This window comes from Zalophus californianus, chromosome 1, assembly GCF_009762305.2.
Source record: "Zalophus californianus isolate mZalCal1 chromosome 1, mZalCal1.pri.v2, whole genome shotgun sequence".
NCBI classification, from domain to species: Eukaryota; Metazoa; Chordata; class Mammalia; order Carnivora; family Otariidae; genus Zalophus; species Zalophus californianus.
In genome coordinates, this window is record NC_045595.1 from 149,351,375 (window position 1) to 149,554,144 (window position 202,770).

A 202,770-nucleotide genomic window follows, 5' to 3' on the forward strand; every position below is an offset into this window, starting at 1 on the left:
CCGGGCCCGTGGATGAGGAAGCCAAGAATGTCCTCCTTGGAGGCTGCCTTCTCTCCGACAGGTGCCTGAGGCCACATGGATGGCTGCATAGTGTCAGGAAGCTGAGATATGAAAGAAGAGGGGGCTTCTTAGGCCCAAGTGGCTCAGCAAAAGAGGAAGGGAAATGCAGGATTGGGTTCTCTGGGCCTTCTTGGGCCTTCTTGTCTTTGGATAACTCTCTCTGTGTGTTTTCTTATTATTAAAGTAATACATGTTTATTGTAGAAAATTTGGAGGATACAGGAAACCAAAAATATAAGCACAGTTATAGGTAAAAACCAAGGCAGAGACTTAGGGATTTTAAATGGTGGTGTGAAGACATTTCTTCTCTCAACATCACTCCAAAAGCAAAGAGGACAAAAAACAAAAGCTGTCACTATTTTCAATCAAAATAGGGTATAACTATAATCCCAAATCATAATACATGAACACAGAAAGCAGAGGAACAGCAATCATCTGGAAGAATGATTGTATGGTATGGGGGAAGTATGAAGTATGGGTATGGGTCAAACCTAAGCACCCAAGCAATTTCAGAAAGAATCAGAAATTGGAAGATCTGGTATCAGGGAAGGTGGGGTTAAGGTGGGAGCCTAAAAATGAGGTGTTGGTTGAAAATCCGTGTGTAAGCTTCAGCTAGACCCTCAAGATGACTTCATTCTCTAGTCTTAAAGCTAAGTCACTACTCCTTTGCCTCCACAGAGGACAATAAGTATGTTCCCTTGGGGCACTGAACCAGACTGGACATGGAGATACCAGGCACAAAGTGGATGTGTGGTGAGGGTCTGTTTGGATAAGTAGAGGGTTAAGAAACAGACTATGATTATCGGTGGGATTCAGCAGTCGCCTTTTTGGCTAACTCCAAGATTCTGGCAGCCAAGTTTCTCCCCCATCCCCTCCTCTAAGCAGGAGATTGGAAGATGATTCTTTGAAGAAGCACACTAAGTCTACAGAATCTGAAAAAATAAGCCAGCTGGTCACCTGTGCAACAATCCTACAGTGAAGTACACTCATTAACAAACAGTGTCCAAGTACATAGAACCAGCAGTCAGCTTTCAGCGCCTCACTCATAAATAGGAATGTGCAGATAAGCATCACAGACATCAGAGAAAAATGTGCCAACATGAAAGAAAGACCAAGAGGAACTCGATGAAAACAGAGATGGTATATATAAGAGACTATTTCAAAGACACCATAATTCTTCAGAATAAGATACTGCATTCATGAAATAACAAGATAAAAAGGACAGATTAAAACTCTTAGAAGTTAAAAAAATATGACAGCAGAAAAAATAAAAGGGTTTAACAATAAAGGGAGTTTCCCAAAAAGTTGAACAAAAAGACAAAGAAATGGAAAATAGGAGAGAAAATATAAGAAAACTAGAGGATTGGGGCACCTGGCTGGTTCAGTTGGTGGAGCATGTGACTCTTGATCTCGGGGTTGTAAGTTCGAGCCCCATGTTGGGTGTAAAGATTACTTAAAAAATAAAATCTTAAAAAAAAAAATTAGAGGATCGATCCAGAAGGTCTAACAGCCCATTGAAAAACTCACAGTTGGAAATTACCAAAGAAAGACTATGGGAAATTTTGCCAAAACCAAAAGACAAGGTCTTCAGATCAGTACCTAGCACCAAGAGGCACAAAAACATAACATTTCAAAACAACAGCCTTGAAGAGAAGATTCCAACAGACAAAAAGGATTAGGAATATGAATGGTACAAACCTCTTATTAACAGGATTTAAAGTGAGGGGCGCCTGGGTGGCTCAGTCAGTTGAGCAGCTGCCTTTGGCTCGGGTCATGATCCCAGGGTCCTGGGATCAAGCCCTGCATCGGGCTCCCTGCTCCGCGGGAAACCTGCTTCTCCCTCTGCCTGCCACTTCCCCTGCTTGTGCTCTCTCTCTCTCTGTCAAATAAATGAATAAAATATTTAAAAACAACAACAACAACAACAAAAAAACAAGATTTAAAGTGAGAATGAAGTGGAAATTATCCTCAAGATTATGAAGTAAAAATAATACTTGGTTGTGAATTTTATACCCAGCCAAACTATGAGTCATATGAGTGGAACATTTTTAGACATGCAGAATCTCAAAAAATATATATCACATGCACTTTTGTTTCAGTAAAACAAGAGAAAACAAAATGTGGATCCAAGGGAAAGGGGACCTAACACAAGAAGGGGGTGAGGACAGATATGTCATGCAACAGGCCCAGAGGGCAACAATCCAGGTTAGTGTAGGAAGAAGATAGCATGCACCCAGAGAGAGCCAGAAAAATGAACAGGCAGATTATCTGGCAGGTTTGTATGAAAAATCATATGAAGATTTATAAATATGTTATTTTAGGGGCGTCTGGGTGGCTCAGTTGGTTAAGTGTCCAACTCTTGATTTCAGCTCAGGTCATGATCTCAGAGTTGTGGGATCGAGCCCCTGTCGGGCTCCACACTTAGCAGAGTCTGCTTAGGATTCTCTCTCCCTCTCCCCCTGCCCTTCCCCCTCCACCCCACGTGTGTGCGCTGTCTCTCTCTAAAATAAATAAATAAATCTTTAAAAAACTGTTATTTTATAAAACTGTATGGAAAGACTTAAATTTGGGTTCAAAGAAAATTAAGAAAAAAAGGCATTTTTTTGGTTCTTACATGATTTATTTAAAAAGCTTTTTTTTATTAAAATAAAACACAGATACAGAGAAACCACACAGAACAAAAGTATAGCTTAGTGCATATAGGGTTAATACCTCTGTAATGACCATCCAGGTCAAGCGATAGAACTTTCACACACTCCAGATCCCCTTCTTCTGTCCCGTCCTTGTCACAGCCCCCTCCTTCCAAATATGAGATAATTGTTAACACCAGGTAAAACAAAAGAGCAGACAGAAAAGGAAATGTAATCATTGTTTATCACTCGGTGCCACCATGATATTTATATAATCATAGTAAATAAAACACTGTACATGGACTTAAGCATAACTTGTAATACAGATATATCATACTTTTTTTTTTTTATCATGGGGAGGCATCACCAAGTGGACAAGCTTTAACTATTGCTGCCAACTGAATGTTGGGTAGATATTGGAAAAGAAAGGAATGAAACATTTTAAATGATTTTTTTCCTGATTATAACTATGGTACATGTTCATTAAAGAAATTTGGGGAGGGGCACCTGGGTGCTTCAGTCAGTTGAGCATGGGACACTTGATTTTAGCCCAGGTCATGATCTTAGCATCATGAGATCGAGCCCCGCGTCAGGCTCCAAGCTCAGTGGGGAGTCTGCTGGAGATTTTCTCCCTCTCCCTCTGCCCCTCCCCTATAAAATAAATAAATAAATAATTTTTAAAAATTAAAAGAAAATTGGGGAAAAAAACACAAAAATCTTACAAAAAGAAAATACAAATTCCCCCAAATCCAGCCAAGAAATAGCCATCATTACTTCATTATGTTCTTTTTGAGGTCTTTTTTTATAGTTGTGTGTAAGTTTGAGAGTGCTTTATAAAATTAAGACATACTACATACATGGGTTTTACTCAGATTTTTAAAAACTTTTTGTTTTTATTTAAATTCAACTAACATATAATGTATTATTGGCTTCAGAGGTATTATTCTGATTTTGATATGTAACATTATATCCCCATTTCCCCACATTGTTAAAAATTCTGTGAGCCTCCAGACCCCTTTCAGAGGCTGCCCTAGGAATGGGTCAGGGAGTGGAGACAGGGCCTTGTTTACCGAACTCCACAGGTAGCAATGTATCCCCCTCCTTACCCCTTGAAAAAGAGAGTACAATTTTTATATATTTCATTTGTTTACCACCACTGAGGAAGGTTTACTTTGAAAAGTTTGCATAATATTTGAAAAATGCTGGCCTAAAACTTTCTGTTACATAAATTATATTTGTTACATAGATTTATCTATTCTATTACATACATTTATTCTACTCTATTATACAAATGTATCACTGTATTACAAAAATTTATCATAATTTATTGAAACCACTCATTCGTTTCAAAATTTTCTTTAGCAAAAAATACTTTTATGGAACTTCTTATCCATATCTCTGACTATATATCCTTAGGATAAATTCCCAGGAGTGAAGGCTCTTAACTTCTCTGGCCAGGTCTCTTGCTGATGAGAACATACTACTTCCAGCAGTGTATTCTCATTTTCTTACTACTAACCCTAATATCCAACACTGATAAGTGCTATCCCTTCCAAACACTGGTCAGGTACGGAGAAACCACACAACAAAAGTACAGCTTAGGGCATATAGGGTTAGTGATGCCTTCTTTGGATCTCTCAGCAATCCTAAAACAAAGGTACTATTAGCAGGCCAACTCTCAGATGAGGAAACCGAAGTTTAATAATTTTAAGTAACTTACTCAAAGTCACATTGCTAGTCAGTGATGGTCCCAGAATTTCAGCCCAGACAGACCATGTGCTTGCTATCAATTTTTTTTAAACGTGCAATTGCTTAAATTTTCACTTAAGCATATTTAGTGAGTGGCCAATTCCCCCATACACATATTGGTCATTGGCATGTCTACTTTTTAAGGGAGGTGTTCTGTACTTTTTCTCTTAGGTGGTGATCTTTTCCCTGCTGCTTTGTGTATAAAGTATACAAAGAAACTCTCATGTATAAATATATTAATCCTTGGTCAGAAAGATTGAAATATTTCTCTAATTGATCATACGCCTGCTTTGACACACAGATGTTTGGATTTTTTTACATAGTCAGAACTACAGATTTTTTTAAAAATGAAAATTGCACTGACTTTGCATGAATAACCCTGAAGTAATGAGTCTTGTCACTGTCACCACCATGAATCTCAAGGAAGTAGAGTTGGAGGGGACACATGTCTTTCCCGCACACCTTGCATGGTGCCAGTGACCCTAAACAAGTAAAGCCCCTAAACAAGTTGTTACCCTAAAGAAGTAAAGATAGTTCCAGGCTGGGAAACTCTCCGTTTGGGATTTAACTTAGGGGAACTCACATCCTACGCTCCATGGAGCAAAGGGAATGCCTAAGAGTGAGGAAAACAACAGAGTATGCGATGAGAAGTTCATTTCTCGGGGAGAAGGAAATACAGCCAGGCCCCTTCTCCCTGTCAGGGCAAGTGAAGTTTCAGTGAAAAACAAAACCCAGGGCTCCTCTCTTGGATGGCAGAGACGGGCCACAGTGGAGGATGGTTAAGCCCAGAGTACAGGGCCCCCTGGATCACAGTTGTGTGTCTGAGCAGATCAGTCCTAACCCTCAAGCATCCAAGGTTAGGAGCCCATTGATGATGGAAGGAGACAATCTCCCCACGTAGTCAGAGAGGTGCTCTTGGCAAGAGGAGGTACCCCTGGGCGGGGGTCAGATCTTCTCCGACGAGGTCCTGGCTTCCAAGTCCTGATTCCAAAGTTATACAACACAATTCAAGCCTCTATATTCAAAATGAAAGTTTAAGGGCACCTGGGTGGCTCAGTCGGTTAAGCGTCTGCCTTTGGCTCAGGTCATGATCCCAGGGTCCTGGGATTGAGCCCCATGTCAGGCTCCCTGCTCTGTGGGGAGCCTGCTTCTCCCTCTGCCTGCCACTCCCCCTGCTCGTGCGCTCTCTCTTTGACAAATAAACAAATAAAATCTTTAAAAAAAAGAAAAAGAAAATGTGGTCTTATTTGGTATGTGTCATCTGGAGACAGAAGCTATCGACCCAAACTTGCTCTGGCCCCTGGCAACGGACAGGCACCTGCTCTCATAGGAGCCCTTCTGAGCATTCGTTTGTGGGAGGATGATGTTGGACAGACTGTGGAGAGCTCAGAGTCTCTAGCTTTATCACTCGCCAGCCGTGGGACCTCAGCAAATCTCTTCGTCATTTTGGGTTACAGTTTTCTGGCCTACGAAATGGAAGGGTTGGGCCCAGAATCCCTGCCAAATTCCATGATTCCCAGAGCTTTTGAAAAAATCTTGTACATGGTATTTTTTCATCTATTCTTTTCTAGCCAAGTGCTCTGGTGTTGCTCTAGCGCTGGGCCTTTTTCTGCCCCCAGAACTTGTCTGAGACTCTGCTGTGCTTCTCAGGGCTGGGTCATCAGCTGGAGAAATCAGGCTCCTGAACTACTGTCATCATACAGGAACCAGGGAAAATGTCTTTCTCGGAGAGCCAACTGGATGAATGTCGTTCCCTGGAATGGCAACATTCTAAAGATTTTATTCATTCATTCATTCATCCATTCATTCATTCATTTGAGAGCACACACATGCCAATGGGGGGAGGGGCAAAGGGGGAGGGAGAGGGAGAGAATCTCAAGCAGACTACCCTCTGAGCATGGAGTCCACTGCGGGGCTCGATCCCACGACCCTGAGATCATGACTTGAGCCGAAACCAAGAGTCAGACCCACCCAGGCACCCCGGAATGGCAACATTCTAAAACGGGAGTTTCTGTTAGGTAAGAAACACCCAGCTATTAATACCAAGCAATGGGTACTGGTCTTGGTCTGCAGCCCTATGAGTTCCTAAGGCCTGATTCAGTCCCTGAAAAGAGTCTTTCAAAGGTGGTCTCTCTGGCCCTGGGCCACCTCCCCCAGGGCCCAGCTGCTCCAGCCCCGGCCTGGCCCTCTGCTCAGGCCATCCTGTGCCTCCAGTTATACTACTAGGTCACCCAGATGATTCACTGGAGAACCCTTGCAGGCCAGTCCGACATAGACTCAGGCAAAGCCTCTCTCCTCATCCCGAGCTGCCAACAGGATGATCAGCGCTTAAGGAGCGGCTGTGCTAATTCCGTGGCTGTGTTGACCATGCTGGTAACTGCAGGCGGGTTCAGGCATCAGGGTCTGGAGTCCTATCTCCGAAGTTATTGGAAAATTCATCCCTACTCACGAGGTCCTTCCAAACACTCTAAAAGAGACAGTTTGGGACTCCTTGGGGGGCTCAGTTGGTTAAGCGTCTGCCTTCAGCTCAGGTCATGATCCCAGGGTCCTGGGATTGAGCCCCACATCAGGCTCTCTGCTCAGCAGGGAGTTTGCTTCTCTCTCTCCCCCTGCCTTCGCTCGTGCTTTGTGCATGCGTGCTGTCTCTCTCTCTGAAATAAATAAAATCTTAAAAAAAACATTAATAAAAGAGACAGTTTTCCCTGGGACTATACCCAGTGTCCACGGGCAGATGGGACACAGCAGCCCCCCCCCCCCACATACTTGGGACATTTGAGCACTCACAAACACGAGGCTCTACTTCCCCCACCCCAGTAAATCTCCCTGATTTCCCAGAGGAGTGGACCCCAAATAGCTTGTGTCACGAAACTCTCCCAGATGTAACCAGGGATAACCAAGATAGCGCCAGTTCCTGCTTGACCCTCTGCAGCCTTGACCCACAGGGTTTCTTTGCTTGAAGGTAAGCGCACAACTTTCCTTCAGTATATATGTTTAATTAATTTCTTTAATGAATATAGCAGGTATTTAAAAGGAATACAGGCACGGAGTAAAAACAAAACAAAAAACAGTACAAAAAGATATCCAGCGAACACTGGGTCTCCGATTCTTGATTTCTGGACCCCAAGTTCCCCTTTGTGCAGGTGGGTAGAGGCTGGGCAACAAGACACATACAAATATGTGCATTTATGTGTGTGCCCATAAAATGCACCAAAATCTGGCTTTAACCTTGATATTCAGCCAAAACTTGGCCTTCAGCCTCAGCCTTTGGAAGTCTAAATAGCTGACTGTGTACTTCGCTATCATTTTTAGTGCCCCTGAGTTTGTGTCCGGCCTACCGTCACGGTTACACAGACTACCGCTGGATCAAATCAGCACGTCGACTCCCACGGTAGGCACAGGGCATGCCCCTCAGATTTACTGTTAATACGCGATCCTCACTATAAATGTCTAGATAAATCTTTTTTTTTTTTTTTAATTTGACAGAGAGAGACACAGCGAGAGAGGGAACACAAGCAGAGGGAGTGGGAGAGGGAGAAGCAGGCTTCCCGCCGAGCAGGGACCCTGATGCAGGGCTCGATCCCAGGACTTTGGGATCATGACCTGAGCTGAAGGTAGACACTTAACAACTGAGCCACCCAGGTACCCCCGTCTAGATAAATCTTGATGTGAAAAATCGATGTTTCATATGTTCAAATCCTGTCAGTGACGTGATATATTGTAAAAGTAAAGTGTCACAATAATTAATGATTGGGAAAGCTGCTAATTTTATGTTCAAACACACTTAAGCACTTTAAAATAACAAATAAACAGGAAAAAAACTGAGAGGTAAAAAGAATACCGCAAGAGGGGCACCTGGGTGGCTCAGTGGGTTCAGCATCTGCCTTCAGCTCAGGTCATGATCCCAGGGTTCTGGGATCGAGTCCCGCATCGGGCTCCCTGCTTAGTGGGGAGTCTGCTTCTCTCCCTCCTTCTGCCTCTCCCCGCACTGGAGTATGTGCTCTCTCTCTCTCTCTCTCTCTCTCAAATAAACAAATTAAATCTTTTAAAAAAAATACAAGAGAATGTGAGCAGGAGAACTTTAGGAAGAACATTATGGGCTTTGTGAACCAACAGATGTTAAGCAATTTAAAATACTACAGGGCAGAATAATAGAGATTTGATTAAATAATAATTCTAATATTTGCCAACTGGGTTGGCATCTCTCTATAGCATTCATTATGTTAAACAAAATACCCTTGAAGCAGTATGTTTAATTTTGGGTATTTAATTCCACTTAGGTTGTCTTTCAAGAATAAATTCTACTTGGGAATTTACATCCTAAGAAAATGGATTTAAAGAAAAAGAACATCAGCTTTTCTACTTCAACGTCTCATAAGCAGAAAAAAATTACCAAATCACGTACAATAGCTTTGATGAATCACCTTTGATCTAGACCAAAAAAAAGAACATAAGGGGAATAGAGAAGAGAAAAACAATCCAGGAAAACGTAATACCCCAAAAATATCTGGCTTCTCTACTGTGCCCAGTGATCTGAGACTCGACTTCATGTCACAAAAAGCGCGGCTGACCATGCCGAGCTACTGCCGCCCCTGCACCTTCATGTGGAACTTAAAATGTGACCAGTTAGCAGTTTTAATAGCAAAACCGGAAGAATCATCTCATTCTTTGGGATGAAATTTCAGCTTAATTCTTGCATCCCCAAAGTCTTCTTCTGAGATGGTAAGAACTGGCTTTGGCCTCAACTTGAACCCCACATTGACGGTAGCATTTACTCCTGTCTGCATGTTGGGCAGCATGCAAGCCTGCCTGCGCGCTGCTCAGCGTCAGCTTGTCCATCTGCCACTCTTCCTGCAAAGTGCTCCACAGCTATCTTTCTTCCTAACAACTATACCCCATTTATTTAACCAAACCCCAGTGATGGGACTTTCTGGCTGGGTTTCAGTCTTTTGTTATCAACAATGTGGAAAAGACGACCCTTGGATGTGAAGACCCATAAAGGCAGAGTGAACTCCTAAAAACAGCATTACTCAAAAGAGTATTCACATTTGATATGTTGTCCAACTTACTGGAACATCGCATCGCACTTTCTAGGTTTTTCTGTCTCTTTTAGAGTTAATTCTCCAGTTTTTTTTTTTTTTTTAAGATTTATTTATTTATTTGAGAGATCGAGAATGAGAGAGAGAGAGTACATGAGAGGGGGGAGGGTTAGAGGGAGAAGCAGGCTCCCCGCTGAGCAGGGAGCCCGATGTGGGACTCGATCCCAGGACCCCAGGATCATGACCTGGGCCGAAGGCAGTCGCCTAACCAACTGAGCCACCCAGGCGCCCTAATTCTCCAGTTTTAATGGTAAGGCTCTTTCTGGGGGGAAAGACAGCAGTCAAGGTGATTTCAGTGGCCCTTCATCTCCAAGGAGCTTCCTTCTTGCCAAATGGCCCTGGTCGTCCAGGGCACCTGGTTAAACCTCCCTTGAGGGCCCCATCACACCCATTCTTGAGCCATCAAAGCTTGTCTGCCAGATGTTCTAGGCTTCCTGGGTTCAGCACTTGGATAAGCCCGCTACAGCAAAGCTCCCTGGGATACTATGACAACCCCCCCCCCCCAGCTTCTTTCACCCTTTTCCTTAGTTCAGGAGTTGGGAAAAGGCCTGAGGTTCCTGGAATTCCTCCATGGTTCCTTCCTGACCTTCTGCTTCTAGTACTTTGATCTGAGCAAGAAGCAGTTTCCCTTCGGCTATTCCTTTGTGGACTTCAAGTTCCTGTGTTTTCTTGATCTTTATTTTAACATCTATATAGGACCATATTCCCTAAATAATGATATTAAGGCCATTACTTCAACTTAATTTGTGGGAAGGGCTTGGGACAAGCAAGGATGGAGAAGACTGGACTTCATCTCAACCCCAGAGAATGACACTCAAATGGGTGCGCCAGTCATGGTACTTACTGTCAAGTCTATTATTCCCAAATCTCTGAAACAACCCCCACCTCCACCCCAGTCTTCCGCCCGTCAGGCAAGCAACATTAGGCCGGTCTTTACATTAAGGATGACCGGTGACTGGCTCCATCTCCCACAGGGTGGCCTGGCATGAAGGACTCTGCCCAAAAGCCCAGAGGGAAATCACTTAAGCCAATCAAAAGATTGGCTCTCTGTGGGATTTGGGCTAAAGAATGAAGATGAGATCGGCCAGTAGCAATACAAGAATGAAGCAGACACACAGGGATTCCATGGAGAGACTGGGCTAACAGGGGGACTAGGGGATTGGCAGGTCCCTCTCTAGGCTCCAGCCCACATATTCAGTCATACCACCTTGCTAAGATGGCTAAAGTAAATGACTCCTGTAACCCCGGGGGCACACTAGCTCACGGACGTCCATGGTGTGCCTCAGAACTCATTCTTCTGGCCCATCTCCTCCCTCCACCCAAATGCCCCACCAAGGAGATTCTCCATTCACAGGGCCTAAGACTGGTTTGGCTTCTGATCTGTACCTTTAAATTCCCTTTCAGAGAAAAGGGGAATTTGACACATTCACATTTGCCTGCCTGGGTCATATGCAGAAACAGTCTTATGTATTGAGGTAAATCCAGTTCCCTGAACATCTTATCTCCGTCCTCCCTCCTCCAAGGAGCGTGCCCGGCACTCAGCCAGCACCATGCATACACCTGCTAGTTCCTTTATGTGAGGTGTTGTGGGGTAGAGCAATGGCTAATAATTATTCCTTTTTTTTTTTTAACCACACGGTCTCTGAAAGAATTTTGAAGAATTTAGTTACACATACAATTTTTACGTTGACATCTAGAATTTTTCATCCAAGTTTAAAGATCCACAAAGAATGTAATTGCTAGCATATTGTAAATACTGACATTTAAAAGTGAAACTGTTCTTTTAAATGCAGCTAATAGAATCCAAAAGGCACGCCATTTTTAAAAATACAGGAAGGGCTCCCCTTGAACAATTGGAAAATTTACATTGTTCCTTTTACCCTTTAAAGGTGTATATCATTCCACTTCCCCCACAGAATGTTATCCTAATGTAATGTATTTTTAAGCTTGAAAGTCTTTTATTGTTCACACTATCCTTCTTTTCTGCATCTAAAATATATATGTGAATTACAATGTTAATTTTTAAAATTTCCTGTGAAGATGAGATCTAAGTTAAAAGTGATTCGGGAGCGAGATACTATGATTATTATTAACATCAAACATTATAGAGTTCCTTGAATTTTGACAGTTATTAAACGTCAAGTAAAATTTTAGAGAGCAGTGGTACAGAATAGGTGTTACTTATCACTAGAATGAGAAAGATTAACAGCAGAGAGAGAAGAGTGAGAGTCTTAGGACTTGCAAAACATGTTTTTATGCTTGTTGTCAAGTGCATTATTTCCAGAAGAATCCACAAAGCACTCCTGCTACCAATGGGCACACTGAAATCTACAATAGGAATTAAAAATGATCAAGAGCAGGACGCCTGGGTGGCTCAGTCGGTGAAGCGTCTGCCTTCGGCTCAGGTCCTGATCCCAGGGTCCTGGGATCGAGTCCCGCATCGGGCTCCCTGCTCGGTGGGGAGCCTGCTTCTCCCTCTGCTTGCTCTCTCTCTCTCTCTGACAAATAAATAAATTTTTAAAAATCTGTAAAAAAATGGCAATGATGATGAGGAGGCTTGTACCCAAGTAAAAGATGAATATGGGCTTATAGTATTTGAGATTCTTTGGGTGAAATCTAATAAAATGATAAAACGTTTAGGAGAAAATCTTTAGGAGATAGGGGTAGGTAGGGATCTGATATGACATCCAAAGCACAGTCTATAAAAGAAAATATTAATAAATTGTCCTTCATGAAAATTAAGAACTTTGTTAAAACAATTAAAAGATAAACCACAGGTTAGGAGAAACTACCGACAAATCTAGAATATATAAAGAACCGAAGTTCAGTAACAAGAAAACAAACAACCCAGTAACAAATGGGCAAAAAGTGTGAAGAGACCCTTCACCAGAGATTTATGGATGGCAAAGAAATATGTGGAAAGATGACCAACATCATTAGTTGTTAGGAAAATGCAAAATAAAGCCATGATAAGGTATCACAACACACTATTAAAATGACGAAAATGAAAAAGGCTGATCACACCAAGTGTAGGGGGACACCTGGAACTCGCCTACACTGCTGCTGAGAATGGAACAACCACTTTGGAAAACAGTTTGGCAGTTTCTTAAACAGTTAAGCACACATTTACTATATGATCCGGTCATTCCATGCCTAGCTATTTACCCAAGGGAAAAGAATGTATGTGTCCACACAAAGACTCATACACAAATGTTCACAGCAGTTTTATTTGCAAGGGCCCCAAACTGGACACAACCCAGTTACCCATCATCAGGTGAATGGATAAACACCCTGTGGTATATCCATACAATGGATCTAAATAGCAATAAAAAGGAATGAACTACTGATACTCACAGCAACATCAATGACTATCAAAATAATTACTCTGAGTACAAGAAGCCAGACACATAAGGTATTGCTCCATTTATATACAATTCTAGAAGATGGAACCTATGGTGGCAGAAGGCAGAACAATGTTTGCCTAGGGATGGGGTATGTTGACCACTGGGGTGAAGGGAGGGAAGGATATTAAAGGAGGTAAGAGATGTGTTCCCTTACCTTGACGGTGGTGATGGTTTCATGGGTGTGTACACGTGTCCAAACATACAGTGTACACTTTACATATGTGAGGCTAACTGCATGGCAATTAGACCTCAGTAAAGCCATTTAAAAAGTGTGAATAAATGTCCAAGAAAATAAACAATATTAACTGGCTCTTACCATGTGTCTCTGACTTGAAGGTTTACTATTGATCTGTCTGAAGTACATGGCGAACCTCCTACCTCCTCTTCCCCTCTTCCTGAGTCCTGCCCAGGGACAGAGATGAGGCATGGGGGCTGCGGGACAGAGAGCACTCTCAAAGCTGTTCCTCCAGACTGAGAATGGGGGACAGGCAGAGAGGCTGGGCTTTAAAAGCAACATGCTTTATTCCAATCTTGAGTATCCTTTTTTACTTAAAGAGTTATTTATTTATTTGAGAGACAGTAGGAGGGAGGGAGAGAGACTGTGGCACCTGCGGGGCAGGGGGAGGGGCAGAGGGACAGAGAGTCTCAAGCAGACTCCCCGCTGCGTGCAGAGTGATGTGAGGCTGTGGGGCTCGATCTCACAACCCTGAGATCACAACCTGAAGGGAAACCGCATCGGAGGCTTGACTGACTGTGCCACCCAGGCGCCCCTCAATCTTGAATATTCCAGGAGAGATACAATTAGAAAAGGGGTGCAGCCTTGACACGCATGCATCACATGGGAGATAAGGTCTTGCTGTCTTCACTGTTTCTCTCTCATACTCTCCATGCTTTGCTTTCCTGGGACTCCCTCCGGAGCTTGGCAATCTTTGACAATATTTACGGAATGGAAAAGGTGATTAAATGACTAAGGTTATTTTTTTTTTAAGAGTTTACTTATTTTAGAAAGAGAGAGCTTGCACAAGCGGTGGTAGAGGCAGAGGGGGAGGGGTAGAGTCTCAAGCAGACTCCACACTTGAGTGTGGAGCCGGATGGCGTGGGGCTCCATCTCACCACCCGGAGATCATGATCTGAGCCGAAACCAAAAGTCAGATGCTTAACAGACTGCGCCACCCAGGAGCCCCATGACCAAGGTTATTAAATAACAATTGTCATCTTTCCTGCTCCCCCACTCTATAATACGTCCAAGGTCTGAGCATCTCAACATGAGTCAAAGCTCCTCTTACAATACCACCTTGTCTGTGACGGAAATATGTGTAAGAGAGGGATAGTGGTGAGGCCCCACCCCGAGTTCATGATAACTGATTAGAAGAGGTATTGTGGACACAGGTATTTTTAATTGTTCTCCTCCTCCCTTCCCACTTTTTTTGAGGGGGGCCGGAGGGGGCAGTGAGAGCTTTTCCACCCCTGGACCTCCGCATGTAAAGTGCAAGTGGGAGAGACCTGCCTTTCATTTGCTAGTGGGAGAAAGACAAACTTGAAAAGGGAGTGGGAAAGCAGAACCCAGCCCTGACCTCAAGTCAGCGGGAGGGTCTCAGATCTCAGATGGGCTTTAGGAAAGGCAGTATGTGGTTTTCCTTAAATCCATCATACTGGGAACCTCTTGCCCCCACGTGCCCTGATCTGAAGGTCCCTGACAAGGAGGGATGACCCTGGACTTTTGAATTCTAGACCCGCCACCACTGCCCAGCCGTGTGATGTGTCAGGTGGGCGTAGTGACACCTACCTTGCAGGACTTTGTGAAGAGTGAATTGGTTATAGAACGGGGCCTCGAACAAAGTCTGGCAATACCAACGCACTGCTCTTGGAAAAACTCCTTTGTACGCGCGCGAAACACAAAGAGAGAATGGGGGTGGGGGGAAGGGGCGTCACCCAGGACCAACTTCATCAGAGTTGAAGGCTGGAGCTCCGCCCCGCCCCCCCCCCCCCCCCCAGCCTGGGCTCAAACCCTTGGCTCACCAGCTATTTGACCTTGGGCAATTTGTTTTTCTAATGCAAAACGGAGCTAATAATAGAACCTACTCCGGATTTGCTGTGGGGGCTGAAGCATGGAAAGTGCTTAGAACAGTATCCCGCACGCACCCCAGATTATTACCATTGTTACTGAGCGGGGCATGGGAGGGTGAAGAGTCATTTCTGCAATCTGAGTCCCTGGTATGTCAGAGTATGTGGTCTTGAGTGCCACAAAAATTGCTTCATTGACAAAATTCCAAAATTTGACCTAGCGTCCTTTGGGGGAACAAATGATACTAGTCCAGTAAATTATGCACGGAACAGCTTTTGCAAGACATCGCTAGTGAAAAACTGGTCTCCCGTATAGGGCCTTCCCACCTTCATTTATCTACTTGGGAATTTTCCTCCTTCCCTCCATCCCTTCCTTCACTGCCTCCTTTCCGCCTCTTAGTTGCTGGAATTCAGAATTGAACAGAATCTTAAAGATCATCAGGTCCAGGATTTTACTGTAAGAAAGGACTGAAGGGTTGACTCAGGGCCCACCCGCGCCAGGGAGTGTGGTTTATGAGAAGTGAAGAAAAAAGCAGGAAGAAGGAGAGGTCAGTGTGACTTCTGTCACCCCTCCTTGTCACCTTTCCCAGCTGAGGAGAATCCCTGAAAATTCATTTGCTGGTGGACCCTAATGGGGACTGTGACACAGTAAGAAATAAACCTTAGGTCTCCGCCCCCACTTCCAGGCACACAACTCCTAAAGCCCTTAGAATCTCTAATGTGATATGTCTTTTGTCTGCTAATGAATGACTGGCGGCTGGGGGCTCCTGGCTAGCCTCTAGACCGGGGATGGTTACCAGGGGAACCAACCACGTGATTAGAGGGTTGGCACTTCAGCCCCTCCCCCAACCTCCTGGGAGGGCAGAGGGACGAAGTTGAGCTTATCACTAATGGCTAATGATTTAATCAATCACGCCCACCTAACGAAGTCTCCATTAAAAACCCTAACTGAAGGGCATCTGGCGCTGGGCTCCCGGGTTGCTGATCCCGTGGCAGTGCTGGGAGGTGCTGCCAAGCCTGGAGAGGGCCCGGAAGCTCCTTGCCCCTTCCCCCACACCCTGCCCTATTCATCTCTAGCATCTGGCTGTTCTGAGTTGTATTCTGTTGTAATAGATTGGTAATCTAGTACACAAACCGTTTTCCTGAGTTTTGTGAGCCTTTCTAGCAAATTATCAAACCTGAGGATGGGGTCATAGGAACGCCTGATTTATATAGCTTTTTATTGGTCGGAAGCAGAGACTGACAATTTGGACTTGCACTTGGTGTCTGAAGTAGGGGATAGTCCTATGAGACTGCGCCTTTAACCTGTGGGGTCTACCTTAACTCCAGGCAGTTAGTGTCACGATTGAGTTGAACTGTTAGTGTCTGGGGGTGGCCTGACTGGCTCAGTCAGTAGAACATATGATTCTCCTGTTGTTGTTTTTTAAGATTTTTTAAAAAATTTATTTATGCATGAGAGACACACAGAGAGAGAGGCAGAGGGAGAAGCAGTCTCCCAAGGAGCAGAGACCCCGATGGGGGGCTCGATCCCAGGACCCTGGGACCATGACCCGAGCCGAAGGCAGACGCCCAACCACCTGAGCCACCCAGGCGCCCTAGAACATATGACTCTTGATCTCAGGGTCATGAGTTCGACCCCCGTGTTGGGGGTAGGGTTTACTTTAAAAAGTAAAAAAACTAAAAATTAAAAATTAAAAAAAAAACACCCTTCGGTATCTGATGAGAATCGGAGAATTGCTTGGTGTGAAAAAAAACCCCTGCATATTTGGTGTCAGAAGTGGAGTGTAGAGAAGTAGCGCTTTTTTTTTTTTCCATTAAGCTGGCTAAAGAATTAAGTTAATATGGGGATATTTGTCAGAAGCTAAAAGTCCTCATTCCTGAACCAAGTTATTCTCCTTCTCGGTGTCTTTTCTAAGAAAAGAATCAGAAACTCGGTCGAGGATAAATATACAACAAATATTCCCCAGAATAAATCTCCCCAGAAACAGCCTTAATGTCCAACAATAAAGTTAGATACTTTAACTTGTAAATTTTTCCATGGCCGTGGGAAAATACTCATGATATAATGTTAAGGAGAGAAAAGAAAAACACAGTTATAATTTGTTCTATATTAAGAAGGAAAGAAAGCAATATGCTTTTCTGTATTTTTCAAAATGAAGACTTTGAAACCTTCGAGAGGAGAACAAGACTGTTTGGAAACTCATCCAGAAAGTTTTAAGAAAAACATCCCTCCAAAAGGTTAAAGGACATTCATCATTCCTAGTTTTCCAAGCCTGGGCTCTCCACCACTTAACCGTGGATGTGCTTGCTTTGGAACTGAAAAAGGAGAATCTTCCATGCCTTCGTGAACGGATCTGGACCTACCTCAACAGTTTTTGCTGCTTGTTCTATTGTTTCCAATTCCACAAAAGGCAAATCCCTCTGAATCTCCAGCAGACTGATAGTTTGACATACTTATGTCTGCAACATTGTCACATTTCCCAAATACTCTTTCAATCCAGCTGCGATCAACCTTTCTGGGAATTAACACCTATGATGAATTAGAGGTAGTATTAAATATGTATGGATTTAATAAGTATTGCCTTACTCAGAGGGTCCACAAATTTTACCTCAAATATTTTTTTAAATTAAATGAAAATTAAAATGAAGACTTTGGGAGGGATACAAGAGGGAAGGAAAGGAGGAAGGCAAACAGCATTCCCCAGGCAGCCCGCCAAGATGCGCCTGCTGCTTTACGAACTTTATGTGCACTGCTCTGTTCCATTGTCACAAAATCCATGTCAGGTAAGTATAATTATCCCACTCCTTCATGTTAATTATACTTTTTTTTTAAAGATTTTATTTATTTGTCAGAGAAAGAGAGAGAGAGAGAGCAAACAAGGAGGGAGAACGGCAGGCAGAGGGAGAAGCAGGCTGCCTGCTGAGCAAGGAGCCCAACGCGGGTCTCGATCCCAGGACCCCGGGATCATGACCTGAGCTGAAGACACACGTCTGACTGACTGAGCCTCCCGGGTGTCCCTAATTATACTTTTTTAATGGAGGAGAGCACAGGATCCCCAAAAGAGATGAAAGAATTCCCAGGGCTCAGGGCTTGTTAGAGGAGCAGGATTCTGCCCAGCCTATTCCGCTCCCAACCTCGTGTCTTCCCACGCTCAGGGAGCTTTGGCTGCACTTCTACTGCCATTTGGAGTTTGATTAAAAACAAAATGCGGACCACTTTATCACAAGTGCTTTCAATCCACATTTATTGCCAAACCACAGCACAGTAACTATAACATCAACATAACCGTGTCTCCCAGCAGAACAGGCGATCACCATTCTAATGTGCATTCTCCAAAGAAGCGGACGCTTATTATATGGAAGCTCCTGCACAGTGAGTAATGACTAGAACCCCCATTCTGAACTGGGAGTTCTAAACCATTAAACATTTAATTACCACTTTGGCAAAGCAATGCACATTACCATTTCCACAATGTAACAGCACAGAGATTTTAAATGCATCTTTATTTTTCAGAATCTTCAGTCTTCACAATGTGTAAAGTGAAGCAGAGTTTTTAAATAAAACGCTTTGCCAAAACATAGTTTCTTAAAAGACCCGATGAAAAGGAGGGAAAATTGCACATGAATACTATTTACCAGTGCTTACAGTTGACATTAACTTAGTTTTAAAACAATAAAAATACTCAAGACTTCAACATTTCCTTACAAAAGTACACTTGGCCATAAAATGAAAGTCTATAAAACCCCAAATATTAAAAAAGTAAAATGCAAAAAAAAATTTTTTTTATCAAAATGTAATACAATCTTTACATGGTAAGAATTGTTTAAAAACGCACAGAACACTTCCTAAATTGTGAGAGTCAGAGGGGCATTTATCACACACACTCATGTTTGACAGTTGCATAGACCCACTGGGTCACACAGCTGGGCCAGCAGGTATGCACACAACCCCCCCAGCACCAAGGCTCTGTGGGGGCAGATTCTAAGCTCCCCCCGCACCTGTTCATATTTACACCATGTCTTGTGCCGGGAAGAGGAAGTTTGCCGGAGCACATGGGGTGTCATAAGAGGTGGGCCCCTGCTGTCAAAGAGTCTAGATCTTTCTGTTGCCTAGATCTTAGTGTTGCCATTTGAAAAATCAGGTCCCGGAGCTGGGTGGAATCTCAAGAGATCATCTGGTCTATGCTCAGTCCTCTGGCCCAGCCCTGACCCATTCTCCTCCTTAGAGCCCCAGAAGCAGGAGTCGGCTGCGGCCTGCTGGACCGCTATTTTGTTCTTGTAATCAGAACTTCTTGTGTTTAACTGTAGCAGTTTCAGCCAAAAACCTTTCCCAGGGTGGACCCGGATCCTGGCAGGAAAAGACTTTGTTTTTCCATAGACTGAATGAAAGGAGTCAGACTTCACTGCAGCCTGGGACTAACCGGAGAGAATGGGGTGGGGGTGGGGGGGACACGAACAGGAATGCGACTCAAGGCCAAGAGGGAGCCTCAAGGCTGAAGGGTGACCTATAGGAACCCCAGGGAATGAGAATGGGGGAGACTGTTTGGCTTGCTAGTGACCCCCCCACCCCCGCCACCCCACTCCCCGGATGGGTGGTAGTGGCCATAGGACTGTTGAAGGTTCCTGTTCCAGGAGCAGCCCCTGCTCTGTTTCTGCAGCCACCCGACCTACCACCTGCTGCCCTGGCTGCAGCCTGCCTTCCGGCTCTGTGAGGTAGCACACGGCCACGCAAGCCAGAGAACTATAAGGTTAGACTAAATGCGTGGTGACTTAGGAGCAGAAGGTGAACAACGAAGTGTTTGGGCTTTGGGACAGCGATTTTGGCTGGACAGGCTTTCTGGCTTGCTTCTAGGACAGTGACTGAGAGGGTGGAGGTGGACGGAGAAGTCTGAATGGAGTAAGAGGCGGGAATTTTACTTGGATTGAAGTCCACCTGGACTACTCAAGATTTCTTTGCATCCAAGAATTGGCATGAAAAGCAACTATGCTGGCAGAGTGCATGAAACACAATAGGTTTCGAAGGCACGCCCTTCAATTACAGAACATTCCTTGGAGGATGGAAGGGAGGGGGGTTGTTAAAGTTACAGCCTTTGGAGTAAAACACAGTTCCTCTTGGGAGGCGATGGATGTCTCTCTTCCCACTGCTTTCTCAGAGCAGAACAGGAGATCCACCATGCCAGACAGGGCATCTGTGAGGTGGGGGGGGTTCCCAGATGGCGGGCGCCGCCTTCCAGCACTCCCGCGGGCTTGCATGACCGCCAACGCGAAGTGGGAACCGTGGGGACTCTCACCTCGCCACTACAATCCCTCATCACCTGGGGCCCTCTGCCTTGATCTGTTCTGCCGGCTCCCCTCTGCCACTGTTTCTTGAGCAGCCCCCTCTGGCCTCCATTCCTTGAAAGCAAGAAGTTCTCAGTGCAAATGGGGAGCGGCTCTGGCACGGGGATGGGGAAGTTGTAGAATCTCCAGCCCTCTTGAGCAGAGAAAGCAGTTGGCCAGACGTGCCACAGGCAGGATGTACTTGGAGGCAGGAGGCTGGGCCAGATGACTCAGTGAGAATAAGCCAGTTTCGGGGCTGTTTTCCAGAATCTGGCTTCTACTACAATTCTGCCTCCAAACCTCCTTCTCCACTTTTGCTCAGCAGATATATTAACACATGCCTATAGGCCTGGCTTACGTCTCACTGACTCTTCTACAGTGGTGTCCTGGGCCTCCTTACATAGCCTTGTCTCCTCCTTGCTAGAAGCCTCTTCCCTCTGCCCAGTCCTGTGTCTGAAAGAGCACTAACAGGTGGGAAATCTTTGGAAGCTTGTTAGCTTTCCCTAAACCCTTTCTTCCCTTCTCAAGTCATCAAAACAGATTTCTCTGCCTTTCCCTTCAAAAGCTGTCCAGGAGTATGTTATACTCCATGAAGTTAGGGACATGCAGGGATTTGTCATGGCCCAAGAAAATAGGATTTAGAACCTATTCTTCCAAATAGAGTAAGATCCCATAGACAATTGTAGAAATAAGCGACAAAGCTTCTAGCAGCCTTTTGGGGGTGTTGCTAGCTTTGAACTACATGGTTTTTTATGAATGGACTCATCGGAAAATGAATGTGAGGCCCAGGACACTGCCTTGTTTCTACATCCTCAGTGCCTAGCTCGGTGCTCAGCATGCCGCAGGAGCTGCAAACATACCGGCTGAAATACGAGATCCAGCCTCCTGCATCCTAGATATTTTTTCTTTTTTAAATATGATCTGCCTCTCCTGGCATTTAATATTGGTTATGATGAAATCCCTGCCTGACTTTATTTTAGAATGTTCCATTACGTTCAAATTGTATTATAAAGTACACAGAAGGAAAAAGATCATAGTCTGCTCTAAGATAAAAGAAGCAATTTTGTAAAAAAAAAAAAAAATTAAAGTTTAAAAACACATGAAGTAAGTTCCAGGACCTAGCTAACAAAGAATTTACTGGTAGAGCAATATTGATAAAAGACTGGATGGGAAGGAAATCAGTAGCTGGTTCATTTGAATAACCTTTCTCCCAGTTAGGCGGAAGGATGATTTCCTAAGGAAGGCATCAGAAGGGTAGCATGGAGTCACCCTGCCTGGAGGTTGACACTAAGCTTGAGTGAAAAAGACAACAAATATGGAAGGGCTTCTCTATTCTGGGATAAAAGAGGGTGAGGTGTCAGGGCTAATATATCAATTGATGTTTTTTTCCCTGAAAAGAACAAGTGTAACTACTTTCCTTGGGACATGGAGCAAGGATTCTAGGGCACAAGCTGCAACAACAGTGGGATTATGGAGGAGAGGGATGGCTGCATCTGAGACATCCCTGTCACTTACTAAAACAATTTCTCAGCAATAACTTACGGATCAGGAAGAACAATACAAAGTAAATTAGTACGTTCAGGAAATAACTAAGAAGAAAGAGGCCACCCCAACACACCCCCTCAATCTTAGCTAAATTCCACTGGGCAGGCCCCGTCCTGCCTATGACAGGTGAGGTGGGAGCAATCAGATCTCCTGACTTCTGCCAGGCACGTTCTCTGAGTCACAGACCGAAACAGAAGTAGCACATTATGTGCATAGGTCAAGGAAACGATGTTGTTTGGGACTTGAAGATGCAATCTAGCAAGAGGGAGGCAGAATTTTCCTAAAACTTAATTTTCAAAAGCCTCCAAAAGGACACATTTCTGGTGGAGAGGGAGATAAATTTGAAATTGGGGACATTTGTAGTAAATAAAATCATCTGCAGAACTAAAACCTACCCGCCCCCTCTTTTTTAGCATTCTTTGGGTTTCTGCAAAGTCTTCAGAGGCTGGGACTTCACTAGTGATGCATCAAGTGTGCTTGGTTGGGTTCACTCGCAGGTGGGGAGACCTGAAGGGCTCCCATAAAGACTCCAATCCCCAGACTAGCCCTTCTCTATCTGACAGGCTGAAATCCCAAATTCTATCATTAGAAATCCTTCCTTTTGGTGTTTAGTCTTTGTTCTTTGTTAAAATTCAAATTCCCCTTAGAAAGGAGACTCACAAGGCCTTATGAATATGTGTATCTTAGTGTGCATGCATTTGTTAAATTTGTCTTCAGAGGAAAACGGAGGTGTCAACAATCTTCCCAACTTCCTGAAGGACTAGTAAGCCAGCCGTGATGGTGAGGTTGGGATTCCTAATGCCAAAATTGACTCTATGCTCCCAGATAGATGCAGCTTCTGTCTATGATGAAAATTTCAATGGAATAAAATATCCTTTCCTTGAAATCAGTTGTGGTTGATGATGGTATGAGAAAGGTACTTAGGTGCCTGCTCTGTGTAATTAAGGATTTGGGAAACTGTCATTCTTTCTTTTAATTGTTAGTTCAGGAGAGTGTTATGGTTTTTAAAATATGTCTAAAAGGTCCTGAAGGATAGAAACATCTTTGGTTTTTCTGATTCTCGTTCACAGGCACACACTGCACACATATCATTACTCTTCTGTATCGAGAATGAATAGAAGGATGAGGGAAGGAATAAATGGGTATGTTGACAGCCTGAGTTTCTCGCACTGCCCGGCTCCTGTTAGCACATCACTACAGCTAGCAGGGCCTTGTAGAAGTTCTGCATTTATCTGAGATGATAACGCAGAACTGGAAGTACTGGGGATAGGTAGTGCACTCTACCATCATCTTCTACTTTCGGTGACCTGTGACCACTAGGTGTAGAAAACTTTTCAGCCAAGAGGAACATCTACTCTCATCCTCTTAATTTAGTCATGCGGAAGCTGAAGTCCAAGAGGACGGGTGGTTTGCTAAAGGCCCCGAGGGTGCTCAGCAGCTGCCCTGGCGACAGAGACGGAGAGCCAGGCCTCCTGACTCCCAGCCTGGTCCCTTCTTTTGGTTCCTTTCTCCGTCAGCTGTTGTGCTCACATCAGAGCCTCAGTGAAGCCTTGTTTACTAATACCTGCACGCAGATCCGGCCTGGACAAGCTGAGTCTCTGCTCTGTGAGGTATCCGCACAGCTCTCCTGACAGAATGTGGCCATGTAGAGGATGACATAGTTGCAAAGCAACTTACAATCGATCCTTTGGTGCCATGACTCTAGATACATAAGTCCGAGGATGGGCTTTATCATCTGATCTGACAGTTTGATTTCTACAGGTGCAAACCTGTCCCTGACTCACAATGAATCAAACCAAGCCAAAGGATGGGTTCCTGGTTTGGCCTGATTTCAGTGTGCAAACTCAGTGCTCTGACCTGGCTTCTGGAACGCTCTCTCAACATCAGATGGTAGATCTCTCTCTTACTGTGTTTGATACATTTTGATGTGTTTGATGCATTTCATATACAAAGTCCTTTGGGGGAAATAAACAGCACCTATAGCTTATCTCCTACCACAGACAACGAAAAAGCCAATTCTTCTCATCTAGGTGTGCAGTGGAATAGTCCATGTATTCACAGGAGGAGGGCCACTGCACAAATGGAAACATGATGGTGCTGGGAAGCTCTGCAATTTTAGAGACTGCTTCTGTCATTCGTCATTTTTTCCTACTTAAATAAGAACAGACCTGAATTTTTGAACTGGAAGAGACCTTAGGGAATGTCTTTGTTGGCTTATTTCAGAGATGTGATAAACGGGAAATGAAGTGACTTGCTCAAGGTCAAACAGCTGAAGACACTGGGCTTGGGACACCTGCCAGGCCCGGGGGCTCCTGGGTGTCTCTAGTCTAGTTCATGAGGAAACCGGCCAGCTTTCCTCTCTAATGCTGGTAACTCGGAAAATCTGACGCAACCGGAAAGGGGAAAGCTGGATGGGAAGGCGGGTGGGGAAGGAAGAGGTGACCAGAGCAAGCTACACTCTCATTCTACTACAATGCATCCGTTTTATGGGTAGTGTGAGAGTCAGGACAGCTAAGGAAAGGGACCAGGAAAATAGGAAGGATCACCAGAATCTTCATTAGCTATTGTTTAAAAAAAAAGTGGAATCACAGTTTACTCTCTTGATTCTTTGCTTTCTACACGGTTGCCTGTCTCTGCTGGGACAAAGAGCCAAGGAAGCCCTGTCGAGAAAATCGATTTGGGTTTCGGGTGTGGGTCATTCACTTTCTTCTCTCGCAGTACGTGGGCCCTAGTTGACCACATAAAGACAGAAACTCAATTTCCAATAAGAAAAAACAGAATAGTGCATATTAGATTTCACTTTTAAACTTTAGGATATGATAGAGTTGGATGGTACACAACCAGGTTTGTGAACTGTCTCTACTAACTACTCCTACATTTGATACAGACTCATCTGGGAGAGAAATAAGGATCTCAGAAACTCCTGCTTCTGCCCCCAAAAAGCTAATGCCAACACGGTCTAAGAAATAGTTCCCTAGATGACTTAATTTTAAATCCCGTCTAAGTTTCTATACATACGTATGTGAAAGCACAGAAGAATTTCTGAAAGGATTAATAAGGAAATACTTTGGAAAAGGGGAATGGATAGTCAGCACGTGTTTGTATGGAGGTAGACTTCACTCTATTTCTGTACTGGGTATTTTATAATGGATATACATTCATGCATTTTCTTGTTTAATTTTCAAAAATTTAAAAGAAATGAAGAAATTACTTAAAAAATTTATTTCTGGTTACCACATTGATCACTTATGGAAAGAATGCTGGTCTAGGACTCAGGTTACCTGCTACAATTGGCTGGGGCATTGAACCTCAAAGGTTCTCTGTTAATTTGTAAAATGAGGTAGTTGGATTAGATCATCTCTTTGATTCAGTGGGAAGAAAATCAATCTGAATTAGAAAAAGCCTAAATTAAGTTGTATGAAGTAGAAGTATCACTTTTAACATTTAGGTAAATGAAGTGTCTCCAAGTCATTCTTGCCATTCTGGTCAAGACTGTGGAAGCCTCCCTTACAGACGAGAAGAGCCCAGAGCGAGCCCTGAGAGCGCTGTGATGTGTGCTTTAGAGCTAAAATGGTCTGATGCATTTCTAACATTTTATCAAGTTGCTGAAATGAATTGCATGCTTTCATTTTTTGGTTGTTTAAAAAAAAAGTGTAATTCTCCCTTGTTGAATGAGCAGAACAGCCAGTGGGGAGTAACCTTTGCTCTCACTTTTTAAGTGTGGGTTGAGATGGAAAGCTATCATTTGAGGCCTTCCAGATTTCCAAGGCACAACAGAAAGACTACATAAGGCTACCGAAATCAGTCCATATTCTAAAATGCAACAGGTAATAACTAGAGAAGCTTGTCAGAGACCTCTGTCATTCCCATTTCAGGGAATATTCTAACTTATCAGACTTGCTGTGGGAAGAACTGTTAAATCTCTCTGGATTTACTCATGCCAGCGTCCTGCTCAGGAGAGGGAAGCCCAGGCGTGTGGCCTTAGTCGTAGTCAAGAATGAGACTGGGCTTTCGCCCCGGAGCTCAGGGACGGGTTGAGGGCGAAGCCTGTGCCAGGAAGTCAGTTCAAGGAAAGAGAGACCTAGGAGAGTCTCAGACACCTGAGAGGACATGTGTGCTTAGGGTAGCCAAGGTGTCCAACTTACTGAGCACACAACTACCTCCATTGAGTACAAAGTACCCAATGGATGCTGTTAAAAGAGCACCCCAAAATCTGTCAACTTTTGTTCTTCTAGGATGGCCCAACACTACATGCCCCCGGAACATTGCTTATATTTTCCTAACAGAGTAGCGAATTGTTTGATAGTATGGAAATAAGCTTTAATTTGTCCCTTTCTGTACAATTCTAAATTAAAGGGGAATTCTATTTTTCCTAGATCCACAAAATAGGTGTCATCAAATTTCCTCATAGTTTTCTTTTGCACTTGCTATATAAAATGGTATAATCACAGTAATTCAGTGTGGAATTAATGTGATTTTTCACATTAATTTAAAGCACATTTACTATGCATTTGTATTTGATCTTGAGTTTAAAATGTAGCTTCTGCTTACGCAACCAGCAAGATGAATGCTTAGATTTTAGTAAAAATAATAGTAAAAAAATCCTAATTTGAAGTAGATGGGAATTTAATCTCAATTTAAAATCTCTTAGCTGAATCCCTCATTAGAAGGGCTTCATAAAAACAAGCTGTAAACAGTCTCAATAATTAAGCATAAATATATGATCTATGATAAAGCTTGGCCCGAAGCCATATATGCTTAAATATACAAAATCCTACTTGAACTTGATTCCCTCTTGTTATTTTATCAGCTCCATCCTCCAGTGAAATGCATTTGTGTGTGTAATTATCTTGTGCCTATACCTCGACCAGGGGCCATATTAAAAAATGTTTCTTCCCATAAACTGTGAAGTATTCATTGAAAAGCCACAGGGAACTTACACTACAACATGTCGTTACCAATTAATGCTGTTGACTTGGTTTATGAGGATTGAATTATTCATCAGAATCGTTTTATATCACGTCCCTGCAAGCGAAGACTCAAGAGATATTAGAGCACCAAGAGGATGAAGAAAACAGAATGATCTTACTTAAAAACCAGTCACCTCAATTGGATCCCTGTACCTTCCATACTCAGTAATGATGATTTGCTCTGAAGCCCCACTGTGTGTGAACATGGAGGAACACTCACGAACCCCATGAAATGTTCGAATTAAGCCCTGGTTTTGTGAGGTAGGGAAAAACCCTGCTTTGAGAGTCACAAGGTGTGGGTTTCAGTTGGTTCTACTTTTGTCACTAACTGGTAGGACTGTGACCTTCAGCAAGTCCCTTAACCTCTGTGGGGTTGTTTCTATAAATTCTAAAATGAGGGGCTTGGCTTGGTAGAGGGTTCAGACTTCTTTCGTTATAAAATTTCAATGGGACTCCGTAGTGTTTTAGAAAGTACAAAGACAACAGCTGGTCTATTTTGATGCATGCTAGAAATAACAACAAGTAAAAAATGCATATGACTTGAAATGTTCAGGGAAATGAATAATGTGTAGTCCTCTCTCCCCTTTGGTTCTATCAGGTTTGGTATATGAAATTTTGATCACTTAAAACAGTTGCAGTTTGTGATTAGAACAAGCATCTGCCAGAGGGGTAAGCAGAGAGAATAAACGAGACAGAAGGACTCATCCCATTTCATGTGTGCTAAAAACAATGGTTGGTGTCTGGTACAATGTAGGAATTTTTCATCACTACCCACATGGGATGTCATTAAACTAGTCATTTAGGTAATATTTTTAAAGTGTTTTTCTTTACTTTGTCTTAAAAGTAGAATTAACTATAATTAAAATGTTCTATATCATGTCTTATAGCAAAATTTCATATACAGTGTCCTCAAACACAATAGTTGATTAAAACCAAATACTTCTAATTCTTCCCTCTCCTTTCTGTCTTCTATCCAAAAAGGAAGGGGTGGGGGTTATTTTAGCACCAGCTCATGGACTGCTAATATCCATAGTGGCTGGCTTTCAAACATCTTCAAGAATCCTGCTTTCCTTTTATTGAAGAGTGACAGAGTTAACTGGAACTACTTAGCTTTCTTCTCTTTAGCAAGTTCCTTAGTTCTTTCAGTCCTTGATGCTAAGTTAGCAGGATGGTTATAAAGGGGCTGATTTAAAGGTGATGGAAGGCAGAGGCTGAATTTCTTACTTTTTAAGGAGCACAATTTAGGATCCCAGAAGAAGGCTCAGATCCCCGCTGAGACCAGGGTGAGTTCCCGCACAGCTTTGGCCTTATGAAGGGGGAGAAGGGGGAACATCTGGGACTGTGTGTGAGGGTGTGTGCACACGTGGTAAGATAAGCGGAGGGCTAACTAGCTCTCTTTAACCATATTCTACCACCAAGGCTAAGAGAGGAGCTGGCTTGCACTCTGTCCAGAGAAAGACAAATAAAATATGTATTTAGCTGACAATGAAGATATAATTTCAAGGGAGGAAAAAAAAAGAGAGGGGGCTGAAGGAAGCTGAGAATAATGAAGGCAAAGAAAGTATCGTTCTTGTCTTCCTGGGAAAATGTTTGGTTTTCCTGGGTAAGGGTAATGATGTAAATGTGAACAGCGGTAATATCATAATCCCATTGGAGCATATTTTATGTCACAGTGAAATATATGTCTGAGAGCTGTCCGATGAGTAACTGTCATTTTTAAAAAAGCTATCATCCATACAAAGAATACAGGTACTGGCAAAAGATCACCTTCTCAAATGTACAGACTCCATACAGAATTGAGTATTTTACAACCTGATTTGAAATACAAGAATGTAATCCAGAAATCACTCAACAGATTTGGAAGTTTCAACGTTAGAAATTGTTATTTTCAAACAAGGGTCATTTAATAAACTGCAACCCTAGCAAATAATAGCTGGTGCTGGACTTTACATCCCATGCCACCATATAGGCTGAAGACACAGAATGTTCTATGTGATTTGTCATTTCACTTTTAACAAAGTGCTAAATCAGAACGGAATTACATTTTTCATACAATATTTAATGCGACTATACCGAACATTTAGTCACCTTTAATATAATTATTTAAGAGCCTAGTAGATGAAATTGTATTTCACAGAAACAAGGATAAGTTGAGATCGAGACACAAAGAATGTGCTCTGAAGTCAGTGGGAAGCACTTGTTCACCATAATAAAGATGGCCAAAGCTTTCTGACCTAATTAAAAATAAGGAGTCATATAAGAAATGGCTTTATTAGAAAAAACGTAGTGTACACGTGGCTAATTTTGATCATCGACAGACCTCTTGGCTATTTTATAATTAAAATCTGATAGAGGGTTTAAACTTCTTTAGAAGTTAGTGGCCTTTCTTCCTACTCTGATATGTGACTTAGGTAAGGTATGTGACAGATACCCTTTATTTCTTTCCATAATTACAATTGATCAATCAGTAGTTTAGCACTGGCACAAAACATAGAGGGCATTATTTAGGTAGTGCTTTACGTGTAAGATATCCACACTTCCGACCCCGGAACCAGGCACAGGTGTGCCATTGTATAGTCTTTCGATCCCCTAGTATCCCTAAGTCCCACATTATTATTACCTAGTAGTCATGAAATGAATGTGATCATCTGTAACCTAACAAAACCTCTGATTGAAGTTTCTTCTTCTTTTGTTTTTCCCGTTAGGTGTGCAACTCCAAGCAAATGTGCAGTATGCAGTATGATCTCCAGTCCCTTTTTAAACTCCTTCACGTTTGTGCCATTATACCGAGACAACCACATCAAGATACAGTCTGTCATACGATTCCCTGAAGCACAGAATGAGGAGGAGACTGAGCAAACATGACCCGGGAAGGCACCAGTTGAACCAAGACAACTCTGGAAGACAAAAACGTGCAGTTGTAAGCATTCATATGTCACCAGCAGAATACCGTAACCTGTATGCCATGAGCTATGTGCTCTACAGTCAAAAGCATGTGTAACAATAAATGCATTGTGGGAGGCCTGAAAACCAGTTTTCAAGAAACAGTGGCGATCTGGAGTCTAGGTGTTAACATGCAATGTATTATACTGCTTTCATGTGCAATATTTTTAATCAGTATTATTAATAACTTTTCATCAACTTAACCCACTTTGACTTTGGTGGCAAAAAAAAAAAATCTATTCCTCCAAAGGGGGAAAAAAATCAATCACCTTTAAACATTTGTTCGCTATTTTTAAATGCCCTCTATCACTAACACTCTTGTCTCTGTTTAGAAATATCTGACAGTTTAGGGGTGCCTGGGTGGCTCAGGTGGTTAAGCGTCTGCCTTCGGCTCAGGTCATGATCCCAGGATCCTGGGATCGAGTCCCGCATCGGGCTCCTTGCTCAGCGGGGAGCCTGCTTCTCCCTCTGCCTGCCACTCCCCCTGCTTGTGCGCTCTCTCTCTCTGGCAAATAAATAAATAAAATCTTAAAAAAAAAAAAGAAATATCTGACAGTTTAGAAAGACAAGTAAGAAAATCACCTGAATCTGGAGATAACACTTTTAGATTTTCTTGGAGAGAAATATCTAGTTCTCAGCAAGTAGTAATCATTGTAAAACAGGTTAGAAAATACATGAAAAAAAAAAAACAAAGTGAAATATAACAAATTAATCCTAATTCTACCGTCAGAGAAAGTACTGTGAATATTTTGGTTTCTTTCTTTCTAGTTGTCTTTTTTTTTCTACTAGCATAAACGGTATGTACGATGTCAATTACCCAAAAACCTAGAGGAATCATCTAAACAGGCAATTCTCTTGTTACTTGGTTTAATGGTATCAAGAACATGCTTATTCAAAAATGATGGCTCATGAACTCGCGGCTTGCCCACAGGCCAATCCCAGCCTCATGCTACCAAGACATCCCAGCTTACTGTGGCTGCCTGACACAGCCTCCTCCAGCTCCAGTGGTCCTTGAGCTGTGCCTCTGTTCTGCCTCCTTCTACCCAGCCCTCCTTGCCAGGTCATCCTGAGGCTCTGAGTGCACAAGTGAGCAGCCTCTTGGCATGAAGAGGTTGTGTTCCCTAGTTTAATATCCATTTAGCAATTTCAATTAAACAAACAAAACAACAGGGGCGCCTGGCTGGCTCAGGCGGTTAAGCGTCTGCCTTCGGCTCAGGTCATGATCTCAGGGTCCTGGGATCCAGCCCCGTGGCGGGCTTCCTGCTCAGTGGGGAGTCTGCTTCTCCCTCTGCCCACCACCCCCACTCCGGCCCCATTTGTGCTCTCTCTCAAATGAACAAATAAAATCTTAAACACAAAAACAAATGAGGGGGAAAAGCTCCCTGGTACATTTTCTTTCTTTTGGACACTGCTATAGGTTTATATTTTCCTTTTGTACTTCTAGAGAATACTAATACTGTCTTAATCTTCAAAAATCATCCTAAACATTCCTACACTGCTGCTTTAGTTCAATCCATAATTCATATGGCTAAAAGAGCAGTTTATGCTTAGAAATGGAAATCAGAAAACCAAGTGGTAAGAAAAGGTGCTGAAATACCTTTTTTCTGTAATATGCTTATAAAAGCAGCCTCCTTACATCTCAATTTTTACATTTTAAAAGTCAGACATGCTATTCTATAGCATATAACAAAGACATATATTTCAGTGGTATTTCTATGCAAAGCTGTTTTCTGTGCTTGGATTGACTATAATCTAAACACCCAGGAAGGCTGTGACCCCTGGAATCTTGTCTTCATTCCAATAATCCCTGAAAAGACACACCAGAATTGTCAGCTTTTATATTAACCATACAGCTTCTGGATTTCAGATGATAATTTTAACAGGCAAAAAGAAGCAGTAAAAAAAATGAGAGAAAAAGTAGTAAAATAGAATAGCATACTGTTTGTATTAAAAGTGAGTATTTTGACTTTAAGGTCAAATTTTAAGCAATAGCTAAAAAAAAAAAAGTATGTTTTGACAAAGTGCTCCACAACAAGGACACTTTCTAAATCTTATGGAGATTGTATTTTATGGGGGGCTAGAGTAACACACATGTAGCAACACCCAACTTGTCCTTGCTCCCCTGAAACCTAGAAATTTATCAAACATTGCCAAAGCAGACCTTTTATTTCATCAGAGTTGTAAAATTATTCCTTCTCCCTGGGTTCAGATGAAATCTATAAAAATGCCTCATAATTGTTCTTTAGTGTTATGGTTTATAGCCTGATTTTTACTATTGTGCTCACCTTTGAGAAGTCAAATCCACCTTTTAGTTAAGTTCACTTGGCTCAACCAACTACAAGTGTTCTTTGAAATTATTGGCCTTTTCAGAAGGCAAAGATATGCATCTCTACATTTTCCCACTGCAAACCATTCACATCATCCACAGCTTAGGTGCTCTAATAAGCAGGAAACGGCTTGCTTAAATGTTTAATATGACTTTGCAGTAGCAAAGTCACCTACTGTCCTTTCTGAGCCTGGTGTCATATGACATAATTGAACCAACAGGGTCCTGATTCATTGATACTTTCTTATTCTTAACCATTATACCTTTTTTTAAAAAAAATATTTTATTTATTTGAGAGAGAGAGAGAGAGCACGAACAGTGGGGAGGAGCAGAGGGAGAGGGAGAAGCAGGCTCCCTGCTGAGCAGTGGGTCCAACTCAGGGCTTGATCCCTGGACCCCAAGATCATGACCTGAGCGGAAAGCATAGGCTTAACCGACTGAGCCACCCAGGTGCCCCAACCATTATACCTTTTTAAAGTGAGCACAGTTTTCTAATATTCCTTTTTTTTTTTTTTTTTTGCCTTTCACTAGAGAAAATACAAATCCATACCTTAAATCTGCCTCTTTCTATATTTCTGCTGGTTCTCTGTCATTTATTATATATACTACATCTGGAGTAGTCTTTGCTAATTTTACAGTTTGGACAGGTACCTACGTTTTACTTGGTGAAGTGGACTCTGCACCAAATGGTGATGTTCTTTTGGGACTGAACTAATCAGGATTTCGCTCATCCTCTTACCTTTTTCTTCCAGAAGCACTATTACACTTTTCACATCTTTCCCTTTAATGATGCCATGCTTTCAGTTCTTACCACCTTGAAGTACTTGTCTGGTCCCAGATGCTACCCTCCAGAACGAACCTCCTACCTTCTTTGGGGATTTAAGCAGAATTATGATGATTTAACAAAACTGTCGCCATTTTCATTCAAGAGGAGCCACGTAACCTCATGATTTCATGGTGTAATGCCCTGCTCCCTTCACTCCCATTAACTACCCAATAGATCTGACTGTAACATGTGTAATTACTCCCTACATATAAAATTACTCCTTACTAGTCTACATCTGGTGAACCTGTTCGGGTAACCAACAGTCAATGCCTCACTCTTCAGCTAGGCCCCTGAATCTTCTGAGCCACAGTGCAACCTCAAATTCATGGTCAGCTACTTCAAAATGAAAGGCCTGAGGTAAAAACCTTTAGTGCATTTAGCCAAAACCTGCTGCAAAGCTTCTAGAACAAAAAAATAGCAAACAATACAAACTTCAGAACAAGTTACAAACAAAAAACAGAACATTAGAATATATTTCAGAGCATATAAAGAACATTAACAGCACCTTCACATTGATTTTGTATGTGAAGTTATCAGGATAAAGTATCATTGTACTGTCTGCAATAACTCAGAGATTCTCCAGGCAAACATTATTGGAAGCAACTCAGTTTTACAAATATGCCTGTATTAGGGAGCAAGTAACAGTGTGTGTGTGTGTGTGTGTGTGTGTGTGTGTGTGTGTGTGTGTGTGTGTGTGTGTGTGTGTGTGTGTGTTTTACGTGCCGGTATTAGGGAGCAAGTAACAGAGTGTGTGTGTGTGTGTGTGTGTGTGTGTGTGTGTGTGTGTGTTTTACGTGCCGGTATTAGGGAGCAAGTAACAGTGTGTGTGTGTGTGTGTGTGTGTGTTTTACGTGACCTTGAAAAACCCTAAGAAAAACTCTAAGAAACTTCTGACACTTTCCAAGTACCCCAAAGAGAGAGAGAACAGGATGTGGGAGACCCTGTGACCCTGGGCTCCAAAGAAGCCACTGACACCTGGCATCGAAGTTTGTGTGATGCCCACCATCCGTGATGGTAACAGCCATAATCTGCAAGCAAACCACCAGCAGAGGCTTTCTTTCTAGGCAAGCCATTCTAATGGGGTCATTTTGGGGTTAGTCTGTACAGCCCTGAAAAATTATCTCTGACACAGTCACATTGTGGGGAAATAAACTCTAGTCAGGAAATTTAGTACTTCTTCGAGGAGTGACCCTACGAAACCACAGATCTTTGTGATGATTAAAAACCAGGCCTTCCAATCATGTAGCTGACAGAACTAATCCTGATACCTAACTTCTGGGTGAGTTTTTCAAGTTTTAACATGGCAGAATTATGGCGTTTGAAAGCTGGCTGTAATGGAAGGGAATTCCTTCATCCCAAGAAATGTTTAGGGTACTAGGCTGTGGAACTCAAAGTTATTTTTAGGAAATAACTTCGCAAAATTTTCAGATTTGTCGCGTATGTATCCTCGAACCTCAGTTACAAGGTGTGTGGGCTTCTGTGGGAGGATTTTTGGGGCAAGATCGGCTAATCCTACGTGAAAGAGACTCAACAAGGTTGTCATCCATCGTTCTAGTGACCTTGGCCTTAGAGAGATGTGGGCATATCTGTGTCCATTTATTACACACACTCACACATAAACAGGTAAAAGCATTCCTTTAAAATGGAAGCCTAGATATTTAAATTTCTACTAGCAAGCAGCGAATTATCTGGAAGGAAATAAGACAAACATCTGGTGGGTGCCAGTGACTGACCTGGCCTAGGCTCTTTCACACATACCTTCTAATTAACTCTCTCCAATGTCAAAATGTACTGAGATTTTTTTTTCCTGAAAGTCATCTTGCTGGATTAATATTAACTATTAAAATCTCATTTTCCACTATAATCATGGAGATGAGGCATAAGCCTTTAACATCGACACAGATATGTATACAAACATGTGATCAGAAACCAACCAAGGGATGCCTGGATGGCTCAGAAGGTTAAGCATCTGCCTTCAGCTCAGGTCATGGTCCCAGGGTTCTGGGATCAAGCCCCGCATCAGGCTCTCTGCTCAGTGGGAAGCCTGCTTCTCCCTCTCCCACTCCCCCTGCTTGTGTTCCCTCCCTCGCTGTGTCTCTCTGTCAAATAAATAAATAAAATCTTAAAAAAAAAAAAAGAAACCAACCAAAAAGAAGGAAGCTTTTTTCCCCCAGCTAGATAGATCCTTGATTATATCAGTGAGATAGGAATTAGCAGAAATACTGCTAAGTGTTTGTTCTGCTACCTATGCCAGAGAAACAAAAATATCTGCTTGTATCTGGTCACTAGGAATCTGCAAAATGGGGGTGGTGGTGGTGAGCACCTACTGACGCTCACTCGCATCAGACTCATCTCTGCTGAACAGATTGAAAGCTGAGTGTGGACTTGCGGGGGGACACAGACACTCTACTGGCCAAGCAAAATGGTCAGGAGTACACTGGGCTCTTCCATACGCACACAGTGGAGGGGTATTCTCTGCCTTAAACAGATTAATAAATATATGCTATACTTTAGAGACCACATGCAAGAGGTTTATCAGGGAATAACATTATCTGGCATCTACTGTTTTTATATACTGGGAGGACAAAACTCTATTTCCAGCAGACAGAAAAAACCACACTCTAGCCAGGCTGCAGAGACCACTTAGCAAAGCTGTGCCCATGAGCTGGAAAACTGTTTCTATCACCTGAAGGGGCAACACAGCCATCCCTCAAACTTTACCACACAAGAGAGAGGCATCGAGCCTCTTAATTTCAACTGGGATATACTGAAGTGGATGAAAGCTGATGTGTAGTAATTAGTAATTGTTTATTTTATTTAGAATTGTTTGTTCTGTTTTAGAAAACACATTGGAAGCAAAGACCTTATTCCAACACCTCCTGATGGCATGTTCCCTGATGGAAACACGTTTCCAGGGGGACTGTAAACAGTGGGCTGACTTCATTAATCACTCTCCTCCATATGAGAAACTCAACTTAGATCAAGTTAAGGAAAGGTAAAACCTACCTTACCTGCATTCCTGATTGATGGAAATAATCTGTTGTTAATTATATAGATATATATTAAGTTAATATATCATTCAGATGCTTTTTGCTGTTAGGTGAAAATGCTATACCAAAAGTTGTCCAAAACCCAGGCCAGACTGTTTCATCAGCTTTGAAAAGTCAAAAATTTATTTTCCAGTCAAGCTGGTTATCATGGCTATTATTTCAATTATAAGCCTGTTGGAAAGTTTCCTATAAACAATTAAGACTCCTGGATTGCCACATTTTAGAGCATTTCTGACATTTGAATCTTACAAATTAGATTCTTCCATGTACAAATTATCCAAATTTACTGGTATTTGATGAGTAGTTAAGAGAATAGCAATGAGGGAAAAGGGTTAGTAATAGATTAAGATGAAGAAATAAAATAGGATCTAAGCCTAGTAGAAATTAATAAAAGTCTTACATTCAAGAATCACAAGTATAAGTCCTTATATTTTAACATGCAAAAAAGAATACCAGAAAATTATATTCAAATTTTCTGAAACAGTAACACAGATTTTGGACAGGAGAAGAAAGAATATCAGAGATAACCAAACAACTATGCAAAATGGAATCACTACAAACCCATGGACCCCAACATCAGACAGGCCTGCCTTCAACATGCCCAGCAACCTTTCCTGCTGTTCCCATAGTGTCTCCTCCCACCCCGCAAAGGTTATTTTAACGCTTCATTTTCTCTGTAAGCCCTTCCTCCACTATCTTCCCACCAGTTCTTAACAGACTGGCTTGTAAGCAGAAGATGGTGCCATCGAAGAGCTCCTTCAACGATCTCCCCAGGAAACGTGTCTGCTTCTGTGCCCATGCATGCTGCCTCCTCTCCTAACTCCTTCTGTCCAAGCCTAACTCCTCCAGCTGAATTCAGGACCCCATCCCTCTCTCTTGTAAGGGTCTCCCTTTTCTTCAAGGGTGTACTCCTGGGTTCTCACTTCAACCTTCTTTTCACTCTTTCCCTGTGCTAACCAATTCACTAGCCACATGCAGGTATTTAAACTTAAATTAATTAAAATGAAATGAAAAAAATCCAATTCTTTTTCTGCACTAGTTTCATGTGGCTGGTGGAACTGTACTGGACAGTACAAAGAGTACCACCATCATCATAAAAAGTTCCATTGGACAGAGCTGTTCTATACATTCTACACACTCCTTGGGTAACCTCATTCATCTCTAAGGCTTTACACTACAAATATACCCCAGGCATTAATTTATATTTTATGTTAAGACAGTAGATTCTAAGTACCTTTTAAAAAACAATATACCAGTGGTTCTCAAAGAAACTGCATATTAGAATCACCTGAGGGCCCTTTAAAAATACAAATGCAGGGCCCCAGTCCAGGTTCATGAAATCAGAAACTCTGGGGAGTGAGGGTGCCCTAGATCAGGCTTAGGATGCATTTCAAGAAAAACAACTGAGGATTTTTTTTTTTTACTGGCACATGAAAGCTCAAATAAAGTAATTTGCTTTGGTGAGAATTCTCCATATAAATTCCCTCATACACCAGTGCCACAAACCTCCCTCATAACACATTTAGATAGGAAATAAAAAGTCAAATTTCTTACCTGTGTGATAAAATGTGAGAAAAAATAAAAGTACTCCCATGAACATATTACTTAAAAAAGTGACAACTCCACATGTAATTCCTTCTGGAACTGGGTAGACAGTTTCCACAAAAAGCTCAAAAAATATAGGTATACTGCTATTCAAGAACACTCCCAGGAGAATGCAGGAGGCATACAATGTCACTAAAATAAAAACACAAACATTTTAGTTTATGGTAGCAGCAGTGAGTCCTTCAGAGAGATCTTCTGGGTATTCTCTTTCAGTAAGTATCAACTCTGGAATTTATATCTTTTCAATGGTAGCTGATAAAGTTTGATAAAGTATCACTATCTGTCAGCTCTTCGCTCAGGTTTTGCAGAATAGATAGGAGAAGGTTTTGTTGCTGGATGATTACCAGTTTATTTGCTTTGTCTTTTTGGTATGGATTATTCCAAAGCACAGAAACAATTTTACCACTATAATAATTATTAAAAGGATTCTTCTCCCTTAGACACACTCCTGGCTGACAGATGTTTAGATAAAATATAGCAACTTAATTTGAAATCTAAACTCATTCTACAATTTTAAAGAGAACTTAAAATCTAAGAATAAATGTAAGAAACATTAAGTGTTACTGAAAATTACATACTTAAAGGGACCAGTTAGTAATTGCCCTCAAGTACAAAATAAAAATATCCAGTACGTAATTCCTGGAGAAACACTTAAAATAGAATTAATCTTCAATTTGGGAATGAGTTTTATGTCAACAGTTCTTTAAAAAATATGTAACTTTCTTGGAACGCAAAAAAATTTCACCCAGAGATGTATAATAAATAGTGGTTAGGATCCCAGCTTAGCAATAAGAAGCCCATTAACCCAATTCCATAGCAGAATCTTTGAATAAGGATGTTATTCTTATTCTTAGAAGAATGTCTAGGGAAATGCACCCCACTCCAAATAGCTATTTCACAGCTACTGTCTGCATACAAACCTTCATCACTTTAAATTTGAAGGTGAAAAAAGAACCAATGAGGGAAAAAAATGATATCCTACAGAAACTTAAAACACATCCCTTATAGACTAGTAAGTATATCATACCCACAGATAATAATGAGTAGAATTTATTCTAAGCCTAAGGTTATTGGGAAAATATTTATTTTTTGTTTTTAAAAATTCTGAAGATCTAATTGGCTTTATTAAATGATTCATGAACTGGGCAGCATCTCATCTAGCAAGTAGAGGGGAACTCCCAGGAAAATATTTTATTTATTTTTTATTTTTTCCGGGAAAATATTTTAAATAAAAGTATTTGTTAAGGAAAAAAGTTTCTGTACAGTAACCTCAACTCCCATTTCTTCCTCCAATTACACTAGTCTTTCAGGATTATAAAATATTTAGTAATTCTATAACACAAATGGCTGGTGATCATACTGACTTTCTTTGACTAGAAGATACATATGAAGAGAGAGAACAAAAGGATGACAGCGAATAAAGAACAGACTGTGGGCTGAAGCAGTGACCAAACTATTCACAGAATTAAATGGGAAGCATGTGATAGTTAAAATAAATACCACTTAAAATATGAAGTAATTTTCAAAATTCTTAAAAACAAAACCCCTCATGCTCACTATGTATTTGCCAGACACAGATCACATAAATCAATCAACACGTTCCCCTTTACACGTGACTCAGTAGCACATTAGGAAATGTAGGGATGGAATGTCACTTTTATAGCATATTCTACCTACAAAACACTTTATAATAATTTATCGGTCAGTCAGTGGTAATCAGAGCAGAGATGGCTATTGATCCAAACACGAATGAGTCTAGGAGTTTGAAATATGAAAATATTGAAGTAAATGACAGCAAAAATCACTTTTAAGAATCAGGAAACGCTACTTCTAAGGATTCACAAACCACTAATAGAATGAGCTGTTTTTAGGAAACACGTTTGGAAAGAATCCTTTTGACATTTTTATTTCTGAAAGAGATAAACCCTCACATGTAATTTGTAATCAGGCAAGTTAAAATAACTGAGAAATTACCACAATCTGTATATAACAGAATAATTGCATGTTGTAAAAGAATGAATGATAATATAATGATGAGGACATACAGAAAGGGGACTATCAGTACGAAGTTTGAAAGGAGAGTTTTGGTTTTATTGATTTTTAATCACTCATGGTACCGGGAGAGAGAGAGAGAGAGAGAGGGAGAGAGAGAGAGGGAGAGAGAGGGGCACAGGATGTCTCAGAAAAGCAGAGCCTGGTGAGGCAGGCGGCCCTGTCTGAACCCCTTAAGACCATTCCACTCCCTTGGCTTTATGCTCATTAAAAGTCTTCTGGTTTTGGCTTCCTAGGTATCTGAATTCTAGGAAGTGAAGAGGAAATCTTTATCACTAGAAAGACAAAATTTCTGTTGTAAATTAAACATTGTTGATGGAACTGGAAATCGCTGATCTTCTGATAGGTCATTTGAAAATGCCCATCAAAATAAATAATGCACTTACTCTTTGACCCAGCAATTCCACTTCTAGGTATTTATCCTATAGCTATTAAGGTCCAAGAATATAGAGAACACTCACTGCAATATTGTTTGTAGTATGAAAAGATTAAAAATAAGCTAAATGTCCACCAATAGGGGGGTTGGGTGTTTAAAAATTTATCAAACATCCAAAGGTGTATTACACAACCATTAAAAATGGAAGTAACTCTGTATATAGTGATACTAATGACATTTAAGGTATGTAAGTGAAAAAGGTGTGGAAAAGTGTGTTATCTTTTTAAAAAGGATGGACACACGGGGACACACACACACACGTTTGTAAATTTATAGAATTCTCTGGGAAAATACCCAAGAAACAGACATTCAGAGTTACCCCTAAAGAGAAAAACTGGAGGCCATAGGAGGGTAGACATTTTTCATCATATACCTTTTTACTACTAATTGAATTTGAATTATTTACTTAGTACACATCCTAACTCTTTAACAACAAAGAGAATTTTATTGTAAGCTAATGAAATAGCAGCTGATCCAACTCCCCTTCCTGCAAGGTTCTTAGCTCACGGATTCAGAAATGGTTATCACTGGGTGGCCTGACCTACAGACTTCCCAGCCAGTAGCCATGTAACCCACCCCTGTGCAGGATCCTTGACACAAATATTCCCACTTCATTTTGTAAGAATTCCTATTACACGTAGGATAAATGGGCTGAGATGGACGAAATAATTTCTGAGGCTAGTAAACAAAAAGCAAGTATTTTTATTCAATTCATTCAATTCTCTCACTCTCGGGGGTTGCTTCTTGTATTATATAGAAATGATGACCAAGAGGGTGTTTTACACTGGATGGATGTACTGAAATCACTTGTTATTGCATAAAGAATCAAAATTGTTTACACAGGAAAGGGTTAAATTAGGATCATCATAATCAGAATGGGGAAAAGTAGCTGTGTTAGGACTGATTTCATATACTCCCCAGTGCTCTGGGACATGCATATATCAAGTAGAGACCAATTTGAATTTCACTTCCATTTGAGTTTTCAGTTTAGAAGCTGATACAGTATCTTTATACATTGGTTTGGCAGATCCAGTGGGTGAATGTCATCTATTAAAAGTCAGGCAGACAAGATAATTTCCCTCCTCGTCAGAGAGGGTTCAAACTACATGACTGTTAAATATTTCTATGACTTTCTACAGTGCTGATACTAAAATTATAATAAACTGCCTTTCAATTAAAAAGTCAAGGTAATTTAGCAGAACAAACACAATGCTGATGCAGAGTTTTTTCAAAGAAGTTAATAAAATTTCACAGGCCCACAATTCAAATTGCAAAAACAAAGTCCTGTGTAGCACAAAATACAGTTACGATGGATATTATTTCAAGAACATGAATTGGATCATAACCCTGAAAGTTCTACTTCCCCCACTCCTGCTCCCAATGACAAACCAAATTAGTAAACTTTAGGGAAATAAAACTATGTATAAAATACATTTTTATTAACCCAAACACTCAAACCTTAGGTGTCATAAAACAAATCACAAAATTATAAATAAGAACTATTTCATTCAGGGGCACCTGGGTGGCTCAGTGGGTTAAGCGTCTGCCTTTGGCTCACTCAGGTCATGATCTTTGGGTCCTGGGATCGAGCCCTGCGCTGGTCTCTTTGCTCAGTGTGGAGTCTGCTTCTCCCTCTGCCCCTTCCCCTGCTTGTGCTCACACTCTCTCTCTCTCTCAAATAAATAAGATCTTAAAAAAAAAAGAACTATTTCATTCAACATTTAATGAGATTCTCAATAGATCATTAATAACAAAAACAACTTCAAACCTTGGATTTATATAATTTTTCAAACATTTTAAAAACTGCTTTCAAATACATTATCATATTTGATCATCCTACTGACTCTCTGAAGCAGGTAAGGCATTTTACAGATAAAGTGACCAAAGTTCTGAAAGTCAAAATGACTTATTTATAGAAACAACGTAAATTAGCGTTGCTAAAAATAATATAATTAAGGCTTACAGAATCTAGCATGTTTTCTACCAAACCACTGTGTCAGACTGAAAAAAAAATAACAAGACTTGGCATTTCTTTTATTCATTGGGATTGACACAAAAGGCATGCTTCCCAAATCTGTCTTGAGCACAAAAGCTGGAAGTCATCCCACATTAAGACAGATGACAAAAATAAAAAATAGAGGACCCAAAAGTTACAAACAAGACGATGAACTTCAATCATGATAAATGTAAAATGGGTTCAAAAATTAGTGTTTAGGTATATAATAGGGAAAACATAAACCTTTCTTCAAAACCATTTATCAGGCACCTATTATACGTAAGCTGCTATGCTGGAACTGTAAATAGGACAAATCACTCCTCATCTAAAGGAACATGATCCACATCTATGGTTTAGCAGCCGTCTACATGCACAGTGCTGGAAGATAATTGTACTTCATTCTTGAAAAAAAAAAAAAAAAGCTGTGTCTAATCATAAGCAGCAATAGCCCCCAGTATTAGGTGCTGAGTACAGCAGGAAAAGTGTGCTAAATTCTAATAGCAATAGGTTTTTAGGAAAAGCTGACAAGCTATGGTAGGTTTAAAGGAGGCTGACTTGGGCGCCTGGGTGGCTCAGTCGGTTAAGCATCTGCTTTCAGCTCAGGTCATCATCCCAGGGTCCTGGGATCGAGTCCTGCATCGGGCTCCTTGCTCAGCGGGGAGCCTGCTTCTCCCTCTCCCTCTGCCTGCCGCTCCTCCCTGCTCGTGCTCTCTCTCTCTCCCCCTGACAAATAAATAAATAAAATCTTAAAAAAAAAAATAGAAGAGGCTGACTGTGCTGGTCAGTGCTGGGAATCCATGTCTGATGAGGACAGCTTATGAGAACTGAGGGATGCTTAGATTAAGGTGAAGGCCAGACATCACAGGTCTAATGTTTTGAGGGTGTCAGTGGAAGGGGTAGGGAGCTGACTTGCCCTGTAAGCTATGTTGCTCCAAATCATTTATTGCAATAGTTGGCAGAATTTCCCAGGACCCAGAGCTGAGAAACAATGGGACAGGGAACAGCTTCCTCTCTGAGGTGGTATTCCAGTTGCAGTCAGATGGACATACATCTGGACTGTAATGGAAGAGATTCATTTACTGAATGATAAGTTATATCAGATGATAACTAAAGTTCATTCAAGTAAATCAGTAACAAATACATTTAGGTAAAGAACTTAACTAAGATATTAAAAACAAAAATTTTATAGGGGCCTCTAGGTAGATAAGAATAATAGAGAATTTATTTACAGTTTTATTAAGAAGTATTATAAGAAAGAAATAAGGATTATAAAATAGTACAATAGATGTTTATCATGAGAAGTTTTAAGTATTAGAATCAAGAAATTTCCCTTAAGAGTCGGTTTTTAACATTAATATACTTTATGGGATAAATTTTATTATTATGCATGCTGACTGAATTTTATTTTATGATAAACTTAGGAAAGTTAACTGGGAATTATTAGATTAGACCTTTATTAAAAATATTTCTACAATCTAAATTAAACTTGATATTGCAAGTGAAAATACTCCTTCAGGAAATAGATACATGTAAAAAGAGAAACAGTAAACATTCCCAGTGTTTGTTAACGGCATGGTTTTTTCCATCGGTTTTGGGTGTGTTGAATATACAGGATACATACGTAAGTATGTACACACACTGGTAGAACATTTCCATACTGCTGAGCTGTACTCCTCCTGGCCTCACATTTTCTCCCTAAAAATGGCTGCTGTGGCCTTTATGATCTGCCACTGATTAAAATGTGCTACTGCATATTTCATGTACTCATGAAACTGTGGCTCCAAAAGAGGAAATTTTGCTGCAATATTCATTAATGGTTGTGATTTTCTTTCTGTATGGTATTTTGTGGGTGTCCCTTGTTTAGCCTCTTTGTTGGCTCACTTTAGTCCTATAAAGGCTGACAGCTATATTTAGAGTCTCTTACGGCTGGAAGGCCAAGTGGTTGTATCTCGCAGAAATGAAGCACAACTAATAATCCTTTGAAATAGTGGGCCCAGAGTTGAGATGGGTTGTACTATCAGATATCACAGGTACAGATTTATCAGTAACTTTTAAGTTCCCAAAGAATTATTTATGGTTCTGCAGAAGGCGATGCACGGTTACATCATGGAACACTGACTAATCACCTGGTCAAGCCCCCTACCTTCCAGAAACAGAGTCTGCTTACAGACTTGTTCCTCTTCTTGAAAATCTCTGTAGATAAACTGTATATGCTCTTCTCAATAGGCCCTATCAACAGTTTATGATTCTTACATTTAAGATTTTCCACAAATCCATTCTCTTCTTTTAATCCATGTTCTATTTTTTTCCTTCTTGATCCGACAGTGATGACATGAGTAACAGTCATGACCAGGTCATAAAGGTGGAAAGAATAATTAAGTCCCTTAGTTTTCTTTCCTTAAAATCCCTAATTTCCTTAAAAGTCTGCACATCTTTGGGACGCCTGGGTGGCTCAGTCAGTTAAGCATCTGACTCTTGATCTCAGCTCAGGTCTTAATCTCAGGGTTGTGAGTTCAAGTCCCGTGCTGGGCTCCATGCTGAGCATGGAGCTCACTTAAAAAAAAAAAAAAAAAGTGCATATTTTTAATCATGCTCATCATCTCCTTCTGAATTTTCTCATTCCTATTAAGAGGATCACTCTCTAGCCTATACATGTCACATGCCTTTCAATAAACCGAATATGTTTTCTTTCTTCAAATGCCTCTTGAAGTCAGCTTGTAGTCACCTATCACTCTCATGGGACTCACATCTAGCTTATCTGCCCCCCTTAGTCCCCACTCACTATCCGTTTCTGACCTTGCCACTGTGGTCTTCCAGGAACATGAATTAGATGAAGAACCTCCCAAGGCAACTTCTGCTAAAACTCAAATTATATTGTTTCAGCAAACTCAACACCAAAGTGCTAACATTTTTCAAAATGCCATTTTCAAAGCATTTATCTGTTCAGTGAAAAATGACTGTGTGAGTTGTGGCTAACAGGGTTAGATACCTACTTTTCAGATAAGGTGAAAAATGTCTTTTCATAATTTTGTATATAGAATAAGCTGCAAGATTTTGAAACTCACATTATCTAGTCATGAGTTAATTTATTTGCTGTTTTGAAGACACTTCAATTAATAAAGACATAATACAATTTTAAATACTGAATTTCCTTAAGGAAATAAAAGCATAATGCTGATAGCCTCCAAGGGGATGTATATAATAAGCAAGTACATGTATCAAAACAGTGCACCTCTAGATAGAATGGAATGATCCAGTTTTTCTTCTGTAGAGATGACAACAATAATAGCAAAATCAGTAGATCACAAAAAATACTGCAACAGAGGTTTTAGTAGTAGCAGCACTTATAACACATGGTTGAACAAAATTAACTAGCTTTTAATTTATTATGTCAACAATTATAATTAATGCATATATTTTCACACTTTTCATGTAGATTCTTCTGATACTTAAAAGTAACAGCAGGAATACTAAATTTACTAGAAATGGGAAAAAGACTAGATATTTTCCTCTTAAAAAAATGACTCTGGTAAAAAAGAAATACGAATTTGCCATTACTGGCTTTAAATATCAGTTTAAAGGTCTAGATCTGTCTATAATTAGATTTTGTAGTTAAGTTCCCTTTCATGAAACCTCTTCTACTTAAAAGGAATTAGGTCAGGTTTTTAAAAAGGTAGTAAGAGTATCTGTGACAGATTATTCAAATTCTCCATTGTTCCATTAAAATGTGCCCTTTTGCCTGCCTACAGCTAGTGCTGAATAACAGAGTGGCCACGGTTGCTATTACTGGCAACAAGTCATAAACACTGAGATTCAAAATGGAGATAATATACACTTCATTCATCCATCCATTCACACACTCATTCATTCATCACTCAGGGCTTGTGCTAGATAGTAGGGCGGGAGTTGGGGTCAGAATTGCTAAGGCACAAGTCCATGCTCCAGATTTTCAGATTGGTAAGGGAGATAAGAAACACACTCAAGTAACTATTAGGTGGTCAGTATCAGAAAAGAGAAAAAAACACCCACCATGATCATTCAGGAAAGGAATGTGAAAATCTAGTTTTTAATGCAGTATAAGTTAAAAAAGTATCTACCAGGAGTTTTTTTTTTTCTTTCTTTCAGGAGTTTCTAAGTCACGTTTAAAAACTGACTTGCAATTGGAAATAACAGTAGAATTTATAAATTCAGTGGTTGTGAAGATGGCCACATCAAACTCAACCGTTCAATTCTGGCCTTTATTTAATTTAGAATCTGCTTTCCTTTCTGTCCAACATAATTATTTTCAAGGACAGACTGGAAAAACATAGTCCTGACCAGGGTCAATTATATCAATTTTCCTTTAAGATTTAAAAAGATGTATAGTTTTCAATACGTACTTTTAAAACATAAAAAAATAAGTAAAACATGCTCATGATTACAGATCTAGACAAAAAAGGAGGTAAAAAATAAATTTTCTGGATACCTCCACCCAGAGATAAAACCGTTAATTTTATCATATCAAATAGAAAACACATAAAATTTAATGAATGTAATATCTTATAATGAATATTCTACACTCAATTCAAGGGCAAAAATGTGTTCATTATATACTCACAACTTTGTTCTTATAGAATCTAACAGATACATACTTGACATACAGTACCACACACACACACACACACACACACACACAAATCTGAGTGTAATGCCATGAATAAGAAGTTGTAAACCAGAACTATTCTATTAGAATGTTGTGTAACTGCTAAATTATGAAATTATACCCAAATAAAATAAAACAAAAAATTCTGGCTCAGAATACTTGCCAAAATTGTTCAAAAACCCTAATATAGGAATGTTAGTATATAAAAAGTGCACAGTATCCAAAAACCATTACTCTGGATAACTGGGCTTTATAGGCAAAGCAATAAAAATTAGAGAGAGGGATTCCTGGCAGGATGGTACAGGGCAGAAATTGCCAAACCTGTCTTCACAGCACACTGAGTGCCTTAGTAATTTTTTCACGGTGTCCAAGGCCAAAAGAAATAACTAACAGTTCTGTTATTTACATAGTTGGGGCTAAACCATTTAATAAATATATATGTCCTAACAATTTAGTGGCCATTTAAAAAATAATACCCATATATTGAAAGAAATGTATTTTTGTTTCAGTCTCAAATAACCACAATCACTGACTAATGAGATACATGCAATCTGATGGGAAGTACATGACTTCTCAAATCTTGGAATCAAATCTGAGAATCAGACCTGATTTTTGTACAGTATTTACTATTTATCACAGCCACTGCAGGAAACCAAACTTTGCAAAGATATGATGTTATCAAAAAAGAAAGCCGCAGGGACCTAATGATGAAACTGGGAACTCTCTCGAACTAGAGGCTCACAAAGTGTCTGACAGATGTGGAATATCTCTGTGTTTCCTTCAGAAATTTAAAATAACCCATGATGCCCTTGTGAATTTGCTGTGGCACTCCAGAGAATCTGCATACATGCAAATTGGGATACTATGACAGATCATTTTATAGAGCAAGAGAGCTCTGTTATTGCTTCTTCTTTTCCTTTAACAAAAGACTGCTAAAGTCGCAGATTTTTTAATCCGTTTGCAAGTAATAGCCACCTACTGGATTATGTGTTTAATTATGGGATTATTTAGACTGGAGGATTATGTAGGATTATTTATTTAGGATTAAGGATTATTTTAGGATTTAGGATTAAAAGTACTTGCATGGTAAGAGCACACCAGAGTCTAAAAGTGGCTCTCCAGGGTCCTACTGGCCAGTGGGATGTATGTTTTATGGAGACTCCATGAGAGAAAGGTTCCTTTAGTCTACCTATAAGTAAGGCTGCAGATGGAATTAAGGTTGCTAATCAGTTGACCTTAAAATTGGGAGATTATCCTGGATTATCTGGGTGGACTCAATGTAATCACATGGATCCTTAGAAGTGGAAGGCGGGGCAGAAGATGAGAGCTCAGAGGAAGATGTGACTTGGAAGAAAGGTGCAGGTGATGTTGTATGAGAAAGACTTGACCCATTGCTGGCTTTACAGATGGAAGAAGGGAGACACGAACCCAGGAATGTGGGCAGCCTCTGGAATTTAGAAAAGGCAAGGTGGATTCATCCCTAGAGTTGGACTCTTGCCTAGTGAGACCCAGGTTGGACTTCTAACTGGCAAAAATGTGAGACAATAAATTTGAGTCATTTTAAGCCACTATATTTGTGGTAACTTGTTACAGCAAACATAGAAAACTAATACAGACCCCCCCCCCCACCAATGATACTATTAAATAACAATGCAATAGCAACTATAAATATTTCAGGTCAATTAAATGAGCTAAGTAAGCTGCCTATGATATACTTCCAATAGGTATTTGCCAGTAAGTTTTGTTTTGTATTAATTCAGAAGACTGAATAACCTGTAGGTGCTGGTTGAAAGAATTTTACTGGTGTATACTTCAAACATAGCTTTATGCCTTTGTTCATTTTCCTTACAGCTAACAATGATGTAATGGCTACAAAAAAGATAAAAATCTTTGTATCAATGCTCTGATATGAATTTTAAAAGAATATAGGCTATTCTATGCTATATAAGTTTAGGCTACAGATTATACTTCTTTTCCATATGTAAAATACCAAGAAAATATTTTAAATTATTTCTTGAACTTTTTAGATGGGAAGATAGTTTGATGCCTGGACGTGGGAGACATTTTTGTACATTTATTAGTTTTATAACCTTTATAGTTTTATAACTATAATTACTTATTCTATTTCCATTAGTTATGGAAAACAAGAAAAATTCCTACTTTTGGGGTGTATATATTTTTGTGAACTGAAAATATCTATTCAAAGCTCAAAATAGTCTGTGTTCACCTGTGGTTAAAGGCAGGTGTGTGATGCTATTCAAACAGGTCAGGGTGAACCACGTGGACGATAGGGTAGCCCCAGAAAACAGGAGGAGGAGAATTAGTTTCAGCATACCCCTGATAAAATCTGCAAACCTGAAAAGAAACAAGGTTCTATTATAATTCTTCCTGGATTTTTAAGATACTATTTAAATTAATGACACACTTCCATTAAACAATAATTTCTTGACATTTCCATGAGTTCTTTCTAAAGCAAGTGACAAAACTTTTTTTAACTGGTACATTTTGTGTGTATGTGATAAACGTTGGTTTGCGGCAAATCTCTTTTTTTCCTCTTGCAAAACACACAAAAATGTGATCTCTGTTCAAGATCTGTAACTTACAGGATGGATTCTGTGTTTTTAAATGCTACTTTTACTTTTAAGTATTCTTCTGTACTTTCCAAACATTCTATAATGAACACATATTAATCTAGTTTTTTTTTTTAAGATTTTATTTATTTGACAGAGAGAGACACAGCGAGAGAGGGAACACAAGCAGGGGGAGTGGGAGAGGGAGAAGCAGGCTCCCCTCCGATCAGGGAAGCCGATGCGGGGCTCGATCCCAGGACTCTGGGATCATGACCCGAGCCGAAGGCAGATGCTTACCGACTGAGCCACCCAGGCACCCCCATATTATTCTAGTTTTAGAAAACAGGCTAACTGGTAGACATAAACTGGCAAAGATGACTCTCCCAAAATTCAAACTTGGAGAGTACAAACACTTATCCCCGGAGCCCCTGGGTTCCTTTATGATCTGCTCTCTGCCTTACTAGTCTCCAGTTGGGCAGACCTGCTTCTGTTTCTCCTACAAGCGACGGTTGCTTTTGCATTTGTCCCGTTTGCCAGGAACGCTGGGTTACTCCCATTCCTGACCTTTCTCCTGCTTTCCCCACAAGTCATTCAGGTCTCAGTAAGTCTTCACTAAGACTCTCCGTGCTCATGGAAGAAGTCCTCACCATCCATCCCGTCTCCATACCCTATTTCTTCACAGCACTGATCTCTATTGGCATTTCTCTTGCTCTTGCAGGTGTTTATTTTTTGTCTTCCCGATTAGACTGTAAGCTCCGTGAGAACAAGAGTGTAGCTATGGAATAACGAATACTATCCTCTAAAGGTTGTGACTTATGTTTCATAGCATTTTAAGTTCTCAAAATTCCTGCTTTTTTCTGAATTAACATGAAATTGAAAGGCAAATGGTAGAGATGTTTATTGTTATTATGAACCGCAACCTTTCTATTTGCCTGTTGCTTTTCCTCATCTGCTAATTGATGGCTGTACAGGCACAATTCTTTGGCTGTGCCGACATACAACTTACTCTGTCCTTGAGAATTGTTCCTATCGTTGAAAAACCAATCCCTTCCCAAGTATAACATCTACCGTGTTTTTTCTACCTTGAAGCTTTAAAATTGATCTTAATTTCTATTGTGATTACATTACTGTCCTTCTTAATACTTTCAAATGCTATCTTTTGTGCTTATTTGACATGATAAGGTTAATCATGTTTGTAAGTGTTATCGAGACTAAAATAGCTTCCTATGACAGCTGATGCCATCTTTTGGTGGAGAAAAATGGATGCATCTTTTGCCCAGGGACTTAAGTTTGTTCTCAACTATGAAAGTTCATGAGCAGAAAATTCTTATGTACTCTCAAAAAGGTTCCACAGCTTGATAGAAATTTCCCTCAAGAAAATCCAAAAACTGTTATAATTTCACGCCCACCAAACACTTTTGATTTATGTTTTGGTATGCTGCAAGAATGTACTTGTCTGACTGGCAGATGGCGAGGTATGAGAGAATAAAATAGTTTTCTGGTACAATCAGAACTGAAAAAAGTTGAACAGTGAGGACGTTGACAGGGCGAGATCACACAAGAATAAGCTAACCAATGTGATCTGCTATTTTTGTAGACCTAGTCCTTTCAGATGGGGTGATACCATCAAACTCTACTGCTAGAACATTTTATAGTGGCCTTTAGTAACATAATTACCAAAAAAAAAAAAAAAATCACCTAAGCACTAATGGCTGTAAGATTCTGTTCTAGGGATCCCCAAAATTGTGTTATGAACATAACTTTAAAACGGATTCTAGGCCTAGCAGATAGCTATAATTGATTTCAGATCCCAAAGTAAGGGTAGTATTTTTTAGAACTTCCATTTCAATGAATTAAAAACAGAAATGTCCTCACTCTCATTTTTTCCTCTAGCTCTATTTCTATATAGATAAAATTAAGAGTTTACAGAAAGAAAATAAAGTGAAAGGTACATGTGAGATGTCATTTCTGATACACAATAGTTCCCTCTTTGACCTATCTGGGGCTCAGACTAGGATTTGGTTAATGAGGACTCACTATACTAGGCTTGGAGATTTAATTAGAGAAGATAGATAGGGATCCTGTCAAATGTGACAGGTCAATGTCTTTCAGTATCCACGTAGTGATTTCCTACAAATGCTCTCTGCCTATTCCTCTTCTTTAGCTTTTAGATTTTATTCTTACATTTCCCGAACTTAGAAAAACTTCAGAGTGATTTAGAAATTACAGTGTCAATTTATTCTCTCATTATCCCAGAAACGCTATGTAAACTGTAAGGTCTAGATAGAGTATGATCCTGTGTCAATTATGTTTAAGTATTTAGAAATTGAGGTGATTTACATATCTCATTTGATCTCCCCAAATATGTAATTAGATTCTTCTCTTTCTGGTAAAGTTGATTGCTTAATTTTGTTTTTGATGAAACAAGGTAAATGATTTCAGAAGTGAATGAGTATTATCTCCTTGGAAACACCAAGAATAGTTTTACAGGCAGTCACCTGGATGAGTGATATTTATATTCTTTTTTTTTTTCCAGAAAAAAAATGAGACTTTTTACTTCTTCTGACTCATTCTAAAAATGTGTTGTCATAATGGGTTAAGATCAAAGGGAGTTTGGTGAAACTGGAAGTCTTTATGCACATTTTTCATCAAAATGGGATAAAGACAGGGATGGGGGGCACCTGGGTGGCTCAGTCGTTAAGCATCTGCTTTCAGCTCAGGTCACGATCCCAGAATCCTGGGATCGAGCCCCACATCGGGCTCCCTGCTCCGCGGGAAGCCTGCTTCTCCCTCTGCCACTCCCCCTGCTTGTGTTCCCTCTCTCACTGTGTCTCTCTCTGTCAAATAAATAAATAAAATCTTAAAAAAACCCCACCACCACAGGGATGTACCTGCCAAAAAAGACTGAAAATAAGTATCTGCTAATCAGATCCTCCCTTTTCATGGAAAGCTCTAGAGATGCTCTTACAAATGATTCTTTTCAATTCTCGATAAGTAATCAATTTGCCTTTATTACTGTATCATCTTTCTCTGGGTTCTATTTGTAGATGCTGTTCTCCAGTAATATGGAGACAGGCAGCTTAATTACGCTGGAAATACATCTCCATCCTCCAAAAGCATTTTAGGACACACTGCTCCTGAGAAAGGTTTCTTGTAGCAGGAAATTCTTAATGCATGTGAATTTTCCCGTAGTCTGAACAAGTGCCCTTCTCTGACCTTTGACTGTTTTACTTTTCCCTGAATTTTAGCATTTATCGAAAGCAGCCATTTTTTTGTTTTTTTGGTTTTGGTTCGGTCCACTCGCATGTTTAACATAAAATAGTCTCACCTTGCCATAGCTATTCCAACAACACAGCCTCCAACTATGGACCAAAATCCAATCCAGCCAGCATCTACCTGTGGGGAAAGTGGCAGACACATTTAATATAAGACTATGAGGTTGCAATTAAGAAGGCATAAAAAAAAATCCTCTCTAATCAATATATTATTCAATATATATGTATGAATTTCTATGTACATGTATAATGCAATATATAATCAACAGCTAAATGGCAACAAATCTAGAAAATACTATTTAAGAAAATGAATAAAATGAAAGGATTCATGTGTGACTAATAAAATTGATCTAAGTAAGTACATCCTTGATTAACTTTTTATTGGAATATTTAAATCAACAAAATAATGTTTCACAAACAAATGTTTTCAAGTATGTACTACATTGTACTAGAACTCTTAAGAAAATAGGAAAAGGACAAAAGATGGTTACTGACCTCAAGAAGTTTAAATATAACCAACATACAGGAAAACTACTAGCAAATAATCAGGCACTCAAACATTTGGCAACAATTAAAGATGTATCAAGAGTCACAGAAGAGTGAGACGTGAGAGCGAGAGAAATGGGGGTTGAGCACCAAGGGAGACTGCTGAAAGACAATTTGAGCTGGGTTTCAAATATATAGCTCATTCCACGCATGGGAAAACATTTCCAACCCTGCCATTTAGCAGCTTTGTGACCCTGGACAAATTTTGCCTTCTTACCCATAAAATGCACTAAATGAGATAATTTGTGTACAGGACTTGGATCAGTGGTCAGCACACAGGAAATGCTCAATAAAGACTCGTCTTACTACCTGATAATTCTCCATCTATCTAATGTCTTATGTCTCTCCTCCCCTCATGGTCAAACTTTTTCACAGCAATCTATAAATGCTGCCTAGATTTACCCATCACTCATGTATCTTTAACTCCTCCTATGACTTGGCTTCTGTCCCAATTCATACTCTTAAGTCTCAGTTTCCTCATTATTATAATGAGGATAACAAAGGATTTTTTTTAGACTTAAATAAGCTAATACATGTAAAATGTTCAATACATGTTAGTGGTTACCATTGGAATTCCATGTGTCCCTAACAATATCAGTGCATTTTGTCTCCTCTTTCCCTTCCCGTGGCTGCCATACTTACCTATTACCTTATTTCTTACTTCTGGATTCCTGCAATAGCTTCTTAAATGGTCTCCACAATCTATTCTGCCCACTATTGCTAGAATAATTATCCCAATCATTCCACTTTCCTGCTCAGAAACAGTTACTGGCTTTCACTGTGGTTACAGGGCCAAGTCCAAACCGGACCTGCCACTTGAGAGCTGCCAAACTAACTTCTACCACTTATTATTTTCCTAGTCCTATTTCTCATTACACCCATACACCAAAATATTACCTTCTACCTGGGCACTCAGCTGGATTATATGTCTCAGCTGCCAGTCAAACACATGTGACTATGCGCCTAAGTTCTCAATGGAAGCGGGCAGAATGAAGGTGCTCTCGAGGCGAGAACCTGGAAGGCGTCTGTATGCCTCCTCCGCACTTCCTTTCCATCTGACCACTAGAATTAGGATGTAATCACCAGCCTAAACCATACATGCGATGACAAGGTGCTAGGGGACGAGACTGCGGCAAAGTGGAAGCAGCCTAGGTCTCTAAATCAGTGTGAGGAAAAGAGCTATCCAAATTGTGGACAAATGTCCTAGATTGTTATGCAAACTGTCCTAGATTGCTATGTAAATGAGAAATAAATTCCTTAAGCCTCAGAATTTTGGGATTCTACTTCTCATCGCAGCTTAGCCTACTCTAAGTAATACAATTACTTAACAGGGTTTGGTGCCAGAACAAAGATAAGTACTCTCTGGAGAAAGAGAACAGCCTGAAGCTTAATTTAGCTCTACTTTTTTTTTCTTTCTTCATATCATTGGCATTTGGGGCCAGAGAATTCTCTGTTCTGCAGAACTGCCCCTCTCATTGCAGAGCATCTAGCATCCATTGTCTAAGGCCCACTTAATGCTATCAGGCCCTCCCAAACATTTCCATCATCCCCTGGGTGAGTGGGGCCCTGTGTCAGGCTAAGAACCACTGTGCATCTGACTGTACTGATCCTGGTCCTTTCAGGCCAATTGTAGTTTTCCGCTTCCTTCGTTCATGACATCTGCTTTAGTTAATAATATCTACCCACTAATTTATTAAAACTTTAATTTTTAAAAAAGATTTATTTTAGAGAGAGGGAGAGAGAGAGAGAGTGCGCATGCGCATGCGAAGGGGGGACAGAGAGAGAGGGAGAGCGAGAATCTAAGCAGCCTCCCTGCTGAGTGCAGAGCCCAACTCAGGGCTCGATCCCACGACCCCAAGAACATGACCCTCAGCTGAAATTGAGAGTCGGTCACTTAATCAACTGACCCATCCAGGCACCCCATTTTTCCTCATTTAATTTTAAATTTCACTTTATTTAATATCTGGTGTGATTTCTGATCTATCTCTCCGAGTTTATACAGAGAGAGATACTTGAAAGGGTGTCTCAGGATTTATAATGTGAAGCGTAAGATCTGCAAAATCAGAATCATTTAAATGGGTGCTACACTTTTCTTTCTTGGAATTGAGCATGTTTGGAGTACCTGCCATCCAGAAAAATCAGTTAGAAAACTAAAGGAAGGCTTTCTTCTTATGGTGAAGGTACACTAGTCATTTGGATTCATATTCTGGTTGAGAACTAGAAAATATAGGGGAAAATGCATCTGATGGCATCAGAAGGCCAAGAAGGTAATTCCAGAATTATGGAACCATGATGCAGAATGGGAAGGAAATCCAGAAAGATAAGCCGGTATTTGGGGACACTTTTCCCTTTGGGGTGTCTGCTGATTTCAGAAAGGGTAGTTAAGGTGCTGAGGGTTATCAATAGCCTTGCTGCCCTAGGAAAGAAAAAAAATTGAGTTCAGGGCCTATTGTAGGGTGGGTGGCCTTGTAAAAAAAAAAAAAAAAAACCCAGCCTTTATTTATTTTTTTTAAAAGACTGATTGATTGATTGATTGATTGACTTGACAGACAGAGAACATGAGAGCACAAGCAAGGGGAGTGGCAAAGGGAGAGGGGGAAGCAAGCTCCCTGCTGAGCAGGGATGTGGATGTGGGAATCCATCTCAGGACCCCGGGATCATGACCTGAAGCCAAAGGCAGACACTTAACTGGCTGAGCCACCTAGGCGCCCCAAAACCTCAGCCTTTAGATGGTGACTTTGAAGGGCTGTATCTAAGAGTACTGTACACTGGAAATAGAATAGTATTCTGTGGGACTGAAACACAGCTTTAAATAATCTCAATTCCTGAAACTGGATTCCTAGATTCCTATAAGAAAAAACACAGTTCTTTCTGGGGTTAAATAACATCATCTTGACACTTAAGTGAGCTCTACAACTTTTTATATACTATGTCTGGCACTCAGTCAAAAATAAAGGCACACCTCATAAGGAGATAAGAAACCATGGAAGATAAGAAAACATAAATGAATACCACAAACATAAACAGACCCACAGGGGATCTAGATCAAGGAATTATGAGACTTTAAGCAACTATTTTTTAATAATTCAAAAAAGTAAAAGATTGAGCACTTCTACAGAAATTTGGAAACTATGAAAAATAAAAATTTTATAACTTAAGAATATAACTGAAATTAACAACTCAGAGTTGAGTTTAATAAAATATTAGAGCTGAAAACTGAAACAGTGAGTTGAAAGAAAGGCTAGATGAAACATCCAGTCTGAAGCAGAGAAAGGCAAAAGGATAGAAAATTCAGAAAGGAGATTAAGAGACATAGGGAATATAGTGTGAGAGTATAACATATAGTCTACAAAGGAAATCAGAGGAAATAGAACCTAAGGAAGTTAATTTTTATTTTATTTCAAATAATTTAAATTTCTTTTTCTCAAAGAAGATTTTATTTATTTATTTGAGAGAGAGAGCACAAGCAGGGGGAAGGGCAGAGGGAGAAGCAGACTCCCCGCCGAGCAAGGAGCTGGATGCGGGACTCAATCATGACCTGAGCGGAAGGCAGATGCTTAATGGACTGAGCCACCCAGGCGCCCCTCAACTAATTTAAATTTCAAATTAAATAGCCACAAGTGGCTAGTAGCTACTGTACCGACAATGTAGTTCTACAGGATAACATAAGGGAATATATTAATAAATATAATATATGGTTTACAAGGAAGTTAATTAAAAAAGTTAATTCTTAAACTGATCTTATAGATTCAAAAAATTCTAGCCAAAATCCCAAAAAAAGGGCATATTTATTCTACAAAATGCCAAAATTTATTATAACACTAAAATACTTGAGACACTTTGGTAGATAAAAGTGATAAAAGATAGGCAAATAGACCAGAGGGAAAAAAGTAGTTTAGAAACACATCTGTGCACATAAGGGCACTTCATTTTGACAAAGATGACACTAGAGAGCAATAAGAAAAGCATGATCTTTTCAAAAATTAATACCAGGTTAATGGATACCTACATGGGAAAAAAAGAAACTGAACTCCTACCTTATAACAAGCACAGAATTCAATTCTAGGTTTAAATGTGACAGGAATAATGATAAACCTTCTAGAATAGCACTATCCAACAGTGCTTTCTTATGATGACAGATATGTTCTGTACCTGCACTGTCCAATATGGTATATATGGCATATCTGTTATATACATATTAATAAACTTAAAGCAAGCAAAGATTTCTCTCTCTCTCTCTTCTGCATTATGGTCTCTGCTACATCCAGACTATCTCTGAGTTGGTTTCTATTCAATACTTCCTCTTTGTAAATATGGGTCACATTTTCCTGTTTGTCTTTTTTTTTAACAGTATGGTACATGCTGTGGATGACACAATATAAAGATTCTGGATCCTTTTTATCTTTCTCTAAAATGGCTGATTTTTGCATTTTGTGTTAGTAGGCAGTTAATAACTGATCACCTTGAACTTGTATAGGCTTAATTTTGTGTTTTATTAAGGTAGTAAGTAGAAACCAAAGTGTTTCCCAAGCCCCCCTCACTTGGTAGGACTCAATCTCCAAATTGTCTCCTCTGCCAATTTTTGTCAGGGCTTGTGCATTGCGGGTCTAAGTAGAACAGGCCTTATTTTACCCAGAGCATGGTCCTTGATTCTAAACTTTGGCTTAGATTCTTGTGTCTCAGAAGAGGTATTAACAAGGTATTAACAAGGTTTTAATGAGGTCTTACCATTCTGGCTGAGCCAGAACTCTTAAGACCCTAGCACTGCTTGCCCTCTACTGTATTCGTTCTGCTTTATACCTCCTAGCAGTCTTTCTGTTAAGCCTCTGGTAGCTTTGCCCTTTACATGTGCAGTCCATTTCTCAGTCAAGACTGGGGAGCCCCCTTCTGCACAGCTCTCTTCTTTACAATCAGTAAGAAAAAGGCAGCCCAATAGTGGGCAAGAGACTTGAACAGGTGTGTCACAAGAAAGGATACTCAAATATCCAACAAACACTGAAAAAGATATCACTATAATGGCATTTAACTGCACAGCCATTAGTATTTCTAACTTTAAAAAGACTAACATTGCCAAGTGTTGGTAAAGATGTGGAGAAATGAGAAATTTCATGTCCCGCTGGTAGGACTATAAAGTGATACAACTGCTTTGGGGGAGTTTGGCATCATCTATCAAATCAGGCATATACTATTCCTAGCTATATATCCAAACAGAAATGTGTATAGAGGTGCTTCAAGAGTTTATGAGAACATTCCTACACATTGTTTGTGACAGTCAAAAACTGTAAACAATCCAAATGTTCATCAAAAGTAGAATGGACAAATTGTTGCTCACTCATACAATGGAATGGCAGGCCAGTGTGCTGGATTTCTTCCATTTGCCCCTTCAAAGCCCTCTACTCCTTTCTACCATGCTACCTGGAAGTGAGGAGAAGGAGTACATGGCCTGAAGCATATAGGTGAAATGGTTATTTTTAAAGAAATGAGATTCTGAGACCAGAGAGAAAGTGAGAAATTAGATGACAAAGTAGCCATATATTTGATGATGGGGTCTTAAACTTCTTTATAAAGTATGAAGCAAGATTAGGATGGACTCAACAAAATGAAGATTTTCCTTCTCTATATTTCTGTTTATTAGCATCATTAATAGCAGCCAAATAAATGTAACATTCATGGCTGTCAACAAAATCCAGGAAGAAAATCAATATTATTTTTAACTATTTCCTAAGGATCTTGCTTTTGCAACAATGATATCGGATAATGTTCTACCCAGGCCTTGAAGTTTAAACCAAGAACATGAAGACAATATTTATAATTTAAATGAACTAAAAATACCTACAACTTATAAAGAAATAAAATGCTTACTTGGCTGACATGCACTGGTGTTAAAATTAAGTCCAGAACTCCAGACCAACCAGCAAATACACCAAGTGGTATGGCATATGCTAAAGCAATCATCAAAAATCTCATGTTGCTGTAAAAGAGAAGTAAAAGAAGGTATTACTACAGATTCAAAATCTTGATTTTAAATTCTTACTCATGAAAAATGTAAGTCCTTCGGAAACTAGAACACCAGAATCAGAAAGAGAAAATAACTGTCAGTTTCGTAATAAATTCAAAGTTCTTTAAATTTTTTGTTTTTATGAAAACCCTTCTTGTTCATATTAGTTAAAGTTGTCGATGTTTACTATATAGATGAATTACCAACATTATTTCATAGAATGAACAGGAAAGTCAATTAAAAAAAAGCTCTTATTTGAAAGGATAAATTACCATTTCTCCTTATGAATGAGGTAGAGGAGAAAAAAAAATCAAAGCTTAAAAAGAAATACATGTTGCTAGTTTTATTATTTTCAGAGAGCAGTTTTAACTTTTGTTTTATTGCTATTAAAGTCTGTATTAGTCAAAGATTTTAATAGGTAATACAATGCAAATGGCTCAAAACCAAAAAGTATAAAAATATGGGGAAAACATGTCCCTACCCCATTCCCCTCTTCCCACAATTACCAGTGTTAGCACTTTCTTGGGCAACTTCCCAGAAACAGTTGAAAATATACAAGCCTATGTATATATACAAATGTGTATGTGTAAATATATCACACACATAAGAATATGTCTATTCTTATTACATATTGTATATTATTATAGATATGTGCATATTAATATATATATTCTCAACTGTGTGTGTGTGTATATATATTCTTTCCCCAATCTTTTTACATAAATGGTAGTATATTACAACCATTTGCTGAATTTTACTTTTTTAACAATAAGTCTTAGAACTCTTCCCTAGTCAATAAAGAGCTTCCTCATTCTTTCTTAGAGCTGCGTAGTACTCCATTACGTTGCTATATCATAATTTAACCAGCCCTCACTGAGAGATTTGTATTTATTGTATATATGATATATAAAGGCATTATATATATATATAAATTTGTTCCTTCGCTCTTAGTCATTTCACATGTACACTAGTACATTTGGAGAACTGACTTCTAGAAGTGCAACTGCTATGTCAAAAGAGTATGTGTATTTGTAACTTCAATAGATAATGCCAATTGCCCTCTACAGAGATTGTACTTTTCTACATACCTACCAAAATGGCTAAAACAAAATCACGGTGATAACACCAAAGTCTGGTGAAGATGCCCAGAAACCAGATGACTTATATATTGCTTGTGGTGATGAAAAATGGTATAGCCATTCTGGAAAATAGCCTGGCAGGTTTTTTTTTTTTTTTTAAACTAAATATGCAACTACCATATAATGGCAACTATCATATAAACGGGCATTTATCCTAGAGAAATGAAAACTTATGTTCCTACAAAAACCTGTATATGTTTATTTGTAATGGCCAAAAAACCCCTAGAATCAACATAGATGTCCTTCAACAGGTGAATAGTTAAACAAACTGTACATCCATACCATGGAATACTATTCAGCAATAAAAAGGAGTAACTACTGAAACACAAAACAACCTGGTTGACTCTCCAGAGAATTATGCTTTTTTTCAAGTTTTTATTTAAATTCCAGTTAGTGGACAGTGTACTATTAGTTTTAGGTGTAGAATTTAGTGATTCATCACTTACACACAACACCCAGTGCTCATCATTAAAAGTGCCCTCCTTAACCCATCACCCATTTTACCCATCGCCTACCCACCTCCCCTCTAGCAACCCTCAGTTTCTTCTCTATAGAAAATAGTCTGTTTTCTGGTTTCCTTCTCTCTCTCTTTTTTTAAGCCAATCCCAAAATTTATGTACTATATAATTCCATTTATATAACATTCTTGAAGCGGCATTATATAATGGAGAACAGATCAGTGTTTGCCAGTAGAGTGGGAGGGAAGTAGATGTGGCTACAAAAGGACAAAAAATGTGATCCTTGTGATGATGGAAATGTTCTGTATCTTGACTATCAATGTTAATTTTCTGGTTGTAATTCTGTACAACAGTTTTTGTAAGATGTTATCACTGGGGGAAACTGGGTAAAGTACTCATGTTAACCTTCTGTATTATTTCCTATAACTGCATGTGAATCTACAATTATTTCACAAATAAGTTTAATTTAAAAAATGTAATAAAAATTACATACCATTAACAATAGCTAGGAAAGCCCAAGATCTCTATGGGAGGAAAGAAAAAGCAATCTTTAATCTAATTAAGGGCATAGAAAATGATCTAAATAGATGGAGAGACAGTCTATATAGTCAATTTGCCCCAAATTAATCAATAATTTCAATATAATCACTATTAAAGTTCCAGTTGAATTTTTAGAAACTTAAGAAATATGCTCTAGGGCGCCTGGGTGGCTCAGTTGGTTAAGCGACTGCCTTCGGCTCAGGCCATGATCCTGGAGTCCCTGGATCAAGTCCCGCATCGGGCTCCCTGCTCAGCAGGGAGTCTGCTTCTCCCTCTGACCCTCCCCCCATCTCATGTGCTTTCTCTCTCATTCTCTCTGTCTCTCAAATAAATAAATAAAATCTTTAAAAAAAAAAAGAAATATGCTCTAAAGTTTATATGGAAGAATATAAGTCCCTGGAAAGCTAACTTATCTTTAAATAAATATGAAAAAGGAGGACCTTATCCTATCACATATCAAGACAAACTGCTTGGCTGTAACAAAAAGTGGTATGCAAATGGCTCAAGAACAAGCACAATGGAGGAGAACAGAGGACTAACAAACTGCTAACGATTTTTCAGTAAATAGTGCTAGTTTCTTTTATGTAAAAAATCCCACAAAACTCCAGGATCATTAGTTAATATCACATACTAAGGTAGATTTTAGGTGGGAATACCTCAATGTAAAAGATAAAACCAGAAAGTTAATAATTAAGGAATCCACAGACAAAATTTGTAGGCAGATGACAGAATGGGATAGATATTTGAAATTTTTTATTTATCATTATTTTTAAATATTTATTTTTAAAACTTTTATTTTTAAGATTTTTATTTATTTGAGAGAGAGAGAGAGAGAGAACAAGCAGGAGGAGTAGCAGACAGAGAGAGAGGGAGAAGCAGACTCTCCACTGAGCAGGGAGCCCGATGCTGGGCTCAATCCCAGGAGCCAAGGCAGCCGCTTAACCCACTGAACCACCCACCCAGGCTCCCCTAAAGATTTATTTATTTATTTTAGAGAGATAATAAATAAATAATGGTGGTAAAAATTTTGGAGCATAACCAGTGATTTTTTTGTTTCCCCAGAAAATGGAATTAGAATCCAGAGCAGCAGTTATTGTGATTAATCCACAAAGTAATGACTTCAGGCATCCTCTGAAGGACCAGAGAAAATTACATTGATAGGCTAGAGGGGTGGGGCATGGCAGGTCCAAAGAACTCCCCTAGAGAGCACCGCCCAGAGGCAATGCTGCAGACTTAACAAATAATGGAAGAAATGAAGTAATGTTAGGCATTGGTGAAAAGGTGTTTTTATAGAGAGGAAAGATCTTATACTTTATGGTTTTAACAGAGAATAAAGATCTTGACTCTAGAGTAATTAGAAGTAAACACAGGGTATATATTGTGGTCAGAGTGATACTTTTAGGTTGTTTTTCCTTGTCAGAACAATTTCTTACATAGCTCCTTAGCTTAAAATCCTTAGGTGGACTCCTCATTTTCCACAGAGTAGTCCAAATTATTAGTCTGGCATAATATGACCTAACCCACCTCTCCTGATTGCTATCGAAACTCTGATGCTGCATAGGGAAAAACTTAAACAGCATTAAAAAAATCCTAACATTTTAAACTATCATCTTACACATATGCGCCACTGGTCACCATTCAATTTGACGAATATTTTTATTTGCCTATTATGTGGAAGGCAATATTCTACGTGCTACAGAGATGTGATTTTTAAAACCTTTCTGTTGTACTCCAAAGTAAGAAGTATATTTTTACTTTGTGATTTCCCCACATGTACATACATATATTCTGAAATAAAAGTCTCACAAAAAAAAGTACCCTTACTACATGTGATAAATAATATTTCCATTCTAGCTTCTATCATTCTACTTTTTTTCTTAAAGGTGGTCTACCTACTAAATTAGTTGGCTGTGAACCAAAGCTTGAAAAAAAATGTTACACAGCTATGCTAACTTGGGAGCCACCAGCCAGACACGGCTTTTGAATATTTGAAATGTGGCTAGTCCAACTGAGGAAATGAATTTTTCATTTTATTTCATTGTAATTAATTTAAAGAAAATTCTAAACAGAAGCAGTGAAAAGTACTTTCCCATTAACCACAATTTTATTTTTTTGGTAGGACTATATTTCCCTTTAACTGCTGCATTGGGTAAGATATTATTGTAATGTGCTAGGTGTGGCATGTGTTGTTTCTGTCACTGATCTGGGTGTCAGTGAACTGACTCAGTTCTCATTGTTTTTTTTTACACAGATATAACTTTGTAATTTGCTTATTTGAGTATTTTATGAAGAAAAATAAGAGAGTAGAAGAAAATATGTTGGAAATTTCACAATGAATGGCAACTGCAATTTGTTGCAGCAGAGCAAAACGAATGCTGTGTAAAAAAAATTTAAGACAATTAAGCGGATAATATTAAGGGACATGTTCAGCAAATACACAGTAAATTTTATAGGAGGTTTCTTCTCATCAGTCAAAAAGGAATAAAAAAAATTAGTTACTTAAAATCAGAATTAAATGTCCAATAAACATTTAAAAAATTTTTTTCACAGATCTGAGTTATCACTTTGGCCAGCTATAAAATGGTTTCGATTCATGTACAAAAAGAAAACCATTTTAATTTTTAAAAAATTTTTTTAAGATTTTATTTATTTATTTGAGAAAGAGCATGAGCATGAGCAGGGTGGGGGGCAGAGGGAGAGGGACAAGCAGATTCCCCACTGAGCAGGGAGCCCAAAGCAAGGTGGGGCTTGATTCCAGGAGCCTGGGATCATAACCAGAGCCAAAGGCAGATGCTTAACTGACTGAGCCACCTAGGCGCCCCTGTTTTTGGTGATTTTTAAAAATAGATTTCTGACAGGGCGCCTGAGTGGCTCGTCAGTTAAGCGTCTGACTCTCGGTTTTGGCTCAGGTCATTATCTCATGGGTCTTGAGATCTAGCCCCACAGTGGGCTCCACACTCTGCATGGAGTCTGCTTGGGATTCTCTCTCTCCCTCTCCCTCCACCCCTCCGCACTGCACGCGTGTGCATGTGCTCTCCCTCTAACCAATAAATCTTAAAATCAGATTTCTGATAGGAAACCGCTCTAAAATATTTAATTACTTTATCAATTATTTGCAGCCTGATTAATGGGTTGCTGAAAAATTACCACCCTAAATTACCTTAAATAAATGTGAAATTATCTTGAAGGTGCTAGTCAGAACCACTCAGTGATTCAAAGTGTATTTACCTTAATAATCTACAAAAGCTCCGCCGATAACTCAGCCGCTGGCTAGCTGCAGCAACACTGGGAGGAAGTGGAGGTCGGGGTGGGAAATAAGCTAATGTTGCAGAAAATAGTAAGCAGACAACTCCAAATTCTGAGGGCAGGGGAGAAAAAAAAAAAGAATAAAATGTTAATCAGATAACATAAAAAGTTCAACATTTCAAGTATTTATTTATCTAACAAATCATTAACTAAGCTCTAGGCATAAAAAGATAAGCAAAATATAACACGCAGCATAGTTAGTTCAGTCTTGTGGAAAAAAAAAACAGATATGTAAAGATACAAATTTCAGCAGGTCCTAGGTAAGAGGTCATACTATGGTACACTACATAGATGAAAAGACTGAGGCAGAAACAAATGTTACTCTATGGAGAACATTAAAAACCAACAGTATTGTAGTATAAGATTTTGAAATAGATCTGACTGTATAGTAAGTATGGTACTCAGAGGAAAGTGTATGATACTAACAGGAGAGAAGGTTTATTTGATCAAAGATTGGATATTCCAAAGCACAGTGTAGGATAGACTCAATTTATAGGCTGGATGGGGAATTTGAACAAAAGAGGAAAGCATCCAAAAATAAGAAACCAAGAAACAGAAAGCAAAATTTAATGAATAAAAAGACTAGCTACTGTAAAATACTAAACAATTAGAAGTAAAATGAACATCCAAACAATCTTAATTTGGTACCATTAATAAGAAAAAGATCCTAGGAGTCCTGATCATTCCCTCCAGAGTTCTGGCACTTTTAAGTCCCAACTTTTGTTGTGTCCAATTTAGTAGAAAAGCATGACTCCCAAAAGAAAAGTTAGGAAACCTGGAGTAGAGACTTGCCTATGCCATTAATTAACTTTTAATTTGAATGAATCCTTTATTCTTTGTTGTCAATAAAGGGACTGGGCTAAGTGATTTCTAGAGTCCACTCAGTTAGATAATTTTAATTATAATTCTAGGGCTATATTCTTAGCAAAAGGTACAATATTCCTATAAGACATTTAACCATATATAATGTCTTCGTTTTTTTGTCAGTTTGAGGAGCAATAAGAAGTTAATGAACTGTTCTAATTTACAGAACTTCTAATTAACAACAGTGAATGAGCATCTTCCATATACTTATTGGCCATTTGTATTTCTTCTTCTGGGATTGCCTTGTTCATATTCTCTCTATGGGCATTTTTGTAAACAGCTTCAGAGAGATAATTTGCACAATACACAAGTCACACATTTAAAGGGCACAATTCAGTGATTTTAGTATATTCACAGAATTGTGCAACCATCACCACAATCAATTGTAGGACTTTTTCAGCATCCCCCAAAGAAACTCTGTAGCTATTACCCACCCCCCACCCCCAAATCTCCCAGCCCCAGGCAACCACTCCCTAATCTTTCAGTCTCCCTGGATTTGAGTATAATGGGTATCTCATATAAATGGAATCCTATGTGGTCTTTGTGACCTGAAGCTTTCATTTAGCATAATGTTTTGAAGGTTCAACTATGTTGGAGCATGTATCAGTACTTTTATTCTTTTCTATTGCCAAATAATATTCCATTGAATGGACAAAGCACTTTTTTTAATCCACTTAAGTTGATAAATATTTGGAGTCTTCCCATTTTTTGGCTATTATGAATGACGCTACTATGGACATTTGTGTATAAATTTTTGCACGGATGTGTTTTTACTTCACTTGGGTATATACCTAGAGATGCAATTGCTGGGTCATATGATAATATATGTTTAACATTTTGAAGAACCAAAGTGGTTGTGCCATTTTATTTTCCTACTAGCAATATATGATGATTCCAAGTTCTCCACTTGTTCACCAACATTTCCCATTTTTAAAAAAAGATTTTTATTTTTTAAAGATTTATTTATTTGAGAGAGACAGTATGTGTGAGAGCACGAGTAGAGGTAGGGGAAGAGGGAGATGGAAAGGGAGAGAGAATCTCCAGCAGACTCTGCTCCTATGCGGAACCCAATGTGGGGCTCAATCTTACAACCCTGGGATCACATGACCCGAGCTGAAACCAAGAGTCAGACGCTTAACTGATTGAGCCACCCAGGTGCCCCCTGAAAGATTTTATTTTCTTACGTAATCTCTACATCCAATGTGGGGCTTGAACTCATGACCCTGAGTTCAAGAGTCACATGCTCTACCAACTGAGCCAGCCAGGCACCTCATCCCATTTTATTGATTATAGCCATCCTACTGGATGTGAAGTATATCTCCTTATGGTTTTAATTTGTATTTCCCTAATGACTAATATGACAAGCATCTTTCGTGGGCTTGTTGGCCATATGTGTATCTTCTATGGAGAATTTGAGTCCTTTGCCCATTTTCTAATTTTGCTGTCTTTTTGTTGCTGAGTTGTAAGAGTTCTTTATATATTCTGGATATAAGTCCTTTATCAAATATATGATTTGCAACTATTTTCTCCCATCCTCAAAGTGAGTTGTTGACGGGTGTCCTTTGAAACACAGTTTTAAATTTTGATGAAATCCAATTTATTTTTTCTTTTGTCACTTGTGCTTTTACGCTTTCACACCTAATCCAAGGTCACAAAGATTTACTCCTGTTTTCTTCTATGAGTTTTTAGTTTTAGCTATTACGTTAGGTTTATAATCCATTTTGAGTTAATTTTTATGTATGATGTAAGGAAGGGTTGATCAAATGTATTCTTTTGCATATGGACATCTAGTTATTCCAGCAACATTTGTTGAAAATACTATTCTTTCCCTATTGAATTGTCTTGGTACCTTTTTTTTTTAAGTTTTATTTAAGTAATCTCTACACCCCACATGGGGCTCGAACTCACGACCCCAAGATCAAGAGTTGCATGCTCTTCTAACTGAGCCAGCCAGGTGCCCCAAACTGTCTTGGTACTCTTATGAAAAGTCAATTGACTATAAATGTAATGGTTCATTTTTTGGAATCTCACTTCTGTTCCATTGATATATGTCAATCCTTATGCCAATACCCTGCTGTCTTAATTAGTGAAGCTGAGTTTGTAGTATGTTTTAAAACTGGGAAGTGTGAATTCTCCAGCTTTGTTCTTTTTTAAGACTGTTTTGGTTATTCTCAGTCCCTTGCATTTCCACATAAATTTTGGGATCAGCTTGTCAATATCTTTTTATTTATTTATTTAATTTTATTTGGGGGAATCAACTTTTTAATTTCTGCAACAAAGGTAGACGGATTGTACTGAATATGTCAATCCCTTTGGGGAATATTACCATATTCACAATATTAAACTTTCCAACTCACAAATATGGGATGTCTCCATTTCTTTAGGTCTTCTTTAATTTCTTTCAACAGTGTTTTATAATTTTCAGAATGCAAGTTTTATATTTATTTTGTTAAATTTATTCCTAAATATTTTATTCTTTTTGAGGCTATTGTAAATTGAATTATCTTCCTAATTTCATGTTTGGGTTGCTCATTGTTAATGTATAGAAATACAACACATTTTCTTGCACCTAAAATCTGTGTTTTTAGGATGAACTTGTTAGATCTAGTAGTTCTGTAGTGGATTTCAGAGGATTTTCTGTCAGAATCAAGCTGTTTTCAATAGAAATAGTTCTATTTTTTTCTTTTGCAGTCTACAGGCCTTTTCTTTCTTTTTCTTATTTAGTGATCGTGATTAGAACCTCTAGCACAATATTAACTAGACAGGGCAGGAGTAGACATCCTCATCTTATGCCTGATCTCAGGAGGAATGCCTTTAATCTTTGACCATTAAATATGATCTGTTCTGTGGGTTTTTCATAGATGCCTTTTGTTAGGCTGAGGGAGCTCCTACTGACTAATCTGTTGAGTGTTTTTATCTTGATAGGGTGTTGGATTTGTTAAATGCCCCTCCCCCTATTAAGATGATCACATGTTTTTTCTCCTTTATTCTATTGATATATATGTTAGCTGAGTCTTAGATGTTAAACCAACCTTGCACCCTAGGAATAAATCTCATTTGGTCATAATATATAATCCTTTCTTATATGTTGTTAGAATTGGTTTGGCAGCATTTTGCTCAGGATTTTTGGGTCTGTAGTTTACTTTTCTTATGATGCCTTTTAAATAATTTGAGTCATTTATCTTTTAATGTGGCAATTCTAGCAAAATATTTTTTTAAAGATTTTTTATTTATTTATTTAATTGACAGAGAGAGGGAGAGACAGCGAGAGAGGGAACGCAAGAGGGGGAGTGGGAGAGGGAGAAGCAGGCTTCCCGCCGAGCAGGGAGCCCGATGCGGGCTCGATCCCAGGACCCTGGGATCATGACCTGAGCTGAAGGCAGTCGCTTAACCAACTGAGCCACCCAGGCGCCCCTCTAGCAAAATATTTTTAATGGAATGAAGGGTCATGGGACAATATTTCAGGAAAGCAGACTGACAAATATGAAAGCACTGAAGCAATAACTGGGAAGCTTTGAGTAGAGGCTTCGGCTTCACTGGAACCATGAACCAGAAGGACATAGAGCATTAATACGTGCCCCAAAGTGCCTAAAATCCAGTCATTTAAAAGACACAATTATCGTGTAAGTTTTCAGTAAGAAGAATGATATGACCAAAATAAAGTTTAAAATTTATGTGACACTGCTTTCAGTTTTATTTATTTACTTTTAAATTTCATTTTTTCTTTATTTTTTTAAGCAAAGAAAAACTTACTTTTTTTTCAAGATTTTATTTTTAGGTAATCTCTACACCCAATGTGGGGCTTGAACTCACAACACCAAGATCAAGAATCGCATACTTCACCAACTGAGTCAGCCAGGTGCCCCTCAATTTTTTTTCTTTAAAAGGAGTTGTATAAGGGTGTGGGGGGGGCTAAATGCTTTATTTATGCCACAGCCTCTGCTTTTGCTTTATTCCCTCTAAAACACATTTTGAAATGTAAATCTCATTGTATAATTCTCTCATGTAAAATTCTTCAGAGTGTGGCCTTTGCCTACAATGTAGTGAATTTCAAGCCCATTAGCCTTGCTTAGAAGGCTTGTATGGCCTGGCTTAGCTGTCTAGCTAAATTTATCTGTCACTACTCTCACCAAGTTTAAGCCAGTCTGGGCTCTGAGTTGCTTGAATATACCAAGCTCTCATCCCTTACAAAGCTTCTCCTCCATGGCTCCCTCTCTTTCTAGTATGTTCTTCCTCCTGCCCACTGTATTTGGCTAACTTCCTCTCATCCCTCAGGCTCCACCTTAGATGCTGCATCTCCAGGAAGCTCTACTTAACCTCCAAAATCTAGGTTAGGTGCTCCTCCTGAGGTCTCAGAGCAACCGTCAGCCTTTGGTTATGGCACTTACCACCCTGTTTTACAACTGTTTACCTATCTGTTCCTTTGGGACACAGAGTTCTGTGAAAGGAACCATGTCTACCTCAGTGCCTAGCACAAGGACAGATACACAGGAGGTCCAAATAGATGTGTTCAATTAATAAGTGAATAAATACAAAGTTCATCATAATATGGTCCCGTATCTCTCTAGCCTCATTTTCTGCCACTTGTTACCTACACCCAAACACACATACTTACACTACTTCAGCCATATGAAATTATGTGCAGTTCTTTGGACATATGGAGCTCTCTCATACCCATATCTGCCCTTGCAGTGGCTATTCCTTCGATACAGAATGCCTTACCTCATTTGAACACTTGGTGAACTATGAAATTCTTAACTTCAATTATCACATTCTTGGTGAAGTCTTCCCCAACTCCTCAACGTCTCTCCAAACTCAGGCAAGTTAGGTCTCTCAAGCTCTGTATATCTATTTGTAGAGCAACGGTCTTCTCAGTGATCTTACCAATTCCCAGTGCTTAGCATAGTGCTTAGTATATATAAAAACTTATGAAGAGTTTTCCGAACGCAGAAGGAAATAACAAACAGGCATACAGGGCGGAGGAGTCTGTAGGATACTGTAATGTAAGTGTGGAGTAGGGCTTAACCTTAGAAAATCTTTTGGAAAGGTCAATATCCCTTATTAATAGACTTAACATAGAGAGGATACGATATGAAGAGAAGAATAAACTGTGGGTGACCTGGGTTTACCAGGTCATAGAGGAGTGGGGAAATTGCAAAGGAGAAAATGGGCTTAACAGCTACCAGTGGATGGTTAACAAATATTTATTGTGGATCATGATGTTTAGTTTTCTATTCTGATAAAGTATCTAGAAAAGACACTAGACAATGTGTTCTACACTGCCTAGTTGTAAATGTATGGGAAGAATAAAATTAAGAAATAAACTTCTGTGCAGCAATAATACATTTTAAACTTAATAACTTCCTAGAAAGGATAAGTTTTACATAGGCATGTCCATATTCCATGACAAGAAAAGCACACATGTGCATATGTATATTTTGGTCCTCTTAAGTGTTTCATTAGAAGTGATCTTGTATACAGGGCAGAGTAGAGAGGACTGGGATAAAGACAAAGTAGAGCAGGAAGAAAATAAACTGCAAAATACCTGCATACAATACAGTCTCTATGAGATCTTTAATGTGGGTCCTGCTCGTCTCTGAAGCAAGAAGAGGCGATGTCCCATTGGGGGCTGGAACGACCAGTGGCCCAACTAAAAATGCGCATGCTCCACCAAGGTAACTGAGCATTGACGCAATGGCTGTGGCGGTGGCCCGTTCATCTGCAGAAAACCACGTCGTAGAGAGGAACGGGGCTGCATTCATTACCGTTGGACCTGCCAATCCATTTAACAACTGTCCTCCATGGATTAATCTGGAATTAAAAAAATTAGAAGGCTGTGAGGCAGCTGAAGCAGACATTTCTATATAAGAAGAAGTTAGCCAAACTGCAGTTTAACTCTGGCATTAAGGATACATGTCTGTAAAAAACAGGACACGTCTGCAACATAAAGCATGCGACTCCCCACGAGGGAGACCAAATGCAGTAATAGTTACCCCTTATTCATTTCGCAAATATTTACTGAAGCCTCTGATTTATGCCACATGCCACACTAAATACTCCAAATAACCTTGTTTCATTCGTTACAACAACCCTATGTGGTAGCTATTATTATCTTTATTTGTTGAGATGTTAAAGCCTCTGTATAGAAAGATTAAGGTACTTGCCCAAGTGCTAATGGGCAAAGCAGAGATTTGGACCCAGGTTGACTCCAAAATTCCTATTCTTTCTACTAGATTGCCACTCATAAACAGACCTCGTAAGTGTCACCAGCCATTCAAATAACATGATTGAGCTCAACATGTCTTAAAATAAAGTGGTATTTTAAAAAGCACAATGGCATAGTATTCAGCCATAAAAAGAATGAAATCTTGCCATTTGCAATGACACGGATGGAGCTAGAGAGTATTATGCTAAGTGAAGTAAGTCAGAGAAAGACAAATACCATATGATTTCACTCATACGTGTAATTTAAGAAACATATGAGCAAATGGCAAAAATAAAAAGGAGAGACAAACCAAGAAATAGACTCTCAGCTATAGAGAACAAACTGATGGTTACCAGAGGGGAGGCGGGTAGGGGGTGGGGGAAATATGTGATGGGGATTAAGGAGTGCACTTGTCATGATGAAAGAAATAATAATAAAATGATATAAAACATTTCATGCCTACTCTGTGCCAGGTGACAGGAATAAAAAAAAAGAATAAAAAAAACCCAAAAACCATCATTATAGTATCTTCTAACAGAAAAGGAAGTGGTTGAGGAATTGGAGGACTGGGGTTCTGGTCCAGCTCTGCAACTAATTAGTTGAATGGTTCTGGGCAATGTGTATTTGTGGGATTCCATTTCTTCTCCTGCAAAATGAGATTCCTCTAAATTCAGTATCTATCTACTGAGTATCTGTTAGGTTAAACTACCGTAATTACAGGAGCACCGCGTTCCTTCCAGTCCTAGTACTCTGGGGCTTTAATTGCAAGCGTTAGTGAAGAGTAGTTTCTTGCTTCCATTCCGTTTGTTCTCTTGCTCATCTCTTCTCAGTATTCTATTTAGTACTCTATCCTGTTCCTTGCCAACCAAACCCTCCTCTCCCATTGCTCCCTCCACCCCCAACACACACATTCTCATTCAAGAGTAGCCTTGAAGGAGAAGAGAAGCTGAAAGTCCAAAAAGCATACCCAAGAAAGGGAGGCAAGTCAAACTCTCCTGCCTTGGAGGTAGAGGAAAGGGAAGGAACAGTATATGGGATACTACTTTTTCCCCCATTTTGCTATTCAATCACCATGAGATCAAGTCTCCCCCCCCTTTTTTTAATAATTGCCACTTAAGAGACTTAGAAAAAGTTTTTTAAACAGGCATATGGGAAAGAGGTAGGGCCCTACCGTAGAGGCGTTAAGTGTGTGGGAAGTGAAATATGTGAATTAGGTCTGCTCAAATCTTTGTAAATGTTGGAAAACTTATTGTGAAGGCAAAAAGAGCTCCAAGAATCATTACTACTACTAAATTAAGACTGAAGACATTTCAAAATCTTCTTGTGAAAGGGGAACTATTTTCTAGATGACAAAAACAATTCAAACTGTTTATGAAACCAAATTCCTACTCCAAACACCAGTGGATCCCAAGCTATAACAGAGCAATTTCATCACAGAAATACTCTTCCAACAATTAGCATTGAGTGGTTTTATTCACGATTCATGATGGCCCAAGAGACAGTGCATGATGGCGCAAAGAGTAACTGCTTGATATTTAATACCTTTAATGAGGTGTTCCTGAAAGACTCATCTCATCTAGGAGGAGAAGGGCTGGAAGGAGCAAATTTTATTATGCCTAAAAATGTTAAGGGTAGAAAGCGAACACAGAAGAAACAAACTATCAACAAAACAAAACATGATAAAACATTATGAATCCTGAGAGGATTAAGGCACAAAACTCAAATCATTGCCGTGGCTTAACTATGTGTTACCTCTCAGTGGAATCATGAATAGATTTTTTTTAAAAGATTTTATTTATTTATTCATCAGAGAGAGAGAGAGAGAGAGAGAGAGCGCACAAGCAGGGGGAGAGGCAGGCAGAGGGAGAAACAGGCTTCCCACTGAGCAAGGAGCCTCACGTGGGACTCAATCCCAGCACCCCCGGGATCATGACCCGAGCTGATGGCAGACGATCAACCAACTGAGCCATCTAGGCATCCTGAATAGACTATTTTTTTAAGCAGCAAACATGAGTCACAGAATGTGTGAGCTTGTGATAAAAATAGTATCCAAAGCAGCTATGTCAGCACTAGGGACATTTCAGATAGGTTCTAAGTCCACAAGGTCACTGAATTTGGGGGGCCAACCTAAAACATGAATTACCATAGTGAAAAATCAGTTTGTGAATTAAAACATGCTGATTTGGGGCGCCTGGGTGCCTCAGTCGTTAAGTGTCTGCCTTCGGCTCAGGTCAGGGTCCCGGGGTCCTGGGATCCAGCCCCACATTGGGCTCCCTGCTCGGTGGGAAGCCTTCTTCTCCCTCCCCCAGTCCCCCTGCTTGTGTTCCCTCTCTCGCTGTGTCTCTATTAAATAAATAAAATCTTTAAAAAATAAAATAAAACATGCTGATTTGGTATTTAAAATTATTCTAATGATTATGTGCATTTTGCATTAAAAGTCATCATGCACAAACACGTTCCTCACAAATGAACTCAGTAGGGGAACAGGACCCACAGGATCTTGGGGTTCCCCCCTGAATTCCTGGGAAACCTGGCAGGGAAACCCAGTCTCTGCTCTTCCCAGCATCTTTACGTTTTCCAGAACATGGTCTTACTCTTTCTCATAACTTGTATTCTAGAGTCCCTCAGGGTGTGGCAGTTACTAATATTAACTTGTTATAAGAACTACTGTCCTGCAAAATCAAGATTTTCATGTTTGCCTGACCCTGTTTTCTGTTACCTACCATTAACTAATCCTATTTTATGAAATTAATTTGTAAAAATGTATTTAAAAATAAAATTCAGTTTTATATCTAAAATCTAGTTTTCCCATTTAATGATAATTCAAAATTAGAGATATGTTTTTCTCTGGGGAAAAAAGGGCAGTCATAAGACTAAAATCATACAAATATTACAATAAACTCTTTACAATGACAATAAAGGAGATGAAATAATTATAAATTGTTCAATACAAGCTGTGTTGTTTAACTTATTCGACAAACATGTACTAAGTACAAGTATTGGGTAAGCATTGTGATAGGCATAAGTATATGGGAATATAAAATTAAAAAGCTAAAGTCCTTGCCCTTAGACTCCTTAGGGGTGGTTGAAGCATCACCTATCAGCATGTACCAGGAATATAAAGAAAAATAAGGAATTAGTCCCACCCTAATGCCTGTGGGGCCGGTGATAAGAGTACTAATGGAGGACCTTGCATATCCTCCTTCTCTTCTGACCTCTGGCTCTGGTCTCCAAAATCATCACATGTATGCACGGGGACCTGAAGGTCTGACTCCAAGCTTTCCTGTCTTCCAAACATCTGCCCCTTGGCAACCCCTTGAGCCTGGGGAGTACACACCAGGGATGCGGCCCACTCTTAGACTGTTCTTAGGCATGCAACAGATGGAGGTGAATGACTGCATATTGGGAAGGCATCCCTAACTCCGTAAACATGTAAAATAAGTGGCTGAATGTAGCTCAGAAGCTAAACAAAGAGGTCTGAGCTAAGAGATATACTGGGGTTAGGGAAAAAAACACTTGAAAATAACAATATTTTTTTATTTTTTATTGTTATGTTAATCACCATACATTACATTAGTTTTTGATGTAGTGTTCCATGATTCATTGTTTGTCTGTAACACCCAGTGCTCCAAGCAGAATGTGCCCTCTTTAATACCCATCGCCAGGCTAACCCCTCCCCCCACCCGAAAATAACAATATTTTTAAATAGAGGAAGAGGAGTCTAGAAAGACAACTGAGAAGGAGCAATTACAGAGGCAAAAATAAATAAATAAATAAACAAATAAATGAGGAAAGACTGGTACCATATCAGAGAGAAGGGTTTTGAGAAGAGGAGAGTGAATGGTTGATAGTGTCAAGTCATTAGAAAGATCATTTGGTAACTAAAATGTAACCATTGGACTTGACAACAAAGAGGGCCATTCATGATCTGAGTAGAAGCAGTTTCAGTAGAATGCTGAAGATGAAGTTAAGACTTGTGAGGAAATGGAAATTTGGATTTAGAGTATACTAATAGTTAGAAACAGATCCTAAAACAAAAATTTAGGTATGTAAGATTGGCAATGTGACAAGAAAAAACACCCAGCCTAAACAAATTGTCTGGACCGAAAAGTCTGTTGCCTTCACATACTGAAAGTTAAATGCCACTCACTGTGATTGTCCTAATGCCTTCTTAGCACTGGAAAGAAGTTGGCTTTCAGAAATTAACACCCATTGATCTGGGCTGTCAAGAAGAGTGATTCACAATCTTCAGTAAAGGGAAGTAGATCCCATAACTTAATGTCAATTTTTCTGCATCACCATCATATGCTTCAGTTTTGTTTTACAAGTAAAAAGTTCATTGCAGATAAGGAGCATGGCTTCTAAATTTGCCAGTGTCTCAAGAAGTCTGGATGCTCTCTAGTGACTAGAACACAGATTCAAGCACAGAGAAGTGGCGTTGCTGAAATATACAACTAACTTGCGCTATAAAATTCTGTTACCAACAAAACAAAAACTCTGTTACCTAAACACATACATCAGTTCCATTTATAAATTTTATTTTTTTAAAGATTTTATTTATTTATTTATTTGAGAGAGAAAGAGAGAGAATGAGCAGAGGGGAGGAGCAGAGGCAGAGGGAGAAGCAGACTCCCCGCTGAGCAAGGAGCCTGAAACGGGGCTGGAGCCCGAAATGGGGCTCAATCCTGGAGCCTGGGGATCATGACCCAAGCCAAAGGCAGCCGCTTAACCGACTGAGCCACCCGGTTGCCCCCATTTATAAATTTTAAAAAGTCTAAATTCAGTGATACAAAAATCAAGGTGATTAATATTCTGGAAATAAAGCTTTAAACAAACAAACAAACAAACAAGCAAGCAATCAAGCAAACACTAATGGTGGTCAAAGCATGGCCAGTGCTTTATTACCGTGTCAAGCGCAGTGGACCCCGGAAGGGTGGGCAGCAGTTAGGAATGGAGGTAGCCCCTGGGCAGTAAGCCCTGCAGCAGAAAGTGGATTCGCTAACTCAAGGGCTTTAAGTCCTGCTTCACACCTGATGATGGCCAGTACACATTCACAGTTACGGGACTACAAATCTCGAACTTTGCAGGCCAAGCTGTGACAGATCTGCCAGGGGGACGGTGTGCTGCCCTCTTTCTTCATCTCAGTCTCCTCTCGTTGCGTCCTTGATTTACTCCCTCTCCCCTTCTCCCTCTGGTCTTTTCCCCGTTTCCTCTTTTCCTCCTACTTAGCTGCTGCCTACTTCTGTGTTTGTCCCATCCTCACAGGCCAGGTGGGGAAATGGGAGAGAGGGTAATTTCCTGGGCAGGCTGAGAGGCTATTAAAGACCTGGAATTGCTCCCGAAGCAGCAGCGGCAGAACTAGATGGTAGAGCAGGAAGAGCAGGTGCGGCTCACTAGTGTCAGTACTGCTGGGGGTTTGCAGCCTTCCCGAGGCCCGGCAGGAGGAGGGGAGAGGAGGAAGGGGAGTGGACCCGATGGACTTACGGAAACTTCACAAAGTCCTGGCCTTGCCCTGTGCCCCTTCACCTTCAGTCCTCAGTTATTACCCCGCCTTGCCCCCACGGCTGAGGCCTCAGTGGCACGTGGTATGGCATTTGGACACAGGTGCATTCCATTTCATATCATTCAATATACAGCTTTTCAAACAAATGCCAATAGCTAAAGTTCAAACTGAAGATCTACAGTTCATGGTTTTCTAATGTACTTGACATTTTAGTTTGTATTTAATGATATTCTGGTATCCTAACCTTTTGCTTTCTGACATCCTGGAACAAATACCTATGATTCCTCAACTATTTTCTACTTGGAATATATGTTTTAGAATTAGAATTTTTATAGCTGGAAGAGTCTTCAAACCTCACCTAGATAACCCACCTCCGCATTTTATAGATATAAAAATTGAGTTCCAGAGAGGCTAATATGACATTTAAAATCACACTAATCACACTTACAATTTTATAACTTTCTTTTCTCCAAAAAATACGGGGGGTGGGAGGAGCTCCAAAGTCATATAACTAGCTAATGGCTAAGCCAGGACTGGAAATCAAAATCAAAGCTGATTTAATCAGTCTACAAATCTCTCTACTCTTCCAATATGGTCTCATTCTGAAGGTTCTCTGTTAATAGTATAAATGAAAATCATTGACTGTTAAGATAACTCAAGGCTCTCAGATCCAAAGGCAATCAAGTATCTGGCATATTCTGATTCTGTGCATAGACCTACTTTAGAAACCTTTAGTTTATTATGACTAGCACTGGTGATAACATTAGAAAATTGGTTTAGAAACTTAGCAGATACTTCCTGTGAGTCCAGCATTCTTAAATTCTACGTATTTTTAATATGAAGTAATTTAGAATCCACAAAAATACTCACCTCTAAGATTCAATATGCCAATGGTTCACAAACTTTCTCACAATTCCTAATTATCCTGCAGCAGAATAAACTGGTATGTTACACCATTTCCTGGATATTGAAAATGGCAGAGTGCTAGAAATAGTTTTCCTTTATTTAGTCCAAGAAAATATATGGCAAAAAAAGGATCAGAGATGTTATGAATTAATTAGAGGAAAAAGGAAGTTAGGAAGGAAGAAAGAGAGATGATAGTAGAAAGGAAGAAGCTTTTTAGGGACTGTTGGTATAGTCTGTTTTCTTTAAGAAACTCGATTTCACTTCTGTACCCTTTAATAATTGGGGCTAATTATGATTCGACTAGAAATATCTGTTGAATATCTACTATGTCCAAGGAACCTATAGCTAGACTATAAAGGGAATATAAAGATGAATATCTTGGCCCTAAATAAACTTAAAATAACATCAAGTACCAGTTACAGAAAGCACATAAAAAAACACAGTGAAGAGTACTAGATTAGGTATCAGAAAACTCAGTTTCTAGTCTGAGCTAAATTTATTAACCGTGTAATCTTTGGTGAATTGCTTATTCTTTTGCTGTTTCAATTTCTCCAAAGGTACTTTATCTCACAGGGTTTTTATTAAGGCCAAATGCAATCCTCTCTTGGCAAGGAAGAGGGGAAAAATAGATGTCTACCTCCCCCCATTTTGTCTCATAACTTTTTTCTTTCTTGTAACTTTTATTTTGTCCTTAGTTTAAAAGTATATACATTCATAGTAGAAAAATGCATACAGAAAATATCCATAAATTCAATAACTCAATTAAGCAGCCCAGACAACCCCTACTCTTTTTTTTCTTTCAGTTTTTTTCCCAATGCATCTCTCAATACCTAAACATAGGTAACTAGATACCATATTGTAAATACAGTTTTATCCACTAATTTTAACTTTATAGCCTATCATAAGCATTTTCTCATTAAAGATTCTTTATAATCATAATTGTTATGGCTCCGTGAAAGTCTACTATAGAGATATACAAAAACTCATTTAACCATTTTCCTAATGTTTGCTGCTTATTTGCTAATATTAATAATGCTATGATAATCCTTGCATGTAAATATTTGCTACTTTCCAGATTACTTCTTTAGGGTCAAAGGATATGAACGTTTTAGGCCTTATGAAACCTACTCCCACATTATTTTCAGAAGGATTTGTAGTAATTTCTATTCCCATCAGTAGTGATTTGACAGTGCCTGTCTCACCAGCCCTGTCATTATTTAAAAAATGTACACACACACGTGCACTCAAATAACTTGGTGTTTAGTTTTCTATTGCTCTTATAACAAATTATCACAAAACCAAAGGCTTTAAAACAACACAAATGTATTATCTTACAGTTCTGTAAATCAGAAGCCCCCGGGTCTCATGGAGTCACAAAATGTCAGCATGGCTGTGCTCCTTTCTAGAGGCTCTAGAAGAATCCATGTCCTTGCCTTTTTCTGGTTTCTAGTAGCCACCTGCAAGCCTGGTTCATGGCTCCCTTCCTGTCTTCAAAGCTGGCAAGAGAGATTTGAGTCCTGGCATGATGCATCTCTCTGACTTCCTCTTCTGTTTCTCTTTTAAGGACTTTTGTGATTACACTGGGACCATCTGGATAAGCCAGGACAATCTCCCTAAGGTCCCTAAGGTCAGCTGATTAGCAAGCTTAATTTCACCTGCAACCAAAGCTTTCCCTCACCATGTAATGTAACATATTCACAGGTTCCAGAGATTAGGACATGGCTATCCTTTGGGGATGGGAGCATTCTTCTGCCTACCACACTTGAGAAGGCCAAAAGGCATCTCCTTGTTTTAATTTGCATTTCTCTTTTGATTACTGGTCTTTTCTCCTATTGGTGTACTGCAATTTTTCTCTTTTTGAATGAATGTTTTATATATTTATCTACCTGAGTTTTAACTGGGCACATGGCTGCTGAGCTACACGTCCAGCCTCTCTTACAGACAGCATGGCCATGTGACTAAGTCTGTACAAGTGGAAGTGAGGACAGATGACATACACAACCTCTTAGACATCACGGAGCGATGTAGTCATTGCCCTGAATGTCCTACTTCCCCTTCCTGGGAGCTAGAATGAGAGTAGGATTATGAGCCAGCTTTGACCACTCGGACAAGGGCACCACCCTAGGGGATGTTAGAGCCAACAGAAAAGAAACGTGGGTCCTTGGAGGGCCTCGTGGAACAGAGCTGCCTACAAGCAACCCACTATCTCCTAGGCTTTCTTCAGAGAAAAATAAACTTCTTTCTCATTGAGCCTGTGTATCTTTGGTATCTTTATTACAGAGCTTAGCCTATACCTTACTAATACATGGTCTGTCAATAAATGTGGACTTGCTGAATTATGAATTTAAAGGATGAAATCTGGGATCCAACATTTGTTATTTATGTCTACTATACCCAATTTTCCATTCACTTTCCTAAATTGCTTATATATTTTTGTATTATTTTATTTGTTATCTATCATACTTGCAACACATATTTTTCCCAGTTTGAGTTTTAACTTCGATTTGAGCCTAATGGTTCAAATGTTTATGGAGTCAAACCTATTGACCCTTCCCTTTGTGATGTCTTTCATTGTTTTTATGCTTGGAAAAAAGCAATCTCTTTAGTGGTAAGATTAATTTTCCCTTACATGGTCTCATTTTTAAATACATAGCTCATCACTCCATCTGGAATATATTTTGATGCATGTAAAGTAACCAAATAGGTAACTGATTTTCCCATATATTAGATAAACCTACTTAATAAAATATGATTTATTTACCAATCCAATCCTACTAATTTACAGGTTTTTAATTATATTAAATTATCGATGTCTACTTCTAGTCTATTTTGTTCCTATAATGATATTGTTCTACATAAAATGTTTTAATTGTTCTTTTTGGTATTAAGAGAAAAAACATCTAGAGCACATCTTTACTCAGAAGAAAAAAACAGAGATGTGCAATAGACTTTGAATGTACTCTTCATAACATTCAACTCAGCCTATTCCAAAAATCCTATCAACATGTGTGATTGTGATTATGTACAGTAGGGAAGGAGAAAGGTATGATCAGGGAGGGGCCCATGGGGAGTTCTAGAATTCTAAATTGGGTAATGAGTACATGACTGCCTGTTTTGTGATTATTTCCCTAAAGTGTACATATGTTTTTTATGTACTTTCTATATGTATATTATATTTAATCTAAAAAAAGTAAATAAAAACATTCATATAAGCTACTGTATGGCCCCTTGGAAGAAATGTCTCAGAAATAACTATATCCTAAAGACAACCAAAAGGGGGAAAAAGTATTTTCTACACCTTTCTACTCTCTTTTTTCACCCTGTGAATACTAATCAAGATAAGTTATCTTCCCTTACCAATCTTTCTCTTTCCCATATTACCACCAGGTAGAAACAGTTGTGAAACTTGACCCCTGGACATGTAAGAGTCAAATGAGGCCAAATAAAATGACTGAATAAAGGCTAAATCTTAATCTGTTTTAAGACATTAAATATATCATGTGATTATACTGCAGGATGGGCAAGTACAATGCAATTTGCTTAATCAGCTCCCATTTAAAGTGAGGATGCTAGTACTCAGGGCAATAGTTCTCCAACTTAAATGAGCATAAAATTAACTAAAGGAGCTTGTTAAAATTGTTGATTTTGGGGATTCATTCCAGAGACTACATGAGTGGGACTGCAGTGGGGCCCCTGGGATTCATATTTTTAATAAGTAGGTAGTGTGCAGATCATACTTTTAAAAAACACTGATCTAGGAAAATCTGAATCTTAATGTATTTTACAAAGAAGAGTCTTAGTGTTGAAATCTACCAACTGTTCACTTTTACATCAAAATCTTTATATTTCTATATTGGGGAAATCTGCATATAACCTTTCCTTGCCTTTTTTTTTTTCTTGTTCTCATTATTGAAACTCTAACATGATCATTTTAGTTTCACTTAACTTGTGCCTTCAGTCAAGAAGGTAATATACGCACATGGTAAAAATATTCCCAAGAGTAGGAAAGAGTACAAAATAAAAAGTAAATCTCCTTTCCACTCCAGACTTCTAGTTCTCCAGACCTCCTCCTTAGAAACAACTAATGGTAATGGTTTCTTTCAGAAACAGTCCTTGCCATATAATCACACATACATATATCCCTACTTTTTTTCTAAATGGGAACATTTTAAACATAACATGTTACATAATACATAAACTGCCTTTTTATAAAACTGGACAATATATCTTGGAGATATTTCCATTCAGCACATACAGAACTTTTACTTCCTTTTCACAGCTGCATACTATTTCACAATATACTTTACCATAACCAGTCCTTTGTTGAAGACACTGACCTTCTTTTTTTAAGATTTATTTATTTATTTGAGAGAGAGAAAGAGAGAATGTGAGTAGGGGGAAAGGAGAGAGAATATTCAAGCCGACTCCCCGCTGAGCACGGAGTCTGCCACAGGACTCTGTCTCATGACCCTGAGATCGTGACCTGAGCCAAAATCAAGAGCTGGATGCTTGGGGTGCCTGGGTGGTTCAGTCGGTTAAACGGCTGCTTTCAGCTCATGTCATGATCCCAGGGTCCTGGGAACAGGCCCCACGTTGGGCTTCCTGCTCAGCAGGGAGTCTGCTTCTTCCTCTCCCTGCTGCTCCCCCTGCTTGTGCGTTCTCTCGCTCACTCTCTCTGTCTCAAATAAATAAATAAAATCTTAAAAAAAAAAAGTCAAATGCTCAACCAACTGAGCCACCCAGGCATCCCGAAGATACTGGCCTTCTGACAGTAGCCTTCGACTATTACAAGCAAAGCTGCACAAACATGGTTATCCCTGCAAACTGGTAGAACTTCATATGTGGGCTAATTTTCTAGAAGTGCAAATACTGGGTTAAAGGACACTGCATTTTGAATCTAATACATACTGCCAAAATGCCCTCCAAATAGGAATGCCCCAAACTACTCACACATCAGCAGGGCCCATTTTTTTCTACCCCAAACAACATATAATGTTATCACACTTTTTCATCTTTGCCAATAAGCAGACATCTACACATCTACATGCTGTTTTTAATTTTCATTTCTTTAATTATAACAGAAAGTTGAGCATCTTTCCCTAAGTTTATGTCATGTGTATTTTAATTTCTGTAATTACTTGCTCATATCTGTCACTCATTTACCTACTAAGTTGCTATCTTTTTTTATTGATTTGAAGAAATTCTTTTCAACTATGGAAATTACCCATTTGTTTTATTGCTGCACATATCTCCCAGCTTTTAACTTGTCTTTTGACTTTGTTTTACAGTACAGTTAATCATGCAGATATTCTAAATTTTTTTTAAAAGATTTTATTTATTTATTTGACAGAGAGAGAGATCACAAGTAGGGGGAGCAGCAGAGGGAGAGGGAGAAGCAGGCTCCTTGCTGAGCAGGGAGCCTGATGCAGGGCTCGATCCCACGACCCCAGGATCGTGACCTGAGCCAAAGGCAAGGACGCTTAACCGACTGAGCCACCCAGTGCCCCGATATTCTAAATTTTTATGTACTCAAATGTATGAAGCCTTTCTTCTATGGCTTCTGGGACTTATGTTTTAGTAGGAAGGTCTTCCTCATTCTCAGATTATTGAAAAATAGCCTCATTATCTAACACTTTTATGGTTCATCTTTTACATTTAAATTTTTGACCCAACTGGAATTTACTTAAGTGGTAAGACAGAGATTAAAGGTTTTTCTTCATTTTTTTGTCCCCAGATAGTTAAGCAATTATCATAAAACCATGTATTAAACAATCTTTTCTGGTATGGTCATTTTATTTATTTTTTTAATTAATTAAAAAGATTTTTATTTCAGTAATCTCTATACCCAACGTGGGGCTCAAACCCACAACCAAGATGAAGAGTCACACGCTCCAATGACTGCACCAGCCAGGCGCCCCTGGTATGGTCATTTTAAATGTAATTTTGCCAGCTACAAGCATTTCAGAATAGAATATATTTCTTAAAAAAAAAAATCTATGTTTACTAGAACCAACCTATTTAACTAACACACAGTAGTAAATGTTATTTATTATTTATATTAATGAAAACTACACTGAATTAGAAGATAACATGGCATGTGTTACAGGAATCACTGGATACACCTACAATTAAAAGCACATATAACTTACTGTAAGTTCACCTTCCGGAAATCTTTAAATTGTTTACTGGGCATGCAGTATCATATTTCATGCTACAAAGTAACATCATCCAGTGCTATACAGCAATGCCATTTATAATTTTTTTGGTATGATTTGCTTCCCGATCACAGAAGAAATGCTTTAAAGTTCATTATTCTGGGGCACCTGGGTGGCTCAGTCATTAAGTGTCTGCCTTCAGCTCAGGTCATGATCCCAGGGTCCCGGGATCGAGCCCTGCATCGGACTCCCTGCTCGGCAGGAAGCCTGCTTCTCCCTCTCCCACTCCCCCTGCTTGTGTTCCCTCTCTTGCTGCCTCTCTCTCTGTCAAATAAATAAATAAAATCTTTAAAAAAAAATTAAAAGAAAAAATAAAGTTCATTATTCTAAGTTCCTCATTTATCTATGATGTAGAAAAATAGAAGTAGAAAAATAATTTTCCTGGATTTTTACTGGAACTATGCAGGTAAAAGAAATACTGATACCATGCAGTGATAGAACACTATTAGGAAGGTGGTGAGAAGAGTCTTGGTTGAGGAAAGAGCTTGTCAGAAGCTGCTTTTCTCATGTCTGGAGACTTACGGAAGCTAAGATACAGGAAGCCAAGGGTGCAGGGACATTATTCCAGAAGGCTGGGTCTGAGGTTCAAAAAGCTTCAAGTAAAACAGGGGCACAAAAACACAGATGGCCAAATACTTGTTTCAACGCTGGCCAAATGGATGTTACAAGTCTTCACCCTTTCCTGCTGAGCATCAGACGGCGATGGAAGCTTAAAAGTGGTGATCTAGGGGCGTCTGGGTGGCTCAGTCATTGGGCGTCTGCCTTTGGCTCAGGTCATGATCCCAAGGTCCTGGGATCGAGCCCCGCATCAGGCTCCCTGCTCGGCGGAAGCCTGCTTCTCCCTCTCCCACTCCCCCTGTGTTCCCTCTCTCACTATCTCTCTCTCTGTCAAATAAATAAAATCTTAAAAAAAAAAGTGGTGATCTACTGAACCTACTAGTCAAAAACACATATTCTAATTGTAGCATTTTCATTTTAACAGCTGCATAAGCACTGTTAATACTACTGCTTAAAAGAAATACTGTATGGACATAAAGTCTCATTTTAAGGGGATAATATTCCTACATTATAGATGAATGCATGAGGATTGAAAATTCAATTTATGCCCTCTTTTTATCAAAGATTCAATCTCTCTGAACTCTTTCAGTAATTCTCTTTCATCTCCTCCTATCTTTGTTTACATTTCTTTACGAGCTCTAATTTTTTCCCATATCACCTTCTTCACCAAGACAGAGAGTCAATTCTTTATTACTGTTAGAGCTTTATCTCTGGAAAGGATATAAAGGGAAATAAGACTAGAGAGAACAGTATGGATGGCTCAAAACAGAAGAAAAGCTAATAAAAATATTAGTGGGCTTTTTAAAAGAATGCATTATTAAAGTTAAGCTTACTGAAATTTGTATTTAAAAACTGTGGATGCCATATGTTTGAAAAATTAAGAACATCTCAAACACAATAATGAAACTCATCTGTTAAGACCTCACTCAAAGGGATAGGAAATGAAGACTAGCTTTCCACAGAGACCCATCATCTCTCACTTGGTTTATTGCACTGGCTCCCCAACTGGTCTTCTTACTCCTGCCCTTGACCTCCAGCTTCAGTTCTCAATAAAGCAGCTTGTGACCAGGGTTCTCCTCAGCTCAAAAATCACCAATGGTTTCCTAGCTCAGAAAAAGCTAAGGTCCTTAAGGATCTTGTCTCACACTCCCACCACCACCCCATAACCATGCTGATCTCATTTCCTATCACTCTTCCCTCGAAGCCTCTCCTGTCTCACTTGGCTCCAGGCACATCAATCTCCCTGCCAGGAGAGCTCTTCCCTTCCAGCACTTTACATTTGCTGTTCTGCCCGGAATGCTTGGTCCCCAGATAATGCATGATCCATTCCTTTGGGTTCTTACCCCCAAAAGTTATCTTCCCAGTAAGGTTTTTTTGTTTGTTTTTTGTTTTCCTGGGCCATTCTTTCTGAAATTTCACCATCCTTCCCCTGACATTTCAGATCTTTCTTTCCTATTTTATTTTTTCTCCATAACAGATACTACATATTTTATTTATTTATCTGGTTTATTGCCAGTCTCCCCAACCAGAATGTAAACTCCAAGAGGCAAGGATTTGTCTTTGGTGTTCTCTGCTGTGTTTCTCATGTCCAGAAGAGAGCGTGGCACACAGTAGGAGCTCAGTGAATTTTGTTGAGTAGGTGAACTGATAAATGAATAAATAAATAAAAAATGATTCCAGTTTGGGCTCTCACTTCTTTCCTGGTCTCCTCCCAGCTATCTCTACCTTCTGTAATCAATCCTACATACCTCAAATCAGTAGTTTACCCAACACAGGTCAGATCCTATTGCTGCTCTAAGCCACAAGAACTAAGTGGCTCACAACTGCCCAGTAAGGAAAACACAATTCTACAGGATGGCATCAAGATCCCTCATAATCTGGATAACCTTTTCTAAACTCATCTATTTATATCCCATTTTTATACCTTAACCTGTAGACAAGTATCTCCCAAACTTGAATAATTTATGGGTCCTTTTTTTTTTTTAAGATTTTATTTATTTGACAGAGAGAGAGACAGAGAGTGAACAAGCAAGTAGAGCAGCAGAGGGAGAGGGAGAAGCAGGCTCTGACCTGAGCTGAAGGCAGACCCTTAACCGACTGAGCCACTCAGGCACCCCTATGGGTCTTTTTTAAAGAGGAAAAATTTTTCAATGACCTTCAGGATCACATCCAAGGACCCCAGTTTGAGAAACACTAATTTAAGAAAATGACATTCCAGTCAATAAAAATGTCTTTTAATTACAGATTATTACTGGTAAAATAATTTTAGTAATATTCTAACCAAAAGGAAAACAAAACTTTAAAATCTTCATATACCTTGTACCCTCTGAGAATAAATCCATAGACCCCGGTGCAGAAATGCTGCTGTACACAAATGAAATTACCTAACCATCCCAGACGAGGCCTATGCTTACCTGCTTATATGCCTTTGTTCCTGTTACTCCTCTACTCTGGAATATTTTTTGGTAACTACAGTTATCAAATCCCAGTTCTACTCATCCTTCAATGCCTACTTTAATTATCACCTCCTTCATCAACTCTTTTTGATACCCTCAGCCGAAACTTCTCTCAGTGTCTCAGGACAGTTTTATACCCCTTCTGTTGCATTAGCTACATTATTCTTCCTTATGTTATACCATTATTTTCCCGTGGTTATTATCGCTCCTAGATAGCATGAAGATTAACTTGTTCTTTTTTTATTTACACAAAAACTAGTATAGTCATTTTCCATATGACAATTAATGTCTACTGAATTAATCATTATGTAAGGAAAAAAAATAAATGCTAATTTAACTATGACCCTCTACTGATCCTCTTAAAAATGGAACCGTTTAGGGGTGCCTGGGTGGCTCAGGCAGTTGAGCATCTGCCTTCAGCTCAGGTCATGATCCCAAGGTCCCGGGATCAAGCCCCACATCAGGCTACCTGCTCCTCCCTCTCCCCTGTTTGTGTACGCTCTCTCTCTCTCAAATAAATAAAATCTTTAAAAAAAAATATTAAAAAAAATGGAACCATTTACTAAAAGCTTATAACCAAACATATTTAATATATTCATAACAAAAGAAGAAAAATGTGGGAAAAAATTTTAAGTTATTTATAGAATTTACCTTCTTTTAAGCATTAAGTCTGATACAGGTATGCATCTTAGACCAGTTCCCAAAACCATAAGGAAGGATGTCAGAAGCACAGTTACCCGAAGACCTAGGAGGAAACAAAAAAAATCTGGGTTATTTTTTACATTCTTTTCATGTAAGTCCAGTGTTAAGAGCAAAGATTTTTTTACTCAATCACAGTGATATTATATTCCAGTATTTTACTTTTTTGCTAAAACTCCACACATGGGGGAAAAAAAACTCTCCATGCTGTAAACGAAAGGATTCTAACTTTAATAGAAAACTTGAATGATCACATCAAAGAAGAAGTTCCATTAGGTCCAGTTTTTCAAAATGAATGGCTACAATGTTTTATTCACATATAACAGTAAAAAATATAGAAGATAATTTTAAAGAACTAGCTATTTTTGTTTTATACTTCCATTATAAAATTTCCAGTTTTCAAATGCAAGCTGCAGAAACTCTAAACTGCCCCTAAAAAGTTTTTTAATGTAGATAGATCATGGCTTTAAATTTTCTTGAAAAATGACAACTGGCCAATTATGTATTGTACCTAATCAGCAGGACAAACTAATGCTTGTTATATGAGGTAGTCCTTTAGAACCCTTGACTGTGAACACAACAATGGTCTTTTTATTTTTCTTGACTTATCAGATGGCTTTCAATTTATAGAATGATACCATTAAAAAAAAAAGGCATGGCTTAGGACTTTATAATATGGATCAAACAGCTTTTCCCTTTCTATCCCAAATATAATCAATTATTTTAAAAATGTGTGCCAATAGTCAGTCACATGGATAACAAGGTAAAAGAGAATATAAAAATATTAAAATAAGGTAATCAAAAATAGACACAATATTCTAGGTATGGCAGAGTAGTTTAATGGGATTATAAATTCCTACTGCTGGAATGCTGCACTTCTGTTACTACTAAACCAACACCACCTGTTTGTGGCAGCCACATCACACAGGTGGCTCATACTGAGCATGTGGCAAAAATGGCAACATTTTTTCCAATTTCTCCCAAATTCAAAGCCTCCCGGAAACCATTTCACAGTGAATAGACTGAATGCTAATTTTTAAATCTAAGCTTTTCTTTTTTCCCCGGGGCTTTCTTTTTTTTGACAGAAGGGAATAGTTAAGTATTTTGGTTTTCAAAGGGCTTTTCTGCTTGAAGGTGTTAAAAACCAGACAACAGGCCCAAAATGGAGTTGCTCATGCTAAGCCTCATGTCACCAAACTGCCCTGACTTAATTTCAGTTTTGGTTCTCCCAGAAATGGAACACTAATCTAATCAATCAGTGCTAGTGAGGTAATCTGCCTGACAGACCCCCTCCTGTCCCCTAAAGGAAAATGACCTTGCCACAAGCAATCCACTTTTGGCTAGTATAACTTCCTTGTTCCCGCTCCCTTCTGCCTGTAAAAGTCTTTCATTTTGCACAGCCCTTGGAACTCCTTTCTATATGCTAGATGAGATCCTGCCTGATTCATGAATCGCTGAATAGAGCCAGTAAGATCTTTAAATTTACTCAGCTGAATTTTGCTTCTTAACCAAGGAAATTGAAAGTCAACAAAACTATAATTATGCAGATTAAACTTAGCAAGGAAAATAAACTTGAGATCTGGATCGGGCACACACATGCCACATTGAAGATAATTTGTGATATGAACTGAGTTAGCTTTATAATATTCTTATATGATTTGAATATGATTAATACAATTTGGCAGAAGGAATATCATAGAAAATTGTGTTTCCCAGTAAGAAGTAATGCATACATACTGCTCATTTACTGCTTCTACTAACAGAATGCAAATTTTAAACCCATATTATAGCCATGGGAAATAGAGTGTAATTAATAAAAAGTACATTCACGGTCATAAATATGCTAAACTTGCAAAGTGTTGTTCTTATAAGGTTTATATATGGGGTGTCTTATGAGATACTGATTAAAATGTTAGATTTGGGACTATAAGGCTTTACCTTCTACATGATATTTATTTTTTTCCTAAGTATTTGGTTTGTAATTAAGGTAAGCAGCCACCAACTAAGCAGTGAGGTGTTGTTTCTGACCATATAGTCCAAAAAACCCAGTTTCCTATTATTACTGCTAAAGGCTGGCACACTTTTCTACTCAATTATAGTTTTTATCAAATAAATGATAATATAACAGCTAAATATATACATTTCATAATAAAGAAGTTGTGAAAAGCTGATTATTTAAAGCAACCTCACAGGTACAGCTTGTGGCTTTCTTGCTTATTTTTAGTCGTTGCCAAGTATTACTTAATCCACCCCAGATGATGCTCAATTCTGAATAAAATGTTTTCTTTAACTCATTTGAATCTCGACAAGGCAGGACTCTATAATTTCATGTAATCAAAATAACATCAACTGACTTTGGGAAGAAGAGGTATGAGGACTCCAGGAAAATAAGCCTATGAGACATCTAGTACTTTTATGTAAATAAACAGATCCCAAGTGATTACAGTACTAGGATGTGAGTGCAAAAACCATCTGATGAAAGGTATTAGAACAATTTCAGAAAACCAAATATGATTGAAAATAAAAACAAATTCTATTCAAACGTGGCACAGACACTGCAGGAAGCTTCCTTCCCATGGATGACATCACTCCTTTTGCTGGGAACATATTTGGTACAGGAATGGCATCTCTACAACAGGTGTGCCTAAAAAATCAGGATGCAAAGTTAATTGGAACACACACACACATTCATAGTGGATGCATGGGAAATTAATTATAGTCATAAAGTTCATCTGGTAAGACTGTTTGTTCTCAGGCTCCATACTTCCATCAACTGGACAGAAGATGAGCTCTGTTTGTTCTTGGTGGGAGACCTCCAGTCTCCCTATCCCCAAAAGCCACAGTCTTGCCACCCCAAACTGCTTTGGAGACCACCAGGAACCATCATATTGTGCCTGTTTTTTTTCTGTCTACGTCAGCCTTGGGAGATCCAAGATTCACAGGTCATCCCCATACAAATCTGGCTTCATATATCCCCTAATCTGAACTCATCTCTACAGCTTCCCCAACTCCTGAAACCCTTCCACTGTGCCTGCTGGAGGGCTCACAATCAGGGAATCCGTGGAATCCCTACATTCTGAAGCCCTTCTCCAAATGTTCTCTTTACCTTCCTAATCCCACCCAAACCTCTCCCCCCTGACACTGCTCCCCCAATACTTCCAGATCACTGTCACTCTCTCCACCCTAAGGTTCCTCGGTCTCTTTTCTCAATGCTTTTAAGATTCTCTCTGGTTTTAAGCAATATGGTTATGATGTGTTTCAGTGTAGTTTTCTTCATGTTTCTTCTGCTAGGATTCTTGTCTTAGAGTTGTGGGTTTATAGATACAGAATTTTTCTGCCATTATTTCTTCAATTTGGGGGGCCCTCCCTCATCTTACTCTATGCCTTTCCCTTACTCTTCTCTTCTCCTTCTGCATCCCTAATTACATGTATATTAGGTCACTTAAAACTCCCACAGCTCACTGATGCTGGTGGAGTTTTTGTTTGTTTCTTTTTAGTCTTTTTTGCCCCCCTCTCTTCCATTTTGGATAGTATTTATTGCATTCTTCAAGTTCACTAATCTTGTCTTCTGCAATGTCTAATCTGCTATTAAATCCTGTCCTATACACTTTTTTTTTTTTTTTTGGTCAGATTGCATTTATTTATAGAAATTTAATGTTGGTCTTTTTATGTTTCCTGTGTCTCTCCTTAACATGTCATGCCTTCTTCTATCTTCCTGAACATATATAGAATAAAGTAGTTGTTTTGATGTTCCTGTCTAATTTATCATTTGTGCGATCTGGGGATCTGTTTCTATTCACTGTTTTTTCTCCTCTTTATCGGTCGTATTTTCCTGCTTCTTTGCATGCTTGGTAAATTTTTATTTTGATGTCAGGAATTCCAAATTTTACCTTGTTGGATGATGGATTTTTTTTTTTTTTTGCATTTCTTTAAATGTTTGTGAACAACATTGTGAGATACAGCTGAGTTATTTTTGATCTTTCTGAGGCATACTTTTAAGCTTTATTAGGTGAAACCAAAGCATTCTTTAGCCTAGGGTTCTTTTGTCTTTACTACTGAGGCAATGCCCCTATGAGTTTTCAACTCAACCTCTTCTGTATTTTGAGGTTTTCCCTTTCTGACCTTGGGAATGTGAACTATTCCTAGCTTTGTGTGAACGTTGGGAATTGTTCTGCCTGTTCTTTTTTTGGTACTCCTTTTTCCAGCATTTGGTAGTTTCCCCACATGTATCTGCTGATCGGTTATCAGCTGAAGACTGATCTGTAGAAACTCCCTGTAGATCTAGAACTTTCTGTAAAGCTCTTTTCCTCTCTGGTACTCCACCCTAAGAATTCTAGCTAAGTCGGTCTCTTGGCAATTCTCAATTGTCTCCTCAACCTAGGGAAACTGCAGCACTCAGTCTGGGCTCCCCATCTCTACAGTGATACCTGGAAATTCCTTCATAGTGTTCATAGGGATCACCACCCTGCCCTGCCTGTTGTCCAATGTCTGAAAACACTGTTTCATATACTTTAATTTTTTGTTTTTTGTTGAAAATTGAAGGATAAATCCAGTTCCTACTATTCCATCATGGCCAGAACAGCTTTTGATCTAATTATATTTAATTCTAATACTCAAAACTCCTTGCTGCAGTTGTCTAGAAACTACCACACACCTGTCTCCAGAGCATTCACCCTCACCATTTACAAATATCTTGGCTCATTATTTCTCCTTATGACAATACTTTTTCATAAATCTGGTGATTTCAAGATTCACTAGATGATCATTTCAATATCCCTGCCTCTCAGTCCCGACTTCTTATTCCATGATCACGTCCTCTACCCTACACCTCAGTAGTCTTTTCTCTTGTTTATACTCTGATCTAATTTTTACTATGATTGCATCCATAATATAACTCAATTTCAAGCATTCCATTCTTCAACCATGACCTCCTCTCTTTCTCTCTTGCCTTGCTTTATATTCCTCCATAGCATTTATCACCATCTGACATACTAAATATTTAATTTTGTTCGTTGCCTAGATCTCATTAGAATATAGGCTCTGTGCAGTCTATCTTCTCAGTACTTAGCACACATTTAGGTACTATCTCCTTGAAACTTTCTTCACTTGGCTTCTAGGGTTCACTTGCTCTTGGCTCTCCTATTATCTCACTAGCTAGTCCTGTTTTGTCTCTGCTGAAAAATGAAAAGGGGTAAGAGGGTACAAAACCCATCTTAGGGAGATAACCGGTATTCTATGATAAGCTGGCTGAGGCAGCAGGAAGGCCAGAGAACTATCTACCCTCTAGGGAGCAAGATATTTTAGTACCCAATAATGCCGGTACTTACTTTCCATGTATGTAGATAGGACATCTGCAGCAGGACAGCCAACATATGAAAGTATATTAGCTTTCTCCTACTAAAAAGGAAAACCACATCCTAAAAGAGAATTTTTACATTTATTTTTTATTGCTTCAACCAATGGCGAATATAAAATTGAATTCCCCATGTGGTTACAGGAACTGTTGAAAGAATTCCTAAAGTAACTTATTTTATAAAGTGAATAGGTAGTTCTTAATTTATCTAGCCACAGATAGTTCATACAATTGTAATAAAAAAGGTAAAAATTAACATTCTTCTACCATAAAAACAAGGTTGGTTAAATTTAGAAAATAATATTGAAAAATGCTCCTGACAAAAATATAAATAAAAAGAAACAACAAAATAACATTTTTCCCTAAATTTAGCCAACCTTGTAAGGAATGACAGAGGAATTGTCACAGATTGGAGGAAATTAAGGAGAAATCATAACTAAGTGCAATTTGGAGCCCTAGACTGAATCCCGGAACAGAAAAAAAAAAAACTTTAGTGGAAAAACTGATGAAATCCAAATACAATCTATAATTCAGTTTAAAAGCAAACAAACAAACAAAAAAAAAACAAAGAAAGAAAACCTCCATTCAGGGGGCGCCTGGGTGGCTCAGTTAGCCGGCTGCCCTGGGCTCAGGTCATGATCCCAGGGTTCTGGGATGAAGCCAGCATGGAGTCTGCTTCTCCCTCTCCCTCTCCCCCTGCTCATGCTCTCTCTCTTGTTCTCTGTCTCACTCTGTCTCAAGCAAATAAATAAAAAATCTTTAAAAAACTTAAAAAAAAAAAAAAGAAAAGAAAACCTCCATTCAGTACAAGAAAGCTTTCCTCAGCATCTAGCACACATCCTCTGCAAAAGTACCTACTCTATCTGGAAGTTCTATGCCAGTCAAGACACACCTTCCAGGGCTGGACAGCTTTTTGTTCTTAGAAGGTTCTTCCTTTACTGCTTTGAGTTATATCCTTTTGTAGCTTCCACTCAATTTAGTTCTTCCTTCTAAAACTACACACAGTAAGTCTAATTCCTCTTTTACTTGACCTTCACATATTTTATATTTTGCCTCAAGTTTCTTTGTAAATGTTGACACACCCAGTTCCCTTAATCTTACACATGATTTTTACATCATTATTCTTGTCACACCACTTTTAAAAAAGTGCTCCAGTTTGTCAATGGTCTTCCTTCTGCTTGATGCTATACTTCTATGTCTAAAACAGTCCTCCTTTGTCAGCAGCTACATCACGGTGATCATGAATCATTTACCCATACCCATGTGGTATAACTCAATGCCTTATCATTCAGTTGTACGGCCTCTTTTTTCTCCTCACAGAATCACATTGGCAAGTGGTAAAGTGAGACGTCTGTTCAGAGTATTCCTCAGAGAGTCTTCATTCATCTGCCACGCTTTATTTGAGAGTCATAAATCTCAACTGACAACCACCTAGTCACAAACACACACTTTAAAGCTGCCGTGCACCATTTTAGAGAAATCAAAGCATTCAGATCGGAGTTTCCCAAAAGCCCTGGGCTGGAGTCATCTATTATGCAAAGCCAAATACTTCCTTGTATCTGGGCATCATCAATCTATTTTCTGACCTTTCACCCTCAACATTCTCAAATCCCTTTGAAGTCAAAGCAACAGTCATTTTGGTCAGGTGTGAAAAAACGTATAGCACGTGCACGGGAATGCTCTGATGTCCACATTGTGCAAAAACACGAATATTTAGAGATCACTTAATCTCTGCTGTTGCATAATGGGCCTTGATGTAAACATAAATACAGTATCTGCAAAGAAGCCTCCCCATATTTGTCGCTTTAGGGACGGAGGGTTCCTGGTCAGAAATGGGATACCAGCAACACTCGGTCACCTCACATAACCCTTAAGACGAAGCCGAGGGCGGCGGCTGGCGGGCTCTGGCTCTCCCCGGAGTGACCGCGCCGGCCGGCGCTGCCCGGACCCCCTCACCTCTCTTGTCCAGGAGCCACATGAACGCGAAGCAGGGCAGGAAGCCGATGGGTCCCCACAGCACAAGCAGCGCGATGTCCCAGCTGGAGAAGCCATAGGCCTGGCGCGCCGAGTTCTGGATGGGGCCCCAGGTGTTCCAGACCAGGCCCTGCGCGAAGCCCAGCAGCGAGAAGAGCAGCAGCACCAGCCAGCGGCGCCCGTACACCCGCCCGGGACCCGGGGCCGCCGCGGGCAGCGCCGCCGCCGCCGCTTCCCGGCTTCTCCAGACAGCCCCCGGCGCAGGCCCGAGCCCGGGCCCCAGCAGTGGCTGCCGCTCCTCCTCGCTGCTCCAGCCCGCGCCCATGGCGACGCGCGGCCCGCGGGGCCTCGGCCCAGCGCGGTCCGGGTGGCCGCCGACCAGCCCCGGGCCGATGCGGCCGCAGGAGGCGGAGGCAGAAAGCGGCTGTGTTCACCCTCGGCCTCTGGGCCGCGCCCGGTGCGCCTGCGCCGCGCGAGCCGGCCCGGGGCTGGAAGGCGGGGCAGGTGCGGCGGGCTGGGAGGAGGCCGGGGTACTGCTCTGGGGCAGTACCCTCGCGGGCACTTGAGCGTAAACTGAGGCGGTAGAGGGCGTGAAGACCCCCGTCCCTGAGGGAGGACAAGGAGAAACCAAAAGGCGGGAGGAGCGCGGCTGAGCCGGGGACAAGGAAACTCCCAGAAAGGCTGTGTTAAGAGGAGGTTGGGCAAGGAACCTGGGATTGCTGGAGGAAGTGCCTAAGTTTACATCACGTGTCGGATAAACAACTCGGATACCTCCGGTCACTTGAGCTATTGCTTGCTTCTATATTGGATTTATTATTTTTGTTGGATTTCTAACTTTAGATATTAAAGGGGGAGATAGGGTAAGATTGAGCTGTTGGATTTGTCAGTTGAGAATTAATTTCTTTTTTACATACAGTAAGTACTGCCTATTTTTTCAGTTACCCTTTGTCTTACATACCCATTGAGATTATAAACTAGCCAATTACATTCATATGTGATTTAAAAAGATACAGATATCTTTCTACTCGTTGCCTGTCATTAGTGGGCTAGCAATAAAGATATGTTGATTAAGACTTAAGAGATTTCTGCCCCTAATGACTTAGATCCATCTCCAGTTATTACAATTTTGACCAGACTAAAAGTAAGTGAAAAGGGTGAGGGTTGTTGATCTCTTGATCAAGCAGCCGGTTGTTTATTTCATTATACAAATCCAGAAGCCTGACAGCTGTCGATTAGTGCCCTTGAAACCCTAGGTCAAGCGATTTGGCTTATGTGGGTCGGGAAATGAGTCACGGAGAGCGCAATTAAAGGACGTTTGCCTTTAGTTCGGATTCCCCAGAAGCCACAAAAAACAGACGGGATCATGTTGCTGCCAGAAGGGCAAGAAACGTGGAAAAGAGAAGCGTTAGCTTTCCTGGTAAGAGCGGCTGCAGAGTAAGGCGGAGGCGGAGCCCCCATTCCACTGCTCCGAGCCCCACAGGACTGCAAACCATACCCTAAAAACTCCAATACTTTTGGGTGTAGGAAAGCTGCAAGGCAGATAGGAAGGACATGACTAAAAAAGACGGGGAGCAGAAACTAATCCAAGAAAAGACTACAATGAAAGAAGGCTAAAGTCTGGGGTTGATACAAAGCGCTATAGCCGAGACCACGTGCTGACATTTCAACAACCGGGGAATCAAAACAAACCTGCGTGCCCCCGCCCAGCGCCCGTCACGTGACTGCCGCGTGAGCGGTGCTTCCGGGGGAACCTTGGAGTTGCTAACGCAGCTCCTTCCTGCCCTGCGACTCCAGAGCCCGGTGTTTGGCGGTCCTCTGAACCCACTCCCACTTCACTCCACTTTTGGGTTGGGGCGGAGCTAGCCATGGCAGCCACCCCGGGGACGACCCCTGAAACTGCCCCGGCAGCTGGAGCTGGAGAGGTGGAAGGTAGGCGCCAGACTGAAGTCAGGTCATGAGTACAACCCTATGCCAGCTCATTCTTGGCACCTCTCCTGCGGCCTATTGGTCTAGCTTCTATTTCACGTCTCTCCGGCTTTGCATTAAACTGTGAAGAAATTATTATTTTTTAGTGAACGTGGCTTTTCTCAAATTGAGGCATCCAGATTTCCAGTCATCGCGGAGGCCCTGTATCCCCACAGCCTGCCAGGGCTGATTCATGCATGAGGGTGGTTTGAATGGATTAAAATTAAATCTGTGAAACTGGAGCCCACTCTTGAGATAAATGGAAATACCTGGGACTGGGACATTTATGAACAGAGATTAGGAGCTTTTGTTAGATTTTGGTGGAACCCTGCCTTAGGTAACCAGTGAGGTTGGGGGGGCCCATGTGCCAGAGATCTCTGTTAGCCTTTATTGAGTGATTGCTCCGTGCCTGGCACAGTTCTGGGTACTGCTACTGGAGAATCTAGAGACTTATGATTGTTTCTAATAATGCTTTTTTTCCAGTTGAGTAAAGGGGCTTGGAAAGGAAAAGAATGATTAATACCTGGTAACATGAATAATACTAGCAGTACACACTGGGTGAGGGTTGTCACCAGGAGGAGAGATCCCTTTGGGGAAAACATAAATGCTTCAAGGAAGGAGTAGTTGGAGGTGGGTCTTTAAGATTGAATGAGATCCTGACAAATTTAGGTGGTAGTGTGGGGGAGTTGTGGGAAGACAGCAGAAAAACAGGATGGCTGTGGTTGGAGATGAAATACTCATGTTTGCCTAGAGCAGGAAATGACCAATCCAAGTGGAGGAAACAATTATAACTTTGTCCTGTCTGACCAGTCTCTTGTCCTTATAAACTCCCTTATATACTCCAAGGATACAATTCTTTTTTTTTTTTTAAGATTTTATTTATTTATTTGACAGAGAGAGAGAGACACAGCGAGAGAGGGAACACAAGCAGGGGGAGTGGGATAGGGAGAAGCAGGCTTCCCGCGGAGCAAGGATCCTGATGCGGGGCTCGATCCCAGGACCTGGGATCATGACCTGAGCCAAAGGCAGATGCATGACAGCCACCCAGGCACCCCTAGGATACAATTCTTGAACTTCATCTATACCTCCCATCCATTGATTCTTATATTTTCTGTACATCCATACCCCCTTATCCAGTTTATAATTCATGCTCTATTTTGTCATGATCTGTCCTCTGAAGATGCACCATTTCCTTGTCCTTCCCTTCCTTTTTTTTATTCTTCTGGCAGAACTCATACTCTTGATGAACCCAACCTTTTGTTCTCTTTACACCTGTACTTACATGGCTCATTTTTTCTGGAAAAAGTCCTGGGCAAACTGATGACAATATAAAATGAAAATGATCAACCTCTTGAATATTCATTCAGCATGAGCCTGAGATCCTCTGATTCTGTTTCTGTGGTAAGCTTACTTCCCCCCATGACAATTCCCCAAACTCTACATATCCTCTCTTCATCTCTTTCTATGGGTGACTTTGCAGGTCAGGTCAATTCTGCATCTAATTTGTATACTTTTCCCCACCTTCACTATCAGACCCTTGTCCAGAGGATCCACATTTCTCACCTAAACCACTGCTATATCTTAAGGCCATGGGATCCTGTTTTTTATCTTGTGCCCCTCCAATCCCTTCTCCATTCAGCAAAAAAAGTGACACTCCCTTCCTTAAAACTCTTCAATGAATTCCATAGCACTTAGAATAAAATTCAAACCCTTAACCATGGCCTACAGAAATCCTTGGTCTGGGCTCTGCTGATGTCTCCAGGAGCATCTCTTGTCACTCACTTCCTCCTCCTCTTGTCTACTTTTTGCATAATTGGCTTCTTAATCTTCAGCTTTCAGAGTATGTCACCACCCGAGTTCTTACCAGACCAACCTATCTAAAACGGTCGTTTTAGTTTTCCCCTGACTCCTAACATCTATTGTTCCTGCTTCCTTCATTTCACTTATTACAATCTGAAATTACTTGTTTATTATTGTTTCCTCCACTTGACCTTAAGTACCTTGAAGGCAGGACCTATATCTGTTTTATTCACCATATGTGCCCAAGCAGCAAGTACAATGCCCAGGCACATAGTGGACACTTAGTACATATTTGTTGAGTGAATGAATAAGGGAACTCTGTGCCAAGTCCAAAGGCAGGAGGAGAAAGAGCATGGCATGGTCCAGGAACCGAAAGAAGCTGGTATTAGAAGTGGTGAGGGAAGTAGGATCGTTGAAGGGCACCTTGCCAAGTTAAGGAGTTTGGACTTTATGACAGTAGAAGGCCTTTAAAGAGCTTTAGGTAAGGGAGTAACATGATCAGGTTTGATTTTAGGAGGATCAGGAGGATAGATGGGAAGGAGAAAGACTAAAGAACAGGTACTTATCCTTTAAGCCTCAATTTTGTCTTCTGTAAAATGCATGATTAGTGTAAGAGTTAAAGATAATTGGGGATCATCTAGCATAGTGTTTGGCAGGAATTACATATTCATTAGTGGCAACCATTTTTATTATTAAAGAAAGGCCTGGCATTGGTGACTGATGGATGTTGTAACTGAGAGAAAAGAACTTAGAGAGCTCTGTAATTTTCCAACCTGAGAAACTACATGTAAATTAGGAACCTGAAGAAAAGGAGGTGGTTGGGAGTAATGAGTGAATGCACAGCGTTTAGATTTGGAAAGATGATGCAAAAGATATCAAGCATGCAGCTGGGTAAAAGGAGGGGTTTTTTTAGATTTAGTTTTCACTTTCCATAAATTCACCCTTTTAACATACACAGTTCATTGGTTTTTAGTATGTTCACAAAGTTGTACAGCCATTACCACTATAATTCCAGAGCATTTTCATCACACTGAGAAACCTGGTATCTATTAGTAGTCACTCCCAATTAGACCCTCTCCCCAGCCTCTGGCAGTCACTCATCTACTCTCTGTCTCTGTGGATATTTGCCTACTCTGGATGTTCCATATAAATGGAATCATATAATATGGGGCTTTTTGTGTCTGGCTTCTTTCACATTGCATAATATTTTCAAGGTTCATCTGTGTTTTAGAATGTATCAATACTTCATTCCTTCTTAAGGCCTAGTGATATCCCATGGTATGGTAATACCACATTGTTTATCCATTTATCAGTTGATGGCATTTGAGTTGTTTGCACTTTTTGGCTATTATGAGTAATGCTGCTGTGAGCATTCATGTACGTGTTTTTGTGTTAACATATGTTTTCAGTTTTCTTGGGCATATATATAAAATTGGAATTGCTGGGTTATAAGATAATTCCATATTTAACTTTTTGAAGAAACTGGTGAATCTTTTTTTTTGAGAGAGAGAGAAGGAGCACAAGCATGGATGGGGGGCAGAGGGAGAGGGAGAGAGAGAATCTTAAGCAGGCTCCATGCCCAGCACAGAGCCCCATGCAGGGCTCCAGCGCACGACCCTGAGATCATGACCTGATCCGAAATTAAGACACTTGGACATTTAACTTGACTGAGCCACCCAGGTGCCCCAGAAGAAACTGGTGATTCTTAATTTTGAAGTCCTAAGGAGGGAAAAAAATCTGATGAAAATATGGATTTGCTCCCCTGAAAAATACAGCATAAATACACATTTTTGCAGGTGACTTCGTATTTTTGTATTAGATTCTCAGTATCCTATCTATGGAACTTTCAGTCACATTTTAAACTGTCATCCTCCCCAGAATCACCAGTTTGGGATGACTGCTTATTATCATTACAAAGTAAGTTAAATAGACAAAATCCTACCAGAAGAGAAGGCTTTGCTTTAAATTACGTAAGGCTTATGTGAACAAAGGGTAAAAAAAAAGTGCATACATTAAATACACAATGTGAAAGGGTCAGTATATTCAGGTTAATGATGAATATTGTGGGAGTCATAAGAAAGTTAATTTTTGAGCAAACTTATTGGAATGTATATTATAAACAGAAGACTCATACAGTGAGGTAGAAGACAGATCTTGCCTTAAAATAGTTTGTAAATATAGTTTGGGGGAAAAAGATGCAGATAAAAACAGTTGTAGTATAAGATGTATGCACAAGCAGGAAGGAATTAATTGGGAAGTAAATAGTACACACCTTCAGTGCTTTGGGGCTGAGAGAAGAAAGAACTAATGCAAACTGGATTGGTCTGTACTTCCTAGAGTAATTTGAAAGTTTGGTATAGTTTGAATATGGAAACGAATGGAAGAGGCCATTTCTGGCAGTCAAGGCTGGGATTAGGAGTGAGTGGAGAAAAGCCTGAGTCACATAAGGGCCAGAGGGCGGGGAGGAAGGTGAGGAGACAGACTGGTTCTACTAGAGTAGAATTGGTAGCAGAGAATGCAGGTGAAAAGAAGGAAAATTGTGTCCTTTGAAAAACCAAATAAGAGCAGGGTCAACCAGAAATGTTGACGTGAAGAAGAGGGAAATCATGGGTTTCAGTGTTATAAGAAAAAATAGAGCAAGGCACCTCAAAGAGTGAGGAAGTGGAGAGAGGTATTGGGGATTTGAGAGTGAAGAAGCTTTAGAATGGTTGCTGTAGGGGCAAGGGTGATTAGGAATCAAGTAGTGATAACTAACATGCTGGGAACAGGCAAGGAACCTGATGGAGGTGAGCATGAAATTGTGAACCCTTTGTTTTGAGACTGTTTCTGATTGTGCTCAAGAGCTCATTTTGCAGAAGTAGAGAAAACAAGTCATTAGTTTTAATAAAACTTTAATATTTTATATACATTGCTAAAAATGAGGTGTGAATTCAGAAAACATATTTATTTAGCATCAGTTTATGCCAAACATTGTGCTAAGCTCTAGGGATAGAAAAGTAATCGTCTTGCCTTAAAGGATGTAATATTTTCTGTTTGAAGTAACAGCTTGAAAGTTATTAAAAGCAAAACATGATCATATCGATAATCAAATATATTAGAATCCTTATTTGAAAATAAAGTGGACCTAGGGTCCTGGGTGGCTCAGTGGGTTAAGCGTCTGCCTTTGGCTCAGGTCATGATCCCAGGATCCTGGGATTGAGCCCCTTGTCGGGGCTCCTGCTCAGCAGGGAATCTACTTCTCCATCTCCCTCTGCTCCCCCCCTGCTCTCTCCCTCTCTCTCTCAAATAAAATCTTTTTTTTTTTTTAAGATTTCATTTATTTATTTGACAGAGAGAGACACAGTGAGAGAGGGAACACAAACAGGGGGAGTGGAAGAGGGAGAAGCAGGCTTCCTGCTGAGCAGGGAGCCCGATGCGGGGCTCTATCCCAGGACCCCGGGATCATGACCTGAGCCGAAGGCAGACGCTTAACGACTGAGCCACCGAGGCGCCCCTTAAATAAAATCTTAAAAAAAAAAATGTACTTATAAAAATAAAAGAAAGGGGACCTTAAAAATGCAAAATAAAGAACCATGTTACTGCTGTTATAGCTTACAGTTCATAATATTTTATTTAATAAAGATGATCTGTTTCCTTGGCACCTGGGTGACTCAGTCGGTTGAGTGTCCGACTCTTGATTTCGGTTCAGGTCATGATAAATAGCTAGAGCACAGAGGATATTTAGAGCAATGAAAATACACTGTATGATATAATGATGGATAGATGTCTTTATATTTTAGTCCAGATCCGTAGAATGTACAACACTAACACTGAACCCTAAGATAAACTATGGACTTTGGGTGATTATGATGTGTCAAAAAAAAAAAGTTATCCTGGTTAAAAAAAAATGTACCATTTTGGTGAATGATCTTGATAATGGGGGAGCCTATGCATATGTGGGAAGGGAATATATGGGAAATCTGTACCTTCTCAATTTTGTTATAAACCTAGAATTACTCTAAAATAAATCTTAAAAAACCAACCAACGAACATGAAACTACTTAATGTTAAGAATCAACTTAAATTCTGAGTGTGAGATGTTAGAGGATCACACATTGTTTGAAGCTTTTCAGTGAAATTAAAAGTTGCAATTCTTTGAATCTGATTCCACCTTTCAGACTGAGGTTATATTTTTCTCTTGGGCTCTGGTAGCTTTAATTGTAGCTAGGTTTATGTCTTGATGAAGAGAAGAATGTATTCTTAGTAACTCTTATTCCAGTCTTTCTTGAAATGAGTAAACATATCATCAGCCGGAAGAAGGCAGATAAGAAGTAACTTGGTAAGAGAGGACACTTTTCATGTAGGAATTTATCTCCTGCTTCTAAAAGAAGGAAGATCCCTCCCTGCCCCAGCAACAACGTAGTAACCACCCCTTGAAGCCAATGAGAAACCGCCACAACCTCCAGCTCTTGTTTTTTTCCAATGAACTTTTGTTCAGAACTTCCCAATTCCCTCCTAAAGTCAATTTGCTTGTCCTGAATTGTAATTCCCCTGCTATTCCCAAATAAGCGCATTTTGGTGGTAAAATAACTGGCTGTTTTAAGGTTGACATTCCCAAGGAAAAATTTCATTCCAGAGTTGTAGGGACTTGAGTTTCGTAGACAGCTGACATTCCTATATGACTGGATTTACTCCTCCTCAGTTGGAGATGCCATACTCTGTCATTTCTTTTTTCATTAAAAAAAAAAAATGGCAGAAGGCAGAAGGGAAGTTTAAAAAAAAGCAAAAGCCTATGTAAACAATTTTCCATGCTAAGCATATATGTATATATATATATAAAATTCATGTGTAGCTAAGTACTTTATATTTGATAAGGACAAATAACAGAAAAACTGTACTGTTGAACTTTTTTTAACCATGATAAAAAGCAAATGACAAAAATTTATCATCTTAACCATTTTTAAGTGTACAACTTAGTAGTGTTAAGTATATTCACATTGTTGTGAAACAAAATTCTAGAACTTTTTCATTTTGCAAATCTGAAACTCTGTACTCAGTAAACAACTCTTCTTTTCTGTCTCCCCTCAGCCCCTGGTAACTGCAAACCTACTTTGTTTCTATGAATTCAACTATTTTAGATACCTCATGCAAGTGGAATAATACAGTGTATGTCTTTTTGTGACTGGCTTTTTTCACTTAGCATAATGTCTTCAAGATTCATTAATGTTGTAGCATATGACAAGATTTCCTTCCTTTTTAAGGCTGAATGATATTCCACTGTATGATGTCAATGGATGTTTGGGTTGCTTCCATCTTTTGGTTATTATAAATGTGTGGCTATGAATATGAGTGTGCAGATATCTTTTTAAGACTGCTGTTGAATTTTTTTGATGAATAGTTGGATAAAATAGCCATTTTATTTTGAAATACAGAAAATTTTCCTAGTGGAATTGTGAAGAGCTAGATGGAAACATTTTGGTAGAAATTTTGAAGATACTTTGGAGCCTTTTAAAGAATTTTAGTCTTTGAGACACTATTATTTCCAGTATTTTTTTGGTAAAGCTTTTATTTATTTGAGAGAGAGAGTGAGCACAAGAGGGTTGAGGGGCAGAGGGAGAAGCAGACTCCCTGCTACGCAGGAAGCCTGATGCAGGGCTCTATCCTGGGACTCTGCGATCATGACCTGAACTGAAGGCAGATGCCCAACCGACTGAGCCACCCGGGCGCCCCTATTCTTTGTAGTATTAATTTCATTTAAAATATAGATTTACTTTTCCTTACTTTAAGTTTAGGACCAGTATTTGTTTTGAACTTACAAGTACTATTTATGAGTTCTGGCATAAATGGATTAAAGTGAGGAGGAGAAGATGATTTTCTGGCTTGACTGGGCAAGAGTTACAAATGTAAAGAAATGGGAAGAAGAGGATGTGAAGTGTCCAGCACCTAACTGTCTCCTGGTCTCAGCCTGAACCTGCCGGGGTGTCACTATCGCACCAAGCACTGGCATTGGAAGGATTCTGTCATAACAGCCTCAATACTTCAGTGGCACCACCTTCTAGACCTTGAAATTCAAAGGGTTTATGATTAGTCATCATTTTACTTAAGCATCATTTACTTAAGCATATAAGTTAACAACTTATATTAACTTTTAGGAGAATTTTCTTGGTTTATATTGACATTTTTAAAATAGTGACTTTAAAATGAAAAATAATCGTTGGTGTAAGTTTTTTTTTTAATTTTTTTATTGTTATGTTAGTCACCATACATTACATCATTAGTTTTGATGTAGTGTTCCATGATCCATTGTTTGTGCATAACACCCAGTGCTCCACACAGTACGTGCCCTCTTTAATACCCATCACCAGGCTAACCCATCTCCCCACCCCCCTCCCCTCTAGAAACCTGTTTGTTTTTCAGAGTCCATTGTCTCTCATGGTTCGTCTCCCCTTCCGACTTACTCCCCTTCATTCTTCCCCTCCTGCTATCTTCTTCTTCTTTTTTTTTCTTAACATATATTGCATTATTTGTTTCAGAAATACAGATCCGTGATTCATCAGTCTTGCACAATTCGCAGCGCTCACCATAGCACATACCCTCCCCAATGTCTATCACCCAGCCACCCCATCCCTCCCACCCCCCACCACTCCAGCAACCCTCAGTTTGTTTCCTGAGGTTAAAAATTCCTCATATCAGCGAGGTCATATGATACATGTCTTTCTCTGATTGACTTATTTCACTCAGCATAACACCCTCCAGTTCCATCCATGTTCGTTGGTGTAAGTTTTACCATTTGGTCTTTGGTATGAATGTAGTCATTTTGTTAAGTAGTACTTGCATAGTTCCATCAGTGTTTTTCTGATGTGGCCTAGATGTTCATTATGTTTTACCCTAATATCTACCATTCCACAAGTTTTTAAATTTTTTGTATATACAGAATCGTTAGATTGATGAAACCATCATAGGCTTACATGTATATATTTAGAAATAATTTAGATTACTATGCCAGGACCCAGTTTTGTGACCTGCTCTTTTGTCACCTTCTAAAAACTTTTAAATAAGATTTTAATAAAATTTAATTGAAATTTTATAGTTATTAACATTTTTTTTTAATTATACCTGACATGAGAGAAGAGTTAGTTTCAGTTTCAGGATCTTTGTTGTATTCTATCAATATTAGGAATGAATTCTGGAAACTTGGGAAGTTTTCCTTGTTCTCATCTTAAATTCTAAATCTCAGATACTAATCCAAGCCAGGTATTAATTGATGGAGGAAGGCAGATTGCTAACAAATTCAGAGAAATTAAGTTTCAAATTATCATGTAGCTTGCATTAATTAAAGAAAAAATTGCTGAGAAAGAGGCAGTTTGCTTTTTATTCATGTTTCAGTACCTCCAAAGAATGAGTTGAAACCAAAGCTTTAATAAATTGTCAGAATTACATGCTACATTTAGAGGGAGAAAAGACTATGCAACACCTAGATCACTAATCTTTTTTTCAGCAGTTTCTAGGTCATTTCATTAGAAATTGTTGCTTGCTGCAAGTTTAGACCTAAATACACTTATCCTTTAAAGGCTGTCAAGGTTGCTTCAGAATTTTTATGCTCTTTGCAGATATTCCTGGCTTGGAGTGACTGAGTGCATCCCTAGGCTATTTAATTAATACAGTGTAGATTGCATTCTTCTTTAAAGGAAATTGTAACACTTTAGTTTGCTAATTTAATGGCCCAGTTCATTGTTGATTAAACTATCAGAAACCCAATTACTTTTATGTCACAACCAAGTGATTGTTTTATTTCATTGATAGGCCTGAGATTCTGTAAATATGCTAATTTCTTGTTCTGGTGAGCATCCTACTGCCTGTTCTGTATACATTTTATCGCACTTTTTATTCATTTAGCAAACGTTTGAGCATTTAATATATCCCAGTCACTGGGCCAGGTGCTTTCTCAGCAAATTTTAGTTTTTAAGGTCTCTTATTAAATAACTTCTGGGATGTCTGGGATTTTTAAATCAGATCATTAACTACTTTTTTAAAAGGCATTATGTTAGAGGAAAAAATATTTCTTTGAAGCTATTCAAAAAGTAGTGTCAAAACACTACTCATATGTTACTAATGACCATGTATTTATTTGTGGAAGGGTGGCAAGATATATCTTACCCAAATATGAGAACTCTTTGGGGAACGTTCAAAGCCAGATCTATTGGCTCTGATTAAAATAAGCAGAATAGGGGCGCCTGGGTGGCTCAGTCGGTCAAGCGTCTCGTCTGCCTTCAGCTCAGGTCACGATCCCAGGGTCCAGGGATCGAGTCCTGCATTGGGCTTCTTGTTCAGGGAGGAGCCTGCTTCTCCCTCTGCCTGCCACTCCCTCTGCTTGCACACTCTCTCTTTCTGTCTGACAAATAAATAAATAAATCTTTTAAAAAAATAAAATAAGCAGAATAAATGAATCCCTACCCCAAAAGGACTGGTGCTTCTCTTTTTCTCTGCCCTTTAAAGTTCTAGAAACAAAGTGTTCAAAGCTTGAATATTTTGTAACTATAGAACTGAAAGAGTGCTACAGGTCAAACCAGCCATGATTCATTCAGTGTGTAAGTCACAGAGTATTTTATAGAGAGAATATGGTTGTCCTTGAAAACAATAGCCTCAGAAGGCAAGGTGTTAAACCAGTTATGAACTAGTAACAATCTTGACTATAAGAATTAATTTTTATATGTGAAGGAATTTAGGAGGTAGAATTTTGCTGGTATTGATTTAGTAGCACAAAGATGGATGTTTTGCATTCTTTCAGCTGAGGTTTGCAATTTCCTGGGCTTTTGTTTGTTTGTTTAAGCCCAATGTGGGGCTTGAACTCATGACTCCAAGATCAAGAGTTAAATGCTCTACCACCTGAGCCAGCCAGGCGCCCCTGGGCCTTTCTTTGATCTCTCAAGGTGGCTAACCATCCTGTCTGTTTTCCAGGCAAAATGTGGGAGAGAAGGCTAAGGGCAAAAAGACTGACTAGGCAACTTCCAGATATATCTCTAGTTGCTTATATCTGCATAGGAGTCTAGGAATTGTAATTTTTCAGCCACACTCGTTGTGCAGAGTTGTTAGTAAGGAAGAAGAAAATGGGAATGGGATAAGGTAGGCAACTAGAAGTCTCTACTACAGGTATTATCCCACCAACCCCTGTCCACATAGGCACAAACCAAAACATGCCTCTCTCCCTGACAGCACACCTGGATTTATTATCCATGAATTGTTCTACAGCTTTCCGAAACTTACTTCTCTTTTCAGATTATACTCTCTCTCCTGAGTTTGTAGTGTTCGCGTAGGTCCCACAGTTTGATTTCTCTGGAAGCAGGATGGTGCAGTGGAAAGCGCACTGCACTTGGAATCAGGGAACCTGACCTGTAGTTCCAGTCATCACCGGTGTGTTTAGCTTTGACATCTGAGCTTCCTATTCTTCCTTTGGATAATGGAGTTAAAATGTCTTTTCTGCCTGTTTTGTAGGCTTCTTAGATGAGCAGATGAGCAGTTTTAATGTATATAAACGTACATGGCAAATAGTAAAGCATCATATGAAGAAATGCATTATGATGATGATGATGATGTTCAAAACCAAACTCTTCATCTTCCCACCAGAATGAGCTGCTGCTCCTAACTTTTTTTTATGTCAAGTCACAAAGTCTGGAAACCTCAGTATCCCTTATGGCTGCATCTGCCTCCCACCCCACATCTTTGCTTGCAATAGTCTTTGATACTATTATCCTAGTATTTCTATATCTCTACGATCTCTGCCTTCCTCACTCCCCCCCCCCCCCCCCCCCCCCCGTTGTTCAGGGCCTTACTGTAACACTTTTTACTTGGCTAGTACAGTAGCTCTCTGAGTTAATTCCAGTCTCTGCATCTCCACACATTTCTCCATAGCCCTCATTTTTATTGCTAATGAATATAATGTACCATGGAAAAAATGTACATAACATTTAGTAATATTCAGTAAATATTTTTCTACTTTTAGACGTTAGGCTGTTTATATTTTCAGTTTTTATGTTATTGTAGTAGATATTTTATGTGTATATGTAAACGTATATAATATATATGAGTATTCATATAGCTGATGATTACTTTGTTAAAAGCAAATTCCTATAACATGAGTTACTAGGTTAATGGGTGGTTATTTGAGACTTCTGCTTCATTTTTACAGTTGTTTGCCAAAGGATAGTACTAATTTATGTGCCACAAACAACAAAGTATTATCATGAATGTATTGCAACTTCTCACAGCCTAGCAAAACTTAAAAAATATATTATAAAAAATGCAGCTTGTCCATTTTTCATGTACACGGAATCCAGGCACTCCAAGTCCAGGAAGGTTTGGTGGGTCGCAATCCAGGTAACCTTGTACTTAACATTTATAGGCGAATATGGGTCAAGTCCCCTAGTGTGAATTTATCAAACATGTCAAAAGTGGAAAACAAGAACCTCAAGGAAGGATAGAAAATTTTGTTCCTGGTCATATCCTGTTTCCCTTATAGGCTCTTTAGCACTTAAAGATAAGCTGGGGCTTCATTTACTTAGAGACACCCAAGGGTGTCTTCTCTCTCTTCCTCCCCCCACCCAGCCCCCAGCTCTTCTACTGCCTTTCCCCTGTGAGTGTCGACCCTTATCTCCTTACTTGGGCGCACTGACTGTGTAGACAATAACAGACTGTCCTCACATGTCTTGCTTACTTTCATCAAAGGTTTAGGGAAGGATTCTGAGTATTTGCCCTTGTCTGAGCAAAGGGGCCAAATTGACTTAAATTTTCATTTTCTTTAAAAACAAGCCTTGCGTTCAGACAGGTACAAATTACTCAAGTTCCTTGATGACTCCTTCCCCATCCCTCTTCCTTTTATCAGAAAGTTTAATTTTTTAAAAATATTTTATTTATTTGAGAGAGAGAGCGCGAGTGAGCAGTGGGAAGGAGCAGAGGGAGAAAGAGAAGCAGACCACACTGAGCAGGGAGCCCGACATGGGGCTCGATCCCAGGACCCTGGGATTATGACCTGAGCAGAAGGCAGCCGCTTAACCGACTGAGCCACCCAGGTGCCTCATATCAGAAAGTTTAGAAGAAAGTTGGATGATGGAAGAATTTGGATTATTTATGAGCTTTTCTTAATTTTTTTGAATTAAGTGTAATTACAGAATAGAGAATGAATTAGAGGGTTTAGCTGACTATTCTAGAGAATCAAATCTAGAGAATCATAAATACATGCTGATGATATATATATGTATATATCTATCCGGAGTCAGAGTATGAAGTATTTTTTGACTTTCCCCCCAAATTTTCCTTTTAAGATGTCTTTAAGGGAAGACTTACTTGTTTCTTTTATTTAGCAAATACTTATTATTACATCCTATCCACGATTTACTTACAGTCTATAATCTGTGAAGTTTATTGAAGTACTCAGTAAGTCACAGTATTTGTTTGTACATATCCCATATCCCTTATACTGTTTATAGATGCAATTGAAGTGAAGGATTAACACCGATATCCATCCTAGTACATCTTTTACCTTTTTAAATCGTGAATGAAAAATAATCCCCCCCTCACCCCTTTGACTGATGTGTGAATTCAGTAGTCTTTTTGGGTAAACACATGATATAGCAAGTAGAATTATACCTGACTCCAGCAACTCTAGTTCTAGAGTAGTTCCCATCAGCATTTCGTATACAACCCTCTATTTAGGAAATACAATTTTCAGAAAATTGTGTCTTTTAAAATTTAAATATGGTTGGAAAGCCTTTTTTAAAAACATTTTTTGACATGAAAATTGTAAATATTTTCCAACATTTAAAATTTAGTATGAAAAAATCATTTAAGAATTATGGTTTTTGAGGTCAAATATTTATGTAAATAGTAATAAATGAAGTGTAAAATGTAGTATAATTGCATAGAAAGATTTACCATAATAGAAATGATATTAGCTATTTTTCCTTCATATTATATGAAATAACTTTATAGTTATCTATTTCTCTCCTTAGGTGAACACGTCAAACCTTTTACACCAGAGAAAGCAAAAGAAATTATAATGGCCTTACAACAACCTGCAATCTTCTGTAACATGGCTTTTGATTGGCCAGCACGACACTGGACTGTTAAACACCTTTCTGCGGTCCTTCGCGGCAAGCAGATACGATTCAGGATGGGAATGAAAAGAACAGATAGAGGTAGGACTACAAATAATCATCATCATAATGTCTCTTTAGTAGCAGTCTCACATTCTTAGCAGTGGTTTCTTTATCTCTAGAGAATCCTTTATTTCTAATCCTGTTTTTGACCATTTGCAGATGGGAAAGTTTTATTGGAAGTTTTAGAAGGACAGTTTGTGTTAAGATTTTTTTTTTTTTTTTGGACTAAGCCTGTAGTTGATAACCTTATACAGTTGATAACCTTATAAGTTGTATTTGTTCATGTATCATGGTTCACTGAATGTGGTAGATACTTAATATTTGTTAATGTGTTATTATTTATGTTCCCCTGTGACTGGGAAGATGATTACTAAGCTTATGGTCCCTTTTACTTTTGACTCATGTAGAATGTGTCCTTTTATTTGTGGCTTCAGGCCCTATATTTATAGTGCTTACTCTCGGTTGTAATTTTATCTCTCTGCTCTACTCAGCTGCCTGACCTCTATGGTACTGCATAAATATGAAAAGTATGTAAAGCTGTCTTTTTTTCATCCTCTTAAGCAATTAGATTTTGCCAGCTTCTTCTTCTTCCCTGGAGACTTGTAACATTTTGATATTTTGCCTTATAGTCAGATAACACAGTTACTGTTAACTCTAAAACTAGTTAATTCAAAGGAAAGAAACAGTGCTGTTTTTAATCTAAAGGAGTCCATAACCGTTGTCTGGCTTTAGAATGTGTATAACTTCTGTTTTGTAGTTTGGTGTCTAGAGTTTGGTAGTCTAATGTTTGCAGCATTGCTGGGAAGTGGCTCTGTGAATATCTATTAATAACTCAGAAGGAACTAGAAAATTACCCGGTTTCCCTTCTAGCTTCTCTAAACTTCTTTTTCTCGTGTTGACCTTCTCGTACATCTCTCAAAAATTACTTGGTTTTTGGTGTCTAGAACCCCCTTGTACTCATGGCAGGTAGAGCAGGATTAATACCTAAAACTCTTTAGCCTCTCATTCTAATCACAGACCAAAATGTTTACTGTATTTTAAAATTAAATGCTAGACCAGCAAAAGGCACATACAAATTTAGCTTGTGCTTTTTCTTTCTTGATTTTAGTCAGATAAATCTTCCATCCACTGAGGTGTCTCTTAGACAATAATTTGGAGATAAATAGGAACTGTAATTTTTTTCACATACCTGATTAGACTCCAAATACAATACAACCACTAATTGCTAACAGTTATTGAGAACTATTGTGTCAGGCACTCTTCTGAGTACTTTCTACATGTTAATTCTCTCTTAATCTTCTTCAAACCCTCTTAGAATGGTACTATTATAAGCCTATTTTGTAGATGAGGCACAGTGATTTGACATTTTCAAGCTAATACTTAAGCATAAATGAAAAAGAAAATAGAAGGTCTCTGCAGTTGTGAGCAACTGCTCTGTTTTTACTAAAGATAATTTTTTAAAAAATTTAGATACAATTCACATAAAATAAAATTTATCATTTTAAAGTATACAATTAAGTGGTTTTAGCATATGCACGATGTTGTGCAACCATCATCATTGTCTAATTCCAGAACATTTCATCACTTAATAAGGAAGCCCCGTACCATTTAAGCAGTCACTCTCCATTCCACTTTACCCCCAGTCCCTGGCAACCACTAGTCTGCTTTCTGTTTTTATACATTTGCCTATTTGGGACATTTCATATAAATGGAACCATCCAATACATGGCCTTTTGTGTCTAGCTTCTTTCATAGCATATTTTCAAGATTCATCCAGGTTGTAGTATATACCACGTTTTGTTTATCCATTCATCAGTTGATGGACATTTGGGTTGTTTCCACTTTTTGGCTATTATGAGTAATGCTACGATGAACATTTATGTACAGGTTTTTATGTGGATATATGTTTTCATTGCTCTTGGGCTTATACCTAGAAGGGGAATTGCTGAGTCATATGGTAACTCTGTGTTTAACCTTTTGAGGAACTGCCAAAACGTTTTCCAAAGCAGCTGAAACATTTTACGTTCCCACCCCACTGTATGATAATTTCTCTACATCTTTGTCAATACTTACCCTATTTTTTATTCCAGCCATCCTAGTGGGTGTGAAGTATTATCTCATTATGGTTTTGATATGCATTTCCCTAATGACTAATCATGTTGAGCATCTTTTCACGTGTTTATTGACCATTTGTATATCTTTTTGGAAAAATGTCTATTCAAGTCCTTTGCCCATTTTCTAAAATTTTATTTATTTTTGTGCACGAGAGAGAGAGTGAGTGCATGCACACATGCACAAGTGGGGGTTGGGGGTGGGGAAGGAGCAGAGGGAGAAGCGGACACCCCACTGAACAGGGAGCCCCATGCAGGACTCGATCCCAGGACCCTGGGATCATGACCTGAGCCAAAAGCAGAAGGTTAACCAACTGAGCCACCCAGGCATCCCTCCCATTTTCTAATTGAGGTGTTTTTTGGTTTGGGGCTGGGAGGTTTGGTCTTTCTGTTATTAAGTTTGAAAGAGATCTTACAGGTCTTCCTCAACTTATGATGGGATTAAGTCCTGATAAATCCATCATAAATTGAAAATATCTCAAGTCAAAACTGCATTTAATACACCTAACTGGATACATGGGTGGCTCGGTTGGTTAAGTGTCTGTCTTGGGCTCAGGTCATGATCCCAAAGTCCTGGGATCGAGCCAGCGTTGAGCTCCTTACTCAGCGGGGAGTCTCCTCCCTCTGCCCCTCCCCCTGCTCATGCTGTCTCTCTTTCTCTCTCTAATAAATAAATAAAATCTAAAAAAAAAAAAATACACCTAACTTAGCAAACATCATAGCTTAGCCTAGCTTACCTTATATGTGCTCAGAACACTTATTAGCTTACAGATGAGCAAAATCATCTAACACAGAGCCTTTTTTTTTTTTAAGATTTTATTTATTTATTTGACAGAGAGGGAGACAATGAGAGAGGGAACACAAGCAGGAGGAGTGGGAGAGGGAGAAGCAGGCTTCCCGCTGAGGAGGGAGCCTGATGCGGGGCCAACTCTGGAATCAGCTTGCATGGGTTCAGATTCTGGCTTACCATGTGACTTTGGGCAAGTTACTTAACTTCTCTGTATCTTACAAATCTTTTCAAGATTAAATGTGTTTGTATGCATAAAACATGTAGAACAGTGCCTAGCACATAGTAAATGCTCCACAAATGTTATTTAAAAATAGAAATAATTAAAAAATAAAAGTATGACTTCCTCATTGTAGAGAACATTGAAAAAAGGGGAAGATCCAAAGAAATGTAAAAACACTTGTCCTATTACCAAGAGAGAACCACTAGTTACACTCCGATAACTGTTTATGCAGGACTTTTTGTATTTTAAAAATAAAGTTGTATTAATTTTCACGGCCTGCTTTTTTTTTTTTTTCACTTCACATGTCCTAAGCAGTTTCTCTTGATGTTAAGTGTGACTTTTAAATGGCTAACACTCTGTTGTATGCTAGTATCATAATGAATTTAAAATTTTTTCCTTTTGATTATGTAGATTGCTTAGAAGCTTCAGATTTATAAATAAGACTGTAGTGAGCATCTTTGGAAAACAAATCTTGTTCAAGTTTCTGATTATTTCCCTAGGATAGATTCCTAGAAGGAGAATGACTGGGTCAAAGGGTGTGAATGTTATCACGAGTTGCAGCACTATGCATGAACCTTCTTACACCAGAAACTTCTGAATCATCTGATTGCCCCTCTGAGTGTTGTCTGGTGACCCTGTGACTTACACACTAAAAATATGTAGCAATCCACCTGCTTCTCTCATTCCCCATGGCCATCGTCTAGACGGGGTTACCCTGCTCTCTCTCACCAACATAGTTGCAGTAGTCTCGTCCCTGGTCCCTCTGCACCTCCTTCCCTCCTGATCCAGGCCATTTTTCATATTGAAACCAGAGACAGGTTTTTAAAAAAACAAATCTCATCGTGTTTTTCTGTTTAAAACCCTTAAGTTTCTTCCATAACCCTTAGGCTAAGGGCCAAAATTTTTGTGTGGTGTAGAAATCCCTGTTTGCCTCATCAGCTTAATCCCTCTCCCTGAGCTCTGGCCAAACAAATATTTTCTTTCCAGCTTTTGTATTTCCAGAGGTTTGCTTCTCCTTTCTTCAAGGCCTTTGCATATAGAGTCCAGCCTTTCTTTTCTCCTTTCCCATTTTCCCTTACTGCAGCTTTCCCTGGTTAACTCCTCTTCTTCCTTCCGATCTTAGCTCAAATATCATTTTCTCATCGAAGTCTTTCCTGATCACAGCGCCTCTGCCTCCCAAATCAGGGGCAGCTTCTCGTTGTACCAGAGCACCTTGTATTTCCCAGTAGCACTTAGCTCAGTTTTAGAATCACGTGGTTAGTCTGTAAGTAATTAACTGTTTGAAGTCTCTCCTCCCCTCAAGAAGGGCTCCTTCCCGAGGGCCTGGGTCAGGCCTCACCATGGACTGAGCACCAAGTGGACACTCAGATATTTGTGGAGTGAAAGAATGAAAGGCCTTTGGTACACATGGCAAAGTGCTTCACAGAAAGGTGGTTTCCATTTACTCTCCTGTCAGAACATGTGAGGGTGCCTGTTTTGCCACTCCTTTACCCAAACTGAGATTTATCTTTAAAAAAAAAAACTGGACTAATATTATAGTCCAATCTCATTAACATTTTATTCTTATTTTATTTACTTAGAAATTCTTTTTGTATCTTAAAAATAGGTAAATATTCTAATATTTTCTCCTGATAGCTTATTTCCCTTTTACATTTTACTCTTTATCCTTTCCTTATTTATTTTGATGTATGGTGTTCGCTGACTTTTTTAGTTAAGTTGGAAATAACAATACCTTTTATTTCAGTACCATTTACTGAATAATCCTGTTTACCCCTACTGACTTTGAAATCATCTTTATTATACTACTGTATTCTTATAAATTCCAGCATCTGTTTTTGGACCACGTATTGCGCTATCAGTTTTGAAGCCTGTAAAACATTTCTTAAATGCTATTTTAGCAACTGATACATATTTTAATATTTGAAAGAACAATTCATCCTCCCTAATTACTCTTCTTTCTCAGTATTTTCTTAGATGTTATTGAATTTTATTCCTCTAAGTGAATTTTAGAGTTAAATAATGTACTCATATTAAACAAATCCTATTGGGATTTTAAGTGAAAATTCATTAAGTGTTGTAAGTTAATTCAGAAAGAATCTACCTTGTGATAATAGTGTTACCTTATTACACACAAACGTGGCATTTTCACCTAGCAAGTCCATTTCATCTCTTAATGAAAAGATTGGGGTTTTCATACAGGTCTACAAATTTTTTTAAATATTATAAATATAAACTTTTTATAGCTGGTATGAAGGAAAATATTTTTACCTATTATATTTTTCTAGCTAGTTGCGATGAGATTTTTAAAAGCCATTTATTTTTGTATGTTTATTTTTTTATGCAGCTATTTATTAGTGTATGTAGTTTTTTAGTTTATTTTTGTGGGTTTTCTCTGAAGACAGGCACCTGATCTTATAATCAGTGATAACTTTGTTTCCTTCCTATTGAATGTATTTCTTATTTTTGTTTTAGGTCTTGGTTTGAGTTTTTCTAGAATGCTTGAGACAGTAGTATTGGTAATTATTACTATTTGAATTATATGTATCTCTTAGTTTATTTTCAGAAGCAGATAATAATATCTCATAGCTCTTTGAAACGATTCTGGATTAAATTCATTTGGATCATATGGGCCCAGTGGCAATACTATACCTCAATTGGCAGTAATTTGGGAAAAACAGTTGTAGAAATAACCCTAAGTAAGCATTTGTAGATGGGGGTGCAATGATGGTCAAAAGTACCCACATTCCATGCAGTGTTTCTTGCTTGTAAAATGATGAAGTCTAGGGGCGCCTGGGTGGCTCAGTCGGTTAAGCGGCTGTCTTTGGCTCAGGTCATGATCCTGGATCCCGGGGATGGAGCTGCAGTGTTGGGCTCCCCTGCTCAGCTGGGAGCCTGTTTCTCTCTCTCTCTCTCTCTGTTCCTCCCCCTGCTTGTGCTCGCTCTTCCTCTCTCTGTTAAATAAATAAATAAAAGAAATGATGAAGTCTAACAAAATTGAGAAATATTTGTTTCCCTACTCTGCAAAACATATTTTAGGACTCCCTTTTATGAGGGTTAAGGCAAACTCAACTTACACACTACTTCCAAATCCTGAGCTCAGTTGAGCTTCTTCTTACCTAACACTTTGACAGTAAGTGGGATGAAAATTGCAGCTGCCTAGGCTACTTCAATGTTAAATGAAAGAACAATAATAATAAAGTTAGAAAGGAATAATTGCTTTGCAGGAAATAAACTAAGAAAAACAACTGTACTACCCAGAAAGAAATTGTCATGATAACAGAATGAAAACAGTACCTTTGGTGCTGCTACTTCCAGGAAGGAAACATTCAAAAGATTCTATTTTGAAATCACTATGTAAATGTAAAAAAGTCTGTCATTTCCATTCATTGCATTCATTGTAATTTTCTCCTGACAGTAACAGTTCTCACATGTAATTTTTGCCCTTTTAGATTTTAATTTTTTAAAGTACAGAACTTGCTGTGACAGAGAACAAAGTCCCTTGATAAGGCTGCAATACAGACATGTCTGTGAAAACCGGCCTACTATTGTACCCCCCAGGGACAAGTATCTCAAGTAATAGCTTTAGTATTCAGTTCGATCAGTTGGACTGAATTTTATGAAGTGAAAACTCATAAGACAGTGTAATGACTTCAGGCTTCCCTTGGAGCTTACTGAAATGACTATAAAATGACTCCTATTTCCCAGAACCATGCAGCTGTCTTGCCACATGGGTTTTTGTTTGTTAAAAAAAACTCTGTATATTCCTATGTTGTTGGGGTAAATTCTTTTTTTTTTCTTTAAGATTTTATTTATTTGAGAGAGAGAACAAGCAGAGGGGAGAAGCAGAGGGAGAGGGAGAAGCAGGCTCCCTGCCAGGCAGAGAGCTGGATTCGGGGCTCAATCCCAGGACCCTGGGATCATGACCTGAGCCGAAGGCAGACGCTGAACTGACTGAGCCACCCAGGTGCCCCTGTTGTTGGGGTAAATTCTTAGTGATGATGTTGTTAATATTAAGTATATATATATATGTATATATATATATATATACATATATATATATATATATATAGATGGGTTACAGTGGCAGGCACTGTTCTGAGTGCTTCTCAAAAGTTGTTGAATTTAAATAGTTCTTAATATTGCAGATTTTTACCTTTTAGATAAATGTACCCCTGTAAAGTCTTCCTGCTTCTCAAGGTCAGATGACAGGTTGATGAAGTAGATGAATTAGGATGACTCTTTGACATACACCCTCCTGTCATTTACTTCTCCACCATTCTGAAGTTATAGGAAAAAGAGAGGAGGGGGAAAGAAGATCAAGATAATTCTAGGCAGTTCAGGTAGAAATGGAGGGAAAAGATAAAAGCTGTTGAAAGAAGAGTTTGAATACCCTTCTCCTCTTACTACTAATTCAGCTAACTTTTGAAGTTAATATAAGAATCCGAATTAGTGCCTGTTACTGAGCATCTGCTATGTTTCATGTATTGTGCTAACTGATTTACATGCAGGAGATCTGTATCACTTAAAAGGATTTCATGCTGACCATAATCAGATTTCTTGAATATTAACTTCCCAGTGTGCATTGACAATATTCTGCTTGTTACCAAAAAAATTTCATTTTATCACTATTTGGAAGAATAGTTCTTATATGAATAAGTCATCCCCATAATAACAAACCATTCTGGACAGACAATAGACTTCTCTCTCAGCTTTCCTGATCAACCCTCTTCTCTGGGTCTTTGCCTTTTCCTATGTGTCTGAGGCACAAAATTTTGCATTTAATTAGGTAATGCCTCAAATTTCCTATTATTCTGGCTAAAGTTTTGGCTTTGTCTAAGTATGTTCTCAATTCAAGAGTATTACTTCTCTTTTATGTTCCCACAAGCCTGAGTACAGTGCTAGTTACAAATTAGGTACTTAATAAACGATTCTGAAATAAATGAGTTAATGAATAAATGAACAGACTTTAAGTTGCCATTGGCCACTTAATGATTCTGAGGAGCTATGTATGATATATGTGCTATATATAGTCAGAAAATTTTCAAAAGATGTCATTGCTTTTTTTTCCTTTTTAATCTGGAGAAGTAGCTCTCAAATTTTTGGTCTCAGGATCCCTTTGCACTTAAAAATTATTGAGTTCCCCAGTACAGATTTGCTCAGGTGAAGTGTAATGGTCGTCTCACTCAGATGAGCAGCCTTGTCACTCTTTTCCTCCTCAGCAAACTTCTTACACACTCTCTCGTTCGCCTTTAAATAGTCCCTGGGCTGGTTTGGCGTGTATGGGAAGCATAGATTGTGTATAGAACTTTATTTCCTCCTGTCCTACATATACGTTTGTATTCTGTACAAAGCACAGAGAAGCTTAGCATGGCCCCTTCACAAGGATGACATGCAACTTCATGAAGCATTCCATATTTTCTGTAATATTTGGAAACGCAATAAATGCTGTACCTGGGGCGCCTGGGTGGCTCAGTCGTTAAGCATCTGCCTCCGGCTCAGGTCATGATCCCAGGGTCCTGGGATCGAGTCTAGCATCGGGCTCCCTGCTCGGCAGGAAGGCTGCTTCTCCCTTTCCCACTCCCCCTGCTTGTGTTCCTTCTCTCGCTGTCTCTCTCTCTGCCCAAAAATAAAAATAAAAATCTTAAAATAAATAAATAAATGCTGTACCTTTAAAAAAAATTGAGTTCCCCAATGAGCTTTTGTCAATGAGGATTATATCTAGTGATGCTTACCGTATTATAAATTAAAACTGAGACATTATTAAAATACAAAAACATAAATATGTATTCCACTAGTTGTCAGAGCAGTGACATCAACCAATGTCATGTAGCTTCTGGTGAACCCCACTGTACACTCGTGAGAGAATGAGAATGAAAAACATCAGGGTATTATTGTGAAAATAGTTTAGACCTCATAGACCCCTGAAAACATCATCTTGGAAAATTAATAATCTAAAGTATACCACTGAGGCACCTGGGTGGCTCAGACGGTTAAGCGTCTGCCTTCAGCTCAGGTCATGATCTCGGGGTCCTAGGATCGAATCCCATATCCGGCTCTCTGCTCAGTGGGGAGTTTGCTTCTCCCTCTCCCTCTGCCCCTCCCCCCTGCTTGCGCGCACTCTCTCTCTCTCTCTCTCTCTGTCAAATAAATAAAATCTTAAAAAAAAAAATAAAGTATACCACTGGACTACTGAATCAGGCTATCCTAAGGGTAGTCTTTAATCTTAAGGTTAAAACCTTTTTACGTTTATGTTAAATCATGAGTATTGTGAGTGTTGTAGATGGTTCTAATTATATAGCAAGCACAAAAGTAATTTTTAATTAATGTTAAATGATAACTTTTTTTGGTTGAAATTATCATCATTTAAACAAACAATTTTGGAAATTGTGTTCAGTGTACATTTAAAATTGAGTTCTTTTCCATTGCAGTTCCTCAGTTTGAAACAACATGTGGTTACGTAGAAGCTACACTTGAAGAGTTCCTGACCTGGAACTGTGACCAGCCTACTATGTATGGACCATTTAGAGATTATGATCATTCCAAATTCTGGGCTTATGCTGACTATAAATATTTTGTCAGCCTATTTGACGACAAGGCAGGTATTTTCCAGGTAAGTCAATACATTCCTTTTAATCTTGGTAATAATTTATTCTTGAGAAAAGATCACAAATTAGAACTTCTCTGGTACCTTATTCCTTCACTGTCATCTTCTCTCAAAAGTGGTCACTGTAAGTCTTAAGTATTTTATCCACTCAAGCTAAAAGATTTGCTCGGGTGAAGTGTAATGGTCGTCTCACTCGAATGAGCGGACTTGTCACTCTTTTCCTACTCAGCAAACTTCTTACACACTCTCTCGTTCGCCTTTAAACATTCCCGGGGCTGGTTTGGCGTGTATGGGAAGCATAGATTGTGTATACAACTTTATTTCCTCCTGTCCTACATATACATTTGTGTTCTGTTAGTGAGGCAGATGGAAGTACAGCACTGATTATTACTTGAAGAAGCATTCGCGAAAGCCTGGAGGCATTCCAGGCTACTGCTGCCCCCATCCCTCCCTGCTCTGGGGGGTTAGTACAGGTTAATGGACTGAGGCAGAGTGTGCTGGGCTCCTGGTGTTTGATTGCAGAAGTCCTGCAGAAGTATGGGAGTGCTTGCGGAAGTAAGAATGTGGAAATTCTTTGTCATGTGTTGACATAACTGACAGCAGAGTTTGCAGACTACCATATCCTCTTTTAAGTGTTTTCTGGCTCAAACTGCCAGCTTATTTTGTGGGGTGATTTCGCAAACTCCCTGTTCTGGTTTCTGTGTGTGTCTTAGGCATGAGGCAGGAATGGGAGTAGTTCTAGGAAGCTGTTTGGATGACTCTGCCTTACCCACAATCAGGTCAGGGCTCCAGAGTCCTTTATCCTGCCCCTGGTCCATTGTCCAGAGAAGTATTTCGCCATCACTGCAGGCTGTCATGCTCCTACTATCCGGCCCCCTGCACTGCTCTCCTCCTGTCTGTCACCATTACCCACTCTCTGGATTTTCCTCTCACATAGGCTGATAGTCCTTAGACTTTTTTTTTTAAGTTTTTATTTAAATTCCAGTTAGTTAACATACAGTGTAATGTTAGTTTCAGGTGTACAACATAGTGATTCAGCATCCCATAGATTACCCAGTGCTCATCACAACAAGTGCATTCCTTAATCCACATCACCTATTTCCTTTTCCATTCAGCCTATATTTTTCTTTTTTTCACTTCAAGTCAAGGTGTAGATGCTGACATTTACATAGTTATTATAATACAATGATCAATGCTTTGTAGCTTTAAAAATTTTTTTAAATGCTTACTTAAATTTTGCTTTTTATAAAAAAAAGGAAAAATATATCACTGTCTCAGAATTGTTAGTTGAGTATATATTTTTCTCATAACATGAAAGAATGCATCAGTTTTGAAAACATTCAGTAGATGCTTTCTGAATCGAAAGTCTATACCAAGGGCGCCTGGGTGGCTCAGTCATTAAGCGTCTGCCTTCGGTTCAGGTCATGATCCCAGGGTCCTGGGATTGAGTCACGCATCGGGCTCCCTGCTCAGAGGGAAGCCTGCGTCTCCCTCTCCCACTCCCCATGCTCGTGTTCCCTCTCTGGCTGTGTTTCTCCCTGTCAAATAAATAAATAAATTCTTAAAAAAAAAAAAAAAAAAGAAAGAAAGTCTATACCAAATCTATTTACTCATTTTCAAATGATAATTTTGAGATAATTTTTTTCTTGTAACATTATCTGTGATCACTTTATAAGTCTTTAACCCTGGAACTTTTAGATATCATAGTTAACTTTTAGAGTCTTTTATTATATTTCTTGCACTGTCACCCATCCTGTAGATTAGTACTTTTGTACTCCATATTTCAGGTAAAACATTGTGTAATAGTAATATTTATCAAGTACTTCTTATACTTGGTGCTTTTCTAAGTGCTTTACATTTATAATCATCAAGTAACCCTATGGTATAATAATTATCCCTGTTTTCGGGCACCTGGGTGGCTCAGTTGGTTCAGCGTCTGCCTTTGGCTCAGGTCATGATCCCAGCGTCGTGGGATCGAGCCCTGCATCGGGCTCCCTGCTTGGCGGGAAGCCTGCTTCTCCCTCTCCCACTCCCCCTGCTTGTGTTCCCTCTCTCGCTCTCTTTCTCTGTCAAATAAATAAATAAAATCTTTAAAAAAAAATTAAAACTATCCCTGTTTTAAGAAAAAAGAGGCACAAAGAAGTAAACCTTTTCTGAAATTCTACAGCTAAGGAAAAGAGTAACCCAAGCAGTCTGTCCTGTGAGCTTTAACTGCTGCACTGTATGCATACACAGGGTCCGAATACATCTAGTTCTTTAGGGACCCCACAGCTGGGGTCAGGACTTCTATGTCTGCTGAGTCTGGGCTCGCTCTACCTTGCATGAATCTCCCATCTGACTCCATCAGTTGTTCTTTCTCAGCCCAGGCATGACAGCACTGGGCAGACATGTGTCCTGTCCATTAAGTGTGGATATAAAAGGCCTTTTGGTAGTGTGCCGGAATTCTAATTGAGCCCTTGTACAACTTGATGTTTTCAACTGAATGAGTTTTTGGTCAGCTCAATTATGGTGATTAATCCTCTGGATTAGAACAGGGAAATCTGTTATGAACAAAAAAATTCATTATGATTATATCATTTTTTAATCTCAGAGATTTCTTTTTTTTATTCTAAAGATTTTATTTATTCGAGAGAGGCAGAGGGAGAGAGAGGCAGAGGGAGAAGCAGGCTCCCCGCAGAGCAGAGAGCCCGATGCAGGACTCGATCCCAGGACCCTGGGATCATGACCTGAGCCGAAGGCAGATGCTTAACCATCTGAGCCACCCAGGCGCCCTTAATCTCAGAGATTTCTGAGCACCAAGTCTTACATCATAGGTACCTAAGTTGTTTTCCTTTTACCAATATAATTCATTCATTCACCAAGTCTTACTACTTAACTATTTTAAGCTTTCTTCCATCTGTTAGAAAATGATGGGTAGTTAAACATTAAAACAGATAAATTTTTAAAATTTTTATTAATTCATTTAAAATAAAATCATTGTTTTATGTGAACATAATATTTTTATGAAAATAACTATTCTAATGAGATTGGTAGTGATATTAAAAAAGAAAATAACTATATTCAAAAAATTTTTAAATGTTATAAGAGGAGTGGCATTGTTTTACATTTTTGCAAGTCTTGTTAATGTCTGGCTTCATAGAAGATAGCTGTATTCTTCTGCTTCCTTATTCAGTCTGTTAAAATTTGTCAATTTGTTTGAAGTATATGAAGAATATGTTGCCTCACACACATATGTGGCTGAAAAAAATAGGACTATTTTAGAAACTTTTTTAGAAAATTGTGAATTTTTTTTATACACCACCAAACTTGACAAGAGGTAGTTTCTTAAAGGTTGGTTTGTTGCAGTACAGAATCTGAACGCATAGTCAATGAACTCTTTGTACTTTTACAATAAAATCCATTGGTCCATCTTGCATGGAATGGCTCTTTTGTAATGCCTTTCATTGGCCATTTGGAAAATATTGGTTTACTGAGTTATATAGATCTTCCAAATGTTGACACATTTCTATATACTTCATTAAAAAAATGACATTTGTTAATATCACCATTCTCATCAGAGAAGTCTTTAAGTATTAAGAAACTTTCAAGCTCATGTGTTTCATGATACCAGGTTCCAAAATCATTTTCATTCTGTTCAAATGTTTTCTAATTCCCTTTGTGATGTATTGTTTGACTTATGGATTATTTAGAAGTACAATGTTTAGTTTCCAAATATTTGGGGATTTTCCAGCTATCTTTCTGTTGTTGGTTTCTAATTTAAGTCCATTGTGGTCAGAGAACATATTTTATATGATTTCAGTCCTTTGAAATTTATTGTTTACTGCCCAGAATACAGTCATTCTTGATTAATGTTCCAGGTACACTTGAAAGTAATATGTATTCTCCTATTGTTGTTTTTTGTAAATGTCATTCAAGTCAATTGTTTTAGGTCTCCTGTAACCTTTACTGATTTTCTGTACACTTGTTCTGCCCATTATATAGAGAAAGGTATGGAAATTTCCCAACTATAATTGTATATATGTTTCTTTTTCAGTTTAGGTTGGTCAATTTTTGTGTCATGTATTTTGAAACTGTTATTAGGTTCATATACATTTAGGATTACTATGTCCTCTTAATCGATTAATCTTACATCATGATGAAATGATCCTCTTTCTCCTGGGTTTTTCCTTGTTCTGAAGTCTACTTTGTTTAGTTTGCCTTTGGTTAGCGTTAGCATGAAAAAGGAGTACTTTCTATATGATTCCATTTATATAAAATTGTAGAACTTGCAAATAAATTTATAGTGACCAAAAAAGATCAAGAACAAGGGGCCAGAGAGAGGTGGGTTACTAAGGATCACAGGGAAACTTGGACAGGGTCAAAGTGTTTGCCATCTTGATTATAGCGATGGTTTCTCCCATGTCCATATATGTAAAAATTCACCAAGTTGTACACTTTAAATATATGCTATTTATTATACATCAGTTATACCTCAATAAAGCTGTTTTAAAAAACAAAAGAATACAATGCTGCCTGGTACATTTTGGTTCCACTGTCTTGACACCAGCAGTTTATTCACCATTGTTTTTTGTGCCATCGGTGCAAACGTCAACACAGTGAAATAGGCAAATACCATCTTAATAGTATTATGAACATAATTTCAACCTCACAGGTCCTTTAAAAGGGTCCCAGTGACTCCCAAGGGGTCCACGGACCACCTTGAGAACTTCTGGTTTACAACATCACTTCTGATATTACTCTTTATTCCTCCAGCTCTGACTCCTTCTCCAATCAATTCTAAAACAGTTTCTCATGAAGATACATTCCAAGTCATGCTACAGATTAAATATTGAAATATATTAATCATGTTCACTAAAATTTCATGACTTAAAATTGTATAAGAATAGCGTTTAAAACTCTCCCCAATATGACTGATGTGACCTGTCCCCCACGCCTATGTCCCTTTTGTCTCCTTGATGAATGCTGGACCACTCTGTCCTCTCTCATCTTCTCACCTTTGCTCATGCTCTTCTCAACTTCTGTCTATTAAAATTCTACTTCTTAGGGCCCGGATCAGGTTCAGTCTTGGCCATGAAGCCTTCTCAACCACTGTACCCACAGCTATCCATCCCTTGCCTTCGTTCCTGTATGTTTTATTTGGATTGTTATTTAAATGGTGCATGACATAGAATGTCTGTGTCTTGTTTCTCTAACAGTATTAGCTCTTTGGGAACAGGGACTATGTTTTATAACTTTTTATTCCCCCAAACTGCTAACATAGTGCTGAATACATAATAATAGATACTTGAATGATTACAGAAGGGAATTTTTGTCCTACTCTTAACATTTCTTGTTTTGATAGTTCTTTGATTCTTAGCATCTTTTAAGGAATGTTTTAATTTTTTTTTAAAGATTTTGTTTATTTATTTGACACAGAGAGAGAGAGAGAGAGAGAGGGAACACAAGCAGGGGGAATGGGAGAGGGAGAAGCAGGCTTCCCGCGGAGCAGGGAGCCCGATGCAGGGCTCGATCCCAGGACCCTGGGATAATGACCTGAGCCGAAGGCAGACGCTTAATGACTGAGCCACCCAGGCGCCCAAGGAATGTTTTAATTTATACCCCTAGTTTCACCTTTGTCAAATTTTCTGTGGCTTCTAGTTAATCACAGCATTTGTCAATCTTGGTAAGAATTTCTTAGCTCTCTTCAGGTTTCTACTAGTTTTTTAAGTTTTTACTTATAAACTCTAAAATTTCCATCTATTAACCCTTTTCTTCCACAAATTAAAATTATCCACCAATAAATATATAATATTTATATATACTGATAAATACACTGGTAAATACACTGATATGATTGAAAAGTAGCCTATAGCCTTAGAGGTGGCCAACAATTGTGATTTTGACACTTAGCTGACTTTCATGTATGGCAAATGAAATTAGTCCCAATATTTTTTAGTTGTCCATCACATCATTGACTAATCTAAATAAAACTTAATTTGGAACATTTTGTTCTCTACTTCCCAAGAAAGGTAGGGTATTTGTGACAGTCCCACATAAAATTTCTTTATCTCTCACTCATTAGGTAAGAATGACAGGTCTTACCTTTTGAAATTATCAGTAAGAAGCATAATTGAAGCTATTTAGAATCAACATATAGCAAAAAGAATTTTGCCTTAAGAATGTGTCCCAGGTAGATTCCATTTTATGTTGTGATTCAGATTGGCTGCTGTGAGCCAGGAGCCATGTTAAGTCACCAGGACACAGAATTGCACAAAATGCAATACATCGAAGATTAGTTCTGACCTGTCTTGGACTTTGTAACGTAGTTATGAGAGTATCTTGAAATTGAGTCATGTGGTTTAGTAATGATTAAAAGAGTTTGATGGCCAGTGATGCTTTCTGATGAGGCAGATTGGAGTGTAAGAATTTAGGTGTTTATCCAAGCCTTGCTATGGGTAGAAAGCTAACTACCTCTTTTCTGTTTATGTTACCTAAGGTAGTTTTCCTAAGGAAAAAAGAGCCTTAAGCACTTGCTAATTTATAATGTCCATTTAAGGGGCGATTTAAAACTTAAATTGAAGTATTTATCCTTTATAAGTTTTATATGTAATTATAATGAATTGTATTGTTTTAAAGTTTCATTTTTGTTATTTTGACCAATATTGTGCTTTCTTTTTTTTTTTAGGAATAAAACTCATTATGGAATTAGGTGTAATCAGTTTTTCTATATTTTTTATCTAGGCATGGAGAATTAATAGAATGAGACAACTTTTTATGTGACAAATAGAATCAAATTAACCAGGGCCATGAGTCACCCGAACAGCATCGTATAGGTAAAAAAACAAATAGTTCTGAGTTGGGGTGTTCTCAGAGCCTAGAGCTTATATCAACTAACATACTGAAATCTGGGCTCTGAGAATACCCCGACTCAAAACATACCATCCTTTAGAACAAAACAACTTAAGAATGGATTATTTTTTGGTGATTGGTTTACATAGTAAGCCAAAAAAAGCCACTGTTCTGTATTATAAGCATCTTACCAGTTTTCTTCAGTTCTTTGGTTAAAACTAAAATTATGGAAGATTTGGTTACTTGTACAACATTTTTAAGATGGTGTTTGATCCTGGAATAATTATTTAACTTGTTAATTGAAACAGATTTAGGAGTTACTCAGGTTCAGCATGAAAACAGACCTAGTTACCTAGATCAGTAACTCAGCAATTTTTGAGCATTTGTTGTACTCACTGTGTTAGGCACTGGAGACGCTAACCTGAATAAAATAAAAGATTCGCTTCCCATGGGACTTTATAGTATAAAAACACTTTAGCTAAATTATGTCTTTCACTTCTTAGAGAGCTTTAGAAGAAAGGGAAACTTATGGACCCTTTTTGCAAAAGGATTTAAAAGACCATAGATTTAGACATAAGCTTCAGGTACTCTCAGCATTGACTTCCTGATGGAACAGATGAGAAAACTTAAGAATGAAAGAAGCCATATTTGTTTTAGGCTGGAGAAGGTTTCTGTGGATAAGCCACTATTTTAATTCAGAGCAGCTCTGCTACAATCCGTGATTTTTCTGTCTTCTGTCTCTTTTCCTTTGTGAACTGTATGATTTCTATGTATTCTTTTTTTTAAATTTTTTTATTGTTATGTTAATCACCATACATTACATCATTAGTTTTTGATGTAGTGTTCCATGATTCATTGTTTGTGCATAACACCTGGTGCTCCATGCAGAATGTGCCCTCTTTAATACCCATCACCAGGCTAACCCATCCCCCCACCCTGTTCCTGATACTATTTTATCACTTAAACAGTAGTAATAGTTTTAGAATATTATGCATAATCTAGAACATTGAAGTGTACACATTTTGATTTTTTTTTTTTTAATTCAACCCGAGTTTTGAAGTCTCCTATTTAAAGTGTTGGGGACATTTTTAATTAAACAATTTTCTTTTTTTTAAGATTTTATTTATTTGACAGAGAGAAAGTACAGACAGGCAGAGCAGCAGGCTGAGGCAGAGGGAGAAGCAGGCTCTCTGCGGAGCAGGGAGCCTGACGTCAGGCTTGGTCCCAGGACCCTGGGACCATGACCTGAGCTGAGGGCAGCTGCTTAACCGGCTGAGCCACCCAGGCGCCCCCTAATTAAATGATTTTCAAAACTGATCCTCATTACTCTTATGTTTACCTAAAGGAACCCAGTGTTTAATTATTGTGATAACAGTAGATTGGTGGTTGGTTTGGGGCTAAGGGTAAAGCCAGGCAGATTAACTGCACAGGAGTAAGAGGAACTTTTTGGGGTAACGGAACTATTCTATATCTTGATCATGGGTGTTGGTTACACCAATGTATACATTTGTCAAAACTTGTTGAACTATACTCTAAAATGACTGCATTTTATTGTATTTAAATTTTATCTCAATAAAATTAATTTAAGGGCACTTGGGTGCTCAATCAGTTAAGCATCTAACTCTTGGTTTTGGCTCAGGTCATGGTCTCAGGGTGGTGAGATCAAGCCTTGCATCTGGCTCCACGCTCAGTGCAGAGTCTGCTTGAGAGTCTCTCCCTCTACCCGTTTCCTTTCCTCGCTCTTGTGTGCACGTGTGCATTCTCTCTCAAATAAATAAATAATATGCTCTCTCAATAAATTAATTGATTTTGTTTTTTAAAAGATTTTATTTATTTGAGAGAGAGAGAGAGAGCAAGTGGGGGAGGGAGAAGCAGAGAAGCAGACTCCCTACTGAGCAGGGAGCCAGATACAGGACTTGATCCCTGGACCCAGAGATCATGACCTGAAGTCAGATGCTTAACTGACTGAGCCAGGCGCCCAAAATTAATTTAAAAAGAAAACTAGGCAGTGGAAAAATATTGTTTCTAAATATTTCATTATGTTGATATTCAAGCAGTATCTCCCAACTTGTATCTTCACAAGTGGCACAAAAATGCATTGTCATCTCTTGTGCCCTGATTTTTTATTTGGGAGAATGATCACTCTATGTACACAAGAAATAAAGCCATCATTATTTATAAGTTATATGTTCAGAACACCATCACAAGGGCAGGGCCACGTGAAGGAAAGAGGAGAATAAAGTACCCGCCCTACTTTTGTATTATAAACAAAGTTCATTTTCATTGGTCAGCCAATGTTCACTCAACTATGAGTGAACAATGAATTTTGCTTATAATGCTCATTCTGTCCAGAAGCTGTGCTATATTTATTCTTATCCTGAAACACTGTAATGTGTTATTTCCATCTATTTTTCTTAAGGCATCCTTAAACTGCCAATAAACTTCCCAGATAGATTCTGAGAAGCAGCTAGGAATCAGGGCTGATTACCTGGGGTTGGAGGAGGATAAAAAAGTAAAACTGGATTTCCTGGTTAACGTCTTTAAGTACTGGGGTAAAATCTGATAGGATTTTCTTCTAGAACTGCCCCTCCCCACTAGGGTATTTAGCGAACTACCAAATTATAACAGCCTTATGTTAGCACTTCCATAATAAATCTAGCCTTCCTCTTTAATTAAAGAGTTGATGATCTAGACCTTTTGACTGTTTCTTTTATTGTCTTTTGTCATTTTCATTGCTTGTGATCTACACATTTTACTTGTATATCAATTATTTGGACTGAGAACATTTTTTTTTTTTTTCCTGGAGAAATGATGCTGATCTCAGTGGTTAGTTCTCCAGGCCAGCCTGGGGAGGCCTACTAAATTTTTAACTACTCAAAGAAGTACATAGAACTCTCCCTACTCCCACCCCAAAGTGTCTATAAGAGTATGTCCTCAGGGATGCATTTCTCCGATATGGGGTTTAAGACTAGCCAACTGCAAACCTGGGAAAAAGTGCCCAACAGAATGGGATTATTGGAGAAAGACAGGTTCCCTGGACTAACCTCCTGAATCAGTTTGAATTAGGCCTGTTAAAAAATGAAATTCAACCCAGTGAATTTGAAGATCTAATTGGAATTTATTAAACGATTCATGAATTGGGCAGCATCCCATCTTGCAAGCAGAAGAAAATTCCACTGAGCTAAACAAAAGAAAAGTTTTTAAAGGCAGAGAGAGGGCATTGAAGAAGGAGAAGAAGGAGAAGAAGTAGAAGGAGAAGAAGAAAAGAAAAGAAGAAGAAGAAGAAAAGAAGAAGAGAAGAAGAAGAAGAAGAAAAGAAGGGCGCCTGGGTGGCTCAGATGGTTAAGCGTCTGCCTTCGGCTCAGGTCATGATTCCAGGGTCCTGGGATCGAGTCCCGCATTGGGCTCCCTGCTCCTTGGGAGCCTGCTTCTCCCTCTGCCTCTCTCTCTCTCTCTCTCTCTCTGTCTCTCATGAATAAATAAATAAAATCTTTAAAAAAAAAAAAGAAGAAGAAAAGAAGAAGGAAGAAAGAAAGAAAGAAAAATGTATTAGCAAGGAATGCATTGTTTAGGCAAGGTTGCCCTCCTGAGGGGAGTACAAGAGGTCTATTAGTAAGTTTCCTACTATTAACCAGGAAATTCCATGTTGACTGGTTAAAGGTTACATTTGTGGTGGGGAGGGGAGTGAAACACAGTTAGGTTAGGTACTAGTAAGTCTTGTTTTACTGATTTAGGGTCTTAACCTAAGTGATGGCCATTTTGAGGCTATGATTGTTTTTGGTTTTTTCTTGTTGTTTTTAACAGACTTAGTTGCTTGCAACAGATAACCCTGAATAGAAGTTGCCTAACTAAATGCATACGGGTGATTTTTTTTGCCTCATGTAAGGAGAGTTCAGAGCTGCACTAGCCTGGGCTGTAATGGAGGCTTTGTCATACCAAAGAACCCAAGTTTTACTGTCTTTCTGCTTTGTCCTTCTAAGCATATGGCTTCCATCCTCAAGGCCATCTTGTATTCCATGATATCCATCACAACTGTATCGCTGAAAAGGGGGAGGGAAGGACAAAAGTCTACTCCCAGCTCTCTGTCTCACTTTTAGGGAACTTTCCCAGAGGTCCCACCTAACAACTTCTCTTTAATGGTTAGAATTTAATCTCTTAGCTCCACTTAACTGCAGGGGAGGCTGGAAAATGTGTTTCTTAGCGGGCATCTCCCTGAATACAGTTGGGAGATATTAAGAAAGATAGGCAGTTTCTGCCACACCCTGCTCATGGAAAGACATGAAAAATTAAAGCAACATTTATTTTAAAAAGATAGTTATTACGGGTGTCTGCGTGGAACAAGTGTAGGGTCTGGGAAAATTGCAGCATTGAAGGGAGGGTTCCAAGAATGAGTCCTGGCCCTCTGCACCATCATCCTTTGTGTATTGCTTAAGATGCATAGGGCTAATGCCTGTGCAGCAGGGGAAAGAGGCTTTTGAAGTTAATGGAAGAGCAGTTCTCAGGCAGCCATAGGCCTGGCAGTTTCAAGGGAGGGTCCTATGGCCGGATGCCTGGGGCAAGATGATTGATGGTCATTTTATTTCGTGGTTAAATCCATAGGTTAGCAATCTGCTATACTTCTCACTGGAGCAGAGGAAGGGAAAGGAGCAAAGTTCAGATCTCTCTCTCAAGTCCTAATGCATTATTAGTTCCTTGTTGAGGGATCAAGACTGAGAAGGGTAAAAGCCAAATTTCAACCATTCTTGACCTCTGACTTTATTGTACCATCGTGTAATAGTGATAGAAACTGCCTGTGGCATTTTTGTTGTTGTTGTTATTTATGTTTTTTCAGGCTGATATCTCCAACTAGACTGTAAAGTTTTCCAATACAGATAATAGAGATGTTTATGTCTTACACCTCTTTGAGTCTCCATCCTTGATTAGCATATCTCATGTTATCAGTCAGTATTTGTTGATTCAAGTACATGTGGTGTGGTCGTGATTCTCAACTCTCTCAGCTCTTGCATTCCCTTTATGATTCTGAAATACAACTTGTAGATGGTATAACCTACACATGTAATTTTTAAAAATTGTTTAAAAATGCCTTACCTATGACATAAAGGAACATTTTAAAGGAAGTAATTTAAAATAAAACAACATATATTTTGGTGTGTTAACACTTATTGACTACACTAGAAGACATAATGAAGTAGTCAAATCAGGTATGTGATTAAGTGGACCACCTCTAAAACCATATGCCATCCTTTCGAATGGATACCACATTCCATTTACTCCAGAAACCAGGGCCAACCCTGATGCACACTGTGGTCTGCGATGCTCCTTTTCTGATATTGCAGACTGTGAGGGAGCCTGCTAAGTTCTAGGTAAGGCTGTCCCAAATGACTGTCGTCAGTTGCTGTGTGTTAGAATTTTAGACTTGGGACTGGCCTGGGATGACCAAGGAATCCCAGGACCATACCTACCAGATCTATATTTGCCCAAGAAAAAAAATTCCAGAGTAAAACAGAGTAATAAGCGTGCCAGCCAGAAAGAAAACAAAAAAGTACCAAAGGTCAGGACAGATAAAAGTGGAAACTAGATTTAAGCTCTGGTATGTGCTGTGGACTCAGCCAGTTGCTGGAGCTAGTGAGGTATGTAAGTAGTGAAAAGACAGAAAATGACTGTAAAATGTGAGTGGTTATTCATTCTACAAATGCCTGTGTTCCAGGTACTGTGCTAGGCTAGAAAGTTGCAGACAGCCCTGGCCCCCTTTCCTCAGGGAGCTCATATTCTAGTGGAGAAGACAGACAAGCGCATCTAACCAGTAATGGCCAGTTGTCCTAAGTGTTATGAAGTAAACAAAAATGGGCCCAAATCAAGAACAACAGGAGAGGGACTTACTTTACATAGGGTAAGTTGGGAAGCTTTCTCTAAGGAGATGATATTTAAGCTGATTCCTAAGAAATGAGAAGCTAGCCATGTGAAAGGAGGGTCAGGAGCTTTCTAAGCAGAGTGAATAGCATATGCGAAGCCCTTGAAGAAGGGAAAATTTGCCTTTTTGGTGGGGGTGGAGAAGAAGAAGGCCATTGTGACTGAAGCCTGGCCAATGAGATGCAGAGGGTTAGAAGGTGTCAGAAAGGTGAGAGGGGCCTTGTCATACAGGCCCACAATTGAGGGCATTTGGACCTAATTCTGAGTTCAGAGCAAGGGAGTGACAGGTCTTAACATTTTAAAAAGATTGCTTTTGTTGTGGTGAGGAGAATGGGTCAGAGGCAAAAAGAGTCAAAGTTCTTTGGGAGGGAGAGACCAAGAGAGAATGATGAGGTTGCATAAGGGGAAATAGAAGCATTTAAAGAAGTGACATTTACATTGGGTCTTCAAAGAGAAATCTGAACTGGGGTGTGGGAGAGCTGCAAGAAGATCAGTCGGGCAGAGGGAACAGCAGGAGGAAAGGCAGGGGGAGGTGTGTGTGGTCCATACCAGGAAAGCTGTAGAGGTGGTGTAGCAGGGGTCTCCTTGCAGAGCCTGCATCCCCTTCACTGTTCTGTGGGTAATTACCTTCACACATAATTTTTAAAAACAATTAAACTGCCCCTGCTATAAAATACAGGAGAATTTAAGCAGAAATATGTGATTTAATGTGTAATTAATCAAGTGTAATTAATCCAGTGACTATACTGGAAGTCATAACGAACTAATCAGATGCTTATACTTACAAGGAAAAGGTTCAATTTTGAAGAATTAAGATAAAATTCCATAGAATATTTCCAAAATTGTATATTTAACATTTTGAAATGAGGCTAAATATTTGTATCTATACGTGTAGAGTCACCACTGTGAGATAATATAACCACAGACTGATATTGGTTTATATATTGCTGACCCAAAAGCAATGAGTTTCAGTGCTGTTGGTGGTCTGGTTTTCAAAATAGGGAACAACTCCTGGTAAAGCTGCAAAAACACAAAATACAATCCTCCCTTGACTTATTTAGTAATTAGTTTCGGGAAAACTCACTATGTATTAAAAACATGCCAAAGATCCTTTGATGATACTTGAAATGGAGTTGGAGTCCTACTCTCAGAGAATTAAAATAAAATTTTTTAGCAGTATGAAAACTGTGCAAGATACAGAACCTTCGCTTTGTTGAGCTCATTCCTGACCTCTGTCCACTGAGTACCAGTAGCACCCTCCTCCCACTTGTTATGACAGACAAGAATCTGTGCGTGTTTTGTAACAGTACTGTCAAAAGGACAGTTACATCCCTTAGCTTCCACATATAAAAATGGGTAAAGTGGATATATCTACCGTCAATCTCATAAGGATTAAAGGAGATAATACACATAAAATATTAGTATTGGGGTCTGGCCTACTATAAGAATCCAATAACAGATGGTGGTGACTTGTTAGCAATTGAAAATATGGGTCTAGTCATAAATAGGAGAGACTCTGTTAGGACTCGAGATAAGGCTTGGGAGTCATGTAGACAAGTTGATTTAAACATTGTAAAATGCCAGACAGAAACGAAGTAAGATTCAGTTTAAGAGGGATAAATGTAGGATCCCATGGCTTTTTCCTACAATCTATTAATAAGTCAAGGCTGAAGAGATATGGCTAGTATGGCTAGACCACAGTTCATAAGAAAAAGGCAGGCAAGCCAAGATTAGCCATGGTATAATTCAGTTGCTTAAACTGTCTGATGGTACATGAATGGTATAATGTCCGGGTCATGGAATGCTGCAGTCCCATAGACAGGGTTTCTTTTTCTTTTTTTTTTTTTAACTTTTTTTTTTAATATTGGATATTTTATTTCTTCTTTTTAAGTCTTTTCATTTATTTATTTGAGAGAGCGAGAATGAGAAAGAGAGAGAGAGCACATGACATGAGAGGGGGAAGGGTCAGAGGGAGAAGCAGACTCCCCGCTGAGCAGGGAGCCTGATGTGGGACTCGATCCCGGGACTCCAGGATCATGACCTGAGCCGAAGGCAGTCGCTTAACCAACTGAGCCACCCAGGCACCCCTAGACAGGGTTTCATGTAGGCTGTGTCTAGGGTTGGGGAGTCAGGCTTAAGAGAGCTGTTGACAAAGATAGTTGAGAAGATAGCAACTGGAGGGAAAAGTTAATGCTACTGAGTTTAGGTATAAAAAAAAGAAAAGGCATGACAGTTTTTCAGATAATTTAAAGACAGCAATTTTTGGCGGAAGAGAAAGTAAACTTGTCTGTAGAAAGCAAATCTACAACCTTCTGTGAGTTACACGAAAGCAAATAGTTTGTAGTGAGCAGTTGTTAAAAAACATTCAGCCAAGTAAATTCGAAGACCTGATTGGCTTTATTAAACAAATCAGGCAGCATCCCATCTAGCAAGTGGAGGAGAGCTACAAAATGGAAGGTTTTTATAGGAAGAAGTCTGGGGCAAGAAGTTATTAGCAAAGGTAAAAAAAGGATTGATTCAGGTAAGATCACCTTCCCTTAGTGGAAAGGGCATCCCCATTTTATCAAGCATATTACCCCAGCTTCCTTCGGGCGTGGGGGTGGGGATGGAGAAGGAGACGGCTCATGTGACAGATTACCTCATTGGTGCTGACCAGAAAATTCCTGACCCACTAGTTAAGACTACGTTTCTGGGAGAGGTTGAACTGCAATTAAGTTAAATATTAAGCCCTAGTTTGGTGACATGGCCTAGCATAAGTGACTCCACCCTTGGTCTCCAGTTTTCTTTTTAACACAGTCAACCAAACACTTGATTGTTCTTTTCAGCGATGGTGTCAAATAGAATTTTATAGATATAGATGATTTCTAGACTTTTCCACCTGTTGAGGTGGGTGTGGGAATAGACTCTAGGGTAGATCACCCTACCAATCACCTATATTAATTTCAGTGTTCCCAGCAAGACTCAAGGTAGATTCCTTCTGCGCCCACTTTGATTTCAGACATTTGACTCTCCATAAGTAGCTAAACACAATTGATAAGAAAGCCTCAACTCTCAAGAGGCTGGGGGTGGGGTGAGTAGGGGCACAAAATAGGTACACTAAATGCTATTTTCTGACAAATTTCCTTTTTTTCAGCCTTTGGTTTTCCCAACCAATTTGCAGCTGAATTTTAGGTAGTTTAGGTCACCCTGATCTAATCATTCCAAAATAATTTTTCCTTTTTTGTCATTGCTGTCGGGAAAGCCTCTTGTTTCTCATATAACCCTATCCCCCATAGGAAAATCTTCCTTCTGTGATTCTTTTTAAGCAGTGCTCTAGAACAGAGTTTCTCACATGGGGCCAGTCCATTGACTCCCTCGGTTTATGTGAAATTGTATATATGTGTCCGTTTCTCTGAGGAGAGGGGTGTTGGCACTCATTAGATTCCTAAAGGAGTCTAAGAATCACTTACACAAGCCTCTTCTTTGGTAAGGCAAATCTCTGTTTTTTGTTACTACATTTCATGTCTTTCAGCTGCCTTTAGTTAAATTCCAAACTGAGGTGTGGTGGGTTGTTCAGCAAGGGCCAGAATTAATTGGAAGCCTCTTCCAAGTTCCCTGCTTGGACCAAGAGCCTTTCATTAGTGATTGTAGAGCACCTTCTGCTCACTTCTGTCAGAGCACTTGCCACATGATGTGAGTTGATTTATGGGACCGTCTTCTATATTAGATTTGAAGGGTAGCCCTGTGTTGTGTTAGTTTTTGTATTCTGAACACTGAGCATCATACCAAGACCAGAACCATTTACCCATAATAAGCCAACAGATTCTTCTTTCTGTCCCAAGTAACAAATGTTTGAAGCACTTACTCTGAGCCAGGTATTATGTTAGGCATTGGGAATACAGAGGTAAGCTCCCTCCGTGGAGCTTATGGACTATATCCAGAGGGACATGATCTTTGCCACTCCTTGGAGCAGCTGTGTGTGAGCCATGTGCGAATGCATTTACAATAGCCCTGACTTTACAAAAACTCCCCCTTTGTAACAGACATTAGTTTTATGCACATAGTCCATGACTTTCAATACTCAAAACAAAAATGAAAATGCTTTTTCTAGTCTTCCTCAAAACCACCCATTAAATGTCTCTCCAAAATCCTCTTTCTTTTTGACTACAGGTGTTAATGGTTTGTCTCTAAAAATAGAGAATGTAGATGGAAGATACTTATAAAAGAAGCGTCAGCATTTATGCCCAGGTTCTGCACATAGAAGTGTTTTTTGTTTGTTTTATTTTTTAAAACTCAATAGGAAAAATTCATGATTTAAAAAAACAAATAGGGACCCCTGGGTGGCTCAGTTGGTTAAGTGTCTGCCTTCAGCTCAGGTCATGATCCCAGGGTCCTGGGATGGAGCCCTGCATCAGCATGGAGTCAGTTTCTCCCTCTGCCCCCCCCCCCATCCTGCTCATGTTCTCTCTCAAATGAATAAAATCCTTAAAAAAAAAAAAAAAAGAAAAGAAATAAAGGGGCACGTGGCTGGCTTAGTCAGAGGAGCAATGACTCTTGATCTTGGGGTCATGAGTTCAAGCCCCACATTTGGTGTAGAGATTACTTAAAGAAATAAAACTTAAAAAAAAAAACAGAAATAGAGGCAAACTTTTGTGTCTGGTTCACTAGTATGTTCTTTTTCTTTTCTAGCTTATACATACTATAATTTATGGATTTGAGTTTATGTCACACTACATTTATAGTTTTCCAATTTTTATTTAAAAGCAGGAAGCCTGGGCACCTGGGTGGCTCTGTCGGTTAAGCGTCTGCCTTCAGCTCAGGTCGTGATCCCAGGGTCCTGGGATCGAGCCCTATATTGGGCTCCTTGCTCAGCATGGAGTCTGCTTCTCCCTCTCCCACTGCCTCTCCCCCTCCCCCGGCTCGTGCTCTCTTTCTTTCTCTCTCTCAAATGAATAAATAAAATCTTTAAAAAAAAAAAGAAAAACAGGAAGCCCCTTATTCTAACCTAAACAAGAGCAGAACAGTTTGTTGAAAAAGCAAGAGGCTTTGCTGCTACCCCCTGGCCCCTAAGGGGATGCCAGGGATCCTGGTTTGAGAACTGCTGGACTAGACGGTATTTATGGGTCAGTAGTTGACAAGGGCATGATTTGTCCACAGAACCAGGCATAAGGAGAGCCAAGTCAAGAGTGCTGTGCTGCCTCTGTTTTAAAGTTCATTTCACTTAAGGAGTTCATGACTTTGGGGAGCATAGCAAAAGTCATGTATGGATATGTATTTCAGTACTGTATGTATGCAGTCCCTACCTGGAGGCTCTGATTTAGTAGGTGTGAAATAAGGCTCCAGCATCTATAGTTTTAAATAACTCCATTAACGTAGGAGAAGGCTTTTTTAATGTCACTAGAGTGTAAAAAGTTAATGCACTAGTTATACCTAGAAATATCTGCACTGCTTAGAGAAGATATGGCTTTCTGGCTTCCTGAGTTGAGCTTCAGAGACATTTTTATTTTTATATTTTCTTACAGCTTTTTAGGTTTTTATTTAAATTTTAGTTGACATACAGTATAATATTAGTTTCAAGTGTACAATATAGTGATTCAGTAATTCCATACATCACCGATGCTCATGCAAGTGCATTCCTTAATGAGTTACATTTTAACTTTTACAATACATGACATAACATTCTACTCCTGTCATCAGAGACTTTTTAAAAAACTTCTGTTTCCATTTCACTACAGTTCCTGCTACCTGAGTGAAACACTCTTCCTCTAAATATATGCATAATTACGTCTGTTTATTTTCTCCTTCCAAACTCTAAAATGTAAGCTGCGCTTGGGTGGACATATTTGTCTTTCTTATTCACTGATTCATCACAGGCTTCTAAAACAGTCAGTAAATATTTGTTGAATAACTACTAAGAGTGAGGTATGTCAGGTGTGTTATTGGTTTAAAAGATTTCTTGGATTGCTCTGGAAGCCTAACTTCCTCCACCTATAGCATTTTCTATAAAAGAATATTCCAAGTACCGAAAACCAGATGTGCAAGTGAAAATGTGTAACCCTACCATACAGCATATTTGGTTGGTTCTTGACAGACCGTAACTTTATTTTCAAAACAGGATGTGATATGGTCTGACTTCGGGTTTCCTGGAAGAAATGGACGGGAAAGTACATTGTGGATCGGCTCCATGGGGGCCCATACACCCTGTCATCTGGACTCCTATGGTTGCAACTTAGTATTCCAGGTACAAGGAAGGTAATGCACAGGTGCATGCCTGAGAGAGAGAGAGTGTGTGTGTGTTGCACAGGAAGAGGAATGAGGATCAGGCAGGTGGCCCCCAAGGTTTAGTCCCAGCTCTACCCTGTCAGCCTGCCTCATGACCAAGACCAATCTGTTAACCCCTGGTTCAGTTTCCTCCTTTTTGAAGTAAGGGGAACAGTTCAAATGATGGTTTCCATGTGTATCTCTCACTCATGATCAGGATTACCTTCAGAAACTTGATCCTAGAGCTCCAGGATTCCACTTCCAGTTCAGCTAGACAGTTGTCTGCTTAGCTCTGTTATGTAAGAGTCTGCATTTGTAGTTTTCAAAATTCTGTTTAAAAGCAGGAAGACCCTTTCTTCAAATCTAAATAAACAAGAGTGGAGCAGTTTGTTGGAAGAAAGAGGCTTTGCGGCTACCTTCGGGCCCCTGAGGAAATGCCAGGGGTCTGGTTTGGGAACCACTGAATGAGATGGTATTTATGGCCACTTTCAAGTCTAAATTTTAGTCTGTGTCTACATGTAGACACAATGCAGTATTTTATTACTTTAGATAAGTTCTTCTCCATCTGTCTGTGGACCCTAAGATATATAAGGGTAAGTCAGGCAATACTTTGATAGTCCCTGGTTCCAGGATTTCCATGAGAGTTTACATGTTTCTGCTAGTTGGAGGATGTACTCAGAATGTTATATGTGTAGCCTTATTTTCTTCCAGTTAGTGATGCTTGAGTCTCCTTTCCTGCCCTTTTGGAACATTTATAGGACAGTACAGAGGGAAAAGCAGAAATGGCCATTTCCTAGTTCTCAGACCCTTTAGACATGACAAGGATTATGAGTGGCTCCAAAAGAAACAGTGAATAAGCATGTGAATAGATTTCACAGGTGAAGTATTTTGAGAACTATAAAATGGTATAAGACAGTCCACTTCTGGATTCATTAAGTCCTTATTAAAGGGTCTAGGACGTTTCAGGTGCATTATTATGTGTTGTGGATGCCACGGTGAATCAAGTGTCCATGGTCCTTGCCCTTAGGGAGTTAATAGTCTGAATCTTAAACTTGGTAAGAGAGGTATCTTTGTAAGGAGCTGTTTTCCATGTGTTCTGAATTGGGCAAGAAATTCAGTTGGGTAAACATTACCAAAAAATATCTGGGTTCTTTCTATGACATAAAATTAATGTAGCTTTATTTTAACTTTGTAGTAGAGCATATTTTCTGGTCTCATAAAGCTCTGGAATAGTAAAATATCTATTCAGTAAATACTCATGGAGTAGGTACCATGTGTTAGAGTAGGAGTGGAGGTGAATGAGTAGGACATATCTCTGCCCTGAGAGAGTTTATAGTTAGAGTCCAGGCAAGCCCACAGGCAGTGTGATAGAAGGCAGAATGAGCATGCTCTTGAGGAAGGTTTCATAGAGCTGTGGAACTGAAAAGTAGGAGAGATACCGTCTCCGCTAGAAAGATTAAGATTTCAGAGAGGAGCTGCCATTTGTGATGGGCTTTGAAGGATGGGTGAAGGATGGGTCCCAAGACATGGGTGGGAGGAGCAGAGGGGTCAGCATGAGCAGAGCCCTAGGAAAGCATGTGGTGTATAGAGAAAGAACCCTGTGAATCGTCCAGTGTAAGCTGTGCATTGCAAACAAAGGGATTAGGCAGGGAAGAGAGGTTGGAGCCAGAAGTTTACTTTCAGGCAAATAACCTCTTATTCTCTTTCAGCATGCAGGACAGTGAAATGTTTTTTGATTAGGGGATGACATGGTGATTGACCACCTTTTCTGATTAATAAGAGAAGGATGCATATGCTGTTGACCCTTGAGTAATGAGGGGATTAGGGGTACTGACCCCTGCACCGTTGAAAGTCTGCACATAACGTTTGGCTCCGTAAAAACTTAACCACTAGTAGGCAACTGTTGACTGGAAGCCTTACCAATAACATAAATAGTTGATTAACACATATTTTATATGTTATATGTATTATATACCATATTCTTACAGTAAAGTAAGCAAGAGGCTTCTAGGTAGTGTAGTCGGTTGAGCATCTGACTCTTAGTTTTGGCTTGGGTCATGGTCTCAGGGTCGTGGAATCCAGCCCTGCATCAGACTCAGTGCTCAGCCTGGAGTCTGCTTGAGATTCTTTCCCTCTCCCTCTCCTTTTGCCCCTCCCCCTGCTCACATGCCCACTCACTCTGTCTCTCAAATAAGTAAATAAAATCCTAAAAAAATAAAGGAAGCTAGAGGGGCGCCTGGGTGGCTCGGTTGGTTAAGCGACTGCCTTCGGCTCAGGTCATGATCCTGGAGTCCAGGGATCGAGTCCCGCATCGGGCTCCCTGCTCGGCGGCGAGTCTGCTTCTCCCTCTGACCCTCTGACCCTCTTCCCTCTCGTGCTCTCTATCTCTCATTCTCTCTCTCTCAAATAAATAAATAAAATCTTAAAAAAAAAAAAAATAAAGGAAGCTAGAGAAAAGAAAATGTTACTAAGAAAATCATAAGGAAGAGTAAATACATTGACAGTACTGTACCGTACTGGAAAAAACATCTGCACATACGTGGACCCGTGCCGTTCAAACCCCATGTTGTTGAAGGGTCGACTGTGTTACATTTTAAGTGGAGCAAAACAAATTGTATGGGATCGTTATCTTTATGGCTATTCCTGTAGGAACGCAGCCATGAGGCAGAGGTAGGAGCTGGCACCTGAAGAGGTCAGCCGCTCTGTGACCTACTTCTGGGTCCACCGCTAATCACTAACTAGTCCAGGGAATGACACTGAACCAGCACTCGGTCCCTTTTCCACTACTTTTAAAGTAAAATTAGACTGATGATCTCTTAAGAGTTGTTCCAGCTCTACATTCTAAACATAGTAAATGCCAAGAATTCTCCCAAACTTGTCATAGCTATGGTGGAATGGAGCAGCTCTATCTCTAAGGCAAAATAAGACTTTAGTATCTACTTCTTAGTTTTAAAATAGCAGCCAACTGAAAGGCACATAGTGGTCCCACTGTAACTGCAAGGGGTCACTAGAGAGCTTTAAGGCTTTCCTCAGAACTAGTTCTCTCCCTGTCCCTGTCCCTGTACCTCTCTCTCTCTCTGCTTCCCCATTGTTTATTTTTGTCTGTGTGTCTTCCTCTTTCAAACACTTCTCCCTTCTTTGCCTCAGATGTCCCCCCTCTATTGACTTGAAGTATGGCTGTGTTCTGGTGTCTTGTGATTTAAGATTTATCACCTCCATTTTTCAAAGTTTTAAGTGACTGAAACATTTTATAGTTTTCTCGTTTTGAAAATTCTAATATTATACCACTTTTTAGTTGGGTGGCATCATTTGTGCATTTCTCTTGCTTATGGATTGACTTAACACAGGTTTGACTTAAGGAATTTACAACCCAAACTGGGAGAAGTCTGGAAACTATTTGGTGGATAGCAGTATGGGTGGCTTCCCTGCAGAAGATAAGAATCCAGATATTTGAAAGGGAGGGATTATTCAGGTATCTCTAGAATCAGGGACAGAATCGACTTAGGAGGAGGTAGACTTTGATTTGAGATAAGAAAGAATGATCTGAAGGGGCACCTGCACCCCAGTGTTTATAGCAGCAGTGTCTACAATAGCCAAACTATGGAAGGAGCCCAGATGTCCATCGACAGTTGAATGGATAAAGATGTGGTAGATATATACAATGGAATACTACTTAGCCATCAAAGAAAATGAAATCTTGCCATTTGCAACGATGTGGATGAAATTAGAGGGTATTATGGTAAGCAAAGTAAGTCAGTCAGAGAAAGATAATTATCATATGATCTCTCTGATACATGGAATTTAAGAAACAAAACAGAGGATCATAGAGGAAGAAGGGAAAAATAAAACGAAATTAGAGAGGGAGACAAAACTCTTAACCATAGAAAACAAACTGAGGGTTTCTGGAGGAGAGGTGGGTGGGGGGTTGGGGTAACTGGGTGATGGGCATTAAGGAGGACATGTGATATAATGAGCACTGGGTGTTATATGCAACAGATGAATAACTGTACATTAGAAACTAATGATACACTATATGTTAACTAACTGAATTTAAATAAAATAAGTTAAAAAAAAAAAAGAATGATCTTACAAATTAGATCCTGTCCCAGCTTCAGGGCATCAGGAGATATCCACTGGCTGCTGCCTTATCTCCACCAGGTGTCTGCATAGGAGATTCCACTACTGAGAGATGGGCCAGATGACCACTGAGATTGCTCCTGTATTCCTTTATGGACTGAATGAAAATGAAGACTTAGCTGCTGCCTTCTTAGATGTTTTGTCTCAAGTTCAGAGTACTAACTTGTATCTTATTTTTTTAATTAGGAAAAGATGGCATCTCTTTCCTCCCGAAGACACTCCTTTCCTTTATCCGACAAGAATCCCTTATGAAGAATCTAGTGTGTTCAGTAAAATCAATGTTGTCAATCCTGATTTAAAACGTTTTCCTCAGTTCTGCAAAGCTCGAAGACATATGGTTACACTAAACCCAGGACAGGTAATGGGCGCCTTAAAACATTGATGACCTGTCAGTGCGTGCCCCAGCTATAAATTCTTTCATGTCCTTATACCACACACCTCCCCACCAATACAAATGAGAGTGATTTTCTTCCCTGCTGCTCTCTGCTGTTAGAAGGCTTCAGATGCAAACTTCTCAGCTTCACAGGTCATGGAACTATGGGAAGAGGGAATATAGCTCTTTCTACTGGTGAAGAGGAGAATGACTTTGGAGGAAAACAAGAACTCAGAGTCATTTTTTAAAAAAAAAAATTTTATTTATTTGAGAGAGAGTGCTAGAGAGCATGAGCCGGTGGGGGGCAGCGGCAGGGGGAGGGAGACAAGCAGACTCCCCACTGAGCTGGGAGCCCAGACACGGCCAGATCCCAGGACCCTGAAATCATGACCCGAGCCAAAGACAGATGCTTAACTGACTAAGCCACCCAGGTGCCCCGCACAGTCAATTTTTAGTAAGGTTAAGAGAAAGTGTCAAGGCATGGGTACTTGAGCACCTCTGGAACATCTATTCACATTAATATCTTTTCAACTATACTAGAACCCAGACACGTAAATGCAGGTGGGAACGCATCCCGGTGGTGGGACGACAAAGGCAGAATGAACTGAGAATGATTTGCTCTAAGCAAGCGTGGATGTTCCTTTTATAAAGGATTGTCTCTGAAACAGTTCCAACTGTCCGGTGGAGAAAATCACCTCTACAACATTGGCATTTGCTGTCTGATATTTTATTAACAATATGAAAGGTTTTCTTAGTCTCTTAAGGAGATTTTATTCCCTCAGTCATTCCTCTCCCTCTGCCTGTTTTCCTTCCCTTTCACTGGCCCTTTTCTTGCTTCCTTCACATGTGAGTACTCCAACTCAAATAATTTGACTTGAGCAACTTGCTTCAACCTGTTAGCTGCCACTCCCCAGGCACCTGTCCCCCAGCCTTTGACAAGCCCTCATCTATTTTATGTCTCTGTAGATTTACCTAATCCGAACATTTCACTTACGTTCAGTCATACAAGTGGCCTTCTGCGTCCGTCTTCTTTCACATACCATAATGCTGCAGAACGTTATCAGGACTTCATTCCTTTTTATGGCTGAATGTATTTCATTGTTATGCATATACATTTTGCTTATCCATTCATCAGTTGATAGGCATTTGGGTTGTTTCCACCTTTTGGCTATTATGAAGAATGTTGCCATAGATAGTGGAGTACCAGTTTTTGGGTGAAGGTATGTTTTCAGTTCCCTTGGTTATATACCTAGGAGTGAAATTGCTGGGTCCTGTGGTCACTCTATGTTTAACTTTTTGAGGAATTGCCCAGCTGTTTTCCATAACAGCTACGCCATTTTACATTCCCACGAAGGAATGTGTGAAGGTTCTGATTTCTTCACCTCCTCACCAACACTTGTTATTTTCCATTATTCCTATTATTATCATAGCCATCCTAGTGGGTGTGACATGCTTGGTAATTCATTTTTTCTTCTATTTTAATAGCCAGATTTGAATATGTGGTTCTGTCTGTTGTATCACTGTTCCTTACGTGCTGCTCGTTCTTTAATCTACCAACAGCTGGCTCCCTCTCCTGCCACTGTACTGAAAGTATCATCTGATGGGACATATATGAACTCCCAATGACTAAATGCAGTAGCCCTTCTTAGGGCTCAGTTCTCCTAAAAGGTGCTCTATTCCCAACTCCTAGCTCCCCCTTGCTCATAGCAAGTGCCACCCATTTTCTAAATCTGAGGCCCCAAAGCTTTGGATCATCCCATCTGCTCTGCTCAAACTTCCATAGGTACTAATCTCATACTGAGTCTGGACAATTGCAGTCCTTCTTGACTCTGGCTGTTGGCTTTTGTTTATTATACCTTCCTGTTTAGATCTTAACATTTAATAGCTGGACCACTATAAGGATCTCCTGTCCTTCCCAGACTCTCCCATAATGTTGCTATTTTAACCGTCCCCTACTAAAAATTTCTTAGCGGGGCACCTGGGTCATTCAGTCAGTGAAGCATCTGACTCTTGATTTCAGCTCAGGTCGTGAGCTCAGTGTTGTGAGACTGAGCCTTGCATCAGGCTTCACGCTGAGCATGGAGCCTGCTTAAGAGTCTCTCTCTCCCTCTCCCTCTGCCTGCCCCCCCACTCCCTCTCAAAAAAAAAAAATTCTTAGCAACTCCTTAATGCTTACAACTCATTAATGCTTAATGCTTAATGCTCCTTAATGCTTAGCAACTCCGTAAGCATTAATGATTTTATCTTTTCATTTCTGCCAGGAAATGAAGAAGGCCTTTTCCCTGCAATATGCTCTGTGTAATCCCGGTTGCCTGCTCTACTTGACAACTAACATGGCTGCCCAGTGAGGCTCAACCCGGGCTTTCATTGCACCTGTGCCTCTTTAACCAGAGGCTTTGATGGCAGAGGCTTTGATGGCATCTCTGCTGTCCTGTACCTTAATGCAGATTCTTTATTCTGAATTCATGGCCCTCCACTGGCCCTAACCAACTCTCCCACCTTATCTCCCGTTACCCCATCTGCAACAGTAGGACCTACCTACTTGCTGTCCCTCAACAGTCCCACCGCCCTTGCTGGCACTACCTCTCCCTCCTGGCATGTCCTCATTCTTTGCTCTGTCTACATTCTCTCCTAACCCTGGGTCAGACCACACTTCATCCATACCAGGCTTCCCCTGCCCTCCCTGGTTCATGCCTGTGTCTCCCACCTCTGAGGTTCCCTAGCACCAGTGTCTGCTCCTTTGAGTCACCACTTACCTGATGCCCCCTTTCTATGTACTGTTTCTTCACTGGCTCAATTTTACACTGTGAGAAGACAAACTACTTCCTCTGGTTTTACCTATGCCCTTTCTCAGAATGCATACAACTATTTTTCAGTGGAAAGGAGAAAAAAATTAGAATCTCAGAGTCCTAAACCTCAGATTTAGATGCAGGCAGAGCAGGTCCAGGATTAAGGAGAGTAGAAGTTGGAGAAGCTGGCGATATCCTTTGTGGAGCATGTGAACTTGTTGGATAAAAAAAAGAAAGGGATTGTGAGTTTTGTTTTGTTTTTTCTTGTTTCCCTTTCCAATAGCAATATTGCTATAAATTCATATGTATTCCTAGCATTTTCGATTAGAGTCCAATGTGCTATTCTTGTGCTAACTTACTTCTTGTTTGCTTTTCAGGTTCTTTTTGTTCCCAGACACTGGTGGCATTACGTAGAATCCATTGATCCTGTCACTGTCAGTATAAACTCATGGATTGAGCTGGTACTTTTTTTTTTAATAAATGTAATCCCTGCTTTTAAGATATATATAGCCTGTCTATAAAACTTGTGATTAATTTTAACCAATACTCCAGTACTACTTTGGTTTGATATGTTATAATTTATATATTCAGTACTCTGTTAATGGGTGTTTAGGTTGGAATTAGGATTTTCAGTGATGCACCATTCTCTTTCCTTTAATGGCACACCGTGGGCCCTGTTGTTGGTCCCTTAGCTGGTATTGTTAAGAGAACGGTGTCGGGCCTGTCTGGATCTGCCGTGTATGCCCCACGTTGCCAGTCCTGTCCACGCCCAGATGGGCTAGAGATTCACTGCTTCTTGGTTCAGGGCCCTTATTACTAATTGCACAATTCTCAGTCCTGCCTTCTACCTTTTCTCAAAGTAGAGTCTTTGAGTGCTAGAATTTTATCATTTCATTTCTGCCAGGAAATGAAGAAGGCCTTTTCCCTGCAATATGCTCTGTGTAATCCCGGTTGCCTGCTCTACTTGACAACTAACATGGCTGCCCAGTGAGGCTCAACCCGGGCTTTCATTGCACCTGTGCCTCTTTAACCAGAGGCTTTGATGGCAGAGGCTTTGATGGCATCTCTGCTGTCCTGTACCCAAAGCCTGATTGCATCTCTCCTCTCCCTTTGGCTGCTGCTTCCTCCCCTCGGGCTTTCCTTACCCTTTGGTAATGGGGAGGGCTTTGGCATAGGTGGACCATCAGGGAGACTGTAACAGGAAGCTGTACTATCTGGGCTTCAAGAAGACGTGTAGCCCTTGGGGATTAGGTGAGTGGTATGGCGGGAGATCAGTGGACTCAGTTACTCAGTTACTTAGCTACTGGTAGCATGCTGAATTGTAGTTGGAGCAAATGTCAAGATACAGTCCAGTCCCAGTCCAAAGTCATGTCTACGGTAGTCCTGACGGTGCTTCGCTTCTCAAGGTAGCTCTTCTCATTGTTACACAGTGGAGCTATCACCTGCCTGCTTGTAACTGTACCCATTATTTGTGAAACTATACTGAATTTTTTTTTTCTAATATTTGACGATACCTTCCATGTGTCCCTTTAAACTTTTCTTTCCCAGGCTCAAAACTTCTGGTTTTTCTTCTTCCTTTTTTTTTTTTTTTTAAGATTTTATTTATCTGACAGAGAGAGACACAGCGAGAGAGGGAACACAAGCAGGGGGAGTGGGAGAGGGAGAAGCAGGCTTCCCGCGGGAGCAGGGAACACGATGCGGGGCTCGATCCCAGGACTCTGGGATCATGACCTGAGCCGAAGGCAGATGCTTAACGACTGAGCCACCCAGGTGCCCCACCTCTGGTTTCCTCAATGATGTTTTTTTATATGACTTTTTTTTTTCAGACTCTTCACCATTTTGATCATAGACTTTGGAACTATATAGGTTTAAGTTATAGGTCTGTGCCTTTGTTAGCTGTCAAACCTGGATGGTCAGTTCATCTCATCAAGCCTAGGTCTCCTCACTTGCAGAATAGGGATTATAACTGCACCCACTCCAGTGGCATCTCATCTAGTGCCTGGCACACGAGAAGTGTTTAAAGGCAGAAACTGCTCTGAGGAGGAAGAACTATTATGTCAGGAGTAGCCCTCTTGTATCATATGATCTCACTGATATGAGGAATTCTTAATCTCAGGAAACAAACTGAGGGTTGCTGGAGTGGTGGGGGGTAGGAGGGATGGGGTGGCTGGGTGATGGACACTGGGGAGGGTATGTGCTATGGTGAGCGCTGTGAATTGTGTAAGACTGATGAATCACAGACATGTACCTCTGAAACAAATAATACATTATATGTTAAAAAAAAAAAGAAGATAGTAGGAAGGGAAAAATGAAGGGGGGGAACTTGGAGAGGGAGACGAACCATGAAAGACTGTGGACTCTGAGAAACAAACTGAGGGTTGTAGAGGGGCGAGGGGTGGGGGGATGGGTTAGCCTGGTGATGGGTATTAAAGAGGGCACATACTGAAGGGAGCACTGGGTGTTATACTCAAACAATGAATCATGGAACACTACATCAAAAAAAAAAAAAAAGAGTAGCCCTCTTAATGTATAAATACCAGGAGGCCTCAGTTCATGGAATATAAAGTTTCTACCTCACATGATTTAGATCCTCAATTTCTTCAGTGCTGCTTAGAATATTGCATTAGCTTTTTTAGGAACCTTATCTTGCTTTGGTTTATACTCATCTCGAGAATATCCTTGCTTTTTTCCACATGGTCAGCTGCCACGTCAGGTTGCCCTCCATTGTGAAGCTGTAAAGCTGGTCCTTTAAACCCACATCCCACACTTCACAGTCCCCTCTCTTGGCTTTCATCATGTTCATTGGGGTGAGCATTCCAGCTTACCAAGGTCATTTTGAATTTGATTCTCTTCTGTGTTTTTAGTAAACTCCTTCAAGCGGGCGTGTGCCCTTTTGATATGTCCTCATTTGTCTTGGAATGTATCCTTGCTTTCTAGTACAAGATGATACCCCAGGATTGCCTTGGACTTTCCCTGCTTCCAACTTGGAGGTTGATAATTTCTGCAGGTGGTCATGGTTCCTTTTAGTGGGGAAGGGTATTTAGAAACTGAGATTGGGGCTCTAAGGCTGTTCATTGCTATTGGCATGTTGCTGTTTCCAGACCTATAAATGATAAAGCTAGAATGTGAGATAGATAGATAGAAATGGATATATTTATAGTTCTAATTCAAGGTTAATATTATAGATTTTTTCCTTGTTTCTGTATTTTTATTTTTATTTATTTTATTATTTTTATCTCTTCTCTTACACTGAAAATCAGGATCAATCCTAACAGTAACATCTACTTATTTGCTATATTCTCCTATATATGTATATATATATAGGAGAATATAGCAATATATATAAATATTTAAATATTTAATATTAATATTAATTATTTTTAAAAATTTATTTTCTTTAAATAAAATTTGTCTCTTTAAAATTAATTATTTAATTATTAATATTAATTAACAATTAATATTAATGTTAAATATTATAAATAAATAAATAATATATATTTTGGAGGGGAGGGCAGAGAGAGAGAATCTTAAGCAGGCTCCATGCCCAGGGCAGAGCCTGATGCGGGTCTCAGTCTCACAACCCTGAGATAGTGACCTGAGCCGAAATCAAGAGTCGGACACTTAAGTGACTGAGCCACCCACGTGCCCCACCTATATATTTTTTAAGATGTCAAGTTTACAATTCCAGAATTCCAATATTATTATTACTAATTATAAACTTGCAAATAAAGTTTAAGATTTCTTTGTGATCCTTTTTATCGTTAGACTATATCCCGCTAAGGGGCTACAAAGTACTGTGTTCAGAAATCATTGTGAAGGGATTCTTTTCACTTGTGGGTATGTTACTAATTTTAGGTAGGTTTGTTTTCAGCATTAGGATTTACTTTTTTTCCTATTTTGACTTCATTTAATATTTTGAATATGTAAAACATTTAACTTGTTGAAATGATATTAAAAGTCTCTTTTATAGAGAAGTCTCCTTTTCATCTCTGTCTCCTCCACTCCATCACTCTCCCCCACCCCCCCACCCCCTACTACCCCACCACAGGGCTCTGTTTTTATTCATTTAGTTTGTCATTCTAGTGTGTCTTCTTTGTAAACATATATGTAAATAATTAAGTAAATAAATATATTTATGTATGACTTTATATGTGAATAAGAATATAAACTTTTATATATTTGTTTCATATGCTTATTCATACATAGTCATTCATATTTCCTCTCCTTTCTTACACAGAAAGTAAGAAACTAGTGTTCTGCACCCTGCTTTCTTCACATTACAATACTATTCTGAATTTGACAAATAATAGTACAGAGAAATTTTCACTTTCTTTCCAACAGCTGTGTAGTATCCCACTATATGGGTGCCCCATCCTTTATTCCCTGGTTCCCATGTGGATGGATGTAGCGTTATTTCTAATCTTTTGTAATTAGAAATAATGCCAGTGAATAACCTTGTGCATATGTTGTTCTGTATTTGCTGGAAGAGTGTCTTTGGGGAAAGTCTTAAAAGTGAGTTCGCTTTAATTTTGTTAGGCTTTGCCAAATTCCACTTCACAGTGATTGTGCCATTTTGCATTTCCATCAGTAGCATATGAGTGTGCTTCTTTCCTCCACAGCCTCACCACCAGGATGTGTTGCTGAACTTTTTAGCTTCTGATTTTAGAATCATAGCTAGAAAAACCTTTCCCTCTTTCAGGTCATAAAGGAATTCACCAATGTTTTCTTTTAGTTTGGATTGTTTCATTTTTTTACGTTTGGGTCTCTCATCCATTTAGAGGTTTTTACTAGTGTATGGTGTAAGGTTGAAATCTATTTTTATTTTTACCCAATGACAATAGAATTGTCAGGGATATCATTTATTTTAAAGTCTGTCTTTTCTGTGGTGATTTGAAATACTGCCTTAATCATATACTAGATATCTATGTGTACTTGGGGTCTGTTTCTTCCACTGGCCTTTCCTCACATTCTTTCAATACTTCCACCCTGTTTTATTTAGAGAGGTCTTATAGAATGTTTTTAGTATCTGTAGGGCCAGAAACCTTTTCTTTTCCTGGCTCTTCTTGAATTTTTTTTTTCTTTTTTGTATGATCTTTAGAATCAATTCGTCTAGCTTCAGGGGAAAAAAAGATTGATATTTTTTATTCTATTTATATTAAATTTTATATGAGCTGTATGGTGTTGAATTGTCCCATCCAGCAATGAGATACCTTTCTTTTCATCCAAGTCTAGTTCTTTGTTCCAGGAGTGTTTTAAAGTTTTCCTCACATTGGATTTGCACATTTCTTTTAAAGGTTTATTCCTGGGCATTTCATCTTTTTTGGCTGCTATGGTTAAGTGAGGTGGGTCTTCTCTTCCATTATATCATCTGAGTGGATATTGTTTGTATATATGAAGGCTATTGATTTTTGTGTTAATTTGAATTATTTTCTCCAGTGTGGTGATTTTTTTATTGACTTTTCTTGGGTTTTCAGATTTCTCTCAGATTATCTGAAAATTAAGATACTTTTACCTCTTCCTTTCCAATTTGCTTTCCTGTGTCTTATTTTCCTTTGTCTAATTACATTGGCTAATACCTCTAGATCAATAATAAATAATAATGGAGATAGTGGGCATCCTTGTCTTTTTCTGATTTTAGAGAGAAATCTCTAGTGATTTTTCTTTTTTTTTTTAAGATTTTATTTATTTATTTGACAGAGAGATAGAGAGCACAAATAGACAGAGTGGCAGGCAAAGGGAGAGGGAGAAGCAGGCTCTGCGCTGAGCAGGGAGCCCGACATGGGGCTCAGTCCCAGGACCCTGGGATCATGACCTGAGCCAAAGGCAGCCGCTTAACTGACTGAGCCACCCAGGCGCCCCTCTAGTGATTTTTCTTTAAGTAAAATGCTGGATTTGTGTATTTTATCATGTTAAGTATCTGTCAATTCATTACTTTTTTTGTTTTTTGGGTTTGTTTTTTTTTTTTATCCAGAAAAGGTGTCAAATTTTACTGAATGCCTTTTAAGCACTGATGGAAATGATCATATATAATATTCCTCTTTAGTAAATATCTGGTATTTGAGTAACTTAAATCAATGGATTGCCTAGTATTGATTGAACCATCCTTAATTTCTGGAACAAATCCCACTTGGTTGTGATGTATTATTTCTTAGTGTACTGTAGAATACCACTTGTTCATATTTTATTTAGATTTTAATTTACCTGGCCTCAAGAGTCTGAAAGCCTTCACTATGGTCTTTTTAGAAGCTTGTTTTATGCCATTTTTTTCAGCTGTCTCTCACAGAATTTTCCAAAGGATTGGTATCATTGAGTAAAAACAAGTTATGAGGTAGTACTTACAAATTTGGTACCTAAGGACTTGATGCTGACTTAAAATGGATGATTTCTGTCCTTCGCCAAACCAGGACTCTTGTTCTTTAACTTCTGCATACGTCACAGTTTAAAGAGCATTCATTCTTCCTTGAAAAACTGGAATGCAGACTAGGAGCTGAGTAATTATATTTTCCCTGTCATGTGTTGCTTTTATCCTTGTCTCTTCAAGCACTGAACCATAATTTTTTCTTGTTGCCAAATGTAACTCCAAAACCCCTTAAGTTTTAAAATCTACCATATTTGGGGCACGTGGGTGGCTCAGTCGTTAAACATCTGCCTTCGGCTCAGGTCATGGTCCCAGGGTCCCGGGATCGAGCCCCGCATCGGGCTCCCTGCTCAGTGGGAAGCCTGCTTCTCCCTCTCCCACTCCCTCTGCTTATGTTCCGTCTCTCGCTGTCTCTCTCTCTCTGTCAAATAAATAAAATCTTTAAAAAAATAAATAAAACCTACCATATTCGATACAATAACTCAATGTAAATCCTGACTCTGGTATTCTTGTCACAAGTCACATAGATTTGGGGAAAAAGTAGAAATTCTAGTTCTGTTCAGGTGGTACAAATTTCATCTCTTCTCTGTTAAAGTGGTGCAGATTCTATTTTAACATATTCCAGAGGATAAAGTATATTCTCAATTCTTCTCAATTGTGCCTTTTTTAATCTTTTTCTTTTAATATTTCTCCTTATTCTTTTAGTACTGAAATATGTTTATTTTATTGGTATTTTTTCCAAACTTAAAAAAATTTTTTTGTTGGGCGCCTGGGTGGCTCAGTCGTTAAGCGTCTGCCTTCGGCTCAGGTCATGATCCCAGGGTCCTGGGATGGAGCCCCGCATCGGGCTCCCTGCTCAGCGGGAAGCCTGCTTCTCCCTCTCCCACTCCCCCTGCTTGTGTTCCTGCTCTCGCTGTCTCTCTCTGTCAAATAAATAAATAAAATCTTTAAAAAAAATTTTTTTTGTTAATTTTTAAAGGCTTTCCTCTTGCTCTAGTAATTTTTCCATTATTATGTTTTTCACTTTATTTATACCTATAAAATAATGTATATGTAACATATTTGTAGTAGTATAATTTTGCTCAATCCCCCCCCCCCCACACTCCTTTCTGGATGAAGGGGAGTGGGAGGTACAGTCTTCCGGTTATGGAATGAATAAGTCACAGGGATGAAAGGTACAGCAGAGGGAATATAGTCAGTGGTATTGCAGGAATGTTGTGTGGTGACAGATGGGAGCTAAGCTTGTGAGCACAGCATAGTATATAGAGCTGTTGAATCCTGATGTCATACACCTGAAACAGATGTGACATTGTGCATTGATTATACTTCAATTAAAAAAAATTTCTTAGAGGTTTTGAGAGCTTCTAGGAATTTTACTTCTTTAAAATTTTACTAGCTTTAAACAGATGCAGCTTTTTAAAAGCCTGTTAAGCAAATGGACTAGAACTATTTTAAGATCCCAAATAAATGCATTTGAATACTCTGTGGAAAAACAATAAAGTGTACAGTTCAGAAATTATATGTATATTCAGGAATTATGCAATCATACTATAATCAATTTTAGAACATTTTCATCAACCTAAAAAAAAAACCCTTATATAGAGTAGTTGCTCCCCCATTTTCCTCTGTAGCCATAGACAATCACCAACCTATTTTCTGTCTCTATAGATTTGCCAGTTCTGGAATCATAGACTATGTGGCCAGCATCCTTCACTCAGCATTATATGTTTTCAGGATTCATCTATTGTAGCATATATCAGTACTTGATTCCTTTTTATGGCTGAATAATATTCCATTGAATGACTATACCACATTTTGTTTATCTACTCATCAGCCGGACATGTGGGTTGTGTCTACTTTTTGCAATTATGAATAATGCTATTATTAACATTCATGTACAAGTTTTTATGTGAACATATGTTTTCATTTTCTCGTGTGTTCATCTAGGAGTGGAATTTCTGGATCCTATGGTATAATAATGGATCATAAAGACAGGCCAGTAGGCTGGAAACTCAGACAAGAGTTGAAGTTGCAGTGTGGAGTCTGAAATCTGTAGGATGCCTGGCAGACTAGAGACCCACTCACTCAGGACTTCTATTAGAATCTTGAGGTAGAATCCCTTCTGTAGGAAACCTTCGTTTTTGCTTTTAAGGCCTTCACCTGAGGTCCACCTACATCATTGAGGATAATCTCCTTTACTTAAAGTCAACTGATTGTAAAGGCTAATCACATCTACAAAGTGTTTTCACAGCAACATTTAGACTAGGGTTTGACCAAACAACTAACTTAACCAAGTTAACTAATAAAATTAACCATCACATATGGCAACTCTGTGTTTAGCCTTTTGAAGAATTGCCAGGCTGTTTCCAAAGCCATTTACATTCTCACCAGCAACGTGTGAATATTCTGACTTCTCCACATCCTCACCAGCACTTTTATTATCTTTTTTATGAGAGCCATACTGGTGTGAAGTGGTGTCTTATCATGGGGATTTCATTCATTTTCACTGTGGTATGATATTCTCTTGTATTAATGTACCCCAATTTATTGGTTCTTTGTTGATGGATGATTGAGTTGCTTCCAATTTTTTGCTTTTATAAATAGAATATTCTTATACACAAGTGCAAGAGTTTCTCTAAAGAATATGTATTTCTCTGGGAGTAGAATTGCTGGTCTGTAGGATGTACAATACTCAAGTTTACAAGGTAATGCCAACATGTTTTCCAAATGGCCGTACCAGTTTGCACTCCCACCATCAGTGAGTCTGTCAGTGCACATTTCTCTACCACTTGGAATTATCAGTCTCTCTTTTGCCAATTTCATCAGTTTCTCGATTTGCAGTTCCCTGATTATTTATGAGGTTAAGCATAATTTCATATTTATTAGTCATGTGATTGCTCTTTTTTTGAAATGCATGTCTTCATGTCTTTTGCCTGTTTTAAAAAATTGGATTGTTTGTCTTATTGATGTGTGTGGATTCTTTCTATATCCTGGATATTAACCTTGTATCAGTTTTATGTGTTACAAAATTCTGGTTGGGTTTTTTCCTTTTGTTGCCTTTTGATGAACAGAAGTTGATTTTCATGTAATTTATTATTAATGCTCTAGTTTATGCTTATTGTTTCTTTAAAAAAACATATTTGGATTTTTAGCCATTTCATTCTTTTGGCCAAGCATGTTTATTATAATTTTTCTTCCATTCCTAAATTAGCTTATCAAATTCTATAGGTATTATTCCTCTGTATGTTGTGCTTTTTAAAAAAAATTTTAAACATGTCAACAAATGGAAAAGATTTTAAGTATGACCACAAGGTAGCTCATACTTAAGGCCTATGTCTTACAGACAGGATAAAATTTAAATGTGGTCGGTGAAATATTCATCTCTTCTAGATGAGAGGTGATAGTGAATATGTAAAAGTTGTGGTCTTCCAACAATATATTCATTCCTTCTCTAACAAAGCTTGTATTAATAAGAGAACAGGATACACAATTGATAGAGACTGTACTCTGTTTTAAGCCATGAGATATAGTGACAAATGAAAACAATGTGCTTTTTTAATCTTGACTCAGGAAGAGGACCACCAGGCCCGGGTAGAAGAGGCAATCACACGCATGCTTGTGTGTGCCCTGAAGACTGCAGAGGATCCACACAATACCAGAGCTTGGTTAAACCCAACCGAGGTAGGCCACTTCTGGTGTGCATCATGGCAGTTAGTTTCCTGTGATCAATCAACCCTGGCTGGAACATTCGTTTTCTAACTTATATAAGGGCATATATCCATTCTAAAGAGTTTTTCTTTCTCCTTAGGTTGAGGAAACATCCCATGAAGTCAATTGTCGCTACTTAAATAGAGCCGTTTCTGCCCTTTTTGATCATTACAGAACATCTAAGGTAGTAGAAATCCAAGCACTGAGAACAAACAGAGAGGACATGAAAAAGGAGGGATCAGATGTGCACAATCACATGGAGGTGGGACAAACAGGTGGCCAGGACTTACTCTTGGGAATGGGAAAACAGGAGGCAGCGAGTCCCTTTGGCCCTGATCTGGTTCCTGTAATACTGGGTTCTGAAGAACTACCCTCAGAGAGAGGAGGCATATTTGAAGGTGATGGTAAAGACTTTGTTGGCGAAGATGGAGAACACTCTGGAAAATTGCATTGTACCAAGAGGCAGCGAATGATGAGTAAAAGTGAGGATGCAATTGTGGAACAAATCTCTTCAAATAGTAGTATGGCTCCTTCTCAAACATTCATTTCTACAGATGACTTGCTAGACTGCTTGGTGAATCCACAAGTAACCAGGATAGTGGCACAACTTCTGATACAAGGAAGAAGTTTGTGGTTCTAAGGAAATGACTTTTAAAATAATACTTTAAAAATATTTTTTGAGTAGTATGATTATTAAATAAAAGATGGCAGAGCAAAAAGTTAATTTGCACATGCTTGTAAATGCACTTGTTCTTACCTAAATGTGTTTCAGTTTCTTGCTACCTTCATTCATGAACATTACTCTTTGGCCAAACTGGCTCGCTCTTAGTTGTTAGGCCTTCTTTCTTCAGTGACTTTGCTTTTCCTCTCCCATCTGATCCTTTCAGCCTATCTCAAATGTAAGCCCCAGGTGTTCTCAACAGAAAGTAATCTCTTCAGCAGTCTCAAGCAGAGGTCGGCCTGACAGTGTGGCCTGCAAAGCTGGAAATACTATCTATCCCCTTATAGAGAAAGTTTGCCAACCCTTGGCCTAATGCATCCATTGGGTGGATTCTAGCCTTGAGCTGAAGTGACTGATTACACTTGTGACACCCGCAGAGTTCTGTCATCCAGAGCAGGATACCAGTCAGGAAAAAAGTAGGTGGGGGTCCAGTATAAGGTCTCCTTATGGAAGGAACTGAGACATCTAGGAACACTGGTCCTGGGAAGGAAAAGCACCGGATGTTACAGGCTCCTGCAACGGACTAAAGGTTTGGTCTAGTGAAATTGAGCCTACTCTCATTACATTTGCAAGAAGATCTGGGGATAATTATTACCATTACCGTCTAAGTAAGAATTTAAAATTAGAAAAGCATATGGATCTCGGAGTAACCATTTGTGAAACAAATACATAACAAAAGGTAAGAAAAGTAATCTTTTAAGATGAATTGACTACTGACTCCATCCTTGTCAGTCTTCAGACTCAGGGTATCAGTACATCCAAAGAAAATATATGCCTTCTAGCAGCGAGAGAGGTGTTATATGAACATGCCCAGGAAAAGAAGGGTCTGGAAGAAATCTGTAGCACTTACTGCCAGTTGACCACAATATACCTATTTATTTGATTTACCTATTTATTTGATTATTGTTTACCCCAACCAGAATGTCACTCCATGGGGGTATGGACTTTGCTTTGATTATTATTGTGTTCGCAGAGCCTTGATCAGAGTTCCAGCATATGGTAGGGGCTTGTTAAATATTTGGCTGAGTGGATTATAAAAGGAAGAACTTGTTCGCAACGCTCCATCAAATACATTGGGGTAGAGGATGTTGTGGCCAAGGGTAAGGTGCCTGGTCCCCTTAGTAGGTAGATCTTTATTGCAGAAATAGACATATCTTTATCTTCAGATATCTTTTACATATGCTACTCCTTTGACTACTGTTTTTCAAATTGTAGGTTGTGACCCATTAGTAAGTCATAAAATCAATATAGTGGGTAAGACCAGCATTTTTAAAAAGTGAAATAGAATAGGTGATTTCAGTGAATCATTAGTAAGTGTATTTTTTCATGAAATTTTCCAGGAAAAGTATTTTCTTTTAGGATAAGTATATTTCATAGAACTTTTCAGTTATATTTGTGTGTGTACTGGGCCTGATATAAAATGTATTTCTTCATGTCCTCATGTAGGTGGGGTCTCAAAAGTTTGGGGTCACAAAAGTTTGAAGGACATCCTGAAACAAAGCATTTAATTCAGTTGGAGGTAACAGTCTTTGACATGCAGAGACCTGGGAAGAGAGTTAAGACATTGGTATGAAGGGATTTCTAAGTGTAAATGGGTGATGGGAGATAATTTCCTGATTTTATCAAGATGGAGACCTTGGCTATCTGTGAAGGGGATTATGGCAGTGAGGAAAGATAGTAAAAGGGGGAGACCATCAGGCACTCAGGGAGCTGGGTCCCATTTCATTCTGCACTTCTCAGATAAGCAAGCCTGTGTGAGTGAAATTATTAGATAAATACTTTGACCCTGCAGAAGCCAGAGGCATTAAAGAATACAGGCTCATTCTCCCCTGCTTCCAGGACTGGGCCACTTCTGGGTGGGGCAGTGGGTTCCAGCTCAGCTCACACTGAGAATATAAGAACTAAAAACATTTCTATTAAGAATATGGCTCAGGGGCGCCTGGGTGTCTCAGTTGGTTAAGCAACTGCCTTCGGCTCGGGTCATGATCCTGGAGTCCCGGGATCGAGTCCCACATCAGGCTCCCTGCTCAGCGGGGGGTCTGCTTCTCCCTCTGACCCTCTTCCCTCTTGTGCTCTCTCTCATTCTCTCTCTCAAATAAATAAATAAAATCTTAAAAAAAAAAAAGAATATGGCTCAGCATTGCACCTAACATATCCAGGTATCAGCAAGGCTGACCTATCCAGTTGGTACAGTGGCTGGGGCCCATGAGCTTTTCGGGGGCCCCAAAATGTTTTAGTTTCTTTTGAAATAATAATAAAAAAAACATATAATCCAGCTTTTATTGCATTCATGTTTGTATCAATGCAGTTGCAAAATGTAATTGTTAATACTTTTTTACTTTTTATGGAGTAAGGGACCCGTGAAAGCAAAAGTCTCTGGAGCCATGAAAGTCATACGCGGTTCTGAGTATCAGGATATCAGAATCATTTGAGGTGCTTGCTGAAAATGCTCATTTCTAGGCACCCCTCTAGAGCTACAGAACCTGACTCCTTTAGGATGGGCCAGAACTTGCTAGCTCAGCAAACAGCTAAAGTGATTCAAATACCAAAAATGTTTAAGAATCTCTGACCCTAGAGGAAACCCCCAAGACCCATCACAGTCTTGAAGTGGGCTTGGTTTAGCAGGGGCTTCCTGTTGGAGTCAATTTGCCCTTCAAATTTACTAAACTAAACCTGTACTGTGCCCTTACTGTAATTTTGAGCTGAATACTATTAACATTCTGGAGGCCCCTGATGCTCTCCTGTTTAGTTGTAATCTTTTATCAGCAGTGGCCTGTTTTTATCATCAAGCTCTCCTGTATGCAGATGCCCTTAAGGATAAAGAGGTTTACCACCAAATGTATTTTCCAAGTATTTTATTCAAAAAGGAGGTAAATGACATATATTTCTTTAGACTGAGGATAACTATAACATTTACTGACTGGATCATTACACTTTGGTGCAATACACCCTGATATTCAGCTTTGCCCTGAGTTAACCAAACCACTGGAGAACAAGAGCAAATCAGAGAGCAGGTCTCTCCCTTTTATTTCTTACGTTCATTGTCAAGTCTGAGCTCAGAGGCCAGTGGCTGGGAAGCCACTCCCAAGCAATAAGGGGTCTTTGCCAATCCATTTAAAAAACAAACAGCAACAGTGGCGCCTGGGTGGCTCAGTCAGGTAAGCATCTGACTCTTGATTTCAGCTCAGGTCATAATCTTCCGATCTTGGGATGGAGCCCTGCAACAGGCTCCCCACTCAGCGGAGAGTCAGCTTGAGATTCTCTCCCTCCACCTCTCCCCCTTCTCTCTCTCTCTCAAAAGAATAAATCTTAAAAAAAAAAAAAAAAAAAACAGCAAGAGCAAGAAAAAAATTTCAGGATGTCTGTTAATGAAGCGGAACTGTGGCCCCCTCAACCTCCTGTGCTTGAAGCAAGTAGTTCACAGCAGCCAAGGAAGAACGCGTTTAACCTCCTCTCGACACCCCCTAGTGTTCAAGTGCACCATCTGCACTGGGCATCTGCTCTAGCCTTTTGGCCTACAGAGCTCCAAATGAAGAGACTCTAATGGAAACCAAAGCCAGAAGGAAAAAGCCAAGGAAATACGACGGTCATTCATAGACTACCTGGGATGTTCCTGAAATGGCAACATTAATCTAGAGGCCATGCTCTGTGGTGGGAAGAGCAAAGGACTTGGTAACACAGGAATCAGGATTGGGTTTCGGTCTCTGAGGGCTACTACCTAGGTGACCCCAGGCAAGGAAGCTTCTTGCACTCTGAGCGTCAGTTTCCTCAACTTTATATCTTATTTTTTTTAAAGATTATATTTATTTATTTGACAGAAAGAGAGTGCGCACAAGCAGCAGAGGGAGGTGAAGCAGGCTCCACTGAGCAGGGAGCCCGACACAGGGCTCAATTCCAGGACCCTGGGATCATGACCTGAGCTGAAGGCAGACGCTTAACAGACTGAGCCACCCAGATGCCCAAGTTTCCTCACCTTTAAAATGGGGATATGATTCTTACCTGACAGGGTTGTTTGGAGGAATAAAATAAATATGTGAAAGCACCTATTATATTACCTGGTACAATCTAGGCACTCAATAAATCGTGTCTGAAATTTATCTGGGGAAAATTTTTCAAAAAACCAACACTTTCCTATCTAACAGACACTGAGCTAGCAAATTAGCAATATGGCTGCTTAATTCCTTTGGTTTATTTATGCACAAGTCTTTAAAATCATCAAAAGCTAGACTGCCAAGGAAAATAATGCTATTTAATAACATTAGAATTCACTTAATCTTAACATAGTAAAGGGTTTCACCCTGGAAGTATACCACTGTTGTCACTGGGCAGAACTAAGACCAACAGAAGTTAGATGAAGGCAGATTTGGGGTCAACATAGAAAAGGACCAGTGGAGCCAGGACTGCTGTGCTGCACAAGTCCGTGGGACCCAATTCCCATGGGCCACAAGCTAGACCACAGCCCGTGAACTGTGCAGGGCACAGAACCCTGACTGGAGCTGTCCCACATTGTCATGGTTCAGTTCGTGAAGAACAGAGTTCCCTGTCACGGAATCTGTTCAATTTAAGGCAAAGTGGCAAGTCAAGAATATTAAAGAGATGGCTCCTACTTTGAGTCAGAGTCTGACTAGGCTTTTTCCTTCTTAGTTGGTTTATGGAATGTTTCTGGAGCATCTATTTACATCAGGCATAGACCTTAGGCCAGGGATTAAAAAAAAGAGAGAGACACCATCCCCGGCTGCAGGGAAATCAGCAGTCCTACCCACTCAGTAATACTGTGCTCCTTATGGGAGTATGGCGTCCTGATGTGATACACCAGCTGTCTCCTTCAGCAGCAGCTGAAATGGCATAGCTGTGCCCTCTGCCTTTAAGATGAACATATTCTCTCCTTCCCGAAAACACAAATCTGTTCCTTCCTTCTACAGATTGGATGTCCACGGTTGTGGACACACAGTTGTAACTAAGTTATCTGATGTAAATTCTCAAATGTTTTGCTCTTAAGAGCAGGTTCATTCCAGTTATGAAGGAGAAGTTGAAGAAAGTCTGATTTCAGTGACAGGATCCTTTGATCTTAGAAAATGCTGTTAAGAGGAAAAAACACCCAAAACTTGTTTTACAACTCGGCATGTATAGACGAGCAATGTCTTCTGGGAAGGATACCAAAATGTTAGTTGGTGAAAGTAATGAGGTACTCTGGGTAAGCCTGGTAGTCATAAAATACCACAAATAAATGGGGATTCTGCACAGAATCCGTGACAGTGTCATACAGGTCAGTAGGGTTTTCAGGGCTCTTTGGAGGAGGCACAATTAGTGAGGAATTTCCATGTGTGTAGGTTCCAGTAAGTACACGCACATAATACATATGCTTTTTCCCATATCTGTCTGGTCTGGAGTATGTATCATTGGCAGAATAACAGGCATTGACCGCAAAATAGGTTCCCTTTCCATATGCCACAGCTGTGAAGAGAAAAAACATTTTTAAGAAGTTCAATTTAGTCTATAATCTGATGTGTTGACCCAATATGTCAAATACCGTTAAAATAATGTCCAGTTCTTCTCTCCAAAGCCTCAAACTTTTTTCATGTGTTTTTAATTTTTAAAAGTCATTTCGCCATCCTAGAGGGCCAGTCAGTCCTTCTGGGATGAAACATAATGAGCCCAACCTCGAAACTCTGGCTGCAGCATGGCCACCAACCATGAAGGAATACAAAGCAGTCAATCCACACTGTCCCTCGCCAGTTTGGGTTCTTGCAGCTGACACCCCATTTGGAGCAGCCAGATTACTTGCTTCCTTACCATTCTTTCCAGCATAACTGCGGTTAAAGCCATTTCGGTTGACATGTGGCACTGAGTCAGCATCTGTCCCATGGAAGAGCTGCTTCTCATTGTCTTTATGCCCATTCTTGGCATCCATGGTTTTCTTCTTTGTTTGGTAGCAATTCCAGAGATTTAGATTCTGGATCCTCTCAATCTGCAAATCAACAAGGAGAAATATTCTGTCGGTGCCAAGAGCCTTTAGCAAGATACAGATATGACCATTATTTTTCATAAATAAAAATTAAATAACAAATTCAATGCCAGATGGCACCTCTCTGATTCACAAATCTTTTTAGATCCAGTGTTTCACAAAAAACAGACCTTGGGAAGAACGTTAATTTCATTTTTTTTTTAAATCTTTTTTTTAAAGATTCTTTTCTTTTTAAGATTTTATTTATTCGAGAGAGAGAGAATGAGAGATAGAGAACACAAGAGGGAAGAGGGTCAGAGGGAGAAGCAGACTCCCTGCTGAGCAAGGAGCCGATGTGGGACTCGATCCCGGGACTCCAGGATCATGACCTGAGCCGAAGGCAGTTGCTTAACCAACTGAGCCACCCAGGCGCCCTTAATTTCATTTTTTTTAAACATTTTTTAATGCACCACATGAGAACAAACAGTGTTTAGGATCTAACCAAGCCTCTCCAATGCCTGCTTTTTATCTTCAGTTCACTGGCTGTTCTTGTTGCTGTCTACCTCATTTGGTCCCTTTGCCTGTCTGCTAAGTCCTTCTGGGGAACTGGTTTACCTGGTTAGCCATGTTCTACTGGTGGGAGAAGCACTAGAGGGTCTAGTCCAGAAGGGAGTTAATTAATGATAATGACTCTCTGGTCCAGTTGGAAGAGTGGGGCATGAATCCTGGTGGGGTGGGATCTGGTTGCAGATCATAGTGTCCATGCTTTGACCATCCTCTTTGGGAAGTGGCCTCCAGGGCTGTGGTGGAAATTTCCTTGAGTCCTGGATAGCAGGACCCAGGAGGAATCAGACAAATATAGAATCTGTAAGCAAACTTGCTTGAGTTCTTAAAAAAAGAAAAGAAAATCTAGACAAGACAGAGTCAGAATGTAGGACATTCTATAACACAACTGACTTAAACTCTTAAAAATTCAGTATCATGAAAAATGAGTTTTTAAAATGCAGGAGTACTATTCTAGATCAGAAGAGACAGAGGAGACAAAATGACCAAATGCATATTGGAGAGGGGAGAGTTATAAGTAAGCAGCTGGGGAAATTTAAATATGGATTCTATTAGAGATTACCAAATTACCGTAAATTTTCTTATATGGGATAGCAGTGTTATTATTTAGGAGACTGTCTTTATTCTTAGGAGATACGCACAAAAATATTCAGGAGTGTCATGATATCTGCAACTTACTTTCAAATGCTTCAGCAAAAACCCAGGGAGTAAGAGAGAAAAGGCAAATGTGGCAAAATTATTGAATCTATGTGGAAGTTTATGGATGTTAAAAATCTTAGTCACAGGTCCTACCAGTCGTGGAGGATAATAACCGCCTATTTTTCCTGTTAGCGTTTTCACACTGTTAGAGATTTCCACAGAAGTGCTGTAAGTAGCTGTTTCACACACTGGACTTTCACATAGGATTTTATTTGAAAAAAGGGTCCACTACAAAAAAATAGTGAAATCATTTCTCTGGCCATTTGCCAACACATGGCAAGCCTCCAGGGCCCCCTGCAGACATCACTGGTCCACTGGACAGTCCTGCTCAGTCTGGACTTGGCATCTCATCAAAATGGGCCAGTCAGTCACTACTGGATGACTGTGCTTGGTATTTGAAATCTCAGAACCAGCCCCCACGAGAGTGCTGCATACTCGAATCACTTTGTCTTAGTACCTCAGAATTGGTTTGCTCGAATGGTTTACACTGAGGGATTAAAAATAAAAGCAGTGGTATAAAATCTGATGTTGAATTTATTGTGAGGATGACTTTGAAGATATTCTCCAGCACTTGATTCACAGGATAAATCTCTCAGTAGTCTCAGCACTGATCACATGGTTTTCTTTCTGATTTACGGAAGCAGTGAATCTTGAGGCTGGGTGTTCACTTCTTTGCTTTGTCTACTAGGAAGCCCAGAAACAAACCTGTGGTCCTCTAGTAACTATCCAGAAACTCATGTTATATATTTTTGTAAACAGACAATACCTCTATATTACCTTATTTTTCCTCCCCTCTTTTTTTTTGTCCATTTTTCTTCATCTATTTATTTTATCTGAAGGTATGATACATATCTTTGTAAGACACTTCAAATCTTTTTGAGTTATTATGTGTTTAACTACATGAATAAACAGAGTGCTGGCAGAAATAGGGAGTAAAAAAAAGTTTGCAAAAAAAGAAAATGCAGGCCTTATTGGCAAATTCATTATGATGGATGAAGGGAAGGCATCCAAAGATCTCTAGCTTTACTCGTAAAGTGGTGGACCAAGGACAGAAGTGCAGAAGGAAAAGGAAATGGTGAGATGATGGGTTAGGTTTGGGAAATTGATTTAGCAACTAGATATGCAAGCAGAGATTTTTTAGGTCACTGGAATATGTTGTAAAGCTTGATCAAAGATCCAGGTTGGTGATGTTGATTTGGGAGCTATCAACATTGAAATAACAGCTGAAGCCAAGAAGGGTAAAAACTTTTCCCAGCGAAGTGCAGAGACAGAAGACCAAAATATAAATCCTACGGGTAAAGCTAGGATTAGGTATTTGGAGGAGAAATAGATAACCGGGATAATGAAAGGAAAATTAAAGAGGAAAGCATTAATATAATACTGCCACAGAGGTCAAATAGGAACATAATTTCAAAGAGCAATAGTGATGTTTAAAAGTGAAAGGTGCCAGGGGCACCTGTGTGGCTCAGTCGGTTGAGCATCGGACTCTTGATTTCAGGTCAGGTTGTGATCTCAGGGTCGTGGAACCGAGCCCTGTCTCTCTCAAATAAATAAATAAATCTTTTTTTTTTTTTTTTTTTTTAAGTGGAAGGTGCCAAAATAAGGGAGATGAACAAGGAAAGGACTATTGGATTTATCCCGGAAGCAAGCACTGTTGATCTGTGAATGGCGGGGCAGAAGCACACAATCCTGATCTGAGGGCCTCTGTGTGTCTCTTTATGGTGTTCGCCAGTTGTCAAGTGAACCTTGAAGCTCTATCTTTGTATTTTTATAACTTTGCTTCAGGGATTCTTGTGAATTCGTTTTATAGGGCTGGGCGGGGCAATGTCCATTTTAATCCTGCTGGGCTGGCTTTTGGAACTTTTCCTTTTTCTTGGAGCTGTTGCTCTTGCTGCCAGCAGCCTCCATAGGTGCACTCCTGAGTGGCTCCTCCTTCGGAGGAAGAGAACTTCCTTTTATCCTGGGGATGTTCCTCTTTCCTTCCTCTTTAGGGCCACTTACTGTTTCCTCTTTGGGGAAAGATTTCCTCCTCTTGGGAAGACTTCTACCAGCTGTCTCTTCAAGATCACTACTAACCAGCTCCTCCCTGAGTCAATACCTGGTTTTAGTATTCTAATATCATACTGCAATCTAATATCATGTTGTAATAACTGACACGATCTCAATCTCAATGTGTCTGTAATGATAGTGACAGGAGTGGAATCTATAATCTAAAATCTGATTACCGTAGAATATTCTAATTCTGGCCCCAAAAAAGGGGGGGTGGAAAATGAATGCAAATGTATTTATGTATTTATCCAGGACCATGATACCACTTATTTCCACCCTTAAGAAACTCCATGTCAGCAGAAGCCTTACCTTCTCTATGTAGAAGTGTGAGCAGGTCTGATTAAACTTGCTTGCCACCGTGTTATATTCTGCATGACCAGGCTGTAGCTCAACCACACAGACATCCTGCTGCTTCATATCACTCCAGTGCTCAGGGATCTTAACTGCAAAGAGGACATTTGAGGACTCCCACACACCTGGGAAGGCCGTCTGCACATTCCTGGTATGCTTTGAAGAACCGAGTATCATCTGTGTTCTTACCTTACAATCTCCTAACTCATTGTGTTCAAGAAGTTCCTTGTTTTTCAAAGTGTGGCCCACAGACAACCTACATCAGAACCAACCGTAATGCTTGTGAAGAAAAACACCAAAGATCTACGGAATCAAACTCTCTGAGGGGTGGAACCTGGGTGCCCGCATCTAACAAGTTTTGATCATGCTCAGAGTTGAGAATTGTTGGTGTAGCATAACTCAGCTGCATATTCTGTTCAGTCTCTAAGCTGTCATAATTTAATAATTTAACAGTTGATTATTTCCCTATGATGGTCTTGTTACAACAGTGTGAATTTTTGCCAGAACTCCTCACCATCACAGGCCCTCCACATCTGTTCTTTCATTATTCTTCCCTGCATCGTTAAGAGTTGGGGGGACAGCAGGTTTGGCTCTTTAGCAGGTAGTTGTGGCACCTCTGTTTTCCCTTCTGCTAAACAGAATATTATAATTGATTTGTCATTTCCCTAGGGTTGCTCAGAGTCTGAAGAACTCACTCACACGGATCTCACAAGAGATGAAGATAATGTACCAGAAGCCAACTTACCAGTCTCCATGGAGGACCTGTGTGGTTCAAAAGCAGGAATAGCTATCTACACAGCACCAGCATTCCCTTCATGGGTAATAGATCCAGTCAGAGAATCTGAAGGCTGCTTCCTGATGCGTGCATTAAGGAAACCTTTTCAGGGCAGGAGAGGAAGTAAATTCTGGGAGGAGATCCTACAGGCTCCCAGTCCTCCCTGGGTTATCAGTCACGGACACAGAGTGCCCACTCTCACCAGGCTGTCTTCTTTTGTTCTAGAAAACCTTGGGCCACTTTTCTTTAAAGCCCATGGCTTTCCCTCTCCTGATGGAAGCAGCCATTACCTCCACAGCAAAACTGGCTCTGGGAAGCATGTAAACTGTAGAGATGGGAACAAATGCAAGGTTTGGGTCTGGTCGCCATTAAGAAGGTCATCCTCAGGCTGCTGAGTGCACCCATGGTACATTTCCCCAGCCATAATGTAAGCTCCTTAAGCTTAGAGACCAAGTGTTCTATTTCATTCCATAAGAGTTGCTTCAATTTTATCTACGTGAATACAATTTTGATGTAGGTACAAAATAGTGTTAAGTCCAAAGGAGGTGTAAAATAATGGATAAAAGCATACAATCTGACTCACCTTCAGATTTCATGAGGCGCTGAACAGGTAAACTCTGTCCTTTTGCATCTGTAGCAGTGTGTGTGGTCAGGTCCACTGTGTAGCTCTGATGATTAATTTTGACAACAATTCTCCTTTTCTTTGCCTTCCTTGCATTCTCCAATTGCAGATTGGTTATTTTGTCAAAACTATGAAAAGTACTATTTTTGTAATATTGCCATTCTATAAATTCACTGATAAACTCTGCCTGGGATTTCTGTTCTTTGGCCAATCTCATTCCCTTGATCATTTCCTCAATTGCATTTCTAGCCTGTGTCAAATCTTTGCCAATTCCAAAAACCTCAATCAAAGGTCTTCTACAGTCCAAGCAAATGGCAATATTTAAGTTCTCCTGCAGCTCATTCAATTTCTGATATTCTTTTTCATTAAAATCTTTGATACACTCATCTTCATTGGTGTAAGGGCACAGTTCCTTTGTAATCAGATCCTGTATCCAGGAGACAACGTTTTCTATACATTTTACACTTTCACCACACACCTGAAAACTTGCTGATTCTGTTTTCTTTTTCAAAACCAAAGGATTCTGCTTTTGTGGAGATTGACTTGGGGAGCCCACAGATGCTAAAAAAAAAAGAAAAGAAAGGAAGATTAACTATTTCTTTCTCTCCCTCCCTCTCTCTCTCTTTTTGTCACCATGCTATATATTACATCTCTAGGACTTATTTATCTTATAATTGGAAGTTTGTACCTTTTGACCCCCTTCACACATTTCACCCATGCTCATCTCCCACCCTACCCTCTGCTGCCTCTGGCAACCACCAATCTGTTCTCTGTGTCTATGAGTTTGTTTTTTAAGATTCCACATATAAGTGAGATCATACAGTATTTGTCTTTCTCTGTCTTATTTCACTTAGCATAATACCCTCTAGGTCCATCCATGTTATCACAAATGGCTGGATTCCCTTCTTTTTTATGGCTGAGTGATATTCCATCGTGTGTGTGTAATACACACATACGTGTTACGTATCTCTGTGTGTGTGTTTATATATATATGTATATATATATATACCATATTTTCTTTATCCATTCATTTGTTGGTGGACACTTAGGTTTTTCCATGCCTTGGTTTTATAAATACTACTGCAATGAATATGGGGGTGCAGATATCTTTTTTGAGATAGTTTCTTTTATTGTTACCTAAAAATAAATACCCAGAAATGGAATTTCTGGATCGTATGGTAGTTCTATTTCTAATTTTTTGAGGAACCTCCATACTGTTTTCAACAGTGGCTGCACCAGTTTATGTTCCCACCAACAGTGCACAAGGGTTCCTTTTCTACACATCCTCACCAACACTTATTTCTTGTCTTTTTGATAATAGCCATTCTGTCAGGTGAGGTGATATCTCTTTATGGTTTTGATTTGCATTTCCCCAATGATTAGTGATGTTGAGTACCTTTATATGTGCCTGTTGGCCATCTGTAAATGTCTTCCTTAGAAAAATGTCTGTTCAGATCCTCTGCCCATTTTTAAATCAGATTTGTTTTCTCCTATTGAGTTGTATGAGATCTTCATATATTAACCCCTTTGTTGATTACCCCCATCATATATATTAGTTACAAATATTTTCTCCCATCCCATAGGTTGCCTTTTCATTTTGTTGATGGTTTTCTTTGCCATGCAAGAGCTTTTTTCGTTTGAGGTAGTCCCATGTGTTTATTTTGCTTTTGCTATTTGTGCTTTGGTGTCAAAACAAACAAACAAAAATCATTGCCACGACTGGTGTCTAGGAGCTTATTCCCCATGTTTTCTTCTAGAAGTGTTATGGTTTCAGATCTTTAATCTATTTTGAGTGGATTTTTGTGTATGGTGTAGGATAGTAATCCTGTTTCATTCTTTTGCATGTGGCTGTCCAGTTTTCCCAGCTCTATTTATTTCAGTATATGTGCTGCTGAAGCGAGCATCCAAACACTATTTATTGAAGAGACTATCCTTTCCCCACTGTATATTCTTGGCTCCTTTGTTGTAAATTAACTGATCACACAGATGGTCCCTAACTTACAGTGGTTCAACTTAAGATTTTTCGACTTTATGATAGTATGAAAATGATACACATTCAGTAGAATACTTTGAATTTTGAATTTAGATCTTTTCCTGAGCTAGTAAATATGGTGCCATACTGTCCTGTGATGCTGGACAGTGGCAGCAAGCTGCAAATCCCAGTCAGCCAGGCAATCATGAGGATAAACAACCAATATACTTATAGCTATTCTGTATGCACAAAGCCATTCTGTTTTTACTTTTATTACAGTATTCAATAAAGTACATGAGATATTCCACACTTTATTATAAAATAGCTTTGTGTTAGATGAGTTCATCCAACTGTAGGCTAATGTGTTGTGAGCAAGGTAGGCTAGGCTAAACTATGATGTTCAGTAGGTTAGGTATGTTAAATGCATTTCTGACTTATGAAATTTTCAACTTACAGTAGGTTTATCAGGATGTAACCCCATTGTAAGTGAAGAAAGATCTGTATATTCATGGATTTATTTCTAGGCTCTCTATTCTGTCCCAATAAGCTATTTGTTTTTATGCCAATATCATACTGTTTTGATTACTATAGCTTTGTAATGTAGTTTGAAATCAGGAATGTGATGCCTCTAGCTTTGTTCTTCTTTCTCAAGATTGCGTTGGTTATCAGGTGTCTTTTGTGGGTCCATACAAATTTAAGATTCTTTGTTCTATTTCTGTGAAAAATGCCATCGGAATTGTGATAGGGATTGCACTGAATCTGTAGATTGCTTTGGGTAGCATGGGCATTTTAACAGTATTAATTCTTCCAACCCATAAGCATAGTATATTTTTCCATTTGTGTCATCTTCGATTTCTTTTATTAGTGTCTCATAGTTTTCAGAGTACAGGTCTTTTACCTTCTTGGTTAAATTTATTCCTAGGTATTTCATTCTTTTTGATACAATTGTAAATGGGATTGTTTTCTTAATTTCTCTTTCTGACAGTTTGTTAAAGATTAGCTATTTCTCACGTGACATCAATATTAGGAACATGCATTTCATAAAAATGGTCAACTCACGTGTCAATTTAGACTTCAGAGACGGCTGGGGAGAAGCCAGAGATGCTTCTCTTTTTGCCATGCTGTCACAAAACATGTCCAGTAGGTGAGGCAGAAAGATAACAACTTTAACTTTTTTCACAGACTGGAGCATTCCTTTCTGGATAAAGTCTTCGATGGCCTCAATTATGGCATCAGCAACCATACCTGGGTCTTTTTGGGCATTTCCTGGAAAGGCAGATAATAAAAACCGGGGGTGGGGGGAGACCCAACTGGGAAGGCTGAGAAATAATTTGGGGATTCCAGTCCTCACAGAACGAATGCCCACTGCCCACTCTTTCATCATCATGGGCTTTTCTAGCAATGCACGAGCAAACACTTTTGAGCTCCTTGATGCACCAGGGAGCTGCTGTTCCAGGATGTCAGGAAGTCAATAACCCAACAATGAACAAAGGACCCAGGAAATCTAACTTTTGATATCTGATGTTTGTATCTCCTCTGTAAAGTTGACCCTAGCTCACTGTGTTCCTCTGTGTTACAAAGCACAATTAACCTTTTTTGGCTCATTCGTGTCCTCAAAAGGCCCATAAAAAGCAAAAGATGCTAAGATATGTTGAAATCTCAAGCTCTTTAAAAAGAACAATAGTTTTTCTTTTTTTGTTCATAGTCACCTAACTAGATGTATGTATCTTTATTCTTCCAGATGTCTTTGGGGACCTGATTCAAGCTAAGCTGATTTTGTAAGACACCTGGAGTTGTAAGTTATCCATTATAATCTATAATTCTTTGCACACCAGTTATCCCTAAGCCTCTAGGAAGTCTTTTCTAGCACACTCAGTGAGATTTTAGCTGATTTGCTGGGTTCAAGGTGGCCACCAGAGCAAGTCTTTTTCTTTTCTCACCATGTTCCATATCTTGTTTCTCAAGCCTACTGCCTAGGTAAGATCATGAAAAGTCCCTTGGAAAGTCCCATGAAAAGCCATGGAAGCAATCACATACAAATAAATGGCAGCTAGCAAATCACAATGGGGAGCAATGTAAAAGTCCCCTGGCCAACCTGGTGTGAGAGACTAACAGCCCACTTGGATTTTTCCTGTTGATGGTGTCCACCATTACTGCAGAAATGAGAGTAGATCACTATGGCCTGGCTATGTAGACACTTGTGAGAATGTAGACAAAACTGAACAAGAGGGTTTCTTCAGTTTTCTGGATTAGATGATCAGGAAAAGACAGAAAGTCTCCTTTGCAAAGCTATGATTATCTCATGATTTTTGGAAGAATTTAAATGGGAGAGTTCAGATACATTCATTCACTCTCAACATTTACTATGTCCCATCATGAGCTAGCTCTCATCTAGTCACTTAGAACACAAAGTATGTGATATATGGGCATGAAGAGGAATGTCAACAGGTGAAGTATGAGAAACTGTGGAAAAGGCTACGCCAGACAGAACTATGTAACAGGGGCGTGATATGTTCAGCCTGGTGTGTTCAGGGGAAAAGATCTGTTTTTGAGATTTTTTTTTTTTTTTGAGATAAATTCAGGGGGTGGGATATGTGGAGGAGGCACTGGGGCAGGGAGCCCAGGTCTAGATAGGAAGCTATAATAAAAGTTTAGGCAAAAGACAAGAGCCGAACAAAGAGAAGAGGCCAGAATGAAGAGTCAAGTACAGGGACCGAGAAGATAGTTGGGAAGTGAAGTCAGCAGGACCTGAAGTCAGTGGCCAACTGGGTTTATCTTTGACCCTTTGTTCCCCCTTTTTTGCCACCCACACACCTTGCTCTGCAACCCTGAGTCGTGCTGTACTGCAGTGGTTTACATGTCTGTCTCTCACAGTAGAGGCTAGGTGCTACCTGGTGACTAGACCCTTTTCTCGGTCATCTTTCTGTCCCCAGTGCCTAAGCACAGTGCCTGGCACATGGCAGGCACTTGGGAAATATTTAATCAAATTAGTTAATAAGCTAATGAACATAGGAGTGATCAAGGGGGTAGTGTCAAGGATTCTAGGTAGAAAGTGATGCTTTTAACATGATCAAGGATATAAGAGGAAGGGCAGGTCTGGGGGAGAAGACAATGAATTGGAGTTCATAGTCTGCTTTGAACTTGAAGTGCTTGCAAGTATCGCTGACCACCCACTCTCTCCCACTAGGCAGGTGTCTGTAAGGAGCCAGGGAGAGGGCTTCTTTGACTGCCAGAAGCCGTCTCAGTCGCAGTGCCAAGTCAACTCACAAACACCACTAAAGGAGAAAGTTCCCCCATCCGTTAGTCTAAGGACCAGCTCAAGTGGTGATACAGATTAGTAAAGATGACAAACAAGGAGAATCTGTAATCCTGACTTATTTGTGCAGACCAGCAATGCAACCAGGTCAGTGGAAGAAATAACAGGTTTGCAGTAACCCAGAAATAATCATGTATATGTATTCATGCAAAACAAAAACTGCCTCGTTTCCTTGTTTTTTCTTGGGAAGGTCTGTGTCACCCTTGGGTTGTCTGATTTCTTGGGCCAGATAAAGTTTATGTAGAAACACAAGACCAGGGCTCAGAAAAAAAATCAATGGAGACAGAGACTGGTGAGTCATTAGTGGGTGTCCATTAAAGATAGAGATAGAGAAAGAGAGAGAGAGACAGACAGACAAACTGGCAGACAGACATGTTGGCTAAACTGCCAAATTGGATAATACCACAAGGGAAATGAAAACATAAAGGGACTATAAATTATACTTTCAGAAATAGAAAAGTAATAAGGTAGATGTAGCATTCCATGTGGGAACATTAAGAGGAATGGTAGAGAATTACAGAAATTAAAATAACAGAGGACTAGAAGAAGGCTCAGGAAGTGACAAGGCCGGTTAAGTGTACTTTTGGAGGGCCTGGAATGCAAGTGTGAGACACTCAAACAGATTCCTGCGCAATGGAATCACCAATCCAGTGCTGAGTGCTCTCTCTCTGGGACCAGCCAGCTACATTCCACTTCAAGTCTGAGAGTATTTGCTCCCCTGACCAACTCTCTGAAGGGAAACCAAGCAGAAATTCCTCATCAGCACCCAAGACTCAGATTCCTGGGGAAAGAGCTGAAAGAGCATCACCTTACTAATGATAAACCCAAAGCACCATCCTTAAATATGAAGACTTACACAACTATTATGTAGTTTGAGGAAAACAAAAAAGGCAAGTAGGCTGAAAAGAAGAAGGTTGGAGTTGAATTTCTGACCCATTAGAACCAGAATCCATTAGGCTCTGGTGACTGGGAGGCTTCTGTGCAGACATGTCCTAAGGCCAACTCATAGGGCCAGCTGTGCAAGAGGTGTGACAAGGCCAGGAATACTCCTCCCCATCCGAGTCAGCTCCTGGGAGGTACAAGCCCATGCTCTGAGATTCTCCATGCAGAAGGAATGGGGGAGGGAGTTCAAGACTAAATAATGTAGGGGACAGGAAAAAAAAGAAACAGAGGAACGAGGAGGGAAGGAGAGATGATGGGCTTTCTTTCTCTTCCTGCCCTTCCTCTCTCTTCTCTCCCATAGTACAGAGCAGATGTCGCTCTAATATTCAACACTATCTTCAGTTTTCTTCATTTTTTCCTCTTACTTAAACCACCCCACAGTCTTTGCTTACTCCCTTTGGAGCTGCCTTGGGATGAGGAGCCACCTTGACTCAGACTCTGCATTGACTATATTAACAGTCAGCACCAGAGCGAAGGAAAGGGGGACGCCTTGACAGCCAGAGGTTACAAACCTGTCCCAATGGCTGGGAGGCAAATTGACGAGTAATTCCGTTTTTCACACTCTTGCAAAACAAGGGAGACCGATTTCTTGACATCATTTCCGCCAATGATGTGAACAATATTCTTGCACCTCAATAATCCACCTTCAGTAACTATATAATCACTGTTGCCCTTTTGAGCTGGGAAACACAAGACAGAGAGATGCAAAATTAGATACTGAATCCATTCTTTGATTGTTTAGAAAGCAAAATGTTTGCTTTGGCATATAAAGCATTTTATGTGAAAAGACTCCTAAAATACAGTTTTTGAGGAATCTTTCTTCTCTTTTTAAGTGAGATTACTTTTCACTTCTAATTGTCTCTAATTAGAATTCTTTGGTCAAACGTATGATTTTAAGATTAATATGTTGTCTCCCCAATCCCAAGACTCTCCCCCGCCTCTCCAAAACCTCCCATATTCAGCCTTCTACTTATAATTTTGAACCAAAAAAAATAGTATTGTGTCTTACCTAGGTGAGAACATGCCATTTCCACAGTTTGTCCAGCACATTCTAGAATTGCTTTGGACACCCCTACAGGAGAAAAGCAAGAGGGTTACAAACATGAATTGAAAAAAATCAGAATAGTACATCTGGATCAGAATGATTGCCTCATTATCTAAAAAGCTTTCCTAATCATCAAAGGCATCCTAGAACCTGGGTATTTCTGATAAGAAAGAAGAAAAATTTATAAATTATCTGTTACCAATTATTAGAAACCATGTCAAAATAACTTTAAAATTAGTAATACCAATAAGCCAAAGTTGTAGAAACCAGTTAGGCTATAGCAACTATAGGACAGTTGACTATTACACTACTCAAATCCTACAAGTACCTGCTTTGAGATTAAATGCTTTTGATGTTGAATTTACAATCACATCAGCCTTTTCTTTGGTGATATCTCCAAAGGCCACCTGGAAGATGATGGGACCAATTTTCATTTCACGCACGTCTACATTAGGGCTAGACGCAGTCTCATGGAAACCTGAGAAGAAAAGAAATGGAGTCCCTAACCAAGTCTGCCACAGCAAGAACAACTTAGATCTCACACTCCCCAGATGCATTCCTTTCATACTTCTTCCCCCGCCTTCTTCCCCCACCCTGTGATCTCCAGCCCTTAACCAGCCCTGACTCTGAGCCCCAGTGATGGTCAGTTTCTGAGAAAGGATTACAAAATATAATATATATCAAGCGTGGACTTCTGCAGCTGGCCACGGCGATGTCCGCCCCCACACACCTATCTCACTCACGAGTCACAACTAAAAATGCAGGATAAATACAAAAGCCACTAACTGAGACCTGAAAAGTAAACAGCAGGCAGGCTGGGGGAGGGAGTCAAAACTTGAAGAAGTCACCTGTAAGGGGGAGGGAGAGTTTCCCATTTTATTTTGTCTTAAAATTTTCCCTCTTTCTCTCTCAGCACTGGCCCAAGGTGGCCCCTGTTGCAGAACTGTGTAACGAGAATCCCCATCTTTGCAGCCAGAGGATTAGAGAAAAGGGTCCCTGTGAACTGAAGAGTATTGGAAGGAATCCTCATGACTGTCCATATTTTTCCTTTTCCTAATTCAGGCCTTGCCTCAAGATGAGCCCAGTTGCAGAGCTCCACAGTGGCCCCACAGGGAGCCAAAACTCTGAGAGACATTCTGCCTTTCTGTCCAGAAGAATGAAGAGAAGGGGCCCTTGTGGTTTGAAAAGCATATATGTGGGGGCACCTGGGTGGCTCAGTCGGTTGGGTCTCTGACTCTTGATTTTGGCTCAGGTGATGATCTCTGGGTGGCCAGATCAAGCCCCACGTAGGGCTCCACACTCAGCAGGCAGTCTGCTTGAGATTCTCTCTCTCCCTCTCTGTCTCTCTCAGAGTTAAAAAAAAAAAAATCTTAAAAAAAAAGCTGTATGTGTGTGTATGGGCTCTCTCTCTCTCTCCCTCTTTGTCTCTCCACTTTGCCCACAAGGGTAACCCTTACCATGCAAAATTATGAGGCAGCTGAACAGGCATCTTAAGCTCCCGGAGAAACCTGTCTTTCTGGCCAGAGGACCTAGAAAATTAGCCTGCCAGAGAGTGTAGGAGTCCCAGACAGGTGAGAGCTGGAGAAGGTACCCCTATTCTGTGTATGAATACAGAGCTGTAGCTGCATGTGTGGGGACAGACCCAAGCTGCATAGCAAAGGCCTTGAGAACTAAATTAACATTGGAACTGCTGCCCACACAGAAGGTGAGATAGAGCGCTTAGAATGAACTTAACTGACTACTTGCTAAAACAAACAAAACAATCACCATTTTCCAGAAGATTTTAATAGGACCCAAGTTTCACAACATAATACTTAAAAGGCCCAGTCTATAATCCAAAATGGTTTGTCCTATAAAGAACCAGGAAAAAGTGACCAGTTCTCAAGGATCAAGACAACCAATTACAGATACTAATCTCAAGGTGATCCAGATGTTGGAATTACCTGACAAAGACTCTAAAGCATCTGCTATAACCATGCTCCCTGAGGTCAAAGTAAAAACAGTTGAGTGCCTGAAAGTGACTTGGAGTGAATGGAAAAATAGGAGGCCCTGCAGTTCATAGTTTATAAACTCCAAAAAAGAAAGAAAGAAAGAAAGAAAGAAAGAAAGAAAGAAAGAAAGAAAGAAAGAAAGAAAGAAAGAAAGAAAGAAAGAAAGAAAGAAAGAAAGAAAGAAAGAAAGAAAGAAAGAAAGAAAGAAAGAAAGAAAGAAAGAAAGAAAGAAAGAAAGAAAGAAAGAAAGAAAGAAAGAAAGAAAGAAAGAAAGAAAGAAAGAAAGAAAGAAAGAAAGAAAGAAAGAAAGAAAGAAAGAAAGAAAGAAAGAAAGAAAGAAAGAAAGAAAGAAAGAAAGAAAGAAAGAAAGAAAGAAAGAAAGAAAGAAAGAAAGAAAGAAAGAAAGAAAGAAAGAAAGAAAGAAAGAAAGAAAGAAAGAAAGAAAGAAAGAAAGAAAGAAAGAAAGAAAGAAAGAAAGAAAGAAAGAAAGAAAGAAAGAAAGAAAGAAAGAAAGAAAGAAAGAAAGAAAGAAAGAAAGAAAGAAAGAAAGAAAGAAAGAAAGAAAGAAAGAAAGAAAGAAAGAAAGAAAGAAAGAAAGAAAGAAAGAAAGAAAGAAAGAAAGAAAGAAAGAAAGAAAGAAAGAAAGAAAGAAAGAAAGAAAGAAAGAAAGAAAGAAAGAAAGAAAGAAAGAAAGAAAGAAAGAAAGAAAGAAAGAAAGAAAGAAAGAAAGAAAGAAAGAAAGAAAGAAAGAAAGAAAGAAAGAAAGAAAGAAAGAAAGAAAGAAAGAAAGAAAGAAAGAAAGAAAGAAAGAAAGAAAGAAAGAAAGAAAGAAAGAAAGAAAGAAAGAAAGAAAGAAAGAAAGAAAGAAAGAAAGAAAGAAAGAAAGAAAGAAAGAAAGAAAGAAAGAAAGAAAGAAAGAAAGAAAGAAAGAAAGAAAGAAAGAAAGAAAGAAAGAAAGAAAGAAAGAAAGAAAGAAAGAAAGAAAGAAAGAAAGAAAGAAAGAAAGAAAGAAAGAAAGAAAGAAAGAAAGAAAGAAAGAAAGAAAGAAAGAAAGAAAGAAAGAAAGAAAGAAAGAAAGAAAGAAAGAAAGAAAGAAAGAAAGAAAGAAAGAAAGAAAGAAAGAAAGAAAGAAAGAAAGAAAGAAAGAAAGAAAGAAAGAAAGAAAGAAAGAAAGAAAGAAAGAAAGAAAGAAAGAAAGAAAGAAAGAAAGAAAGAAAGAAAGAAAGAAAGAAAGAAAGAAAGAAGAAAGAAAGAAAGAAAGAAAGAAAGAAAGAAAGAAAGAAGAAGGAAGGAAGGAAGGAAGGAAGGAAGGAAGGAAGGAAGGAAGGAAGGAAGGAAGGAAGGAAGGAAGGAAGGAAGGAAGGAAGGAAGGAAGGAAGGAAGGAAGGAAGGAAGGAAGGAAGGAAGGAAGGAAGGAAGGAAGGAAGGAAGGAAGGAAGGAAGGAAGGAAGGAAGGAAGAAAGAAAGAAAGAAAGAAAGAAAGAAAGAAAGAAAGAAAGAAAGAACCAAATGGACATTTTAGAGTTTAAAAATACGGTATCTGAAGTAAAAAAAATTCACTGGCTGGGCAGTGGACAGAGAAAAGAGTCCATGAACTTGGAGGTGGGTCAATAGAAATTATCCAGTGTGATGAACAGAGAGAAAAGAGATTAAAAAAAGAGAAAGAAAAAGAGATTCCAGGGACCCGTGGCATGCTATCAAAACACTTCACATTCATGTTATTGGGGCACTAGAGAGAGACCAGTGAGGTAAACTAATTAAAGAATAACTGAAAAATCCCCAACTTTGATGGAAAACATACACATTCAGATTCAAGAAGTCTCAGCAAACTCTATAAACAGGAGTTTGGATAAACTCAAATGTAGCAACAGCAGATTTGACACAGGAGAAGCATTTGGTTGGTATTGTCTCTTTAAATTTATCTGTTTCTGAAAACACATGTCACATCATCCTTAGAAATTAGTAGCCAAATCACTACCCACAAACCCACTGTATAGATTATATAATTTAGCCTGCCTACTCTTTCACATCAGACCACATAAGCACAGCCAATGTCTTACATGCTCAGGGGTATGGGATATAATTTAATATCTTCTTTATCACTAACTGATTCTTTCATAAAAATCATCACTACCGTCTTTCACTGAATAGTTATTTAGCAACTAGAAATAATTTCTCATCTCATAGCTTTACTGAACCTTGTGCATCTTCAGCCTTGGGAATTTTGTCACTGACGAAACTTCCATTAGTTCTTCTGGCAAATTCATCTGAAAATGCCTGGAAATACAAAGACAGTTTTGACCACTACAATCCTCCATAGATGAATAAATTTGATTCATCAGGGCTTTTGATCTTGCATGCACACATACTTAGGAGAGAACAACTCTCAAAGTGTTATTTTCATTATAGATTTTTGAAATTATGAAAATAATACATATAATTCTGTTTTTGCAAATTCTGTTTTTGCATTCTAGGAAAACTATTAAATATGTGAAGGAAGTTATAAATACAAGCATATTCATTACATGCTATTTATAACAGAGAAGAAATAAAACAGTTTAAAAATCCAACAAGGAAATGGTTAAATAAATTTTGGTATATCCATGTGTTGGCATATTTAACAGCCATTAAAAATCTCATTTTCAAAAAATAGTTTGTGGAATAGGGAAATTCTCTTTTTTATACTATTAAATGAAAAATTAATGATATTATATTGCATTATATAATCCCACTTCTAAAGGTACACACGTATAAAAGAAGACTACAATGAAATACAACTAAAAGAATGTATGCATTTTGTATGGTTCAAAGTTCCTACAATGAATATGTATTATTTCCATAATCAGTAAGGGCAAGTTTCTTGCTGGTTGTTAAAAAAACACAGTGGTAAGAGAAAGATAATCACATAGACAGCAACCACTTTCTTTTTATTTTATTTTATTTTATTTGACAGAGACAACAGCGAGAGAGGGAACACCAGCAGGGGGAGTGGGAGAGGGAGAAGCAGGCCCCCCGCGGAGCAGGGAGCCCGATGCGGGGCTGGATCCCAGGACCCTGTGATCACAACCTGAGCCGAAGGCAGATGCTTAAAACAACTGAGCCACCCAGGCGCCCCAGCCCACTTACATTTTTTAACTTCTTACTTGTTCCAGGAGAGGAATCGCTAGGGGAGTAGTCCTCTCTGGAGCCAGAGGTATTCTAGGGTTAATGAACCTGTGAATTCCATTTCTTTGCCTGGTAGTGACACCCTCAAATCATCACTTTCTTTCTCCTTTTAAACAAGCAAGAGAGATTTTTGGGGGGAGAAAAAATAAGTAACTTCTCTGCTAAAAGATTGGTCCAGTAATGGGAAGGGGAAGTGGGGAGACTACAGAGCCAGGATCCCAGGCTCACAGGACTCCAGGGGCGGGCAGGCAGGCGGGCAGGCTCCGTGTGTAAAGGTGGACAGCTGGTTGATGGACTCTCTACAACCGAAGATGGTTCTGGTATTTCTAGTCCCCACTCTCCTACTCCCATGGGGATGTGCTGAGTTCATTCTAACCACAAAATAAGGCAGGGGCACCTGGGTGGCTTGGTCAGTTGAGTGTCAGGCTCTTGGTTTCTGTTTGGGTTGTGACCTCAGAGTCATGGGATCGGGCCCGGCCCACAGGGTTGGGGAGTCTGCCTGAGATTCTCTTTCTCCCTCTCCCTCTGCCCCTCCCCCCTGGCACTTGCACACACGCGCACTCTCTCTCTCTCAAATAAATAAATAAATCTAAAAAAAAAAAACAAAAGACAAAACAAAATAAGGCATTTATGAGACAACAGGAAATTTGACCATTGACTTGATAATTGAGGAAATAAGGGAATGATTTTCAATTTATTTTAAGTGTGAAATAGTATTGTGGTAATATTACTTTTTAAAAAGAATCCTATTGCTTAAAATAAATACTGAATTTTTTATGGGTAAAGTATGTCTAGGATTTGCTTGGAAATAATATAGGAAGGAGGGAAATAAATGGAGATAGAGATGAAACATACTGGCCATGCGTTGATAATTGTGAAGATGAGTGATGGGTACAAGGGAGCTCATTATACCATTTTGTGTACTTTTATTTATGTTTGGAATTCTCCTTAATAAGAAGTTAAATTTTTTTCTATATCCATAAATTTGCTTGACATTTGCTGTGCTACAAGTGGTCTACACCACTCCTTTGCTTTGCAGTGCAGGAAATACATGGAAAAAACAATCTAACAGACCAACCAAGACGACATCTGAAGACATTAGGGCTCAGCTGCCAAAATAACCAGAAATGAGTGAGACTGTACCTGAATATTTTCATGATCACTCGGGTGCAGCAGAAATTGAACCTCTTGTAAAGCTGTCAGTTGAATCTTGCTACTAAAGTTTAACACTTCTGAAGTTATTAATTCAGCAAAAACGGTTTTAGGAAACCTCAAATTTCCTGTTCCTATTGCTGGAAATGCAATTGATCTTAAGAACAAGTTCTCGGTGATTTCCAGACATTTTCTGATAATGTCTCTCATGATCTGAAAAGCACAAAGCACATCTTTATGCATCTTTCCTAGAAATGGGAGTTAGAACAAAAAGGACAAGAATTTAGCAACTTTATGTCATCTCTGTCTACTCTCCTTTAAAAAGAGGGGAAGGGCAGTCAAAAAAGGAAAGAAAAGCACAGGAGTAGACAAGGAAAAGGGAACATCAGAGACCCTCTAAAGAGATTCAAACTCACTCGGCAAGAAAGGAAAGAAGCAAAGCAACTCCTGTTCTAATCCCTCATTCTCCTCCATTCTTCATGTCCTCACCTTGCTGTCCTCACTAAAGATGTGTCACCTTCCATAACTCTTCCCTGAGCCCCAATGATGATTGAGCACTGTAATCAGTTTATATTATTAACTAGTCTTCAGGCGAAGTCAGCTACAACTGAAAGAAATGGCCATCGTGATAGAACCCACTGACAACATGACAGACAGAGGCCAATCTACATTGTACGGAGAGGAGAGTCCCAAAGGCGACCCAATTTCCCAGAGAACCTCAAACTTGGCCCCACCTTGTAGGAAGATGTGCAGCCATCTCTCCAGTCCGGAGCCACTACGTGAAGCACATGGTGGCAGTGTAGACCGTGTCCACTGGTTTGGAGAACTGTACCCATGCCAACAGCCTTCGCTTGGCCGACTCTGTCCAATTCCTCCTGGAGCTTTGGCCCAGCTTTCGCCAAGAGGGCCTGAGAAAGGAGCCCTTTATTAAGCTGGAGATTCACGGGAATGGAGTTGACAAGAACATCAGCCTTGAAGACAAAACCAATTTGTTTCAGATACTAACAAAGAGCATTCATCAAGGATCACTGTATTTGAGCCCCTGGGTTTGGCACTATAGGGGAGAAACGATGATGATTAATTTCAGAGATTGAAATGCCACCCAAGGCAAAGGGTTACTAGATACTTATTTAAATAACACTCCAGGACAACGGAGATATAAAGCAAGATGTAGATAGTATACGGTCTCTGAAGGAGTGCAGAGGCATGGCTTGTGGGGTCTGGGAAATAGGAATCAGGGCAGCAGGGAGAGGGAGGCGGGGGCAGTCATTTGGGAGGGGACCAGTGGGAACATATACTGGGTAGGGTTTTGGGTTTTTTTCTTAAAGATTTTTTGTTTATTTGACAGAGAGAGAGACACAGCAAGGGAGGGAACACAAACAGGGGGAGAGGGAGAGAGAGAAGCAGGCTTCCCGCTGAGCAGGGAGCCCGATGCAGGGCTCGATCCCAGGACGCTGGGATCATGACCTGAGCAGAAGGCAGACGCTTAACGACCTAGCCACCAGGTAGGTCTGAGCTGTGAGCAGACTGCTTTGATCCGACAGAGCTTTTCTAAATCGGGCTCAATTAAGACACCAAGAGAAGAGAGGAGAAGAAATGTGACCAAGTGATTATTCAAGGCTGCCCTGCCTGGGTCACCGAGGAGGAGTGTAGTTCACCCTGGTTCGGCACCATTGACAAGATTCCCATCCTCTGCCCACATCAGATGCTCTAATTTGTCTGTATCTGCCCTCAGCAAATTTGACGGGAAATTAACCTTAGATTTGCCAAAATGTGACGGGTATAAAGGCACTGAAAAAGTATACATGTATAAACGTAAGAGAGTACTGTGAGTTTTTGCATTTACTGGAAACCCCGTGATCTGAGTACACTTGCAGTTCCCACAATAGAGTGGCCAATCTCTGTGGGTAAATGCCTCAGTAAAGCCGCCCAGTCTTCTGAGGAAACCGCTTCTGAGGCTTGGAGGGAGGGCATGGGATTCTTCCCCTGGGTCCTAGTCTGCCTTGGGCAACAGGCTGGCTGGAGTTGCAGCACCGTGGCAGGTGTTCGGCAGGCAAGGACAGAAGGGACACTCACCGTGGCGCTCTGCACATCTCCTTTCACCAGCAGGATCCTCAGGTTTCCCTGGGACAACAGAATTTGACTGTGTCCATGAACGTTGGTCGAGACGGGCTGGACCGTCTGCGGTATACTGGGCCTGGGAGCCGTAGGAGGCAGGGAGTTCTCAAATACAGTTTTCACAGTTTCCGCGAAGGCCTGGACAGTCTTCTCAGCTGTATCCACAAGGTAAATCTCTTTCAAGGTGTGTCCATCCTGCTTAAACTGGAAGTTCTTCTTGATAGCCAAAACAATCGTCCTCACACACCGGGCTAAGGGAAAGCCACCAGCTCCAGAACTGATGGCCGGGATGGCTATGGACCGGCACCTGTGTGTTTCAGCCAAACGGAGACTTTCTTCTACAGCTCTCTTTAACTGGAGCATGCACTTCAGGTGCTCGTCCTCCTTCCACCGGGGCCCCACCGCATGGACCACATGGCGGTATGGGAGTTTGCCTGCTTTCGAGATGATGGCGCTGCCGGGGAGGATCTTGCCCATTTTCTTCACTATCTGGTTACAGTCCTCTTGGAGCTCAGGGCCGGCTGCTTTGGAAAGAGCCGCCGCCAGGCTGCTGCAGAGCTGCAGGTCCTCACTGGTGCTGCTCACCACCACCTCGACAGGAAACTGGGTCAAGTCGCCCTGCTGCACCATCAGCGAGACTCCGGGGGCCAGCTCTACCTGCAACAAGTTGCTCTGCGGCACCTTCAGTGAGACTCCGGGGGCCAGCTCTACCTGCGACAAGCACTTCTGCCCATCCGTGCCGCCTCCCTCCTTCTCCCCTCCATTCTCCTGTAGGTCAATGGAACATCCAAATAACCGTTTGACCTCTCTTTTATAATACTGTGCTTTCTCCTGGAAGAACTGGCTGACCAATGGCTTATCAATATGGATGCTTTCAATACAGACGGAACCCAAGGCTTGCTTGATGATGCTCACGCCCTCCAGGACTTTGGCCCTTGGCCCAGTTAGTAAAATGCCTTTTTGTTTATTCTCAAGATTGAAAGTTACCTGAACATTTGTCGTCTTTATCTTTTGCCAGAATGGTTTTTTTTCTATCCTTAAATAATCGATGATTACGGGAGGCTCTATTTCAACCAATCTCTCGATTTTCACGTGTTTTTCCACAAAGTCCAAAAGCAAGCTATAGGATTCATTCACTTCTCTCACACAGCCCGCGATGATGACCTCAGCTTTGGTTTTTGAAGTTAACTCATCGATTATTACAGTCTTTGAGGAGGAATTATGTCTCTTATGCAAACTGTGGGTGAGCCCTTTCCATTTCTTGCCATTAAGAATGTCCCTGTCCTCAATGTTGATGCGCTTATAACTTAAGGCACTGACCATTTGCTTTTCAGCATCTAATAGGACTTCAGAGGAATAGCCGATTAAGAGAACATTTTTACCCTCCAGCTCATAAACTGCAAGAATTTTCTGTGCCATCAAAAGAGACTTAGAGAATTCTATACAGTCTCCTTTTTGCAAAAACTGGAAAATCTCAGGGGGAAGCTGGATGCTTTTTTGAACCATGGTGTACATCTTTTTCTGTATTTCACACTTTGCTTTATACACATCTGTGTAGGGGCCTTTGAAGCACACATGTTGAGAAACTTCATCATAACAAATCTCCATCTCTGGGCACTCAGTGCGGAGACGCTCCAGGACATCGCTGTGACACAAAAGAGAATACCTTCCTGGAGAAACGGCCACTTTTTCCTTTAGACTTTGCTCTTCTCTTTTAATTTTTTGAGTGGTACTTTCTATTAATTCCTTGATTTGTGGCTCAATGTTCTGTACATCCTCTGATTTCCCTACTAAGGTTACAATCCCCGTAAGTGTATCAAATTCAATCAAAATCCTGTCGTCTTCTACACTCTTTTTTATGGTGTCCCACACTATGGGATCCACTTTAAAGGGGGTAACTTTATATTTAGACCTGATGCTAGAGAATGCCGTGGAAACGTCTTCCTTCCAGCTCCTGATTCTCAGTCTACCAAGACAGAATAATGTGGTTGCAGGTCTGATGGTAACTTCACTCCTGAGTTCGGACCATATTAGATCACAGTGACAATGTCTCGCTTCGTCATTTATCTCATCAATCAGATGCTTCTTTTTCTGTAAGAACTTCCATAAGGGAAGAGCGAATGATTCTCTGAATGGTGCTGGAAGCTTGATCAGAGGTTTCTCCTTTCCATACAAGGCCGTGCCCAAAGAGGAATAGTACGGAAACACAGAGAGTGGCATGTTATTGAGGTTTAGTTTCTTGGTCAGGATGGTGTGTAACACTTAAGAGGAAAGAAATAAAATAAAGTAACCCCAGTGTGGTATGTTTCAAGTGAAAAAAAAAAAACAACACTATTCTATTAGGGAAAAAAAATCCTAATGATTGTAGAACTTGGATGTTATAACATGCTATGAAAAAGCAGCTCTACTCTCAAAGTGCTCAGATATAAATTGATTTTTATTACTCCTACATAGTTATCCATTGCTTAATGGAATACTTTCCAACCAAGATCACTCTATGATTTCCAGAATTTCAGTTGAAATTCTGTTAAGTAAATTCTATTTTCTGTTTCCTGGTAACACTTCTATATCACCACTAGGTTAACAAATAGATAAGAATTTGTTTACAAATATGGGGGTAATGTTTGCCCAGTGTAAAGAATACTCCGGTGCTCAAAGCAAAGCTCATGTCAGAATCATGCTATTTGCTGCTTCTTGTACAGCCTCACAGTTTCAGGCTTCATAGCTGATTTAGATTCCGTTAATACCTCTAAGAGGAGGAGCATCATAGTAATTATCAGAGCTGACCATGTGCCAGACACCTTTCTAAGTGCTTTCCGTATATTTATTTATTTAAGCTTCTCAGCAACCCTTTGAGATAGAGACATGATTATTATCGTCCCTATTTACAAATGATAAAACTGAGGCTAGGGAAGGTTAGGTAACTCAAATAGGGTGATGTAAAGGACAAATACCTGAGCTAAGATTTGAGTCAGTGTCTGTCTAACCCCAAAGCCCCGCTCTTGCCCCTTTACCAGGGGTTGCAAACAAGATCACTTCATGGTCATTGGAGAGCCCAGGCCCTGGGGCCTCGGATTCAGTAAGTCCTGCACCTCCCCTTGTCCCTGCTATAATCCCCTCCTGCCACTTCTACTGGCAAAACCCTTAGAAGTGTTTCCCTGAGGTTTAGCTCAACATGGTTTTCACGGGATTGCTGCAAAGAACAATCCAGCAGGCATCCACTGGATGCCATTAACCACCCCTATGAATTTCTGAATGATGAGACTGACACGTGAAAGCGGTAAGTAGTGATACTTTATAGGAAGTATATGTGTTTCTGAGTATTTCTTTACCTAGCCTTGTTGGGATGAACTTGATAATTTCTACCAAGTAGACAGCTAAAACACAGATCATATATTTTTTTAATACAGTATTTCAAAGAGTCTAAGAATTATGGATTTTTCACTATAGGCAGAGACTCATGAGAGAACCTCCTTATATCTTTCAAAACTCGGCCCTGCTTCTCTAAAGTTTAAATCACTGGACTCACTAACGATCATCCCAGATGAGCAGGATGACTAATTGGATTTCCGGTGAAATTTATGAATAAAGAATAAAATGCATCAGAACTCAACTGCTGCAAGATCTGCTAAAAGGGCTTAGATCATGTCAGGTAGGTTCACAAAATCAGGCTCATAGATATTACCTTTTTTGTCAAAAAACTCAATCAGAGCCGAATTCTCTTCAGGCAAACACTCAATACTGGCAACTCTTCCTCCTCCATTTTGAGGATTTTCAAATAAACATTTCAGATTATAGTCATCCACACCAGGTGGCAGGTTTTCAACCCTGATTGTTTTCGTCACTTCCAGAAGTCTTGGAGAAAGCTGGAGTTGTTTCACTGAGTGGTGCCTGGGACAATCATCAACAAATTTCACAGCATCTACAAATCAAAATCAATCAATCAATCCATCCATCCATTAGAAAATTATGATCATACCTTTATGTTGTACAGAAGAAATTGTCTGAATATTAATTGAGATAAAGGAGATAGCTAAGCACTCAATTTTTAGAGGCAAAATTTTCATTTCTTTTTTTTTTTTTTTAGATTTTATTTACCTATTTGAGAGAGAGACACAGATAGTGACAGAGATAGAGAGAGAGAACACAAGTGGGGAGAAGAAGGAGAAGCAGGCTCCACCGAGCAGGGAGCCCAACGTGGGGCTCCATCCTAGGACCCTGAGACCACGACCCAAGCCGAAGGCAGATGCTTAACCCACCGAGCCACCCAAGCACCCCAAGATTTTCATTTCTTTATGAGAATTTACATGCTTACAACTCCCGGTCTCTGAGCAGTAACATACATGTGAACGTTTTACCTGGCATCCTGCCACAGAGCTGTGTCCCTGCCTGCAGGCACAGCTCTCTCCAAACCCCTTGACGTCCTACCTGAGTGCTCTGTCTACAGTACAAATCTCCTCACTCCCCCCCTTTCTCAAGTCCTACAGTGGCTCCCCATTACCCGCAGACATCAGTTCACGCTCCTTAGCTAGGCTTAAAATGCCCTGGGTTGGCTATTTGACTCCAAACTGATTTCCAAACATCACCTCTGGTTATTCTTTGCCATTCATTTTATCTTCCTTGTCGCCACAAAAACTAGTCATTATTTTGAAAACCCTACTCTCTTTTGCCCCGCTGTATATACTTACCTGTACCTGAAATGCCCTTCTCCAATTTTTTTTTTTTTAATCTTGTCCCATTTCTCTTTCAGGACTCAGCCTGATTATCTCGTTCAAATTAATAAATATCAACGGTGGGCTCATCATGTGCCAGGCACTGTGCTAGGATCTGGCGATAGAGAGATGAATATAACAAGTCGTTGAAAATTCACCATCTAGGGGCGCCTGGGCCCCTAGACGTTAAGCGTCTGCCTTCGGCTCAGGTCGTGGTCCCGGGGTCCTGGGATCGAGCCCCACTTTGCCTTGGGCTCCCTGCTCCGCGGGGAGCCTGCTTCTCCCTCTCCCACTTCCCCTGCTTGTGTTCCCTCTCTCGCTGTCTCTCTCTCTCTGTCGAATAAATAAATAAAATCTTAAAAAAAAAAATAGAAAGAAAAAAGAAAATTCACCATCCAGGAGTTGGGGGGGGGCGGGTCTTGAAAGCACACAAACGGCCTATTGTGGGATCAGATGATGCAGGAAGACAAATCTGGGAATCCCACAAGGATTGTCAGAGTAACTGGTTGCTGATCCAAGTTTTGAAGGACAGAGCAGAGTTTAGCCTATAGATTAGGAGAGGAAACATTTCCCGCGAAGAGAAGAGCAGTGGCAGGAAATAACAGTGTACTGGGGACCTGGGAGACCGGGACCAGTGGAGGATAAACTTCACAGAAGGGAGTAAGCAAGGCAAAACCAAGCCACCTTGTCTGGATCCCCTTTCCTCCCATTCCCCACAGCCTGCTGTTCTCAGCGGAGGGAGGCAGCTTCTCTCCCGGCTTCATTTTTCATTTACATATGGGTCTCCAACTCCATAGGAGTTCCTCAAGATCAGGAACTAAGAATTATTCATCTCTCTACCCACAGCACTAAACAAGTGCCTGGCACATAGTAGGTGTTCAAGATTTTTGATTAATGAACAAAAGCAAGTCCACTCAGTTTTTCCTTTTTAAGAAATAATTATAAATCTGACATGAGAATAGCTCCCTTCATTGAGTCCTTACCATGCGTCAGGGACTATATTAAGAGCAGCTTTGCACACATTGCCTCATTTAATCCTCTTAAAAGCTGTATCAGGAAGGTATTTTTTCCTCTAGTCTATGGAGGAGAGAAGTCAAGTACAGAGGGGAGTAACTTGGACAAGCTCTGAAAATTAGTCAAATGGTGGAGCTAGAATTTTGACTTCATGACCATCCTCCTACCATGGCCATGGAAGAGTGAGGGCTCGGATTGGAAAACTGCCTCGTCCTTCTGGACATGACTCCTCACATGGACCTTGAAGAGCACTCATTTCCTGCATCCCATGCACTTCCTCTCCTGCATGTGGGATGACCATGAAAGTACTGAGGAAATACATGGTAAAGGACATAAGAGAAGAGGCTGTGTAGAGGTGGGCCACGGGGTTCAAATCCAAGAATTTATTAGCATCTCTGCACCTCTGTCTCCTCAACTGTAAAATGAGGAGGAATAACAATGATCTCAAAAGGTTGTCAAAAGGAACAAATGAATTAACACATGTAATGAGCTTAGCACAGTACTCGACTTACAGTATCTCTATATGAGTGTCTGCTATTATCAGCATTACCACTTTCCAATAAATCCAGTTTGGTAACACAGATCAGTATTTACTTCTCCCAGTGAGATAACGCATGTGAAATTGCTGAGTCTTCTGTTTGGAATCACTTTTATAACCTTAGACTTTAGATTTCTATTTGGGTGTGTTATCTCTGTCTCTCTGTCTCTCTGTCTCTCTCTCTCTTTCTCTCTCTCTCTCTCTCTCTCTCTCTCTCACACACACACACACACACACACACACACACACCCTCATACAATGAAGTCTGATTTACTGAACATACCAGAATTTCATTTTAAAACAAATTTGCTTCTCTTTCAAAGTAAAAAAGCATCTATATTAACCTGGAGTCCTCTCTTACTAGCTACGAGAAAAAGTCAAGCTTTCAGAGACATTCCATTAACTGGGTGTCTCAAATCCCAAAGTGGGGTGCAAAGAAGATTGGCAAATGCAGTATCATTTGATCTTACCCACATGCATTAGAAAGGTAACTACAGCAACGTCAAAATCTCGTATTACTTCCACTTGAAAAGCATCATTGGACAGGCCAGTTATATTCTCCACTATCAAGATTAACATTATATCGGTTACATTTGCCTTGAGATTTTCAAATGCAACCAAAGAGGCAGTATTTTCACACTCTTCTGAGGTATCTTCCATTTTCTCCGATCTTCTACTGGGAGAAAGTCTTGTATCCAGTTCTTCTGACACACCTGATTTTAAAAGGACAAAAGAGGTACAAGATGTTACATTTGTCTATCATGGTCTTAGCAAATTATCATAAGACGCTTTCCTCTTTCCTTTTCTATTCTTGGCTAAGTCAAATAAAAAAATATCTGAGAAGGCTTTTTGCTTAATTTAGTTAAAAATCAAATGTAACATTTAACTATTATTGTTAAGTTTGATTTTTAGTATGCCCTTTTCTGCCTTGTCTCTTTGAGGAACCTGTCTTTCGTAGCCTTTGACATATGCTTCCATCAAGCACCTTACACAGTTACTGAACTCAGCTTCTCAAAAGCAAGGGACATGTTTATTCATCCTTGTATTGCTGGTACCTAGCATATACTTGAGGCTCAAGAGCGGTGAATCAGAGATTTACTGCTTGGGCCACTGGAGGAAAGCAAGAATATCTGAAGACATGTAACATATTACGCTCTGAAAAGTAATACGTTTTCATCACTGAAGATAAAAAAGGATACTCGCTGAATGACTAAGGAACACACATAGAAAGTAAAATGGCCTAGGGAGCTATATGTATACATCAAGCTCACCGAACAGCAATCCTCCCAGCCAGCTTGTGCCTCTCCATTTTTGGCCCTTCGTGAGTTCCATCTATGCATCAGGTCCATCCCACTCTATGCTTGCCCAGTGCAGCCTGATGCATATGATATAATCTTTAGACATTCTGTGAGTGACTGTTCAACTGGGGCCCTTACTATGTTCAAGGCACTGGAGGTGTGGAGAGGGGTGCATACAGAAAACATCAGATAAGGAACTTAGAGGTTTTCTAATGGAGGTATACAAGACAAATGACAAAAGGAACTGACATTTGTAAATGTTTATCACGGAAGAGTAAAATGCTACACGCTCAACAAATCCATTTTGTTTTCTTTCTGGGCAACATTTCCCAGACTTCCCACAACCGAGTTCATGTGGCTAATGGAATAGGGGTGAAAGTGTGAACTGCACTTCCACGCCTGGCAAGTACAAATCTCCTTTATGTGAATTTCCATTCTCCTTTGCAGTGACTTTGGAGGCCATGTATCAAAAGTAATCTTGTCAAAAGATGGAAGGAACCTGGGATTCCCGAAGCAATCTAGCCCCCCCCCTTCCCCAACTGCTGACGACACTGACCTATGATTTGGGGGGTTGTTTGTTACAGCAGTTAGGTGATCCTGACACACACTCCTGTTATGTGTGGAATGTAACACCACGCACTCATGCCAAATAAAAAATAGCTTAAGGATTCAATAATAACAGAGCATTCAATGAGATAAGTGTGACAAAGCAGAAGGACTGCTGAGCTAGGGGTGAGGTTGTCTGAGTTCAACCCCTGACTCTGCCACTCTTTAGCCATGTGACCTCAGGCAAGTCTCTTTACAAAGGAGTCCTGGGTGAACTGAATTAGGTAAGAGCCTTTCCAGCAACATGGTTTTACAACCGTATGACTATTAGAAGCTTCATCACAAGAGAGGCTTTGTGAACTGCCAAATAAAGAGCATCAATAATCCAGCCAGGAGTCCGAGAGACACAGAAGGCGACGGGGTGCTTTGGAAAGGCTTCAGGAAAAGGGGAAGCTGAATGGATCTTGAAAGCTCTCTAGAGTTCAGATAGAGAGAAGTGGGGTGATGGGGCTTGTGGGCCACGGAAGTACAGGCAGAGGGCCATGACTGCGCCAAACTACTTAGGAAATGGTGGTCTGACCGATGAAGCTCAAGGAGCACTTAGGTGTAGATGTAAGAAATGAGGCCGGAAAAATTGGCTTCATCCAGAACGTGGCGTGGACTTTATCCTGCAGTCGGCAGTAAGGGTGAGTTGTGGAAGGTTTCTGTGATAAGGAGGACAGGGTATCTAGCAATAGTGAAAGGGCCGGTCAGATTTAAGGAAAAGAACATCAGATACAGAGAGACCAAGCAGGGTGCTCCTGCCATGCTGCATTTGTGAGGTAATCATGGCAGCCTGGTATGAGGGAGGGACAGATGAGGAAACCTTAAAAAAAAATTATTAAGGCTCTGTGACTAATATACACGAAGGCTTAAAGAAGAGAGATGACTGAAGTTTCCAGTAGGTGATGGGCAGACTGGTTGAGTACTTCAAGAGAAAGAAGGAAGACAGAAAGGGTACGGGTGTGAGGAAGAAGATGGCACAGGTGGCTTTGACATGGTGGCTCTGACATATTTTCCAACAGGAAGGCCAGACATGAGGTCTGGAATTTAGAAGAGCGTCCAGGCTGGAAATACAGGGTTGAAAAAGCCAGAATTTCCTGACCACAAGTGACCGGTATCTCTCTGCTCTTGCATGTCTCTCTTCTACAGGTTCTTCCAGTTGCTGGTTTCCACCTTGCAGACTCAGCCCAATTCAGCTGAGCCTGGAACAGGACATTAGCTCAGTGCCCACACCCTCTGGTGTTGGTGTGTGGCTTGACTGATCTATTCTTCCTCTGTCAACTGCTTACCCATCTTCAGCTTTATGCCCAGGGTTTGGGGCATGCCCAGTGCGCTCAGCGTGCAGTATTCTCTGTTCTCCTCAGCCCTGAAATGGGGAACCTATTAGGGAACCACCCTCCACCCTGATTTTGCTCGGTTCTGAAAACTGTCTACACCACTCCAATTAATTTCAAAAGTCCTAGCCTTAGGGTCACCGTCAGGATTCAGTGTGGAGCAACCACTCGACAAGGGACCTCCTCTTAGGTCTCTTAAAGGGGCCAATTAAGTACTTCGTTAAAGACGGCCCAACTTCTGGCTGCTTACTATCATTAGAGTCTGAGTCATGTAAAAACAGGTCAGCAAATGAGTCTAAAGTCTCCAGGACAAAGAAAAGTCCATTGGTGGAGTGGGACTGGATGGCTCTTCCTGAGAATATCCTTGGTGTTGTGAGCAAATCTGAAACAGTGCTGACAAATCAGTCAAGACAGAGTAGGGTAAAATCTATGAAATCATAAGAAACACAGACTTGATTAAAGTCTAGACCCAGGAAATGGTACAAATATAAATGTACCAATATAAAACCACTTCCCGGTCTAAATTTGGGCTTGAGGGTACAGCACATAAGGCATTTTCCAAAAATAGATAAGGATTTAGGGAGTCCCAATGAACACTGGAAGTTACTTGAGCCTGTTTCATATCTGAAGAATAAAAAGCAGTAATTACTCTAAACAGACAAAAGATTCCTATCACATAACAATCATGAGCTTTTTCCTTTTTTCCTAGATGTATTTATTTGTCAGAGAGGGAGAGAGAGAGAGCACAAGCAGGGGGAGCTGCAGGCAGAGGGAGAAGCAGGCTCCCCTCTGAGCAAGGAGCCTGATACAGGACTCGACCCCAGGATGCTGGGATCATGACCTGAGCTGAAGGCAGACGCTTAACCGACTGAGACACCCAGGCGTCCTGAATCATGAGCTTCTTAAGAAAACCTTGAATCCTAGATTCTACTGCTGAATAGTGCCTCCGTGTTAGGTAAAAACAATCCATACATCCCTCTCCAGTCGGTTTGCCAAGTAAAGGCAGCTCTCAGCCTACTGCCATTTTCAAAAGAGAAAGTTGCAAAAATGGAAACATGTTCTCAAGACAGTGTCAGTTTTAGAGGATAATAATTTACACATTTTTTTTTGGAATTCCTGTTCCCTAAGATCTAGATATACGTATCACTTTATCTCCTTTGTCCAGCCATTCAGCACAGGTCAACATCTCTCCCCCTTTATAAGAGCATGCTTGGCCAGGAAAACGCGCTGCCTCTTCAGTAAGTGGCAGCTGGTACAGCAGGCCAACACCCAGACACTAGGAAAGCTGCAGAGTCCACAAGGGTTATGAGGTAGCGGCTGTTTCCTACAGCAGAGAGGAGGAGAAGAGCTGTACCCACATCCTGCACCCAGCACTTAGAAGCTTTTGTCCACCGTCCTGTTGTGGCTCCAGAGGATAGCCCCCTCCAGACCCAGTGCTCGGAAACTGACTTAGCCACACAGGACACACAATGACACATCTTGTCCTTGCTTCTCGATGGCGGTTGGGCACAGGTGGGCTCTACAGGTCAGTTTATCACCATCTCCCAGGCACCTCTTCGCCTCCTTTCAATTGCAAGGTGTTTCCCAGTCCCCACAGAGAGATCTGTTCCCATCCTTCTGACCTGAGCCCTAAGATCTCAGGGGGCTCCCCCCGTGCTCACCCTCAGCACAGCTGGCTGTGAGTATGGCATCTCTTAGAGATGCAGATGGCATCTCTAAGCTAAGCACACCCTGCTTTGTGAAGTCAAGAAAAGAAGGATGAGCCCTGCAAGCGCCATCTTTAATGAAAGCAAAACCACCAGCGAAGGTCAGCCATCTCAGTTCTTTGCCCTTACCTGGTTCTTTGACATGTTCTTTGGTCTCCAAATCCTGAAATCCAATAAACAACAGAGTAGCATCAAGAAATGACTAATAATTTCTTTACGTTGAGAAACTGTCCCGGGGACTGGACCGGAGACATCGGACCAATAGAAACAATAATAAAAAGCTCTGGCACTTACGCTGCTGAATGCACCTCACATGTAATGACATATCCACTAAGCACAAGAATCACTGGTAAAAATGAGTCACAAATTACTAAAACCCAATTAACACCAAGTGCTTGGGGTGTGGGGTAACACCTAAATCTTTTCCCCATTTAATGTTTATTGAGTGTTTACTATTAACAAGCACCATGCCTTGTGCTTTACAGAGATTGTCTCATTTAATCCTCACAACGATCCACCAACCCAACGAGGATTGGATTACTGTCCCATTTTACAGTCAAGGAGATAGCGCAGGTAGTATGGATCTCTGTCCCCTCAAAATGATGTAAAAATAAAACAAACTGAGCGAGTTCCAGGTTAAAAGCACCCAAACAAACCCAAAAATTTACATCTCAAACCAGCCTTATCATCTGCAAATTCTGACTTTTCAGAAAGTGTCTAAAATCAAACAAAAAGCGCCCCCTCCTTCATTATTCCATACCTTCCCCATGACTGCTTTCACCCCCTCCACATCTGTAAGGTGCCTTCTATTCCAATTTGATTTATACTTCTCATCCCACTGTATTCTCCATATTGTGATTTCCTTCCCACACAGCTTGGCAGAACACCCTACTTCCCTTTACTCATGCCTTGACTTACCTTTGTTGGAATTTCCCCCTCAAAGATATCCTGGACTTCATGTGGGGCTGTAGGCAACTGGACAGTTAACTGGAATGCTCCCATTCCTGGCCATAGCAACTCATGGTTCTTTGTCTCCAGAACTCTTTGCCGAACTGAAAAAAAAAAAAAAGGAAACTGTCAAGCAATCTTTATTCACCAGATTATTCCATGATTTCCATAGGGCTTCATCATTTGCAATCAATGGCTTAGTCAGTTTCCCAAGCAAGTCCTTGTATGGTGAAAAGAAGAAAAGTTTAGCAAGTAGACCTGGGTTTCAATCCCATCTTTACCTTTATTTTTTTTTAACCCCTGGGCATGTTCCTTAATAAGTCTTACTTGCAAAGTCTCAGTCTTCTTGTCTATTAATGAGTAATTAATGAAGACTGTCTTATATAGGTGTTACATGGATTAAATTAAAAAACATTATAAAGGACTTAGTACAGTCCATAATGCTCAGGAGGCACTAAGAAAGGTAACAATATTTATTCCATAAGTGAAGGGAAATAATCAAAGTATGCCTCATGGTGAACCCAGTGAAGACTGGGTGCCGGGATGTGGCCTGATGAAAGCTGTATTTTAGGAAGGCAATTTGAGTGACCAAGAGCACAATGGCCAGGAGCCTAGTGAAAAAGCTATTTCATTCAGTTCCTTAACCTGTGATGATAAGAGCCTCACATCCAATAGTAAAAGGAGTAGGAAAGAAGGAATGGGAGAAATTAAAAAAAAAAAAAGAATTAGCACAGGAGACAGCTGGGTTGTAGTGAAAAAACTGAACAGTGAACATAAGAGTCCGAAGACTTGGATTTAAATTCCAACTCTGCCAAAAACGATATGCGTGACATTGAGAAAATATCTTAACTTCTTGAGTCTGTGTCCTCCCTTAAAACTGTGTCTGTGAATGAATTTTGTAACACCCACAAGAGCTATGCAAGCGTAAGTTTATAATTATAAGCCGGAGCAGCCAGAGAGAGAAAAGGAAAATCAGCACATCTCAGGCCATGGAGAACCGGCAAGGAGCCAGTTAGAGGAGGAGGCGTGCTCAACATGTCAGATGGTGCAAAGAGGTCAGGGTGAAGGGGAACCTTTGAGAGTGCCCTACTCTTCCCAGAGGAGCGGCTCTGATGTGAATGTTGGGCCACTATCTTGCAGGCCGGTGTGGATGAGCAGAGAGGCCGAGGATATAGGGAATCTTTCATAAGAACGAGCTGGAATAGCTTTCCCACCTCAATCATCCACGAAAGGGCAGGAGACGCGAGGCCTTCACTGGACGCCAACTGAGAAACGGGTCCCAGAAACAATACGAGAAAGAACGCCAGACTCTACTTTCACTCTTTATGAGATAGCAAATGTTTTCACATGGACTCCTGAGGGGCTGTCCTAAGCTAGCGGGAGGGCTGAGGACCCCATAAGACCCCTGAAGCCTGAAGCCTGAGAACAAGCCAATTTTTGTAAGCCAAGTTGTCTAGTGTCGTGGGCTTCTGTGATGCATTCCTTTTATAATCCCCTAAACTTTGGGAGAGTCTTATCCAGGCATCTAAGTGCAAAAGCCTGTTCTGAGATAGTGCACAATACGCAGGGCACCAGGATTTCGAGAGAGCAGACAGTAGCAATGGGAGTAAGTGACCTGCCACAAGGACAAGGGGAATCTGGGAGGAAAAAGAACTGAAACCCTGATGTCCAGCCACCCTTCCCCAAGTGGACAGTCTCCCTTCTGCACCAACCTCAGACCACTGACATTTAATTTTACTCAAAGAGGAGATGGGTTCCCTTACCCCGAACAGACTGAAAATTATCAGAAGCCAGATTATGACCCAAAAGGATGATAAATGCACACATCTGAAACAGGGCTTAATAAGTCAATTTACACTGGACTTCTCAGAAATTGAGTGAACTATTTAAAAGTAAGATACAGCTTCCAAATACTTCTGTTTGCTATACACTAATTTCTTCTTTTTTTAAAGATTTTACTTATTTGAGAAAGAGAGAGAGAGAGCATGAGCAGGGGGAGGGGCAGAAGCAAGCTCCCCACTGAGCAGGGAGCCTGATGTGGGGCTTGATCCCAGGACCCTGAGATCATGACCTGAGCCAAAGGCAGAAGCTTGACTGACTGAGCCACCCAGGTGTCCCAGCTATACACTAATTTCTACAGAGCAGTGCTGTTGGGCTCATTCTGGCTACATGAATCATGTGAAGAAAGTAGTGCTACACAGTGCACCGCACCTAGTGAGGCCACTTCCTGGGGTGGGGGTGGGGGCGGGGGAATCCCTGCAGAAGAACCAGTGCCCCAGGACCAGGACCGCTGGGGGAGGGGGGGGCGGTCAACCATTGTTAGCAAATTTCTGACAACCTGTTACTGGGGCAATAGCTCCTCTGGTAGGAAACTGAAACTGAATAGGCACTTCCTGCCACACACACCCCTCTCCCCCGCCCCCAGGGCCTTTGTCCATGAAAGGTTTCGAGTTGTACTAAGTTGGAGTTGTCTGTGCTGGGGGTACCACAAGAGGGGCCGCTGGAGCAGCCTGGGGACAGAGGTAGGGGAGGTGCGCTGGGTGATGAGAGGAAGGAAGCCTGTGGGGGAGACTGTCACCATTTCTGCGTTCAGGGCTAGAACAGAATGATGTTATTGACACAAAAGTGTATTTTGCGCTGTTGGTATTTTTATGCTGTTTGTATTTTCTACTAATCATCTCCCTTTTTTGTTCATTCAGGGTTGGCAACAAACAACAGGGCTTCCCTTAGCACACCAGGCCTCCTGGAGTGCTGGTCAAACACGCGGAGTCCCGCTCACCCACCCCCGGGGTTCCTAAATCTCTAAGAGGCAGCAGGCACTGGGTCTGTTTAGTCTGTTTCGAGCCAGACGCAGAGGCCCATGGTCCCAGTTTGAGAACCACTCGGGAGGATAAGAGGATTCTAAAGAAGTAAGTGTCCCTAAGGGCCAGGCCCTTATGATGTTGACAGTTGCAATCAAAGTGGTAAAACTCCTTGAGGAAAATGAAGTCCAGGGGAAATGGCTTAACATTGCACAGCCGCCCTTCCGAGCATTCCTTGGTGAAATGAGGCCTTGGAAAACTTGGTATTTTGTTTTCCTAAGGGCTCTGAGCCTAGTAGGTCTCCTGTCCCCCACCTGCCTCCCCCCACACACACTTCGCTGGGGAAACCCTCTCCTCTCTGGGTTTCATTTCTTTCTTTCCGGATCTCTGCCTAGAGCATGCCAGTTCCTCTCAGGTAAGCCTCATTGCCTCTCCTCTGGCTCAAATGCTTCTCCAAATCCAGCGACGGGAAGGTAGAATCAGGGCTTGTCCACTTCCTTTCCTATGAGATTCCAAAGAAAAAAGCGCATGCTCCGGAACCAGCAACTCACAGGCCTCTCACTACAGACCTGGTGGTCTCTTGACCCAGCAGGTAATAATCGGGTGGGTGCTTATCCTCCCTTTCCTAAAGCTAACAGCAAGGGTGGGGGAGAACTCAGCTGCTCAACTGCCTGCGGTGGGGGTTGGGGGGAGCTCAAAACTCCCAACCCACCTAAACTCAGAATGTCACCCCTGCTCCCAGTCCAAGGACCACCCTGAAATGGAGGGAAGAGGTACCAGCGCACCCTCAATGAAGATTCTGTGTGTTGATCAACAGCAAGCAGCCCTCCAATAACTTCCTATATTTACACCGAATGTGCTTTTAGACATTTTCATACCTCCTCCAAGTGACCCCAGAAACACTGGGAATCTCAGGACCTGTAGGAAAATCCCGCTGACTCCTCACATTCCTTTAATACCTTTTTCCCCCACCTAAAAAATAACTGAAGAAAAGGGGGGCTCTCCCTCTCTGTCCCTCTCTCTCAGAGCATTGACCTCAGTTACCAAATCCAGAATAGTACACGAATACATATCTTCCATCCCCACGCTGATTTTCATGGTTCAAGGACTCAGCTGTCCTCACCTAGAACATTGCATGGATCTCCTAAAAATTGTGATTTCCAGGGTCTCTCCCAACAGAAGTCAAGGTACTTATTTTCAACCAAATTTATCTCCTTAAAGTATATTTGACATGTCTCTCCCCTGCCTACCTAGGGGAAAGTTCATAGTCCTTATGGTGTAATTCAAGGTCCTCTACCATCTCAACCCAACTTTCTCTTAGCCTTAATTTCCTCCCCACCACTTCACAAGAAGGAGGTTTAATAACATAAGGCCTAAGATTTTTAAAATATAGGCACCCCCTCCCCTTAGCCTTCTGAAATTTCTCAGCCCCCTTCTGCCGATCTTGCTTGTACACAGGGATTCATAGTCACCACTCAACCCAAACCTCCCTGAGGACGCTCTGCGTGTTGCCTGAAGATGCCCGTGCTTCCCTGCCCCCAGCACCTGTCCATGCAGTGTGCTCCCATCGGAAGAGTCCTCCCCAATATCCTGCCTGTCAGGAATGGAATTGGCCCTCAGGAATCAGTCTAGATGTGTGACTCTCTCTGGAAATTTTCTCTTCCCTTCAAATTGTGCTCCCATCAATCTTTGGAGTTCTAGAACAGCTGCTTTAATAGGAAGGAAAAACATTGCAATGGAATAGCAACTCCGCCCCTAACACAGTAGGTCGCCTTGTAAAAGGAGGTGAGTGTAGCAGCCTGTCAGCTCCTTTCCGTTTCAACGCGCTGCCAAGTTTAGCGTTAGAACTCACTTGCGCGGTTCTACCGCCACCTCCAGGCAGCACCTGGGAGTGCTTATCGCCCCTCGCGCACTCTTCGTCGGGTCTGCAGCCCCGCGCCTTCCCTCCCCTAAGGCTGCTGCCGGAGCCCGGCGGGATCTCCCGCTGTGCGCCCCGGTTCCTAGGTACCTTGAGGGAAGACCGCGGTTGTCCCCTCTCACGCCCACCCTTACACCCCTCACCGTCCTCTAGATGGAAGAACACCAGGAAGCGGGACCGGGTGCCGGGTTCCGGGAAGACCTCACACTCCCCGCCTCCGGATCTCCTCGCGCTCTGGAAGTACATCTGCAACTTGGTGCTCAAGTTCTTCGGGGGGTCGGGGCCCCAGGACCCTTCGACCATCAGGGGGAAGGAGCCGAGCGCAGCCATCCTCAGCTCCGCTCATCTGTCCCTGCTGTCCGACCTACCCCGACGGAGTGTGGCAAACTTTGTCCCTTTAGGTTTCGGTTTCATTTCCCAGAAAACTCCTCCCCTGACATTAGTTTCTGCCTGTGGCTGTAAATAGCTGTGCCAGGATTGAACTAGTCCGTGTGTCGACCCCCGCAGTTCTTCACCTTCAGCTCTGGCCCACAGCGAAGGCTGATTGGTCATCGCCACTCCAAGCAACTGGTCCTGCGCCCTTTGTGCACTTGGGTCCCTAAGCTCGGGCACTGTGTGCCACTTGCCCCTTCAAGTCACATCTTTGACCACGCACAAACACAAAGACAACTTCATTTTTGCTGCAGGGCAACGTTTTACAAGAAAATAAAATGGCTTGGCAAACTGTGATTCTTTACAATGTACAAAGAAGTCCCCAAATAAGCCCCAAACAATGATCAGAATTGTATCTGGCTTTTTTTTTCTTTTGCATTTTGTTCCCTGATCTGTTAATATTATATGTCCAGAAATATAGGAAGGGGGGTGGTACATTCCCAGTTTTTTATGGAATATACACTAGGTGCCATGCACCTGGGATGGATTCAGCAAACACAGTTCCTGCCCTCATTGAGCTCACAAAGCTGTGGGGACGCGGTGGAGTAAGTGCTCTTGGAGGGAATATACAGGTGTTCCTGGAACAAATTAGCAGGGCCTCCTAGCCCAGGTGTGGGAGCTCAGGGAGAATTTATGGGGAGGTGACACGTAACCTGAGGCCTAAAGATGATGGGGATGTTGACGCTAAAAGTAAAAGTCCGTTATTTTACCAGCAAAATGGGTTTCTTTGGGAATAACAGAGAATTGCAATTTCGGACGAGCAAACTACCGCAAAAATTATCAGCTAGTCCAACAAAGTTGAGGACAAGAAGGA

General features: G+C 40.0%; 3 protein-coding genes and 1 pseudogene across 6 annotated transcripts; 2 read left to right on the plus strand and 2 right to left on the minus strand.

Annotated features, from left to right (window-relative positions):
* Window positions 1-28,652: 28,652 nt before the first annotated feature.
* On the minus strand, window positions 28,653-95,747 carry SLC49A4 (solute carrier family 49 member 4). Its single transcript, XM_027584174.1, has 9 exons — window positions 95,260-95,747; window positions 87,903-87,996; window positions 70,954-71,219; window positions 64,467-64,596; window positions 58,966-59,074; window positions 52,611-52,678; window positions 48,940-49,067; window positions 37,536-37,718; window positions 28,653-29,733 (listed from the first exon to the last, which is right to left on the minus strand). Exons 1-9 carry the CDS (start codon window positions 95,600-95,602, stop codon window positions 29,618-29,620), a joined length of 1,437 nt encoding a protein of 478 aa, XP_027439975.1. The 5' UTR covers window positions 95,603-95,747; the 3' UTR covers window positions 28,653-29,617.
* Window positions 95,748-96,037: 290 nt separating this feature from the next.
* On the plus strand, window positions 96,038-157,965 carry HSPBAP1 (HSPB1 associated protein 1). The gene is made up of 8 exons (XM_027584173.1): window positions 96,038-97,206; window positions 111,027-111,212; window positions 120,723-120,904; window positions 139,731-139,867; window positions 144,200-144,371; window positions 147,553-147,636; window positions 157,104-157,214; window positions 157,342-157,965. The coding sequence occupies exons 1-8, from the start codon at window positions 97,143-97,145 to the stop codon at window positions 157,879-157,881; spliced, it is 1,476 nt and encodes a 491-aa protein (XP_027439974.1). The 5' UTR covers window positions 96,038-97,142; the 3' UTR covers window positions 157,882-157,965.
* LOC113919063 lies at window positions 119,618-119,713 on the plus strand (annotated as a pseudogene).
* Window positions 157,966-161,192: 3,227 nt separating the features above from the next.
* PARP14 (poly(ADP-ribose) polymerase family member 14) lies at window positions 161,193-201,913 on the minus strand. 4 transcript variants are annotated; one of them, XM_027584170.2, is made up of 17 exons: window positions 201,668-201,913; window positions 196,776-196,909; window positions 195,987-196,020; window positions 191,402-191,644; window positions 188,353-188,589; window positions 184,626-186,928; window positions 183,284-183,520; window positions 182,541-182,762; window positions 180,431-180,509; window positions 176,570-176,719; window positions 176,206-176,268; window positions 175,709-175,876; window positions 171,998-172,204; window positions 168,928-169,527; window positions 167,528-167,661; window positions 163,756-163,930; window positions 161,193-163,416 (listed from the first exon to the last, which is right to left on the minus strand). In XM_027584170.2, exons 1-17 carry the CDS (start codon window positions 201,852-201,854, stop codon window positions 163,127-163,129), a joined length of 5,463 nt encoding a protein of 1,820 aa, XP_027439971.1. In that variant the 5' UTR covers window positions 201,855-201,913; the 3' UTR covers window positions 161,193-163,126. The 4 variants fall into 4 exon arrangements, 3 of the variants coding, with proteins under 3 accessions (XP_027439971.1, XP_027439973.1, XP_027439972.1); XM_027584171.1 differs by lacking the exons at window positions 161,193-163,416; window positions 163,756-163,930 and adding an exon at window positions 167,759-167,825 and having other exon boundaries at window positions 167,569-167,661; XR_003518076.2 differs by lacking the exons at window positions 161,193-163,416; window positions 163,756-163,930; window positions 167,528-167,661 and adding exons at window positions 167,810-167,825; window positions 168,315-168,669.
* Window positions 201,914-202,770: the final 857 nt, after the last annotated feature.

What these genes read in the sequence shown, in the direction of transcription:
- PARP14 (XM_027584170.2), bottom strand. Translation starts at nt 201,854, where the DNA reads ATGGCTGCGCTCGGCTCCTTCCCCCTGATGGTCGAAGGGTCCTGGGGC. An exon ending in GCGCCTCATGAAATCTGAAG is followed by an intron (nt 167,662 to 168,927) that starts GTGAGTCAGATT and finishes TCCTCTTTGCAG; the next exon opens with TTAAGATCCCTGAGCACTGG. An exon ending in CACACTTCTACATAGAGAAG is followed by an intron (nt 163,931 to 167,527) that starts GTAAGGCTTCTG and finishes GTTGATTTGCAG; the next exon opens with ATTGAGAGGATCCAGAATCT.
- SLC49A4 (XM_027584174.1), bottom strand. Translation starts at nt 95,602, where the DNA reads ATGGGCGCGGGCTGGAGCAGCGAGGAGGAGCGGCAGCCACTGCTGGGG. An exon ending in CACCAGTGCATGTCAGCCAA is followed by an intron (nt 52,679 to 58,965) that starts GTAAGCATTTTA and finishes CTTTCCCCACAG; the next exon opens with GTAGATGCTGGCTGGATTGG. An exon ending in ACACCTGCCTTTAACCACAG is followed by an intron (nt 37,719 to 48,939) that starts GTGAACACAGAC and finishes TTTTTATTTTAG; the next exon opens with TGACATTGTATGCCTCCTGC.
- HSPBAP1 (XM_027584173.1), top strand. Translation starts at nt 97,143, where the DNA reads ATGGCAGCCACCCCGGGGACGACCCCTGAAACTGCCCCGGCAGCTGGA. An exon ending in GTATTCCAGGTACAAGGAAG is followed by an intron (nt 139,868 to 144,199) that starts GTAATGCACAGG and finishes TTTTTTAATTAG; the next exon opens with GAAAAGATGGCATCTCTTTC. An exon ending in TTACACTAAACCCAGGACAG is followed by an intron (nt 144,372 to 147,552) that starts GTAATGGGCGCC and finishes TTTGCTTTTCAG; the next exon opens with GTTCTTTTTGTTCCCAGACA.